This window comes from Camarhynchus parvulus, chromosome 5 (genome assembly GCF_901933205.1).
Source record: "Camarhynchus parvulus chromosome 5, STF_HiC, whole genome shotgun sequence".
In the NCBI taxonomy this organism is placed as follows: domain Eukaryota; kingdom Metazoa; phylum Chordata; class Aves; order Passeriformes; family Thraupidae; genus Camarhynchus; species Camarhynchus parvulus.
Window position 1 is genome coordinate 57,099,323 of NC_044575.1, and position 282,079 is coordinate 57,381,401.

The following is a 282,079-nucleotide window of genomic DNA, read 5'->3' on the forward strand; positions in this document are numbered from 1 at the left end:
GCTGCCCCCTCCTCACTCCCCCACCAGCCCAGGAAGATGGGATGGAGCTCTCCTTCTGTCAGGATGGAATATTGGATGGTAAATTTTGATGCAATTGACTGAAAAAAGCCAGGAGAGCTGAGAGAAAAGCTTGGAAAAAGCCTGGAGAGAAAGGCTCCAAAGTGCTTCCAAACCCCTGCTCCCTGCATGGGTTAGAAACAGGTTTTTTTGATAATTTTCTTTTTCTCAGGGGCTGTTTCCCTGCCTTGCCTTGCCCTGGGGTGAGATGTGGCTGCTCTCAGAGCTGGGCAAGGAGGGGTTTGAGGGGGGCTCAGAGCTGGCAGAGGGGCTGTGAGGCTGCTGGGCTGTTCACTCCTGACATGGGGCAGGGAGAGGAGTCACCCCCACCCAGCCCTGGCTGTCAGCTCAGAGCCCCCTCACCAGGAATTTAAATGAAATTCTTTATTCACAACTTGTGTTTTTCTTGCCATGGAAGCATTTCTGCTTTAAAGAGAAAAAAATACCCCAAAACAAAGGGATGGAAGGGCATATAGTGATAGGACAAGGGGTAATGGCTCTAAACTAATCCAGAATCCCTTGGGATGGCTGGGTCTCAGAAGTGCAGATCTGACCAGAGCATCAAGGGAACAACTTTCCCTGCTGATGCTTCAGTTTTCCAGCATGGCCATCCACTAAATCCTTGAGCTAAAGGGGATTTTTGTACTTGCTTAAGACATTTTTGTCCTCAGCAAAGCACTGCTCAGGGCCCCCAAATGGGGAATAGTCAAATCCCCTGAGCTGGAATAGCCTGTTCCCTTGTGCTGAAATTGCTGCACTCTAAAAACACATTTTGAAATGTTTCTGCTGGCACATGGCAAATGCCCTCAATCCCCACTTGGAGTAGGTCCCTTGGAAAGCAATTTATGATGAGTTCTGTTTCTTAATTAGAATGTGGCTGCATGAAAAGTTATAAGGAGGCTGCTGAGGTTTTTTTTTTTTTTTTTTTTACAGCAGCTCCTTGGGGAAAAAGGCCTTACTTTAAACCATGAGAAGGAATCCAGAGGGCTCTGGCACTCTACTGATGAACTCAGGGAAGCTGATCCTGGGGGAAATGGACAAACAGGCAGCTCAGGTCCATCACTCTTGCCTCCACCCACCCCCAAATCCCCACCATCCCCCCTGCAAAGGACCTGCTGCAGATTGACCTCCACTCAAGGATGGTTTCAAAAGGTTCAATTTAGCAACAGATGCAGGAGCACAATCAGTGGTGGCATCACCTCCAGTCACACCCCCAACACTGCCCCTCTCTCTCTCTCAGCTGCTTTGGCCAAGAGTAAATTGAAGAATTGGAATTAAAAAAAAAAAAGACAGAAATGGTTTGTTTCTATTTTACATGGGATCTGGAAGGGTTCAAGGACTTCCATGATGGTGCAGCACTGCCATTGAGACCAGGCTGGTTGAAGACAGGAGTCAAAAAAAGCTCCAGGAGAGCAGCCCAGGTGCATTTTGGCATTGCTTCTCACTGAAGTGTCATTGAAGGGTCTGCAAAATTTCTTCCAGCATTTTGATTTTCTCTTTTTATAGCCTCATAACCACTTAAAAACACTTCTTCTGGAGGAGCAGGGGGCCTCCAAAACAGGGAAGATAATAGTTATGAAAGGAAATAATTCTACAGTAGGATGGGACCCCTAGTACTCAGCTGTGCTCCTGCCTGGTCTGGATCTGAAAACAACCTCAGAAGGAGATTCATGGAATCACAGAATGGTTTGGGTTGGAAGGGACTCCAAGAACATCCAGTTCCACCCCCTGCCATGGGCAGGGACACCTTTCATTATCCCAGGTTGCTCCAAGCCCCATCCAGCCTGGCCTGGAACACTTCAACACTTCCAGGGATGGGGCAGGCACAGCTTTTCTGGGCAATCTGTGCCAGGGCCTCTCCACCCTCACAGGGGAGGATTTCTTCCTGAAATCTAATCTAAATCTGCCCTGTTTCATCCTAAGGCCATTTCCATTGTGAAACTGCCTGGATCTACAGCTGATGGAGGCAGAAGTCTTTCCTTGCTGGCTTCCTTTGCAGAAACACACCCAGCAAATACAATCTGCACAGCAGCTCCCATGCTAAACAAAGGCAGGCAGCAGTTCAGCAGTTCCCCTGCTCCTGAAGGTGGAAAATCTGTTTGGCTACACTCAGCCACTCCTCGAGTTGTTGGCCTAACCCAAAGAAAGCATGATATCCCCGTGTTCTGTAGGAGCAGCACAACAAACCAGACAGAGCAAGAAATCCAGGAGCAGCGCAAAAGCCATAAATACCAACCACAGTGCTGAGCCAATTAGTGAAACAAGAGAAATCCAATTCAGCCTTGGGTTTTCACTCAGAGGCAGGAATGTCTCTGCTGCAGCCTGGGAAGTTCAACAGCGCTGGCAGCTCTGAGAATTCACCTCGTGTAAACTCAGCAGAGATGAAAAATACTCTCCTGCTCCAGGCAAAGCTGCTGAGGAGCTGCAAAGTGGCTGAAAGAAAGTGGAAAGATTAATTTGGGGATCAATGGAGTAGCCAGAGCAGCCAAAGGAGCTCAGCTGGACACGTGAGAGGGTCAGTGGGGCTGTGTGAGCAGCAGCCAGTTAATGAGAGCCATGGGCTGCCAGGGTCACACTCAGGTTTCTGTGGTTGAGATGACTTTTGAGGTATTGGAAAGTCTTTTTTTTCTCAGCTTCGTGACTGAAGAAGTTGAGATTCGTCAGTTTTGCTTGTCAAGGTTGTTTATTTTTGGTTTTTTATCTATTATATTCTTTCTCTGACCTGCTGAGGTCTGTCCAGCAGGTCGGGTTGTGGCACACTGACTGCCCTTGGGGTGGTGTTAGGTTTTTATACTACAATCTACATGTGCTTTATTTACAATGATTTTCCAATACCTATCACCTATGTTAGACAGTTTGTCTCTACTCTAAACCAGTCTAAAAGTGCCACCATCTCAGCAGAAGATGGAGGACAAGAAGAAGAAGGAGAAGAAGGACAGGATATGTCCAGATTCCTCCATCTCACCTTTTGAACCCCCATTTCAAAACCCCAAAATTCTACTTTTTCACCCTGTGACAAATTAACTATCATTCTACTCAAACTCTTGTGGCTTGTAACTCCTCCCACAAAGTTGGTAATTGTTCCCATGGGCTAAAATCAAAGGCACAGGTGTCTTTGACTCCATGCCAAGGTCTCTGAGCTCCCTGCCAGGGTCTTGAATCACTCAGAGCAGCCAGAGAATGTCCTGGGACCTCACAGGTCACAACCAGCACTTGGGAAATAAGGCTGGAATCTAGGCTGATCTCATCTCCTCACTGAGTGAGGAGTAACCCCACACAAAAATTACAGCAACCACACTGCTGTGGTACTTGGAAGGTCCTTGAATGGCAGAGAGCACAAGGAGCACCAAAATATCCTGGAAAAGACAGACACAAAAGCAGGGGCAGAGTGATTTGTGGCAGCAGCTCTCACCCCTGATGGCAAGATGTCTTCCAAGCTGGGATTTAAATTCAGTTCCTGAGCTCCTACTGGTTTAATGTGTAAAGACCCAAGCTGCAGTGCTGTCTTGCCTTTATTAACCTGCAAGCAAATAAAAGGTTTAAATCAGCTCTTCCATAAAGTTCCTGTATCACTGTCACTGCTTTTTGGCTGCAGGAACCATGGCTTTCTGAAATTCTCTTTACAAACAGAAGGCACCAGGAACAGGCTCTGCTATTTTAGCTCATACAGACATTTTGGCATTGCAGCCATTCCTCATCAGCAAGAGCAAATGTAACACTGGTGACTTCAATGCTGAAGAGCAGGCTTTGAAACTCCACAAAGCGCTGATGTTTGAACACTCATCACCCTCAGAAATGGGGATATTTGGGATTTAAAGGAGAAGGGACGTGAACTGCAGTCTACAGAGGACAGAGCAGCCCAGCCCAGCCCAGCCCAGCCCAGCCCAGCCCAGCTGTGGGGATGCAGGAGCACAGACCTGAGGCAGTGTGGGGTCTGAGCACCCCAGGACTGGCTGGATCACCCAGGGAGCAGCAGCACAGGAGGGCAGGGGCAATGGAAAGCAGCAGTGACACAGGCTGAGCTGGGCACCTCACCATGGCCTTGCAAGAGCCAAACCCACCAGTAAGCCATGTCCCCAAGTGCCACATCTAGGGGGGCCTTTTACATCCCTCCAGGGTTGGTGATTCCCTCACATTCCTGGGCAGCCTGTTCCAGTGCTTGGCAAGCCATTCCATGGAGAAATTTTCCCTAATATCCAATCTAAACTTCCCCAGGTGCAACTTGAGGTTGTTTCCTCTGGTCTTTCACTTGTGAGAGGAGACTGACCCCACGTCACCCCAATCTCCTTTCAGGGAGCTGTAGATGGGTGGTTTGCTCCCTCCTCTAGCACAAACCCAGGGATTTCCAGTCATTTCCTGATACCTATGGTGATGCCTGAAGGATGCAGGGAAGGGCTGGATGATGTTGGCAGGGAGACAGGAGCAGCAGGTCCTTCTGCAGCCCCATCTCAGCTCAGCCAGAGCAGAGGGTGGTGTGGTTTGGCACATTCATCCTGTGAGAGGTATACAGGGGACAGAGCACACCTCCCTCCTCACCCACCACCCTCAACAAATCCCTCAGCAGGGACAGGAACAGAGGACAGCGAGCAGCAAGGGAAATTATTTTATTTAATCTTCACTGCAAGCATCAGGAACCTGTGTGTAAGCTGGCTTTGCAGCACCAGCACCTCTAAAGCAGCATTTCCTGGATGAGTGAGAAAGCTCTCTGTTAAAGAACAAACTTAACAAAAGACAGATTAAAAATTGTCTATATCTTACTGAAAAACCCAGATTCCTAATTTCTGCATGCTCTGGCTGTCCTGAGGCACAACATGTAAATCCACACACACCAGCACAGTCTGAGGGCTGAAATCCTACACCCACCAGTTTGTTTGAGGGAGGAAAAGTTATCAGATTAAAGATCAGCAAGATTTAAGGACTGCTAGAGCATTTATCACAGTGGTTTTTTGCACTCATCTGCTTTATGTACTCAGCCAAGATTTACTTGGAGTTGTCACTATTTGGGCTCTGAGGAGGAAACATGCTGACTCCTTCTCCTTTCTCATCCATTGAGACATCTGAGCCTGTGCCTAAATTTACCCTAGAGAAGGGGCTCATTGAAGCTGGTACAAATGTTCTTATATTTAAATGTAGGGATGTGTTTTAAATTTCTTGTGGAATTGAAGCTTGGACACAGTAACCCAAAATACTTCCATGTTTCTAAGCTTGTCCCCAGCCCCGCTCCTTTCAGAGCTTCTTTCACATTACTAAAAATGTTTGCACACTTAAGTTTTCCATTTGAGGTGGATAAATTTTCCATTTGGTGTCGGTTTCACCAGCAGCAGCAGCCACCCAAACAATTCAAATACTCCCAGGGACATGGAAAACCAGTATTTGATCAGGTGCTTGGGTTGCACCAGAAATTTATGTATTACTTTTATCTAACCTTAAACTATGCAATATCCAAGCACAGTTTTCTTCAGATCATAGAACCATGGAATATTCTGAGTTGGAAGGGACCCACAAGGATCATCCAGTCCAACTCTTGGCCCTGCACAGAACAACTCCAATAATCCCACCCTGTGCCTGAGAGCATTGTCCAAGTGTTCCTTGAGCTCTGTCAGGCTTGGTGCTGTGACCACTGCCCTGGGGAGCCTGTTCAGTGCCCAATCCCCCTCGGAGTGAGAACCTTTTCCCTCATATTCAAGTCCAATCCTTTTCATAATATCTAAAAATCTTTATCCTAATATCCAGATGTTTCATTTACCATGAGAAAATTAATTATCACAGTTCAACTCCCATTACATCAAACACCTTTTGGAAAAAAAAACATAATCCAAGATGTTCTTTTTCTTAGCAGACACCTAGCAGGATGCAGAAATAGCTGTAAAAATAACAGAAGCAGCACAACAACTGTCCTGCATCCATCCATGTTTGTGCCATGTTTCTGGTGGTGGCCACAGCACAGAGAAAATCCAACCTCTGACAACTTTCTTGCATTTCCTGAAAACCACATGAATTCCCAGCTGATTTGCTCATGTGAGCACTGCCTTTCCAAGCCATCTCGGAGCTTACAAAAAGCTCTTGCAGAGAGGAATGGGCAAAGAACTTTTTAAAGGCTTTGCAAGAGGACCAGCCCTGGAAACCCAGATTGGTTCTTCCCTGCTTCTGTTTAGGAGCAGCATTCCCAGGCTGCATTTCCAAGAGGTTTTTGGTTTTACAGCTGTCATGACAGCAATTTTCTCAGCTTTGCAAGGTTCCCTCATATCCTGTTTGAGCTGGCTTATCTCTGTTTAGAAGCCATGTTCCTACACGGCGTTTTTCAGGAACAGATGTTCCAGCTGATCCCACATTGCAGCACTCAACGTATTTCACAGCCCCATTTTGAAGCAATTAGCCTGTCACTGCTGAAAGAAACCTAATGCTTGGCTACTTGTTCACGTTGGAAATATAAAAAAAAAAAAAAAAAGAAATCAGGAGTAACCTATGATTTATACTTTTCCCAAATATGCCAAGATGCTCTAAATTTACAGCTCGTTAAAATGGCAGCATGTCATGGTTCAGCTGCTGGTCGCAAGATTTGTTATCTGGAGAAAAAGATCTGTGGGCAGAGCAGTTGGCAAAGAGCTCTCCCAGCCCCAAAAGTGACAAAAGAAAAAAAAAAGAAAGAAAGAAGGAGAAAAGAAGTAAGGGAGAAAAGAAGTAAGGAGAATCTTTATTTACACAAATTAAAAGCTAATGGGTTAGTGAGGAATGTTCAGAGCAGTGGCATCTGCAGCTTTTGGATCACAGGCTGCTGTCAACACACCCAATTTACTGTGCAATACAAGGCAGCCTAATTAATAAGTCCTTAATGGAATCATAGAATCCTAGCATGGTTGGGTTGGAAAAGACCTTAAAGCTCATCCAGTTCCAACCCTCTGCCATGGCAGGGACACCTTCCACTATCCCAGGGTGCTCCAAGCCTGGCCAGCCTGGCCTTGGGCACTGCCAGGGATCCAGGGGCAGCCACAGCTTCCCTGGGCAGATGCTCTGCATTGCAAACCCCCAGCAGAGCACCTTGGACCCATGGCTGGGATTCCAGTCATCCTCAGGCTTGGGAACCATCCAGGCACAGACCCAGTGAATAACAAGGTGCAGAAAATGGCTTTGGTGCCATAAAAGCCAAAGGAGCCACAGGCAGATTTTATATCAGGGAAGAATTTGATCCCCAACATTAATACCCACAAAAAAGGAACTTGCAGGCTGCTGTAATAAAATTATTTCCTTTTCATCTCATCGAGATTCCTCCAGCCTATTTCTACTTAGAGGAAGAGATCTCACGGTCATACAGATCCAGACCCAAAGGAGTGAGCACCCAGCACAGAGCCCATCTGCCACCAACACACACCCCCTGCTTGTCCCTACCTGCTTGGCACCTTCTGGTGCCATTTGTAACCTTGTGTACCTCTGTAACCTGCTCCTGGTCAACTCCTTTTTTTCCCTTGGAGCAACCTGGTCTAGTGGAAGATGTCCCTGCCCATGGCAAGGGGTTGGAATGAGATGATCTTTAAGGTTCCTTCCAACCCAACCCATTCCATGATTCCCTCTGTCCAACTTTCCCTTCAGAGGGATGAGGGGGGATGAGCCAGGCCCGAGCTGGCAGCCCATGGCTGACATTTCCTGGCCAGCACAGGGTGCAGTAACAAGGAAAATGACAAAAACTGAGCTTCCAGCATGGAGCAGCTGCCAGGCCACGTGTCCCTGCTGACACACAGCCTGGCAGGGACAGGTCCAGACTGCCAGGAGCAGGCTGAGCAGGAAGAGCATCTCCAGGGGCAGGCTGAGAGCCCAGGCAGGAAGAGCATCTCCGGTGACAGCTCACGAGCGGCAGACAGAGATAGGAGACCAGACAAGGGTCAGGAGAGGCACTGCTACAACCACCAGCTCCAATTAACTGAAAACAGCAGAGGCTGCCTGAAATAAAGCTCTTTCTCATATCAGCTGACACTCAAGGCAACTGCATTTTTGATCATCAAAGCAAAACCAAAAAGCTTTTGCTCTCTGCGATTGCTCCCAGACCTTGGCTGGGAAGGCCACTCACAAGTTTAGGGAGAGAAATGGTTTCTCAGGCTCCTGGAAGGATCACACAGCCCAGACATGCCAGAGCCTTTCCCTGGTATTATTTATGTGTATCAGATGCAAAACTCATTTCATAAGTGTGTTTTACTCTCAGGCAAGGAGTAGCTGAACTAAGGACAAGAGTGGAGCAGTAATTCTTGCATGGAGCCCTCTGGGCACTGCTAATTCCAAAACAGATTTAGCAGCCAGCACTCCTCAAAGAAAGGTTGGAAGATGAGGTTTGCTCACGTAGAGGCTCTCAGAACAATGGTCCTAGTGGAGAATGACCACTGGCGTGGGCTCATCTCTACCAGCCCTGATCCCAACCATCCAGGGATGTGGGGAATGAACAGAAAAACCCACCTTAGCCCAAAGGAGGAGTCTCCAAGAGCAGAAGTGGGTCACATCCTAGAGAGGCTGTTCCAAAAACCATTAGGAGGTGCAGAGGGATGGCAGAGGTGTGGGCACCTTCACTGCCCACCAAACAGAATCCCATTCTCAGCAGAGTCACAGCAACAGGGCTCTTGTCTGGCCTTACCTGTTACACACAGAAACACAGTGGCTCTGCACTGAAAGGCAAAGCATGGATCCAGCACTTATTCCCCAAGGAACATTTCTACAACATTCATCACTGATTAAAGTGAATTTGGGTGCCACCATCCCCACTCCCAGACTGGCCTTTCTGCCTCTGGGTTCTTGCACATGGCTGGGGGTGCAGCAGGCAGGGACTGAATTACCAGGGTTATAATTCTTGGCTGGGTACTTCTAACTCTGGTGAGGCACTGGCAGAGCTCAGCTCACTAATTCACCTCCATGTAAACATGATTATTTTAAATGAACTCCAGACGAGGCTTAACTGTAAAAACATCTCCAGTTTTTGTAGCATTTTTAAGTGTTCAGCTCCGAGTTGTTTTCATTACAGCAAGAACTTACCCTTTCTTCAGCTTACAAAGAATATTTTCAGAATTAATGATGCCCAACACCCCCCAACTATAACACAAAAAGTCACAAGTCTGAAAATTAAGCTGCAGCGGGATTTCACGGTCAGGATTTTCCCTTTCTTAGCCAACCATTCCTTTCCTCACAAACAGGAATGCTTTCAGCTTTCAGAGCCAAGCTGAAGAGAAGTGAAAACAGTAAGAGGTATTCACTTGGCTGCATTTCTTTGAGTGTTTCTGGTGCAGGGTTCCCATTACAGCTTGTGAGGAGAAGTGGCAGGAAAACACTGTGTGTACATGGGGAGGGTTGTACTTTCTCTGAACAGACACATTTCCAGGAGGCAGCAGATGAAAGAACTGCTGGTACTTCAGACAGGGGAAAATAACATCTTGCCAGTTGTGTTTATTTGTAGGGCCCTGTGATTTATGCCTTCCCATTTGTAGAGGGCTTGAGAGAGATGGATCACGTGGGCTCTGTTTAGATAATCCCCCAGGAAATTCGGAGTACATCAAGCAGGGAGAGAGATGGGGTTTGTTCTCCTACATGAGAGGGGCTGGGAAGTGGCAGGGAGATGTGAGATTTCCTCAAGATCCTGGAATGAAGTTCAAGGCTCTGATTTTCTGAGAAGATTGAGTGTGGGTTGTGAGAACGAAGCAATTAAGATAAGAACACAAGCAGTTCAGGGTAGGCAGGGATCAACAGTTCTTTGCTGTTATTTACTGGCCCAGTGCAGAGAAAAACAAGGAGTTACTCCCTCAAAGAGCTTTACCTGTCAAACAGCACAAGGAGAAGCAAAAAGCAGAATCTGTCACCCTCTGACTCACACTCCTGCTTTTTTTATTTTCCATAAGAATGCCTCTTTGTGGTATGGACCCCATCTCAACCCTTTGGAGCCTCCTGGATTTAGCAGGACTTGCAGAAATCAGCCACTGTTGTCTGTATAAAGAACCTACACTGGCATTTCACACCCTGGAAAACATCCTTACCTCAGTTAGAGGAGGCAAGAATGCAACTGCTTTTAAAAAGAAAACACTTATGGCAAAGATGAGTTTAGTTAATTGAGCTGGGGAAATAAAACAAAGCCAAAGGCCAGGCTGGATGGGGCTTGCAGCAACCTGGGCTAGTGCAAGGTGTCCCTAGATTAGAACTGGATGGTCTTTAAGGTCCCTTTGAATTCTGTGACTCAAAATCAGCTGTACAAAGAGGCAGCCCAGCACAGGAAATCCCCCTCAGCCTTGAGCTGCAGAGCTTAAGGGCCAGAGGAATCCCTGAGCCTCCATCCCCTGGCACGGTGCTGCTGGAAAGCTGCTTGGAACAGCCAGCATGAGCAGCCCTGAGTGCTCCTGCAGCAGGTGCTGGGTGTCACTGCCAGGGTGTCACTGAGCCCCATGGTTCAGTGCCTGCTGCTGTGCCACAGGGGCTGATGAAGGGAGCACAGCAGGGAAGGAGAGAGGGAGGATGTGATTCTGGTGTCTGTGTGACGTGCAGGATGCTGAATGCCCTTGGCCAAGGGCACATCACACTGGAGCAGTGATTTCCCAGACTGTCAGGATAAAAGGAAGGGAGGAAAAAAAAATGACAGGATGCCACTCACCCAGCCAAATCCCCCATCACTGCAAGAAGCAGCTCCCAGAACCCATTAAAAATAAGCTCTAAGTCTTCATTTCAGTGGCAAGATTTTTCCATGGTGATCAAACACTCAGCTCTCTAGGTGATAACAGGCTGCAGGGAAGTACAACTGCACCTGCTTTAAGGAACAGGCACCGACCAGGGGAGACTTTTTCATCTGACAGTAACAAATTGGAGTGCTGAGACCTCCAGAAGACCCCAGTGCATCCCTGCCTGCAGCCAGGTCAAGGCAATAGGAAGTGTTAGCAACTCTAATTTGCAGGGCTGGGCACCCCTGCCAGGAGAGAACAGAGCTGAGAGTGTTCTGAAGAGTCCAAGCTGCTGCCTTGTCTGCCCTGCCAGGCAGGATGAAAGCTGGCACTGCTGGGAGTTCACTGCTTTCCTCCCAAACCTCCCTGCTGGAAGCTGGTGATGATTCCAGCTCATCAGTAGAGTAGCAGGATTGCTGCTTCCCAGCTGGTTTTAGATTTTTGGGTTTTAGTAAAGTTCTTTGCTGAGCACCTGCTCAGCTCTTCATGTGAGTGATTTTTGTATCTCTTCTTCCCAACTCTTTAGGAGCTGCCCTAGACCATGGGCAAGAGCCCCACTGGCGTTTAGTTCAAGAAATTTCAGGGGCTTCACATCCTCCTTCAAGGTTCTCCACAACTCTGGTGCAGGATCTGCCAGCCTGGGGCCTTTGGGATGAAGTCTGACCAGAAGGACAATGATTCTCTGCCCCAAGTAAATCCTACAGAGGGGGTGAAAAAGCACCTCTTCCCAAAATGGCCCTTTCTTGTACTGGAAATTTTGGGGAATGACCTCCCCCATGATCAAGGCACCTCACAGGCTTCTGATTCCACTTCTTACTTGACTTTTCTCTCCTTTCTCTATTTTAATCTAAATATGAAGTAATGTATAAAGAAGAAAATGACCCCTGAACTGTAAAAATTCCCTTTCTGTACTCACCTCTCAAGGCAGAGAATGAGAGCAAAAGACAAAACCAGGCCTCCCCTTCTACCCAAAATACAACAAAAGCTGCAGACATGGATACAGGACTGTGGGTTTGTGTTATTGCATCTCAGGAACAAAGCCCAGGCCTTGTTCTGGCCTCTGCTCAGCTGGCCACACCACCACACTGAGATTTCCAGAATTTTATTTGGGATTTCTGCAACTTTTGTTGCAGTTCCCTGACCTGGCTCAAGGATGCCACAACATTGAGATTTGGATAAGGGATCTGGCCACATTCACAAGAGCAAAAACCTAAAATCTCATCCAAGTCCTGGAGGGCTGGGGGAGGCATCAACACACAATCAAAATAATGAATATTTTGAGGTAACTTATGAAAGACATGCATCTCAATCAGGAGTGCAGCAGAAAAAGGGGAATAAAAAAGAGATCTCCATAGGAACAGTCCTGCCAGGCAGGCAAATATCTCAATGCTTATGCAGAAGCTTTCAGTTTCACACACAAAACACCACTGGGACACCTCTGGGAAGGATGGATTTCCCCTGTTGTAACAATCCCACAGGATGCAATCCTGCCCCCAGTGCTTGTGCCAAGTGTTCACAGTGAGCTGTTAAACAATTGCAGGGTTCCAGCTCTTCTGTGGCTGCATTTCAGACTGGAATCCAACAGAATTTTTGCACATGTGTCACTTTACACATCTGAGTGCTTAATCCACTGGGAGGAGGTTGGCACACACATCTTTCCTCCATCAGGACAGAAATGTTATCCTGCAGCAACTCAGAAAGCACCTGGGAAGGTCAGCTCATGTTTTTAGCAGCTAATTTTGACAACTTCCATCTCTGAGCTATGAACAGGAATAACAAAAACCTCACTTTTATCCAGTTTCCCACAATTCAGATAAGATGGAAGTGTGCACATGAAATTTTCTGCTTCTGATATTGAAAACCCAGACAAGCTGAGCAGGGAAGGGTGACAGCAGCTGGAGTCCTGTCCCAGAGCCAGGGCAGGCCTGGGAGCTGGGATCTCCCCCTGTGCCAGGAATCTCATGTCCGACCCCCTCACCACACAGCAGCTCCCTTTTATCTTCAGGAAGGGGAGAAAAGGGGGAAAAAAGCCATGGATTCTTGAGCACCTCACTCCCAAAATGTCAGATTTTCCTCATCAAAGTCAGAAAAAGATTCTCTGCAAATATAAAAGCTTCTGACATTTCAGTTTCGTGCTTTCCCAGCACTGCCAGTCCAATCCATGAGCAAACAGCCTCGTTCCAGAGCTTTCCCAATGTAAGGCATGAGCAAACTTCACCAGGAATTCAATCAAACCAAAAAATAAAGCCAGGGCTTTGGTTTCCACGCTACAACCCTGAAATCCAATAACACCCTTCCTACCCCCTCACCTCTCTGCTGCTGAGATTTAACTGAAAAATAGAGCTGTATACAGGTGGTTTTTTAATGCTTTTCCTGGATGGAATTCTATTTGATGCTGTTAAGCTTTGATGACATACCCCAATGAGTGGCTTGGAAGAAATCCATTTAGCAAGCTTGCAAATCACGCTGCTTCAGTTCCGTGAGTGCCCATGAGAAATGTGCATTTTCAATCATAAAAGCTGCAGAAACAAAATGGAACTTGGAGATGCAGACAGAAAAATTCCTTATCAAGGCTTGGCTGTGCTCACAGAACATGTGCTTACCATTTCCAACTCTGGAAAACTACTTACAGGAACCTGAAATACAAGACTGAATCCAAAAGTAAGAAATAGATAAATTTCTAGAAGATACATTTAGGGTTATTTTTTTTTCCATTTCAAAGTCAAAATGGAGACTCAGATAAAAACTAAAGCAACCCTCCCTTCTCCCCCTGGCTTTTCCTAGGAATATAAAGAATTGTAATATGATCCATGCATGGAGTGCCAGATTTACAGAGGTTCCCTTATGTTTATGTGGCAGGACACATTGTTTTGGGGAAGCCTGGAGGAAGGAAAAGCCAAGAGTTTGCACTTTTTTCACCTCTCCAAAAATGCTCTTTGAATAGGAACAGCAGAGGTTGCAGTGGGGATGAAGGATTAGCAGATCCCAGTGCCATCCATGGTGTAATCCCCACCAGCAGCACATCTTTGAAGCTCAGTGCCAGGGACCCAGAAGCTTCCAAAAAGATCAGTCAGTCACGACATGCTGGGAGAGAACACAGCCCTGTGGGGAATTTTAAAAACTGACTGAAAATGGTATTCACTGGGCATTTCCTGACATATTTTCCTCAAAGTTTTTCCACAGTTCTGTCAATGACAATGACAACACCTTTGATTAATTGCAAGAGAAGATAATTGGAACAAAATGTGAGATGCTCAGCATTGCAGACAATAAAACTCCATGCAGTAATTTTCCTGGGATTATGAGCTGATGGCCTCTCCCACTGGTTGGGCTGCCTCATCCTTTCCTAAACAGCCTCCTTGCCTGTGTATCCATCTGCTGCCTCCCATCCCATCCCCATCCCTCATCTGACAGCTCTCTCTGCATGCTCTCAATTCAATTACTGCACTTTGTTTAGCAGAGCACAGTCCTGACCCAGCCTTGCAGCCCTGGGCACAGGAACAGCTCAACTGCTCTTTACACTGCAACAAAGGGGACCTGAATTATACATCAGCACCCTGAGCCATGCAGAGACTGGCAGAACCATTGGAACACAGCTCCAGGAAGGATTGCTCTTGCAGGAAAGCTTTAAGTTTAAGAAGCTCTTGTCCTATCTGTGGTGGTGTTCACAGGGGTCTTAGGATGAGGGAAGAGATGAGGATGTTGACTCCACGTTTCAGAAGGTTTGATTTATTATTTTAAGATATATATTATATTAAAACTATACTAAAAGAATAGAAGAAAGGATTTCATCAGAAGGCCAGCTAAGAATAGAAAAGGAATGATACCAAAGGCTTGTGACTGACCGAGACAGTCCAGACAGCTGGGCTGTGATTGGCCATTAATTAGAAACAACCACATGAGACCAATCATAGATGCACCTGTTGCATTCCACAGCAGCAGATAACCATTGTTTACATTTTGTTCCTGAGGCCTCTCAGCTTCTCAGGAGAAGAAATCCTAAGGAAAGGATTTTTCATAAAACATGTCTGTGACACCCTCTCCACTGCATTTCCTTATCCTCTCACCTGTTTTAGTGCAATCACTTGTTGTAGCAACTTTTACTGCATAGTAAAAGAATATTTTCCATCATGCCCAGAGAAGCTGCTGTTTATAGAAAGCATTGATTGGGTCAACAGTGGGATCTAAAGTGCAGTTCCACAGAGAGCAGCAGTGAGCAGAGCTGTGCAGATCCCCATCACAGCAGCAGAACGTTGAGAAGCAGCTCCCTGCTGGTGCCAGGGGTTGTGGCATCACGTGCTGGAAGCCAGCTCCCAGAGGTGCCATCCCACAGACTGCATCTTAGGAACAAATTCTTGGCTCTGAGGCTGGTGAGGACCTGCCACAGGTTGCCCACAGAAGCTGTGGCTTCCCTGGATCCCTGGGAAGTGTCCAAAGCCAGGCTGGACAGGGCTTGGAGCACCCTGGGATAGTGAGAGGTGTCCCTGCCCGTGGCATGGGGTGGAACAAGATTGTCTGTAAGGTTCCTTCCAATCTAAATCATTCCAGGGTTCTGTAATTCTCATTTGTGCTTTTCCTTTTTGTTAAAGTGATGTTGCATTTTGCACAAAGCCTGACACTCTTTTACCCCCACCCAAATCTGCTATTTATGTGTCTGCCACAGACAAGAGCACAACTCTGCAAGGTGCATCAGAGACACCCTTGGAAGCTGAATCCTGGGGATGTTACTGACCTTGGAGGCTGAAGCTCTCTCTCTTTTTCCATTTACCCTTGCAGATGCTGCAGCAAATTAACTGAGCCTTGTGGTCAATGAGATCAACATAAAGCCAAAAGGAACTTCTAATATTTCTCTGTTAAGGAGAGAGGAAATCAGTGCAGGCTCCAGAAAATAAGAGTAATGGGAACTGCTCACAGTTAGGATTATTTGCAACAGCCAAGTGATGAGGAACAGAGCAAAAGCTTTGCTGGCCTTGCTTAGAAAACAGCTCCTTTCCCAGTTTTCCTACTGGAATACATCTGAATTCCTGTTTTTTATTTTGCTTGGATGCTGTTTGGGACAGGTGATCCCACCTTCCTCCTGGATCAACCACCTTGTCCTGACAGAGGCTCCACAAAGGTGGAGCAGTCCCTGGGAGGGTGGCACTGTGTCCATACACTCCTGCTGTTAACCATTACTGTGGCATTCCCAGCTGAGATTGTCATGATTCTGAAGGGCTGAGACTGCAGGAATTAATTCTGTCCCATGAAAAGGGAAAAAAAATTATATTAAAAGTGTAAGGAAATAGTCTTACTTACACAATTTCTCGTTTGCAGGCTTCAAGATGGGAAAACATCTTTAAGGAAACAAACATGAAATGCTGAGAAATACTTGTAAGTCTAAAAAAATAAATTCTTAATAACAATACAAATTCTAGAGGTCTTTTTCACACACAGTTTTGAATTACTGGCTTGTCATAGTAAGGATGAACAACCTCTGATGATACCTAGAAAGAGAAATTTCTCTTGCAGACTTTGGTTCCAAATGCATTTCCCTTTGGCTCAACATTTTGACAGTACTGATGGGATATTGAGCCAAGAGGTTTTCCATAAGTGAGACACACTTCTGCAGTGGATTTTAATACCAACCACCTCCACATTCTCCTGTAATAATAAATATTTAAAAGGTCTTTATTGACTTCAACTCACGACAATTCTGGAAAAAAATGAATTTTATTTGCTTAAAAATAATTGATATATTCACAGGCAGAATCATTTAAAATAATAACAAAATTGTAAGAAAAAATAGTAGAAAATAAGCAGTACTGAAAGACTGTTACTTTGATGGAACAGCCAGACTATCACACTAGACAGACAAACGTACCAGTGACAACATCTTCAGACAGAGACTGCCATAAACAGCCCTAAGCTTTAAAATGTGTCTGTCCCTGAAGAATCTGAATCTCCACGTGCACTGCTCAGACTCTGTGTTTCATTCTCTGTGCTCGTGCCAGGCAGCTGCACTGACACCCCTGCTGCAGAAAGATGTGGATTCAGATGAGGGGCAGCATCTCCTAAAAGAAAAAGGAAAAGAAAAACGAAAGTAATTTTTTGCTGTCTGTGACAAATGACTGAACTCTGCTGAAATCATCTCCATTTTTCCATTTGCCATGGAAATGCAGGTACACAGACACCCCTGCTGCCCACAGTTCTGAGGCACTTCAGAGGGGGCTGCTTTAGCCAGCAGAACTCTCCTTACCATGTAACAAAGGCATGAATTTCTGTGCACATACAGGATCACAGAAGGGTTTGGGTTAAAGGACCTTCAAGACCATCTCGTTCCAAGCCCCTGCCATGGCAGGAACACCTTCCACTATCTCAGGTTGCTCCAGGCCCCGTCCAACCTGGCCTGAACACTGCCAGGGATCCAGGGGCAGCCACAGCTTCTGTGGGCAGCCTGTGCCAGGGCCTGCCCACCCTCACAGGGAAGAATTTCTTCCTAATCTCCAATTTAACCTTTCTCTCTGTTAGTTTCAAGCCATTCCCCTTTGTTCTGTCAGTCCATGCCCTTGTATAAAGTCCCTTTCCAGATTTTTGGATGCCCTTTAAGTACTGGAAGGACTTGAGTTCTATACACTGGGCTGTATTTACATACACCCACCACACACACACACACACACACACACACACACACACACACACACACACACACACACACACAATAATCTTCAGCAAGCCCAGAATAATTCCAAATATGTATGCTGGTGTTTCTGGTGTTTTCCACAGCACTGGAATGGGATCCATAGGAAAGTCATGGGCAAAAATTAATGTGTTTAGCCAAAGGAAGGAGACCAGATGAATCAATTCATGGAGCAAGGAGAGGAAGTCATGGATCAGGGCAGAAACAAAGAATAAAGGAACTCAGGAGAAATGGCACTGGCACTCAACTGCAGCAAGAGCATTTTGAGATTTCAGTTGTCCTGGGGGCATTTAAGTGGAGCAGCTACAAGCAAAACAAACCTATCTGAGTCCATGTACAACAGCAAAGTCTTAGAGCTTGTTCTTATTCCAATAAGCTGTAACAATTCTCCCTTCCTCTGTGATAGACTAGGTAATTAAAACACTGTTTTCCCAATAAAACAAAAAAGTTAGGCTTTCTTTCAGCCCAGTTAATTATCTCCTGTGTCACTGAAGCAGTCATCTGCATTCATCTGACTGGCAGCAAAGCACGCTTCGAATGGCTAATTAAAACAAAACCCCACTGCTAAAATAAAATTCCATTGCTGTTTTTCCTGCTGGAACAGCAGCCAACAGCCTGGGAAATCAAACAGGAGTGAGGCCCAAGACAGTAAAGGCAGGACAGGCAGTGACCTGTGCCAGCACAGCCTCTTGCTATTCAGGAAGGCAGCAGGAGCACAAGAGCATTTTTTATGTCCTCAGGGAATCAGCACATCACCTGGAGAGGAAAAAGATTTGGGGAGATCTTAGAGCAGCCTGCCAGTACCTAAGTGGAAGAGAGCTGGAAAGGGATTTTTCACAAGGGTATGGAGTGATGGAACAAGGAGGAGTGGATTTAAACTAACAAAGAGCAGAGTTAGATGGGAGATTGGGAAGAAATTCCTGGCTGTGAGGGTGTGAGGCCCTGGCACAGGGTGCCCAGAGCAGCTGTGGCTGCCCCTGGATCCCTGGAAATGTTCCAGACCAGGCTGAACAGGGCTTGGAGCACCCTGGGATAGTGGAAGGTGTCCCTGCCATGGCAGAATTTGGAATGAGATGAGCTTTAACATCCCTTCCGACCCAAACCATCCTGGGATTTTGGGATTCCAGTCTGTAGCTGTGTTTGTGTGATACAAAAAGGCTGCTGAGAAGAAAAGCCAAGGGTTTGTTTGATCAGACATGAAAATGACACAGAGAAGACCTGACTGTGCAATGCCCAAGGAAACCTGGCAAATCATCCTCTACTAAAGCCCCTCTCCAACACTAGATGTAGTTTGATGCTTTCAAAGCTTGACTTTCTTAATAATTTCCACAGTCATGTCACATTCCATGATGTCATTGTTTCAACAGCTGTTTTCAGGTTTGTTAAAAAAGGGGAAAAAAAGGAAAAAAAGAAAAAATGAAAGGAAAAAAGAAAGTAATATTCCCTTATCCCAAGGCTCTGTCGGAACCTCTCAAGTCTTTGATTCTGGGAGTGCTAAAAAGAAAGTACCATATTAGTCTGCATTCCTCTAACACATACTCTAATATATTTTACAGATATACTACAGACCAATTTTACAATAGTTATAAAGTGCTAAAAGACAGAAAAAATAAAAATAGTAATTCTGTCTACTTGCTCAACAGAAAATTTACCAGTTCCTGAGCTATCAAAATATCTTTAACTTAAAAATACCCAAAGTCAACACTACCCTTTTTTAAAGGCAGAAATCTGAAGTCTCTGACTTTGTTAAATGCACACAGAAAATACAGAACGTGGATTTTCAGCATTTTAGCTGTGAAAAAACTGTGGATATCACATTTCAGCTAAATGGGAGATTCTGCTCCATGCCTGTAACTTCCCAGGATAGAAAGCTGCTAGTCCTGAAACTCTAAGTTGGCCCCAAAAATACAACTACCAAGTTACTCTCACATGTGTTTTCTCATTATTACCTTTTGCTGAGTGTAACCTCGTGCACACCCAGTGCATAAAACACTTTATATACACATCCAGGGAGGGGTTTGGGAATAAAGACACAAATAGAGGCAGACTGGTTTAAATCCTTGTATAGCCCCTGCTCTGCTCCTTCTTTAATAATGTGATATTCCATTTTATGTCTTCCCCTCATCAGGGAGCAGCTCATAACCAATATTAAGATGGTTTCCTCTTTAACACTGAGTTCCTTACCAGAATGGTTAAAATCTTTTGATACACCATAAAAATGGAAATGAATTTTTTTTCCTTTACAAAGCACAAAAGGGCAAGCAGTCAGGTAATCTTCATGGCTTCCCCCCCCTTTTTAGAGGCTCTGGGAGAACTCAGTACAATTTTGTAATCATGTAGTTAGGTGTATTTATAAAAATTTTCCTTGTTAAAATCCAATAAATGGAGCATGTGACCTTAGGTGACCTCCAGTTTTCCAAATTCATTATTCTAATGGAATAAATTCCTATGAACTGTGAAAACTGACACTCTTGGTAAGAGAGTCCTTGGCTGGTAGAAACTCATCAGTGACTGAAAACATCTTGGTGACCTGCTGATGGAAAAGGTCACATTTCAGATCAGAGATTTTTCCTGTTCTTGGCACTCTGTAACAAATTCAGGTACAGTATTTAATTTCCAGACCTTTGTTTAACAGAAGCATAAAAATTGATGGTGTGTCAACCATCCAGTGACCTGTGAAGGGAGTTTTTCTCTAAGAGGTACTGTCACACTCAGAATATGCCACATACAAAGGGTGTCATGAATGTGTGCCAAAGGAAAAAGGAATTAACCACACTGAAGGGAGGTTTCCTTACTCACACTATATAGCAACAGTAAGAACAAAGAAAAATGTTTAAAATCTTTCTTTTTGAATTTTTCTATTTGGCAAAATAAAAAGACTAAACAAGTCTGACTTCTAAGCCAAATGAAAACCATGTGCTTTAACTCCTCTGACTGGGTGTCCATATAGGAAATAAAACTATTTTAAAACTACCTGGGGATGAAACAGAGCCATATCTTGGAAGTGAAATTGTAATCATGGAATCACAAAATGGTTTGGGTTGGAAGGGACCTTAAAGACAATCCAGTTCCAACCCCTGCCAAGGGCAGGGACACCTTCCATTATCCCAGGTTGCTCCAAGCCTCAATGTCCAACCTGGCCTGGAACACTGGAAGGGATCCTGGGGCAGCCACAGCTTCTCTGGGCACCCTGTGCCAGTGTCCCACCACCCTCACAGTCCAGATTTTTTTTTGCAATATCTAATCTAAACCTACTCTCTTTCATTTTGAAGCCATTCCCCCTTGCCCTGTCAGTCTGTGCTCTTGTAAATCATCTCTCCCCACCAAGACAATAAATAGGGAGGGTTTGAAGGATCAGGATCCAGGTTATTTTTCAGTATAAAACCAGCACCATAATTACTTTAATTACCTACCTATTGCTTCCTAAAACTTCAAAACAATCCTCCCTCTATTCCCCAACTGAAGCAGCTCTCTTCAAGAGCAAGAATAAACTCCCAAGACTGTAAAAACAACTCCAGTGCAGTGCTCTCATTCCTTTAATAGCAGGGGCTGATAGGAATGACTTGTTTCTTCTTCTGCCAGATTCCAGCTGCTTTTTCTTTGTTTATTCCTGACTTCAAAGTTTCAAACACTGTCCTGTCCCAACAAATAACTTCCTCCAGATGGCATTAGCTCAAGTGCTCTGAGCACTGGGATAGCACAGCACCTGCAGATCCAACTCAGTGTCTTAAAATCTTCACTGAAGGTGCCTTTTTTTTTCTGTCATTCCCCCATTTTGATTTTTCCCTACATAAAAAGGTTTACATCTGGCATACAGTTACAAAGACCATCAGAAGGGAAAGAGAGTTGTCAGAAATTCTTTATACTAATGGCTAAAGCAAAGTAGAATGAATGTCTACAGGCTCAAAGGTAACAGAACCACTGGTAGTGGGAACATTTATAGAGCCACAGAATGGTTTGGGTTGGAAGGGACCTTCAACAGCATCCAGTTCCACCCCTGCCATGGGCAGGGAACCTTCCACTATCCCAGGCTGCTCCAAGCTCCATTCAGCCTGTCCTGGAACATTTGCATGGATGGGGCAGCCACAGTTTCACAGGGAAGAATTTTTTTCTAAGATCTCCCTAACCCTGCCCTCTGTCAGTTTGAAGCCATTGTCCCCTGTCCTGTCACTCCATCCCTTTGTCCAAATCTCTCTCCAGCTCTCCTGGAGTCCCTTTAGACACTGGCAGGGCCTTTAAGGTCTTCCTGGAGTCTTCTCCAGGCTGAACATCCCCAGCTCTCAGCCTGGCAGCCTCTCTTATCTGCACCTCAGTTCTCCTCTCCTGTTCCTCTCTTTTCTCCTCTCTCAGCCTCTGCTGTCTGGAGGACAGGACAGCTTGGAAAAACCCGGGATAGTGGGAGGTTCCCTGCCCATGGCAGGGGGTGGAACTGGATGCTCCTGAAGGTCTCCTTTTACCTGTAAGCAAACCTGTGAGGTCCTGGCCATGTCTCCATGGGTTTGTGTGGTACCACACTGAAATTCACTCACTTTCATACCTGGTTGTACAGGTGAGTTACCAAGCACAGCAACCCAACAAGTGGCATTTTTGGCAAAATCAAAATTATTCCAGGCTTGCTGGGCTAACACATTCTTGGGTAAGAAACATCCATATTTTGGTGTAAGTAATTCTGAAGGCTGAGCTGAAAAAAGAAATTACACTGCAATGTCAATCATGCTACTAACTATAATGATATTTAGCATTTCCAGTTCAGAGTCACATTTAGCTGTATTGTGCACACTGGCTGTTGAATGTTTCTGGCTTCAATGGCTTATAAAGATGAAAGTGGGTAGGTTATAGAACTAATTAATACAATCTTTTCAGGAATAAGCAGGACCATCAACAGGTACTCAAATAATCCAAATTTTTGGGCAAATTATTCTCCATTTATTAGAAATGAGAGTTCCTCCTCCAGAGCTTTTCTTGCTGTTGTCACCTTGAATCCATGGGCTTTTTTAGGTCATTGTGAAGAAGTTTATTATTGGCCTTTCTCAGCTCTGACAAAATGTGTTTTTTAGGGCAGGGACTCTCTTGCTGTTGTGTGAATGCTTTGCCAAACATTCACCTGGCTGCAGGTGAGAGCTCTGCCTTCCACTGGGACAGAACCACAGAAAACAAGAACAAGATGTCCTGCAAATGCCTGCAGATCTCATTTTTAACCCCAACCCACACTGCCCCAGCTTAGCTGTTTCATACAAACAGAAAAGACTCGAGGCAAAACAAGGCCAGATTTCTAGGGCTGAGTTCCATGCAAGGGGTACATTTACAATTAAAACACTTGAGCTGTTTTACAGAAATGCACAGACATCTGGGGGAATTGAGCCAAAAATGTCTGGATTTAAAAGCACGAGTCTACTGCTGAAAAAACATGGTTTCATTCTCAAAGGCTGCAGCCAACTCATAAACTTCCATAAGTGGGCCACAGACACCAGTGGAGACAGAAAACTATATAGTGTGAGTTCAGTTCAAGTTCTGACCTAAACTTGGCAAATTCCACCTTCCCCTCGGTGTCATGCACTTACAAAAACCCTGCACACAAGCACACAGAAAATAAACACGTGTATACACACACTGTGCCTTTGCTGTTTGTTTGTGTAACCCCCAATGTATAGCCCAGCTATAAATATTTCCAAAAAGAAAATAAATGCAGATCCCCAGCCAGTAAAGGAGGGTGGGGCCAGGCTCAGCAGCTAACAAATATTTCAAAGCAGAATATTTGAAAATGGTTTTCTCCTCCTCTCAAGTTGGAGTTCAAGGTTCAGTGGTTTTTCCAAAACACTCTATATTCCCACCAACAGCAACACTAAACAGAATAAAAACTAGAAATACATTAAATAAACTAGAACCAGATTTTTCAAAACCCTAACACAGAGACCAGCAGGGAAGGGCAGACAGAAAGCAGCTCCAAAAACATCTAGAAATGAGATTGCAGAGTTTACTAAATAAATATTTCCTTTTGGTGCCTAAAATCCAATCTGCTCCTTTAGGTCTGGCATCTTTTGCTGTGTAGAACCTCTCACTGCTTAACAAATTTGTTCCCTGGCCACATCTCTTGCTGCTGTTTCCCACCAAATCCCTTCCAAAACATGTGTAATGATCTTTCCAAATAACTACAATAATTATTAGTACTAAGAAGAAACATTAAAAGTGAATTTGATTTTTCCATACAGATGGCTGTGATTTTTGGATGTGCAACTGGCTCAGAACAAATAGTTTAACATTTAAGCACTGCTCTCTCTAGGCTGCAACCATTTTCCTGAGGAAAACTCAGATGAGGCTCTGTGGCAAATACTGAAGCTGCAACTTTTATTTCAAAATTTAAAAAAAAAGGAGAAGTTGGTTCCTTACTGGTCCAGAGTCTTTGAAAAACCACCAGGAAAATGTGTATCTTGTGCAAGGGCCAGGGGGAAGAGTAATCACTAAATCCTCAAGAGATAACCTAGGTAAACAGCTGGTGGAATCAGGAGAATCTGACAAGTGATAATTAAAAATCTGCAGATCTAATTATGTAATTAATATTCTACTTATTCAGTAAAACTAAATCTCACCTACATACCAATTTTTTCCCCTAATTTTATGCAAAATCTAACCAGCAAGTGGACAGAAAGGTGACTTCAAAAGCATATTTCTAGAATATATTGGGCTCTGTTATTCATGTTTGGGGGTCCATACATTTTAATGCCTGTATCTGAAACAAAATAAAGAAACTAAAAAAAAAAAAAGAACTTGAATGATCAATCGTGGGAATTCACACTTAATTCTAAGATAAAGTTCTGCTGAATTCCCTTGGGATGCAGAGTCAGTCAGTGCAAAGCCAGCAGTAGCACTGGCTCCACTGAGACCTCATATCTTAATGATATTAATTGTAGCAACACTGCCTCCAGCTTATCTGCATCGTGCCACAGAGCCAGACATAACAGCATTCACAGCCTTCTTGAGGAGTGGCAAGGAAAAGAAATAAAAATCAAAGCATCTTTTTAATTCTTAGAAGTTACACAGCCTCCTTTTATTGAACAATCATTTAAAAATATTTTTTACACGAATAATTAAAGTTGAGTGACCAAAGTCAAGTGATGTTTCACCATATCAATTAAGATGTGAAAATTAATTAAAATCTTGCCAGTTCACAGCTAAAATGCAGGTGGGGTTGTGGATGCTCCATCCTCTGAAGTGCCCAAGGCCAGGTTGGATTTTGGGGGGATAGGGGAATGTGTCCCTGCCCATGACAGGGGGATGGAATTCCAGCCCTGCCAGATCCCCAGATACCAAATATCCAAAAAAATCCTCAGCAATCTCGGAGCACAAGTTTCAGTGAACCCCGGTAAGAAGTCACAAGTTACTTTTCACCACTAAAAAGTTCAGTGAGAGACCTCAATGAACTCTCCCTCAAACAGACAGGAGGTTTTATCCCATGGCTGCAATCTGCACTCAGATTTGACTGAAAGTCAGGGAATGGGTATCAGAAAGAAAAGAGAAAACTTTCTGCCTGAAGGGCAGTGCTGCAGGGCAGAATTTTCTCATTTCAAGTCACTCCTCACATATAATGGAGTCACTAAATTCATTTTTATAATAAAAAATTAAATAAGGTATACTCAGTATAAAGAACTTCAAATAAAAAGTGTTTTTCTAGATGACCACAAGCAAAATAGCTTTATTTCTCTACTCTGAATACTTAAATATTCACATGATCCTGTGATTTGTTTTGATGATTTTCACTAACAAAGTCATGGGATTCCCCATCTGGAAACAGTTTGCCAAGACTCCCTTTACTGTACTACCATTACCATGATCTGGCATATTAAAAATGCTTGTACCTGCAGCACAATTACCCAAAATTTTTGTAATTGCACCTTTTCAAAAGAAAATTATGAACATTTTCCCCAGGAACAAAACAAAACAAGACAGAACAAAAGCCAGCCCTATAGAGTTTGCATCTTCCAATGGTCAGTCTAATAAATTCCAGAACATCTCCATACACATTTCTAGTACATGGACAAGTAAACTTATAAAAAATACGTATTTTCTAGCCTTTTGTTTAGCTGCAGAGGGGGGCCACTACAGGTCTTACCATTTGTGGATATCAGTGACCTTTGAAAATGGGTAGGAATAAGCATTTCTAGGAAGCTTAGAGAGGCAAACAACTTTTCTGTTAGCTCAGAAAGAGGACTGAATAAATGAGCACATGTTCAAACAAGGAAAACATTAAATGTCTTCAATGGAAGATCTGGGAGCTCACTGTTATAAAAACATAATATCATTTAGGTTAGAAAACACTTCAATATTATCAAGTCCAACCATTAACCCACCATGTTCACCCCTAAACCATGTTCCCAAGTACCACATTCAACACATTTTTTCAGCATTTTCAGGGATGTTGATTCCAGCCCTCCACATGGCAGCCTGTTCCAATGTCTGGCCACCCTTTCAGTGCAGAAATTTTTCTTAATATCTGACCTAAACCTCCCTTGGTGCAACTTGAGACCATTTCCTCTGGTCCTGCCTGTGTCCAGACCCTATTTTGACCTGCTCTTGAAATGAGCACTCAGTGTGATGACATGTAACTCTGCCTTCACAATCCTGTGACCAGAAACTTGGAAAGGTCTGGGAGTAAATATATGATTTTATATTGTGCTATTTTAAAGTTTGTTAAAATCTAAAATTATTAAACTTTGTGCAATAGAGATAAGCATTCCTCCTTATTAAAAACAAAACAAAACAAAAACCCCAAAAACAAAAAAAACCCAACCCAAATCCCCCCAAACCAACAAAACAAAGCAAAACAAAAATACCCCAAAACCCCAAAAAATGCCACCAAAAAACGCTCAGCAAACCCCCAAAAAATCTCCCAAAAAAACACACCACCACCACCAAAAAAAAAACCAAACCCAAAAACCAGAAAACAAAAAAAAACAACAAAAAAACCCAAACAAACAAAACAAAACAAAACAAACCACAAACCTAAAAAAAACCCAAAAAAAACCCAAAAAACCCCTTGGCCTGTTGCATGGGAATGAGCAAAACCAAAATTCCTTTGCAATACTTGGGTGAATCTGAGCTCTAAACCAGTAGAATAAATGAGGTGGAGAAATGTATTACTCTACATTTATGTTGCACATTAAGCACAGTGCACCACCTTCTCTACTCTCTTAGACACATCAGTGATTTTAATATCATCCCCCTCCATCTGTGCTAAGTGGTACAAAACAACACAACACAGGAGGAACTGCAGGCAGCTCCCAGCAGCACCAGAGAAACCAACAACTCTTGTCAGGAGCTGCTCTGCACAACCCTTGGAGCTGCTGTCAAGCAGGGCCTTGAACAGACCCTTTTCCACCAGGTTCTCATTTGGGCAGGTGCTCTTTGCCTCTGAAGCTGCAGCCACACACACACAAAATTGAAATTTGGGGTGCTGGCTGCACCAATTTCCTTCACGAAGTTCTGCAGCTCTTTGACTCTTCCCAGCTGAACGTGTTGGTGCCAAACCTGGTGAGCACCCAGATCATCCCTCAGTGCTTTGGGCCTGTGGAAACCCAGGGAATATTTCTGTGTCTGCTCTGGGGTGCCCTGACCCCCAGGGGAGCACTGACTTTGACCCTCATGCATGGAGAAAGCTTCCCAGACTTCAAGATAGACTGGAATCCACAAAAGTGTAAAATAGATTATAGAGAGTAGTGCAGGTGTATCACTTGGTGAGAAATTTAGGTTTTGGGATTTTTAGTATGTTAGTGGATGGAAGCAAGATGGAGGGCACAGGGTGTTGTCCTGGGTTTCTTCTTCATGCTTCTTCTTCCTTCTTCTTCATGGGTTTGGGTGGCATTTTGTAATTGGGTGGAAAAATCCACACTGAGGGCTATGTGGGATCAGTTATTGGGTTAAAAGGGAAAATAATCCAGGTGTCAGTTCTTAATTGGATAGTTTAGTCTTAAAAGACCTTGTAACAAGAGATTGTTGGCCATTTTGTGCCTTGCTGCTGAACTCACAGTAGTGAGACTGTTTTACTGATAAGAAATAATAAACACCTCAGTTTGAACATGAACTTCTCAAGTGCCTCCAGTCCAGACCCAGAGAAACCAAGAGGCCATGAGCAGGATTAACAGAGCTTGTTGGCATCTGAGGGAAAATCATTTATCAGTTCTCTGGGTTTAAATATGCCTGGCCAAAATACAGGGACATCTGCAATGCAAAGGAGCATGCATGGAAACCCACATGCATCTGTGGGAGCAGAGTTGGGCTCTGCCTGATGATGGACACAACTTGGAATTTCCAACCACTGAGGCTGGAAAAGTCCTCTGAGGTGAAGGGCACAGACACCTGGCTCTGTGCATCATCCCAGAGCACACATCTGAATTCAGGAGCTGTTACAGGAACAGCAATTACACAAAGCTCCTCAGCAAAGTGGCTTTTGCAAACTCTCCACACACCTGACAATGGCACAGACTCAATTATTCAGCACAATTCTGATGTGACATTATGACACCCAGTGTGTGCCAGCAGGAAAAGCACAATGGCAAAGGAAGCCTTATCTTGTGTGCCTCATGGAATTTAATGGCTCCCAATATGTCACCTGAAGCAAATTCATTCACATTATACACACAACACACTCCCAAGTTCAGGAACACTTTCTCTGCAAGTATCAGATAAAGCAATCTGTTTTCTGGCAATTTCCCTCACATACTACAATAAGACCAGAATTTTAAGAAACAGTATCCATTATTTTCTTTCTTTCTGCCTCTTAAATATCAGGGAAGAACTGAGTCTGGAATATACTTAAAATTCAATACATCTCCAAGTTGGGGAATATGTTTTCCCTTGTCATTACTCTGTCACTGAGCATTATGCTGCCTACACAAGAGCAGGAGAGAACAAAGGCTTAAAGATCATCTTCCTTTAAACACAACATTTAAGTGTCACTGTTATTCAATGCAATATTGGGGTTTTTTTTTAAATCTTGGAGGCAGAGAAGCCACGTGTTGCAAAACCTCTTGCAACAGGACTGTCTCCTACGTTGTTGGAAGCCTGGAAAGGGTCTGGATCATGCCCGGGGCCTCCTCTCTCACTAATTCTGCAATGCAAACTGCGATGTAGTTTTAACTCTACCATTACAGAGTTTTCCAATCATTCCCTGTTCCTTCAGATGAGAAGCAAACAGGTTAATGCAGACTCATTGTGCATTGCTCTGCATTTTTAGAGAGCTACTTGGAAAGGCAGCAGTGGAGTACCCAAGCTGTAGCTTTATTCACACAACCTACATTCATCATGCACAGAAAGTTTCCTGGAAACGTATTCTAAAATCTGATAAGAAAAAATCCTCATTAAGAATCATTTGCTTGTTTAATTTTCACTTATTGAGCTTTAATGTACCATAAAAGTAATAACAACAGTGCCTTAACTAAATACTGCTTGTCTTGTGTTCATTAATTTCAGAAGAACACAAAACTGCCTGTAGATACAGGAAGCTGCTGGAAAATAAAAAGGAACCGATTGCATAAACTCAAAGGAGAAAAAAAAAAGAAAATAAAAAATTTTTTTTTTTTTTTTTGTGGAACACTGAGTTCAACAAAAATGTATTCTGTTCACTGTACACACGACACCAATGGGAATAAGAGCCAGTTCAAGTTCTAAGTTACCATTACTTGGGTAATGGCTTCAAGCTGCAAGGCACAGCTGTATGGCCCAGCCAGACAGGCTATCACAGCAATGCTTTGATAGCATGGGGCCCTTAAGTGTCAGGATATAGAAAAGGCAGCAGTTGTTGGCTGTGAAAACAGTCTGATACAAACCAGATGGGGACTCACTTCATGGGCAACACAAAGGAAAACAATTGGCTCATTCAACAAAGTCAGGCCACTGCCCCAGAGAATTAACAGAAGACAATAACAGTCAACCAGAGTTGATGCAAACAAGAAACAGCCATGTGGTTAGGGTTTAAGGAATTGTTTCTCCTCAGACTAAACATAAAGTTTTGATTTCTAATTCTCATATTCATTAATTTCAGTCTCGTTTACAAGCCCCTTCTTCCTCCAAAGTCTTCCGTGTAATTTGTTTATGTAGCACCAGCCTTCACACACCTACTTAAACAAGAAAAAAAATCTATGACAAAGGCAGCTATATTAATCTAATGTTTCCTGAGGAATGCCAAGACCACAGACAACTTTCTGAACCGTGGCAGAACAACATTACAGATACACAGAGGGTTATTAGACATATTTGCATGCATATGGCAATATATTTACTGATTCTTTTTGATTTGAAACGCATAAAGCCCAATAGGTCACATGCTCGGTTACCAGAGTACAGATGTCCTCCAGTTTTGTGAAGAGTTCTTCTGGTTTCTTACTTAAAGTTTATTTTTTAGCAAACTTCAGATCAATTATGTTGCCACATAAGAGTTTTGTCAGGCTACAGTTAAAAAAAAAATTCTATTAAAATAGCTATTACCAAACCTTTTTTGAAGCAATCAAAAATTTAAAAACTGCCTATTTCAGCCATAACTCAAAAAATCCCCAGCCCACTCATTTTTAGAAGCTTGTAGAAGATTATGGTCCAAAATCTTAATTGCTCTTGCTGTTTTATTACAGGAAATATGAAAGTGACATGTGCAAAGGTATTTTGATTACAAATTACTTACAGAGATTGCACAATAACTCAGACCTCTAAGGGCCTTCTGCAATTTCACTCTCAGACTGAAAACATCTGAACTTTCTTTTCATATGCTTCAGACTATTCCCTGTGGCAGACCTTGCACTGTGGAGCTCCACACGAGTCTGAGAGCTTGGATGGCACCAAGGAAGCCACACCTGGAAACCCAAGCAAGGACCTGGACTTGGAGATGTCTTGGACTTGGAAATGTCCTGGATACCTTGTGAAATCAGTGTCCCACACATCATGAAATCACAGAATGGTTTGGGGTGGAAGGAACCTAAAAAACCATCTTGTTCCAACCTCCTGCCATGGGCAGGGACACCTTCCACCATCCCAGGTTGCTCCAAGCCCCAATGTCCAACCTGGCCTTGGACACTTCCAGGGATGGAGCAGCCACAGCTTCTCTGGGCACCCTGTGCCAGGGCCTCAGCACCCTCAGAGTGAAGGTTTTTTTTCCTAATTTCTAATGTAAACCCACTCTGAATGTATGGCTCTCATTTAACAGGCTGACTCTGCATTGACAGAGGGAGTTTGTCTTTTAAGAAAGTGAAAAAAACCCTCTCTGAATTAATGAATCAGAGATTCAGAGGCCCTAATCATCCCCTTAAGTGGTTCTAGCCTTTAGCTGCTGTGGTTCTCCAGCTTTTGAGCATGGCTTCACTTCAAAAAAAGGCCAAAAAAACCAAACCACCACATACTGCAGGTAGAAAAAACTGGTTTCACTTCAGTGTCCTGCCATAAGCACAGAGCCAACAGAGCCATTGTGTGCTGTGCTCTCTCTGAGCTAAAACATCTCCCCAGCAGAACCACAGGGCTGATTTCCAAAAGTGCAGCCAAATTCTTGAACCCTCTGCTGCAGGGCTGGGCTGTCACATCATAGCAAGAGAAGACTTTGCCTGCAGGGCTGCTATTATTCATTTTGCACATCATATATATCGAGGTCAGACCACATTTTCTACGTGCAGCTGAAATTTTGGGTTGAGTCCCTCTGTTTTAGGTCGTTACCAGAAAATGCTGAAGCTTAGGAACAGAACAGCCTTTATTTATCAAGCCTTAAAACCTCAGAGACACTGGCACTGGTAGCCCTGCATTAAAAGCAGATGAGAGAGGAGCAAAAACCTCTTTAAACCCCAGGTCTGCCTGCAGAGGCAAACCCCAATTGCTGTTATAAAAAGGGTTTTGGACATGGTCTGTCAGAGAGCTCCTGCACAGAAAGGGCAGCTGGAGCAGGGGGAGGCACATTGCCCTGGCTCCCTCAAAGTGAGGATTCCAACAGGAAACTGCTCCCCCCTTCTCTCTTTTTTTTTTTTTATTTTTATTTTTAATCAGGAAGGAAGCTTCATCTTCAGCAACAAGCATTCCCTGTGTAATCTCCCTGCCTGGCTGGGTCTAGGAGCAGGTCCAATTACTGAAAAAAGCAATGTGTGCTTCTGAGAAGTCACTCGTGCATTTCCACTGTAACTCAAACTTGTAAATATTTCCCATTTATAACTCTGATTTACTTGCAAGTATTTCCCATTTATAACTCTGATTTACTTGTAAGTATTTCCCATTTATAACTCTGATTTATGTAACAGGGCACAGTGGCAGCTGTTAAGTAAATTAAACAATTTTCTCAAGATCTGTAATTATGGTTTCAGGATAATAAAAACACACTAAAAAGTCAGAAATTAAGCAATTTGCAACAAATTCCGTGCTTTTTATTTCTCTTGAAGATGCAATGGCCTGACAAGGACAAACACTGTATTTAAACAAACACTGCTCTGCCTAACTCTTGCAATATGCACAGTGCCTAAAATGAAGTCATGATATGCAACCCTGAGATTATTAATTTACTGTAACAACCTGAGTTAGGATGGAGAGCAGCAGATCACCCTTTTAAGTCTAAACCACCTTGACTGGCTAATTTGGAGCCAAAATATAAACATAATTCTACCAGACCTAGAAAAGGTGAGCTACATTTTCATTGTTCACATCTGGTTGATGATTTATTAATTTGTATTAAAAATACATGCCTATATGACATTAAAAAAAAGAAAGAGTTAACTGGAAGGCAAAGTCATGCTGTACACAAAGAGACACAGTTACTTCCCTGCAGCCAAAGCACTGGGGGAAAAAAATGCATTTCACAGACCTGCTCCATATTTTGTGTCACACTCAACAACTTTCACTCAGGTTGTTTAGAACTGTGCTTAAAACCAGCTCTTCCTTCTTTAAAAGCTAAACAGAAGTTTTAGATTAGAGCAGAACGACAGGACATACAAAGGTTCTAAATTTAAATTAAGTTTTTCTAGGTGTAGGGATTTTTTTTTCCCTCCTGAATGACAGCACTATGATAAAAACCAGAGCACAGTAGTCCACAGACAAAGTTAAACCCATCTCCATCATTTACTACTGTTCCTTGCAAAAGCACATTTGCAAGTGGTATTTCAGAGATGAGGATTTGCTGTACTTCACTTACAGAATCAGTTGCATGGAAGATGAAGAGGGTTTTACTCCAGCTTTATGTTAGGAAATGTTATTCCACAGAGTTACAAAACACAGCCCCATGTGCAGCCTCAGCACTGAGCAACAGGTCATGCATGACAACTTTAATCTTCACTCACCAGTCCTTACCCCATTTTTTAACAAGAATGCTACTTTGGCAGCCTGCATTTCTCAAAATCAGCATGTTATCAAAGAGGAGCATTACCAGTATTTACATAGTGTTCTTCATTTGGAAGATATCCTAGATAACATTTTCTCCATGCTGTTGCCTTATTTAAAAATTTAATGGGCTCCTATTCTTAAGAAATTAATCCTGTGGGCTTGGGAACCCTGTATTTATACTTAATTCTAAGCAGCCTTTGTAGCACTGTATTGAGAAGGTGGAGCTGGACAAACCTGGCTTCTCTTTGGTGCATGAAGTTGAAGCTCTGTTTACTCCCAAGCATTTAGAAAAACAAGGAATAAAATACCTAGAAACAACACTGGACACCAGTATGAAAACTGCCTGTAAGTCAAGCCCTTTCACAATCTAATAAGCAGTAGAATTTTAAAAATATTATTTGATTGTGGACACAAATTGTCTAAATATCCATCTTTATTGGCCACTTTGGTTCTCATCATAACTTTGCAGCTGTGCCTTGCTTCTCCTTAGCAGTGCCAAAAACTTACAAAGCATTAAAAAAGAAAAAGAAGTTTATTGTCTGAGAATGACAGCTTCTGTCTGCTTTGTAGAAGAGGTCTGGGGGCAGACAGTCAGAATTTGTGAGTTATTCATCACTCACCTCATACACACTCATGTCTCAGGGATTTCTCTCCTACTCACCCCTCACACTAACAGCTGGCCCCTTCCAGCTTTTATGTAGTGCTTAAAAAAGCTGAATTGAGAGCAATTTAAGAACAGGTAAAGATGAAGGGAGTCCAGCTGCCTCTGCCCAGGGCTCAGCAAAACCAGCACAGTGGGGAGAGCAGAAGCTGCTCCTTCTGTTGTGCTGCTCCCAGACTTGCACCAGCCACTGAATTATAAAAGGCAACATCTGCCTTCCCTACCAAGCAGAAAAATGTAACCAACTCAGCACATGCTGAAGACATAAAGCCTGCATTTCTCCTATCACAGTGCTATATATGTTTCTCCAAGTCGAAATATGTGTTTGTAATATTCCTTGTCTTCACCTGTCACCAAACAGTATCCAGGCAATGTGTTGCCAGCACCCAAGAGCATCAAGACTTCCTGCTCTGATACTGATGCCTTTTATAAAAATAAAAAAAGGAGATAAGAGACCTGCTTAAATGCCTGTTAATCCAAGTAAGGATGGTCATCCTGGGAGATCCTGTGGTGTGTGTGCCAACTGAATGAAGGTAATCAGCAGCAGGTCTGCCTGAGACCTGCAATGGCTCCTGACTCAGCTTAGCTGGTATGGATGCATCAGGCTGTACACAGAGAGTGACTGAGAAGTGGAAATGGATCCTATTCAGAAATCTGCCTTTGTAGGCTGGAATCTGTGTGAGAAGCTGCAGCAGAATTCTGGATGCAGTAACTCCAACCAAATGCCCTGCTGGAAAGGGAATGCTCTGGATTATGGAGTCACAAAATGGTTTGGGTTGGAAGAGACCTTTAAAGATTATCCAGTTCCAACCCCTGCCATGGGCAGGGACACCATCCACTACCCCAGGTTGCTCCAAGCCCCATCCAACCTGGCCTGGAACAGTTCCAGGGATGGGGCAGCCACAGCTTCTGTGGGCACCCTGTGCCAGGTCCTCACCACCCTCACAGTAAAAAATTTATTCTTCACATCGAATCTACACCTGACTCTTTTCAGTTTTAAACCACTGCCCCATGTCCTGTCACTCTCAATCTATAAAAAGTCCACCTCCCTCTTTTTTATGAGCCCTTTAAGGTACTGGAAGGCCACAGTGAGGTGTCCCTGGAGCCTTCTCCTCCCCAGGCTGAACAATCCCATCTCCCCCAGCCTGTCTCCACAGCAGAGGTGCTCTGGTCACATCTTGTTGCAGTGACACACTGAGGCACATCCTTCAGAACAAGCAGGAATCCCAATTTACATTCTTTACATCACTGCTAACAAACAGGCACGTGAATTAAACTAGTACAAGACCACAAAAATCAAATGCCTCTTCACAACATTATGACAGCAGATTATTTGCAAAGGGACTTCAAACTCAATTATTTGTCTGCAAATGAGCAACAGGTTCAGGAGAGACTGTTCTGATTCTCTTGCACTACCCACCACAACACTCAGGCCACAAAACAGCTAAACATGCTTACTTTCTAGCTGCACATCAGTTCTTTCTTGTTAAACCATGGGCTCAGAGCTGTGGAACCACTAATTTGTGAGAAACTTCTCCCTCCAGAGAAGAACTAACTGGAAACAGCCCTGGGGCTGATGTAAGCATTAAGTACATGGGGAGTCTCTGTCCTTAGGTGGCTTGCCCAAGCCCATTAATTTTTTGTGTGTGTCCCCCATTTATATAAGCAATGTTTGCATGAAAGGGGAAAGCAGGTCAGCCCAGTCAGCCTGCCACCATCTGCTTTTATTCAGAGTTGCTCAAGATCAGTGCCAGTGGGATCAGTGCCCATTAAAGGGGTTTATTGTGTGTGTTTATTTTTTGCTCTTTACAATGAAGGCAACAGCAATTACTGTAAGTTTGTAAAAGTGCATACAAATCATAATCCTCAATACAAAGCTGCCTCAGTCAGATCCCAGCATGTTTACAAATCCTAGACAGGCTGTGAGAAAAGCTGTCCTGGCACAACCATTTCCACAGACTGGGGAGGAGTGTGGTGGTGTCCAGGAGATCAGAGACTTGTATTTAATAGTTGTTATCAATTCCATCCCCTGTTTGCAACTCCAGCTGATTCACCACCACCATGAGAGTCTTTGACAAAAGGAAAAGCCTCACATTGGAGCTTCACCCCCAGAAAGGCTGACAAGAGATGGATTTATACAGCTAAAACTGGAACTGGTGAGAGATCAAAGGTAGGCTGCCAAAGTGGAAATAGCAATTTAGAGCTTTCAGCTAGTACATTCCAACTCCTAAGAGCAGCAAGAGGAACCCTTTCTTTAAGGAGAATATTACCTAGGATATGTCTGGTCACTAGAGACGCAAGCTACCAAAACCCCTGAAATGAAACAAAATATCAAAAACCCCCAAACAATTAAACAACTGTAAAAAACCCCACCCTGACTGGCAAAAAGATGGGGAAAAAAGAGAAAATAGAGAGAATTGCAGTGGTAGAACTGTGCTGCTTTGGTTCCAGGTCATCAAAGTGTTCGAAAAGTAAATGCAATTGTGACTCTTTTTTTAAAAAACAAATTCCAATTAATTTGGATGTGAAATCCTTTAGATTTTTAATATATACTACAGAACAGAAGATCCTCTGAACCTTCCGGTGTCTGGCTGATGTGATGTAGGCAGTTCAGCAGGCACCTGGACTAGGCACCACATGATATTTTGAGGTAAAAAGGGGATAAAAAAATATAGGAAAAGGGTGAATGGCCTTAAGCTGAAGGAGGGGAGATTTAACTTAGATATTGGCATGAAACTCTTTTATTATATGGGTGGTGAGGCCCTGGCACAGATTTCCCAGAGGAGCTGTGGCTGCCCCTGGATCCCTGGAAGTGTCCAAGGATGGGGCTTGGAGCAGCCTGGGACAGTGCAAGGTGTCCCTGCCATGGCAGGGGTGGAAATGGATGAGCTTTAAGGTCCTTTCCAATCCAGAGCTGGCTGTGATTCCATGAAAAAGTTCAAATTCCAAATGTCCATTGGGTGCTTTGTGCAGCAGTGCCACAGGTTTTCAGTTTATCTGCATGAAAAAGGGACTGGACCCTCAATATTTTCATCTTACAGCCCCTCATACATTGACTGAAACAGCAGTTTAACAGAAGTTTAACTTGTGATCTATAAAACACACTTAGAGGGATGCCATAGGTCACTGGATTAGATCACCTGGAATCTTTGATCCTGGAATCCTTAATCTTTAGATCACCTTTAAAATCAAGGCTTGACGAGGGATCAAATGAGATTTTGAAATATTTACTTTTGAGCCCCAGAAAATCTGGACAAAGACAAGCAAAAAATCTAAATATTTGACAGTCTCCATAGGAAGTAATGCTTTCTGTAGTGATTACATCACTTTGAAGAAGTTTTTCTTTTCCTTTCTGCACAAAAAAAAACCCCATCTGGTGCTGGAATTTCACTGAAAATCCCTGCTGCTGTGTTCAGATCAGAGGAGGGGCTTGGTACAGGAACACACCCTGAAATTCAGCAAAATAAATGTATTTAAACACAAAGATCTTCTCAAAATGAAGGGTTTATTCTTTTTACTGTATGAAAAGTGCAAAATGGTTCCCTCCAGAGATCACCCAGACACACATCCAGAGGGAGGTGTGAGGATACAAAAAGCTGTGCAGATTTCATGATGGGTGTAAAGCACCATCACACAGGCACCAAGGGAAGGGAAGAAGGGAAATTTCCTGCCTTTGCACATGGCAAAAGCCTCAGCACAAGGTCACAGCAATGTCACTGCAGCAGGGAGAGCTGTGACACTGAAGGCTGCAGGAAGAGAAGAACAAACTCTCAGCTTTGTAGAAGCTGAAGGAAATTGCCAAGTAGGGAAAGATGGGCAAAGCATGGTGTGGAATTGGCCTCCAGAGGAGAATCCTCCTCCCTGAGCACAGCCCCCAGCAGCAAAGCCTCAGACTGCAGGGCAATATGGCACTGCTGGTGCAGCTTGCTTCAAGTATAAACTGTGTTCTCTTGTTTTTTTAAAATTCTCCATCTGACCACTTGTATTTCAATTCATTTAGGCACCTCAAAAAATCAAATTACATTCTAAGAATCCAAAAAATAAACTATAGCTGTGCTTCACCTGCTTGTAGTTACAATTCTTCACACCTTTAGGGCAAGTAAGTGAGAGGAAAAAATGACAACTGTATGAGACCAGAGGAGCATTTCCCTGAAAGAGATTTTTTAGGAATGGCTACAAAGGTGTGCACAGTCCCATGGAATTCCAGCAATTCCTGCTGTTTGGTTCCTCACGACTCAAAGCTGAAGCAGCAGAACATCATCATCCACAGTGACAAATTCACACAAGATTTTGCCTTAAGCTATGGAAAGTCCAACTTCTGGTTTAACATTTTGTCTGAAAAAATAACTAAAGTAACTCAATGGGAAAAGAAGCAGCCACAGATATAAATGACACTTGTTAATAGATAAATAATATTTACAAAAGCCAAGGAATTAAAAGCTCCTGTTCCAAATGTACTATAACACAGCTAAATATTTACTTAGAGGAATTCACAGCAGAAACTCTCAAGTGTGGCTACTGAGGATTTTATGTGGGATATTATTCAGAATGCACACTTTATCACTAACATACATGTTTTCTACTGCATGGGCTATTGTGTAGCTCCTATGGACACACACAGAATAAACAAAACTCCCTGAGAACTGGCATTCTAAACCACTTGGAGCACCTAAAAGGTAATGACTACTTACAGAAAAGTCAGAGCCTCTGTGGGAAATGCAGCGCTGCCTTTCCTGAGTTGCTCAAATGTGAAATACATTAACAGAGTGATGTCAATGAGCCACCTGATAGCACAAAGAGGTAACTGGATAGGAAAAGCAGAGGAAAAATAGATCAGAAACATTCCTGGAAGAGTTCAAGGCCAGGCTGGAGCAACCTGGTCTAGTGGAAGTGTCCCTGCCCATGGCAGGGGGTGGAACTAAATGATCCTTGAGGGTCCTTTACAACCATCCTGTGAGTCTGTGACAATTCTGAAGAAGCCCTGAAAAAAACTTACATGAAACACTTGCCTGAAAAATGCTTTAATTACAGCCAAGTGATTTCATTCCTCCAATTTCCAAGATCTTCTCTCAGAAATTAGGCAAATTCAAGGAGCAACACAAGCTGCACAAACTATTTCAGCCTCTCAGGTTGTGGTGGTTCTCCCTGCTCTGTGGAAGGAGAGCTCTGCTTTGCTTCACTGGCTGCCATATCCAGACTGCTGTGGAGAATCTTTAGCAAAAGCCTTCAGTGAAATTCAGGCCAAAAAAAGAAACAGCAGGATATTAAGGGAAAAGTAAGCTTTCAGTAGAATAGTCATTGAGTTTGACCAAAACAGTTCCAGTTCTAAGAAAAAAAAGAAAGACCTTTAGCCTTATCCTAATCTTCTTCCTTCCTTGAAGCATCTGTTACACATTTGCCTCACTCCACAATAGTTTTAAGAAAAAATAACCCAAAACCTAACTCAGAGCAAATCCTGGCTAAAGAAGAAAGACAAAGAAGTATTTAGTTATAGCCATATTTTCAGCATTACAGCTTTCAATACAGCCTAATGTCAATGTTAACACAGAAGCAGCCCATTTTCAATACTCAACAAGGACTATGGAATTTTTGTTTTTTATACAGATTGTTTTAAGGGCTTCTTGTCATCTTATTCATTTATTGCACAGATCATCTCCTCCCACAAGCAGTTGTGCAATCTCTCTGTGGCAACAAAGCCAATTGCTCACTGTCCCAATATTCCTTTCCCATATATTTACACTGCCTGAACATAATTCACTAGCTGGAGATAAAAAGGAATTACTAGCATCAAGTTGTGCTCTCTAGGTCACATTTTGAGAGTCTATGCTGTAGGAAAATAATTAAGTGAAGATACATCTACCTCTGAGCTGCTCATATTAAAGTTTAAAATTGCTCTGCACTCAAGCATTGCCACCTGTTCTTTCATTTTAATTTTAAAAATTCTGAATCCCTTTAATGTAAGCCTGAAAATGCTTAAATCCTGGAAATATGAGCATTCACCAACCACAACAATTACTCTCCTATTAAATTCATGAAGATATATGAAAGAATGGTACAAAGATTAAAGGGTATTATAAAGCCAAAAATATATATGCATGTATATTATGTACTACAACTCTATGTTTTCAAACCACTGTCTCCACTGTGTCTAGAGAAGGCACACATTTCAATTAATAATACATCCAGGCTTGATTTTCAGTTGTAACTTTTCAGGAGACTTTTACCCTTTCAGGCATGATATTGTACCAATCCTGAACTTCAGCTTTCATTAGAAGCCATCAGTCAAGTTTCTTTCAGTAAAAACACATGTTCACTGCAGACCACAGAAATTTTTAAACAACAAAAGAAAGCTCTAATGTGTATATATATGTTTATGGCCACCAAAGGATGAATCAAATCTTGTCATGTATTTATCAATTATATAAAAATGGCTTTTCAACATCCAGCTTGAAGTCCAAAACAATTTTCCTTTTCTCCCAACGCTGTGAATTCACACTTCAGCTCAGGGCTTGGAATTCCTAAACTCTAATACCAACCCCACCACTTACCCTTTAAACTCTGAAAAAGCACCTCAATGCTCCTGCCTCCAGAATGCTTCTCCATTTCCAGGCATTCCTTGTCCCTTCTATCCCAGGGAAGGCAACCATCTGACATGAAGCTTTTATAAACAAGGTGCTTTGAACTTACAGTAACAGATGTGCTTGATTTTAAAATGTTGTATTTACTTAAACCCACGTACACTTATCATGTTGCAAGCTTTCCTTTTTCTTTCAAATGCTTCTTATTAATTTTTACCCTCAACTTTTGGCCTGATTAAGGTCTCTGTGGTGAAGCTTAGAGAGAGGAGACATTCTGGTTAAAAGTGACAGACAGTTGTTTCCATTCTCTAATCCTTGAGATTTTTATTGGCTTATTAAATATGTATACGTCGAATGAGATTTCAATTATCCTGGTATATAAATCATCCTTTTTTTTTTTTTCCTCTCAAAGAAAATTGACTACTGCCATCTCCTGGTCACACATTTTCAGCTCAGACACAACTGGGCCATGCCCAAATTCCTTGTGCTACAGTACAGATAAATGCAGAGGTAAAAACAAGTAAACACAGACCTGCACTAAGTTGTGCCACTTCAGCTCTGGAAGCTTTTCCACTAATTATCCATAGATAATTTTTTACATTATTCATAACTTTCTTCATATGCAAACCACGGTTTTGAAATCAGGTTCCAAGTCCCACGACCAATAACAGTGGCCTGGGGCTTTTCTTACCACTTATAAATATTTGAAGCAGAATAATTCCCTCAGAATTCGATGAGATGTTTTTAAAAAAATTAAATGGAAGAAGTTCAAAGAGTTATTTTTGAAAGGGCTTGAAGGAAGAATTTCTCAGTGCTAGGGTGGAGCAGTTATAATTGCATATATTGTAGACAGGCAGGTTTTTAGATTCTTGTTCTTAGAATGTAAGATTAAAACTGCTACACATCTCACTGTAGCACCTCCACAAACTTCTTATCTGCTAAAACAATTACTCATGGCAGTCATGTGCACAGTTTATGCTATTCCCACACTGACTTGAACTACAATAAACAAAAGATATTCTCTCCCTCTCTTTCATCATCCTGAACACCTTTACAAACACTGTTAAGCAACCTCCAAAAATAGCAGAGATAATACTTAGTGTCCTTTAGAACAGAGAATCTTTATCTGTTACACACCAGCTTGAAGTCCATCTCAAACCAGGTCATTTTAACATTGAAAATATATTTTTTCCCCCACATTTGCATGATCTTAACTTCACATTATCTTTCAATTCTCCTGCAGCACTCCTGTGTTTTCTCAAGCATATGAGCCACTCCCTTTATCAAAACATCATGAACATCTCCTTTGCTGAACAGCACTCTATAAAGCAATTAAGATTCAAGTTGACTACAGAAAATGCACGTTGCAATGCTCTTGGCAAATCCAAATTTAAATAAATACTTAATTGCCAAGATTCTCATGACTTCCATACAGATACTTTTCATAGAATCACAGAATGCACTGGGTTGGAAGGGAACTTAAAACTCACCCAGTTCCACCTCCTGCTATGGGCAGGGACACCTTCAACCATCCCAGGTTGCTCCAAGTCCCATCCAGCCTGGCCTTGGGCACTTCCAGGGATCCAGGGGCAGCCACAGCTGCTCTGGGCACCCTGTGCCAGGGCCTCAGCATCCTCACAGGGGAGAATTTCTTCCCAATATTTCACCTCACTCTGCCCTCTGTCAGTGTAAAGCCACTGCCCACTGTCCTGCCACTCCATCCCTTGTCCCAAGTCCCTCTCCAGATCTCTTGGAGCCCATTTAAGCACTGGAAGGGACCCTAAGGTCTCCCTGGAGCCTTCTCTTCTCCAGGATGAATTTCCAATCCTTTCATTGCACCTCAACAATAACATAACTGTGTACACACACAGCCATCACTTTGTATACACATTTATACACATAATGTGTATAAACTCTACATACAGAAACATCTGGAAATGTTGTAGAGCAATGAAAACCAAATTTTAAAAAAATCAGCGCTGTGATGTCAGTATACAACAATATTTAGAAGTGATGTGCTTAGCTGAGAGAACTCTGCATATTGACACTGATTTACCTTCTTGTTGCATCTCCTCAGATTTCCTTCTCACAAAGATAACTCTGGGTCTCACAGCCTGAACGTGTGCAGCTCCTTGGCTTTCCTCCTAGGTATCATGCATTAAAATCACATTACAAATCTCACTTTTGATGTCAAAGCACAGCAAGATTACATTCAGCTTCAAGAAACATCCAAAGAAGTTTTCAAAGATTCATTAAACATGTGCACTTGTTCTCCCTACATCTGACTTCAAGAGAATTCAGCTCTGAATTAGCCTATTACAGCTATTCCCTCTAGACAAACATCCTGGGAGCAGCAGGAATGGATGCAAAAGTGCCATTTTAGACCTGAAGACACAGGAGACTTTCCGTTTTTACTCAAAGCATGTAGTGGAAAGAACATAAAATTTCCCTGGCTTTCTTCAATACCCAGAATATCTTCCTAGGTATTACCCTCCTGACTAGTAAGAGAAAGATGAAAGAAAAAAGAAATATAAAAATTTCAGCACACAGGTTGGAAAACCTGAGCCAAATCTAAAATTTATTTCCTTGGCCATGTTTTTAGAACTGGCTGCTCCAAGCCCCATCCAGGCTGGTCTTGGACACTTCCAGGGATGGGGCAGCCACAGCTTTTCTGGGCACCCTGTGCCAGGGCCTCCCCACCCTCACAGGGAAGAATTCCTACCTTATCTCTAATCTAACCCTGCCCTATGGCAGTTTAAAATCACTGCCCCTTGTCCTGTCACTAGGTGTCTATCTGGAAGACTTCAGCTTTCCCTTAAGACAGACAAATTTAAAGCAGACAAGATGAGAACAAGTTGAGATTATTTTCTGAGAGCATGAAGGTCTCATGGAAATGTGACTGAAGGACACCAATATATTAAATGAATATTAAATGTCAGCAGCATGAAGGTCTCATGGACACATGACAGAAGGACATCAATATATTAAATTAATATTAAAATTCAGCAGCATAAGAGTTCTCATGGTTCCATCTGAAGTGTTTTTTTTTTCTATTGGATTTGTAATACAGCAAAACTCAGTTTAAACTGACCCAAGCTGCAAACAGAAGATTAGAGATAACACAGATTCATAACTTACAATTCTGCATTCCTGAAGATTAAAAACCATGTCTTTTGAAATACAAAAAAATGAAAGCTAATGAGAATACCAAAGTGACAATCCCACTTGAAAAATGCAGATTGTATAAAAACACCCATACTTATAAAGGAATATTATGAAAATATTTTGCAACTAAGTGATTTTCTAAGATTTTAACAATGCATTTGGGACTTCAAATTATTTAGATTTACCATCTCTGGAATGTGTAGCCAGGCAAATATGACTTCAATGTTCCTGTCCCTCCCATGATCAAAATGATTTATTTAGAATAGGAAGAGCTCAGCTTCCTCCAAGTCATTCTCTTGCTTCTTAGAGCTAAGACCATGGGGGCAAAATGGCCACAAATAACAGTCAATTCCTGTATTGTTGCACAAGAATGGACAGGAGGGGTCAAAGTAAAGATGCATTTAGTCTGGCTTTCTGTCTAACAGTGGCTAAAAGCATATATAAATCTCAAAAAAAAAATCTAATGCCAGGAATGGAGGAGCAGCCAAGGAATTTGGGTAGATAAGAAAATTCCTGTATGACTTAAGCCATTTGTTTTGGACTGAGTGACCACACAGACTTCACTCTTCATGACTAAAAGGCATTTGCTCCTGCCCTGTGTGAAAACTCAGGGCTCTTTCTGCTGGTGGAGACCTGACCTACACACCAGTACCAGGGAGCAAACAAATGTGGCAGCTCCACATCCCTGCCAAACCTCCCTGGCACGAGGATCCTGCTCACTCAGGCTGCAGGAACCACCCAGGCTGTGCCATCACTTCCCAAGGCCAAGGACCAGCAGGACACCATGTGAAATCCTGCATTTTCTCAGGTCTCTCAGCAAACTTTGCTCCTGAATAGATTTGTCTTCTGCCTTTGTACGTAGGTGATACAGTTTGATTTCAGTGAAGGCAAACACTGTCTGGAGATGAAGAACAAGATGTGAGAGTCAGTGACTAACTTGTGAGGAAATCCTTCAAGAAGTCTGAAGTGATTGCTGCCTTAAACATTGCACAGAATGAATGAATGAATGATCCTGAAAGCCTCAGCAGCTCCTGCTCTCTTTGCTGGTGTAATGTTACCAGAAAATCTCTTCCTGCAGGCAGGTGACAAGGCAGATCCAATGGCAGAGCTGAACACAGATGCCATCCTTAATTAAAGCAGGGGAAAGGTTCATCCTTGTCACAAGGTAGATAAATGCTGTCACAACAAGCTTTCAAATCACCTGGTACAGGGGTTATTATTTAATTTCAGAGAAGAATGTAAAGATCTAGTAGAGGATCTTACAGAATATGGTTTAACCCCAGTAAACATCTCTCCTGGATGGGGCAATCACATAAGTATGATCACTTCATAAAAAGTTATCCTGTGAGAAAGTGATGTAGAGTCAAATCAGGAATAACCACACTCAGGAACAAAGCAAACCCAACAAAACCACACAAAGTTCTGGGGTTTGGTTGTGTGGTTTGAAGGGAGGGTGAGTTTTACATGCCAGCAGGCAAAAAAAAAAAAAAAACACACTAAGGGTTCAGATGCAAGTTTCTAAAGATAAGAGAATGTATAACTACCTACAGATAAAGGATAATATAATAGATAATTATCTGTATATCTTCTGTGAAAGGCACATGTGTTACTCTCTCTGTCCCTATTACTTTTGCCTGTGAACAGTAATTCCAAGAAAGTCTGGTCTGGTGAGCTTCAAGTAAAAGAAGTGTAACATTAAAAATCTTCTCTGAAGATGCAACACATCACTTCAGGTGACAAATTTAAGAACTGCTCAGACACCAATGGCACAATACACATCAAGGCTCAAAAACATAAATCCAAAGGGAGTTTAATGCCAGATACTTTAGATTTTTTGAAAATACAAATAAAACATCAAATACCAAACAAACTTCAGGGAAGGACAGAATTTATCCATGAATACAGCAACCATGGTAAGTATATAATGCTTTCAAACACTCTGTGAAGCCTCACATATTAGAGAGCAGTCTGCCACCCCATTTTTAGCTTTTGCCACTTGTTATTTGAATTAGTTAGCAAGTAAACCATCATCTCTAGGTAACAGTACATACTAATAAAGTAGCAAAAAATTAACTATTTAGGCTTGAAGCAGAGATCAATAGGATATTCCTCTACCTTTTAGTGCTCTGGGGTTCATCATACTCACTGCCTTTCCAGCCCTGCCCCTACTAGGACAAATGAAGTTTCTGGAATGCTGAGTGGGTTACAACCCATGAGGCAAATTTCTGTATTTCTGTGCTCACCTCCTCAGCCATATATCCAGGATTTATCCTACATTTGAAGGACTGTGCCCCTAAAACATGGGAATGCCCCAATGAATGTTGTAAAGGACTGGATCCTGTGAGACCACTGAAGCTGTGAGGAAGTGCAGAAGAGTTAAAAAAAGAAGGTCTGAGCTTTAAAGAAGGGATTCTGTAAGGATTTGTCACAGGAAACACAGTCACCTTTACAGCACACATGCACTTTGACTCTTCTCAGCTGAATGTGTCACTTTAATGCACCAGTTCTGTGATGTCAGGCATGACAGTGAAACAGGAAAATTTATTTTCTCAGGTTTCAGTTTGCTCTTTCTAACTAGGCACAGGAAAAATCCTTTCAGCTCACCTGGGACAGATCCTCTGGGAGTGGTGTCATTCTGCAGCTTGGCTGGGCTGCTGGCAGAGCAGGATTTGAACCTGGCTGTGAGTCCAGTTCAGCCAAAAGCATTGGACTAGGACTTGTATCTGCATCTCCAAGAATTTCTGCTGAGAGAAAAAAATTTCCTTCATGAGTTGGAGCCATAATCTCCTGGTCAACTCATGTGACAGAATGTGCAGCCTTTCAAATTTCCAACAGGGGGACATGCAATGTTAAAGAGAATGATTTCCTCCTTGCATGGCTCATTGTATACCCCTTAAATTGCTCTTGTGGGGATAAAAATGAAATAAGAAATACATGTCTGAGGAAATTGAAAGAATAAATCAGCTTTATCATCTGTAGATTTGTAATGTGGCAGCATCTGAGAAAGCTTCAGAGCTGTACAGTTCATCATACCATTATATGCTTAATGAGCTTTATCACACTTACTGCAAAGAAATTGGAAAAGCTTCTTCATTAAATGTTTCACTCCTGTATGAACTAAAAGAAACCTGTATATAGCCTCTTTTAAAGGGATAATTTGCTCTCTAATCCAACATTTATCATGGTTTTGCAGCCTGCAAGTGTGTAAAACATCTTTATGAAAAATGTACTGACAGCTCATGAACTAACTTTAGCCTTCTGCTATCATACAGAGCCAAAGAATGAATTTTAAGCCTAATTAACTATAATCATTGCTTAATTAACTGTAATTATTGTTCACTTTAAGACTGCATGTGCCACATTTCATTTGCATGTTGGTTTTTATATCCCTGACTTTTAGCATTGAAAACAAGGATTTATAAATGACTGATCATCAAGATGCTGTTATGTGCCTACATGAGCAACACCTTCTCCATCCTACAAATGGACACTGTGTTCCCATAACACAAATGAAAACTGGTCACAAAACTGAAAACAACCCCCAAAACACACAATCCCCAAAATCCCTACAGACACCTCTGTGGGTGACTCATTCTGCCAGAGGAACTGAGTATCCACTGCAAGGTTTCATGTGCAGAGATGCACAGCCTGAAATAGGTGAAGTCTGACACCCATGGTGTAACTATTATTTAGTATTAGCCCTGAAAAGAATGACCAAGTAAAATGATGGCCCTGCATTGTAGCTGTTGTGGCTGTCAGGAAATATTTGACTTGCACTGAAGGAGAGGCAATCACATCCCAGTGCAGAGAGAAAAAAGGTTTGGAAGGAAAGTGGAAACAATCACAGATCATTCCTTCCACCCTTGACCTGACCCTCCCTCCAAAACCAGATTGTTTTCTTCAGTAACAAAAGGACTTAGAAACAAGGATTTTTGTTCCTCCTTGATATGAAAACAACTCCTGTCTTGAAAGCAGATCCAAGCTTTTATACAATGTTGTTTCCTTAGCAATGCAACAAATTACTGTGCTGTGTTCAGAGGTGGGGAGGGAGGAAAGCTAAATTAAAAATCATCAGAATGCAACAGAACTCAGTCTGGGATTATAAAGATTATGTAAAAGCACAGGGCATCGCCCTATGGTAGTTAGTACAGGGCACTTGCCTCCTCTCAAAAATATGCTGCAATAAAGACTAAAAACAACATTACAAGATATAGAGATAAGTATAAAAATCAGTAGAGAAACACTGGTGGATTATCATCACATGCAGGAGCTGGTCTGAAAAGTGTTAAGATATTTACAGGACAGTCAAAAGGCATCCTAAATTGAATTAAACAAATTTTAAAAATTATTTTTAAAGATACAAGGAGATACAACAACCCTGTTATGCCAGATACAGCCACGGACAGTGTGGGTAAGGAGGACAGAAGGACAGACAGACAAAGGGACAAGTTCTGGCATTAACAAGCATCTTCCAACTCCATGGTCCTGAGCACCATCACAGACTTACAGAACCAGAGAAATCCCAGAATGGTTTGAGCTGGAAGGGACCTTAAACCCCATCCTGTTCACCCTCTGCCATGGCAGAGACTCCTTCCATATCCCAGGGTGCTCCAAGCCCCATCCAGCCTGGCCTGGACACTGCCAGGGATCCAGGGGCAGCCACAGCTGCTCTGTGCCAGGGCCTCATCACCCTCACAGGGGAAGAATTTCTTCCCCACATTTAATCTAAATCTCTCCTCTTTGGTTAAAACCATTCCCCCTTGTCCTGCACTATCTGCAGATGATGTGATCACTCATTTATTGCTACATCAGTGTCCTTAGTGCTGACTGACCCCTACCAACACAGACTCAAACAAGTGACTCAGAGAAATCTCTTATCTCAGGAAACCTCATGCAACCAGTTTTCAAACAACCTTCAGCAAACTACTTTAAAGGAAAAGTTTGATAATATATAAAGTACCAGAATATATTTTCAAGGCTGACACTGGTGTAGTTGTCCAAAATGTTAGGTCACAGCTGGTTTAAAAGGTTACTCTCTGTGTGACCAGTTCAAATGTTAATCACTTCAAAACCAAGCAAATATTTTATTTTCTCCAAGATTGTTTTTGCCACGTGTTAAACACATTTAATTTCAATGCACTTCCTACTGGTCAAGGGTTAATAATGTGAGATAAGCTTCTCTTGTCAAATTCATAAATGTGAAAATTAAAAGGACAGAAAAGCAGCTGTTTGATCACTTTAATTTACACAACTTTTGATGAATCAATGCAACCATATTTGTGTTGCAACAGCTTAGTAATTATTTCCATTTAGTTTAAACATATTTAAAACTACAGTCAACAAAATAAAGACTTTCTACTGCTTGCAGCAGCTACATGAAACAATTTTAGCAGCACATTTTCAGATAACAACAGAGAATGTGGGGAAAAAAATAAGGAAGAGGAAGAATGGACCACTGCTTTCAACTGAAATAAAATAAATGTCCCTGCTTTACCAACATCAACTCCCTGCTTTGTACAAGATGTGTGTGCCTCAGCTATCCATCTGGGAAAAAAATCAATTCCCATATCATTAGAGAAATATATGAAGCTAAAATATATTGCCATTTATGAGGCACTGCAGTGTCACCACGATGGAGTGATAACAGCAAAGAGGAGCAGGGCTGAGCAAGGGGACAGACAGAAGCAGCCTGAAGTGCTGGTGCTAACACCTGTCCAATGGAAACTGCCTCCATCTGTTACTCAGAACTGAATTTGACTTAAAAGAATAAGATATACACTTTACAAGTTAACTTTTGTATAGGCAAGTGGGTTTTTGCTATGATTTTTATTCCAATTGTAGGAAATTGCTAAGAAGAGTGAAGACAAGGCTTGAATTAAATCCAGTTCTTGAAAGAGGAACACTAATAGTTTCATTGTAGGAATTGCCTGTAAATATTGGATTTTGAATGTATGGTCTGAAATGATTTCAGATTCTGTTATGGAAACTACTCAGGATCCACATGAATACCATAGAGAAGAAATAAGAATGTAACTGTAACTGTACCTCCAATTTGGACAACCTGCCCTGGAGATGCAGAACGGAGACCCTGGCGTGGTCTGTTCCCAAAGCTCTGGGCAGCTGGATGCTCCATAAAAATGGAATTTCCCATCAGGATTCTCTCCTGTGCTCTGGACAGCCTTGGCCTCTGTCCTTCACTGAGCTCCCCAATGCTGCCATCAGAATCCTGCAGAGAACACCAAAACCACAGCACATATAAAAACCCAGTGGAAGTCTTCCAAACCCAGGTACTGTTTTCTGATTACATTAACCCTGAAAGCTTTTATAAACTTAAGTTTATTCCATTTGCATTGGATGAAGAAAACAAGCCATGGAGATATCATCTGGGTTTGAAATTAAGATCTACATTGATGAGAAGGACAGAAAAGAAACACTTGCAGCCAAACATCATTTATTCTGTTAGACTTATCTCTACATGATCAGAACCTAAGCTACATTTTTAGCACATGAAGCCTTTGATATTATAGATTTGGCCACTGTTGACTGCCTGACCTTGAAACATTGGCAGCATCTAAAAGCTATTGACTCTCTGCACTGCATGTCAGATAAAAGCTTCAACTTTCAAGTAGGTTTGGAGGGCACTAAAAATAGGGATGGTTCCCTGGATCCTGACTTTTAAAGCTGCAGGTTAAACCCAGCTTGCTTCCATGTCAGAAAATAGGTGGAATACACACATACACACACACATGTGCACAGTATCACTCTAAGGCCATACAGAGAACATCCAGGAGAATGCTGATTTTCCTCTGAAGGAGAAGGGACACCTTGCCAGAATCTGGGGGGAGTTTATGAATGCCTTGGATGGACACACTGAGTGGTCTGTGACTATGGGAAAGGGAAAAAGCAAAGCAGAGCTGCATTTGTAACTGGCAGCACTGATGAGAAAATGGCACTGCAATTACAGGCAGACTTGGGAGTTAACACTGGAGAAAGCTTTTCACCAAGTCCAGCCACCAGAGCTCATTACCAAAATAAAGACAAAGGAACAGCCAAGGAGGTGAGTCAAGTTGGTAATTATTTAGACTAAACTGACCAAGACAGAAGGAAGAAACTGCATATGCATCAGTAGCATCACAAAAAGCAAGATCTGCTGTAACTAAATGTGTTCATGAACCATTGCTGCAGCATTCAAAGTTCATTTCCTTCAAACATTCCTCCAGCTATGTCAGTTAGAATGAACACCCAGTCCAAACTGCTATTTTCCAACACAGAAATAACTCAGATGTGTGACAAAAAAATTGTGCTGCAGATAATTTCATTTTTCTGTCTCTTTTTTTTCTGCCAACTGAATAGGAATTTTTGAGGTTTTGTTCCAAGATCAATATCAACAGCATGTGCAAAGTACATGTAAACACTTGCTGAGTTCTTCATAGCTCCCTAAAACACTCCTGTGGCTGTTAAATGCAGTGTATTTGTACTTTTGAGCATTCCACCTGTATTGTTGAAGTGACAGAAAATTCCCTGGCACTCCAAGTGACAGGACAAACCTGGGACATGGGGACAGTCACACACCTGGAAAACGAGGTACACAGGATGTACAGTTTGTTTATAACCCTGAGATTTCAGTGTTTCTTAAGGGTTTTACACAAGAATGAAGCCAACAGAAGTGGGATCACTTGCAGCAGGGAATGAAGTGTATGAAGCTGCTCTACAGCCAACAGCAAGGATAAATTTGGGCTATTTTATCTACTTTTGAGTAGGAAAGAATCACTTCAAAACTACTGTACTGGAAAGCCAAGGACTGTAAGTTACCTCTGAGTGCTCTATTCTTTCTTGTACATAAACAGGTGCTTGATTTAATTTGGTTAAAAGAGCCAGGACAGGATCCCTGTGACAGCCTTTACCCATTCTCCTCATCACCTGCCCTTCACTTGGAGGATCATAATCCTAGAACAAAGAAACAAAAAGAAAAACCCACATAATACACACTCCAAAACTGTTTTTGGTAGGAATTTGAATCATTCTTACTTTAGTTCACAACTAAGCTTTTTTTAACAGTAAGTTTCCACACTGAAAAATTATGTCATGAAAATTCAAGCCTTTAAAAATAAGCAAACAGATGACACACTGTTTTCTTTTACCCACAGACATGCACACTCTTTATTTGATACAAAAGACTGCAACACTTAAAGAGGAACAAGACCCTTCAGATGAGGGAAACAGTGAAATCCTCACACATGCTTTGCTAGCAACAATCTGGCTGCAGAGCTTCTCTCACCAGCAAGGAATTACCTTCCTCAACCAAACACCCTGGATTGAGGACAGAGAAATACTAGAAGGAGGAGAAATACTAGAAGGAGCTCCAACCTATCTGACAAAGAGAGGGAAGAACATCTCAGCAGGCAAATGTTCCTCTGATGAAGAGAACTTTAATTTAGGTTCATCTGTTATCAGAATTAAGGGGAGGAAGTGTGGCTGACAGAGGAGGCACCTAAAGATCAGCCAGTCCAGGGCAGTATCACAACTGTGGTGGTTGTTTTGGGGGGTTCTGTGCAGAGCCAGGAGTTGAAACTTGATCATTCTTGTGCGTCCCTTCCAGCTGGGGATGTTCTCTGATGCTGTGACTGGAATCATGGATGTTCATGGGAAACTCTGGGTAGGAAGGATAGGCCAGGAGAAGGGGGCTCCTGCTCCAGAACATTAAACTTGCCTTGTGGAGCTTGGAAGGGACCTCTGGAGGTTGTCTATCCCAACCCAGCTGCCCAAGGCAGCCCTTCTTCCAGTGCTTGGCCACTCCACAGTAAAAACATCTATGTTTAAACCAAATTTCCTGAATTTCATCCTGTGTCCATTTCCTCCCATATTTCACTGGCTCCTTCTTTGTTACTTCTTTCCACCACATATTTATCCATTGGTAAGGTCCCCCCAGAGCTTTCTCTTCTCCATCATGTCTCCCATAATTAATGTCACAGCTACATCTTACCAAGAGGCTTTACACAAAGTCAGAGAGGGAAAGTCCAGGCATTTGAGGAATACCAAAAGAGCAAGGAAATGGAGAATATCTTGACTTGGGAAGCTTCCAGAACCATGGACTACAGCAGACATTGGATAAAAAAACTATTCTGATGTTTTAAGCAGCTTTAAGTAACTCCAGCCTCAGCTAACCCACTTTAATAATTTAATCATGCAAGCAATTAAAAGATGGCTCAAAGCTGCAACAGCTCAGAGCATTGCAACGTTCTATTCTGTCAAAGATGCCTTAAAACTAGAAACAATAAAAAAATGAAAGTGCATAATAGCTATCTCTCACCTACAGAAGTATATGAATTATCCAACTTTTTAAAAACATAAATTAGTTTGTATAATGTGTTTTTTTTTTCCTTTGGTGTTCTGAAATTCTAACACTCTTTGTGAGTATGCAGTTTAAAAGTATGAATTAAAAAAGTTGGCGAGTGAAAATGTTTAAAGCACATCCAATTCAGCAGGATGGCCAAGGTAGAACCCACATTATCTCTGATGTTTATGAAAGAGTTCCTTACCATTTCATTGGCATCTCGGAGAGTACTGGATAAGCTCTCAGCCAGGTTTGGAAGAGATAATCCTCCTTCTGCTAAGGCTGAAAAATATTTTATGTTACAACTATTAAAAACATTCAAATTACATGAGAGAAAACCCAAGCCACATTCTTTAAGTGCAACAATGTGCTTCAGTAAATTTGGAAATTCCTACTGCTGGATGTCTATTGTTAAGACATATTTTCATATTTCTTTTCCTATTTCTTACACTTACACAAAAACAACTCAGCACCACATGGTACTTAAGCAAGACAAGTCCCAATTCTTTTCCAAGTTGATCTCATGACAAAACAGCAGATTGGATATTTTTTTCTTTAATAAACAGCAGCATTTTGTTCAGTGACATGGAAAAGAACAACAAGTCCTTGTCAATCTTTGCTAACTGCAAGTCAATAATTCCAATTCTGATTTCCACAGTGGTTAGTTACCTGCTGCAGGCAGGGGCTGCCCATAGGGGAAGAGCACCTCCCCTTCTGAGAGGGGTCTGTCTGTGGTCTCAGTCCCTGTGGGAGTGAGGCTGCTCTCCTGGCTGGACACCCCAGAGCTCACTGTGGGCACAGGGGATGGCACCTGGGCAGGGCAGGGCAGGGGCTCCAAGGGCCTCCCTGGCAGCTGCTGGGATGGGAAAACCAAGGCCTCTGGTTCCTCATCATTGGCCACTGACATCTCCCTGCAAGGATAGAATGTGCACTGTGAATACACCCAGACACACCCAACAGTGCAGAACAACATCTTAATTCAATACTGAAAACAACTAATTCTAGTTCTTTACTGAAAATAATTAATTCTGAAAATAAACTAATTTTGAACTATTTTTTCCAATGTGAGAGCACAGCATCTTACAGAATAGTTCAAGAGTTAACATGGTTAATCATTATCTGTGAGTTTCTTATATTTAATAACTAAATATATATAAACAACTAAAAATTATAGCTAACTATAACTAAAAGTTACCATGTGTATTCCCAAGGAGGTAACACAAAATTTTAAATGCTAATAATACAATATTTCATTGTCACTCTGTGTGTTACTGGCAGGTGTAACAATACAAGTTTACTAAGGGCAATGAATAAGGGCTGATAAATCCTGAGAAAGACCCTGATTTCATATTTTTCTCTAAACTGAACTTCAAGCAATTAAAAAAAAATGAAAACCCAATCCTGCCTTATCTCAAATGCCTTCTGATGTATACATTAGCATTTCTTTCTGACTTTTTGAGCGTATCTTTAGAAAGAATAGACATATTTAAGTTTTTAAGAAATGAGAAAATGGTGCAGCCTGTTGACTCACACAGTCTCAAGACAGAATGGTTCTTCAGGGACAGGACTGGGGTTCTCTTCTTCCAGAGGAAGTTCTGCACCATCCCACGGGTTTGGAAGCTTTGGACTTTCCCTTTTTTCAGCCTGGGAGCCCCATTCTGAGACAGGAGGGCTTGGTGTGGCTACTGGGGGAGGTGTGGTGACAGGGGTGACCACAGGAGTGACCACAGGGGTGACAACATGGCCCATGGCAGCTGCAATCTCAACTCCTGCACGTGGGAAGCCAAAATTCAGATCTGAAAGGAAAGCAGGAAGTCTATATCAGACAGAGAGAGTCAGTTCTAGCAAGCACTTGCAGTTTTTGTGATAGCTTTTGATAGTTATAAAGACTAGATTAAGAATTTCTTCTTTTAAGTACAGTGCTGGCACCTGAAGAAGTTAGAATAAAACCTCAGTTTCTTCCTCAAGGGAGACTGCTCTGCATTTTAAAAAATCAAGCTGCTTTACTTGAAGAGTGTACATTTGATTAAATTAACATTACAAGCACAGGAAGGAGCAAAAGACAGCTATTTTTCTGATGTGAGAAATTGTGGAGGGGTTGGGAGGGGTGGAAATCACACAGACCATAGAAATGTGCATTAATTTTCAAAATAGAACTGTTACCAAATAAAAGATGTTTGCTTTCTATATAAATTAGCCCATAAATTTTTGTAGAACATGAGTTTCCACTTGAATTATAGCCTCAAGAATATTTATCTTGAGAGATAACACTTCTTTGAAGAAGAAAATTAAAGGCAGCAGATTAAAGCATATTTGCTACTTCTAAACTTCAATTATTATTTTCAATACCTGTTTCTTTAATTTTTTCATGTCCATGAACATCCTCACTCATCTCTGGAGGAGATGGAGATGAATCTGGAGTTTTGACCTGAGGCAATTCTTTTTCTGAAGGTGGTGTTGGTGGTGGTGTGGCCTGGGGTGTTGGCACTGGAGTAGGCACAGGAGCCTCCTGAGGGGAAGAAAAATCATAACCACAGTTATGATCTCAGTGCAGAATTCCTGCCTTCCCAGGAGCCCCAGAGAGAGCTGAGGAAGAGAGGGAAAGGCAGCTCATCACACAACAGCAACTGCTTCCATGGATCTAACTCCTCCAGGAAGCTGCACCAAAATTAATTAAAACCTGTGAATTAAGCATTAAAATGATTAAATTGGGAAATCATTATGTATAGAACAGAACAGACTATTTCAGTTGGAACTACAATCATTATCCAGTTCAACTGCCTGACCAATTCAGGGCTGACCAAAAGGTGGAATTTGTTGTTAAAGGCATTGTCCAAATGCCTCTGAAATACTGACAGGTTTGGGATATCAACTGTCAGAGCCCTGGATGCTGAGAATTTGAAACTTTCTGTGCTAAAAGGCACAGACCCACAAGAAAATACTACATTTGACCTGAAGCCATGGAAAAAGCTTCCAAAATTGATTGACAGCACTGGGATTATGGGTGTGTAGTTTGAATAAAAGTGTGTAATATCACATGGTAGAAAACTTAAGAGTTTACAGTTTCAGAATATAGCAATATATACAAAGCAAGGTAGAAGTTTCAAGGCAGTGGCTAGATGTTCTTCTTCACCTTCTTCTTCATGGGTTTGGGTGGTATTTTGTAATCAGAAAAGTCCACATTGCAAATTTCAGGTGATAAGTTATTGAGTTAAATGTGAAAATAATTTAGGTGTCATTTCTTAATTAGATAGTTTAACCTTAAAAGACCTTGTAAAAAAAGATAGTGAACCATTTTGTAGCTTGTTAGTAGAATGCTTTAGAACTCACAGCTTGTAAGACTGTGATATAAATAAGAAATAGTAAACATTTGAGTCTGAAGACAAAATATCATCTCAAGCGCTTTCAATCCCAACCTCAAGAGAGGCAAAAAGACCCCAAAACCCAATATTTAATGGTACCAACCACCTCTCCAGGAAGCCTACCCCATGTTTAACCATCCTCTTGGTAAAGAAATGCTTCCTAATGTCCAGTCTATAAATTCCATTATTATATGGATTTTAATAAAGCATTTGAGACAATGTTAAAGAAGAAAATATTTCATTACATGGAAAAAATTGAGTCAGTAAGATGATTTTATGGCAAGAAGAACCAGCTAAAAGAAGATTACAAACAAAGCAATGACCAAGACAAGCAAAGCACTAAAAGAAGCACAAAGAGAACTGGGATGCTCCTTAAAAAGATGACAGCAATGGACATAAACCTGACAAGCAAATATGATGGCTCTTGTTTGGCCTGCTGTGGAGCAGTATGCTGGACCTCTGCAGGTTTTTCCCAGCCTTGTTTTCTGACATTTCATAAAGAAAACAAGGCAGTGAGGCTATAGGAAGACTTCCAGGCTAATTTCTGAAGAGTATGTCCTCAGGCTGATGATTTTTATTAAAATTTCACATGGAAAGTGGAACCTGCAGGAACATTTGGCAGCTCACACCAACTGTGTGACATCCTGAACACCAAAGAACCCAGTAACAGCTGAAATTCAGTTCCAGATAGGAAAATTCACAGTGGGAAAGGAGAAAACAAGAATGCATAAACTACATATTCAAGAACTTCTGCTATGAGCTGAGTAAAAATGGAAAAAGAAGAATTCAAAAACTTTGCTAGCTATCCTTTAACTTGTGCTATCCTGCTAAAAAATGTGGAAAGACTTTAAAAAACATAATTAGCTACCTGAGATTCCAATAAAGGCAGGAGAGAATCACTACTACAGCTCAGGGCATTGAGGAAACCCCATCTTGGAGACCACATTATTATTAAAAATGTTTATTAACATTTTAGTATTACCTGTGCTTGAAACCAATCTAAACTGGAAAACATCAAAGTGCTGCCCAACAGCAAGAGTCAAAAAATGGATGATTGCTTTCTTTAGGCTAATCAAAAAAAAGGCCAAAGAGGAGAAAACTCCTCTCTTCAAGTGCACAAATATATATAGCAAGGAAAACTCAACCACTTCACCTAAAGGATATTTCAGTTTAAGCTGATAGAGGAACAAAAGGGAGATCAGTAAATGTAGAATGGACAACAGAAGAGGCTTCTGAGCATCAGAACAAGCTGAGAGGAACATCAGGCCCTCCTCAAGCTGTGATGGAGTGGAAGAGATGCTGGGGGGATGAGATTGAGCCCTCAGCAGTGAAACCTTTAAATTGCCTATAAAATCACCTCTTTGGCCCTTGCAGCAGGCAGGAGATGTTTCACGCTAACTGCACTGCAGCAGAACAGAATGACTGATCCCACTTTCAACAAAGCCTTCCATAGCTGGATTTCTAAGCACAGCAATTTCCACAAGCATCCCAAAGTCATTACACAACACCAGATTGCAGCACAGTCATGTTGTTATCAAAGGAAGAGCCAGCTGTCATTTGATTATCAAAGGGAACACAGGAAATTATCCTGTATTACAGGAAGCTCTACTCATCAATTAAGCATTTATTCAAAACTGCTGAAGTCAAAACTCAGAAAGAATTAATAGTCATTTTAACAGATCTTGAATGGCTGCAAGCCCATAAGACCAAAAATAATATTGCTCTCAGCTTCCATTCCTTATTAGATGAGGAAATTAATTTTTTTTTTATCTCTCATTTGTTTGCAAGAAAGCAGAATGACTATTTTTGGTTGAAAATAACACGAGCTATCATTCAACAACATGAAATTAAGTAGCAAGTCCATCAGAACTTCAGCAGAAAAGCTTGAATAAAACAGGCTCTTACCATCACTGAGGTGGTACTGGGAGGAAGAGGATCAGGAACTGCTCTCTGAGCCTGGCTGTCACCCAGCATGGTTGCAATGGTTTCACTGAGAGCTTCCTTTACAAAATTATTTATCATTTCTGAGTCCACAGGGACACCAGCATTGACAAAGAGCTGGAATCCTCCACCACCTGCAACTTCAACTGAAAATGAAGGAATGTGAAGCACACAGCCAGGTCTCACTTCCTAAAATCCATATACTGTACTGCAGCCACTGACTCTCTGTGGAATTTTAAACATTCCTTTGCAAAAAGTCTTTTTTTTTAACCTTCCAGATAAATAACAGCAGAGAAAGAAATCAGGAGCATAAAAGAAGGCAACAGCAAAGGGCAGTGACATCACAGGAGAAATGCCTTTCTCTCCATTCTCACACATTCATAAGGGAAGTAACTTTTGACATATCTATTAAAAAAGAAAAGGCAAACAAACATTACAGGCTCAGCAAAATGCCAAATGTGATTTAAGTGGCCAATAACAGAAGGTGATTTGTACAGTGCTGCTATTCTAAGTTTTCTTTTTATTTTATATAATTTATTTCAATGGCCTTGTAACACTGGCTCTGTCTCCACATAAATTCAGGTGTGCACTGCAGCTTTTCACAGTTTCACTGGTTCAGGATTATCCCCCTTTAGGCTGAGGCAACAGCCACCTACACAGCTTGTTAAAATTAGCCAAAAATTGAGCTAATCCATCTGCTGAGAACAATAATTCCTACTTACCAGTGCCAGGGGTCACAGCCTCACTGTCTTCACTCTTTATGGAGCTGCTAGTGCTGGGCACTGCTTCTGTCTGAGCTGGGCACATCTCACTGATAATTTTTGCCATTATTTCTTGTTCCACCCTGGCAGAATAAAACCCATTTAAGTATCAGCAAAGACCAAGACACCTAAAAGCACACAAAAGAGCATTCTTGACATAAAATGCAAGGCAGCTCAAAGGAGAATGGATAAGGGAATGGAAGTGAGAAAAAAGGGAAGGATAATTAGGAAATCATTCCTTCTTCCATATATATCCTTTGCCACTTTGTTAAGTTGAAACTCACCAATTGACCAACTTGTTTTCTATAGTTTCTCTCTTTTGAATCAGTTCATCCAAAATATCAGCAGGCTGCTGAGGAGCAGAAGCCACAGGAGGAAACAAAGGACTATTGTGCTGTGGTGAGGCAACTTTAAACTGGCCATTAAGCTCCAGAACAGGCTCAAGGAATTCTGGAATTTCATCCTTCTCCTCTTCCTGATCCTAATAAATAAGCAGTAAATTAAGTTATGGTACATTTCTGGAAGGCAATGTCATTGAGGTAGCTGTCAGGTTTTTTATTTTAAGAAATATTTGTGGATGTAGGACAGCACACAAACCACATTCTCCCTCCTCAGTGTGTTGCAGTTAATTGATACAACTCTAAGCTTAGCAAATCATAAATCTGTAGAGGTATAAAGCCATAGGAACTGCTCAGTAAAACATGATTTGGCTCATATTTCCTGCCTGTGCTGCACAGGGCAGGGAGCCAGTGGCAATGCTAATACTTGAAAAATTTACTTGTGACCCACGTCAGGTTTCTTACATGTCCCACCAGAAATGTTCCTCCTCTAAACAAAAAACTTTAGGAAACATTCTACAGTTACTTGTTGAGTCAGGGGTTTTTGTTTGTTTGGGTTGGGTTTTGGTGTTTTGGTTGTTTTTCTTAACATAAATCAAACTTGTTCTTTAAAGTCTCCAGTCTGAAAAGACAAATTCACAAAAGTTAATGAGCATGTAGTCAATCAAATCTCTAATGAACTTACCAGCACTGGAAACTAGAAAATAGTTTACATATATGTCACATGTGTGTTTACACTTCCATTAACTCCAGCTGCTGAAAGGTAGAAGGTATTTCTGGGCAATAATTCAGACAACCCTCACAGATGCCTTCATTTTAATGTTAAAATTCTATTCCTTAAAAGTTAGAGAAATGACTTAGTGAGTTAAAATATTTGGGTTTTCCCAAAGATTCCTTTTCCCCTGGAGCACAAACACAGCACCAAGCCTCAAAAAGCAGCCATCATACAGTAATGCCTCCTGATGAATGAGAACCTGCAACCTCCACTTCTAATATTAAAAACAAATGTCTCTAATAGTAATATGACTCTCTAAGAAGAAAATTTGGCATGCCAAATGAAAGAGATGAGGAGCTGAGCCCTGATTTACCAATGACAAATATGTGATGGTGCATAAAAACTCACTGTAAATCTATATTTACTAAGATTAATCTCCAACACAGTGAAAGGAAGAAAAAAGTCTCCTTTTCCCTTATATAAATTAAACTTACTTTCAACCCATAAAATAAGAAGATCCCATGCTATATATTATTTATGGAAAAAAAAATCACTGAAAAGAGAAAGGGGGGTTAAAAAGTAACATTTTCCTGTCTCCTTCCCAATCTCAGCATCAACACTTCTCCTGCCTTAACACATTTTAAAACTGCAGAGTCAGAGAGGTCTCTGATGGGTATTACACAAAGAACTGCTGGGTCTTTAAATAGTGATAATCTTCAAAGCAGGGAGAAAAGCAGAATATGTGTATTTGGGTGCTAAACAAAGATTTTTAAACCATTCTAGGCATGGAAATGAGCAGAGAAGTTAAGTCAGAAGGCCCTGGGTGCCTTGCAAGCTGCTCAGCAGCTCATGCTGTTGGGATATGTGTGCTGAGAACAGTAATTCATTCTGACAGCAAATGTAAAGATGTCTTTGTCCAGCATTTCATTATGTATTTTCCTCTGCCTGCATTACTCCATCAATTTTCTTTGATGTTGCCTATTTAATACCTCTGAAAATATGCAAAATACAAACATCTGGATTAAATAAAGCCAGTACATACAATACATCTTACATCTATTTAGTAACTCTGACAAACTGTTGCAGCTCTACTGCATTTCTAAAATATTTTATATTTTATAGCACACAAATCCATAATAATGCACAAAATCATATTCATTTGGGGGTGATATACTATCTGTGCTGAAATAAAAAAATAATGTAATAGTCAGTATTTAATTATACAGATTGAACTTGGACATATATCAACTTGTAGACCAATCTTGAATACTCTGCACTCAATTCTGCATTTTGCTTCCCTGGGGACTGTTGAAAATATCTATCACAACCCCCAATCAAAATATGGCATAAATTAGAAAGTCTTTCAGATATGATTGGAATATTAATCACTGTACTTTATTATAAAGTATCAAGCCAAAATTCTATTTCCTAAATTATATTCAGATAACTTAAAAAAAAGTTTGAAATTATTAGATGTTATAGATTAGTTTTGTTTCATTACCAAACATGTATATGCAGAGTCTTTCATAAGAAACTTAAGCCATGGATTTCTAAAGGAATTCTCAGGATTAAGGTCAGGCTGCATTGCAGGTGTCACCTGTGAGCTTTTGTCTGAAGAGTGAAGTGTAAAAATACCAATGTCCTGCCCAACAGCATCAATGGGAAATGAGGGTTGAGGAAAATACATTTACATTTATAATACCTGAGCTCTGCAGGTTTCATATTTTGCTGTGGCATTCAAATTGGAAGCAAAAACTCTGAGAAAAAAATCCCCTACCTTGCAATTAGAGCATATTCAGAGAGAACAAAAAGTGCACTTAATCTGAAATCCCAGGGAGTTTGCTGAAGGAACTGCAGGATGTGGCTGCTTGTAAGAATTTTGAGACCAGACTCAATAAATCTGAGAGCTGAGCAAGTTTCTCACTCTGAAATAATCCCAGGATGGTTTGGGTGGGAAAGGACCTCCAAGACCATTTTGTCCCAAACCCCTGCCATGGGCAGGGACATTTCCACCAGACCAGGCTGCCCCAAGCCTGTCCAACCTGGCCTGGAGCACTGCCAGGGAAAACAAACACAGAAAAAGGAAACAAACAGAAAAGGAAGATATTTCACACAAATACTTATCCTGCTCAGTCCTAACAGAATTAAGCTTTCATAATAAAAGGGGAGTGGGGGGAAGACAATAAAAGCTATTTTTTTGTATAGCATTTTATGCACATACTTTCATGAATCTGAAGACTCTTTTATAACAATAACTTTGCTTTCTTTTGATGTCTTAAATACCTCTGCCACTCCAGAGACTGATTTTATGCTCTCCCATTGTGTTTGCCTTGCACATTTTTAAGAACATTGTCTGTGTGGTCATAGGCCAAACATATGTTTCACTTGGAACAATTTTGGTATTGTGGTTAAAATATATCCCATTGCCAAAACTAAAAGATAAAAGCAATCCAGGAAAAAAAAAAGAAAAAATAAAAGATGAGTAACTATTATTCACATAATAAAAATTTAACATTGCAGCATTTTTTGATAGTTCCTAAAATGATTTCTTTAAAGCTTTTTTTCTTGTGCTAACAGAAGAACAATGTCCACAGAGATTTAACTCCTCCCCTCCAGTAGCATAAGGTCATTTTGAAACTATAAATGAATAAATCATTTACACACTTCTGACAGACAAAACATCAAATTAGGGCTGTTTTAACGAACTGATAATGTTAAATGATTAACTCATTTTAAAAATAAATCTATCTGCAAGCACTAGGGTTAATATTTGATGTACACTCTAATCCTGGGATCAGGAACACATAGAAGAAGTAAAAAGAATAAATTTTGGGGAAATTCTGAATGCACACAGTGAGTTTTGTTCAGTAAAGTTTAATACAGGCTGGTTCACCAATGTTGTGTTTCTCTGGACGCCCCAGACAAGAGGTCAGCTAACCAAGGAAAGGATTTGCTACCTGAAAAAATTCAACTGTGAAAGAGGATCTCAAATAAACCTGTGTTACCATAAACCAGGAACAACAATACTGTCAAGAATTTCTTCTAGAAATCTAATTCTAACCCTGCCCTCTGTCAGTTTGAAGCCATTCCCCCTTGTCCTGTCACTCCAGGTCTTTGTCCCAAGTCCCTGTCCAGCTCTCCTGGAGCCCCTTTAGGTGCTCCAAGGTCTCCTCAGAACCTTCTCTTCTCCAGGATGAAGAACCCCAGCTCTCTCAGCCTGTCACTATATTCATTACATGCAGAGTTTTAAACTGTAGACTCTAAGTGCTATAATCACTGCTGATTTTAGAGAAATACTTGTATTTCTAGTGGATTCTAACATATCCAAATAAAAGCTAATTTTAGCTTTTTACTGTAATTTTTCAAAAGCTTCTGTACTCACCAACACACAGTAATTTCTAATATCCTCTATAACACTGTAAACAGTTCAGTATTGCTCACAAAGTGTACTTTTAAAGCAGCTAAGAAAGCAAAATAGTTCCTTTACATTGTGTTTCCAGTTTTGACAGAATAATATAAAACAAATATAAAAACAATAAAAGGAAAAGACACCTTTGCAATGGGGTTACCTGTGTGACATCAGTAACATCAATGAAGTTAGCTCCTGGAAGCTTTGTGTCTTCCTCCTCACTGTGTATTTCTTCTGGAGTCTTACAAAGAGAGATTGCAGTTGTTAGGTATTTCATCTTGGGGGGGTGGAAATGCATTAGCAGAAAACCTTCATGACAAAAATCAGTTAAATCACACCTTCCCCTATCCCAGGGTGCTCCAAGGCCCATGCAACCCTGTCTGGAAAAATTCCAGGGATCCAGGGGCAGCTACAGCTTCTGTGCCAGGGTCTCAGTAACCTCACAATCAAAGATTTCTTCCCAATATCCCATCTAAACTTCTCTCTGTCAGTTTGAAACCATTCCCCCTTGTCCCTACTCATGTAAATAGTCTCTCTCTTTCCTGTAGGGTCCCTTCAGGTACTGGCAGGCAGCAATGAGGTCACCCCAAAGCCTTTTCCTCTCCAGGCTGAACAATCCCAATTCTCTCAGCCTTTCCTCATAGGAGAGGAGCTCCATCTCTCTCATCAACATGCTGGGATGCAGTGATAGAATTTTAAATACAAATCACTATTTTTGTCCACAATCTCTGTCTGATTCAGTGAATACCTGGATCACAGGACTCTGGAGGACCTAACTCCTGAAGTCAGGAAAACGGAATGTACAATAACCACACAAAAATAATCTCTGCCTTCACACACTCCGTCCTTATCACTCAGCACACAGCAGTTACCCTTAGAGCTGCACAAAAACCTTCCTTGCTGCTCAGATCAAGATTAAAAACACTTCTGAAAAGTTGCGGGGAAAGAGAATAGAGTGGCCACTGCAACACCACAGGCTGCTGGGCTCAGTGCCCACACCACTGAGCACTCCAGAAGAGCCAAGAAGCAGAGGGAGAGATGAGGAACATCCTCAGAGCACTGAAGCCAGCGAAAACAAAACAGGCATGGGCCAACAGGGATTATAATTCTTTACAGGACACAGGAACACTGTTTTTCTTAGAGTTTTACCATGGTGATCATTTAATCTTGGCAGAAGAGCTTCTTTCTACAATTTTTCATTTTCTTAAACAAATACCTTGTACTATAAATTCTTTAGAGTAATTACTCCATTTTTCCTAGAACTGTCTCATTTCTCTAACTAAAGAAAGACAATGAGAACTTTGCAGCAATTTAACATATTTTCCTTTTGAGAAAGTTTGAATTCCCAGACAATCAGTATTACCTGTATTACAGCATTGACAGGAGGGAGCAGAGGCTCAGAGCTTGGAGGAACAGGACTTACAGTCCTGGTACTTGAAACACTGTCAATATCAACATTTGGTAACACCTAGGACAGAAAAAAAAAGCATCAATATAAAAATTTATGTATTAGCTCGGCTGTTATCATTGAACATTTTAGATTTTCTTCTTCCATCTGCTTCTGAGCTACTAAAATTCAGTGTCCTCCTTTTCTCAGGCCTGTATCTGATATCCACTTGGTTCTGAAAATCAAATTACTGTAATGGCACAAACTAACACCAGAAATAGTCATCTCTTCTCTTGCAGTACCTGATTTCTCCTGTTCTCTAAATCCCTGACACTTTGTCTTGCATGGAACAGAAGGGGAGTGTATCTGTAATAATTACCTATAATAGTCAAAGCAGAGGTGTGTTGGACCTGCACTTAGTTTAGAAGATTAAAATATAGTTTGTAATCAAGGCATGCCCATTACAGCACTAAAATATGTTGTATTTCTGTTAAGAACAAAGATTTCAATGCTTCATTCCTTTGGGAAAAGAAAAATCACCTTAAATATTTAAGAACTGTGTGAAATAACAGCAAAATGCAGGTGGGTGGGATGAAGTGACACAGCAAGGGAACAAAGCACAGAACACCCTACCTGTGTTTAACTCTGAGTTCCATGAATCATTTGTGTCTGAAAGGTGTGGGGGAGTGGGTGCAGTCTCAACAATCAGAATCCAAAACAATGAACATGGAAGAAACATTCACTTCCTTGACAACAGACTCATGTGAAAATTGAAAACAAACTCCAACCCACAAGGTAAAGACTGCAAGGGTTGATTAATCAGGAGTGAAACCCTTGGGTTGACAATCATGCTTGAAACAGAAATCTTAAAGGCCAAAGCAATCATCCAAGAAAACTGACATTTATATTTTTACTTCTTTTATTCCAAGTTTGTTCTGGCTCAAAAATCTCATTTAAAAAAAAAGAAAATGTGACAAAAATTTTACAAATGCCCTGCATAGGTGACTTAGGGAAGAAATAGTTTTCTATTTTGGCCAAATAATAAAGATAATTGTTAAAATATGAATAAATATATTACTATAGCATGAGAACTGCTTGGTCCCTCCATATTTTTCTAATTCTTACTGAAAACCATCTACTGATGTGCAAGTGTGTTACTGATGGATCAGGCTGCTATAGATAGCACTCATTCAAATAAACAAACAAATCATCATCACTCTTGACATGTACCTGCACAGAGAGCTGAGGAGGCTCCTTTTTCTCTGATCTCATCTCTATCACAGCTATATTTGGTTTTTTAACCTCTACAGGAGGCTTTGATGGCACTGGAGGAAGAGAGGTTGTAACTGTGACAGGGTGTGGTTTATCTATGACTACTCCAGCAGGCTGCACTGATGTGTTGCTGCTCTGGGTTTGACCTAAAGACAGTTGAAAAACAATTAAAACTTCATGTATCCATCTCCAAAAGCAGTAAATTAATAAATTTATTAAAATTATATTCTGTGTGTTTCTAGATTCTGTGTGCAATTACAGAGTAATTAAAAAGCCCCCTATTAACATTAACTAAACTACAGTAATTCACCAGCTAATTTTAAGCTTTCCCAGCAGAAACTATCAACTGAACACTGTTTTTAAAACTATTCATTTTTCTTGACTCTGGTGACACCTACTGCTGAAAACAAGAATTGTGTTTGCCATTCAAAAACTACAGACCATCACACCCAAAGTACTATTACACTTGGTATAACAATCCACAAATTTTTGTCTGAAAAAGCCTTTAGAAAAATAATTACCTTATTTCAATGCCTATATAATACTAACCCTTCTCAAAACAAGCCCTGTATAAAGGTTCTATTGAAAGTCTAAAAATCCAGAAGTCATGAGAAGGAATTAACTGTGCTTGGCACAGTTCTACTGAAATTGCTGGGCTGAAGTCATTGCAAAAGTTGAATCCAAGGGTGAGTGACTCAGTTCCTGCTTTGGATACCAAACTGAAAGCAAGAACATGAAGCCTAAAACCAAAATGAATCAAATCAGGTACAGCTAAACAAGTAACTGCTCTGTCAAGGTGTCACCAGACATCCAGCATGAAGGATGAAGAAAACCAGAACATTTTCAACTGATCCCTCAGATTTCCTATGAGTAGGGCAGATACAAATCTCATGGAATGGTTTGTGTTGGAAGAGACCTTAGAGATCATCTAATCCCAAGCCCCAAACCAGTGACTTAAGAAGAGAAAAGTTATATTTCCATGAAATAGCAGTGATTAACCTGCACACAATCTGCTCCAGGTTATTTTCTCCTACCTAGAGGAATAGCCATGGGGATGAGGTGGCCTTCCAGGGGACCAGAGTCAGCAGGGACATCCTGGCTGGGGCTGAAGAGGTACTGGCTCTGCTGGGCAGGGGCAAACACAGGATTCTTCTTCTTGGGGCTGCTGATGAGCTTCTGTGTGTGAAAGCAGGTCTGGGTCCTTGCTGATTTCACCTTTGTGCCTGAAACAAGAGCACACAAACTGGAAAGGTCACAAAGCATGCACAAACCCAGTGACAGCACTCTATGAATAAATATATTTTTTCATATATTTATTCTATTCAACACTCTATGAATAAATATATTTTTTCACTGAGCCAAGCCCTCCTACTGAATCCACTGCAAATTTCTGCTGTGGGATGGAGGGAATGAGGGAGGGAGTCCCAAAGGGCAGAATCTGAAAGTGTTACAGGTAGATGAAAGATAGATGCCTTGGTATTGGCAGCAATGAAGGAGTTAAAACTGCAAATTTTAAGTTGAATCTAGCAGATAAGGGCACAGAAACATGAAAAAGAACAAAGAACAGTAGGAAGTTGGAATGAAATGCGTGATTTAGCAGCTAAGAAGAAATCCATGATTTAAGTTTGAAATTTGGAACTGATTGCGTGATTTAGCAGCTAAGAAGAAATCCAGAATTTAGGTTTGAAATGCAGCCACAAAACTGACAGGTACTCAGAAGAACAGGTATAATCTGTAAATTCCTGCTTTAACAACTCAGTGCTACTGCAAAATCAAGCCATAGCTAATATCCAAAAGTCTGGACTTCTGTCATCAAGGAAATGCTGATTTTTTGTCCCAACTTTTCAAGTGTGCTGTAAATAGTCAGCCAGAAGTAATTTATATGTAAAAATGTCTTAAGCAAAGAGCAAAGGAGAGCATTTATTGCAATGTGCATTTCTCACCATACAGTCATGCAAGGTCTTACTCAACTTACAGCAAACAATGGACATTATTAGGGAAATTATTAACTTTAATATAAATGGATAAAACTGCCTGACAATTCCCCCCAAAAAGGTGTCAACAATTGTCAATCAGGCAGAAGTGCTTCTACTGTTATTTTGTAGGTGTTAGGATAATGAATTTGGAAAGAAACATGGTGATAACCAACTCCATGCCTTTATTACAGCCAAAAAAATGTCATTTTACTCCTCTGTTGTTTCTAATAATCACCTCCTTGTACCTGCAGCCAGTTAACACATGGCAACAAGCACTTTTAACTCTGTTCACATTTAAGAGCCTCCTAATTAGTTGAAGAATGAAAGTCAATGATTATAAAATATAGGCATAATAAAGACTGATAATGTGACTTTTGTCAGATGCAGACAAGCAGATGAGGCAGGTCAATAAAGTGGTATTTTTGTACAGACAAATTATGGTTTGTGAGCCTGGAAACAAGAAGAAGTCATAACTCCTGAGTGAGAAAACACAGGTCAGAGAGAAGCATCTCTAGAAAAGCGTTTGTGGTCATGGTGGGTAAGCAATGGAATGAGAAATCACAACACAGTGCTCTGGTCAACAGGACAAATGTGACCCCCAGATGTCTCAGCAGAGTGTCTGACATGGAGTAGGAGAAGATGACAGATGATAACATCCACAGATGATAACACTGCATTCAGCACTAATTCTGTATCTCTGCAAATATTAAAATAGATCAGACATTAACAGGCACTCTTCACTTTTTAAGGAAAAGTCACCTGGAAAGTGAAGTAGCTGGAAACTGAAGCCAAAACCTCACTACAAATCAGATCATAAATCTGAAGTGTCCTATTTGCTTTTGAAGCACAGGGTATTTTGCTATGGGAAGAAGCAGAATTTCTTCTGTTTTTTAAATAATGAGCTTGTGCCTTTTTGCAAAGCCCAGGTTAGCCAAAAAAACTGTTCTGCAGTCAGACAAATGGCTGGACTCTGTAACATAAATAGATACAGTTCAGAGCCCTGTGATTTAGAAGAGGTCATACTACATGATCTAACAGTCCCCCTTGGCCTTGAACTTTTGAGTAAAAGCAGAAATTGGCAGTGTATCTGTAATGCTGCCAACTTGTAAAAACAAGGTTTTCTCAGTGAGAATGATTAAGTACTGTATACACACAGCACCTCATTTTAATTGCTTGCAACTTTTCATTTTTCCCTGCAAAGTTTATTTGCACTGGGCAGAAACTAGACATTTAATTAAACTTAGCTTTAGAAAAACAGTGTTTTACATGTATTTATCAGTTCATATTATGCAAGAAAATAATTCCAGCTTTTTTTTTAGAAATGATCTCTTACTCATGAAAGTGCTAGTTGAATTTTTTTTCCTAACTTCCCATAAGAAACGAAGCATTAGTCACCATAGTTTATTTGCAAAGAAAATGGTTGAGAGTTATAAAAGGACTGAAAAGAGACTCTCCAGATGGCCATTTCAGTCTTAAATAAACATCCTTATTCTAACACTAATTTAAAACAAGCTCAGTGCTCTAACAAAACAGAGTCATTTAATGAGTCTGGATTTTTCAGCCAATCAAACCCAAGGCCAAAGATTTCCAATCTTTTGAAGCCTTTATCACCTGGTACATCAAGGCCAGGAAGGGAATCTGTGGGTGCACATCTCTGAAGGGAAGAACTCACCATGCCTGTGAAAGAGATTTGTTTATTTTCTTCTTTCTTTGTTTTTTTTAAGAACCTGGTGCTTTGAAGTGCTCATTCAACCTTGGTGCATTTTATTTACACTCCTCCTATAGAGGAGCACAGAAATGTTCCTGATTTTATTATTTATACTTTGCTTTGCCACAACAGCTTCTTCCAGAACAGCAGCCCCCAAAATGGTTGAAGTGTTTTGTCTTTGTGAGACCCACGTGAAACACCAGGGATTATTTTTCCATTTTATTGGCATGGTAAGGAAAGGACAAAAATGAAGCACTTTGATCAACAGTCTTACCAAGAGGCTAAGATAAATAATGCCAGTATCAAACAAACCTCAGTCTCAGTTAAAATCAGACAGTTTGGGAACAGGATACACTCACTGGAGTGCTGCTCCTTACAGAATCTGCAAAAAATTCCATTTTTCCCTCAGATAAGAACACAAGGAGGTGTCTTATTTTATTTACTGTCAGGATAGAGACAAAACCATAACTTCTCATAACTCCAGTCTGATATTAAATAGAGAAACAAATTTTATGGTGGCTTTACTGTTGCAAAGAGACGTTTTTCTCTGCAGCATGACTTCATGGCTTGGAAGGGAAGCACTCTGGCAAAAGGCTATCCAGAGTTCACTCTGTGTTTTCCAGCAAAGAGCTTTGAAGCTGTTTGTCACACACATAGGAGTTCTGCAAGATTGAAGGCAGCATTGATCCAGTTTTCCCTTTCATTTCTATTTGCACCCAACAGAAAAAAGCTGAAGTACAGGAGCAGCTCATTCCAACTGCACAGAACTTTTTATTTCACTGACACCACTGAATTTCAACTGGTGGTTTCAAATTATCAAATGACCGATTTGTTATAATTAGATTGGGGAGGGGGACACACTTTTCTGCCACTTTACAAGATATTGTTTCTGGAATGATGAAATTTGCCTTCCTGGAAAGGTTATGACCTTCTGTAAAAGACAAGAGCTCAATAAATAGAGAAGAAAATTCATTTAGGAGTCAGCAAAAGCAAAACTGCTGATTAAATATTTTTAAAGAAGTGCCTGTTCTCAATCCAAATCTTAGTGGTCACTGTGTCACTGTTATTACTACCCTAAGTGCGTACCAGCACACATTTCACCCAAAAAGATCTATACAGAATAAATTAAATTATGGGTGTACAGCACAGCCAATAGTCAAAACCAGTGTTATGTCATGCTTCAAGTGATACACCATTTTTCACCAAAGAAAAAACATTCAAGAGAAGGCAAACAAAATACCTAAGTCACAAGGCTGGCAGTTTTCATGTGACCTTTTAAAAAATGGTGAGTTTTGAAATGTTTTCTAGGTTTTTGCCAGAAAAAAAACCACTCCCATTTTCCAGGAGGGTGCTGAGAATTGTGAATATTTTCTACCAATAACACTTTCTCTTCACAGATCACAACTGGGCTCCAGAGCACAGGTAAGAAAAGTGCCATAAAAGACCAGGTCAGGCCAAAAAAGAGATTCTTGTACAATTCTGAGGACTTGCCACTGGGGATGTACATCATAACCACAGAAGGATTTGGGCTGGAAGGAACCTTCAGGATTAAGCAGTTCCAACCCCCTGCCATGAGCAAGGACATCTTCCACTAGACCAGGTTACTCAATAATATTAAAATAAATAAATAACATGAAAAATGAAAATAATAAAAATATAATAATAATAGCAGTAGTAACAATAATAATAAAATCCCCAGCCTCAAACCCCAGCACTGCCTGTCTTCAGAAACACAGATATGTTTTACACCATCCATTGCAATGGCCTAAAAACATGATTTCATCAAGTGACTGGCTGCCTTCTGATGTTAATCTCTCATATTTCACACAGAATGTAATGTTTTGACAGCTGTAATAAAAACCCAGGCAGCATTTTTAACCATGGCATTTGAGACTGCATCGAGTATATTTTCCCTGCATGGGTAGCAATAGCCTAAGTGCAAGAAGCATGGAGGGAGCCAGTTAATATTTTTTCATGGGTGCACATCTTATTAACTCCTTTGTGGCCACCACCACCTTAAGCCCCTCTTCCTCTTAAGCTTCTCTCCCATCTCTACACTTTCTCTTCATCTTTATCCTTTCTCATGTCATTTCTCCCCAGTAAAATTATCCACAATGGTTTTTTTTTTAAATAGCAGTTAAAGATTATTCTCAATTTTTGCATTAAGAATCAGATAAGTTTTGAAAAGGTAATTAAGAAACAAAACAGAACCAATTAAAACATTACTAACTCTAGCTGAAGCTTATCTGCACTGACCTGTGTCAGATACCATACAGTCTCCATTTGTAATTATTCTTACACATTTTTAATAGGTTAGAAAATTAGGACCCTCCTATCCAAACACTTTGCCAACAAAAATAATGAATAGAATTCATTATTAATCAACTAATCACCTTTATCAATTAAATAACCTTAACAAGTTATCACAGAAAGGATTTCCACTCTGCTTATAACTCTAACTGAAGGAAGAAAAAGGAGTTACTTTGCACTTAGTGAACTTGACTAATGATTCTGATTACATCTTTCACTATTTTCATCTTCACACCCATATATTTAATTTTTCATATTTCAATTGATGCATTAGAAACAGGAAATTAAATATCAGATTTTCTTCAGTTTTCTAGTCTCAGTACATTTCTGAACTCTGAATGAATTAAATATTTAAATGAAAAATCACTGGATAAACCTGACACAAAAAGATACATCTCCCAGTGACATTTATCAAAAATTAAGTTCATTTTTCAACACACTTACTTGTGATTAATTTTAGCAAATTCAGCTCATTAAATCTTGTACAACAATAAATACATACTAATACACTTATCATATTTAGAAATAAGTATTTATTTGACAATCTAAAATAAGTGAGACACATTAAGCAAAGTGGAAAACTTCTGATATTTTTTTAGTTTTGAAAAGAGGATCTTAAACAGAAATAAACTATTTCAAATGAACAGGATCTACAACAACCATCCAGTCCAACTGCCTGACTACTTCAGGGCTGACCAAAAAATTAAATTAAAGGCATTTTCCAAATGCCTCTTAAGCTCTGACCAACCTGAGGCAGTGACCACCTCTCTAAAAATCCACAGCATAAGCTTTATATTGAAGAGCAGATGAAGTAAAATTAACAGATTCATTTCCACAAGGAATTCCTGGCAGAAAAACAGGGAAGGAACACCTTGTTCCCATCAAAGAATCACTTACCTCTAACAGTCTCTATCAGCTTGGGTCTGGCAAGTTTAGATTTGGGAGAGGGAGAGTTGTTGAACCTCAGGTAGGGTCCTTTTTTAAGCGTGCTGCGGCGCCCATGGTAAATGGGTTTGCCATAAACTTGAGACAGATAATCTTCATTTTGCACCACTGCAGTTCCACCTACAGCTCCCTGATGGACACCAAAAAGGAAAAAAAAAGTCCTTTACAATTGTACATTGATGTAAATTGGAGCAGGACAGAGCTATCACTTTCATTTTGAATTACTGCACCTGCACACATCATTTTTCGTGTCAATACTGAACAGTTTTTTCCCAGAAAAGAAACCAACTACTTGGCAACTCACATCTGCCTTTCTTTCTTTGCTTTGCACATTTTCAGAAAAGTAAGTTTTAAACTTCTGTTTCTTTGTGTTATCTTCCACCTGCTTCTGCAATGGCTGAGCTGGAGGCGAAAGCTTTTTGGTCAAGCTTCCTTGGATGTTTTCAGTTTTCTCTTTAGTTTCTTTCTTGGTCTTCACAGCCCTGAGATTTTGGGCTTTCTTGTTCCATGGGGCTTTTTGATCACATTTCCCTTGTTCTGAATCACTTCTTGCCAGTTCAGCCTAAATAGAAAACATAAATGTAATAAATGGAGATTTTTGTCTTCAAGGCTATCAGCAGAGTGTGTGGAGAACTTTGAAACTCTGAGAAAGGGCCTGTTTTTCATGTTAGCCAGCAAGTGAGGCCAGGGATTTTCATTACACAAGCACAGTTTTAAAACAGAGGTAAATATTTTATTTATTATTTCTTTATTCATATTTATTTATTTATTTATTTATTTATTATTATATTATTTTACTATAACTTACTGCATGCCAGCAATAATAGGCAGCTTTCTCACATTTTCAAGAGGTGAGTAAATCACTTTACTGTGGACATGAAAGAACAAGGCAAGGTGGAAAAACACAAAAATCTGAACTCACAAAAATCTGAACTCCAGCCCTACCTGGATTTCCTCACTGATTGCCTTGATCCAGTCATCCACAGTCCTTCGGATACGAATCTCTTCCAGGACATCTCTGAAACAAAAGAAAGAACCATTTTAGGTTAGAGCTTCTCAAATTGCACAGATTTGTTCCTGGGAAAGCAGTCACCTTTAAATGCTCTAAAAACAGAAGTTGAGAATACAGACAGTGAGATTTTGTACCTCTACACTCCCCAAAAGGCACCAGTCCCAACCCCAAATCTCTTCTTGCATGGTGCCACCTGCAAACCCCACTCCCTGCTGGTAAATACTGACATAATTACAAATATTTCAGGAATAAGAGGCAGCCATGTACCACTTTCTACTTTGTTCACAACTGAAAAAACAAGAAAACAAAAATATTCCAAATTAACAAAAAAGCAGATGACAAATTACTACCTCTTCTAAAAGATAATGAGGGCAGGTAACGTGCCTCAAAAAAATCCTTATACATAGAGAATATTTACCTTCCTCAGGAAAATGCAGGTTTAGATTGTGTTTTAATAGAAAATTTCCATTATGACTTTAACATAAAATTTCCACTATGATACTCCAAGCAGGAATATTTAACACAACTAACAAAGCAAAAGTTCAAAAGCCAAAGATCTGTTGTGAGGTGATTAAATTCTGTAAATTGACAGGCTTATGAAGCCTCTTCTGCTGTGAATAATGAAATTAGGCTTCAATTTTCTTTTTAATGCAGGTTGGTATGGAAACAGTTAAATGCCCTGGCAGCAGAGCAGTTTGTCCAGCTGATAAAGCCTCAGAAATCAGATTTAGGCACCTGAAAAAAATCAGTTCACATCATAAGGGCTCAAAAACATCTGAATTTCAAGAATCAGACAATGATTGCTAGCAAGAGTCAATAAATCCTTTTTGCAGGGAAGAACACAAGTTCTTCAATACCCAGATTTGCAAACATCAATCTCCCAAAGCTCTGAATTGCAGGGTCTGACCTGTTTGTAGTCAAGGAGTTACTGAAAGCATACACGGCATCTCCATCTTTTGCCTGAGTAACAGCTTCCAGATTCTCCTCAAGGACTTTTTTATTGTTCTGCACTCCTCTCAAAATCCTTTCAGCATCTGTCAGGATAGACCTTGGCACTTGGACATTTTGAAGGATGGATGGTTTGCTGACTGGATGATCTTCAGGAGGATCAGGCGGAACAGGAGGACTTTTTGTCTAAAATTGAAACCGAACCTCTAGCTTTGAATCAGAGATTGTAATTTCCTTTAATTTGTTATCACATCAATGGCATCATATGAAATTCCTGCCCATGTGCACTATCAGCAACTTCAATTACTCAAGGACCTTCATTATGTTGCAAATATATTTAGAGAAGTGAAAGACATCCAAAAGATCTCAAATGGAAAATGATGGGAAGTATGAGAGGCAATGTTAATGAGGCTAATAAGCATGTGAAAAGATGGCAATTAGATACATGAAGCATCACAAGCAAATCTCTCCATGTAACAGTAATTAAATATAATTAAGAGCCTAATAAAAGCCCAAGTCCTCTAAATATATGCACTTGTTTGGCATCAATCTACCCCCAAGAAACACCAAGGAATACTTGGAAGTTTTAACAAGATAAATGCCCCAGCAGCCCCTTGATCCTCTTTCACTCATTTTCACTTTTCAGAAGGAACAATGAAACCTCTCACTTTGCAGAACCCCTTTCCAGAGATAAAAATCGAGCATAAATTAGCTGCTAAGTACAAAAGAAAGGGACACAAACACAGGAAAGAAGTTCTCACATTCATTCTCACACTCCTGAGGAAAAACCCAGGGGTCCATGAAAACTTCTGCAAACAGTAAAAATATTTCAAAGTGATAAATGTACATTAAAAAAATACCTCAAACCAAAACCAAAATGCCCAGACTGTGAAAACATCGACTGAATTCACAGAAAAAAAGAAAACCTCACAGATCACAACTCAGTTTTGGCTTTAAAGCTACTTTTTTGTCAAATCAGAATTAAACAAAAAGTTTATGTTCAAGCAGATGTACTGCCACAATGCCATAACAAAACAGGAATCAACACTGATCCCATGACCTTGGTTTTGGCCTGGCAAGGAAAAGACAATATACCAAATTATTTATCAATTCTATATAGGCTTTCATTTTTAAATGAAACTTTTTGACAAATACTAACTCAGTAAGATGGGTAAGAAATACAGATACATGATAAATTGTAAAATGATGCAGTGAGACTCAGATCATGAAATGGTAACTGGATCTGTTAAATCTGTAAAAAATGCTGCCAGCAGCAGCCCCCACTGTGCCAGTCTGACACAGCAGCTTCCTGCCTGACATTATCCCCTCAAGGGATTTGCTAGGACTGAGCCAGACAGGAGGAATGTGATCTGTACAAGAGCAATCCTTTAACACACATCCAGGTGTGCCACAGGCAGGCAGTGATATTTCATTGCAAACACACTCAAAACTGCTTCAGCATTAGAGCATTTCATGGAAAACCCAAAAACCACAAAAGAAACACACATAAAAATGTCAATTTCATACCTTAATAAGATCAGTCATGTCAGTTTTCCATGAACTTGCTTCCTAAAAAGACAGAAGAAGAGCTGTTGAAACTTGAAGGTAAAATCCACAGGAGACATTGGATCAGTTTCTCTGGCCACAATGAATTCCTTGGGTTAGAGCACCACCTTCTGTCCTCAGCTAATTCACACCTTTGCTTCATGACAGAGATGGGTTCTCATTTACCCAAAAATGTATCATTTTATCACTCTACAAACCTCTCAGTGATGAGGATTCAGTAGCTAAGTGTTTAATTGACCCACTCACCATTTGCTAAGTCATCACATCTCGTTCTATTGATCTTTTTCATAAGAGAGATTTCAAATAATTTCTGTAAGTGTGTCCTTCTCCCATTCTTTATCCATCTCATCTTGTTCTGTAGCCTGTACTAAGGTATGTTACTTGTTTAAATTTTCACCAACAGTGGTAAGAAAATATTTGCAACCTCAGTGGCACCTTTTTCCATTCCTAGTAAGAATAGTTAAATGTAAAATCCACAAAGTGTTACAAAATCTATAAAAAATACATCAGCTATGCTATAAGATATGACAGATGAAGCTGCATTTTCTACAGATATAGCAACAGAAACCAGACAGGTATTACAAAATATTTTTAAGGGAAATATGCAAGTTGAAACTTCCAACCACAGAAATGAACCAGCAGAGTCAAAGCTATTACATTTCAAGCCAATTAACAGAGGTGAATTTTCACTTTTTTTCTCCTTTCTCTCACTGTGTATATTGACAAGGACAGAAAGGACCACAAAATGACAGGTGGAGCCAAGAATGGCACCAGGTTAAGAGATAAAAGCCTCAGTTGTGAAAAGCTCCATGTTGCCAGCACAGAAGCAGATCTTGCACCCCAAAGGTACAAAATCATTAGCACAAGAAACAGCACTAGGGTTCTATGCCAGGCAATTCCCTGGAAACAGCACTCAATACAAAAAAAAAGTGGCAAAATGAGAAAGGAAATGCTTAAATCAGCCCTAAAGCTGACTGGAGATAAATGAAACATTGTTTTTTCCCAAATGGGAAAATTATATCAGCCTGTAGCTTGCAGAGAACAGGCACTGAAAATATCCAAAACCTTTACACAAACAAATAAACAAACTTCTTTTTTTCTCTTTCTGTCCTTCCCTCTCTCTCTCACCTATTTTATGTCTGGGACAATGGCAGTCAGAGTCCATTGCACACCCAGAGCATTATTCAGGCTCAAAGCTCTTCCCCACACAGAGACTCCAATATTTCAATTCATTGTACACAGATGTGGTTCTTTTTACAGGTGTAGAAGCAAGAGCAACACTGTCACTGATATCAGACCTCTATGGTTTTCTCCACATTTTTATTCCCCTTCTTCAAACCCCTGCTCATTGTGATTAGATTGACTTTACCTGCAGAATGTTGTGCATTTCTCTTCTCAACTTGCCAAGATCTTGAAGTAGATCATCTGCTTTTTGCACAGTTTTCTCAATTGAATTGTACCTTTCAAAGGAGGGAATCAAGCCTGCAGGCAAAGCTTTGTGTCTGAGGAGAGAAACACTCCTGGTTACACCTCTCATGCCTCCTGAGGTGGCCCAAGAAAAGATTCAACTGTGAAACCAAGCAGGAATTTACAGTGCAAGTACCAAACTTTCAGATAAACTGGAACTTGCTTTGGCATCTGAAGTTACAGAGAGGTTATTGGGTTTTCTCTGTTTAACACTTAACACCTTCAGCCCAATCCTTTTATTTTCAATAGTGAAATTACATCTGATAGAGCAACACTTAAACTTTGGATATCTTTCCATTTGAAGCAATTAACATTTTTGTGCAGACTGTTCTAAATTAGACAGCATATATGAGAAGTTTCTCACTGTATTAGTGAAATTATAACTTTACATTATTGCCTGAGGAAAATATGCTTCAGACTACATGGCTAAGAACATTTTTTCACCCATTTTAAGCTTAGGAATTGTTAGGTGGATGCTGCTCCTGCAAAACACTTCATGTGCAACCTGCTAACCTCTGAGAAAGGTGCTGTGAGCTGTCCTTAGCAACAGCCTTCATCTGGCTGCAGTTCAACAGGAACCACAGAATCCTGGAGTATTACAGCTGGAAGGGACCCACAAGGATCTGAGTCCAACTCCTGGCCCTGCAGAGACACCCCAACAATGCCACCCTGTCCCTGGGGGCATTGTCCAAACAGTGAATTCTGCCAAGCCTGGGGCTGTGCCCCTTCCCTGGGGAGCCTGGGCAGTGCCCAGCACCCACTGGGGGAAGAACCTTCCCTGAAATCCAACCTAAACCCACCCTGGCACAGCTCCAGCCATTCCCTCAGGTCCTACCAAAAGCAATGCAAAAATAGAAATATTCCAGCACAGCTGTGCCAGCCTGCAGGACCACACCAGGGACTCTTACACCATCAGTGTCCAATGCACCTCTCTCAATTTCACTGAAACAGAAACTCCCCCTCAGCTTTGGATTGTTGTGTTTATCCACCTGTCTTTCTCAGCATGCCTGCTCCTTTCATTGCTGTTCAATGCTGTCTTCTTGGAATATTCAATTTGCTTTAGTGGTGTTTCCTGAGAATTCAAAACATGTTCCAGACCTTTCCCTTCACCTACAATGAAGTGAAATGAAGCAGAAAAAAAGAAAGTTAAGTTAGTTGAATATATTTAATATTTTCTTTTTGTTTCCAGGTATTTCACTATACTCACCAAGGAGAGTAAAATATTTTTAGATTTAAATATATAGATCTATTTCAGATAAGGCAAGTCACTTAAAACCACTCACACTAATCTGTCTTTCTGAGATTGCTTTAAATTAGCAAAGCTAGATGGAGCTGGGATGGCAATGAGTCATTGAGAACAAATCTGTGACATTATGGACAGCATGCTTCTTCTTTTGTCTTGTTTCATTTATTCCTGGACCCACTGAACAATAGGAACACCTGACAGCTTTGTAACAGAGACAGAACCTGATCAAAAGCAGCAAAAGATAATTATTAACATTTGCTTTACATCTGCTGCTTTCAATACAATAACCCAGAGACCTTGTGGGCCCATGAAAAATAAAATAAAATTCAATTTAACCAATGATAAAGTTACTGAGTAGTTCCCAAGTTTTACATTATTCTGTCTAATCTTCCTGAAACTTGACTTTGAAAAAATATTTCAGTGAGCAGTCCTGCTGAAATTCTATAGATTAAATCAGCACTGTCTTTAAGTCTTTAGTTACTTATGAGTGCCTTATGCACAAAACTAACCCTTCCCAAATGTAGATTCCAAATATTCTCAATATATGCATTTAAGTGCCAGCAACCCAAGGGAAAAGGTCAGAAAAGGTGAGGAATACACAAAGAAACCACCAGGCCATCCTGGTTAGGCCAGTGGAGGACAATACCTTCTCTTGTAGGTTTGGGAATATTTTCTTTTTCTACTACAGGGTTTTCTTTCTCTGAGATTTTCCCATTTTTGGGTACAGGTTCTGGAGCATATCTTCGAGGAACTGGTGTCTTTAGAGGAGATTTTTGTGTAGTAACCCCATGACTTGGAAAATTGCTTGAATATGCTTCAGGGAACACTAAAATAAATAAAGTTATTTAAATGCTGACAGTTTTCTTCAAAGAAAATTATATAATAAAATCACAGAGTGGTTTGGGTTGGAAGGGACTTTAAAGATCATTCAGTTCCAACCCCCTGCCATGGCAGGGACACCTTTCACTATCCCAGGTTGCTCCAAGACCTGTCTAACCTGGCCTGGAATGCTGCCAGGGATGGGGTACCCACAGCATCTTTGGGCAATCTGTGCCAGGGTCTCAGCATCCTCACAAGAATTTCTTCCTGGCATCTAATCTAAACCTACATTCCTTCAGTTTGGAGCCATTCCCCCCCATGCCAGGTCTATAAATTCTGCACAAAAATGCAAAGCATTACTGCATTAGTTAAGTAAACAGGAAGAAAATTTCATACTTCTGACTGCTATCATAAGGGGATTAAAAAAAAAACCAAAACCCCACTGTAGTTCATCACAGGCTTCCACACAGATTATGTCTCAATCAGGTTATTTTAAATCCATGCCCTTCCTGGTGCAGACTTCTGTAAATCAAAAGTCTCACTTTAAATTAAAATGGAAGATGCTGGAACATCTTCAGAATGTCACAAAAATTAGAAAGAGCACTGGGCAATAAAACAAATTACACAGAAAAAATATTTACTAGTCATTACTGATGTGATACACAATCCAATGTTAATGGACACAAAATTAATGCAAAACTAACAGTGAAAATAAGAATTTGTCTCCACCTTGGGCAGGTGCAGCACTGGCAGGGAACAAACCCCTGTGAGATGAAGGTGCTTCATTAGTGAGTGATCTCTGCTCTGGCTTCTCCCAGTGCCCTGCCAGGGGCCCAGGGGCAGGCACAGGACCCTGCTGCAGGCCACGGGTGTTCACTGCAGAGCTGATGAGATGGGACTGGGAGACAAAAGTACAGAGTGCTTCTGGTCATTGAATCACAGAATTGTTAAGGCTGAAAAGAGCTTTAAGATTACCAAGTCCGAGTCCCAGCACCACCATGTTCCACATCAAACCAAGTTCTCCAGGGCCACATCCATGATTTCTGAAAACTTCCAGGGATGGTGACCACCACTGCCTTGTGCATGTTCCAATGTCTGACCAGCCCTCAGTTAAGAATTTCCCCTGATACCCAACCCAAACCTACCCTGGTGCAGCTTGAGGCCATTTCCCCTTGTCCTGTCCCTGCTTCCCTGGGAGCAGAGCCTGACCTGCATCAGCCCCACTTTCCTGTCAGGAGTTGTGCAGAGCCACAAGGTCCTTCCCGAGCCTCATTTCCTCCAGGCTGAGCCTCCCCAGCTCCCTCAATCATTCCTGGGGCTCCAGACCCTTCCCCAGCTCCACTGCCCTTCTCTGGACATGTTCCACCCCCTCAGTGTCTTTCTCATTGTTGAGTGCTTTCACTTTGATCCACTTCCACTGAACTTGCTTTCTTTCTAATACTAAGAAACAATCCAAATTATTATAACATTAACACTGAGACACAGAAGAAATTATTAACCTGAATATTCATTTGTTGCTCCTGTAGCTTTTCCAGGTGTTGAATCCTTTGCACCATGAAAGAATTCATTTGTTTTTCAAGCTCACTGACTCTCTGCTGGTAGTGGGGCTCCTCATGCTGAGCCTTCATATTTTTTTGCTGTTCAGACGCTCGTTGCAGCTGCCTGTCTGTCTCCTGCAGTTTCTGAAGCAGTTCTGAAACTGAGTTCACTTTTGCTTCCAAATCATTTTGAACCTGCAAGAAATAATAAAAAAAAGGGAAATGGGGGAGGGGAAACCAATTATTACAGATGATGTGTGAGCATCAAAAGAACAAAACATCCTTCACAGAATCCTGGATTTGCATCCTAAAAGAAACAAAATTCTATTTAGCCTTAAACTTTTGGTGTTTTAGCAATATTGGGAATTTCTAAATAGATAAATCAAATGTTCTCTGTCTTCTGCCCATTTGGTTAAATCCAAATTAGTTCCCTCTGGTATACTGGTCAGCAAGTGTGAGATGACAAACACAAAAAGCAGTGAGCAGACACATCCAGGCTCTCTGGAGCTACAATTAACAATTTCAGCCTTGTTTGGAACATTTACTATTTTAAGAGGACAAAGAACTGCTGCTCCCACTGACCTTGAGAAGTGGAGCTGTGCTGGCAATGGCAGCAGCAGTGGCTGCTGCAATGGTTGTTGCAGACTCAGCTTCCCTGGCTGCTGACCTGGTGTCACTCCCAGCACCTTCCCTTTTTTCTGTGGGGACACTTCCCAAGAGCTGCACCTTCACCTCCTTATGAACAGGAATGACCTGAGTTCTAGAAAAATAAAAAACTGCCTGTAAAAAGCATTTTCTCCATATCTCCTCCAAGCAAATATTTCCCACATACAACACTGATATCACTGCATAAGCATTTCTCCTGGAAGTTCTGGCACAAGATACTCCAAGGCGTAAAATACTGAAAACACTTTCATACACAGAAAAAGAACACTGACAGAGAACTGTAAATTCATTTTGGCAAAAAGTTGAAGTGGTGTAGTTGTACAGAAACAGAACAGCTCAGACAGCAACAACAATTCCCACTCACTTTTGCATTAATACTGCTCTCAGAGCCTCCTTCTGGCCAGTAGCATACTGGGAAATAAAAACATCATCTGTGGGGAAGGACAAACATCCTTTGTTGAGATAATTGGCATAAAATGTCTATTTCACAGGTAGAGACTAAGTACAACACATTTAATTTTGCTGTGAAGAATCTGCTGCCTGCAGGAACCATACCATCCATTGCAACAACAAATTGTTTCCTTTCAGTAAGAAGAAAATTTAAATAATGGTAAGAGTAAGAGCAGGCTTCATTTAACACAATTTTTATAGCATTGAATGCTGCTATCAATAAAGTCCAATAATGGTGAGTAAACTCTCAATGGTAACTGGAGCTCAGACAACCCAGTCAATAAAATGCTGCAAATTCTGACTTGAAAATAATTTAATTGAGAAAACCCCAGAAAGAGTATTTCCCTAGCATCATCATAAATTACACCAAATTTTCCTTAATAGGTGCAAATCATGCTAAAAGTATTGCAGGCTCTCCCTCACCCAGTGTTTGTTGGGCAGAGGAAGCAAATGCTGCTAAGTCAGGTACCTGCAGCCTGTGAGTGCAAAAGTACTGATTTTTGGTCTTCACTAGGGTATTGATTTGTATTTTTTCTCCTTTACACAGCTCCAGATATCCAAGAAACCTGCATAAGTGTGTTTTCTTTAAAAAGCCTTCACTTCCCTAAATCTGATTGAAAGCAGATTCAGAAATTAAAGGAAAAGACACTGACATTGTGATTTCCTGGGATTCTTAAGGATTACAAATACACTTTTTTGGTACAGGCTGCTTGAAGATAAATATGCCTTTGCAGTACAATAATTCACAAGAGGAAGATGGAGCAAAACAAGCCCCTACCCAAAACTGCCTATTCAAGACATGAATATTTGGTTAACAAAAGGAATCTCAACTCTGGCACACTGGCAGAAGTCCCACTCAGTTAATTAAAAAAATGTAATGCCAGCAAGCATGAGATAAAATTTGCAAAATTAAAGAATGTTTGTTACAATTACCATCTTTTTATCAAAGCAATATTTTCACTCAGAAGTTTCTATAATGAAAAAAAAACCTAAAAGCTCCCTTTTTCTTTAATTAATTAGCCTCCTTACAAAAAAAAAAAAAAAAGGTGCTTGGTGTGTTTTACCTTCAGGTCCTCTGCTATTTTCCAGAAGCACCAAAGGACCATTTTGTGCTGCAGCTTCTTTAGGAGGATCCTTCAGAACAAGAGCAGAAAAAGCAGAGATCAAAGCCTCTGTAGCCAAAATTTTAGAGGCAGATGGAATGGCTGAGCACACAAATGGAACCATTTGCACACTGCAACACAAAGGTCTTGGCACAAAACATGACAAGACCTCTGCCACAGAAAGGTCTGGACATTGCTGGCAAGAACTCCCATGGCATTTTAGGGACTGAAACTCCACAGACACAATTCTAATCAAAACCACATATTCTACATGCTAAGTAAGTTTATTCTCCTCATTTATGGCCAAAGAAGCAGTAGTGAAACTGTACCTGCTTAAATTTAGAGAAGTTGCTAATCTTGGACTGTTCAGGATTGTTCACACACAGAGAATGAAGCACTCAAATGTTAAATAAAGCCCCTCCAAAAGCACCAGCAATAACACCACAGCAGCAGCAGCAGATCAAAGAGAAAAAGCAGCTGCACAGCTGTGGTGCACAGGCTGAGCCAAAATCTTGTGCTGCTTTTAGAGCAGTTACAGTTTAGGATTATAGAAAGGAGCAGCAGCTTTTCTTACCTTCTGGGATAAAAACATGGGCTCTGAAGTGTCGACTGGAAGCAGGAGTTCTGGATATGCTTTGGTGCTTATGACTCCTAAAATAAAACAGTTTACTGTGGTCAGAATCACTTGTGGTGCATTTTCTGTACAGCTCCACATTTCTCTTATCTCTGAATGCCTAAACATTACACCCTCATAACACAAATGAGCACAGAGATTGAGCTGAAGCTTAAAAACATCAGTGAATTCAGTGAGTCTGAATGAGAAATTCGATTAACAGCATGGGGAAACCTCTGAAAAACAGAACATTAATAAAGAACTGGTGCCTTGTGAAGGCTGACCTAGAACAGAGACTGGATGGAGCTAAAGAATAAAGTAGGGATTTATTAAGAGGCCTCAAATAGATCCACCTTGGGCAGCACAAGAGCCCATCCAGGGCTACACTCAAGATGAACCAAAATGGCCACAAAAATGGACCACAGGTCATGGGGTTCCACACTTTTATAAGTTCTGCTCCATTTGCATATTAGAGTTAATTGTCCAATTCCAGCTTTAGCCCATGCAGTCCCATCCTTCTTGTTTTTCTCTCTTCAGTTCACGTTGTTTGTGCTCTTGGGCCTGAGATTTGGATCATTTGTCCTTGGTGCCCAGCTAGAGCAGGAATTGTTTTGTCTCCCTACTCTGTGAAGAGAGCTCACCATCCCCTAATACGAAGCTCAGAAGTACACACTAAAGCAGTAGAGAATCTGAAAAATATAAAAACTAAAACCTGAGGTAGCACATCCTTTAACCAGGGATCTTTAAGACAGATTAACCATTCCTGCCCCCATGAAGAGGGACACCTCCCACTATCCCAGGTTGCTCTAAGCCCCATCCAAGCTGGCCTGGAACACTTCCAGGCATCCAGGGGCACCCACAGCTCCTGTGGGCACCTGTGCCAGGGCCTCGCAGGCCTCACAACTCACACCCCGTGTGCAGAACAGCTCGGGAGAACAAACCCTGCTGACAGCTGAGAATGCAGAGACTCATTCATTACAGCACTTCTCCGTGGCTGCAATCGCTTCTCAGCTCAGGTCCGTGCTGCACCCGCCGCTCACGGACGCACCTGAGGCGGCTCCGGGGGAGTCGCGGGCGGCGCCGGTGCCGCCCGGAGCCCGGGGAACGCGGGGAGCTCCGTCCGCAGCCGGGTCCGCCGGGCAGGGCGAGCCCCCGGCCCGGAGCTTCTGCACGGCCACCGGCACCGGCACCGGCGGCATCTTCCGTGCGCGGCCGCCGCCCGGGGGCTGCTCCCTGCGGGCCGCCGTGGAGCGCACCAGCACCTCGGCCGCCGCCAGGCTGCCCAGCGAGTCCCGGCTGCCGCCCGAGCCGCTCTCCGCCTCCATGGGGCGGCTCAGGGCTCAGGCAGGGCCGGGAACGGGAGCGGAGCCGGGACAGCGGGTGTCCCGGCCCTAATCCCGGCCCCGATCTCGCCGTCCCGGCCCCGTTCCCGCTATCCCGGCCCTGATCTCGCTGTCCCGGCCCCGATCTCGCTGTCCCGGCCCCGTTCCCGCTATCTCGGACCCGTTCCCGCCATCCCAACTCCGATCTCGCTATCCCGGCCCCGATCACTCTGTCCCGGCCCCGTTCCCCCTATCCTAGCCCTGTTCCCCCTATCCTAGTCCCGTTCCTGCTATCCCGGCCCCGTTCCCCCTATCCTAGCCCTGTTCCCCCTATCCTAGCTCCGTTCCCGCTGTCCTGGCCCCGTTCCCCCTATCCTAGCTCCGATCCCCCTATCCTAGCCCTGACCTCGCTGTCCCGGCCCCGTTCCCGCTGTCCCGGCCCCGCCGGCGGCACCGGAAGCGCGCGGTGCCATGGCCACGGCGTCCTCTTACCCGGCGTCCGGCGGGAAACGCGCGGGGTCCTCCCTTCAACGGCGTCCGGCGGGAAACGCGCGGGCCCGGGAGGGTAAATCGGGAGGCGGCTCCGCGCGCGGCCGATTCGCTCGGTTCCGTGGCGAATCTGCGGGGCCCGGCCCGGGACGGGCCCTCCTCGTGCGCGCGCGCGCGCCTGGCGAATCTGCGGGGCCGGCGCGGGGGCGGTGAGTGCGCGCGGGCCCGGAGCGCGTGAGGAAACGGGCGCGCGCTCCTGAGGGACCGGGAGCGGCCCTGAGGGACCGGGAGGGACCGGGAGGGTTCCCGTGGCCCGGGAGAACCTGGGAGACACCAGGAGCCTCCCCGTGAGGGCTCAGGGAGACGCCGGGAGCCTCTCCATGAGGGCCCGGGAGACACCGGGAGCGTCCCTGTGAGGGCCCGGGAGACACCGGGAGGCTCCCCGTGAGGGCCCGGGAGACACCGGGAGCGTCCCCGTGAGGGCCCGGGAGACACCGGGAGCGCTACCGAGGGCCCTCAATGGGGAAATCCCCGCTCTGTGCCCGGTGTTGGGCCGGGGCTTGGCTGAGCGGGTGATTCCCGAAAGAGAGGGACTCAATGTGCCCTTGGAAGGGAGAACTGGAGGATGGAGTGGAAGGAGAAGAGCAAAACTAAATAAAGCTCGAGCTGTTAGCCTCAGGTTTTGGTTTGATCGGGTGAGAAGCGTCAGCCAGGTGTGATCTGTTAAATAGGAGAGTGCTAGGGGGGGAAATGTGTATTTTCTTCCCTCAGGCCTGATGCCCGTGCACGTGAGGCTCTCCTGGTGCCTGAGGTCAGGCTGACCCTGTAACTCACCTTTGGTGCTCGATTTCCACCTCTGATCCCTCCTCCTTCAGAGCAGGGTCCAGGCCAAATGCAGGAGGCAGTGAGTGATAGCAAGCTGAGCACCAGCCTGGTTACCCAGCTCCTGACTGGCCCCTCTCAACTCACCCTGTCCTTCTCACTTCATTAAATGCCTCTGGTCTCTTAAAATCAATTTGTTTGGGCTTCTTTTAAATCTGATGACAGTCTACTTGTAGCCTAGTAATCCCCCATGAGAAAAGAACTTTCTCTACAAGCTGTGGGGAGTTTACCTTGACACAATTCTTTGACTCGAGATTTTTTACTCTTTGACACATTTCTTTGACTTTACCCTTCTTTTTCCTTTTCAGTAACACTTTCATGGTGTTCTGTGTGCAGCTGGAAGCAAAGGTTTAAAGAGACATTCCAGCTTTCCTTTTATGGAGTAGGTGGTAGTTACATCTGATTTAGATGGTTAGTGGGATTTATAAGGGATTTATAGTGACTCTCCATCACTCTTCTTCCCAGAAAAATGTAGAAAAATCTTCTCAAAAAGATGGGGATAAATCTCAAACACAGGGCTTGTTTATTTTGATCAGAGGGACTTCTCTTAATGAAACTCCTATATTTGGAAGAGCCCCAGGGCTTTTCAAGAAGGGAGAATTCCCAGTTTTTGATCTTTCTGGTGACCCAGCACACGCAGGCTGTGTGTCCCCTCGCAGCAGAGGTTTATTCAGAGACCTTTGCTTCCTGCAGTGTGAATATCCTTGCTGAGAGGGGCAGTGCTGAATTTTTAAATCGTGTTTAACCCACGGGATTAAACCTGAGCCTGCAGGAGTGGTGTCTGGGCTGGGTTGGCTGAGGTGCTGAGCGCTCTTTCACCACCCTTTAAAAGCTTTTTTCAGAGTTGGAGTGAAAGGGCAGAAGCAGCAGGAAATCTTGAAAGAATATAAAACAGGTTGGCACATTCCTGGGAATGTTCAGTAGCTGCTTTTTAGATGTAAGGCTGATTTATAGCTGAAGGTGCAGCAGAGCTGTGTAATTCCCCTGTGGAATGTGTGAAATGCCTGTACAGGGACAGGAGCTTCAGGCACTTCAGATCAGGTTGTGCTGATGTGAATCAGAGCCTTTCCCAGGTGCCAAAGCTCTGTGAAACTCCAGTCTCAATCTGCCATTTCCAATCTTGCCAGATCAGTCACAGGAGGACAGGGATCAGGTTTGCCATAAACACAGAACATGAGGCAACCTGAGTGTGGGAAAATGGCACTGACAGGTGAAACTTTGAGCTTCCTGCCTTGGGCAGGGGACAAAAGTGCTCCCTGCAGTTTCTGTTTAATTATCCACATACCTGCCCTAGAGAATTGTCACTGCTCTTGTTTTCTCACAGGCTGAGAAAGGAGAGAGGAGTTGCCATCATTTCCCACTGGTTACTCCAGTGGTGGGCATGTCCATTCTCCTGAAACAAATGAGGGGTTTAGGGTAGAGGGGAGAGGCTGTAGGGGGACTTTGGACAAGGACAAGGGGTGACAGGACAAGGGGTGGTGGCTCTGCACTGCCACAGGGCAGGATTAGATGCTGAAGTCCTTGACTGAGTATGGTGAGGCCCTGGCACAGGGTGCCAGAGATGCTGTGGGACCCCATCCTTGGAAGTATTCCAGGACTGGAGGGGGCTTGGAGCAGCCTGGGACAGTGGAAGGTGTCCCTGCCATGGCAGCAGGGTGGAAGGAGATGATCTTGAAGGTCCCTCCTATCCCAAACCAGTTTGAGATTCAGTGACCACCTGAATAAAACCTGGTTCCTTGTTACCACCATATCCTGCAGGGTCTCCTTTGAATAACCTGTGTGAGCTGCCTGCCCATGAGGAGTTCTTGGATTTTACATCCCAGAATCATCCGTGCCCTTGACCTGCAGTGTCTGAGCTGGCTCCCTGTGCAGGGATCCAGTGTGGTGTCAGTGGCAGATGTCCCCATCCCTGTGCTGCTGGCAGGGGCTGTAGGGACACTTCACTCTTGTGAGAGCTCCCTGATGCTATTTTCAGTTGCTTCATTTTCTTTCTGTTGTAGAAATAATTGTTGCTGTCTCCTTGTTGATGTTCAGACAGTTTGTGCACCCCTTCCCTTCCCCCAGCTGGGAGACTGTAATAGCTAAAGCTCTCTAAAACATGAATGTCTTGCCCAAAAATTGGCAAAGCATAATAAAAGATTAATTGTAAGTAGCCCTTGCTAAAGGACTAAAAGATTTTTTTCCCCAAGTGATTGCACTTCAGTGCTCATTTTTCTTCCACAAGTTGAATTAAACTAAGGAGCTTGTTCTTGCTGACACATGATATTAGTTTGCATTATCATCTGTGATAACAGGTCTTAGATAACATGGAAATGAAGGGAAAAGGAGACAAGGCTTCAGTCTTCTAGGAAACCTGCAGAGATGCTTTCAAGACTTAACTTGTTCACTGTGTTGGATTAGGAATGTGAGTCTTCCTTGAGGATGCTTGTTTAAATTCTTAGATCCGTGGCTGCTTACTTCTTCCCTTTTTCTTTGTCTGTTTCATTCCATTTTCATTGTTCTCTCTTTTTCTTGCATTTAATTCACTGCAATAACCACAACATTTGCTGTAGTTCAGGTGTTTGGTGCAGCTACACAGAAATCAGGCCCTGCACTTTGTGCTCCATCTCTTCAGTGACCGCCAGTTTTTATTTGCATTTTTTCCTTACTTTTTACAGATCACATCTAAAGTCACTGAAACTCCAAAACTAAAAAGTGTTATGACTTTGCTTCTTCCCCAGCTCCTGCTCTAGCTTACTTATTAAGTTTGACAGCACTTATAAAAATGAACCAGGTATTCTGTAAGTCACTTTAGCTGTGTGAAATGCCCAAAAAGTATTTAAAGGACAGCAATTAGCAGGTGGCTCTGGTAAGGTTTCATACCTGGAATTATCATGGATGGTTTTTAACTGAAGACATTCCCAACAGGTAACTTCCCTTTGAGTGAATAACTAGGAAGTTTGCTAGCAAAGTTGCATTTAAACACACTTCGAGGATGCACAAAATTCCATTCTGATGTAAAATGTTGCAGTTCATATTTATGTTTTTTATTCAAATCTTGACTTTTATCCTCACCTTTAGGTGACTGAGCCACAGGAGGTGGAACATGGCTGGACAAATATCAGAGGCTGATCAGATCAAGCAGGTGAGATGCTGCATTTGGGAGGGAAGGGTCTGAAAGTCTTGTGCTGCTCTGTCACCACAGGGAGTGGAAGGTGTAGTGCATGGGGAAGGACAGAAACTCTGAGTTAACCAAAATTTCAACAGATGACCATTGACAAACAGCATGTTTTCTGTATGAGCAGCTTTTGGTGCTGAAATTATCTTACTAAGAGTAAATTTTTCTAGGGACTTGCCCTTCAGATTTTCTTATATCATGCAGCTGTATGTAAGTAAAATAAACACTGATTTTTAATTTTTTTTAAATATTCATTGTCCAATTTTTATTTACAGTTCAAGGAGTTTCTTGGCACATACAATAAACTTACAGAAAACTGCTTTGTGGATTGCATAAAGGATTTCACTAGCAGAGATGTGAAACCAGAAGAGGTACGTGATGGCTTCTAGTGACCCTTTGGTAGAATTGCTGTGCAGCATTCCAATTTCAGAAACAACTTAGAGAGTTTTGATCTTTAAACCAAGATACAAAGCCAGGCAGTGGAGTGTGGGTGTCTGGCATGTTGCTTTCAAGTGAGTGTCCTGTTCCAGACCAGCTTGGACAGGGCTTGGAGCAGCCAGGGACAGTGGAATGTGTCCCTGCCCATAGCAGGGGCTGGAACTGGATGCTCTTTAGGGTTCCTTCCACCAAAACCACTCTAGAAGTGGTTGTCACACACAGAATCTGCCCAGTCCCCACTGAATATTTGCTGCTCACTGCAGTTCTGTGTGTTTCATTCCCTGAGCTGTCAGTGGAGGTTCTTGTGCCTTAACTTCTCATGGATGGTGACTCCATGGACACGGAAGCTGCCCACCTACAGCCTGCATCTCATTCTTTGAGGAATCCTGCTGAAATATTTGTTTACCTGCCCACGTTCCTGCCTTGTAGTGAGTCATGGGAACACAGCTCTGGCTGTTCAATCCACTTCCCTGCACTGCAGGGAGCTCCCTCATGCTGTCATTTGCAGAAAGATTAAGCTCTCCATAAGATTAGTTGCATGGTTTTGCTTCTCCTTGCATGTTGAGAGGCTGTTTCAGAGCCTAATTTTGTTGGTTAAAAATCTAATAACCTTTGCTTGACTCTGCTGGCAGGAAAAAAAAGCCTAAAATTTTAAACTAACCATTGTTTTTGAGCCTTTTCTGCTTCCTTGGAGTTCAACTCCTCACTGCAGGCAAAACTCATGTGTCCTTCCAGCTTTGGTTCTGCTGCCCTGAACAGAGCTCTCTTAGCTTCCCAAGACAGATTTCTTCTTTCCCTAATCTTCTCTGTATCTGCTTTAGTGGAATTCTATTACAGGTCATAATTATTCTGGATCAAACATTACTTAAGTCCAAAAAATATTCTTAAGATTCTTGGAGCAACCTGGACTAGTGGGAGATGTCCCTGCCATGGCAGGGGGTTGGAACGAGATGATATTTAAGGTCCATCCCAACCCAAACCATTTTCTGATTGTGATCTGCCTTTTTTGCTTCTGTGGATTGCAGAGGGTTCATGTCTGGCAGCACAGGAGCCATCTGTTAACAGAGGAACTAGGAAAAAACTTTCTTATGGGAAGTCCTGCCCAGATTGTCCATTACGGGATTTGCTGCAGAGCACCTGGCTGGAAACAGGACACTTGTCTAGATGGACACTGCTGTGGAAATTCCCATGTTTCTCTTGAGAGTTCCTTATTAAAGAGTTGAGATTAACACCTCCACAGATCCCCTTTGGGATCCTACACTTGAAAAAACCCAACTTCTGAGCTCTTTCCTCCCCCAAGTGCCAGTGCAAGTCTGGACTCCCCAGAGCATGTCACACACAGAGGCCTGGGGCAGCTCCACGAGTTGTTTCCTAGGGACACTCCACTCCTGCTCAGCAGGTTTGGCTGTAGGTGCTGCCAGGCTGAGGGGCTGGGTGCTGTGTGGAGCTTGCTGGGGTTTTGTCCACTTCATTTCATCCCTTCTGCTTTTCACATCCCTCTGGACTGAACAGAACCAAAGCAATGTCTGTGTTCCAGGCAAAGGGGTTGCCTTTCCTTTCCACCCAAATCTGTTACCTTTGCTGTGAGCAAGGCTTTGAGCCATGACACAGAATATCCAGCTAGTAGGACTGTAGACCAGAAATAATCTCACAACTCTTTCTCTACATTTTAAATTTGAAAAATACTGTGGATTGAATAGGCTCTGGTATTTATTTCCCAGTCCAGCTGACTGATGTACTCTGGTGGCAAGGCAGGTACCAGAAGGCTGATAGAGCCAACGAGAACAAGGGTAAAAAAGGGTTCAACTGAGTTAGCAAAGAGCAATTCGTATTTGGCTGTCAAAGCCAGTATGTGTTTGTAAACAGAATTAAAAACAAAATTTATTAATTGAATAGATTTATTATTAATTTCAAAATACGTAGTTCTATTCCACAAGAGGAGCCCAAGGACGAAAGGATGGTATCTCCTGGGTCCAGGGTGTTTTCCATGGAGACTTTAACATGAGAATGAATATTAGTAAATGTTTCAGGCATACCAGAAAAACTCAGCTTTACATTTTCTACTGCCCGCATCACAGTATGGGATGTACTCACCCAGTTGTTTATCCCTGTCTGTGCTGATATTTTGGGTCCTGGCTGGGGACATGTTTGACTGTCTGAAGCCCTGTGTTTCCCTCTTGCTGCAGATAACTTGCTCAGAAAACTGCCTGCAGAAGTATCTGAAGATGACACAGAGGATCTCCATGAGATTCCAGGAGTACCACATCCAGCAGAACGAGGCTCTGGCAGCCAAGGCAGGACTGCTCAGCCAACCTCGCTAGAGCAGAGCGCTGTGCTCAGACTTAAGCTGTGCCAAGAACACACTGGGGGATTCCTACTGTCAGGATGTGTGTCCAGCAGCTCAGAGCAGAGCTGTGGGTGCTGCTCAGGCAGAAGGGTTAAACGGGAGCTCAGTCCTGGTGGCCTGGCAGTGGAGTTTGTTTCCACAAGGGAATGATGCAGACACAACTTTTCCCGGGGCCTGGTGTCTGAATTTCAGGGGTGGTGGGAGGGCTCACCTGCCTTTTGCTGAGACTGGTTGAGATGAATCAATGTAACATGGGGAATACACTTTTTTATTTAATTCAAATAAAATCAGCTGGAGCCATATACACCTGTGTGTTCTTTGGACATCTGAAAGCAGCATTTTGTTTGCTGGGGGCTCTTTGCTCAGCTGCTCCAGAGTTCTGTTCATTCACTGCTGCTGTAGGAGCTGACAGAGGCCACAGGGAGTTCAGGCAGGGGTGCCCCAGGTTATCTTTGGGTCACTGACGGGGGACTGGGGGGCATTAGCAGCACTTGTGCCTGAGGCAGCTCCTGTGCACCCCTTGATTCCCTCAGGGAGCCCCACGGCGTCCTCCCAGCCTGGCCTCCTGGCCTGACACACCAAGCACTGAGCTTGCTGCACTTTCCACAGAATTTACAGAACCCTGGGTTGGAAGAGAGCTTAAAGATCATCGAGTCCAACCCAGCCCCAACACCTCAACTGAACCCTGGCATCGAGTACCACATCCAGGCTTTTGTGAATTCCAGCAGGGAATACGGGCTCTGCACAGCACAGGGTCTGTCCTGCTGCTGCATGAACCCAGACAGAGGTTTAGAAGGCAGCTGCATTGGGTTAGCAAACACAGCAGTGCTTTGGAAGGATCCTGAGAGCTGCAATCCTGCAGTCAGGGCATCAGTGCAGCAGAACGACAGTCAACAGGCACCCTGTGCTTCAGTTCTAACTCATAAAATAAAGGAACAACGGGAACTGAACATCAGGAGCACCAATTTTAGGACTCCAGGTGATGAGGAGTGAACCAAAGCTATTTCATGTCAGCTGCCATGTTCTGTTACTGATAGGCAACAGCAAGGATCAGAAAAAGCAGGAGGGGATTTTGTTACCTTCTCTACCTTTCTATTTCCAGCAGCAGCTTGAATGGGTAACTCAGCTGTGGATTCCTGGCCCCTGAGGGCAGCACAGTGCCCCTGCCACCTGCAGCAGTCACTGCTCTCTGTGCTGCAGCTCTCCCTGGAGCCCTGCTCCTGTGCTTGCAAAGGTGCAAGGAGCCAGTGGGAGCCTCCAGCCCCACATGCCTGTGTTTGTGTCACAGCCCCTTCCTCCTTTGCCTCGTTACCGTGGAGATGCATGAGAGCTCACTCTGAGACAGTGAAGGCTAAAAACCAGCCCAAATAAGGCAGCAAGTCTGCAGTGTCCTGTTTTTTCAAAGGAATAGCAGGCTAAAACTGTCCAGATTGTTTGCTACAATCAGGCCACAAATGCTGCAGCTAAATTGAATCAATACATGTATAGTAAAGACTTGAAGGCTTTCCTTGAAGCAGTCTCTTTCTGTTAAACATTTGAAAGTAATCCATGATTGAGATTTTCCACTGGATCTTCATGTGCAAAGAGGTGCTCAGAAAAGTGCCTGAAGAGTTTAACTGAGGGAAGTGGAGGATTTTCATGTCTTCTGAACAAAGCACCTTGGGGCTGAAGTGAGGGGAGTTAAAAAAATAATGGTTTTCTCTCATTTCTGTATTTGGAGCTAGGAAATATTTAAATATTAGGACAGATTTCCTTTAAAAAAGGTTAAGCAAGTTTTAGAGGGTCTTAGTTAATAAATTACCCACTTTCAGGTTTGAATAACCAGTTTTCTCAAAGCTGTTGCACCACTACAAAAATCTTGTGGTCTTTCACATCCAGGTGACAGGTTGCATACAGACAATACAGATCTACTTGAGCTTGGAAATAAAATGTATCTAAAGCATCCAGGTGATAAAAATAAATAATATAAAATAGGATAAAAATGGTTTTACTCTGGATCCTAACAGAAAGATAACAGCATTTTCTTAAATGCCATTAAGGGGTGTGAGGAGGAGGTGAATCACCTTGCTGAGGCACAGTAGGTGCAGGAAGGGATCCCACTCTGATGGAAGAAGGAGCAAAGGGTGAAAAATGGGAAGCTGCTGAGGGAGGAGTACTGAGAAAGCTGTGGAAAAAGTGAGCCAAAGTGGAGGTGGGAGGGGAGGGCAGCCTGCCAAAAAGCAGCTCAAGGAAACTGAGCTGGTAAACAGACACTCATTAGGGGGAGATGCTCACTGCAGCAGCAGTGAGGAACACAGATCCTTCCTGCTGCACACACACACAGCTCCTCCTCAGCCCACAGAAACCAGAACCTTTTCAGCAGCAAGGGTCAAATGAGAGCCTTGCTCCAGAGTGCCCTGGACAGCACAGTGCTGGCACAGCCATCAGATCAATCAGCTGGAAGATTATAATGGAGGCTCCTTGAATTCTCTCCAGGACAAAAGCAAAGCCCCAATTTATGTAATCCCCTGCTGAGAGCTTCAACTGCTGAGCTCTGTTGGAAGGCAAGAAAAGGAGTGACTGCAGAGCTGTCGGGAGTGTGGGTGAAACACTGAGTGTGGCTGTGGCTGCAGAGCAAGGAGGCAAATCCTGTGTGCTCTGACATTCCCCACTCTGGGAACTGGAGCTTAGCAACAGCTCTTGGTTCAGCATCTTCTCTCAGCTAGTTGGGAAGTCAGCACATGGCATTTGAGGAATCCAGTTCAAACCTTAGGAACTCCATTAAGCTCAGCTCCAAAATTCCTTGAATGAGTCTGGCCCAAACTCTAAAAGCTGTAAAAGCAATTAAAGCCTCTGACACCTGAACCTGCATCATGCCTGCACCTTGGATTTCCAGAAGACAGCATTAAAAGAACTCCAAAAGTTATAATTCTGCTTCATGTTGGAGGATTTTTTAATTGTTTTACCTTAACTTCACACTCCTTTGTGTGTTGGTGTTAGGGAGCAGCAGGTTCTTCACAATAAATGTCAGGTAAAATGCACGTGTTACAGTTTTACAGCAACAACTGGAATTAGATCAGGATAAGTACATCAGTGACTTTCTGCAGATTAAACTGTTGTTGGATTTCTGGCTGTATTGCACCAAAAGGCACAGGGAGGTGGCTGGGTCACACCAGAAGGCACTTGGAGGATGGATCCTGGGGCACCAGGAGAGGGGCAGGGTCACCCTTGGAGCACTCAGGGACCACAGAGACTGCTGGGGCACAAGCAGATACTCCTGGTGGGGGGGTTGGAAGTAGATGATCTGTGAGAATCCTGAGAATCCTTTCCAATCCAAACTGTTCTTTATTCTCCAGAGACATAAGAAAATGTCTTATGGAAGATCTGGAAGAAGAGACAACACATTTCATGGCAGGGGATGCAATGAGCAGTGTCATCCCTGGGCACTGGGACAGCCCAACAGGAAAGGTTTTATATAAAACCAGCTCTGGGCTGAATGTAACATCAGCTGATCACTCAGAGGCACAGAGAGGTGTTACCCTGCATGGGGATGCTGCCCAGTGCCTCTGAGTCAAACAGAAATCTCATTCTCATCAATTGTTCAGGGCTCTCCAAAGGAAAAGCAGGAAACAAGAACAGCAGCAGCCAAACCTCAGCCACAGAGATCAGCTCCCTCCTGCACTGCCTGTGGACAACATTATTCCATAATTATTCCCACAGCATTATGTGGGGCTGCTCTCACATTCTTAGTTAATCACATTCCTAAAACCTGCACAGGCCAACATAAAATTTTACTTTTCACTGGTTCCAGTGCCAAAACATTTCCTCATCAGAGAGGGATTGTCCTGCCCACCTGAGGGAGCCACTGCCCTGAGCACCTGTCCCCATCCATGCCACTGGGATGGCACACAGGGGTCACCTGCAGGGTGGGAAGCAGAGCACATGCAGAAGGAATTAAGGGTTGGGGCTTTCCTTTTTTTTTCCTTTTATAATAGGAAATTTAAGTATTTGGGAATTTATTCATAAGGGAAATAAAAGAGCATCAAGAGAGATGGTTTTCAGTTACAGATAAACAAGTTCCTTGTTAAAGCAGAAAGAAAAACACTCTTGTGCAATATAGCAAAGTATTTAATACAAATTCCACATCTTACCCCTCCTTATGAAACTGGCATAGCTGGCAGGAGCAGGGTAAATTAGGTCAAGCTGTACCCAGATGAGGGATTAGAGGAGGAGTTCAAAGACACCGACAGTGCTGGAATGGAAATGTTGTTGGGTTACTGTGAACAGCAGGAAAAGTGAGAAATCACCAAACCCCCAGCACCAAGGCAGGGCAGTGTCCCCCAGCAGCAGGCTCAGGGTTAAACACAGTGACAACCCCTGCAGGCTGTCACAGCCCTAGCACAGCTCCAGGGCAGCTTTCCTTGGCTGGCAAACACTGCCAGAGGGAAAGTGAAGCAAAGCTTCCGTGGTTAGTGCAGTGAGTGAGCTGTGCTGGTGCACTGAGGCCAAGGGGCATCAAACAAAGCCAGTTCTCATCTCTGAAAACTCTTGGGGATAAGGAGCAGCAGAAGGGTGTTAACCAATGTAAACAGAACCAACCTGCTCTGAGCCAGAATTTGAGGCTCCTCTGCAATGGGAATGAGCAGGAATAACAGCATAAATGGCAAAGATAATTCAAAACCAAGAAGACACCAGACATGTCCTATTCTTAGAAAAAGTGCTTTCACAATCAACAGTTTGATCCTTCCAGTTTTCTTTAAATGGCAGCATGGTGAGTATTTGTCATTGGGCTGGGGCTAATCATAAAATCCATCACTCACTGGCATTAAAACGAACACGCCATCAGACCAAAAACACTGGAACACAAAAAGTAAATTTACATATCCATCCAAAGCAATGGATGGGACTAATAAATAAATAAATACTTGTGGAATTTGGGGAACTCACAGATCTCCAGAGCAAACAAAAGACCCCAAATAAATCCCAGTTCCTTAGTGGTAACTGATAAAGGTGAGTAATTTTAAACACTGAGACTTCTTAAAATCCCATCCTGTTTGGTGCGAGGTAAAATGGGAGAATGACAGATTTTCTCAAAATCTGAGAGCAACAGCTTAATAGTGTGAGCTAATTACAAAATGTCATTTTCCTTAGTCCTGGAATTACAGTGAGTCAGCCTCTGGCAATATCCCCCTTGGTTCCACTGTTTTATTATGGCCCCCACATCTCCAGAGTCTCACACTGTAGCAAATAAAAAAATCCCAAGACCAGAGAACGAAAAATAACCAAGATTTCAGTGCATAATTTTTGCAAAGGGCAATGAAGTTTTTTTGCAGTGAAGTAAACAGCTCAACATACTTTTGTGAACACATTAATCTTTTATTTCAGCTGGTAAATCTGGCTCATGTCAGATTTCTTTCAAGCCATCAAACCAAACCTGCTTTTTTCTTAAAAAGAAGACTAAAGCATTTCTTAGACTTACTGCTGTTAAAGAATTCCAGTAAATGCTGCCCAGAAAATCCATTTGGCTGCCTCAGCTATCCAAGAAGATTTTTAATGGGGAAAAAAGAACATGTTATAAAAGTAATAATTTTTTAATGTAATATTCCATCTGGTTGACAAACCTGTCTGCAGAAAGAAGGCTCTCTCAGCAGTGGATTTTCTGACTGAGGCACAGGAGTTGACAATCCTTAGATTCAGATTCTTTTCCCAGCTCCACATCAAAGCCATCCTGAGTAATTTTGGTAGCCAATTCTGCATGGCTCCCCCTACAAAAAAATGAGAATATGTAACCATTTAAAAAAAATCTGTCTGTTCTAATACTGCACCTTCTAAAAAATTAGACTGAAGCATGCACAAAACACAAACAGTGATTTAATCACCTTTTCTGCTGCTCCCTGTCAGATACATCATCCTTCAGGAAGACAAACATTTCTTTGCCCTTGTTATGCTTTTCATTCACTGATAATTACTACTGAAAATCTGTTTAACCTCTGTCAAAACAATGATTTGTTATTATTGTTCTGACAACTCTGCTTCTCTTGCCTGATCTGTTCAGGCTGATTAAACAGGAGAAACTTTCCCAGCCACCAGCAACCTGATGGAGGAGCCAAAACCAAGCAGGGATTTAACTGGGTGTTCTGAACTCTCACATTAGAAAATAAAAACTCACCAGAGTACAACGTAGCTGATACACCTGATGGAAAGTGAATAAAACAAGTAAGGAAAAGAATCTTACCTTATGTCCTTGCATGGAAACATTCTGAGGTTTTCCATCTTTCAGATTTTTGCTAGTACAAAAATAAGTTACCTGCCAGCAACCTGACAGTTCTTTGTATCAATTGCAGAAAATGAAGGAAGAGTCTGATTTTCTTACAACCTCGTTCTTTTTAACAATGTTGGATCCCATATCTTAATTTTTTTTTTTTTTTTTTACCTCCTAAGGAAGCTTGAAATAACAAATATCGTTTTGAGGAAAAACCTGTAGGAGATCAGAAGGCCAGAGAACAGCACAAAGTCTGCCAAGAAGGTGCTTTATTTCTGCTTGGTCTCAGAAACACAATACCTAATCTCTTAATGAAAAAATCCCAATTCTGTATAATCATAATTACTGTGTCTTCAACAGGACAAACTTCCAGCCAATAAAAGACACTTTGGAATTTATAACAACAAGGCTTCAATAAGGGGATTACTGTAGAGTTAGAAATCACAGATTTTATTACGGTTTCTTCTTGATTTCACCTTTAACCCAGGACAGCTCAATTATTCCAGCTAGTTTTCTTTTCCCTGTGCAATTTTTAAACATCACAGGAAACTACTGCAAACTTCTACTGAATAATCTGATGTGCTCCTTCCCAGAAAAATAAAAACCAGGGAATCAGTGACATACTGGAGGCTTTGCCTCAGCACAAAATGCATCTTTTCCTGCAGGTTCAGTGCTCTGCCAGAGTAACACCAGCTGTTTTTGGGGTGAGCACAGAGAAGGAAGCAGGTGGGAGAGGAAGCAGGGAGGAAGTTCTCCCTGTCAGTGGGCTGCAATGGGTTTCCATGATCTATGGGAGCATACCTGGAGCCTTCCAGCAGGATTTTAAACATTCCTAAGAGACAGGAGCAGCATCCAGCTGAGAACACACGTGGGAAACATGCAGGCCAGGGCAGCAGCTCCTCCATCCTCTGTGCCTGATCAAGATCTCACAGTGTGCACACAGGCTAGAGATCAGAGATCTGCACAAGATGTCATTAATCCTGTTATTTCCCTGGATTTTAGATTGCTTCTGTAAATATTAAACATTTGACCCATGTTACTTCCTTTTAAATGAGTATTGCTTTTTATTCGTAGCTATTAGAAGATTAACAAGTAAAAGTTAGCTCTGAAAAAAGTCTTTACAGTAATTTATGGAGATTAACTTTCCTATTTAGGGTAAAGTCCAGACATTTACAAGAACAATCACTTAAATAAAAATAGAATATAAAGCCTATGTTTAAAACATGGCCTTTATTAGCGCTGTCTAGTGAGTTCCATATTTATCTTACATTGAAATAGTTCTGCTTTGCTTAAGAAAAGACAGAAAAAGTGCATTTACAAGAGTACTTTTTCTTTAATTTTCTGCGAAAATGGAAGGAATTGGAATCACAAGTTGACAAATGCTGTAAAATGAAATTTCAAGAAACATCAATTTTAGTAATGCTACGCCATCACTAGTGTTTCCTCCTGACCTTCTGCTGTGTGGAACCAGAATATCCTGATATACAGTCTAGAGCATCTATGTTATTACTCTACAGCATATTAAACACAGAAAAAGGGGCTCAGGCCCCCTTTCAATGTACAAACATGGATAAAAAAATTGTTTAAAAAAATCACTTTTTATACATAATGTATATGCAAACTGCTTTAAATACATGGGTTTGGAAGAGTTATTTACAAGCTGCATCAGCCCGTGGGACAATCCACAGGCAGAGCACACACAGTTGCTTTTACTTTATTGGTGCATCTCAACTTTGGGAGATATAAATTTATTCGGCAGTACAGCAAACACAAGAACTTGTGACAAAGCATCTTAAGGGCAACCCAATCAATTTTGTTCCTCCAAACAAGGTTAAGTACTAGGACTGCCAAAGTTTCCAAATTAAGTTTTATTTTAACCCAGATGCCTGCTGGCAGATCTGTGTGGTGGAGGATATGTAGACAGACCCACTGGAAGTACAGGTTTGGCTACTGGATAACTCCTCCTGAAGAGCCAGAACTGAGAAGGATGTTTTGTCCAAAGAGTGAACTAACCTAGAATTTTTTTTTCCAATTTTATTAATATTTTAAAAAATACATAAAAATACAACATCCAATGTCTGAATAAATATATTTAACAAGTTGCAAGATACCTTATTTTACACAAAAATTTCAGCTTTAGAAATCTTGTTAAATAACTTCATTGTTGTTATATATTTCATTTTTCGTCTTTTTGTAACAAAATAAAAACTCTGAAATTACATAGAAAAAAGACAAAATATTTTTGTCAAGGGATAAGATAGTCCACTGAAAACCTATTCACAATTCCACTGTAAACATTAATAAACATTAAAACATTTGCATAATTGTGTGCTCAAAAATCCTATAAAAAGTGGAAGACTTATTACAACTGTAGTTTTCAGTCAACTACACTTCCTTTCACAATTTATTTTGTCCCATTTACAGCTTTAAAACTGGGCACATTGCTGAACACATACTTTGGCAGTTCTGTATAGCAAGTGCTTCCACAAAGAGGAACTACTCACCAAGAGTTACCCACAGCTTGGTGAAAGTGCAGCAGTTGCTCAGTTCTTTTAGATAATACTCTGATGTCTGCTTGGTGCACTTGCTTTTTTTTTTTTTAAAGATCACCCTAGAACACCTGAATGCTTCATTGGACATTAACTTTGCAAATTTGATAAGTGCCCTTCCTCTGTGTTAGGAAAAAAAACCAAAACAAAACAAAAAGAAACAAACAAGAAACAAAAACAAACACAATTACAAGGATGCCACGTTGTGCCTACAAACCTTCAGTTACCAATGAGCTTAAGTTCTCTGAACAGTAAATTAAACAAAAGAAGAGGGTAGGAGGGGGGAACAGGTACAGTCCAGCAGTGGAAGTGTGTACAGGATATACTTGGCAATGTCCAACCAGTTGAGTGCTTTCTGTGGCAGAATTTCAGGGTTTATGTCCATGGCAGAGAGCTGCTGGCAAGGCAGAGAAATGTTTATCACCTGCACTCCACAGCCAGCACGTTCTGGGGAGGAGAGGATGATGAGGGGCTCATTCCAGTGTCTGAGGAAGCAGATGACATGGATGCTCCTGTGTGGGACACTAAACACACAGAACAACAGATCAGCATCAGGTAATCAAGGTACAGCTCACAAGGAAGGTTTCCTTTCTTTTAGGTTGTGTAATAGACATCACAAAGAGCAGCACAGGCACAAAAAACTGATATAGAGGTTTTGCCAATTGCTTCCCCTGCTGTATTCACACAGGATTAACCTTACCCAGTTATTGAAAAGGTAACTTAAATGACTCTAATGGAAACACCTGCACTAGGAAGTCCAAATTTCTACTACACAGTTATACAAGAGTCAGCAAATGTTTGTCAGGTTCAAGTTCCAAAACACCACAAATATTCTTTCCAAATACATACACAAACAGATGGCAACACTTTCCTTTCTTCTAAAATATCATCAATTCAACTCAAATTGCTGTGAGTTACACATTTCCAAACAAATTAACACCTCATGGGAATCATAAAACAAATCTCAACCTCACCTTCTCTGTCTTTCTTTTTCAATCGTTTCCTTCTCCTGTCTATGGTTGCTACTTCTGACTTCAAGGACATGTAGTATTTTCGGATCTCCTGGAGCTTTTCTTGGAGGAAGGAGATCCTTTCAGTGCTGCTCATATTGTCCAGTTCATCTGCAAGTGGAAAGAAAAGAAAAAATAAGTTTGTCAAGGTGATTTTAAACAAATGAATGCAGTTCTTAAGAGGATGTAAGGCACAGCATGGAAGAGAACACATTTCCATAACCATGCCAGAAAAGGCCCACACCTAATTTAGAATCCCAAAATTCCCATGTTTTTCTTTCAGAACAAATTTTCTCACAAATTCCCTGTAATCAAGTAATTCCAAGAATCCTTACTGAGCTGGAAGCTCCATTTGTAGACTCTGGGTGAAGCATTCTGGTGGTGGTGCTTGTCCCTGTGCTTGTCCTTCTCTCCATCCTTGATGTGAGGAGAAATCACCCTGGCAGGGGAGCGGGAAATCTTCTGGGGTTTGGATGCATTGATGTGTTTGACAGGAGTACACTTACTGGAACTGTCCAGGACAGGGAGATCCTCACTGTCACTGCTTTGTCCTGCAGGAAAAAAAAAATTAATTTGGACTTAAAACCTTCACCTTGACATTTTAAAAATTGTGGTTATAGTAAAGAGAACAGTGATTAAAAAAACCCTGCTGCTTCTTGCTTAGAAGATCACAGAACAAACCCAAGGAATAATGATCTCACATTCCATGGATAACCTGATCAGACACAACATGCACTGAACTCTCAAGTGTAATAATCACAATTGATGCAGGGCTAACGAGGCCTAGTTAAAAAGTAAGTCAAACTTCTGTACAGAAATAGTAAATAAACTTATCAAAATTAGAATATTAGAGCACTGATAAATTGTCTTACATCACCTATTATAGCTTTCTAATATAAAGCAGACACTAAAACCTCTTTCTTAAAGATTACACCTGGATTACTATGGGTAGGTAGCACTATGGGTGGATTACTATGGGTAATAAATAAATTTCTTATTTATTTATATCATAAATTATTTATTATATATATATTTAGTTATCAAATTGCTTTACACATCTAAAGGAACAATTCTGAACCATGACTAAAACAACAGAAGTTCAACATGTTAACAGAAAATTTTTAGCTCATATATTCAAATATTTTAGATTCCTACAATAACTGCCAAGTTCTCCACAGGCACATTAAATATATCTGAATAGTGTATGTCAGATCATTAGTATTTTAGTTTGAAATTTAAAAATATAACAGTGTTGCCACAAAGCCAAAACCACGGATTCAGTCATGCAATGATTGTCAAAAATTTTGTGACAGGGCAAGAGGGAATGTCCTTAAGATGAGGGAGGGCAGGGATAGATGGGATATCAGACAGAAATTCTTTATTATAAAGATGGCTCCGGTACAGGGTGCCCACAGAAGCTGTGGCTGCCCCATCCCTGGCAGTGTTCCAGGCCAGCCTGGATGGGGCTTGGAGCAATGTGGGATTGTGGAAGGTGTCCCTGCCCTTGGCAGGGAGTTGGAACAAGATTATTTTTAAAGGTCCTTTCCAACCCAAACCACTCTGTGATTCTCTGAAAAACGAGCTACAGAAACACAAAAATTCAGATTTCCATAGCAAGTTATAAAATAGTCGGATGCTTGAGAGAAAAACTGGACAAGATCCCTTTGGATGAAAAGTTTTTCCTTAGCATCAACATTTTTCTGTATTTCAAAAACATTTATTTTTTCCCCAGGAGAAACACCTGTTTTAAGAAATGTGCCCTCTGCCAAATTCATAACCAACCCAATATTTAAAAATCAGCATAATGGTAAATATGTACAGGCTGCTAATATAAATAATAATTTAGACTTTTTCCCTAAGTAAGTAATATAATATAACAGGCAAGAGATTTCCCAGTTACACTGGGAGAGCTCACAACTCTTCTCCAGTTCATCAGCAATAATCACGATGAATAAAAATGAAAACCCTTAAGAGGGAAGCCCCATCCACTAGAAACTGTTTGTAACATGAGAACAGTATGTTCTTACACATATTTACAGGCCAGGACAACCTTCTCCCTCCCCTCCCTGCAGGAATATACCTGTTCCATTCTTTTCATTTTTGGCTGCAGCACTGGTTCGCTTTGGAGTTCGCTTTTGCTTTTTTGCCAGTGTTCCACTATTGCTGTCACTGGGTCTTTTTTGACCTATGAGAGGAGGGAAAAAAATCAAAAAATAAAATATATGATACTTGAAATACTACTGCTACTAAAAAGCTCTTTTTATAAGCAACAAAGAAATTTAAGACCAGACAGCCTGGAGAAGAGGAAGCTCTAGGGAGAACTTAGAGCCCCTTCTGGGGTCTAAAGGGGTTCCAGAGAGCTGGAGGAGGACTTGGCACAAGGGCCTGGAGTGACAGGATAAGGAAGAATGGCTTCCCACTGCCAGAGGGCTGGGCTAGATGGGATATTGGGATAGAATTCTTCCCTGTGAGGCTGCTGAGGCCCTAGCACAGGTTGCCCACAGAAGCTGTGGCTGCCCCATCCTTGGAAATATTCCAGGACAGGCTGGATGGAGCTTGGAGCAACCTGGGATAGTGGAAGGTGTCCCTGCCCATGGAAGGGGACTGGAGCAATCTGGGCTTTGAAGTTCTCTCTAATCCAAACCATTCCGTGAATTTATAACCAGCAGACAAAACAGAGCAGCAACTTTTAGTCAAGTGACACCAGCCTCAAGCCACCTTCAGGAGGATCAGAGCTGAAGTGGCTCCTCCAGAAAACGCTCACCTTTCTCTCCCGTCTCCCTCTCCTGCCCCGCTATGCTGCAATTGCTCGACGTGGTGCTGGCCTCGAATCCATTGGCAGACTCACTCTCACAGAGCCCTTCCTGAGACTCTTCTGCCACACTGTCCACCTCAATGGTCATGTCACTCTCGCTCTTGATGCTGCGGGACTCGTCCTGGCTGAGGGCCAGAGGAGAGGCCACCGGGAAGCTCGAGGGGACGCCGGGGGCTAAGGCAGTGGGGGCAGAGTTAGAAGCATTGGGGTCTGGCTTTTCTGCTGTTGCATCTTCAGTGCTGCTCTTCTCCTTCTCATCCAAGTCATCCAGGTCTACTTCATGGCACAGCAAGGTTTCAGGACCAATCTGAGGCATTGTGTCATCCTCATCTTTCAAGGGAAGGCTCTCGCTGGCTTCGGCCGGCCGTTGGAAGCTGTCGTTCCTCAGCTCCGCACCGTGCGGAGCTGATTCCGCCACCAGGGACGGCATCTCCTCGTTCTCAGTTCTGAGGGACTCCTCAGCATTCAGCCCTCTACATTCCTCTGCTCCACTACATTCATTGGTCCTCTCTTCAGATACAATATTTGGCACTTCCATCTCACTCTCTCGCCTGTTTCTCTTCTCAGGTGATGCCTGTTCCAAAGTTTTCCTTTTCAAAAGTTTCTTATCTTTTGTGGAGGGCTCTGTTTCACTTTCAGTAGTGCTGGAAATGTCTTTACAGTCCAAGGAAGACACATCTAACCTTTCAGGTTCTGTAAGAGATTCATTTGCCACCTCTTCCTGGCTTCCTGGTGCAATCTTTGCATTCTCCAATGAGGAATCTTTTGTCTTGCTCCTTCTCCCTTTTCCCTTCGGTGATTTTTCAACCTCTCTTTTGATTTCTTCCATTTGATCCGTTTTATTTCCAAAAATTTGAACAATTTGTTCACTTTCCTCAACTTCCAGTTTCAGTGTTTCTAGCTGCTGTACTTGAGTCCTGTCGTTTTCCTTCAGCACATGAGAAATCTTTGGGTTTTCCTCATCCAGTTTCTCATCACGGAGTTTTTCACTTTTTTCCAGTTCTGAAGTTTCTGGAGAAAATTCTTCATTCAAATTCTTTTCAGATGACTCATCTGCTTCACTGTCAGATGTGCCAGAGTCTAAAAAAAATTTAAGAAGAAGCAAACAGCACCCTAAATAATTAATTGCAGCATGACTTTTTATTTGAACCTCAGAAAAACCCTGCTTTCAGTAATCTATGGTTTTACTGCAAACATCAGTTTGCAGTAATAACTTTAAACTTTAAAAAACCTGCATTACTCAACATACTTGCTACCCTTACTTTTACGTAAAATTTCTATGAAACTGCAGTAGTGGTGGTGCTGTCATGGTTCAGGATGCATCTGGCTGATGCTCTTAACTCAGGTGATTTAGCTGAAGTCTGTGATTCTCCTATTATTTCCCAAATAAGCCAATATAAATTAACTACATTTTATTGCAGCAAAAATAGTTTTATAGATTCCCCTGATCCCATGGATATTGCCTCTCCCATGTGACACTACAAAACCAAAAAATAACTCTTCTCCCCTCCATGCAGAGGAAAAAACCCAACCCAAACCCATAAATAAAAACCTTCTAAACCCCAGTGTGGACATTTCATTGCTGATCTATTGCACAAATGCTGCACCACACAGAGAGCAAGCACTAGTACATTACCAGGAGATTACTCAGGGACCTGTACTAAAAGGAGACAGTGATTTCACTTCAGTTCTTGTTCAGAGAGGCTTAGAAACACCAAAGATGTGCTGCCATTTGTGTATAATTAACAGCTCTGCTGGATGATGGAGTATTGAGGCTGAGGACTTAATTAGCACAATAAAGACTATCATTATAGCACTGGATTTGGTCTGTTCAGGACTGAAAGGCTCTGGCTGAAGAACATGGGATGACTTGTACAGTCACTGACTGCTCTTGTGTGAGCAAGCTGTGCTCCTCAGCAGTGTCAGCTCAGCTGCTTACTCAACAAAATTTACGAGGAGAAAGGAAAAAAAAAACAACCAAAAAAGGTTAAAAAAAAAACAACAAAAAAAACCCCAAACTTCTTTTCAAAAAGGTACTGAAAAAGCTTCCAAAGCATACACAGGGCTGAGTCACTCACCGTTTGATCCTCTATCAGAATCAAACATTCCTGAGCTACGTCTGGTCTGCCTGCGAGGTGTTGCTAAAATTAAAATCGAAAGAATTAATTTGTATCGATCGGCCGGAGCGCCCAGCCCCGACTGTGCCGGGGGCGGAGCAGGAGCTCCGGGCTCCCACCGCAGCTCTGGGCTCCAGCCGAGGGCAGCGAGCCCGGCCCGGGCTCCCCCGGAGGGCGCCGAGCTCGGCCGCTCCCTGCACCTCCGGAGCCGCATTTACCTTCGCTGTTGGGCGTTTTGGGGAGGCTGCAGGACGTGTTGGAAGGGAGAGTGGATTTCAGAGGGGGCCGCCCACGCTTGGATTTTTGTTTCTCCTCGTCCTTCTTCTCATCCTTTTCACCATCTTCTTTATTCTGCAGGGGAAAGAGTGGATTTTTATTAATGTTTCACTGCTGATTATCAAATTAAAAACTCTCTATTAAAAACTAGACTGTGGCCTGAACAACTTTTTTTTTAAATATAGCACTACAACAAAATTATTGAAATCATTACCTTTGTTTTTTTCTTCTGTTTTCTCTTTGGTCCTCCTTTTTCCACTGGCCAGATAATCCGATCAGCTTTCACCCATTCATCATACCTGAAAGGGAATGAAACCATGCTGTTATCACTGCACATGAAAATATTTGAATATGAGGAGTAAAAGACTTGAATAAACACAAAATATTTATTAATGAGGTAGGAAAAGGCCAACACCAGGTTGGATGGGGCTCAGAGCACCCTGGGGTAGCGGAAGGTGTCCCTGCTTATGGCAGGAGGGTGGAATGAGATGGGATTTCCTCTCCAACCCAAACCATTCCATGATAGCAGAGCCTGTATTTACAACTCATGCAGTATTCTGGCCTTAGAAAGGTGAATGACATTTCCAGTCCATAAAAAAACCTTATGGGATGAGGGAATTAAGGTACAAACTTTCCTGTCTCTCACTGGAGCACTCGGGGGCTGAGTCAGCTCTAAAGTGTCAGTTATTCCACATCACACACATAAGACAGTTTTCACCACACCATACCTCAGCAGGAAAATGTACCTTTTTTTTTTTTAATTATGGCAACAAACTGGATGAGATTCTGGAAAGCACAAACACACTGATGCTCCTCAAGATATTAATAAGGTAAAGGGAACCTGTAAATATTTGGGGAATATTGCCACACTCAAACTTCATGCTGCCACATAAAGAAATTTGCTTATGGATTTGGAATACCATGTTATATACCTGAAATATATAAAGTACTATGAAGACTGGCTGCCAGGAGAAGCATTTTACAATCCCAGTTACCATTCAATACAAGAATGTATTTTATTACCAAAATTCCAGTGCTTAATACATTAATTGTAAATATCACCACCATTATCAATGGCTCCCTTAAAGGAAAGTTTGCTAGTGCTAACACTGATAGACACAATAAATATCAGGGATACTCCTGGAAGGGGTGAGGATCCCTAAGGCAGATGGAAAAATACAAGTATATTCTGACATTTCAATGCAACACCATGAACAAAATCACCAACACTGAAAAGTGAAGAAGTCAGAGCCTGTTATGTTGGTAATTCAATATGGAGCCACATCACTGACCATCTCTCACTTTATGTCCTTAAAAACAAAAATTTCTTTTGCAAATAAGCCTTTGAACAAAGAAAGGAAAGGCAATTTGTTATCCTCACCTTACATTCCAACCGTAGTAATGAACTAAATATAAAACCTCTCCATCATCAATTTCTGTGCTTTTAATACTGGCTTCATAAATTTTTTGAGTCTTTCCACGTCCATATTTTACTTTCACTTTGGTTCCAGTCAGGCAGGGTTCTGTGTCCTCCTCATCTTCTTCACCTTCTGATTCTCCTTTGTTCTCAATTTCTTCCCTGTAGTAAAATGTATTTAAAATGCCCACTAATTAGTGACAATCATATTTTAAAATTTAGAGAGTAGTCAATGTAGAAAAAGGGTGCAAAAATAAATTAATTTTCTGTACCCTGTCCTGTCTCTGAAGCTTGCTCACAAACAGGATTTTTAAATCAAGAGCAGAACTTAGGGAGAATAGGGCTAAGTGCCAAAAATATCCAGTAAGTTTTATTAAAATTTAAACACAATTTATAAAGCATACAATTACCTCAAAGCTTAAAGATTATTTTTAAATTAATATTTTGAAAATACAAAGAGGAATAAAAGTTAACTCAGTGTGTGTCTCCTGAACAGAACAGGAAGAACTAACTTCAGTTTCTGAAATATTTGATTTTGAGACATAATTTATAAAAAAAAGGTACTTTTAACAATTAGCTTAAAATACTACAGTTTATTAACTGCACATGAGTTTGAATTGCCATCACAGTGATCCCCTCATGACACAAACACCATTCCATTGGAAAAAACCTTGATCACAAAAATGTTCAGCCAAGCTTAAAAGTGTCTGCACAGCTCTTTATTAGATACATCCACCTCTCATTACACCTTTAGCTACTGTTTAAATATTATACTCAAACATATTTTGAAGAACGACAATCAAACCTATTTTTAGCTATAATTCCTTCCCTACTTAAGGGACAATTCAGCATAATTTAGAAGCTACTCTACAAAAAAGTCAGCAAGAAATAAAATACTAAAAAGGACTATGGGTTTGCTTTTAATGAAATAGATTTGTTGGCCTTCAGTGAAAGGTCAATTATCTTGTGGCAAGCAAGTCAGAGGACAAGTAACACCCACACAGCTTAAAGAAAACTTTGCTGCCTTGATCATCTGACACACAGCAAAAACAAGGAGCCTGCAGCTTCACCAGTCATCAGCAAACCCTTCAAAGCACAGGAGAAGAGGGATTTGCCATTTCTGTTTCAACTGCCCAGGGAAGTGTCCCCAAGCTGTTCCCATCCTCTCACAGCCTGGTCAGCTTGGTGTCTGGAGGTATTGGTGTGATAAAACACCAACACAGCCTTGGCAAGTGAAGTGACAGTGAAAAATACAGCCTGGCATCCAGCACAAAAAGATGCTTCCAGAAGGTACAGCAGGCTCTACAAGCTTGAAATAAAATGTTCCCTTTCCCTGCCTGTCTGAGTGAATAAGGCTTCTGATTTTCACACTTCAGTAAGATCAAGTCTGTGTCCTCCTGCCTGGAGAACAGCTCAATCATGGCACAGAGAAACTCAAAGAAGGTGATACAATTTAGTGCTTACCTCTCCCTCTGCCTCTCTTCCTCTTCATCTGACTCTTTATCAGAATCCTCCTGTTTTTTAATTTTCTTCTCTTTTTGCTTTGGTGTGCTTTTCTTCCCTAGAGGAGTTTCATTTTCTTTCTTTTCTGCATTCTCAGGTGTTTCCTCTACATCTTTGTTTTCTTTGTTACTGTCTTTTAATTTGTCTTGGGTTTTATCCTCTTCACCATCTTTTTTAGCAGGGGCTGCATCCCGGGCAAGTCTTCTTCGTCCCTGGAACAGAAATAAAATCAGTTTAATGACTCCTGTCCCCTGCTTTCTTCATAACCCCTCCAAATCCCAGCAAAAAAATGAGACATGCAACTCCTGTAGAGAAAAAAGGCTGGAGCTGACAAAAAAGTGCAAAATATTCTAAAATAGTAAAATTAAAACTTTACGTTTTTCTATCTGCTTCATTTGGAATGAGGATGAGTTTCTGATTAACTGATGGAGGATTTCAGGATATTTGTTTGGACTTGTAATGCTTGTTACTCTGATAGAAAGGGCCAAAATGTCTTGTTCACCTACAGCAATATCATTATTTGAAGTGCTTGTATAGGAATATTGAGGGGAGGCATCTTCAATCCTGACAGTCACCTGTGGACATCAAGGGCAGAAATTTGTCAGCTCTCAAAAAACCCTAAATATCTCATTTTTTAAAGGCACCTTGAGTACTCAAAGCAGTTGCTGCCTGGGACTATCTGCAGCTGATTCTTAGAGATCTAGCACAGTATTATCATTTGATTTATTAGAAGTCTCTTGATAGGATCATTGCTTTTTAGTCAGAACAAAGAGACAATTATTAAAAAGACAAAAAATTCTTACATTTCTTTAACCTTCTTTTGAGCGTTCTCAGAAAGAAAAACTAACTCAAAAATAAATGAACAAACTAAGAACAAAGCTAATGTCATGTCAGGAAGTTCACTGAGGCTGATGCAGCTGGGAACAACCACTTTCAATTAAACAGAAATATAATACATAATAGAAGTCTCAACCTGTGTTTACACCATGTCCTTCCATCTATTAATCTATAAGGCCATGTATTTGCTTGAAAAGCTGCTTTGCAAGAAGGACTTCAACAGAATAACATTTTAGTCAAACAGAATCTTTAGAACTTGAACAATTTAAAAGCAGCAATTGTTGTCCTTCAGTAGTCATAGTCCATTGAAGAACACAAAATGTTCTTTTAACGTAATTAAATGAGTGCTACAGTGATATTCCAACACCTTTAAAGTACTGTCTGTATTCCTCACGGTGTTCAGTATCCTCCAGCTGTTGGGGCACTGATCTGATCTATGTAGCTACTAATACAACCTTCACCTCTACAGCATTTAAAGACAAATGAAGGCTAAACTTAATTGTTCTTCCCTCTACTTTTGTCTATGTACTCCAGTATTTGAGTGTTTCTTCTATTAGAAGAGAAACTGTGGCAAAAACCAGCTCAGAGAAATGGGTCTTCCTTTGATTCCAAGATCCATAGCAGGTTTTTGATATTCCTGTTTCTTGCCAGAAGGCTCCAGGTTCCATGTGCCTGTGGAAACCCTCACCCACAACCAAGACTGTCCTGCTGTGTTTCACTGTTCTGATGGGAACAGCTCAAGGCATCCCTGAACCACAGCACATCCAGCTGAGCCTGAGCAAATCCCAGGCATGGTGTGGAATATGAAGGAGTAATCCATCTCTGTGTCCAGGTAGAACATAATTAACAATTAACACTCACAGAACTCCACACTTGTACCAGTGCAACAATTCCAATGTGCAACTGCTGCACAAGGAAAAGTCACTATAGGAACTGTTCACTACACAAAGGGGCTTTGTTAGGGACTAAACACAAATCAGTTCAGACCGCTCACCCTTGGGGATCTTAGTTCAATTTCTTCTTTCTCACTTTCACTGCTGGAATAATTTTCTTCTGCTTCTTTTTTAACTTCTGTTGGGGGCATTTTTTGTTCCTCTTTCACACTTTCCTCCATTGGTTCCACGTGTTTCTGTGTCTCTTCTACCACTTTTGGTTCATTGTGATGGATGGTCCTAAACTGAATGTTTGCAGAACGGCAGTACTCTTCAAAACCATAAAGATACCTACAGACACAAGGAAGGTCCCATTTATATTCCATGGTTTATTTTTCATTTATTGAAGTGCATAAAACCTATTTTCCTGCTCAGTAACTTCAGGAAAATAATAATAAAAAACACACAACAACCAAATAAACCCAAATAAAAATATAAAAGCTAGAGAAGATTTTGAAGTGAAACAATTTCATATCAAATGCTGAAAAAGAACACACAGAGGTGCTTCTCATATATTTAACTTCATTCCCATCCAATTAAGAATTCATGACAGTAATGCCATGCATGAGCTTGTTCTCTGGAAACTGCCTGTGTGTATTCTAATCCAGTTATAGGTGACAGAGGTATGAATTAGCTTATTCCTCAAAGAATTAATATGCAAGTTACAACACACTATCACTGTCACAACACATTTTCATGTGTCCAAACAACATCATCGTTTCTTCCACTGTAACAGCAACCCAGTACACATTTACCAATTACTCTTTCCAGGATAAACACTCTTCTCTGTAAAATACAGACCTTAAACATGTGCCCAGTTCAAATCCCACTGAAGAGAGTCTCAACATTGTCATCTTCATTGACATTAACATGAGTTGAGTCATTACTCATCCCTATTTCCAAATTTCCCGAGGTTTGAGTCAAGAGAACCTCATTCTTCCCTTTTACTCAAAAAGCCCAATTGTTTCTTGTCAAACTTCCAAGGAGGATAAACAATAAAAACAATTTTTATTTAGAAAACGAGCTTGGAAAATGTAATTCCTGAAAGGTTTCCAATTCAAAAGTTACAACACAGCTGAAAAGCGAGGGTGAGAAGAAAAAGATTTATGTATTTAGTCAATGTAAGTAATGATTTTACTATTTAATAACTCTCACATTCACCACAGCAATGCACACAGTTAAGCCCTAATGACATTATTCTACAAATTCTGCAAAGATCTTATGTAAATATACAATCTAAAACATGTATTTTTTCAGTAAAAACCTTTCACAAAGCTAAAGCAACTGGTAAAAAATTTTCCTCAATGCATATGAGATCTAAAGATTAAGGAGTCTGCTCCTGTTAATTACCTTAACTTGCAAAACTGAATCTGCCAAAGCTTCTTTTAAAAATTTCAGTGGTGTACTCTGAAACACCATCAGCACAGGAGGAAAGTAAAAGTTTCTTGGTAAAAAAATGAGCAGAATCCTGATGTATTGGAGCAACAGGAACTTCCTGCCCTGACTGCTCCCTCCTTTCCTCCACATCAGCACTGGAAAATGCTCAGAACTGTTCATTAACTGAAGAATATCAAATGCTGTCTCTAACTCCCAAAAACCTCTTGAATATGGTACAAGCTACAACTAGGAAAAAGAAAGGAAAAGTGCTTTCACCACTACCCAATATAAAAACTTACTTTCTATAAGCAGTTTTTACGTTGTAGGAAGCAGCTGAGTTCAAAATAGGAATGCCAAGGTCCATATAAATTTGCTTCCATACAGCACCACTTTCAATCTTTGGGGGGGAAAAAAGAGAAAAAAGGAAGTTTACAGGTTTTGTTAAATAATAACACTAAGGAATAATATTGAACAGAGCTAAAAGCCAAAGTCTTTTATATCCAGTGAACAGTTTGGGTTGGAAGGGACCTTAAAAATCACCCAGTTCCAACCCCTTGCCATGGGCAGGGACACCTCCCACTATCCCAGGTTGTTCCAAGCCCTGCCCAACCTGGCCTGAACACTGCAAGGGATGGGGAATCCACAACTTCCCTGGACAATCATTGATAGATATGAATGAACAGACATTTAATTCAGGGAACATTCAGCACTTACATTGTCACACCCACCCTGCTGATAAACCAGCCTAAAAAGTTTGAAGAGGTTAAGGTCCTTGTAGCCCAGAACTGGTGGTTTATTGATAGGAGTACCTGAATAAAATAAAACAGAAACAAGTTATCTTAAAGAACAGCAAGGTGCCTCTTCCATTCCTTTAGCACACATTTGATTACAAGTATTATTCTACATTTTAAAATCTGTATTCAATGGCTTAAGGTATGTTCCCAAGTCAGTAAATTCCAATGACCAGTTAAGGCTTCACCCTGTTTTGAATGCATCATTATCCCTGGGTGGTTTATCAGCCTCCCAGGTTTATTACCAACCCCAATCCACCTGGCTGCATCCCACTGCTCCTCTCCTGAGCAGGGAGGACAGCCAGAACTGCAGGAAGCTGCAGAGAACACCTGAGGAATGCTGGAACAGAGTAGTGTGTGAAGAGATTAACTAAAAGCACCGTGGGCTGAAAGGAACGAGGAAGAAGCAGAGACGTTGGATTAGGAAGAGACACTCAGGCAAATTGTCAGAATGTGGAAAAGCACAAGGACCTGACAGGACATGAATATTTGGGGCAGTTCCAGGGAAAAGAAAGAACTCGGATCAGCTGAGTGGCAGTGACACACAGAACAGTAATTATCTGCAGAAGGAGAAACCAAAAGTGACTTAGGGCAAGTGGCTGCATACGTAGACAATAATCCTCCCAGCAAGGAAGAATGCCAAACCTCTTCCCTGCTGCTTTGTATCTTCCCTCATCTTCATGCAATTATATTTGGAATCATTAAAATAATTTTATAGGACTTTGGGAATACTGTCATGATTCCATGAATCAAAACATTTATATTGAGAGAACAGAATGTAGAACAAATCTGCTGGGAACAGAAATCTTGCTATAAGGATGGAGAAGGAAAATAAAAAGCAAACAGGCAAGGGGAAAGTCCCAGTCCCAAAAAGTTCTGCACATTGCTCAATCCACATACTGGCTTGAAAAATATTTCATGGACTGAGTCTTCAAATTCATCATACAGATGCTTTCTTCTTCTGCCTTCACAAGGTCCTGAATCTCTACTGGTTTTGCAGTCTGTGAGTGTTTAGGAAAGAGAATGAGAAGGCAAGAATACAGGACAGTGGGAAGAATCAGGCTACATGAAAGGAAAACTCTGGATTAGCCCAGCAGCAGAATGATTTCTTTTTTTTCCCCCCAACTTAGTCTTTTATTCCCCTAAGGCAGCTTATTCTCCAGAAACACTGGTTATATACACAGGAGGCCTTCAAAATTATATTGGATGAGCTCCAGAACACTTTGCTATAATACATGCTCAATTTCTAAACCTATGATAAGAACTGGCAATATTGAACAGCTTTTGGATTGTGCTTTTATGATTCTGTGCTCTAGAACATACCTCCTTAGAACAGACTCTCTTTTACAAAGGCAGCTTGATTTCCCCATTGATTTTAACAACCTCCCACCCTCAAAAAAAGAAAGGGGCAAATATTCAGACTCTGCAAGTACTTCATGTTTCACCCTTAGTTCTGGTCATTTCAAATTCAAATACATCAACATTTGCTGCACTCTGTGCTGCTATGGAAATATCATTCAGGTAGCTGCTGTCAAGAGAAAAGAAAGCTGAAAAGAAAAGGGAAAAGGGCAGTAGTTACACCTGTAATCTAGCTCTACACCAAGGCTACTGCAGGATGAAAACGGCAGTTGAAATACAGGATTGAAAAGGTGACTTCATGGGTAAAATTTATCAAACCAATATACTCTAAAAGACAAAATTCTGCAGGCTTGAATACAGATTTTTAAAAAGGAGCATAAAAGCTTCCATTTTCATGTCAGTCTCATCACAACTGCACATGCCTTATGCAACAGCAGCTCTCCCAAGCCAGCAGGTACATCCTGCTCCCTCTGCAGAGCACATGCACTTTAAAACTGCTCTGAAGCCAAGACTTCAACTATTCTACTTTATTAAGTCTCACTTAATTCTGTAAAGACAGATGTTTAAAATACACTATCTTCTTGTTGTAGCTACAGGATAAAATAGATTCTTTTAAGTTGTCTCTTCAGGTATCACTGCTCCATTTGTGCACAAGACTAGAGGATGGCACATCACCATTCTCTGCTGGTTGGATTTCACCATCCATGGACAGACTCCACAGCTTCCAGCCTGGGATTAACAGCAGCAGAGCTCTCAGCCATGGCTGTCACAACCAGAAATTAACCAAGGGCTTATTTAACAGGCGTTAGGAACATAGAAAAGGCTTTGTGAAAGCAAAACAAAACCAAAACACCTCAGGGAGGATTTGAGTTCCCTTTGAGTGTTGTGCCATTAAAGAAGTGGACTGGAGATAAAAAAAAGGAAGAAAATTCAGTGTTACCTCTGTCTTCCATAAACTTGTAAAGCTGTTGGAGGAAGTTGTCCCTCTCTTCAGGATCAAGCTCTTCCTCAGGCTGTGAAAATAAATGCAGTCATAAATGAAAACAGCAAATATGCAAAGTAACCATTTATTTGTACAAAAGCCTAAGAGCAAGAACTAAACCCAAACCACTTCCCATTTGGCCCTGAACCCACGTAATGGTGAAATATGCAGAAAACAAAATTTACTCAAGAAGACTGAAGTAGGACCTCAGGAGGAAAAGAAGAAAATGCAGGTCAGGGAAAGCATCAGTCCATGACAGAATGAATGAGTGACCCTCAAATGAAAACTCTAATACACACAGCATACCTGCCTAGCACAGAAGAGGTCTGGTATTTACAAGACTGAAAGAATTCACATGAATTCCAGGTTTGTTTTGTTGGTTTTTTTTTTGGTTAGGTTCTTTCTGTTTGTTTGGGGCTTTTTTGTTTATTTTCCTTATCCCAGCTTTAGCTCAGATTGCAGAACAATTCTTTCTCCAACAGTACCTGTTGGAAATGCTCCAGACAGTATTTGTTTTGTAATTAAGTTCCAATGCTTGATTTCAGCTTATATTTGGAAACACCTTTAAAGTAATTTCTATAATTTATTATTATTATAAATTCCTTAGTTTCACCTTTACAACTTAAAGCTTCAAAGAGATAAACACTATGAGATAAATTTATGGCAAGTAATCCACAGCATGAAATAAAGATATTCCTTTTATTCCAGTGAAAATTATTTAAAATACAGTCAATTTATTGGAGGCAGTGGAAGGGGCAGGCAGAGGAAATAATGTCTATGTATCTTCATGGAATTTTGAGATTCTAGCAGAGGCCAAAAAAAACCAAAAAAAACCAACCCAAACCCTTTTCCCTGCATTGCTTTCTGCATGCCACTTTCTTCCTGCCAGCCTGGCAGTTTGTACAAGGCAGGCTGCAGCTGTCTTGAAGGAAAGACGTACAGTACGTGTCAAAAAATCTTATCATTACATTATTAAAAATAACAGGAAAGTGACAAGCAGTTCCAGAAGGAAACCAGAACAACAATTTAGATTTCAGTCATCTCTGCATTCTGTAAACTTTAAGCTTCAAGGCAAGGAGATAGGCAGGGAAATGGGGATGTACATGCTAATGCCTTACTAACCAGCAATCTGCCCAGCATCAGAATGAATCCCAGCCCTGCCTGCTTCACTGAATTCTGAGCTTCTAAACCCAACAGGGCTCAGCTACAATCAGGCAGAGACAATATCTGTGTCTTACTTCACTAATTTTTCTTCTGGAATAATTGGAGGAAATTAAATGTGTAATCACAACGCTGTACAGCATCAGTTAGCATTTGCTCAGCACATCACAGGGATTATATAAGGAGAAACAGTTATCTATAGAATTAGCGTGCTCTTCCAGGTTATCAAGTGAAGTATTGCTATAGAAACCACAGCTTTTTTCTCTCCATCCAGACTGCAAAATAACTTCAAGATCGAGAAATTTCTACCATCTACTGTAATGTTTACTGGCTGAAGGCAATACAGCTCAAACTGTGCAAACTAAATACATCTAATAACAGTAAACATCCAGAAATGCTTCTGAATAGTTGAATTAAAGCCATTTCTTCTGTGTGGGCACAAAGCCAAACCAGAACTGTGGGTCAGGACCGCAGAAATGCACATAAAAACAGCAATCTTGCAGCCAGAATTTAGCCCTTCCATTGAGACTGAGTGGAAAAAATGCAGATGAAGAAAAGCAAAAAGGGAAGATGAAAAGTGTTATAGGGTGGGGGCATAAAACCTGGCTGCAGTAAGCATCCACCTGTGTGAGACATCCCAAAGTCTGCACCTGCTTCTCTCTGTTGAGCCCCTTGACAGAGGGAGGCTGAACTGTGCCTGGTACTGAGGCCAGAACAGGCACCAGATCCTTCTGCCACCACAGAACACAGCTTGGATCAGCTGCTCTCTTGCTTCTGGCCAAAATGAGAAAGACCAAGCCTTCCTGGATATGCTTACTGCAACGTGAGGATAAGATGCCATTTTTTTACCAGGGTTATCTGTTTAGAACTAGACATTAAAGAATTCTAAAGAGTGTTTGCTGTTCTGAGTGAGTTTTACTTTAAATATATCAGCCATCATAAAATTATAGAATGGGTTTGGTGGAATGGACCTTGAAGACCACCTAGTCCCAACCCCCCTGCCACGGGGGTTCATCTAAGCTGCTGTAAATCTGCACCCAAATCAGGGAAACACCTGAGAAACGTTGATGCCAGAACCTGTGATCACCATCAGAGAGCAAATGGAGAGCTGAAATTCCCAACACTGCTTTGCAGCAGGAACCAGGATGACAGTGCTGCTCTCCAAAACTCACTGCTATTATCCAGACATTTGTGCCCATTTTAGACTGGGCATAAGTAAGTTTACAGTGATAATTGTTTAAAACCAGTTACTGAAGAGAGTTCTGTCTCTCCATTTCATTTTTTTCTTATACAGATGTTGCAAAAAGGGGGAGACTATAGCCAAAGGTAAGTCCAAGTGAGAAGCAAAACAATATGAAAATTTTAAGCTTCAAGAGTTCAAAACTGAGACCTTTCTGCTGCTCCTCCAATACCCACAGCTAAATGCAACACGAGAAAAACTTTTTAGTTTCAGGATGAGAGGGTGAATTTCATTTAAATGAAAATAAATTAAAAATCTCTAAGATGCCCCTTTTTTAATTTAAAGATTGAAATTTTATGGGTTTGAGGTTTTTTTCCTCCTTTCTGACAAGCAGGTCACATCTGTTAGGGAGCACTGGAAACAGTAAAACAATAAATTTGACCATGAACATTATCTTTTTATCTTTGTATAATGGACATGTTCCCTTCCCAACTCCACTTCTTATGGTCTTCCAAACAACATTAACAGCATTCACGTATTTTCTAAAACTATCTGGAAAGCACCAGCAACATGAAGCACACAGAACACCTGTAACTGGTTTTGCTTCATTTGGTTTTGAGTCACCTAATTCACCATGAGCTTTGCCTCTGTCCTTAGCATGATTTTCAACAAGAATGTGGCTCTGTTATCCTGACTCATCAGTTACTCTACAGAAAGATATTAAAGCTTCTGTGGGTGCCAACCTTTAGAGCTGAGTGGGAGCACAAAGGATGAAATAGTTTCTTCTACAAAAGAAAGAATGAATCTCTACCTCCAAGCACGTACACCCTGAACTCAGGCAATCCAAGGTGGAGCTACCAGGGACAGATCTTCCTTTCATGTTATAAATAGACTGACAGGACCATAAATGCTTCTGTGAAAGAAATGCAGGTGAAGAGGAAGAGCAGCATACACAGGATTTGGAGTTCAGAGGAAGAGATGATCAAGACAAGCTGCCAGAATTACGGTAAATGTAATTTTGTTGCTTCACAGTACTTCAATGAGATTTCATCACTTGCACATTTGCTTTCTAACGCGAGCTTGAAAACTAATTAAGGAAATGACAAGAATTAAACTGATTGCAACAAGTTAACAGCTTTAAACCACGTGGAGATAAGCATGGTCTTAAAATGTTAATTTATACCAACAAGAAACCAGAAATTCCACAAACCAACAATTACTCACTCCAGAGCTGTGCCTCAGTTTGCAACTTCCCTTGGAGTGACATTCTGAGAATGCCTCTTTGCATAAAACTGTGAGCAAGGAAGGCTTTAAAGAACATTTGTGCATGGCATGATGCAGGCTGTGCTTCACAGTAGCCAGAACTCCTACAAATGCACACATGCATGAGAAGGAGGATTAGCTAATCAATGTTTAGCTATTTTTAAAGGCTATTCTGTGCATTACACATCACAGCTGCTTGGGGAGGGGGTTTATATATATAAATCACAGAATCTTAGGTTGGTTTGGATTGGAAGGGATCTAAAAAGCCATCTTGTTCCATCTCCTGCCATGGGCAGGGACATCTTCCACTACACCAGGCTGCTCCAACCTGGCCTTGGACACTGCCAGGGATGGGGCAGCCACAGCTCCTGTGGGCACCCTGTGCCAGGGCCTCACCATCCTCACGGGAAATAATTTTTTCTTAATATCTAATAAACCACTTCTTTCTGGATATCACCCTTCATTAACTTTGAAATGACTCTTTTCCTGTATTGAACTTCCAGAGTGAGCTATTTCAATGTTATTTTAAAATACAAATAGGCTGCAACAGACATGGCAATTTGGGTATGATTTTATGTGATCTCCCACAGTTACTGAGAGCAAAGCCTACACGGGGAACAAGAATTATTTTGAAGCAAAATGTAAATATTTTAATAGTCGACTACTGATTATTTGTAGGAATTTCAAGCCTCCTAAAACACATAATGGATTTCTCATCCTTCCTTTATGGACTTAATGCTAATAAAATATATGGAAATAACTTATCATGAGAACTGAAATCCTTGCTTATTTGCAGAATAGGAACATTGGAAAATGCCTCTGGCATCTTCCCTTTTCAACAATGTAAAGCAACTGTGACTGATTTTTTTGATGCTGTTGTGATGCAAGAACCTTAAAAAGGTTCAATGAATGCACCCCATTAAACATGCCACACATACATCCTCTAGGTGACTGTCAGAAACAAGCCTTGAAGAAAATCCCTCTTAGCAAACACCTGGAGGTGCCACAAATCTTCCCTCAATGAGCCATGGAGACCTGGAATTTTTTTCTGAAGAAATTCCTTGCCTTAACTCTGGTCTTCAGTGAATGTATCTGTGGAGAACGTGTACTGAGAAGATAATTGAAATAACTGCACGTTAAGATCTTCATTTTAATGGAATCAGAATGGCTTACAGGGAGATAGAGCCAAACCCAAATATTGCTTACACATCCCCTTGTAGAACAGGGAGAATTTCAATATTTAAGTTTGAGAATCAAATGTGATGGATCACAGTGGATTCCACAGCTTCTCCTACCAGCACATTTACCTGTGTGGAATCCTTTGCTTCACTACTTTATGTTTAGATTAGATTCTTCTTCCCTGACAGAACAGCTTCAAGATAAGCAAATACAGTAGTAAATACAACTTGTTTTGAATAAAAATGGGGTAATGATCAATATTCCAAAAGCTTTTGTTTCTATGTGGAGATACTGGAGTCAAGATTTTCCCTTTCCTTTTAGCTGCAGTGCATAGACTGCCAAATGTACCCTCCAGACACAGCTGACTATCTTCCTTTGACATGTTGAAAAATGGGCAAGAAGCAAAAGCAATATTCAGGTTTTTATCTGGGTTCAAATTAATTGAATGATTCTTTTACTTTTCATTCAATAAAGAATTTATTTTTATAATACCTCCAGATTTTTTTCACTTTTTATGAAATGTCTTATTAAAACCTTAATTGCTAATGGAAAATAATCCTGAGTTGTACCATGTATTACCAAAATTCCAGCAATTTGAACATGCTGAGCAGCTCTGTGTAATGCAATCCCTGTTAGAGTCCATGACAAGCAATTTCCACATTGTCCTTCTTCCCAGTCAACTCTGGACCACACAAGTCACTCACCAGGGGTAAGGAGGAGGAGCACCAAACCAACCCCATGTTTGTTCCCCCTCTTTAGCTTAAAAAAGCCCTGTAAAGCCTGGAAACCTGGTGGTACCAATTCTACCACCTCTTAAAGATGTCACAAAAGGTAACACACTTAGAAAGATAGTTTCTGTCAAAATAAAGTTGCAGATTTTTAAGCCAGCTACCAGAAAAATGGCAGGATCTAATGTCACCAGCTACAGCAGCTCTCTCTGCTCCATCATCATTATAAAAGATGCTACTTCAGAAAAAATAGGATCCTTTCCATTCCAGAATTAGACTTTTCTGACTGACTTTATCCTGATTATATATTAAGTAGGTCTGTGTCCATTTGATTATTTAATGATGGCCTATCATGGCTGGGCAGCAGCTGGACAGGCCTTGTCAGCAAAGCTGCTGTGCAGACCTAAAGATGGGAATGGGGGGAAATAAAAAGGTATTTTTAATAATCTCACTTCCATCTCTAATAATATAACCAATTACAGTTCTAAAACAAAAAGCCCCCTGAGAATATTCTGGGAGAGGATGGACAGAAGCAATTTTTGACCTTGATTAATAAAAGGCACTCTATAAAATGTAAAATTTCAGTAATTCCACATCTGTATTCAAATACAGGCAAAAAAAACCCCAATCACTCACTTGTCAAATCTCTCTGCAGCCAGTATTACTGCCTTTCTAGAGGAAAAAAACCAGAAATTCCTTAAATTCCCTAAATGTTGTCTGTTGCAATATCCAGCACGGCCCACAATTAAAAATATGTATTTTAACAGTTGAACCAGGAATTTGACTTAATAGGCCATCATGTCAGTTCTGCTCTGACATTATCTAAAAAGATTCATATCTACCCTCTGCTACACAGCTTCAGCATGAAGATGCTCACCTTACATTCCTACTTGTCACCTGGAAATAATGGATTCCACAGCTTCTCCTATCAGCACATCCACCTGTCTGGAATCCTTTGCTTCACTATTTTACATTAACATCCTTCTTTAAAAATAATCTCTGTTTCTTTTACAGGAATGACCTTTTTTTTTTAAATCACCAAGCTTCCCCCTCCCCCTTCTTTGTTTGAAACACACAGCATTTTATGCAATAGGCATGAAAAAGGATAATAAAATGGATACTGGAAAACTAGTACAGCAATCCTTGATTTTCAGTGACTGATACTCTGAAATTTTAACCAATGTTAATACAGACAGAGCAATAGAGCCTGCAACAGTTCACACCCTGCAAAATGTGGCCTATTCAGTCTTTTTCACTGCAAACAGAGGGGAAAAAACCCAGAGGATTTTACATTTCTGCACACATTCATCTCAGATTTATCTTATCATACCATTATTCTTACACAGACATCTCCTCCATTTTCCAAAACACTGATACCCGAGCATAAAATTCCCATCTAAAAATAGATTTTTATTGTCTATTTTTATTTTTCTTTTTACCTGGAAAGATCTCCCCTGGCTGCAAGCTCCACCAGACAGTTCCCAGCTCAGAAACCCAAGTCAAACCCCCATCCCCAAGCACCACGTTCACATCACAGATCCAAGCACCCGATCCTTACCTAGCAGCTGCATTCTTTCAAACGTAAAATGGTTTTACTTCCTTTCTATCTAATCTGCCCACTGCCTGGACATATTTTCAGCCTGACTTCCAAATATTCGCTCGCGTTCGCTCTCTCTCTCCCCGCGCGGCGGCCGCGGTTAACCGGCATTACTTACATTCTCTTCCGCACGGGGAGGGGGGAAAAATAATAAAAAAAAAAGCTAATAAAACGAATTAGGGAGACTAAGGAGAACGCGAGGCATCAGATGAAAGGCAGAGGAAGGGCCAGCCCATCTCCGAGCCCCCGGCCAGCCCCGGCTCCCGCGGCCGCTCCCCGCGCAGGCGCCGCGCCCGCTCCCGGTTGCCCTGGGAACGCCGAGGCCGCCGCCAAGCGCCATCGGCCATTCCGTGAGGGAAGGGAAGGGAAAGGGAAGCGGCCTTTGACCTTCCTGCCCACACGCACAGGCCGCGCCGGGGCTTCGCGGGTCGTGGTTTTGGGGGAATTGTGAGAACGGAGCGGTGGGGAAACAAATAAATCCCGCAGTGCCTCCTCACCCCTCCCCCCACCTCCGCCCATGCTTCTAAATCCAACATCCAGGTTACATGCAGGGGAGCAGAAATAGAAGAGAATTCTGTAAAAGCAGTCCTGATGGCATGAGGAAACAGGTTAACTTCATGGAAAAGGAGCCACTTTAAATACTCAAATGCAGACAACACTATTATGAGAATCATGGAGTCACATTCCATTATCTGGGTTGGAAGGGACCTTGAAGATCATCCAGGCCTAACTCCCTGCATGGGGACACCTTCCACCGGATCAGGCTCCTCCAAGCCCTGTTCAACCTGGCCTGGAACAACTCCAGGGATGGAGCAGCCACAGCTCTTGTGCCAGGGCCTCACAGCCAAGAATTCCTTCCTCATGTCTAACCTAAATCTCTCAGTCAATTTAAAGCCATTCCCCTTGTCCTTGGTCCAAAGTGCCTCTCCAGCTCTCCTGCAGCCCCTTTATGCCCTGGAAGGGGCTCTGAGGTCTCTCCCAGAGCCTCCTCCAGGTGAACACCCCCAGCTCTCAGGCTGGAGCAGCTCCATGGCCTCCTCTGGAGCAGCCCCCACAGCTCCCTGTGTGCTGAGGACAGAGAGCTCCAGTGGGGTCTTACAGAGCAGAGGAAAGGGGAGAATCCCCTTTGTGAGGCAGCCCAGGGCATGTTCAGCTTTCTGAGCCATGAGCGCTCACTGCTGGCTCATACCCAGCCTTTTACCCAGGAGAACCCTGAGCCCTTCTCCACAGGCTGCTCTCCATGAATTCCTCTCCCAGTCTGGACAAGCCACAGCACGTTACACAGAAAGTCCATCCACCACATCATTCAGTGATTCCCAGCCTAACAGGCACGAAGGTCTGTCCTCCACTGCTCCTAAGCAGCATTTATTGCCCTCTGAATCAGCTCATAGTTTCAACCTCCTGCTTTTGCTTGAAATTTTTGTCTTTTTAAAATCACACTACTGTTTTCTGAAACAAGTTACTTTTATATCACCTACAACACACGTGAGTTCTACAGTATTTTATTAATAAGTTAAAAAGTGGTTAATTATTTTTATAAGATTTTAAAAGGTTAAATTATTTAATTAAAAATAATATTTAAATATAATTTGAATTATTTTTATTTTAAAAATTATTTTAATAATTAGTTATTTGAAGTCTGCAATGCAGACTTTTTTGTTTAATTATAAAATATTTAAATTTATGAAGAAGGTGAAGAAGAAGGATTAGTTTTTGTTGTACTTCTATTACTATATTTTAAAACTTTAAATTTTTTATTTTGTGATATTACAAGTTATTTCAATTATATACTCATAATTTTAGCGTTACCAATTAATTTTGGAAGCTTTCTCCATGGCTTCAGGTCAAGTGTAGTGTTCCCCTGAGGGTTTGTGTTTTTTAGTATAGAAATTTTAAAATTTTTAGTATCTAGAGTTCTAACACATACAAAGAAAAATGCAAAAGGAAATTACAAAAGAAAAATACAAAGATACTGTATTTAAGGTGGAGTTACTGCTATTTGGCTCAACATAAGCTTTTGGGTTTTGCATTTTCTTTTGACCCAGAACTTTTCACTCCTCTCTGCCTTGAATTTAGTTTCTGAGATGGGTAACAGGAGACAACTTGCCACTGCTCACAAATCCCAGGAGAGACAGCTGTAGCAGAGAGAAACTGAGCAGGAGTGAGAAGACACTGAAGTGAGCTGAGTCTGAGAATAGTACGTTGGAAAACGCAGGATTTTCAGGCAAGCAAGTCATGAAATTATCCCTGAAGGATGACTGAGATTGTCCAAAAATGACTGAAATTGAGCAGACTCACCGCTACTTCTTCTGTTTTCTCTTCTCTTTTTGGCTCCTCTTCATCAGTTTCTGCAGCAGCTCCATCCTCCTCATCACTGCTGGAGGACTCCAGGATCTCACTGATGTCCATTTTCCAGTTCCGAGGCACAGCCTTGGTGCTGAGAAACGTGCTTGCCTCCTGTAGCCCTAGAGAGGAAAGGGCCCTGGCTTTACCTCATCTGCAGCATTCACAGCCACAAAGCTTTTTTGATTTCCTTTTCACCTTCTTGTAAATCACAACACCAACTGAAATGCAATGAATCCATCACAGATCAAGCACCACGGCTTACTTTGTTCTTTCCAAAATACCATGGTTTAGATTTAAAAAAAAAAAACAAAAAAACCAAACCAGCACTGTCCAAAGAGATTTGACATGAATGTTTGGAACAGAGGGAAAACATGTTAGTGAGAAAAGGAGTGATGGGACAGGCACAAGTTACATTTGTAAAATGGAAATACCTCAAATTCTTTTCCTTTAAGAGGTGCTCCAAGGGTGCAAAACAACAAAGCAAAACAAACCCAGATAACCCCAAAATCTGCCCCTCAGTCACAATAAGACTTTAATAAAGGAGCCAGAAAAACACCCAAAAGCAGAACATACTGCAATGAACTGTTCAGTGTTAGCAGAGAAGAAAAGGCACCAGTTTTTAACACTGCTGACAGAAAAACCTCCAGACATTGATCTCAACTCTCTCTCTCCTTTTTTTTTTTTTTGAAACCATAAACTATTAGTACCTTTGGTTCCAAAATATTCCCTTGTAGCAAGGAATGTCACAACCCAATTATGTTCTTCACAGGAAAAAAAAAGTCCCTTTCTTCAATTTATCTCAAACCTGGCATCTGTTCTTTTTTTTTTTTTGGCTGTTCTAAAGTTCTTGTACTGTGAAACAGCTATTAAGAACAAAGCAGAAGAGAAATCATATAGTATTAGACAAATCAATCAAAACCACTTCAACCTTTCATTTGAAGTATTTTAAATTTTGACTTGTTAAGCAGCTGCTGCACACCTTTACTCAAACCAGATACTGTTGTTGAGTGGGGATTTTCTTGTTGCTGGGTGGCATTTTTAATTATAATTTTTAATAAATACAATCAAAACATTTCTCCTTAACACATTTCAAGTTTTGATGGATTCTGGTATCCATGTCATCTATCCATTCATCCAATTCTGTAATTATATTTTTAAATTAAACATTAATCACAGACTGTTGTTATGACATTTACACCTTGCTGTCTGGGTACCTTTAAAGTAAACAGTATTTTGAGCAATAGCACAAAATTTTAGCATTAGGAGAGGTAACTATATATTCCATTGCTCACTGACACTTCAAATAGACTACATTGAAAATATTCTATTCATTTTCCACAAATTTGGACTGGATCAAAATAATGAAATAAAAATCAAATAAAGAAGATTTCTACTAGACAAAGCTATATCCAAAGTTTCTCTAACTTCTCCCATTTAAAATTGTTTACAAAATATCCAAGAGCAATTATCAGAAATAAACAGGTCATCATTTATCAGTAAATGTAAAAAGAACCTTTGTATGAAATTACTTTTTTAAACACCTAGAATTTATTCTAAATTACCTTTTTTAGGAGAGGACTCTGATTTTGGTAAGTTTTGAAGATCTAGTTCCTTAATGTCTTTTCTTGCTATTGAGTAACTGTAAAAGAATAGTATTTTGTGATTACATCACAGAAAAGCAAGCATTTGATTTAGAAAAACAGCAATTTCTAAAATTTTCAAGAGTTATAATTCACATGCAAGGTCCTTGCAAACAACTAATTGCCTAAGGCACTTGTTATTGTATGGTCTAAATAAAAGAGTAAATTACCCAGGGTAAGTTTCCAATCTTTGAAATCTAGGCATTAAAGCATCCTCAGATAATTAAGAAAATTTTGTAAATGTCCTTTATTTTAATTGCTTAACCTGCACAAATTTGCAAAGGTTAAACACACAGGCAAAAAAAAATTTTTGAACTGAAAATATGCACAAGAATCAACAGCTGCTCTCCAAAACAAGGATCTAGCTAAGAGGACAGAAAAGTCCTCTATTTTCAAAATGCCTTTTTACTAGCACAGAACAACAGTGAAGTCAGTTCACAGATTTGCATTGATAGACAGTCGATTTTAATTTTTAAATTACAAAAGTGTTCTCACAGCAAAACATATGGAGGTTGCTCTGTTCCAAAGTCATACTGGATATCCAGTCACTGAGTTATAAGAGAAATCCTAACCAAAATGCAGGGAGAGCCTTACAAGCAAGTTAGTCTAACACATTTTTTTTTCTGCTTTCATTATTTCAGAAAATCTGGAGTAAAACTTTATGAATCAGAGGCTGCCATTTTCTGAAGTTAAAGCTATTAGGCTAAGGGGAGAAAAAACCAAACAGAGCAGATCTGGATGTTTTACCAGTAACATTCAAACTGCAGTACAGAACCAGGCTTATCCAGAAGGCTGATGATATAGCCACATGAAGAGGCCAAAATGAACCAAGGCTCCAGGTACTTGAAATGCATTTCAGTAATCAACTGAAATAACCAACTCAAAATCATGGCTATCAAAAATCAAAAACTGCTCACTTTGAAAGAAAGAGGGTGACAGGTGGCCTTTGGCAAGGAAGTGTTTAGTTACAATGTGTTATCACAGATGCAGTGCAATAACAATGAAGAGAAATAAAGGGGAGCAGCCTTTAAAAAAACCCCAAAGCAGTCTTCATGCTCTTATGAATACATAATTCATTATGTAAAACACATCTCTGTCTCTCTCTCTCCTCCTTCTCCCTTTTAGAGTGGAGGATGGACTAACAGGACTTTTCTTTCTTTTTGAAGGAATATGATTCAGATTCTGTAAACATTTTGATTAGCAATTCTTTTAAAATTCTCTTTTCTATTAAAAAAAAAGTAGATTAAACTTAGGGAAGCATCTAAACAGCCATGGGCATCTGGGCCCTGGAGGTAATGAAGCAGATACCCGAACTACTACAACTGACACCCTTAAGGAAGTTAATTTAAAGCAGTAAGGCAAATAATTAAAACCAAAGTTTACTTTAAAGGATAGAAATTATGAAAAAAAGAAAAAGTAAAAACATCTAGGTGTTTACACTTTAAGTTGTTGATATTTTTACATGAAGATGCACCAGAAACTTTCTTGATTCAATGAATTCGTATTGTTACACACAGTGGAAAGAAGGGTGAGGAAGCACAGGAGGAGTCAGCTGGAAATAGATTATGAATGCCAAATGTGTCCATCCAGCATTACAGAAATTGTACCCTTTCCTTTTGGAAGAAATAACATCTCCAGGAGCAGTATGTGCTGAGTTTCCCAGTTTCCCCCCACAGATATTTAACCAAAGTGAGCTGTCACTTACAATTTGGAATCTGCAAAGGATCGAACTAAACACTGGTCCTTCTTCACCGTGACATCGTCATTGCAGCTCGGTGACACCACCTGAGGAGCCAAATAAAACATTCCTTTATAAAAAAATACTACACACCAAAAACAAACAAATAAACAAAAGCTGATCCTGAAAGGAAAGAAAGATAGACTGCAGGAAAACTGCTGTTTGCTGTTTCTTCTATTGTATTTCCAGTATTAGATAAACAAACCTACTTCCATTTATACTACTAAGGCCAACAACAACACATTTCAAGAAGTAATTTACCCCAAGCTATTGACTTGTTCTGTACAAGCCAAAAAAAATCTAAAACTTCATTTGAAAACTAATCTGCTGAGGTCACATCACAGGATCTTGTTCATTCACTCAGCTGTTTTAGTTCTTGTTCACACAAAATTTTTTTAAAGCATCTATTTAAAAAGTCACAAACCCACTTATTTTATACTAGCTTCTGATTTTTGGCATTTAAACTGAGACTGAAGTTGGTTTTTTGGTTTGTTTTGTTTATTGAGGTGTGGATAATATAAACCACTGTGAATCTACCACATCCTTCCACAGCAGTATCATCTCTAGGTCTAAAGCAAGTGATAAAAATACATTTGCAGTATTTGTATTACCACAAGTTTATATTTTGCTCTAGAATATATACAAGCAGAAAATGTTAAATGCAAATATATGACCTCCAAGTACTTAACCCACCAGTTCAGAATCATGTTAAATAAAAATCTGTCATTACTAAAAGGAGCTACAACCAGAACATGTACAATACCACATTTTAAAGTGAGGTACATACAGATGGATAAGGCAGTGTCAACTGTTCACCCTACATTACATCATATCTGAAAATAGCAAAAAGTTTTCTACAGAAAGCAACTTTTAGTATGCACATGTACACTTTTTGTGTATCAATAAGATGCAAAGTCTCTGCCTTTACAATACAGGTCTGCTTGAACTTGTATATTGATAATAAATGTATATTTATTACCAGCAGTGACAATGAAGAGCTGTATCATTTATTGACAGTCAAATAAAAATAAGCACCAATATCTGCTCCTAGAGTAACTGACCACTGGCACAAAAGCAAGCATCAAAGAAATCAGTATTTCATAAAACTGAAAGTCTTGGGAAAAAGACAATTACATTAAAAAATTTCAAATCCCACTACAATTAAAATTCATAAACCTAGATCCTCTTAAATTGCCTAGGAGTGCAAGTCCTAACATACTTTATTTTTAGAAGAAAAGTATCATTACACACTGATCATTTTGTATGCAGTTCTAAAACACTTGAATGCCATGAAACTAACTCACACATAAATGTTAATCTCTGCTTTCCTACTCTTCAGAGATACTGCAAAACACTTGTATTTTTAGCCAACATGGGAGTAGAGCTTAGCCTGACTGCATTCACAGCTTTGCTGCAAAAGGAACTCACCAAAGCTGGGTACCAGTCTGCCTTCTCTGAATTACAAGTCACACTCACAACCTTGCCAAGCAATTCATCGTTGAGGCGCCTCTTATCTTCATCCTCTTCTTCACTACTTTCTTCTTCCTTTTCATCTTCAGTACTGAATTATTAAAATGTATAATATTTTAAAGTTTGTCTGAAGTTATTACTTGAAAACCAAAAATAGCTTACAATCAGATTTTCCTTCCTATTTTGCAAAGCTTCAAAAACAGATGTAATTTTAAGAGCTGAAATTGCTTGAAATACACTTAAATATTAAGTGCACTTATTAAGTAAGAGGAATTTTATAGGAATTCTTTCTAAGTAGCAGTATTTTACAACAGCATCATGTTAGAAATGGAGACATGACTCAGGTTTTGATTGTGCACAGACATGAAACAGAGAAAAATGCTCTCCACCCCAAAAATTAAAAAGTACCTTTTTCTTTTTTACTGTGTTCACTATCAAGAAGGTTAAAGAATCCTACATTTCCTATCAAATGAAAAAAGCATAAATGTTCTTACGGATACTACAGGGAAAAAAAACCCCTTCAGTTTCACAGTATTGCCAGCATATGACCATGTCTATCAGCTGTGCACAAAATTCAGGTGACAGAGCATTTATTCAGTGGGACTGCTTCAGTTTTAGCAAAGAACACCAAAGGAAAAGCAGAACACTCCCAAAACTCACACAGGAAGAGAAGATCTTCTCCCTCTGTTTGATTTCTTCCCAATAACTGGAGTTCCAAAGTGCTCTGGATTGGTTAGTGGCAGTTGATCAAGTGTCTGCACGGAAAAGGGGGAACCAACAATGGTTTGCAATATTTTGTTATAAAAGAAATATGAATTAACTATTTATTTTTAATTCCATGTCCACCGCTGTCTTACCTCACTTTCTGCAAAGTGCCTTTCTCCCTTCAAGCATAATGAAGTTCGTCTCAAGGTCCTTTCATCACCGTCATCAAAAACTAGGGGGAAGCCAAGAAAACAGCAGCATAAGCTGATCACATCTCAATCCCAAGTCTACTGCTTATCTCACAATCAAGAACATTCTCTAAAACATCACTTTCAAGCCTAATTTACTCTCTTTAGTCCACAAGCAAAAGGAAAGTCAATATTCAAGATTCAGTCTTGGAATAGATTTTCACACAGAGATTCAAGCCAGGACCAAGTAAAGCTTTGGATGCAGAAGTCTGAGTGTAATTTAGACATTCTTCTTATCAATACAACTGCACATTTCAAACCACAAGCCTGGCTGCACACTAGTTACTATAATCTAGCAATCTCTGGGGTTTGTTTGGTTTTGTGGGGTTTTTTTTTCCACCCTATACATTTCTTCCTTACTTATCATCATTTAATAAATATGGTACCTTTTACTTCTCCTCTTGCTATGAGCAATCCCACAAAAAGATCAATGGAAAGAAAACCAAGTTTCTGCTACACTATCAATGCCATCTTACAAACAGATCAAGATACTGCGAACCGGCAATTCCAGGTCTGACACTTGATAAGGAATATTTAGTACACATCCTGTTGTGTGAATGGGAAGTTCCATCAATTTCCATCAATACACAGCAGAAGAAGGATAGAACACTACGAGGCTACTGCAAGCTTTACCTGAGAAAGATCTATTCTTCAGTTTAGACAAAACTTCTTCATGAAAATTTCCCTGAAGAGAAGGAAAGCAAAGTTCCCAATTCCCCCTAACTGCAAAGAGCAGAGCCCAGGTGGCTGCAGGCTGGAATCCCAGCAAGGTCCAAGTTTATTTGTATGGGGTCAAAGTGCAGAACAGAACACTTCTCTATATTTAAACTACTTGAAACAGGCTTTGTGCACTAGTGAAAGAAAGTTTCAAGTGCTGTGCATAGCAGTATGGTAATTTTGGCATACTTATAAAATTAATTAAGCTGGATAAGATAAGCTTTAAGGTTCCTCCATGTTCAGAGTAAATACTGCTGTGGTATGCTCCATATGCTCCACTAGTGAATTATCTTAATGGCTTAGAACACTTGTACACACAAAACAATTAACGTTTCCCCCTCCAAAAATCTCAAACTACTAAATTTTCAAGAACAATCATTTTAGGGGAGAAATAGCTGGTGACTGGCAACAAGCAACTTGATTGAAAAAAAGCAAACAGAACCTAATACTTGACAACACAACTAAACTGCTTCTTTTTTTTTATTTATTATCTCCAAAATTGGAAGCTCCATCTCTTTATTTAAAGCTAGTCCAGTAGAGGGATAAAGCAAATAAACTGTTCATAAAGCAAATGACATAGTCAGTTTTTCCTCCTTAAAAGATTAAATGTTATGAATACTGAAGATTAAGTAAAATACGCTCAATAAAATACACTCAACTCAAATTAAGACAGAAAGGAAATTAGGAAAATCAAGAGTAACAATTTATGCTGTGGACATGTACAAAGAACATGCAACTGCCAGCATGGCTGCAGAACTTGGAGCAAAATATCCTTGCAGAACAACAAAGTGTAAAAGAAGAGCATAAACAGAAAGATTTCCTTATCTACATAAGTGATCACTTTAATAAATTTCAATAGAGAAAAGATAGCACCATTTGTCATACAAAAATATCAATTATTTGAGTTACTAAGGTGGAGCCAAGTAAGGAGTCTGTCCAATTAATCATGATGCTTGAAGTATTTCATAATTGTAGCTACTTCAAACTTGCTTCTCCTCTAGGAAAAACACTTGACTGTGCCTTACTGAAAGCGCAACCAGAACCTCACACTGATAAACTCAGCACCTTTAAAAATACAAGCATTTCTTAAACTAAATAGGCCTTGTGGTTTCCATCTGACTCTTCAGAAAAATCTGCTACACCAAAGTACTTCTCATATTCATGTCACCCTGTGAGTGACTCTTTAATGCCAGTCCTAGAGGATTTAAGGGAATGTCTGTCCAAGGCACAGTATCAAACATTAAGGATTCTGTAAATATAAGCAGTAAGGCACATGGCACAGTTTTTGGCTATGAGATATTTTGAAGCTGTGATAACAGTTGTGTCAGAAGAACTTAATACACTCTAAGCTGCAAATTCATTCCTCTTTTTAATCTCATCCAGAAGCAAGGTTGTTTGACTCTGGCTAAAATGCCTACAACTAACAATCAAACTAAAAACTTTTAAATTAATGTTCTTCATTCCTTCAACAGGTTATTGCTCCAACTCCAAATTCTTCAAAAGCAAAAATCCTAAAGGTTGTGTTTTACAAGGAAGATTCACTGAGCAGGGAGAGGGCAGAAAACAGGAACAGAAAACAAGAAGACATCTCCCCATCCAGACAGACACAGTGAAGTCATCAAAGGATGTTTTTACAGTGTCACCATTCTCATCTCTAAAGAGGAAATTACTGTCCTGTCTTTCCAAAACACAAGGGTGAAAAAGCAGAAGCCCTTGAGGTCCTCCCATTGCCTCATCTCACAGTGGACAGGGGCTTGCTGGGGAAATAGGGTGCAGCAGCTGATTTCGGGAAGGGAAGGATACAAACTAGCCAGGAACTGCTCCCTGCTGCTGAACAGCCAAGGGAGCATCCCGGGAAGGAAGGGAGAAAAGCGACATTTCTGCCGGGCAGAGCCCTTTCCTCAAACATGTTCCTTAATGAGGAACACTGACAGAAGGGGAAAAGAGATGAGTAAGCAGCACAACCTGGAGGAACAGTCTCTGCCATAATGCTTGGTCTAGTCCCAAGAACTGAGTCCAATATGTTCCATACAGAGCATATTGAAACAGTGACAATAAAATGGAAATTTTCAGAATTTTGCTGCATCTCGACCTTGTCTACGATAATAGGAAAGAAACAGAACTGGGTTTTTTCTGTTTGTGGAAATCTACACAACCCTAATCTAGGACAGAAAAATAAAAACAAACTTCCCAGTGGTGATCAATACAACACTTTGCAAGAAATAAAAAAAAAAAGTTCAGTACCTCAAAAATGCAACTTTAAACTCACTATTGATGAGCTGGTATCTTCCATTCCCTGTCTATAGCAGACACTTGTATACACCATCAGCAAAAATCCACTGACTCTGTCTCTACAATAAGGATGTCTCAAGTTTGGTTAATATTATATAATTAAATACATGAAAACCAGTCAACTAATCAAAATCATTTTTAGGAACTGTGAAGAAGCTTGTCACAAAATACTACAGATCAGTTTGACTACATCTTGTTTAGAAATATATATATAGCTACATTATAAATAGATTAAAGGAAAAAAAACCCAAGACAGAAAAAGGAGAAGAGAGCAGAACTCTAGAAAGAACATCCTCATGGCAGTTATGAGATGACTTCCACAGAGCCACCAGTGTCACCAGGACACTGCAGTGTCTGTGACAGTTCTGTGACACACAAGTGCACAGGGAAAACAACCCTCAAGGCTGCATCTTGCAAACTTCAAATCCAACAAGTTGTGTTAGTGTTGCTGCCCAAACCAAGAGAGATTAGATTCTACACTGCAAGGAAACAATCTGGTCTAGTTTCCCAACCCACTGAGAAACTTTTAAGTCACCAAGACAATGAAATGAAAGTACATACCACAAATTAAAGCTGTTCAGTGTCACTGTGCACACTGAATTATTCTCACTGGCTGCCTGGTAAAGCAGCAATTTAAGAACTACAAGAGATGGTGTCTAGGAATATCTTGACTAATGTGTGCAGATTTTGCAGATATTTGGGGTTCAGCTGTGGAAACAATATAGAAAGTACCAGAAGCTATGCAGTGCCTGTTAAATGGCCTTGTAGACAAGGGCTGTACTACTAATTCATCACTGTAGAAGGACTTAAGAGCAAGTACTGCACTGTACTGTGCTACGGAGACACAACACAACTCAAATTTAATATTTTTAAATGATTTTAAGTGAGCCCAAATTCCTCTTACAAAAACATATTTGAAATATCCCAGAAGACAGGGAAGTTTGAGTGACCTTTTAGGCCACTCATAGAAAACTATCACCTCACAGACAAAAGCCTGCTGCCTGAAACTGCTTTTTCTGAAATGTTAATCTTACTATTGTTACACATAAAAGAGATTAGAGAAAAAAATCTACCTCCTTTCTTTCCCTAGACTATTGTTTGTACACAATTTTAAGATATTTTTAACACTCAGTTCACATAGTAACAAAGGTGGTTTTAAAAGCAAAGGTTAGATCCAGTTGATTTGTAACAAGGTTCTACTGTTAAAATACTATTTTTCAGTACAAAATCTTGCTTCTCTACACACCTGTTCCCTAAATATGTGTAAACACAACACATAGTGCTGTTCTTTCTTTCTAGATTCTCCAGAGAGCAACCAACAGAACTACTGCAGCATTTTTATGAGCCACAGGTGCACCTAAACAACACATCTCATGGAAGGGCCCTGCACAAATACAGGGTTTCCTCAAAATCCACACAAGAGAATTTTTAAATAACAAATTTATGGTGGGTCATGGTGGTGGAGAACACCAGCCAAGTGGAGGCAAACATCTGTGGTTCTGGATTCCTGGATGACACATGCACAGCCCAGAGATGCTGCTTGTGCCACGTGGACCTCAGCAGGATGCTGGGAACTGGTCAGACCAGCCCTGCAGCCATGGCCAGTGCCTGGCACACAGCACAGGACAGGACAAACCAACAGCTCTCTGCCATGGATGGACCCAGCTGCCTGTGGGGGCACTGAGAGCTCCCAGCATCCTTGGAGTAAGAGCTTGCAGTTGTAGTGGATCCAGGACCAAGCCTATTCCTCCTCTTAGCATATCTTCACAAAGCATAAGAAAAAAACTTATTTTAAAAATAGCAAAATATGACTATAAGTAGCTCCTGCTAGCAACCCTGCTCCTCAAGTCCTGGGACATCAATGTTGGCTCATTTGCTGATAAATATCGTCAGCATTATGAACTGGAATTTTCAAAATCCACGGAACACGCAAGATGACTAAAACCAAATCCTCAGCATCTTTAATTTCCATGACCTCACCACCACAGTAACATGAAGTGATGCAGTTGGGGCTGAGACTCCACTTCATACCCAGAACAAGCAGCCAGGTCTCTAACTCTGCTCACACACACTCAACTCAGCATTTCCTGGAAACTGCCACCATGATTACGTGAGAGAAAGAAGCCACCAACAGAGCTGTGGGCTCACTGAGGTGCCTCAGGAGTGTCTGAAAGGCAAAAGTCTCAAAAAGTAAGGGATCACATTCCCTTTCACTCTAAGCAGTACATAAAATCCTAATAGCTGACAGCAAGGTCTGCCAGAAACTGCCAAGACTTCTCACTGTTTCCCTCTCCTATTTCCTACTCATTTCACAGGAAACATTGCTGGAAGTTAATAAATATTTTTTATTTCTTTCTTTAGAAACACATTTCCATCAATCTACCTAGCAAAATACAAGGCTCAATGTATTTGATCTGGTTTTGTTTAAACTTGTTTAAAGTTGTAGAAATTATATTACATAATAAACAGAGACCTAAGCACACACAGATCACCGACCTGAGCTTTTTCAAAGGAGAGATGACATGGGGCAAACCAGGCCATTCTAACAGCAACTCCTGGATGCTTGCTCAAATGAAATCTGGTTTCTCACTCATATATATGTATTATATCACTTCTAGGTCTGTGCAGAAGTGATTCAAAAGTGTTTCCTCAAAGAACATCTACATAAGGATTTATGTTTTTTGAAATTCTGGTAATGCTTGTAAGACTCCAGGCAGAGTGTGAGAGAAGGAAAATACAACAATGCACTTTGTAAGGTGTGGTCCAGGTTGTGGTTTCTTTGTCAGTCATTTCAGACATTATTTCAGTATTTACCTGAAGAATTTTACAAGTTAACAGAGAATCAGGTGGATGGTACACTCAGTAAATGTAATTCAAACCTTGTTCAGCTAAAGCAGATCTGACAGACCATTCCAGTTCTATGCAATTATCACCTAACAATATATTCAGCACTTCAAAAGCATCAATGCAGCACTTTGTAATTTGTAAATTAAAGAAGTTCAGTTTAGATAACTGCATTCTGAAGAAAAATTCCATCAAATCATTGAATCACTTAGTAAAATCACCAGGTCCAACTGAACCATTCGTTAACCAAAGAACTTAAACCCCTATTATTAATCCATCACTTTGGATTTGAGGAGTGCCTTGTGCAGTGACATTTCCCAGACACTTTTAAACTTCCACTCCAAACAGCTTTTGCCTCTTTACCTGCTTATACTGAAAAGCTGAATTTCAAAAGTAACTTCAGAAGTATTTCCAAATCAAAGCTGAAATGTTCAATAGGACTACATGGCTACATTAACATCATTGTCATATAAAAAGAGGTCAAAAAGTGATTCTGTTGAAGCTACAATAAAAATAAAGCCTTGTTTATTCTGGGTACATGAACACCATTAATAGCCAGGAGATAATGTTGAAATACACAAACTGATCATCACTGTGGCTCCTGCATTACAGTGGTGGCAAAGTAGCCTATTATAGCAAGCTCAGCACTTCCACTGGTTCAATTTATTGACCAAAGCAAAGTTGTTTCAGGTGACTTTTCTCTTTACATCCATCCCTACATGAAATTGATATGCAAAAGTGAACATCATCACTTCTTGCTAGGCACACAGGCAGTTTGCTTTGGCATTTTTTACACATCTGAACTTAATACTCTGAAAAAGTTTGCCTGTATGTTTTCCTGGTTTCACTAACCAGAGATCAGTTTGCTTTTAGATCACTGAGAAAGAGATGTTAGATAACAGAGAATAAATGATAAGGGAAATGCACAAACTACTGAAATACAAGCTTTTCATCTCAAAATGTCCAGGGAGGCATCCTGTAAACCTGGAGTCTGGTTAATCCACTTCCTTCCCAGCTGTGACTGCATCAGTCAGGGAGGCTGTGGAGCAGCACAGCCACCAGCTACTAAAAAGCAACCAATTCAACTGTTTGCTTTAGCAGCACCATAAATATACACCTCATGTCTATCCAAAACTCTCTGCAGACACAATGGAAGCAGCAGGCTGAAAATAAAGCTTATTTTTTACATGTCAATATTCCTATACTCAACCTAGAACACTTTCCCAGTTTTAACTGCAGCAGAACCATGATGCAAAATTGATGATCTGCTTACTCTGGTCAATGTTACCTGTGCTTTCAATTCCAACAAGCAACCCTCCACACAGAACTAACAAAAATGTTCCAAAGATCTAAACCCAATAATTATAACTGTATTCTCATAGTTAAAGCACCATGTAACAGCTCTGCATGTTCATTTACCATAAAATTACTTAAATCCCCCCTGAGCTCCAAACTTTTACAAAATCCTAGCAGTCATAACATATTTGCATATGGAAAACATATTTTATTTTCTCCATTCTGTCTGTCAAAAAAAATTATCTGGGGAAAGAAAATTACAGTAGTTAATTAATCCATTGGTTCAAATTTCTGAGGAACAGCACTTAAATAAATGTGTGAAGTAAAAATCATGACATGCATGATTTCTCTCTTACATAACTGGGGAGAGTTCAACAAGTTGTTACATATAAACAATAATCCATTAATACAGGGCAGAGCATTTATTCACTGTTCAAATTTCCTGCTCATCAAGTAAAGATTTTTTGGCAGAAATGCACTGCTCAAAAGAAAAGGGGGAAAAAAAAGTAAAAAAGAAAAAAAAAAAAGAAAACAGAAACAAAACTCATGCCCCAAACAAGGGATTTAAAGTTCACATGTCAAATGTAAGAAGACAAATGTCTTCTGGCCCAAATTCAAGCAGAATTAGCTGAAAGTGCTACTTGAAAATTGAAATCAGCTGGGAGTTCTACAATTAAAATGTTAACTCATAAACCATGAAATTGTGCAAGACTGTGTTTCTTATCACTTCTGTAACAGAATGGTGAACCTCTGAAAATCTATAAAGAGAAGTTAAAGGTCCAGTGTTGTACCTCGAGTATGTCACATCACAGTACTAAACTAAGCAGATTTTAAATCTTATGCACTCCAGAATAATCCTGCCTTTCCTCCCTGACCTGACATCCACTACAATTTTACAGCAATGTTATAATCCTGAAGAAAAAGGCAAAGAACAGTGAGCTTTGTCAACCAGCTTAGAGTTAAAGCACTCACTAACAATAATAATCATAAAGCAATAAATCCTTCCATATTATCTGCAGAGCTTTATCCTGATCCCACCAAAGACAACAGAACCTCACCTACTGCAAAGGAAATGCTGAATTACTGAAAACAGCTTATTTAAATCTTAAAAAGGGGTTAATGAACCAAAATGATTAAGAGTTCATGGGACAGAGGACTCCTCAAGAGAGGATGGAAGAATATGAAGTAAAGCTGAATAGATTTGGTACCCAAGGCAGCTAATGAGAAACACAGAGTTTAAATTTGCAAGTCCTAATCTCCAAAGCAATGCCCAAGAGTAGCATGCACAGGACAATTAACAGGAGCATGTTCCTTCTAGGCAACTCTTAGGGAATAGAAGGCTCCACTGCTGGAAGAAAGTTGTGCAAAAAAAGGATGGGTGCTTGCAAAGCCCTCTGATTCAAATACTGTCCTTTTATATTTGCTTCTGTAATAATATTTGAATGTCCCTGAGTTGTGTAATTCTGCTCTTAAAGCTGTTTCAGAAAAACCTGGAGATCAGAATTATTGAAAATAAGGAAACTTGTCTAACAATGAATTCTTGTTCAACACTGACATTTCGTTGACCCTGCATTCTGAACTTTCTGTTTCAACCACTTAACACCACATGAGCCTCCAACATGAGGAGAAAAGTAGTTTTCTATTTTACTTTAGATCATTATTCAAAAATTTTATTAAAGGAAACAGCTATTCACATCACAAATGAATGTCTCCTCTTTTCTTTTTATTGTGTGGCATGTGATTCTTCTCTTATAAAGAAATAAGATTCTGTCTTCTATCCCTATTTTCCTTGTGTACAAGCATGCACACAGTGCAAGGAGGCTCATATATTTCAGTCACTTATTTCATGCCACAGATTTTCAGCTGGAAGAATGATTTTACAAGGTTTATGTCTTAAAATCTGCAAAAATTATTCTGAATTTCACTGAGTGCAACTGCTATCATTACAGGTACATTGTGCCAAACAAAACTTGACTATTCAGCCCTGCAATTACCTGTGCAAAAACCTCCCTGAACAACAATTAATTATTATCCTGCTTTAAATGGAAAAGGAATTAAGATGTGGGTAAGTTTAAAAAAGTCCCCTCCAAAAACTATCTTAGATTATGCAAAACAAGATGTAAATTACTGACATTGTTACCTATAATTAGAAATATATTGTTCAAAGATTACAGCCCATAAATGAAATGTGGCCACTCACCTACAGTGTACCAACTGGCATCTGTCAGCTTGCTGATAACTGCTTCCTGAAAAGATCCATCGGGCATTTTGGTTTCAACCATTGCTCCAACCTGCAACAAGGAGCAGCTCAAGGTTACCTGGAATTCCACACTCAGAAAATGGATAAAAACACATTGATCCTCCCAGCAAGGCAGATGTGCTTTTTAAGACTCCATTTAGCTAAATGTTTAAAAGTTTAGTTATTGTAAGACCCTGTTTAGTTACAGGTAAGAACAAAGGTCCTTCAGCAGGAAGGCTGAACTACAAGTAGACACCAAAGCACTGAGAAACTGAGAACATCTAATTCAGCATGACTCCATCATCTCAAGAAATAAAAAGCCAATACAAAACAAATATCCAAATTCATTAATTCACTAGTGATAACATTCAATTAGTAGTATTTCTTATACTTTAAACACAGTTCTAGTGTCAGCTAGATCAGAATTTCAGTAACAGCCTTGGTGTTCCTGCAGGAGCAACACAGAAAACACAAATACAAGATGACCTTCTCTGGAAAATCAGTGCTCATAACACAGCTCTGCATTTTAGAACACAACTGTTACACAAAATGAAAATACAAACAAACACCTTTTTATATAAAATACATCAACTATTCTAAAACACTGAGTAACTGTATTTACTCTTGTCTAATGGGCTTGAACGTGGCTTGGCACTCAAGTTATTAATTACTTCTGAGAAGTTTCAACGTTTCATTATTTATAAGCAGTTTTGTTTTTTATGAGAAGATACAAAAATTCCTGTACAGGCAAAACTGTGCATCAAGTACCCAACACAGAGCATGAACAGCTACAAAAATTAAAACTAATTCCTCAGAACCCATCTAATCTAAAGTGATGGGCCTCCTTCTATTGATTTCAATCCTGAAGAACAGGTACCCACCTAAACAACTTCAACATTTAAGAGTTTTAGGATATTTATGTGATTACCAAAAGAAGGCATGCAATATACATACTCTTAGAGGTCCTTTCACTTGGTCATCTTGCACTAACTGAGTTGAGTTATCCCCCTTCAAGACCACCTGAAAGATATTCATGAACTTTTTAATACACATCTCATTTCTTAATAGCACACAAAAACCACAAGAAAATGTGTATATATAAAAAAAAATCTTACTATCCACATTAAGATTATCAATTAGACTCAAATGTTACTCAACAGAAAACACCTGGCATGACCAGTTTTACTGACAGGAAGCCCCAAGTATCACATTTAATTTTTAATCTGAAATATCACAATTAAAGAACAGGGCAAATCAAACACCAGTCATTCCAAAGCAAAGAAAGTACATTTTTAGGTGAGTTTAGAATTTGACACAATCCAGGGCAAACCTGGAATTGGGCTTCCACGTGAGATTAAGCAGTGGGTTATTTTTCTCTCTAATTCAACTGTAGCATTTCACTGACAACACTTTCAATAGTAAACTACAACCAAAATAAAAAGCTCTTTTTATTAAAAATGTATCAAAAAATCACCATACTGGCCACGATAACAGCATTTCTGCCACCTTGGGCAACTTTTTATGGCAAAGATGTGGAACACCACCCATGTGATGAAAATAAAGATTAGTTACAGTGTAAGTAAACTTTGCTTCTGACTTTAAAATCCTACATTCTAGAAGGGAACAGTGAGGAAACTGTGTGAACATCAGCCTGCGCAGTTTAATTTTAAAAAATCCAAAATTTCTATCTGTTTTCAGGAACCAAAAGCTCCAGAAGCTTGCTTTGATAGTGATGTCCAGTTTTCTGGCTCCCCCAATTATCCTGCAAGCACAGACTCCACTGCACTGTATTTATAAACACAACACCAGTGGCATGCCAAAACATCAGCAGCATTAACACACATTCAGCTTCAAAATGCATTAGATGCTGATACAAAATTTAAAATAAAAATTGCAGAGGGATGAATACAGGTTGTCCTGCTGCTCAGGAAAAGGCTAGGGGAGGTTTTGGACTTTTTGCACTCTTGGCAAGCGTGCCAGGGTGTGCCTACACATCTTAATGACAGTATCAGGCTCAGCTTGTTAAAACTTCTATTGTTATAACAGAATTGAGAGCCAGCGACAGGAATTTCCACCAAGTCCCAGCAGCCTCGTGTAATTCCAAATCTTATCATGGAGTAATAAAGCATCTGATTCTAATGAGAAAAAGCAACTCCTACCTATTAACAGGCTAAATACTCTACCAGACCAAAGATGCAGACAAAATCAAGCTTGTCAGACCTGCATGCTGCTTCCTACAGAGCTTCTCATTAACACACATTTCAAAGAACACCACCAGCTCCCCTAAGTACTTATTAAGAACAAGCAAAAGACTCCAGTATCTGAATTATATTTTTTTTCTATTGATGAAAAGCACTCTGATAAAGTGATATGATCTATATATGTAACTGAAGAGGCTGAGGATTGTTCTACTTGATCTAGGCATTAAGGCACACAAAAGCTTGGATGTATAGTTACAAAAAGCAGCTTTCACCTCAATTTCTTGGGGATTTTGGGTCACTAAGGACTTATTTACATATCTGGACAGCAGGCACTAAAGTAGGAAGTAGGAAGATTTTAACAAGACAAAGAAGAACAACAACTTCTGTATTTCCTTTCAGTTTTAACTTGATTTAACAATGTTTTATTCTTATTCTCACATAGTGGCATTTACAACATATTACAACACCAAAATGACAATTTTGTCTTTTGGTTGTTTTTCCAAAAGCCCTGTAAACCTGAATGAATACTATGTGCCAATGTTATTCATACACAAAAATTCAGCTACAGCCAGGGCATGCTGCTTTAGAAGCTGAATCAAGATGCTCAAAACTTAAATATTACCGTAGGCATTGCTAAAACCTGGCCTAAGAAACAAATTATTGCCATCTCTCTTGCTGTTAACTTATTTTTGCATTGCCTTTTCAGTTCCAAACTGTAAAAGTGACAGTGCCAGTTGGTATATGAAATGGAACTTTCACTTCTGAAGAGGTTGCTCTTATTTCTTATTATTCATGTAAAGCCATAATCCTGTATTTGTGACATCAAAACTTATTGCTGGGAAACTGATGCATTCAAAAACAGAAGACAAATGCAGTCAGGAAAAAAGAAGCAAGAAAGCTCATTTTTGTTCCAGCATCCCACTAAAAAATAATAAAAAACCAACATTTCCTCCCAAAATAAAGAAGAAAAAAAAAAACCACAAAAAACCCAAACCTCATCCTAAACCAAACAACAAAATATGAAAAAACCCACATTTAAGTGCTGTTTAAAATTCATACAGTGAAGTGATGAACATTTTCTAACCTTCAGGAGTAGGAACTCCTTTCAGCACAATGTTTCAGCAAAACCAGCAGCAGCCTCAGACACTCACCTTGACTTTCACAAGCCTCTTCACCGTCTTGATCTTTGCCTCACAGAAGGCACCTCGGTACTTGGCACTGACATCAGTCCCCACTGTCAGGTAGGCAGGCTCATCTGCTGCCTGCAGGGAAACAAAAACACAAAACTAAACTTCAGCTCTTACTTAAACTTACAGCTGCATCATCATGTATCTCATTTTACACCTAGGCTTTTAGACCTGTTGACTTTTTAATTGATAAATTCCCTGTCCTTGAGATTGCCATCGCAGAGTTCTTCAAAAGAGGAAAAAAAAAACCCAACAAACAAGCTACAGGAAGTTTTGGTTTGTCACTGATGTTGACACACAGCTCCTGTCAATTCATTGCCAGCCTCTCCCAGAAATGTTTTTGAGCATATTCACATTGATACTGAAGACTGCTTATAAAAAGGGCAACAAAGTAAAGGAGCAACTATTAACTCAAGTAGGTTCTATACAAAAAGGCAACAGACAGCTGTATTTTTTCAGCTATAAGCAATCCAATGGCACAGATTATTTAAAACGTTTGAGATTGGTGTCATCCCAACACTTACAATTAAGTCTATAACATTCTATATATAGGATTTCTTTCCTGGTGACTAAAAGGAGATCTCTAGAGAAATCTATTGCAATCTTTCAAACAGCTATTAACAATTATTTTTCTTTCCTGGAATGCCTTTATTAAAAGTTAATTGACAGTGCATTTTTAAAGAGAAATATTCGTCACGTTTTCCCTAACCTGAACTTTAATACTCAACATTTCACTTTACCGTGCTCATTACAACCGATAAACAAGGACAAAATAACCACATTGGAAAGACAGGAAATGGGTGCAGAATCTAAAATAAAATGGGATATGTACGGGGGTTTTTTTAATAACTTAATTATTTCATTCAACTCTGAAAGGAAAAGGAAAAGTTTTGTAAATTATACTGCAATTGTTGAGCCTTTGTACTGAGCAAACCGGCAACAGCAAAGGCGGGACAAAAGCTGTGGTTTTGCAAACTTGCCATAGCAGCTGCTGATACAGGAAGCGTTTAAAGACGGGAGCCCGAAGGACAACAACAACTCGGAGGCGATGAGGATGTTCCGAGCGCTCCTGCACGGCGGTGAGAGCTTTAAATCACCTGCACCTCGCCGGGGAGCAGGAACAGCACTCACAGCACGCAGCGAACCCCGCGTTCTCCCGCTGCTGCCGTGCTCAGAAGGAGAGCGATTAAAAATGAAATCTCCGGAGCGGCGGGCGAACAGGGCGGCGATCCCCGCTCCCGCCGGAGCCGCCTACCTTCATCTTTCAGGGTTATGTGAGCGATTCCAGCTCCGGGACTTCTCCTCGCACGGGCAACACTGCAAAACAAGAGCGGGGGAGGCTGAGGGCTGAGCGCGGGGCTCCCCGCGAGGGGCGGCGGGGGGAGCCCGGGCAAGGCTCGGCGGAGGGAGGGAGGGACGGAGGGAAGGAGCCGCCGCCCGTCCCGGCCGCGCCGAGGGAGCGCGGCCGCCGCTTCCCGCCGGGCGGCCCCGCGCTCGGTGTGTGTCACGTCGCCATTTGCTCCGCGGGGCTCAGGGGCCGCCGCCCCCCACCCGCCCCGGCCCCCTCTCAACTTTCCGCGGCCCCGCCGGGCCCCCTTCTCCTCCCGGGACTTGTGCCTCCCGCCCCCCGGGGCAGCACCGCAGCCCCCCGGCCCAGGGAGCGCGGGGGCCGATCCCGGGGATACCGGGACAGAGTTGGGGGGTCCCGGTCCCGGGGGTCCCGCTCCGTGAGGGGGGCGGCGCGCGCGCCCGTGCGCTCCCACAGGGCGGGGGAGGGGGGGCGGGGGGGGTTTAAAGCGCAGCTCCCGGAGCCGCTTCGCGTCCCCTCCCCCGGGACGGCGGCGCGGCAGCCGCAACTCCGCCGCCGCCGCCGCCGCCGCCGCCGCCGCCGCCACCTCCTCTTCCTCCTTCTCTCCTTCCTCCTCCTCTCCTCCCTCCTCCTCCTCGCGCGTCCCTTCCTACCTGCGAACTCCTCGTTCCGCAGCCCCCGCGCCGCCCGGGCCCCTCCGCAGACGGCGGCGGCCCCGGCTGAGCGCGGCCCCCGCTCCGCCCCCCCTCTCTCCCGCCCCCTTCCCCCCCCGCGCGCGCGGACCCGCCCCGCGCCGCAGCGCGAGCCCCAATAAACAAGCGGCGGGAGCGGGGCCGCTCCCATTGGCCGCCGCCCCGGCGCCCCGCGCGCATTGGGCCGCCGCGGACAGCACCCCCATTGGGTGGTGGGGCGGCCCCGGGCGCACGGGATTGGCCAGTGGCGGGGACCGGAAGGGGAACGGCGCGATGAGATTGGCTCGGGGCGGGACGGGCGGGAGGGAGGGGGAAGGACGGGGAGGGGGCGGGACGGCAGCGGTGGGGGCGGAGCCGGCGCGAGCGGCGCGCAGGCGCCGCGGCCGCGGCGTCGCAGGCGCCATTTTGTGCGCGGCTCTTTCCCATTTTAGGCCGCGGGGAGAGGGAGGAGCGGGAGCGTTCGTGGGATCGGCGGAGGGAACGGCCGGGAGGCTCATCCTGAGCTCCGCTGAGGCGGCACCGCATCTCTTCCCGGCGGTACGACCCCCTCGCCGGGTCTCGGTGGCGGCCCCGCTTGCGGCGGCGATGGCGCAGGAGCGGGCCCGGCCGGAGCCGGAAGTGGAGCGGCCGCCATGGAGGCGCCGGGACCGCCCGCCGTGAGGGCGCGGAGCCGCCGGGGCGGCCCGAGCGCCCCGGAGAGACACGCCCGGGGTGCAGGTAGGGGCTGCCGGCCCGCGCCGCCTTCCCGCGGGGGAGGGCGCAGCTCCGCCGCCCTTCAGCGGCCCCGTGACGCGTGTGGGGAGGGAACGCGCCCGGCTCCTGCTGCTCCGGCGCTTCCGCACGGCTCCCTGTGCAGGGAGGCGCGGCAGGGACAGCGATGTGGGGAAGGCTGAGGGATTCTTCTGGGACATGTGTGGGGGTGTTGTGGTGCCTGGGCCTGGAGGTGCGGCCTTGCGAGGCGGGACACCCGCGCCTGTCGGAGTCCTTGGAGAGAGTTTGGTCTTAGAGACGAGCTTTGACTTTACTGAGTAGGAGTTACCGGTTGAAGGCTATGATAAAACCAAATGTTTTAAATTTAGTTTCATATTTTGACATATTATACAGATTTTTTTCTGTGGCTTATGGTGATAAGGATAGTTTTTATTTTATTTATAGTTTTGCATAGTTTTTATTCTGGAGTAATAGATCCATAATTTTTATTCCAGAGTGATGAGCATTTGTTTGACAGTGCTCACTGTGAGCTTAAAGGCATCTATCAGGGTTACCTAAAGTGACAGTGGGGGACCATTGTGTTAATTGACAGAAATACAGAAATAGATTATTAATTTAGGTATGGTTCCCTTGTAAGTTCTGCTTTGAAGGTGGCTTTTGTATTTTTTTAGTTATTATAATTAAATCTGATGCTTTAGAAATTGGCAAGTAATGGGAGAGTTCTCTAGCGAGTTCAGTGAGCAGAGGTGTGTGGTGCAGGTAAACTCTGAAGGTTTAATAATGCACAAAGCACACAGGATTTGTTGTTGAGAACTGCAGGCAAGGCTTGACATGGAGGAAAGGTCTGGAATTTTGGTGTTTAGGTGTGGGTTGTAAACATAAAGATGGCTGAAGATCTCTACAGAACGTGTAAAAGTTGAGGCATTTAGTGTGGAGGGAGCTTTGATTGTGTGCTGTCATTCTGTTTTATGCAGGGGATAAAACTGGAGAGTATCAGAGGGGAACCTAGAGGAGACCTGGACAGGGACTTTGGACAAGGGCATGGAGTGACAGGATGAGGGCAATGGCTTTGCACTGACTGAGAGCAGGTTGAGCTTCCATATGAGGAAGGAATTCCTGCCTGTGAGGGTGGGAGGCCCTGGCACAGGGTGCCCAGAGAAGCTGTGGCTGCCCCTGGATCCCTGGAAGTGCCCAAGGCCAGGTTGGGCAGGGCTTGGAGCAGCCTGGGATAGTGGAAGGTGTCCCTGCCATGGCAGGGGGTTGGAATTGGATGATGTTTTTAAGCTTCCTTCCAAACCAAACCATTCCCTGATTCTATGACTTAGAATATGTTATGTCTAACCCAAATGTTAACAAAACTTCCATAATTCCATTTGAATGTGAACTTGTGATCTCTGTGGAATGTATTGGGGAAATCCTGGCTTGGATTGTGAGCTGTTCCTGAGGCATGGTTTGTATCTCTGTACTGAGTGTAGAACCATTCAATAAATAACAGTTTGTGATTGAACTAACCAGTCTTGTTTCTGATTTCTAGCATAAAAATCCTGCCCCTGTGGATGTAGCAGTTACAGCCAGCACAATTAGGAGGCTCATGGCACATCACCCACCAAGCTGCTGTGAGCAAAAGGACTTTATTTCTGTATAGCCAGTGAGCAGGAGAGGTGACTTGTTCTTTTATGGTATTTTAAGCACCTAAGAATGCCCAGTGGGCAGCTCAGGACAGCACAAATGTTCCCACACAGCTTAGGGATGATGTCTGGTGTCATGGAATGAGAACACTGTGCTTTTGGCAAGGCAGGAAAAAAGTCTAATTTTGATTTCAGTATCTTTTCATTGGAATAGGAACTTCAGGACTCAAGAGTTACTCCATGGTACTGAAATTACTCATCCTAAATGTCATTGTTAAACAGCTCTGAAACTTGAACCCATCCTGGCTGTGCTGGATTTTCATGCCCCATCCCCCTGTGCAAACCCTTACAGGGAAGCTGTGGGAATGAGTGGAAGAAATGAGCAGAGGAGGTCACTTTGCTGAGCCTTTTTATCATGGCCTGGTGTGTTCACTGCACAGAGTTTACAGCTGAGAAGCTCTAGAGTGGGACAATCACAGTAAGTCCTTTTAGGATCTAATCTCTCTGTAAACAGACACCCTGAGGTAGAAACATTTCATTTTCTAGATCATTGTTCAAAGCAGCAGTGCTTGGTTATCTGTGCTTTATTAGTACCAAAGGTCTTGTAAGCACAGGAGATTTGCCTGGGGAAATGCATTTGAGTTTAGCTTGAACAAATTAAAGGCTTCTTAATTTAAAAACAATTAAAAGCATTAAGGTATTCTAAGCATGGCACTGGTCATTGGTCACATGGAATTCTGAGTGATGGCTCTAAGTAAATTAGTAAAAACAATACACTTAAGCACTTGAAAATGTGTTTGGTGTATTAGTTGCAGAATATATTTATCCCAGAAATCTTGCCCAAGGTCTTCCACACATGTGGCACTGGATAAGAAAAAGCAAATTTAGGAATGTCTGTATCTTACAGCTCTCTTTATAAGAACAGCAGATCAAGTAACTGCTGAATGTAGCACGTGGCTTCCTTCAGATCACAGATAAAGTAAGAAGATTTCTGGGATAAGTGAGATGGTTTTATTCTGTTCAGTAATTACATCCTGCTCTTGACACACTGGATTTTTGTAGCTAAAAGAATTCAGAATACATGTACAATTGCAGCCAAAATTCTATAGAAACATTAAAAATATTGGATCTTATTTTAACACTTTGCTTCTTTCTATGTAGTGAAGTACAGTGCTACTCTGTCAGATTTTGCAGTTGTTCAGGAGACTTTTAGCTTTTATTTCTGTTTCTATTCTTTTTTTAATGCTCTTTCCTTTGGTGTTTCTGTAGTTCTGCAGATCTTCTGTAGTCACTTCTGCACATCCTCTGTCTATGTGAAATGCAGTATTTCTGTACAAACTAAGGTCACATGCTTCCCACAAAGCTTTATTATCTAAATGATTGCAAACTGCTCAGAGGAGCATGGTAAGAAGTTGTGAAGTGCATGTATAAAGAGAAAAAATCCTCTATAAATTCGAAGTTGACAGCAAAAAAAATCAGCCAGTAATAGCTGGATTATAAAAATGGAAGATCAAACCTTTCCTGATCACAGAGAAAAATTAAACTATCAGCATGAACTTCCTTCATTTTTATAATCCTGTGTGTGAGAGAGGGGAAAAGAAACAAACCAACTTGAATGAAACCTGTTAAATGCTTACTTACATTTTCCCCAGCTCTGGGGCATTCCTGTCCTCAAGTTCAGAAAATGGACATTTAATTATTTAGACATTTAATTATTCAAACATAACTTCATGCTGATTTTAATCATTGCCTTGGGAGGGTTCTCACTGAAGAAGACACAAATCCTGGCAGCCCTCAGCAAGCCTGAATTGATGCATTCTCTCACTGAAGTTCAGTGCTGATTTCTTGGCTCTGCTCTGGGGATGTTCTGCAGCAGTGCAGTATCTTCTGGACATGAGTAATGATGAAAATATTTGTGATGTAGAGCACTGTCAGAAATATTTGTGTGAGAAAAATCTCAGAATTGGCATTTCTATCAGCTCTGCAAAAATAATTCTCACTTTGTAGTTGCTTTTCCCAGTAACACCAGTAATGTGATCCATGCTCAGCTGGCCAAGCTCTGGCAGCAGCCTCAGTGATGTCCAGGGAGCAGCAGCCCCATTTTCTGAATAAATCATGTCCAGACTTTGTTGTGCTTTGTGGCTGCAGGTGTGAGCAGTGTGTGCAGGAATCAGAGCCCTCTCACCTGATGGAGTTGCTCCTTCCCCAGCTCTGACATCTGTCAGGCAATCTTTGAATGCCACACAGAAAATCTTCCTTGTTTTAAGACTGATTTGGTAATCTTGTGTTTGGACAGAACAGGAGCTGTGTTGTAAGAGGCTATTTTTATTCTTTCTGGTATGGAATTTTATGATAGCTGACATATTTCTATCAAATGTTAATGTTGGCTAATTTAGGAACTACATGCTTATTGCCAGGGTTTACTTAAGCATGGATTTCTGCATGTTTTGGCATGTGCTTTTAAGTTATCTGAATATAGATGTTTAATTTCTATTTTGTTGTCTAATAAAGGGATGCAGGATATGGAATTTGATTACAAATACACTGAATTTCTTGTGTTATTTCTCAGGACTGCAAGTTCACGTTGGTGAGGATAGTTACAGCTATCCTGGGGAAGTCATGCAGTGTTGCAAAACAACTACACAGCACTGCAGGGAAGCTGAAGATTTGTGCAGCAGCTTTAATTTAGATGTGGCAAAGGATTCTGTCATCACCTGCAATCAAGTGATCAGCCTGTCTTTCAAAACTTGAAGTAGGTGCTTGAAGTCAAATGAGAATTTAGTTACTGTTCTGGGTAGTACTGCTCACAGGAGAATGTTCTTACATATTTTTCAAAAGAACACTTTGGATGCCAGCAGTAAAGGTGAAGGATCAGATATTTATATCTACCTGTCATTAGTTCCCTTTCAGGCTTTCTGAGTAACATTTTTCATGGCAGGCACAAGACAGTGATTAGTACCAGAAATGTATCTTGTGCATGTACAGGCTGCATCAGTGCATCAACCATTCCAGTGTTGTAAACTTAATTATTTAAACTCTCTGTGCTTTTTAACTGGCTTCCAAATTATCTCTGCATCATGCAGCCTTTTTTTTGGCTTCTGAGGTGAAAACCTTATTCCTGATGTAAATTCTTTATCTGTGAAAGTTTTGATCTTTCAAGGGGAGAAAATATGGTTTTTTGCAGGAATGAAGGAATAGTTTTGTTGGTAAATACAGTTACCCATTTACAGGTTGAATATATTTTATGTTCTTGAAATAAACTTAAATGGAAAACATTCAAACTTACACCTGAATCTCTAAATAGTCTGTATTCTTCCTAACAAAGTCAAATCTCTAGTTTATAATTACTGCTGCTTTAGTAAACTCCCATCTAAATCAAATGTACAGGGTAAAACTTGAAAGCAAAACCCATGTGGGTTTGGGAGTGGCAATTACTTATTTCATTGCTGTGAAAACCAGCAGGAGAAAAAGTCTTTGAAGTTCTGCATGTTGTATTTGAAGAACCTTACTGCAGTCTTCTGAGTAAATTAAGATGCTGAAATAGAAGCTACTCCTCCATAAATATTTAACTTCTAAGATCTACTTTGTAGCAACAGTGTGGTCACTTTTTCAGCCTTTTGTGATACCACACTGGGAGGAAATGTTTGCTGGAGAGGTGTTTGTGCTGCCCATAGCTCAGATGTGACTTGCTGCTGACACTGGAGAGCTGAAATGGCTGTTTCATTTGGGTGTAGAGAACTAACTCTGGCTGGATTCGTTTCTTTACCTCTGTTACATTCAGGCTCTTCTTTGTCAGTAGTTTAGTGATCTGTCATGGGCAATCTGAAGTAAGAGTCTTCCCTGTTCATCCTTTTATCCTACCTGTTGCTAATATTTAGTTTATATTTATTTATATTTAGTTTATATTTTAGACTGATTTTTTTTTTCCTCACTGTTTCCTGTGAAGACTTTTTGCTGCAGCAGTAGCCATATAATAAAAGTACAAGAAGGAAATAAAGGTCTTATGAGTCATGCTCTCATATACCAGTGTCTGAAAAAGCTTGTGCAAGTGGCTTGCAGAGTTCAGACTTTAACTAAAATGCATCTTTCCATACTTGTGGAGATAAAAGAACAGGTCCTAACACTGCTGGTGAGTCCTCGGACGTGGTGCACCTGCCAGAACAGGGGTGTCTCAGGCTTGCCAGCACTGATAAGCTGGTGATTAAAATATTCTATTGTTACAGATGCAGAGTGTAGAGCAACGTGATCCAGCAGGATCAGGACTATGGAATCCTTCCTTTAACCCTCCAGAGCACTCTGTGTGTCCCTGAAGTGTGTGTGTGGCACTGCAGTCTGTGTGGCACTGCCAGCCTGCAGCCTGGCACAAAGAAGGAAGCAGCAGCAGCCCTGCTGTTCAGCATGGCTGCTCAGCAAAAGAGCTGGTGAGGGCAGTGGTTACATGGCCTTTCTTCCAGGGCTTTTGCTTGTCCAAATTATTTCAGTCACTGCAGGTTAATTTACTTTTCAGCCTCAGCTAATAAGACTGCAGTTGGTCAGTATTGATTCTTACTTAAAAGTATTAATGCCTTCAGTCTGTTGAATTAAATGTTTTGAGCTGTGAGTAGCTGCTGTTGGTGAGAACCCACAGTTCAGCCAGTGATTAAATTCTGATTTTTTTTTCCTGCTCAGCCATCTTTTCCAAAGCTATTTTTCATTTGTGTGTGTTTTTAGAGGCTGTTATTCCAGGTAACTCATTTCCAGGTGGCCAGGGAGTTGGCTGCCCCATCAACACTTAAGCTGTTAATTAATTGCCAGCCTGTGCTGTTTGCTGGAGTTGGTACCTTCAGGGATGTGCCTTTCCCTGCAGTGCTCCTGTGTAGTGTCACCTCATTAGCTACAGCTCTAAACAGAGCTGTGTTGTGTGACATTCAGAACTCTGACAGAGCAAAATACATGGCTTTTTAGAGGGTTTTGTTATTCTGGATCAATGGAAGATGTATTTGTGGGAATGATCTGTCTTGTCCTTGCAAGCAGCACAACAGGATACACTGGTGTGAGGGTAGACACAAGCTGGGGGAAGCAGCTCTTATTAAACCAACTGATGGAAAACACATTTAGCTACACTTTGGTTCAGCCTCAAACAGCATTTCAGGTTTGTTTCTGTTCCTGATGTACCTAGAAGTGTTTGGGGGAAATAGGCTCTCACTTGGTGGGCTTTGTTGGCTGTGGGAGCACCTGGGTTTAGAATTGAAAGTGAGCTTTGAACATTCTGCTAAAGTAGCTGGTGCTTCCTGTGCTGCTCCCATCACCTGTTAATGCAGTCTCATGGAACAGCTCTCTGTTCTTTCTGAATGTAATGAAAGGAGCAGATTTCCTGCTTCTCCAAAATCCCAACAAACAAGATCAAATTTAACTTACAAATATTTAGGCATCGCTTGGGTGGGTTTTGGGGGTGTGTGGGTGTGTTTGGAATGCATCAGTTTTTGGGTGAATTCACTATAATTGAACCTACTCTTAATCTGGTGAAATTGGGATCCTAATGACTGATTTTGGATATGCAGACAGTATGTGTACCAAATGATATCTAATTTTATGCAGCAATAAAGCACACCATGTTCTTTCGAAACCCTTGATTGGCTTGTTTTATCCCATTGCCTAAAATGGTATTTGCAGTGGGCAGTTCCTACACTGTTTTTAGGGGAGACTTGAGGGGATTTCAGTTTTTTCCTGTATCTGAAGATATGCATGTGTTTGGACTACAAACTGTGTGATGCTGCTGCCTGCTTCATTCTAGTTGTCCATTTTTGGTTGGCACAGCAACTCATAAGAACCATTTTTAAACAACTGTTTCAGAGTCCTTTAATAGCAATGTACTGAAGATGAAAGAGCACTGTGTGGGGGTGGCTGCATCCATCTGGAAAAAGGAAACTTGGTTTGAGCTTGGTTGTAGATCCTGTGTTCTAAAATACTAGAATGTATTTACAGTAAGGCAAGGCTTAACTCTGCTACCACTTGTTTTCTGCAGCTCTGGGTAATTAGACATAATAGGCAGCAAGATGCTCTAGAAAGGAAAGTTACAAGCAGTTGGTATCTCGAAATAGCTCTCAGTTCTTAAGTAGAAGTAACTTCCTTGCTGCATGCAACTTGAAAAACTGGTGGGCAGAGGAAAAGCTGGTCCTTGTCTTACAGACATGCAACTGAAAGAAGAAAATGAGGGGGAGAGAACAGACTCTGCTGTATTTTTGGTGCAATTACAGCATCAGAATTGTCATGACAATCCAAACTATTTTTCTGTTTGTAATCTTTCAACTGTGTACTTCATTTTAAGGTCATGCTTAAGATGCATTACTGAATTTGCTGTTTTGTGTTCCCTTCTATGGCTGTGGTTTTATCTTCAGGAAGAGACTTGCAAAACAGCCCTGGAGTTGTTCCAAATCTCCTTCCTTAAGGGTGCCTGGGACTGCACAGGCAGGAGCATCCAAGCAGTGCTGCATCCACATGGACATCACACTCTCAGCATGTGGGGCTTTAACCTCAGGCCATGGAGCTATTTTTGGTGATGAGAAGTTACAAATGAATGACCCAATGCTTGGCATACTTCAGATCTGCATGAGGCACGTTCTGCTTGGAATGTTTCCTTTCTGAGAGTCAGCACCAAATACAGATGAGTAGGATTTCTTTTGGAGATGGCCTCGTGGATGTCTGCCACACAGGAAATTTTATATAAGGGTTCCTTCTGACAATCTTGCCATCATTTCATCAGCAGTACTAGCAGTTGTAAAGAGGCTATTATCCAAGCCAATAACTTTTATGGTCTTATTAGAGTAGCATAAAATTAATTATCTTGATGCACTAGCCTAAAGTTGTTTTTTGAACTCTGCAAGTGCACTTTCATATTCTAAAATCTGCCCTGGTGCAGTCATGGAGATGGATGTAAGTAAACCAGATACTGGAGCCTATAGTTTTGTCATTTGTCACCTGCAGTCCACCTAGTTCCCTTCTTAATTTCCTTGAGCAAAGCTGCTGTATGTGGACTTGCTGACTAAATAATTGTAACAAGGAGTGTGACATATCCAGCTTCAATAAACAGCAGAGTAGTGATTCATCAGGTGCTGAGTAACAGCCAGTGGATGTGAGAGACTTAAGGAGGAGGAAGCATCTCACTGAACAGGCTCCTCTTGTGTCATCTTTGGATCTGTACTTCTTAAACACTCCTTGGGTGGAGGGATGACTTGGAGCTGAGACATGACTTGGTCTGTAGACTCTTCCTTCCTGCTGTTCTGTGTCAGCCCTGTGCTTTGGGTCTTGAGCAAGAACACACCATTGAAACCCTGAAGTGTTTCAGCACGGCAAGGACTGGAGTTGTGCATTCCAAGTGGGTATTTAACTTTCTGCTGTATGATGTGTTCCCATAAATGGCCAGAGTAGGACAAAGTAGGTTACTTGTGGAGCCTGAAGGAAGCAGTGCTGCTGTTCTGCTATCTTTAGATCTGAAACTTCCCAGTGCTTTGGGCAGAAATAACCCATGCAAGACTCTTAGACTCACCTCTTGCTCAAACCTCTAATTCAGAAGATTTCACCCTGCCATTTGTTTGCCTTGCAAAGCATTTCTACATTTTAGTTGCGCTGAAGTTATAATTGACCATTTTCAAGCCAGCTGCAAAAGCTAATTTTAATTTTAGGGAAGGGGATCTAAGCCTTCTGTAGGAATGCATGCTGCCTTTCAAACCTTCATGTTGGAGGCTTGATCAGGTGTTGTTCTCTGGGCTTAAATCAAACTCCTGTCCTTAGATGTTGTTTAAGCCTGCAGGATATGGGAGTATCTATAACAGAGCCAGATTTCCCCCAAGTCCTGTAATTAAAAGAGAGCATCTGCTAAATATAAGCTTTTTGGTTGTTTGCAATTTAATGTTATTTTGTCTTGTTCTGGAACAGATCTAGTTGTCACCTAAATAATCTCAGATCCAGCTTGAGCCCTTCTGGAGCTTGTTCACCAAGTGATTTCCTTCAGACAGCTCTATTTAGAATAAAATGGTCTTCAGCATTAATTAGAGTTTAATCATGTTTTGCTGTCCCACTGCATTTTTAGATCATTTGGTCAGTGTGGCCATAAGCAGCCACTTCCTTCTTTTTTAAACATTTCTTCCCCTTCTCAACTCCACTGTTTGACATAGCAACAAGTAAATACTTCTCAGTAGCAAAACTCATTGAAGTTTCTGTTTAGCCTATCAACTGTGGACTAAATTAGTGAAACATTATGATGACTTATGCACTACTGTATAATTAGTTAATTTTTAAGTAACTAAAATTAGTAAGTTACTTGTTAAATACAGTGTGGTTGCCTCGTGGAACTGCAGGGTTACAAAAATAGCTGTCACAGGGGAGTTGCAGTACTTTTTCTGCTGGGATGAGTCTCTGGGCTAGAAATCTGTTCTCATGTTCCTGGGCCTTGCTGACAAGAGGAAGCAATGCTGAACCTATGATCAACAAGAATTCTGCTGCTTTTCTGTTTCTAAAGTAAAGGGCAATGTTAGTATTGAAGGAGCTTGTTTAGAATTCTTCTGCCTTTTTCCTCTTTGACCCTCCCTCCCCTCCCAAAAAAAAACAAATTTCTTTTCTCACCTTCTAATGTTCAATTTTTTTATTTCCCCATCTGCAGTCAGTGGAAATGAAAGTAGGTTTTTTTCCTTACCATAAAATTTTCATTAATGGACTGAATCTGTACTCTGATAGATTAATGATTAAATTTGGAAAATAACCTGACAGTAATAATCATCTTGGTATTGTTTAACTAAATTTTGCCATGACAGGCAAGACACTGGGCAGCACTTTGCACTTACTGCTATCTACAGCCTCTTGAAATTGCTTTTCATGGGACTTTTTGCTTGTTGTGAAAAGGTATAGAAAAATTCAGTGTTGATCCTCAAAGGAACTTTTTAGATTGCCATTTTCCCAAGAAGTAGTTATTTGGAGATTTTGGATAAGCAAGTAGGTGGCTCTGCACCTCTTATCTCTTCATATTCCTTCAGTTTTATCTTTTAAATGTGCACAGCTGGTCCTGCTCCTCTCACTGTGCCCTGAAATGTGGCTGTGAGTGGTTCCAGCTCCTGTCCCCAGCTGTGAGTGGCTGTCACTGAAAGGATCAGAGGGGTGTGAGTGTAACCACACAAGGAGGACAACTTTCAGTTTCCTTTAGCAGTTCACAGCATGTGCTACAAACACAGCTCATGGGTGTGATCCTGGACTGATGATCCTTGTGGCTCCCTTCCAACTCAGACTATTCTGTGATTTTAGGAATAGAATCAAGACACAGTTAAGAGAATCAGGTTCTTCCCTGCTGCCATTGCCAGGAGTGGCAGATCAGCCTCAGCTGATGCTTTAAGGTGCTGCTGAGGAGTTTCCTGACCGGCCCTGGCCTGTGACTCCAGGAGCTGAGTCAGCAGGAAGCTGCAGTAGTAAATTCAGTCTGGAGCCCTGGAATTCCAGGCTGACTCAGTGCAGCAGCTGTTCCTGCTGCCTCAGGAGGAGGCACTGAAGGAGGCTGCCTGTCCTGGCCCCATCTGTCCCAGCAGGAGCTCAGGTAGCCTGAACTGACACAGTCAGAGCCACCTCCCTCTGCTGCCCTTCCCCTGCCACAAAAAGGAAGTAGAAGCTGTGCTTTGTAATCCTGGTACAAAGGAGACTGGAGAAGGCCAGGTATTTTCCAAACTACCTCTTTACAGATTGATTTTTAAGGGAAAGCTTCTGTTTTAAGGGCTGGTGAACATGAGTGTGTAATCCTAAAGCTGAGGAGTTTGATTCATTACACAAGTATGCATTTTAGATTAGCAGGGCACTTAGAATTTTAACTGCATGTACAAACAAGACTTCAAATTTTAACTGAGTTTTAAGGTGGTGAACAGAACAGTTTATTACCTTATAGAATCATATGGGTCAGAATGGACCTGAAAGATCATCTCACTGCTCTCCCTTGCCCTGGGCAGGGTTACCTTCCACCAGACCAGGCTGTTCCCAGCCCCATCTGCTGTTTCAAAAGTTTGAAGTGACTAGAATAGGTAGTCTGTTTTCCTAGGAAGTGGGGAATGACAGCAGCAAAGCTTGTTTTTCTCTTCTGGAAAGGTCAACAATTGATGAAGCTGATTCAGAAGTGTGTTAAGATTAACTACAGCTGAATAAAAGAGTTTAAAAATAGTTTGGCTCCTCAAGCATTAATTCCAATTACATTGCTTAATAGATCTCACAGCTTTAGAACTTAACACAAGCACTGTTTTAAATTGAATTAGTTTTTAATTCCTCCTACTCCTCCTCTAAGCCTAGGCTGAGTACTTCAGATTAACATTCCTTTAGCTGTACTCCTGGTTGTTGCATAGGCTGTTAGGAGTTGTCAGCTGTGCACATCACCTTAAACTGTAACCTGCTGCTGGAGCTGGCCATGTTTTCATCTCTTCTGCCAAGAGCAGGCACAGACTGGCTGTGAACAAACTGCAAATTGTGCTACTGGTTAATCAAGGAAGAACAGAGTGCTAATTTTTAATATTAAACTATGCAGCATTAACAAGAGACTTCTCTAGTGTCTAAACAGATTGTTTATCTGTGCATAGCCTGGCTCAAATGGAGTGCTTAGGAAGCAACAGCAGCCTGATAATGTCTTTACTTTTTAATGTCTCCTTAGATACAGTTGCTGGCCTATACATTTTGAAATAAAAGCTAACAGACAGTAAAATGGAAAATTTATTAGTGCAAGTTGGTCAGTTGGTTTCTTCCAACAAGAACACAACAGCATTCCATGCATAATGCATTATAAACAAACCTGGTCTAAGATAAGAAAAGTTGGACTTGTTTTGGAGTAACAATGTGTTACATATTGTCATCATCTGACTCATCTTCCTCTTTCAAAGATTCCTGTTTAAAAAAAGAAAGTATAATTATAGTCTAACAGTTGTTTTAGAATTCAGCTTGCAATCAACAAAATGAGTTTGCTGCAGCTTCACACCCCTCTGACTGTCCAAACCCTCGTAGGCAGCAGGACAGTTCCCATCAGTACATTGACTTTTGAAGGGAAAGACCCCACTTGTGGCAGGCAGTGAATTAATAACAGTTTCTGAGAGCAGAACCATCCCTGGGTTACACTGTAGCCTTCCCTCCTGTCCTTTCCCAGTAACCCAGCTCACACTGAGGGCATGTGTGCTGGGATGATACATTTTCCAGGCAGCTCAGCAGTTTGTCAAGTCAAGCACTGCAACAATACCAAAGTCATAACTTACCTTGGCATATTTTTCTGCTTCTTCTCTGATGTCTTTGGGAACAATTTCATGTTTTCCATTGGTTACTGCCAACAAAAAGAATATGTCTTAATTACAATTCACACAAGGACCTGACATACAGAGTGAATTTGAGAAGCAATGTTTTTGCTTTAGTTACAAAAAGTTACAAATTTTTCTGGAGTGTTTCTAGAAATTATAGAAATGCATTACTTTCTCCAACCCAGCTGAGTTCCAGCTCAAAAGCTTTATCCTTTACTTCATCATGAACTATGTAGATTCTGAAAGGAAGAGACAAAGAACAGATTAGAACAGACTGACCAACAGGCTAAATATACTTTGTTCCTGTCACAGATTTCTTCTGTTCAAGTATTCTCATGATTAATAGAAGCTCTCCCTGTGCCTCCTCCCCAACCAAAAACCATCTGAGAATTTTCCAGGCTTAACTGCTAATGTAACAACACCTTAAATCATTACAGCAAGATGAGATGTTCAAGTTGCCCTAACTGGAACAAATATTAAGATTTAGATACTGCAGGACCAAGGCTGCATCATCACTGCCTGCTTCTGCTAGACCAGTTATAAACCAGCTTGGAGTGTCCTGCATTTCCCCTGTAAACCTTACTGCACTTTACACTTAACACTAAATCCCAAATTAGACCCAGTATTTTGTGTCTAATCAGAAGTCTGTACAGAAGATTTCCAATGTGGTGCTTATGGCAAACATGGAAATGGGAATTTGAACTCCAGGTGGTATCCCAGCATACACAGTGCCACCCAGACCAGTGAAATCACTGCTTGGCCTGTGAGATAGAAATGTTAACACTGCAATAACAAAACTGATTTGATTCATCCTGTGGCAGAACATGCAAACAAACTGGAACAATTCTGGGCTGAGACACTCAAAACAGCAGAACTCACAATAACCTGTGGCTTCACTGTTTAAGAAGCCTGTATTTTGTATTTCTTAGTTTGCTTCAGAAAGCACTAAGTCAGAAGTTGAAAAATATCAGCAATTCCTACCCAATGTGGAAACCTTGGAGATAGTGGAGGAAGGCAGGACACCTTCAGCAGCACAATTCCAGTGAAAATAATATAAAGACTGAAGTGAACACTGGTGTCCAGAAAAATGCCCCTCTGTGCTTACAGACCCTCCTGTCTGCTAGCTGAGGTGATCTCCAGGCCTTTCTCATGTTTCAGCTGGTTACAAGCCTGTTGCAACAAAGTGTACACCTTCACAAGCTCCTGAAGAAATCACTGCTCTGGACTGTGCTTACTATTTTAGGTTTAAAAGTTATTAAAATCTTTGCTATCTTGCTCAATGCTAATAAGGAGCTGAATTTGAGGTGAAAAACAGAGCCCTGTGCAGAGGTGCTGCTGAGTTTGAGCTGAAGCAGAACTAGAACAGAAGTATTTTCATTATTATAAATTATTATTAAATGTCTAATAATAATAAGCTATACTGAATATATTCCTTTAAAGAAGTTCTACTTTGCTTCTTTCCCAAGCATTTGAGTCTTTTTTTTTAGGCTGGGTCCAAAATCTCAGCATCATTTGTGGCCAGCTTCTCTCTGAAACATCAGGTCATTGTTCAAACAACTCCTACTTCAGAAGCAGCACACCAAGAAGTTTCCCATCATCTGTCACTTGATTTAAATATTTTAAAACCAGGGATTAGAGTCAGACAGTTTAGCACACAACACCCAATTTAAAAGGAACAGCCTCAGTTTGAAACCAAAGCAAGCTCACCAGGCTGGATTTTTGTCAAGTTGGAAAAACAGGTTGCAGACTTACATTTTTGCAACTTCTTTAACAACATCACGGCAGGTCATTTCCTTCATCTGCAGGCAAAAGACACACAGATAGAAGATTTTTAATAAGAGAATATAACTCTTCCACAGGGCCAGAACAGGAGAGGCTGTGCATGTGCCTGATGAGCTTTTTTTCATGTTTAGTAGTCAAAGGAACAGAAAAAGGCCAGAACCACATTTCTTCTCTACAATGCATCTTCCAGCCTGCTCTATGCAAGTCATTCTTCCAGGGAAGAATACTACAATTGAAAGATTCTAGGGAAAAATACTACTTGGAAATTCCCCAGTTTAAAGCACTCATCAGCTGAAATCTTAGAAGCTACACTGGTGATGCTGGCATCCTAAAAGCTTGACTTGTTCCTAGATGCTTTATGCTCAACTGATACAAAATAACCACAAGGGAGAGGCACCATATATTCACATGGAGTATTGGTATTCCTTCTAGGCAGCATAGAACCAACATTTTATGCAAGTAATTTTGGGTTTTAAGTAATGCCCCAAGAGGAGAATACTGTTTTACAACCAACTGCCTGCCTGAGCAAGGCATCAGCATCTCATTTCACATTTTCTCAGTTATATCACAGTCTTCTGGCAGCTTCACAGTTCATCAGAACAAAGGCTGGTGCAAATTTCCAGGGCGTAATAAACTTGTGTTTTACAGATCAACTTTTCTGGCCTATGAAGCAGTAATATATTTTCCTATATTTCATTAATGCAATTTACCATCTCTTCCAATTCCCAAAACATTTTCAAACTCTTCATATGGCAGGTAGCTGTAAGGCACTGGTGAAGGGATTAAGATGACAAGAGTTCATGTGGAGTGTCACAGCCCTCTCTGGGGTGAAGCAAAGGGCCACAGAAGAAATGCCCATGCCTGGTCAGACAAATGTGCCATCACAATCCCATCTGCAGAAGTTCCCTAAACACAGACTCACTGCCTTTGTGACATTCAGTCCAGAATAGAAATGCAATTCATGTCACGCAAACATTTAAATGATGAATATTCATGCATATAAAGTGAGCAGTCAAACAGGAAACCCTAAAGCTCTACTACTGTCATGCATGTTTACAAAAAAGAAAACTGAAGTCCATTTAATTTCTGCCATTGTCCTTCTCCCATCCCAGGTATGTTAATTCTGCAGACAATGAAAGCAAACAATGTGAACAGTTTTATCCCAGGAGTTAATGATGATCTTGTCCATATATCAAAAAGCTGTATTAGTATCAGAGCTGCAGGAGATGAAGAGATTAAAGCAGTCTCCACATAACTACAAGTTTTCCCACAGCTGAGTTTACACACATAAAATGCAAAGGATGTGATCAATGCAGGGTTTTCTTCTTGCCCCCTCAGGGTTTCACACACTGTATCCTCCCCAGCCAGAGCTGCTCTGCAGTCCCCCAAGGCAGGGATAAAGTCCTGACTCCCTGCTTGCCTCTCCCTTTCCACCTGCACCCATCTCTTCCAGCAAACAGATCTTAGCTGACCATCAGTTGGATCACCCCACAAAACCTTCTGTGCTTCTGGTTTTTCCATCTTAGCATCAGCTGTGACCTGGAAACCTGCCCAGTCCACAGTGAACAAAAGTTATGGGCAGGTGGGGCTGGACTGACCCCCCAGAGCTGGGACAGGATCCCACACTTCATTACTGGGGACACTGCACACCCCTAAATGAACACCTCAGCTGGGCCCTGTGCCACACCTCTGTTCAGCTGTGCATTTACAGCTCTGCTGTCAGGTTCCAGGAATTCACTTCAGTAACTGCAGAAGTTTTAGAAAATCCCAGCACTGCACAAATAGAAAATGAACTATTTGGAGTAATTTGTGTGTTACCAATGTGCACACACAGGAACTGAAATTGTGATTTCCCAGGTGCCACAGTTCCAGTATAAAGATCAAATGATCATGCTGGCTTCTTACCTTTAATTTGGTATTCAAAACTGAGTGAATCAAGTCGAGAACGTTCTCATTTTTCCTGTGATTTTTCAGTCATGGTGCTACAGTACCATAAATAGGCTATTCTTAAAAATATTTCAATCATATAAACTCTGAACCTTTCCATGAACAGCTGTGACATCCCTCTGCAGACCAAAATAAGATATATTTGTATCTTATCACATAAATACATGAGACAGACCAGGAGAAGGGTTTGGTTCCATGTTGTCTCCAAGGGTGTCAGATATTAAAACACATGAGGAAGGTGGAAATCTTTCAGGATTCTAACACAATTTCAAGCAGCCAAAAGCACACTTCAATACATTTTGGTTGTCTTCTCTCCACAGCCCAGTTTTTCCTTAGCAAGGAGCAGCCTTTCTGAACTTGTTAAACAGAAGAATCATCTAAAACCTCTGGGAAAAAATAAATTCAGCACCCTGTACAATGCTGCCCTATGGTTTTCATTCAGAATTAAAAACACATTGATACTTTTACATTCACTCACTTACTTGGCTCACTGGCAAATGTACAAGGAAATATTTCACCTGCTTCTGCTGCATTTTATGTATTTCAGGCACCCAAAAGGTAACATGATAAGCCAGGAATATTTGTCTTGAGACAGCACAACACTGTTACACCATACCTGGAGTTTTTCTATCTCTGTTTTTGCAGCCTGCCTGGCTTTACCAATGGCACAACCCCAATAACCCTAAAAAAAAAAAAGAAGAAACAAACAATATGCAAATGTAATTAAATACCAGACCCTCTACACCTCTTGCTGTCACTTAGCACATGACAACCCCACCTTGCTCATACTGAGAGGCCAAAAAACCTTGGTATTGTTCTCTCTTGGGGCACATCCCCAAATTGTTGAATAAAGCCCAATTACTACATCAGTACCACCACTATTGATGGAAATTATCCAGTAATTCCTGGACAGAAATTCATCAGCTCATAATGCTGTAATAGATTTCTTAAATTGCTATTACAAAAAATGGAAGAATAAACTAGAATTAGTTTGAACAGAGAAGTTCTGCATGAACTACAGAAGTTCTACAGGATCCAAGCAAATCCCAAGCTAAACCCACCTACTGCAAATGTATTTGAAGTGTAAATACACAAAAATTAAGCATCTCTAGTTCTCTCAACAGCCATGGTACTGGATATACTGCAAGAAGATTTTAAGAAATCCAGCAGTATGAGTGTGCATCAACCTCTGTGTAACACACAGCTGAAAATGCAGCACCAACAACAATTAATAACAATTCTGTTTTGATTTGGTTTGCTGCTGGCAGGCAATGCCAGAGGAGCAGTCCTCTCTTAGCTGAAGTATTTAGAGAAGGGGGTATCCCTACAATTCTTGCCTTTTTGGAGCAGTGCATGGGAGTTTTCACTGGATGAACTCCCAGTTTCTGACAGAGAAGCTTTAAACTCATTTCTCAGACTGCACTTCTAAGAAATACACAATGTTTGTTTAACAAGGATGTGCAAAGGAGCAGCACACAGTGATTCAGCAGAGATCTTCCCAGGCAAAAGGAAAAAACAACAGCAGCTCTTTTGGCCCAACACTCACTATTTTCCCAACTAGAAACTTTTAAAAGAGGAACTGATGCTAAGATGGAAATATTTTTGGCACACTCACGTATGAAACTCCTGATGGATCAATCATGTACAGTTGTGCACCATCATCACTATCATAGGACCCCAACATGAAACTGGAGGAGAAAAGAAAAATTAAAACCTTTCCTTGTACCAACACACACAGAACTAGAGAGGCTACACCAGTTTGGGTTACCTACACCCTTCCTGGAGCAGAACTCCTCCTGTCCTGCTACACTCTGTTGAGCAATTTGCCTCACAACAGCACCTGCACATTGCCAGAAGCCTTTTACTGATCAATAACCTGGCAGCAGATCTGTTTATCAGCCCCTCTGCACCAGAGTCACACAGGAGCTGTGACCTGCTCTTTGGGGGTCAGGGCAAGCAGGGTGACTGCACAGGGAAGTCCTGCTTCCACCAGCACACACTGAATGGCACAAACCCTCAAACTTTAAAAACCTGGGACAAATTAACCAGCTCTGCAGAAGGCTGCCAGAGCCTTATGGGAATATCAACTCCTCACCAGAGGTGTCAGACATACACAAAAAGAAAGGGGAAAGGATTCTTGAGGACATGAAATATAAGTTACTAATTCCAAGTTCCAAAAAAACAACCTCAGACAACTGAAGCAGTTCCAGCAACTGCAAACCAAAAGATATTTACAAACAGAGTGTGTGTGCAAGACTCACCTGCAGCCAAAAGGCCTGACAGCACTGTACAGGGTGTAGGCATGCACATACATGGCCACTCTGTCTGCAAGATGCTGTGTGCAAAAAGGAAAAATAAAATAAGGAATAAAATTTCATTCTCATGTCAAGAATAAAAGGCAAAAGCCCTGAGAGCTGCTCTCCTACCTTCAGGGGGATGTCATAGCCATAGTTAGACCTGAAGTTGGAAGCCTCTTCACGGGCGATGTCTGCCAAGGAGCGCGCGTCAGCCAGGAGCCCGGCCACGGCCTGCAGGAGAGAGCACAGCTCAGCACACCCCCAAAATACACACACACACACACAGACAGACACACAGACACACACACACAGCCTGCAGGGACAGAGCACAGCTCAGCACACCCCCAAAATACACACACACACACACACAGACACACACACACACACACGCCTGCAGGGACAGAGCACAGCTCAGCACACATCCAGAATACACACACACACACACACAGACAGACACACAGACACACACACACGGCCTGCAGGGAGAGAGCACAGCTCAGCACACCCCCAAAATACACACACACACACACACACACACACACACACAGCCTGCAGGGACAGAGCACAGCTCAGCACACATCCAGAATACACACACACACACAGACAGACACACAGACACACACACACGGCCTGCAGGGACAGAGCACAGCTCAGCACACCCCCAAAACACACACACACACACACACACACACAGACACACACACACACACACACAGCACACACACAGCTAGCACACCCCAAAAACACACACACACACACACACACAACACACCACACACACACACACAGCTGCACACGAAAAGCTCACACACAGCACACACAGCTGGCAGGGGCTCAGCCATGCCCTGCCATGGAGCAATCCACACTGCCCATCTGCCTCCAGCCTCTGAAGGTGCCAATGTCATCGTGCATTAACAGAGTTTTCCTCTAGGACCACCAATAACCGAAGTTATCTTCGTTAATTATCATCTCCTGATTGACCATGGCTGCACCAACCCAAACAATGCTGCACACCCCCTGCATTCACAGGCTCTTCTCACACTTCCCTGACACCATTCTCACACCTACTGTGGACAGGCCTGTCCTCCATATACCAATCTCTAAGAACTTCAGGTGATTTCCCCACTGTTGAGAAGAAAACCTCATCTGCAGCATGTTTTCCCTAAACACACCTTCTTTGGTAACTGTGTAAAAAAGCACCATTTTAACACTTGTGTCTATATTTACATACAAATCTGAACAACTGGAAAAGCATTCCTAAAAATTTAAACCAGCCTCAATCTTCTACTTTAAGTTTGAATTTTACTTATGTATGTTTTAAAGAATAAATTACAAAAAACCAGTAAAAACCACTGGCATTTCTGACTTGATACACAGACACATTAACATTACTTTCTTAATCTACTTATTTTTGATTCTCTGATTGATAAATTTATCCTTTTGAGGGGGGGTCACCTTACAATTTCTGCAGTGCCTTACCATCCCAACGTGCCTGTCGACATTGAAGAGGCGTTTATTGGAGCCCTCCTCGTAGAGCTTGGACAGGACTAATTTTTCTACTCCAAACACAACTCCATCTTTGCATCTTATCCCAATTGCTGTACTGAAAGACAAGAAAAAATGTCAGTTCCTCACAATATAAAATACTTTACAGACAATTAACAAGACAGAAGAAACAGAAGATTTTTCCCAAGGTAGATTGGTTACAACTCCAGCACTCAAGACAACAAGGGGGTGCAAAATGGTCTTTAAGGTCCTTTTCAACCCAAAAATCATCCTGGGATTGTGATTCTAATCATTCAGGATCATCCTGTGATTCTAATCCTGATCTGGAGCAGACAGACCCCTGGGTGACCCTGCCAATCCATCCTGCTGCCCCTACAGCACAGCTGGGATTTCCACTTCCCAACATTCCTTCACACACACTCCAGGGAGCAGAGACACTCCCAGAGCAGCTTCAGCAGCCCTTGATGTCCTCCATGTCTGGAGGAATCCGCAGGAAGCTGATACACATGTACAAGGAAGGTTCTGAGCATGCCTCAATCCACATCCCTAAAATGGGCTTTTAGATCAGAACTCATTTTACCACCACGATTTTACCCTCATGTTTCTCTAGTCCAACAGCACTGCTGTAAAACAGGCCAAAGAGCAAATATTTGATGCAGACATTTGTATCTTACCTGCTATTCTCCACAGCTTTCATAGCATATTCCACTTGGAACACTCTGCCATCTGGAGAAAACGTGGAAGCTGACAGGTCATACTGAAGAAGAAGACACAATTCTCAGGAAGAAAAACTCACATAATATCACAGCATTTTCAGATCAAGCCAATTCATTTAAAAAATTCAAGACTGTCACTGTTAGAGATGGTGTGAAGTCCCCAAAGCAGGCTGAGCTCTCACATAAGATACAGAAACAGAAGGACACAGAGACTAAAAGCCAGGAGAGGCTATTTCACAGTACTGGATGTGAAATCACAGAGCATTACACAACACTCCAAACCCATGGGAGCTTTTGTCCGCCTTTATATTTCAGAGAATCCCAGAGTGGTTTGGGCTGGAAGGAGCCCCCAGGATCACCCAGTTCCACCCCCTGCCATGGCAGGGACACCTTCCACCATCCCAGGCTGCTCAGAGCCCCATCCAGCCCGGCCTTGGGCACTGCCAGGGCTCCAGGGGCAGCCTCGGCTGCTCTGGGCACCCTGTGCCAGGGCCCCGCACCCTCCCGGGGTGAATTCTTTGCCAGTATCCCGCCTCACTCTCCCCTCGGTCACTCTGTCCCCGCATTGCTCTCGGCCACAGCACTGCAGCCCCGACCCACAGTCCCTCCCCTGCTTCCCTGCAAGCCCCCACTTCATTTAAACGCATGGATCTCAGGGATATATTTGAAATGCATAATGTATATTATATAGAGGCCTATAAGAAGTGTATTTTCTCAGCCCCGCCCCGCCGCCGGTTCCCCGGGCCTGCCGGGCCGCAGTGACTCAGCCGCCCGCAGCGCCCCGGAGCCGCCGCGCCGCGCTCGCCGCGGGCCCGGTGCGGCCGCGGGTGGGGCGGGGGCCGGTGGGGGCGGCCGGGCGGGCGCGCTGTGCCCGTGGCGGCTCCGGCACCGCCGCCCCTCACGCCGCACTCACCCCGGTGCCGATGGAGCTCATGGCGGCGCCGCTGCCAGCCCGTCCCGCGCCCACCGCCCAGCAACGCGCACTCCCATTGGTTGCCGCGCCGCGCTCCCGGGGTGACGTCACCATGCGCTACATTAAATTATGTGTAATGGCAGTAGCTTTCGCAGCGCCCGGCTAGCTCAGTCGGTAGAGCATGGGACTCTTAATCCCAGGGTCGTGGGTTCGAGCCCCACGTTGGGCGCATCTGCTTTTGAACTTCTTGAAACGTTACAGGCGGGAAACGCTGACTCCTGGGGGAAAACCCTCGGTAAATCAGTAGGAAAACCAGTTTTTGTAAGTGACCTGCATGCAGGAATAACATGTGCATAACAAAACTGGAGCCGTGAGAAGCTGGGCTGTGACCACTTAACACCGGCTCCCACAACCTTTAATTTTTTTAATCAGCAATGCAGGAAACAGATGTTAATCAAGTAGGAGCTCTGGGCTCCCTCACAGATAGAGAGGAATTACAGAGATACCTGGATAAAGCACGGAGCTGGAAACGTAACAAAAGCCACAATGGGATTCTCCATCTGGGATGGGGCAACCCTGGTTAAACACAGAACTGCAGGAGAGCAGCCAGAGCAGCTCCACGGGAAGGGATCTGGGGGGTTTAGGGCAGCAGGAAATTCACCCCTGTGAGGGTGTGGGGCCCTGGCACAGGGTGCCCACAGGAGCTGTGGCATCCTGGCAGTGTTCCTGGCCAGCTTGGATGGAGCTTGGGGCAACCTGGGATGATGGAAGGAGACCCTGCCCATGGCAGGGGTGGAACTGGGTAAGGTTTAAGGTCCCTTCCAACCCAAACCATTCTGGGATTCTGTGGTTTGTGTTGGTCCATCACTGAACAGGCTCTCCAGGGAAGTGCTCACAGCCAGCCAGAGCTCAAGCAGCATCTGGACAATGCTCTCAGCCATGGGATTTACTTCATGTAGTCCTGCAAGGAGCAGGGAATTGCACTCCACCAGCCTCAGGGGTCCTTTCTGACTTGGGACAATCTGATTCCATGGAAAGGGAGATGAAGGAATGAGATAAAGCCACTTGCCCCAGGGAGCAGCTCCTGCTGATGCAGACCACAATGCATATTCCAAAATTGATGCAGACCACAGTGCATATTCCAAAATCCTCCTCCAGTCAGCAGGACTCACCTGGAGCTGTCTGCAATTGGTCAACACCAATCTGCTGGAATGGCATCCAGTCCAGAATGAGGAACCTCCGAGGGAAATCCTCCAGCTGCTGCAGGGGTTTGTGTCTGCCACTGTCCTTCCTGCCAAACCAGGCAGACACTGTCAGTTTGTCTGCTGGGAGGATCCACAGATCCCAGAGCTGTGCCAGGGACAGAACTACAACAGTCAGGGTGAAAACCCAGCCATTTCTACACCATTACACATTTAGGGTGTGATCTCTGAGGAGATCACACCATTAAGATTCTTTCTCATTCTTTTCAGGACACACCATTAAGAGTGTTTCTCACTCCTTCAATGAAATAAAAATCTCCTTTAGCAGGTCCTGGGACTCTGCACTTAACCCAGCATGAAATGGGAGTTAGGAATTCTGTCCCTGCCACGTGAAACAGAAGCAGCTGAGGCTGTTGAGTGATGCAGAAACCCCACAGGAGGAGATGTGAGTGGGCAGAAGGGAGATGAGGTGGCAGAACACGCCGGGAGAGGTCCCAGGCTACGTGCACAGAGCAGCACAGAAATACCCCTGAAAAGGAAGGGCTAAGAATATCCTGAATGTCCTCAGCTGCAGTCTGCTGCAGTTGAGGAAAATGACATCATTGCACCACCACCACACAGGCTCTGTAGGAGTTTCAGCTCCTGACTCCTTCCCACTGAGAAGGGAAGGAGCTCCCAGCTCCATGGGACTCGTGCTGATGGCAAATTCCTCTCTCAGGAAGCTCTGCTTCAGCTCTTACTGAGGTAAAATAAAACCTGCACCCAAATTATCCAGATTGTGACTGAAAACGAGCAGCACAGCTCAAGCTGCATGCTCTGTACACCCCTCTGTGCCTGGCAACAACACTCTGCCTGTTTATCCAGCCTGGAGATGATCCCTAAAACACCAACCTCATCCCACAGCTATAAAGCTAACAGCACCTGTTAAGGTAAAACACACTGACAAAGCCATGCAGGAGTTACTGGAGTGCTGTAGCACATTCCCTGTGCCAGGGTTCACCAGAAGAGGATTTCTTTAAATATCTGTTTGACTTGCAGAGTCGTGCTTCAGGCACACAGCAGGTGGGCAGCAGGCAGCAGGGGGAGATCTGTCACAAAAAGCACGTTTGTGCCAATAAAAGGCTTCACCACCCCAAAAATGTTGTATTTATCTTCCCAAATTTGAGACAAAAATTGCTTCTCAGGGTAGGATTTACACCTCAGTCACTGTGAGTCAAGTTTGACCTCAAACCTGTTTATAATTAATTTATAATAATTTATAATCTTACACTGCTGAAATCTTTCTTGGAGGAGACATAAGGAGAGGTTTTAGCTCAGCATGATGAGAGGGTTACAAGCAGAAGAGTTCTCTGCTGAAACTCTTACAACAGGGGAAGTAATGTTCCACTACCTTTGCTAAACAGCCCCAAACCATTTCTTCACATGTGACTCAAGGGTGGAATATTTTAATACAGGAGTTGGCACTAAAAATTCCCATAGATGTTTCCCTAGTGCTGTTCATTCTTCTCAACATGCTTAAAATGAAAATATCTTAAACCAAATTCTCTCAGCAATGCCGTTTACTATACAGATAAATAATAAACAACTCAGTAGGGAACAGCTCGTGAGGGGACAGAATTTCTCCAAAACAACACAAAAGAGCAGAGGAGCTGCCAGAGTTAAGTTTGTAAACTATAACTGCACAGGGTTTTAAATAGTGTTAGTGCCTATACCCTGACAACACCCACACTGTTCATGTTTAATAGCGTTACACACAAATTAATGAACATAAACCAAAACCTAATGCACATGGATGAAGCTGAAATGAGGCAGAATCCTTGTGTGTGGAATTTAAGTGCTTATTTTTCTGTGGAAAAAGCTCTTTTCATCAGTGGTGGGGGTGCTTTTCCAACATCAAACATCATTTCCAGAGGGGGGTTGTTGAGGCAGCACCAGTCAGGAATGCGGCCAGTCTGGCTGTAATATTCCTTGGACACAGAGCGGCTCCCAAGGATGTCCTGGAGTGCTCCAAAGATTGCTCCTGCCAAAGAAAAAAAAATCTGTTTAAATTCCATAGAGAATTTCTTTTTCTACTTCTTCCTATCAAGGATCTCAACTGGGATATTTCAGCTCTGCCCCTAAATTTAAAGGGATGAATGGATATTGCTGTTTTCCTTCTCAGTAGCCCAGCTAGTCCCAAACTGCTTCCATTTATATCCCTGGAAAGTAACTGAAAACAAGGAATCATCTGCTCTCTGCTGACAGCAAACCTGGCCTGGTTGACCCACTTCTTAAAACAAAGTTTTTATTTGAAGCACTTCAACCAAACCCCATTGTGCTCAGGGCAATTTTTAACCCCAAAAAAGTTGCACCACAAATTCACACCAGCTGTGAGAAGATTCAGCCCACAGCAGCTGATCAGGGAAGAAAAGCACCACAGATTTTGGTGCACAGAAATTGTTCTGGTTTATTAACCCTAAAAATACAAGGTTTTATTCACAAATCCCACTTTTTTTTCACACCTGCTTCCCAGTTGCTCCCATTCTTACCTCCCAGCCAGGCCACGCAGTTGGATTTGGCAGGGGGAGTGTGAATCCTGAAGGTTTTGGTGGCAAGAGCTTCCTTGTACTTGGGTTTCTCCACCAGGTGTCTGATCTCAGCCATGAGCCTGTGCAGGAAGCCCGGCAGCATTGCAGTGCCCCCGATCACCACCAGGTTCTCTGCCAGCTGCTTCCTGGTGTCTATGGGGCACTAATGCACACACGGGGCACAAAAAAACCCAAATAAATCAAACTGCCTGAGCTGGAAGCCATTCAGAGGTCTCTCAGAAAGTCAGTCCATTTCTATGCCCTTCAGTTGCTGTTTTCTCATATTTAGCTGGAAAATAACCAGCATAATGAGAGAAATGCAAGGGAAATGCCTGGAGGTGCAGAGGTGAAGGCTCCAGGCACAGAACTTCTTAAACAATTTGTTTTCATAAAGAATTCTAATTGAAATGTTTGTCATATCAGCCAAGTCCATGGCTCTCCAATAAATTGCATCTCAGCAAACTTATTTAAATGGCATCAATAGCTACAGGGAGCCAACTTTAATTAACATATATACACCACCACATAATGAAAATTTCCATTTATAGTGGTTTTCTAATGCATTTTTTTCCCAAATATAATAAGAAGTGAAGCATTTGTATACACCAAGAAAAAAATCTGCACTAAATTTAATATACTGCCTGCAATAAAGATGTCCAAATTAATTTTTTTCTAGCACAGGTAAACCAGCAGCCTGCAGGACTCAAAATCTTGAGTCATTTTTAACTGCAGGTTGTCTAAGGCTGGAGGCATTCCCTAAACTGCTTCTAATATAAAAGTACCTGAACCAGTGAATCCAAGATCAAAGTGGCAACAGATGTCTCTTCATTATCCTGCTCAAAGAGGATTTCCACCACGGAGTCTCTGTGCACAGACAGGAAGGGAGTGAGTGTTAATGAGCAGCAGAACCACACTGGGCTGAACTGGGGCACAGCAGAGCTGCAGGTAACTCCAGCCCTCTGCTGCCAACACTTTGTCACTCCTGGCACACAGCCCATGCACCCAGCAGTGCCAGCAGGGAGGGGACAATCATGGACTCCTTGGGACAGCCATGGAATCCTTGGAAAAGACCTTTGAGATCATCCCATTCAGCCCTCAACCCAGCATCAGCACCCTGCTCACCCCTAAACCACGTCCCCAAGTGCCACATCCACACTGTGTGTTTTGCACACTTCCAGGGATGGTGACTGGGCAGCTCCAGTGCTTTACAACCTTTCAGTGAAGACATTCTCCCTAATATCCCATCTAAATCTCCCCAAGTCAACTTGAGGCCCTTCACTCTTGTCCTGTCCCTTGTTCCCTGGGAGCAGAGCCTGACCCGCACCTGGCTGCATCCTCCTGGCAGAGCTGCAGTGTGAGGTTTCCTCTGAGCCTCCTTTTGTCCAGGTTCAAATGCCCTGTTCACATCACTAAACCTGTCCTATTATCAGGCTTTGATACACATTTCTCTTCCCTCATCCCTTCTCCAACCTCTCTGCTGTCACCCTCTTCTTGGGGCTCTGGAGAAGCCACCCCCTCCCATGATGGGTTTGCACTGTGCTCAGCACACAGCTTTCATTTTAGAGGCATTAAAAGCATATGCAAGTGTCTCATTAAAATCCAATTTTATGAAAATTTATATGCTTTTAGAGTTGAAATATATCCTTGTAATGACAAATACTCTGCCATAGCATTTCTCACCTGATGGGGCCAACGACATGGAGAATCTTTTCTCCATCCAAAGGATAGTCCACGTCTGGAGGCGGTGAGGGACGCTGCAAACAAAACCAAACTTGTATTATTATTATTTTAGAGCCCCAAAAGTCTGCAGCCACCTCAAAAGAGCAGGAAGAGCTTCACCCTCCACTCACCTGAGCACTGCCATCAATGTTGAACTTGGCTGCCTGGATTTTCAGCCCCCGCTGGAGATCACTGACAAAGCAAGTGCGGACTGTGCAGAGGGGAAAGAAGAGAGGGGCAGAGTGAGGTCCTGGTGGATCCCTCCATCACCAGCAAAACCAGTCATTTTCTTAATTTAGAGAAGGACACACACTCCAGGCCCTTGCTGGTCCAAGATATTATCAAATAAATGTAAAGAGAAGCAGTCTCTACTCTCCAGCAGAGTTCAGGTGCTCTCTAGATCACGAATTAAGCAAAGCTGACACTAAAATTATGTTGGAAATCCTGCCTGTCCTTTCTCACACAAACCACACAAGATTTAAAGCCAGAGGGATGCTCCTCATGGTGCCTCAAGGTGCCAGGGGTTGTATCCTGCCTTCACTGCAGGCTTTGCACCACAGCCTCAAACAAGGCATTGCTCATTTCCTAAACAAGCTCCTGCCATGCAACATTTTCTTTACTGCAACTCTTCAACACCCTGAGAATTCCAGAGGGGTCTTCTGCTTCCAGACAACACTGACAGAGCCCAGCCTCATTTGTATCCCAGCTGCTACTGTAATTACACAGTAATTATTGTATTTGGCACAGGTGAGCATCTTCCCCATAAGCTGCTGTCACAAAGAAACAACCCTTCAACACAGACAGCAACAATTCCATCCCTAGCCCGGGGTCTCTGGTTCCAAAAGACTGCATAGAAAACACAACTCATCAGAAAAAGTGTGCAAGTCCAGGAATCAGAAAAGCAACTTCCATTTCATAAAGCACCAGCTGCACTTATTTTGTATTTGACTAATGGATTTCCTCCTAATTTGACCCAAGGGATACATAGTAGTTACAGTTTTCTAGGAAAACACATCTTTTTCTCTCTGTTGCACATGTAACAATCACATAGGAATTCATTCAAGCTCTCCCAAACAAAGACTCTACTTTTTCTGGTGTAGTAAATGTAGCTCTTGTCTCCTCTTGCCTACCTGAACACACCAAAATATCTTTTATAAATACTTTTTTTTTTGAAAAATTGACTTTAAAGCAAACTGAGCCTTTCTGGTTAATCTATAAACAAGACTACACAACAGTGCAATCCTCTTCCTGTGCCCACCTACCAAATACATCTAAAAGCTGCAACTCAACAACACAGAGGTTAAAGTGAAAGAGGAATTCAAAACCTGGTTTTGGTTTTGCTTTCAAAGAGGAAGAACAACACAAGTTCAGCTAAGGTAATAAATACAGCAGAGAAGAGAAATAAATTGCTAAATGTAAAATATTTTTAATTCCTAAATGTAAAATATTGCACACTTGTTATTATCACACTCCACTGCACAATTTCATACACTAGAGTTACACAAAGCAAACAAAGTTACCTTTTATATCCTCCACTATGTCTTCTGGGACTGAGCCTGAAACAAAATAAAAAAACTTAGTTTCACTCTTAAATTCTCTTCCTACATTAAAAAAGCTTTTGTTCTAAGTTTGAATTACATTTAATATATTAAACTTTCACTCTGACAGCAGTTTTCAAACATTTCCAAAGCAGAAAAGATATTAAGAACAGAAATAAGTTTGTCTTTGCTCAAAACCGACTGAAAAATTACTACAGAACTTTTATCTCAGCCTTTATTCAAAACTGCTGTGAGAAGAGGCTTATCATAAAAATAATATACTTGTGAAATTACAGAATCATTGGGTTGGAAGAGACCTTCAGGATCATCAAGTCCAACCCAGCCCCAACAGCTCAACTCACCCCTGGCACCCAGTGCCACATCCAGGCTTTGTTAAACACACCCAGGGATGGGGACTGCACCACCTCCCCGGGCAGACCATTCCAGAACTTTATCACCCTTTCTGTAAAAAAACTTTTTCCTGATATCCAGCCTGTATTTCCCTTGGTGCAGCTTGAGGCTGTGTGCTCTGGTTGTGTCAGTGCTGCTGGAGAAAGAGCCCAGCCCCAGCTGAGCACAGGCACCTTTCAGGAGCTGTGCAGAGTGATGGGGTCACACCTGAGTCTCCTTTTCTCCAGGCTGAGCACCCCCAGCTCCCTCAGTGGTTCCTCACAGGGTTTGTGTTCCCAGCCCCTCTCCAGCCTTGTTGCTGCCTCCTCTGGACACGTTCCATTGTCCCAATGTCCTTCCCAAACTGAGGGCCCAGAGCTGGGTACAGCACTCCAGGTGTGGCCTCAGCAGGGCTGAGTACAGGGGAACAACAACCTCCCTGCTCCTGCTGGCCACACTGCCCCTGATCCAGGCCAAGACAGAATTCATGCAGGCAGGCTACAGGAGACACAATGAATCCTAAACCCATTTTATTCTCTGTCCCCAGAGCAGCTCCCTGTCACAGACATCTTTTATGAAAAATCCTTTCCTTAGGATTTTTTCTCCTGAGAAGCTGAGAGGCCTCAGGAACAAAATGTAAACAATGATTATCTGCTGCTGTGGAATGCAACAGGTGCATCTGTGATTGGCCCATGTTGGATGTTTGTAATTAATGGCCAATCACAGTCCAGCTGGCTCGGACAGAGAGCCGAGCCACAAACCTTTGTTATTCATTCTTTCTTTTTCTATTCTTAGCTAGCCTTCTGATGAAATCCTTTCTTCTATTCTTTTAGTATAGTTTTAATGTAATATATATCATAAAGTAATAAATCAAGCCTTCTGAAACATGGAGTCAGATCCTCGTCTCTTCCCTCATCCAAGAGCCCCTGTGAACACGGTCACAGCTCCCAGCACAGATTCCCCACCCCAGTCCTTACCCATCACAGAGGGAAGGCTTTGTCCCTTGGCCAGTCCTGTGTCCACCGTGCACTGCTCCAGCAGCTGATACTCCAGCTCTCTAAAACAGAGCACAGGAGGGTGGGGAGAGACATCCATGAACCCAGCCTGGCTCTCTGGACTACACCCCAGGGACAGGATTCATTCCTGCAGTTATATCCTTCTAAATATAAACCTAAGGACACCCCATTCCCACAGATTTTACCACATCAGCAACAGCTGCACAGTTTTAATTCTAAAAACTGGATGATGTTACAGCAAGTTAAGATTTAGAAAAGGAATTTTTGCTCATGGTCAAAGAGGAACTTTCATAAATAAATAATTTGTAACCTGGAATGGATAACTATGAACTTACTTGTGGATGGCCTTTCCTCCCAGAGGAAGGGAACCCCAGCAACTCAGGATTGGAATTCCTTCATAGATCTACAGGAAGATCAGGAAATTCTCCTCTTTTTCATTAGTTTTCAGTCTGTTGGAATTAAATGCCTTTTTCCTTCTACAATCCCTTGCATCTGTCACCTTCTAACTGCTTTTGTCAAAAAAAAAAAATCTCATGTTTCATGACAGCCCCCCTGAAAATGAAAGGATACAGGCAGCACCAAGCTTTCTGCATATCCACAGTCCAGCACCATGGCAGAGTTGATCCCCAGTGTCAGGAGAGACATCAGGTGGCTTGGAGCAAACAAAACAGAAGGTACCTACACAGAAACCAAAAGCAAAGTTGGCAGAAGGGGGAAAACACAAACAAAAAAGAAACAAAGCACTGATGCCTTCCCTGAATGGCATTTTAAAAGCAAACCTAAACAACTGTATCTTGAATTGTTCCAGTAGTAATCTAATGAACAAATACAACAGGATTCTAAATCTGTGTCCATCTTCTTTGTGGTGCACACCAGGTACTTCAGTAATGATGGATTGCAAGAAAAGCGAGTGTTGGCTACAAAACTCAGGTCCAGTTTCTTATTGTTATTGAAAAAATGAAAGAAGCTGAAATACAGCTACTTCAAAAGCTATAAAAACTTGAAGATGTGAATAAAAGAGCTAGAAAATCCATAAAAGTGTGCCTTGTGACAAACACTGCTGCACCCAAACAGAAGAGGCTGTTTGAAACACTCTCACAAAAACAATGTGAAAACTCAAGTTGAAATCACATGAGAATTATCTCCTTCTCCCAGAATTCCATAAATCAAGTTTCCTAGCAAGCAACAGTTCCATTAAAAGAACACTTTGAAGTGTGAATTAAATGAGAAATTTCAATAAATCCTGCACTTACAGGAACCATACTGACCCTTAACCCAGAGCCAGAAGGTAAAATATTGCCCCTGTATTAATAAACCACTCTTTGCACCAAGTAGAAAAATAGAAACCAGAGAGAATTAAATTTCTATCAGTATTAACTGGCTTCTTAACTTGTTACAAAGTCTCTCCATCAAAATATGACTGCACACGTGCCATTTTCAAGAAATCATTCTGCATGGGATGTGCTTTAGCTGAGACATTTTATTGCTGCAAAAGGGATTAGGGAAAAAAACCTCAAAAAAACCAACTCAAATCTTTCAGCAAGTTGAAGTCATCAGAAAATTTTACCAATAGTAAGAAAGAATTATGCAGGAGTTTGAGTTTAGTTGGTAAGTGTGCTGTGGAAGGACAGTGAAGAAGTACTGCAGTCAAACTGGTTTCATTACTTTTTATAGAAAAAACCTTTAACTTTCTTCTGTCTGAACTGAAGAAGCATGGAGTCACCTTCTAAACGATTTCCTGCTACAACTAAACAAGAATTAGGTTCAGACTTTTCACAGAATCCTTGACTGGTTGGGTGGGATGGAACCTTAAGGACCACCCAGTTCCACCCCTGCCATGGGCAGGGACACCTTCCACTGTCCCAGGCTGCTCCAAGCCCCATCCAGCCTGGCCTTGGACACCTCCAGGGTAGCCACAGGCTTTTTTTCCCCACAACTTTTCTTCAAAAAGACTGATTAGGCAGAGCAGGTATTTGATTTCAGGTTAAGTTCTTCTCTAAATGAGCTCAGCCATGTGCTGGGCAGGTATTGACTGTGGCAGAAATCAGGAGACTTGCTGACAGGGCACTAAGAAGTGTTTAAATATAAATCCTGGCTCCAGGCAGAGCTCAATGGGGATTATTGGATCTGTCTGGGACAGTGCACTGTGAGCTGTATTATCTACAAGCCAGGGAAACCTTGCAGAGCCTTGTTAAGTGCTGCTGCTGCTTTATGGCCTCATGAAGAACCAGAATGGAACAAAATGGTCTTTAATCCAACTTCCATGCCCTACTTCCTCACACCATCATCAGAATTTTCTTCTTTATGCCTCCCACTCTTTTGCTACTATTTCCATTTTTATTTCCCACATCTGGTATTGACTGTCAGCAAAATTCTTCCGGGCAAGTGGAGCAAATGTACACATTTCTGCCAAACACTCACCTCAAAATGCTTGAAAAGGACCCTGGTGAGGGTGTCCCTGAAGTGTGAGGGGCACAGGACTGACTCTATGATTACAACACGCCGGTCCCTGGGATTCACCAGCAGATGCCTAAAAAAAGACAAAGATGTGCAAAATAAAACTGGGAAGTTTAAGCAGATATTATGAGATCTATCCTACAGTCATATTTCATCTTCCTCAAAAATCCCAAAGATTTGCATTTAGATAGCATTTGCTACAGCAGACCCCAAAGATTTTCACAAATCTAAAAACCCCAATGCTTTCCTAAAAGAAAGTCAGGGAATTCATTACACATTTCTAAATCAATATAAAATAATACAAAAATAAGCCATCAATGGCTTGTCCAGTGTCATAAAGCACATAACAAAGATGATACTCTGATATTCAGATGCTCTGATTTCAGTGGAAGAGGATGAAATTGTCCTGATTTCAATTGCAAAGTGATGGTCCAGGACAGGAGAAGAAAACAACCCAGCCCACAGCAGATCTGAGGCACAGAAATTAAATCCTGGTTTCCCTGTGATGACTTTAACTGTGGAAAAATATGGATTGGAAGCAAAGAGAAAAGACCAAGCCCAAATTCATTATTTACTAAGGGTACTAAAAACAGAATAAAGGGATGTATTGCTGAGGTAAAAACATTCCACAGGTAAAGATTCCTCCTTCCAAACCACTGTGGAGAGAGTTCTGCACTGACAGGAGCTTCAGCCCTCCCAGAATCAATGCAACTCCTGAGGGAATGCCTTCCCCTTCTCTGGCCCTTTAGAAATCCCTCAGCTCAAAGGTAATTGATCAAACACCTTCTGCTTTTACAGAGCAACTGCTGCTGCAGGACAGGAGCTCTTTGTGAGAGAACCTGGATCTCAGCACCACCAGCACCACCACAGCCAGGCAACCCCTTGCAAAGCCTTATCTCAGTTTTCTTATCTAACCAGGCAGTGCCCATCCCCTGCTCACAGCCCTGGAAGTGCTCAGGGAAGGCCTGGAAGGTCTCTTACCGGAAATACAGCATGTGGATAAATTCCTTCAGGTAGGAATACAGCTCCTCTGTATTGATGTTGTACTGAACCACCTTGACAGGCTGGGAAGGGAAAACATCCACAGTCAGCTCCAATGCTGGGCAGTGATTATTTACATATAAATATATAAATAAATATATATAAATATATATATAAAATGTGTAAATATAGATATGTAAATATATGTATATATATGTATATATTCACACATGATATATAAAGAAATATATAAAATATATAATATATATTTAATCTGACATTATATATATAAATATTCACGCCTGCTTGATTTGCTCTTTGTCCTTAAAACACCACATAAACCCACCCTATAACTCCCACCCTATAACTAAATTCCACAGTTAATTCATGCTAATTTTTCATACAGGCAACTTAGAATTAGTTTTCCAAACTCTACTAAATGAAAAGAATTATTATTCTAATTACTATATAAAATAATATTTTTTTTTCTCAATAAATGCCCAAAAACACAAGCTCCACTGGGACTGAGCACTGGCATCACATTTATCTGCACCTACTCACAGTTTTTAATAGCAGCAGTTAAAATAATGAAAAATATAATAATGTTTCAGAATATTTTATTCAGGCAGTGAAAAATGGCTTGTGATGGACAGAAAAAGCATCTGCAAAATTCTTTCTATGCCATAACACACCAAACAGCATAAAAACAGTTCACCTTTGAGACATCAGGTTTCTTGATTTCACTGGGGATGATGCATCTTGGTCCTGTTTCTCCTGCAAACCCACACCTGAAAGAAAATGTTAATTTTATTCAATTATTTGAAGTCACCACTTGATCCCCTGGATCTGGGGACCATCGCTGAGTAATGAATTAGGGAATTCTCTTACTGCAGAGAGGGGTTTTGCACCCAGTTTTCCTATCCAGCCACTTGGAGATAAATTTAAAGATGGACTAAGAGATAAAGGTTTTGTATCTTTTTTATTGACTCTCTCAACAAAAGGATAAAAAACAGCAGCAACCCCAAACCAAACTTTTCAGAAACCCACCTGGTCTTCGTCAAACACAAAAGAACCGTGGTCTGAAGAAAGGAAATGAAAAGCAAAATGAATTCAAGGTTTATTTTAGCCTCAGTGCCTGATATTTGCTTCATCCTGTCACTGCCAGTAACTACAAATCCCAGAAGAAAACTACAGTTTTCTGTAAAACTCCTGGACTTGGAGCACTTTTAATGCAAAAAGTCAATTAATGTTTGATTCTGGGATTTGGCAACTGTCAACATGTTGGATCATTTCAGAAAAAAAAACTTGGAACAGCCACAATTCAGAATTTCATTTTCTTCTTTTGTCTCAAACAGATGTTTATGCAGTCCCAGTGTATACAGGCAGTTTTTTCTTGAACTTTCAGCCTTATTTGGAACAAAACAGACATTTCTCATACAGTTCAGCTTCGATTATTTCTATGAGAATGAAGGCTGGAAACAGATCTTAAAAACACACTATTCAGGGAAAAGGCATTTCCAAAAAGAGGGTTTTATTGGATAAACAATGTCCAGGGAATAAGAGCTCACAAGCACCACAAACTTGGGAAAAGCTGTCAGTGTGAATCCACAAAAAGCTACCCATGGGAATCACCTGTCCCCATCCATGAAGGCTCTGTAAAATCCTCCCATTCCCAGGTAACAAAGCTATTGTGAAGAGCAAGGAGGAGGGATTGAAGCAAGTTATGGCCCTGAAGTTTGGCCTTTTTTTGGCCCACGAGGTCAAATACTAAAAAAATAGCAAGCATTCCTGCTTCAGCACTCGAGCTAAATCTTGTTTTCATCTAAAACACAAGATTAAAAACGTAGGCTGTTCATTACCAGCTCCACACCACACAGATCGAGACAGGGGAAAACCTCACATATTTATTCTTGGAATAATGGTTGGGATGGGAAAGGGATTTAAAAACCATCTCATTCCACCCCCTGACACAAGCAGGGACATCTTCCACTATCCCAGGTTGCTCCAAGCCCTGTCCAACCTGGTCCCGGGCACTTCCAGGGATCCAGAGGCAGCCACAGCTGCTCTGGGCACCCTGTGCCAGGGCCTCAGCACTCTCACAGCAAAGAATTTTTCCCAATATCCCATGTAAACCCGTGCTCTGGCAGTGTGAAGCCATTCCCCCATTGCCTGTCACTCAAGCCCCTTGTCCAAATCCCCCTCCAGCTCTCCTGGAGCCCCTTTAAAGCACTGCAAGGGGCTCTAAGGTCTCCCTGCACCTTTCCTTTCCCCAGACCGGACACCCCCAAATCCCGGCGGGGCACTCACTTGGTGAAGGCCTGGCCCAGGTCGATCACCACGGCGGTTTTCTCCCCGCCGCTGCCGAGCCCCTCGTACAGCGGCATCGCGGCCCGACCTCCCTTTCTCCCTCCTCCTCCTTCCTCCCGTTCCCTTCCCCGCTTCCCTCCCGTTCCCCTCCCTCAGCCGCCGCTACCGGGCCCTTCCGGCTCCCGGCGCGTCGGGCTGCCCGCGGCGCCTGTCCGCCCCTCCACCGCCCCACCGCCTCCCTAGGGGCTGTGCCGCGGCTCCCGCCCCGTCCTGCAGGGCTCCAGCGCGGCCGGGAGCGCCGCGGTGCCGGCGGCGGACGCGGTGCGGGGCGGCCTCCCCTCAGCTCCGCTCCGGCAGCAGCCTGGGCAGCCGCGGGAGCCGCGCGGCGCCGCCGCCATGAGGGGCCCAAGGGGCGGGCCCTGCGTGAGGGCGGCCGGGGAAGCGCGGCCGGGGCTGCTCCGGCTGGAGCAAAACGATGAAAATCACAGAATCATTTAGGCTGGAAAAGCCTCCCAAGGTCATCGAGTCCAGCCATTGCACCATTAAACCATGTCCCCAAGTGCCACATCCACATGGCTTTTAAATGCGTCCAGGGATGGGGACTCCATCAATTCCCTGGGCAGCCTGTACAGGCTTTTCTGTGAAGAAATTTTTCCCACTTTTTCAACCTAAACTGCCCATGGAACAGCTTGAGGTCATTTCCCTTTGCCCTGTCCCTGTTCCCTGGGGACAGGACAAGGGGACTGCACAGTCCTTTCTGTGAAGAAATTTTCCCCAGTTTTTCAACCTGTGAAAAATGCGTATTTTATGATTGGCTTTTAACAAATATTAAAATGAATATTATATGTGTTGTGTTAGACAGTAATGCTGTATTAATTCTCTTAAGTGTGTGTTAAATATAGTTTTAGGTTATAACAAAATGTTAAAATAGAAACGATGTAGGATACTTTTTTTTAAAGAAAGGACTTGCAGCGAGATAGCAGCCACAGGACACCTAAATCTTTCAGAGAAAGAGAATTTATTGCTCCTTTATCAGAAGAAATGAACTTCTTCCTGCCTCGAAGGCACTGTTAGGATTCAGAGGAAGAAGTTGACACTGACCAGACAGAATCCTGTGTTTGAATGGAATTTATGCATCATGTATGAGGTGTATGAATATGCAACAGGCTGTTGTTTTTGAGGGTTAATCCTCTGTAAACGTGGGTCCTTCTTCGGGCTCGTACTGCCCAGAAAAGGTACCCGGACTGTCCATAACTCTTTGTCTCTATTGTCTCATATTGTCCTAATTCAAATTGTCCAAATTATTATTACTCTAATTGTACTACTATTTTTATAACCATTTTATTACTATAAAACTTTTAAAATTTTAAGAACAAGTGATTGGCATTTTTCACAAACCTAAACTGCCCATGGGACAGCTTGAGGCCGTTTCCCCTTGTCCTGTCCCTGTTCCCTGGAGCAGAGCCCGGTATCCCCAGCTGTCCCCTCCTGTCAGGAGCTGTGCAGAGCCACAAGGTCCCCCTGAGCCTCCTTTTCTCCAGGCTGAGCCTCTTCCCAGCTCTCTCAGCTGTTCCTGGTGCTCCAGACCCTTCCCCAGCTCCTCCTTCTCCAAACATGCTCCAGCCCCTCAATGTCCTTGTCCTGAGTGTCCCAAAACTGCCCCAGGGCTGGAGGTCCCTCAGCAGTGCCAGCACAGAGGGATGGGCACTGCCCTTGTCCTGCTGCCATGGCTGGTACAGGAACAGCCACACTTAATGCAAAAAGCCATTTCTATCAGGTTAAATGCACAGTACCCTCAGGGATCAGTATCCTTCCTCTTGAGCAGAAATAAGACAACTCGGGGACTAAAAAAACCACATAACGCTGCTGCTCCAGGAGTGTGGAGGTTCTGAGTGAAGATGGGAGCTCAAAATACAGTGAGGATTGAAATGATAAACCCCATGGTGGTAACAACCTGTGCAGGGCCAGGGGTTGGACACAGTGATCCTTGTGGATCCCTTTCAGCTCAGGACCTTCTAGGAATCCATGCTTTCAAGACTGGGTAGCCTGAGACAGGTGATCAGAGAGGCAGATGATCGGAGATGCAGATGATCAGCTGTGCTTAGTAGTGTGAAAAACGCCAATCACTTATTTTTAGAATTTTAAAAGTTTAATAGTAATAAAATGGTTATAAAAATAGTTATATAATTAGAATAGTAAAAATCTGGACAATAGTTACGGACAGTCCAGGTACCTCTTTCTGAGCAAAATAAGCCTGAAAAAGGACACATATTAGCAGAGAATTAACCCTTAAAAGCAATAGCCCGTTGTGTATTCATACCTCTCATACATGAGGCATAAATTCCATTCAAACACAGGATTCTGTCTGGTCAGTGTCAGCTTCTTCCTCTGAATCCTGACAGCATCTTCAGGGCTGAGCAAGGCAGGAAGAAGTTTGTTTCTTCCAATAATGGAGCAATAAATTCTTTTTCTCTGAAAGATTAAGGTGTCCTGTGGCTGCTATCTCCGTGTGAGTACCTCATTCCTCTCTTTAAAAAAAAGTATCTTACATAGCATGGTTTCTATTTTAATATTATGTATTATATTTTAATATTATAACCCAAAACTATATTTAACACACTACTTAAGAAAATTATACAGCATAACTTTCTAACATAACACATATAAAATTCATTTTAATATTTACAAAAAGCCAATCATAAAATACTCATTTTTTACAGTAGAAAGAACCTAATCAATAAAAGGTGTTCTGATGAATGTTGTTTGTGGTATGTGTCTCCCTGTGACTGGATCCCTGGCTGGGAAAAGGGAATTTCTAACAGATTTTGGTCATTGTAATGCAAATTTGGGATAATTTGTGGAAGAGATTCCAAAGGTAGAGCTTGCTGCACTCCCAACAACCATCTTCTCTCCCCTGCCAATCCTCCCCTTCCCCACAATAACCACACCTGTAAAAGCTGCTGCTCTTCAGGCAGTTGTGATGTCCAGGGGTGTGACTGTAGCCCTGCTCACACCCCCAAAAGATGAGTCCTGAGTATTTATTTCAGCCAAGCGCATGAGACCCATTTCTTCTTCAGGGAAGCAAAATAAGCATTGTAAAGGAAATTAACTGGGGAGTTGGGTCTAGAGATTTGCTCATTGCCAGCCAGGCCAGGCTGGGAGCCTGAGGGTTTGTGCAGAGGAGGAGAAGGGTGCTAATGAAGGCAGAGGATTTCAGGGAAGGCTGAGGTGACACTGCTGTGCTCTGTTGTCACTGAACCAACCCCCCCTGACCTGTGAGCTGCTGCAGCAGCTTGTGGAGCTGTGCTTTTTGCTGTGTCCCACATCCACACTTCCTATTTGCAGCCCCTGAAGGTGGAGGTGTGTGGGAGTTGGGTGATGAGTGGGAGTGATGTGAGACGCCGAAAGCTGTCACTGCCACCATCTGCTGTGTTGCCTGGGCCAGCCCCCTCAGTAGCCCATGGGCTAGCAGCTCTGCACAAATGCTTTCTCTGCTGCTCCTGTCACAGCCTTGTCGTGTTCCTCCCTTCTGGTCACCCTAAAGTCACCAAGGTGACAAAGCAGGGTCAAGAGGCAGCAGTGAGAAGAGAAGGTCCTGGTGTGTGTGGAGCAGAAGTGAAGACTGGAGGAGCCAAAGCAGATCCTGGAAGGGCTCTTGGAGGACATATGAGGAATCCAGGCAGTGCAGAGGGAATGCAGGAAAGGTGTGAAGAAGGGGAACTTTGCAGTGACAAACTCAGGGAGACTCCTCTCAAAGCAGAGATCATAATAAATCACAATCCCCCAGAAATCCCTGCTATCTCTCCTTCAGGCACCATCCCACAGCTCCATAGGAGCCCAAGCACTCTTAAACAACCCATCAGCAGCTTCCCATCCTCTTCTAGGAGAGGAAAACTGAGGGGCAAGGACAAGGCTGTAGTGCTGATGTGAGACACAGAAACAGCAATGGGACCAGCACACACCCAGTGGATTCTGGAGGAGCAGGGATCATTGCCAAGGCAGCAGTGGAGGATGCTGACACATGAAAAAATAAACAAACAAAACCATGCAGTGATTAAACATTGTGACACCAACTTCAGCTTGCCTTATGATTTTGTGTGGTTTTATGATTTTAATGGCTTTTAAAAGTATTTTTTATGGTTAGTATTTTATGGCCTTCCAGAACATGGAAATGCAGCTGAACTTTAAAGGATATGTAAACAACGAGGCATGAAAATATGTTCAAATGTCATTTCCACAACAGAACCTTAACTCTGCCATGTTTGAGCAATTCCCCAGTGCACCAAGAACATGCACGCAGTGGTAATTACACCTGACTGAATTATATTCAAGAAACTTTTCTGTATTTGGTTTTTCTGTCAGGGAAACAATCCCAGAATTTCCCAAGTGCTCCTGGAGAGATTCTGTTCAGACACAAGGTATATTTTTCACAATGAGAACAATCAGCCATTGGAATAATCTCCACAGGGAAGTGGTGGATCCCTCAACATTGGATACTTTAGGATTCAGCTGCACAGGGTGCTGGACTATCTTATTTCAACTGTGATTTTGCCAAGAAAAGTTGTGTCAGATAATCCCTGAGATCCTTTCCAACCTGGTATTCCATTCTGGGCTAAGTTACTACCTGGAATGCTGTCTGCCCTCTCTGTTCAAGGACAGCACAGGGATGCTGTGCAGTCTCTGCCTGGTGAAAATGTGCTCTCACTGGAGTGTGAATATTCCTCCTCTCAAATTCTGTAAAATCCTCCTGAGTACCTCTGTTATAGGGGTCCTATAAAGACATAATATACTATACTTATTGTTGTTGCTCTTGAAATACTTTAGGTGTAAAAATTGGAGTAATTTAGATAATATATGACTAAAGTCTAAGCGTGATATTTGCATGATCTGTTTTCATCCCCAGATCTCACCCATTTATATCTTTCTGTGCTATAATTACATATTTACAGCACTATGCTTATGTTTTAAATATAATGTTTTATGTAAAATGACTGCTTAGATATGTTTTGCAAAAATCAGGGGCCCTAGTTGAATCCACAGCCCATGGCTCCCTCCTGAACATATTATCCCTGGGTTAGGAATGATCAGAGTTTCCTGCTAATCACATCACCGTCTTTATAGTCCATTGGAAATCTCCTCTTAAATTACGTTAATCAATCACAGTTAACACGAGTTCTGAAATGCAAGCTGCAGCTTAAAAGTGGCTTAATTTAATGGATGGGCTTTTCAGAGTTATTGATAATAGGAGCCTGAGAGTTAGAGATGTGCCAGGGTTTCATAACAAAATCCATCCATGCCGGGCTGGTTTAATCAAGAAAGCTGCTTGCATAATGTGAAGAGCACTCGCTCTCCCCCGAATATGTGACTGTTGAGGAAACAGATGGTGATGCTAACCCAAAAGAATCAGGCTATAAATACATTCAGGATAACAATATAAATGGAGATAATTATTCAAAGTCTAAGGAGACAGTGGGACAATTAAGCCAGCTCGTAAGCAGAATGTCCAGCAGAGTGAAAAGCAGGATTTCCATAACATAATAAGAAATTATTCCCTGAGTGCAGCCAGTTCATGAAATTCTTGGGAGTGGTGCTACCTCTGACAGGCAAGGAGGAGGTCACATAAGGACATGAAAATACAAGAAATTAACAGTAGCCCACTGAAATCAGTGAAAACTCTTATATCATAAAATCATAGACTGGTCTGGGTTGGAAGGGAGCTTAAAACTCTTGTAGTTCCACTGCCTGCCATGGGCAGGGGCGTCTTCCACTATCCCAGGTTGCTCCAAGCTCCATCCAGCCTGGCCTGGAACACTTCCAGGGATCCAGGGGCAGCCACAGCTCCTGTGGGCACCTGTGCCAGGGCCTCCCACCCTCATAGCCACGAATTTCTTCCTAATAACCAACCTAAACCTACTCCCTTTCAGTCTGAAGCCATTCCTCCTTGTCCCATCAGTCCATGACCTTGTAAAAAGTCCCTCTCCAACTTTCTCTCAGCTACCTTGAAGCAGTGGAAGGCCACAATTAGGTCACCCCAAAGCCTTCTCCTTTCTCTTCTGGCTGAACAATCCCAATTATCTCAGCCCTTCCTCGCAGCAGAGCTGCTCCATCCCTCTGCTCATCTCGGTGGCCTCCTCTAGTCTCGCTCCAACAAAACCGAATTTGTAGGACAGTTCCTTTTGCCTAACGCGGTCCTTTTTCTCTCCCCTTTTTGGTGATTCTGTTGGTATTCAAGCCTCTGGCAGAAGAAAAGCCCCTTTCGGATGTCCTGCGGACTCGGCATTGTCACAGCGAGCGCAGCGCTGCGCGCTCCTCCGCGCTGCCGCCTCGAGGTGGCAGCTGCACAACCCGCCCGGAGGGTTTAAAAGGGAATATTTCTCATAAAGAAAACCACTTTTCTGTGCTCGCCCCGAAACGGGCAGCTCTCAGCTGAATTAATCCCCGCGGAGCACTCGGGAACATTGCAAACATAAAGGAATGTGTCCTGCAGCACAAACGCTGCGTGGCTCCGGCACGGAGCAGCACGCCCAGCTAATACTCTGCTCCCTGAAAGCCAAAATGCCTGCCCGGACCCCTGCAGGGATTCGGATTTCAGCTGGACCCAGGCAGATCTCAGCAGCAGAGCATTATTATTTTTAATTGGTCATAAAATAAGCACTCTTTTGTGTCCCTGCATTGGCTGGCTTAGTCTGTGTACTTGCTTTTAGGTCTCCCTAATCTCTACAGGCTGAGGTACAGACCCATTCCCTCCTCACAAAATCAGGGAATTGCATACTTAGAGCCAGCTTTAGACCTTCTGGAGATCACAGAGTGCTTCCCACCCCTTCCCAGCTCAGGGATTCAGGGGGATCCACGTATCAGCTCTCTGAAGGAAGAAAAAGAATGAAAGCCCCCTGCTTGGGGTTCTGCTAACAGCTGGATCTGGCTCCTGCTGTAGGATTTTGGCTTAATTAATTTCAATGTTTCCAAAACAAAAATGTGTATTCTCTGCCCTTAACCATCCTCAAGGAGAAAAATGAAAACACTGGTGGTTTCTGGTGCATTGCTGTTTCACTCTTAAACACAGTGGCATCCCAATTCCATGTGTTATCCATGGGAAAGACCCCAAAGGTCTCTGTAGTGGGAGCTTTTAGCCCCTCTTTGCTATTTTAGAATGGGTAGGGATGGATTGGCAGTACTGACACTGCAATTCTTTAAAACCTGTGGATTTGGGGATTTAGTTTAACCTCAAGTTTTGAAAAGCAAAAGAAAGCTGCAGTTTCTAAAGTCCCTCTGGGTATTATGTGTGTGAACAACCATATTTCAAGTTGGACTCAATGATCCTGGAGATCTGTGTTTGATTCTCTCTTTCTGTGAATCTGTGAGGCTGAGGGTTTAATGTCAGAGCAGGGCTTAGGGGCAGCCTGCTTTGGGGTGGTGGGTCCAGTCCTTTTTTTTTTTTTATTGTCAGCCTGATTTTGTAGTGGAATTTGTAGGATGTGGGGGGGGGAAATATCCAAGGGAACTGACAGATTGTTCATGTTTTAGCTGAGACTCCAATATGCATGTGGAGGGCTTCCTCAGCACTTTATCTCTGGGGAAATTGTAATATGTGGTGCACCTTGGCATTACAACATTGATTTTGTTGAAGGAAATGAAGAGGAGCGAGGGCTGTGCTGTGATTCCGTTATGGATGTGAGCACTGGTCCTCCTGGGCTGCGTTCCCAGAGCACCTGCAGCGGATTCCAGCAACCTTGGGCCAGTCAGCAGGAGCCTGGTTCCACTCTGAAGAATGAGTGTGTAAAAATGGCATTTCCTACTCAGCAGATCTGGGCTCTGTGTGCTCTCCAAGTCACATCTGCTGACTTTGGTGACAAAAATAAGTTCTTACGGCTTTCCTGCTCTGTGAGCACTTCAGGAACACGAGGGCTGGGAAGCAGAAGCTGGATCCTGTGCCTGCTTGTAGGATTGGTTACTGTAAATCCCAGCCAGCAGTGGGGCTGCACTGGCACCACTTGGCCTTGCCCAGCTTTCCTGTTAGTGCCAGCGGTGAGATACATGGAAGAAAGGAATCCAAGCAGATTTTTCTGACTGAGTTTCAATTGCAGTTGACATTTATCAGGTTTGCAGTTGGAGGAAGAAGAAATCTGTTCATCCATAACATGGTTACATCCAAAATAATTCATTGGTCACAAAACTTTTTCAAAGTGGAGTTGTTTTAAACAAGCTTCCCTCTCAGTGGCAGGGGAGGCTGTTCTGACTCTCCCTGAGTTACTCATGGCTACTCCATTCCAGTGACTGCTGTTTAGTAGTAAGAGAGGCCCTCCTTAAAACAGATGCTACCAGCTGGTGCAAAGGTGAGTCTTGTGATGGAGATGTGCACTGATTTGTGTGCTGGATGTCCCCAATATTCAATTTGGGAAAGTCATTCAGCAGCAAAATTAACGGCAACTATTTTAAAATTGCCTTTACCTTCTGTGGCATGTCCTGACATACTTAGGAGAGCTGATACATCTCCTCACAGGTGCCAGGAGTAGCAGCATAAGGTGCAGCATTCTGCTGTCAGGACAGTGATTTTTTAGTTCATTTTATACAGGCAAAATATATCTTCATATAAATTTTTATGTGACCTAGTCTCTTAATTAGGACGTGCTGTTGGTACTTTTTGGGTTCTGCAATAAGGCAGTGACAGGAATATCACCTGTGAAAGAAATCTGATGTATCATTACTTTGTGCAACAGAGCCAGCTGCTATAATCATACACAGATTTTACAAGAGGCTCTTACAAAAATTAGGTATTGTTATTTTACAGAAGAAGTGGAGGCTGAGAGCAGTGAAATTCAGTTTGAAAATCCTCTAAAAAGGCAGAGCTGGGAATGGGACATGAGTCCCACTCTTTCCCAGCTACGCTACCTGCATGGAAGAATGAGCCTGCTTACATCCAAATTTAGTCTCTGACTTCACCTCAGGTGAGAAGTTCTGAAGGACAAGACCAATAGAGGATTGTACTGAAATGTCTCAACCCAGAGCAAGGGTGAGAGGGGAGAGGAGTGGATGTTTCTTAACTTGCTGTGGAAGTGGGGCCTGTTTTGCTTGGTTACAAAGCAAATGCTGCATGGCATACTGATCTGTGTTAAAAATCAGTATTTCCAACTAACAAACCATAGAAAGGAATAACAAAAGAGTGCTCTCTGATGATTTCTGATTTCTGCCTCTTTCATCATGCCTCTTTCTTACAGTCTGCAGATATTTTTGTTGATAACGCAGAAGCCTCTGATTTTGGCAGGTTATGCGGGGAAGAGAAACTTGCAGCGTACAGGGAATGTGCAATTTTAGGCAGGGAAAAAACCACAGATAACCAGCTATTTCAGTTCCAGTGCTTAGGAGTGAAATATTTAACCTTGAGAGGACACAGTGCCACTCTGGGTTGGGAGTCGATGGCAAGGGGGAAGTGAAAACCTCTCCAGTCTGTTAAGTGCTCTGCATCCTTGGAGAACACTAAATCATCCCTTCCACATGCTTTACATTTTAAGTAACTTCCCCAATAATTGTAAAGGTTAGATAGAAATGGGACTGAAAACAGCCATAGAATCACAGAGTGGTTTGTGTTGGAAGGAACCTTAAAGATCATTTCATTCCCACCCCCTGCCATGGGCAGGGATACCTTCCACTGGAAGATCCCTTGTTCTGAATCCCAGCTCAGCTCTTAGGGGGGAATTATGCTGCTGCTGAAGCCCAGCCCCTGGACTCATCCCTGAGGCTCTGATTTCTGCTGGAGTGGTCCCTGTTTTCCTGCCCCTTTACCCCTAAACAGCTTGGGAATCAATCCCAGAGCCACCACAAGGTGCAGTACTGCTCTTGAGAATTGATTTTGGTCTCCTGGAAGATCTGACCGCCCCATTAACTTGGGAGGTGGCACCTCCTGCATGGCTGAGCCACCCCCTCCTCTCAGCCAGAGCCCTTGGCCAAAATGGATTGGCCAGGACAGAAGTTGAACTTGGGAAGGGTTTTGAGTCCCTAATCTGGCAGTTAATGGTGTTTAAAACACGTGAAAAATGCAGCTCTTACCTCTTCCTTCCCTCACACTCCATCTCCCCTAGAGGAGAGAGGAAACATCCTTTCTTTTCACATATTTGTATTTTTATTTATGAAGATGCCACAGCAGTAGGAATATTGATTAATGAATAATTTCCCTGGATTTTATAGTTCAGAGAGACAAAGCCAAAAGGGACTTTCCCCATTGTTTTAAGTGACCATTTCCTCTCCCAAGCCTAATTCTGAAGTTTTTCTGATGCCTTTTGTCACTTGCTGTCTTTATTGCTGACACAGGCACTTTGACAATTTGTTTTCAACTCATGCAAGGGTTAGCAATATTTCCCTGGAAAAAAAACTGCCCTAACTTGCAACAAATCTGTCTTTTGAAAGTTTTAATATTGAACACACAGTGCTACAACCAAATGAATTGGGTTGGATCCAGTTTGCTTGGAATCCAGTAGAAAACACACTGTTTCTGTAAAATTTGACAGGTAAAACTTTGGGATGTATTTAGAGACACAAAGAAAGCAAATCACTAATGTAAATATTATTACCAGTAGCACAGTGAACAGAAAAAAATTCATGAACAATTTGTTGATAAGGAATATCTCATTTTCTTCCACCAGTTCTGTTGTTTATTTAAAGAGCTGAATTACCTGTGACAGCAGATTGCATCTCCCTTTGTGTAGGAAAAAAAAAAAGTTTGTTTTGTAGTTTGTTATCCTAACTGGAAGATTCCCTGATTTCCTTCATGTGGTAGAGCATGTTCACTAGGAAGTCAAGATTTTAACTCACCTGTCCCACACCTTCCCTCTGGTCCTTCTTAGCAATTCCACCCCCCAAAATCCCCCCACCCCAGTCATTGCCTCCTGTGAGAGATCATTATTTCTGGTCTCTCCTCACCTGTCCCTGCCCGGCTCAAACTCCTTGCACCTGCTGCAGCCCTGCCTGGCAGGGTGTATAAAACCCTCTGTGAGCAGCAGGGAGCCTGTGCTGCCCTTGGCACTGGGGTTAGGGGAGCAAGAGGAGGCTGAACTGCTCTCATCTTTGGGCTTTGGAGTCAAGGTATGGGCCTCTGAGTTGCTCTTTGGCAAAGTGATTTGATGGGTGAGCCAGGACCTGATGGTCTAAAGGTTTTCTTCTCTTGTTATTGGGAAAAAATAGGTGGCAGGAGGAAAGCACAAGTAAAGCTGTTTACCCTTTACTGTACTAGCCAAATAGGTGCTTAAAACAAAGCAACAAAAAAAGGGAAATTGACTAAAGCTCTTTTAATTCGGATGTTGTTATTTAAGAAGTTGTTCCCCTTTGCAGAGGGTGTATTAGGGGAAGGTGACCTCTGCAGCTGAAAACACTGGAGGACAATCTGTAATAGATGGAAAACTACTCAAGGGTGCCTTGGGCCTTGTTTTTACAGCTCCTTGTGAGCAAAGAGCGGCATCTCCTGGGGTCAGCCGCTGAGGCAGAGCTGGGTGCGGGGCCCCAGCGCTTTGGATGCTCCAACTTGCCTTTGCAGAAGCAGCAAACCCCAAAGGCGGCTGCGGGCGGCCCCTCCCGGGGGCTGCGGGTGCCGGGGAGCACGAAGCCCCCCGGAGGCAGGCGGGGGCCGGCGGTCGGGCGGAGCGGGCCGGCCCCCGACACCGCCCGCCGGTGGGCGGCCCGCTCCGCTCCGCCCGTGCGGCCGCGGGGCTGGGGGAGCGCGGCGCCGAGCACCGGGCGGCGGCGGCGGGAGCCAGGTGAGGCCGGGACACGCACGCACAGAGCCGGCATCGCAGCCCCGAGCCGCGTTCACCCCGCGGTTACGCGTTTTCAATCGATCTGTGGCTTTTTCCAGCGATGCTCGGCTGCCCGCGGGGCAGCGCATCCTCGGCGCGGCTCTTTGTTCCCGGCCGGTCCCTGCAGCCCCGGGGGATGGGGAAGGGGCAGCGGGCAGAGCGGGCGGTGCCGTCCTGCCGGGATGGGGATCCCGGTGGGCTCCCTCGGGAAGTCTTTGGGGGCCGGGGTGTGTTTGTCGCGGCGGTGGTTTGGGGGTGACCGCCTCTGTCCCTCTGTCCTGCTGCGGGCCTGGGCAGGAGGAACCCCCCGGGCGGGTGTTCGCACTTGATCCCCTGCCCGGTGGGGAGAGAATGCAGTTCTGGGGTGTAAAGTCACCTGTAAATATGACTGAGGAGGACGTAAGGGGAGATGTGCCCGGCAAGCCGGCGTGTAACCAAGCCTTGAGCCAGCCCTAATCCCCTTCTCTGGACCCCAAGCCAGAAGGGCCGGACAGGGTGCGTTTAATCTGCTCTTAAACCTTCACCTGCCGGGACTCACGATCCTCCAGCTCTCCTGTGCGGTGTTTCTGTCAGCGTTAGGCGAGGCGCTGAAATTGCGGAGCGTTTCTTGCTGGTTGGAATCCGAGTGCTGTCCCTGTGCTCCCAGGCAGGCTGGGGAGCGGCGTTTCTGTCCTTCTGCTGCTTGGAAACTGCTGCACCCTTTGGCCTCATTCTCCAGCACCTCCTCCTCCCTGGCTTAATCCCTCAGGAATTCGATAGACCTTAGACTTTTGTGGTGCCGGGGACCTGGCACGGGTCAGAAGCCGCGGAGAACTATGCGGCTTTTACTGGCAAATCCAAGCAGAGATTTCCATAGGTGGTCCGTGTGCCGTTCCGAACAAAGCTTGGTGGCTGGGGGAGTAATGCCTAAAACATGTCATGCCTCTGGCTCCTCAAAAGAACTCCAGCTGGAATGCCGAGGCTGGAAGTGGAGGTGATGTATTATGTATTAAGGTGCCTCACTGGGACTGGCGGGAAGCTGGCCATACAGAATATTAATACCTCATTTGTTTGCTTTTAGGGATGCATCCTCAAGGGTAGGCGAGGATGTGCCCCTCTGGTGTGTGCTTGTCTCGACGTAATTTTTCTCACCTGACTTTGTGTTGGTGGCTGGCGTAGAGTTGTGTCACTGCTGGGATTTCACTGGGCTGTTGGAGGTGGTCGAGGTCTGTTTAGCTGAAGTGTGTGCTGTGGAAGGGCATCAGCCTCCCAGTTCCCTCGGTTGGACTGGGCAAGGACATAAAGCGAGACGAGCTGATGGCATTTTTCTCGGCTTGTGCACAAAAGTAGGAGTTGGAGCTCTGCAGTGTATTATCTGCTGCCTTTTGTATTCAGCACAAGTAATGAGGCTTGGATGGCATACATTAGCACCCTGTAACAGAGCACTTGACGGCTGGCAGTTGTTTGACTTGTATGTTTTGGCTAAATCTTCACATTAAAAGATTTGCTGCTTTTTTTGTCCGGTTCCCCTACGAATTGTCAGTGAATTTCAATTCTCAGTGAATTTCGGAGCGGAGCACACCCAGCACTGTTCAGGCAGCCCGGGCTGGCACCACGCTTGTGCTTGGAGGTGTGAGGAGCTCTTTTCAAAGGCAAGGCAGATTTGGCTGGGGCTGACCTGTTCGTCTCCTGCTCTCTGCTTTGTGATGCATGCAGAGCGTCCTCCCTGTGTCAGAGGGGTTGTTAGAGCAGAGTTATTAATTCAAGGGAGTTTAAAACTTGATACTTGTTTTTCCCTTATTGTTTCAACAATTTGGGTAGAAACATAGGCATAACTTGTCAAAGACAGAAAATAACAGCTAATTTTTTTTTGGCGGGGGGAGGCGGGAAGGGAGGTTGTTTTCTCTGAGTGAGCTGGATGGGTGAAGCTCTTAAAAAGCTCTCAGGAGGGAGTAGCTGCACACAGCTGGGACAGAGGGGGAGCTTAATCCTTTGCAGCAGTCTCCACAAACCACTGGTCCATGCAAGGAGCAGCTATTGAAGGAGAGACATCTGCTCTGCTCTGTGCTGCTCCCCTGCAAGCCTGCCCTGCTGGAGTGGCCATAACAGGCTGGGGCTCCTTCGGAGCTGGCTTTTGTTGGGCCCCCCAAGAGCTGCTCTCAAAGAAGTCTCCAGAATTCAGAGGGGTTAATGGTTTAATAACTACTGCAAGTGCTAATTGTACGGAGCAGGCAAGCAGCCTGGCTCAGAAAGATCCAACAGAGTCTGAGACTGCCTCAGCTGGTGACCAATTTATATTTATTGTCCCTCGGCTTCCTGACTTCCCCACTGAGGTAGATGGTTCCTATTCTTGTGGGTAGCTCCTGGAGATGTCCAGTTTTGGCCTGTTTTCAGCCTAGCAGTTCTTTGTGTGTGTGGTTTTTTTTTCTTCCCCAGCCTCCCAGGTGTTAAAAGAAAAGTTATTATTTTCCATGCTGAAGATAAAGCTCCCTGGCTGCCTGCAGTCGCGCTGCCTTTGCGGCTGGAGGAGCTGCATCTCCTGGGATTTGTTGTTACTGAGTGCAGGGGAAGTAGCTGGCACTGCCTCTTGCCCTCAGTGTGTGCTTCCTATTGGAAGCAAGGATTAGTTTTTCCACTGAGAGTTTGGCCAGTGCTTGGCAGCTGCCTCCAGGGCTTCAGCTCTGAGGATGCCAGGTGAAATGTGGGGACAAGGAGTTCCTGTGGCATGAAATACTGAGTTACTGCCTTCGAGCTGCTCACAGGAGAGCTCAGCCTTACTACAGAGGAGGTGCTTGGTCAGGGCAGGGTGCTCCAGCCTGGCTATAAACATAGCCAGATGGGAGGATAAATGTGACTCGGTGCAGCTTTGCTCTGCAGCCAGGTACCTGCAGCTTCTGCATTCAGGGGGAGTGCTTCAGCAAGGCGTCAAACTCTGCTTAAGGAGATAGCCAGGTCACTGCTGTTCACACACTCTCTAATCCAGCCTCTTCCTAAAACTAAGTAGCTCTTAAGCCCTGACTAATCTTCTTTGAAGTGTGAACCTGTGCCATTATCCTGCAGCAAGCTCTGGGCCACTATCTCCTGCTTTCACTGAATGTGGAGGTCTAGGTTAGCTTGCATCTGCCTGTCGTGGATTTCCTGGGCAAATAACTCTCCTGTATGGGTTTTTTCCCTATAGAAATGTAGGATTATGAGCAGCAGGGCTTTTCAGATTGGTAGAAACAATATGAAGCTGCCCTGAAGGACCTCAGGACCTCTTTTATCAGGCTGGTATTGAGTGCCGATGTTGTCTACCCCCCAGAAGGAGGAAAGGTTCTAGTAAATATGGAGTAAGCTTGTTAGGAGTAGATGAGCATTTTTGCTGTTCTGCTAACCACATCCTGAATATTGTGGGCTATTTGAGAGCCTAGAGCCAGAAAGCTACAAAATATCTGTACAGATGTGTATATACATATGTATAATGTGTATGACTGCAAGAGAAGTGCTTTTCAAGTGCAGCTGGAGTTCTGTTTGTGTTTAAACACTGCTGAAAGCGTTTGTGCCACCTAAATGCTCCTGACTTCTTCAGAAGCTGTATTTAAAGCCAAACTATCTTTTAAATAGAGAAAACCCAACTTCTTGTTGTTTTAATATGCCTGCTCTTAACAGGCACTTGCTGAAGGGGTGTTGAGGTGAACGTGATTTATATTCATCTGCATGGTGAGGCAGATGCATGTAGTTAGGCACTAACAATTTAACTTGCATAATATATTCTTAGTGCTTTTTAATTACAAAAGTGCATCAAGAATTAGCCTGGGAAAAGAGCTAAATATTGTCAGTTTTCAGCTATTTTTTAGGGGGGATAGAGAAAATAGATGGGTGGCCACCCATCCTTCAGAGACAGAAGATGCTAAAAATAAAGTGGAAGGTGTCTAGGTTGGTGATGAGTTTTTTGGTGGCTTCTGCTTGTCCCTGAGCACCTGGTGCATGTGTGTGGCCTGTGATGGGGAATTATTCCAGCAGCTCAAACTGCTGGGATGAGGCTTCAGGGAGCATGGAAAAAGTGACTCAGTGTGCCCTGAAGGCTCAGCCAGATGCTGGAGCCTGCAGTGGTTAATTCTGAGCTGTGTTGCTGCTCTCTCTGGGTACAAATGTGAGTGATGCTTCTGAATGTGCAGTCTAGTGGGGAATTGAGGAGTGTGGATAAATTTAGGGATTTATCCTGGTGCCCATGAGCAGTGACACCGCACAGGGTGACCATTGCTGTTCTTTGGAAGACTGAGGGGTGGTTCTGACAACCCCAACCTCTTTCCTTACTGATATTTGTTATTCCTGCAGCCCAAAGGGAAGAGCAGTTCACTTGGGAATGATAAAATCTCACCTCATTCCACCCCCTGCCATGAGCAGGGACACCTTCCACTATCCCAGGCTGCTCCAAGCCCCATCCAACCTGTCCTTGGACACTTCCAGGGATCCAGGGGCAGCCACAGCTTCTCTGGGTAACCTGTGCCAGGCCCTCATCACCAGTCAATAATTTATTTCTAATAGCTAATCTAAACCTAGGTGAAAAGCCATTCCTCCTTGCTCTGTCCCTCCATGCCCTTGTCCAAAGTCCCTCTCCAGCTCTCCTGGAAGTACTTTAGGCACTGCAGGATGCTCCAGTGTGTCCTTGGAGCCTTCTCCTCTCCACCTTCCAATTCTCTCAGCCTGTAACAGAGGTGCTCCAGCCCTGTGATCTACTTGGTGGCTCTTCTTTGGGCTTATCCGAACAGGTCAAGCTCTTTCTCGCATTGGGAGTCCCAGAACTGGAGGAACACATGAGGGAAAGAACTTGAAGCTGCTGATGGCTGGAGACCCTTGCATAGGGCTTGTCTGTGCCCCTGAGCAGCTGCCAGGGCTGCTGTGACAGAGGGATGTTTGTTGTGTCATGGCACTGCTGTGAGCACTGAGTGGGGCTTGGATGGGGTGGTCCTTGCTCTGGGATGGTGGAGTTGGAGTAGCAAGGCCAGGGCTGAGTGACATGCCCAGGGGAGGTGGCTGGGAGCTGGAGCTGTGTGCCTGGAGGCAGCAGAGCTTGCCAAGGGCAGGCTGTCAGCTGGCTGCATCCCTGCTGGCCTCCAGGTCCAGTGCTCTCTTGGAAACCCTCGGTGATTCTGGACATGAGGCTTTCTGGAAGTGCCTCCGTGGTGCAGTGCAGCATGGGCCCTGTGCTAGTGCTGCAGCGCTGCTCTCTGGGCTGGAGCTTCCTCTGTGGGGCCCAGCAGCTCAGCCAGGACTTGGTGCAGCCCTAAAGCCTCCTGGTGTGGCTCTGGTGCTGTGTTGTCCCCCACAGACCCATCTTGTCTTCTGTGCAGGCTCCTTGGTCTCCTCCTGTGCCAATGCACAGAACAGGGCTGGCCAGGACAAGCCTGGGACCTCATGGCCCTGACAAGCATCGTTTTTTTGGACTTGGTTCAGGACCAACAGGTTGATCCTCACCATTGCTTGCAGGTCTGATGCCTGCTTGGTAAAGCATAGCACTCTGCTGCTGGGGTGAGAGCTGGGCAGGGTCTGGCCTGGGCTTCAGATCAACATTTGGTTTTTGTCTGGCACCTTCAGGTAGGGTAGGCTGAGAAGAGTAAAGCAGATGGGGGAATTCATTGCTTGGAATGTGTGGGAGGGGTCTGCTCACAGCTGGGCATGGACTTGGTCTTCCATGATTTAAGGCCCTGGGTCTGTGGTTGGTTATGGGTTGTGTAACCTTGGTTCCTTTTTCCCCTTCTAGGTCTCTGGATTTGTCAGCCTGGCAGGCTTCTGGACACATCTCCTCTCAGCCATGAGGAGATCAAAAGGATTTAATGTCTGTGTGCTCACCTGCAGCATCCTGTTCCTGTCCTCCAGCCTGCCATGCCTGGCTCAGCCTCTGGAGGAGGAGGATGTCACAAAGGTCCAGCATGGCCCCTGGGCAGGGAATGGGCTGGAAGATGAAAGGACAGCCATGGTGGACTTGAAAAACAGTCTGGGCCCTTCTGAGCAGACAGTTTCTGAAGAGCCCTGTGCAGTGTCAGCACAGCCCTCTGGGACACCCTTGGATGAAGCTTTCACTGCAGAAGGAGAAGCCCTCCCTGCCAGCCCGAGCCGTGTTGTGCCCAGCAGCCAGGGCCTGGGGGGTCACCCCTCTGCTGGGGCACTGCCTGCTGGCCGTGAGGAGGAGCTGGCTCCCACTGAGCCTCAGCTGGGTGAGGATGAAGCCCTCAGGGCCATGCTGACCACAGCTGTGACCACGCTGAGCCCTCCAGTCCAGGAGGAGTCTGGTGGCCCCATTGGTGAGGCCACAACCGAGGGTGGGGTGGCAGTGGAGCCCAGCTCTGCTGGCCCCTCAGCAATCCCCCTTGCTGGGACCACTGTGGAGGAGGAGGAGGAAGCAGAGAGCAGCTCACACCCCTCAGCTGTGCCCCAGCCCACACTGGGCCCCAGCTCTCCCAGCTGGGAAGCAGCAAGCGAACTCCCTGTCATCATCCCAAGTCCCCAGGCTGCAGGTGTCACCTCTGGGCTGGGAATGCTGAGAGCCCACACAGGGAGCCCCCTGAAATCCCTGGCTCCACCAACATCTGTGGCTGCCAAACCTCCCCTTGTGGCAACTGAGGCCTTCCTTCAGCCAGAACCTGGGACAGGTGTCACCCAACAGGAGCTGCCCGCTATGGCTGGCACTGTCACCATCCCCCCTATGGACACTGTGCCACCTGACTGGGATGACACCAAGCTGGGGGACATCAGTCAAGGGGGAAGCATATCTCATGAGGAGCTGGGGACAACAGAACCATCCCAGACCAGCCAGGACGGTGTGGGGGAGGAAGAGGATGTCACAAGAGCAGTGCCCTCCCTGGTGTCCCCTCCAGCAGCGCCTGAGCTTGCCAAGGAGAGCAACTGCACAGTGCCAGTGCAAGGGGAGGAGCTGCCAGCAACTTCCCCAGGCAGCAGCTCTGCTTCCCACCCTGGGAACCCATCAGAGGCAGGCACAGCTGATCTTGGCTCGCTGGAAAACATCAGTGCAGTCACAGCAGAGGAGGAGAAGAGCGTCCCTCCGTCACAGCCAGAGGCTGCTGTGGTGACACATACCCAGCCTGAGCTCTCTCCTACTCTGGAGAGTTCATGGAAAGGTAAAACTTGCCTGTTACAGACACTTGCCTCTCATTTCTGGGATTTAAAGTGAGCTGTGCCAGCAGCCTGTGAGCCACTGATGTCTGAAATGCCTTTACAAGGGTGCTGGGGTCTGTGCAGAGAGCTGCTGGCCCTTGTGACACAAACTCCTGGGGCTGTCTCCTCACCCCATGCTGGAGCTGGGGCTGCCCAGTGCTTGTCCTCACTCCTCCTGGACAGCCTGCCACAGCCTGATGGGGTCACCTTGCCCTGCACATACCTCCTGAGATGGCACCTTCAGCCCCATGACAGTACTCCTACTTGGTGTTTAAAATATAAAGGAAATGCTTAAAAAAAACCAAAAAATGCAGGTCAGGTGTTGGGCATGTTTCTAGGTTGATGAGGACTTTTTAATTGCTGGGCATCTTTTATTCTTCCCTCTTTGGCTGCAGATGCAAAAGGATGATTCCCCTTCACTGCATCCAAAAGACCTAATTTTTGCTGTAAAAGAAAGGAAGCTAATTGCAGGCTGGTGCTGCAACCTGACTGATTAATTTCTAGATTAATTTTTAAGCACTTGACTTGTCAGCAGGCTGCCTCTCTGCTGCTTCCCAGATGTTGGGGAAACAACACTGACTGCTAAGACTTGTGCCACAAAAATCAACCCTTCTGCGTAGCTGAGGCTTCAGTGGGAGCTGGCCCTGCTGCTGGCCCTGTGGCTCTGGAGTTGTTAATTCCTGGAGTTCTGTTCCTTTCATTCTGCTTCAGATGTGTGCTCTGCTGCTGTCAGCTGTCCTGTGAGCCTGCCCTGACATGTGTTCTTGCTGTAGGTGCTGCTGAGGAGGTGACAGCAGCTACCCAGGAGGCTGCTGCTGTGCCAGCTGTGCCAGAGGTGCCTGGTGCCACCCAGGGAGCAGGGGCTGCCAGCTTCCCTCAGGAGAACAGCGGGGAGGACACCCAGATGCTGACGGCTCCCAGTGCCACCCAGGTGCTGCTGGCAACTGGTGCTTCCTCCACAGGGAGCCCTGTGGATGCAGAAGGTAGGATTCTGCTTCAAGGACACAAGATGGGATGGTGCCTCTGGAATCGGTGTCACACTCCGATCTCAATGCAGCATACTTGTTTAAGTGACTTTTTTTGCTAAACTTCTGCCCTCTGCCTCTAAACCTGGGCTGCCACTGCTTTCTGCCCATGCTATGAGATCCACCACACTGAGATTTGCCAGCATATGGATTTTTTTGCCCCAAATAAGTGGAGTAGAGGTTAAAAAAAATGCCCCAAACCAAACAAGCCCCCTGTCTGTCCTTGCTAGCAAGCTGCCTTTAGCTTTAGACACTTGAGCAATTTTTGATTTATGGAGGGAGAGTTTTTACTTCTGGAACCCACAGCAGTCACAGATTGCTGATGCTCAGTCCAGAGGATGAAAATATTCTTTGCTCTCCTGCAAGAGCCTGGCAGGCCCTTGGGTGTGGAAGCCTGCAGTGATATTCACTGAGAAATGGGGGATTGTTCTCAGGCTGCTGTAGCTCACACAGAAATGCTCTAAGCAGTCATGTTCCTGTAGCTGCTGCCTGCTGGTTTGGTGTCACCTTGGCAGATGCATGTTGGAGCCTGTCTTCCTGACAGGAGTGTAGCAAGGGCTCCCTCAGTATGGGGCTGACTTGAAACTGGAGTGTTTCTGTAGTAGTGGGGACCATTGTAATGAAAATGCTGCTGGGCAGCTTTTCTGGCAGTTCTTGTGTTGTAGGGCATCAAAAGAAGAAAAGCTGTTTGCATTGTATCTCTGAATTTAGGGTCTGTTTGTAAGGGGGAGAAGGTTCTTCTGGCAGATCCCACTAATTGAATTTGCTTCTGGGATTTAATTATAAATTCAACCAACTTTTATCTTTGTATTGAACTGTTAGATCTATCACTTGGCTCAGTTCTCACCTGGTGGCTTGGTGCTCTGATCTTGCAAGGGTGTGGTGATGAGTAGTTCTTAAAGCAATGCAATTAAAACCTTTAAGGGTTCCCCCCTCATTAAGGGGAACCTCCTTTGCTGGCTGCCCTTGAGGAGAAAGTTTCACTACAGCAGAGTCACATCTCAAAGGGAGCAAAAGTTTAGTAACTTCCTTTGAGTTAAATTTTCATTAAGGAGTTTCTTGGGGTTTTTATAAAATCTTGTTATGCTGACTGGTTGCTGTGTGGTATTTTCAGGGTGGCAGGAAGGAAATGATCAATCTGACTCCATATTCTTAGAAGGCTAATTTATTATTTTATGGTATTATATTAAAGAATGCTATGCTAAAGAATAGAGAAAGGATACTTAGAGAGGGTTTAACAAGATACTAATGAAAAACCTGTGACTCTTGCTAGAGCCTTGACACAGCTGGACTGTGATTGGTCATTAAGTCAAAACAATTTACATGTTGGATAAACAATCTCCAAACATGTTCCAAAGCAGCAAAACACAGGAGAAGCAAATGAGAATTATTGTTTTCCTTTTTCTCTGAGGCTTCTCAGGTGAAGGGATTTTCCAGAAAACGTGACAGTGACAGCTGCTGTTTCCTGTCTCCTGTAGATCTCACAGATGGGATCCTGGTCACCGGTGAGAAAGCTGTCCCAGCCCCTGGTGGGATGTCCTCTACCCCAGCTGGACAGACAGAGGAGCCAGCCAGCAGAACTGTCGTCCTGGTAACTCCAGCATCAGTGGCCTCCTCTGCCAGGAGGACAGCTGTGCCCTCTGCCAGGAGGACCAGCACAGCTGGCACCTACGGGCTGGACCGCCTGGAGTCTGAAGGTACCCAGGGGCAGGGGGCCTCCTGTGGGGTGCCAGCCCTGCCCTGACAGCCCCCAGCCTGTCTGTTTGCCTGTGTGCACATCTCACTGTTCCCAATAAAGGTGTTGGACAGCCTGTGCTCTCCCAGGAGGCACGGGAAGCAAGCAGTGAGCAGTGTCCTGGAGGATGCCTGAAATTCCAGTGGCTCTGGTGGATGGGGGTGGCCTTTCTCCTGGCTGGGGAGCAGCAGTGGTGTTGCTGTTGCAGCAGGGTCCGGCTCTGCACACCTGTAATGCACCCACTGTGCCAGGGAGCACCCACCAAGGGGTGCTGAGGCAAAGCAGATCCTGGGCTGCAGCTCTGATCTGCTTTCTGTTCACCTCACCCACGATGTTCCTGCAGAGGAACTGTTCCTTGCTCCTTTTCTTACTTGAACTCCTCTCTGCTTGCTCATCCATCCAGCTCTGTGCTCCAGTCTCTGGGCTGATACCACCTGGCAGGAATTAATCTTTCTGCCTGTTTTTGCTCCCCTTCCTTTATCTTGACCTTCTCTTGCCTTAGTGTTTTACTGCAAAGGTTGGCAGCTCTCCAGGGGTGGCACTGCCAGATGGTATTTCTCCTCTGAGTAGAGGTAGGGTGCTCTAGACAACAGCTCATCAGCATCTTTTCTCTGCAGGAAGCAATAAAACTCTCTCCTGTGGAGTTTAGAGGGCAGCAGAAGCTGGGAGTCTTCCCCACTGCTTGTTCCTGGCTTGCTGCTGGCTTTGAAGCCTTCCCTGAGCTCTCTGGGACTTCAACTGCAGCATTTTGCCCTTGCCAGGATGAATTTTGGATGTCTCTGGCAAGGCAGGGATGTGGTGCTGATGGGAGAGTGGCAGCAGGGGAGGGAAAGGTCGTGTGTGTAGGGAAAACCTGATCCTTCAGGCTGGTAAATAAGGTCTCTGCTTAGCAAGAGCAGTGTGATTCAGGAGGCTAAAGTGTTTTATAGCCCTCTGGGATCTCCTTTAGAAGCCTGGGTTTCTGCATGGGAAGATAAGAGGGATTTCAGTTTCAGCTGAGCATTGGTCTCTCTCAGTTTAATGAGACCCTTCTGCACAGGCATTTAAAAAAAAAATCTTTCTGCTCCAATACAGGACTGATGCAACTTTCTTGGATTCCCTCTGCACTCTGTTTTCTCTGCTCTGGGCTCCTCTTAAGGCAGATGTGGGCTGTAGCTGAGGGCTCAAGTGGAAATCTGGGTTTCTTGGCTCTGCAGGTGCCTGTTCTCCAAGGGCACTTTGTGCTGTGTGCATTTGACACCTGGCACAGCTCTTGTGGTCCAAATCTCTTCTGCTCAGCCCAGACCTCTGTGCAGGGAGCCACAAGGTTCCCTGGTGCTGGGGAAGATGAATCCACATCTTGTAAAATGGCACAATTGCAACTATCGTTTGGGGAAAGGCTTTCTGCCTGGGGATGGTGCTGCCCCAGTTAAGCACAAAGGAGCATTTTTGAGCTACAACTCTGCTCTCTCAACATTTTTTGCGCTTAAAGGCAGTTGTGGGGGGTATCACATCCTCATGGTGGAGTGGCATTTGGAAGCTTAGCTCCCAAAATCGCAGTTCCTGCTGTTTACTCTCAGAATATCTTGATGCTGCCAGATCCAAGATGTTTGGGGGTGCTTTCCTTGAAAGCTACGTGGAGCTCCAGCCCAGGACACTCAGGTTTTTGGGGGATGCTGTTGCAGGCACATGATTGGGTCCCTGATGAGGGATCTTGAACCTTTGGGGAGGGGCTCACTGTTGGAAGAAGGAGCTGAGTGAGCTCTTCTGACTTGCCTCACTGAAGGCCTGGCTCATCATTAAATACCAACCCCTGCTGCTCGGCTCACTCCGTGTCTTGGGGACCATCTGTGCCAAACTGCCTGTGGTTAATTGCATCTGTGTGTTCACCTGCCTGGCTTGGATGCAAAACTCTTTTAAGAATCAAATTGCACAGGCAAAATGGAAATATGTCTGGATGAGCTTATCCTCCTCTCTCTGGTGGACTCTGGAGGGATGAGCTGGGTAACAAATTTCCTCCTGCCTTGACTCCTTGGTGAGCTTGGTCCTACTTTGCCCTTCCTAGTCAGAGAAATCCTATAAAGGGATTATAGGATATGGGGACAGGACACAGCAGAGGATAAGGCTTGCTTGTCTGGGAGAATTGATTATGTATTTTGTCTCTGTGCCTAGAATTTGTATGTCTCTCTAGCAAGCTGAGCACTGCAGCTTTCTCTGTAGGGCTCTGGGTACAAAGAGCTACTGGTGTTGAGTTTGTGAGGTCCCCAGGACGAGGTGAAGAGATGAGAATCTGACTGCATGTTCTCAGAAGGCTGATTTATTATTTTATGATATTATGTTAAAGAATGCTATACTAAAACTGTACTAAAGAAAGAGATACAGAAGGCTTAACGAGAATGGTCATGAAAACTTGTGACTGACTCCTCAGTCTGACACAGCTGATGGTGATTGGTCATTAAGCAAAAACAATTCACATGAAGCCAATCAAACAATCTCCAGACCACATTCCAAAGCAGCCAAACACAGGAGAATCAATCAGATAATTGTTATTTTCACTTCTTTCTGAGCCTTCTCAGCTTCCCAGGAGAAGAAATCCTGGCAAAGGGGTTTTTCAGAAAATGTGACAGTGACACTACTGGCTCAGCTGGCTTTGGACCACAGTGGGAGCCTCCCAACACCCCTCAGAAAGTGACTCTTTGGGAGGAAACCACATTGCTTTTCAGCTTGATTCCTGTGCTGTAACGTCTGCCATGGTGTTGGCAGAGGTGGCTGCACATCCCAGCGTGGCAGCCTTTGGCAGGTGGGACTTTCTGAGGTGGCAGGACACGTGCCATGCTCCATCTTCTGCAGAATCCGTGCAGTTTGCAGCTGGAGCCTGCTGATAAAGCTCACCAGACTCTGGTGCTGTCACTGTGGGTGAGGCTGAATCTGTATCTGGCCCTGCAGACTCAAGATTTGGTTCTGTTGCCTGGACAGCAGAGAATTGTGGCACCACAGGGTGGGTTGGGATGGAAGTGACCTCAAGGACCCTCTGATCCCAACCCCTGCCATGGGCAGGGACACCTTCCCCTATCCCAGGTGGCTCCAAGCCCTGTCCAACCTGGCCTTGGACACTTCCAGGGCTCCAGGGGCAGCCACAGCTGCTCTGGGCACCCTGTGCCAGGGCCTCCCACCCTCCCAGGGAACAATTCCCTCTGATCTCTTGCTGGCAGTGAGCTGCTCACACAGTTCAGGGGTCAGGAGAGCTGCTGGCTGTGGAGGGTGCTCAGAGCTCTGATTAAAGCAGGAGCTGCTGTGCCTGTTGTGTGGTGTCAGGAGCAGCCAGTAGCTCTGAAAATGGCAACTTAAAATCAGTTGCTCCAGAGGAGGAGGCTTTAACCAAGTAGCTCTTGAGTGTGGAGTGTTCCCAATTAATTAGCATGGCTCTCAGCTGGCAGAATTTGGAGTTTCATGTGCATTTGCAGCCTGCTGTGAGCTATTTTGTGTACCACAGAACAGCTTAGGTTGAACAAAAAAGCCCTTCAGGACTGAATCCAGCTTTTGACCCAACACCTCTGTGTCAACCAGACCACGTCCAGTCTTTTCTTAAACACCTCCAGCCATGGTGACTCCACCACTTGCCCTGAGCAGCCCCTTCCAATGTTTAATCACCCTTTCTGTGAAGAAATTCCTCCTGAATACTTCAGAACTTGTAGCCATTTACATCAGTTTATAAAAAATGCTTCAACTCCCCATTTTTGTTTTCATCTGTGGCACAGTACAAGGAACCTTTTTTTTTTCTTTTTTGGATGTGAAGGATATTTTTCCCAGAAATGAAGGCTCTGAAGGGGATTGTTATTTGGACCTTGACTGTATGGATTAAGATCTGCCTCATTAAATCTCTACAACCCTGTTAAAAATTGAAATTAGGATGCAGAGGTGTAAATAAAACAGGCACTTAACCCAGCATGGTTAACTAGCCTGATATTATAGTTCCTCACCAGCTCTTTGGGTATCAATTAAATTGGCAAGGAGCAGAAGACTTAAAGCACGTGCAGAATGAATTATTAAATGGTTTTGGTGCACACTTTCCTCTTGCATCTTGTTTATTGCTCCCACTGAAATGGGAACTGCTCTCTGTTGACCTCTATCTTCTTCACAGCAGGTGCTGGCTCATCCCTCCTTTTCCTTTGTAGCAAAAAATGGTGGAAAAAAGTGACTTTTTTTGTAACAAACCCAACTTTTTTCTTTCCTCCTTTCTCTTCTTGGAAGTGTTTGATACAGACATGCACAGTTTTTCTGTACAGCCTCAGCCTCACTCCACTCATGGGCAAGAATTCTTTCCCAATCACCAATCTAACCCTGCCCTGTCAGGTTGGAACCATCCCTCTTATCCTGTCATGCACTGGTCCAAATTCCCTCTCCAGCTTTCTGGGACCCCCTTTAGACCCCCTTTAGGAAGGGTCTCTAAGGTCTCCCTGGAGCCTTCCCTTCTCCAAGCTCTCTGTTATTTGTGATGCCTCCAGCAGGTATTTCTTAGTCTGACCCACCTTGATCCCCTTCTGACCAAGCTTTATTTGAATTTTGAACTGTATTAGATGTTTCTAACACCGTTTTAGATGTTTAGATTTGCCCCCCAAAAAATGAGAGTTCATTTACATATCACTTCAGTGTTGTAGCTTTCCCATGCTTATCTCCAAGCTTGGACAAAAATAACAGATAAACCCCCACAGCTGCTATTATTGCAGTGTAATTGGGTTGTGTGAGTGAAAGTTTTTAATGAGTTTCTGTTTGTTTTAATCTGAGGATTAAGCAGTTTGCCCTCCTGGCCCAAGGGAGGTGGGTGCAGATAAGCAGGAACATTTTCTGCTGGAGCTGCTCATGGCTGGGGTTCCTCAGCAGCTGGGAGAGTGTTGCTCATGGGGATTTTTGGGAGCTTTTGGGGGCAGATCAGGATGGGGAAGGAGGAGGAAATTTGACTAGAAATGAGCTGAGTGGACTCAGTCCTGTTCCCTTTGGCTCCTCTTATTCCTCACAGGATCTGAGTTGAAACCTGCAGACTGTAGCCCATAATAACAGACCTACTCCCCAATATTCATCATCTTTGATGGTCCAGCCTGGGTTTATCTAGAAAATAAAGCTGAAGTTCAATATTTTCTTATCTCTTGGGCTGTTGGTTGTTCTGTTCCCAGGCAGCTTCTGGAAGAAAACACCAACAGCTTTTTCTAATGAAAATGGAATTTCTATCTCTGCTGGTATTTTTTGTGGGTTTATTTTTTTTTTTTTTTGGTTGGTTGGGGGCTTTTTGGTGGTTTAGAAAAAAAAAAAAAGTCCTATGCCCACAGCCCTTTTCCTGGGGAAGCATTTTGTTAAGAGATGTTGTAAACTCTTTATCTGCCTTCATCTGTCTTGTTCTGCCCTGTCCACTCACAGGTCATGGTCATTAAATCTGGACTGATTTGCCTGCCCCTCACTTGATAAATCACCACTTTCTTGTCTTCATTTTTATACTGATTGGTCCAACACCTGTACAACAGGGGCAGAGGAGCTGTTCTGCAGCAAGCCAGGGAGAAAAGTGGTTCTAGCACGTGCAGTGTGTTCTGCAGCATTTTGGGTGGTTTTTCCCCCTTTAAAATAGTCTTGTGTTGCTGAGCTGAATTTCTAGCCTGGCTCAGTGTGTGAGCAACGTTGAGGTGAATGCTGCTGGAGATACAGTTTGGTTTTGTTTTAGGAGGAAATCCTTGAATTTGGATAAGAGAAAACAACCTTAAGTTCCACCAGGGAAGATCCCGTGGATGGTTTTGCAGTGCAGGTGGCTGGGCTTGCAGAGCCCATCCCAGGGGTGTTTTACTCTGATTTTTGGCAGGGTTTCTGTGCCTGGGTTGTTGTCCCACCATGGGCCAGCACAGGAGCACTGCTTGGTGAGATCCTCTCCACCTTCCTCTAGCAGCTCTGTCCTGCCAGGCTGGCAAAGGCTCCTGGCAGCATTTTGGGGCTGTTGGATGGTGACATTGACTGATCATGTGAAGGCAGCACATTAATAATAAAGGATTTGTCCTAGAAAGGCCTCCCTGCCTTGACAATCAGCTGGGATCACAAAAGCAGTGCAGAAAGTGAACCTCAGTGGGAGAAAACACTTGGCAGAGGCTCCTTAGTGCCAGAGACCTCCCCATCCCTGATCCTGATGTTATTTACACAGCATTATTTCCATATTTACATGGTGCTGTTAGCACACAGGGGTCACCCTGCAGCTCTGACACCACATAAAAACACAAACTGGCAAGGATCACAGCAATCCTCTGTGGTACCTTTAAACGTCTTCATCCCCTGGGTTTGGTGTGAGGGAGGTGGGGCAGGGAAAGGACAGAGCAAATGACAGCTCCAGGTTTTGTTCTGCAGCTTCTTTCCTTTTTAGTTTTGGGTTTTGGTGGGTTTTTTTTTGTTTGGTTGGTTTTTGTTTGGTTGGGTTTTTGTTTTTAAAAAGCCAAAAAAACCCCATAAAATAAAATAGGAAATATTTTTAATAAATAAAATAATTTTGAATTATAATTAATTTATAATACATATTATATATAACATAATTCAATTATGTAATTATATATTATATAATTCAAAATATATATTATATAAATTATATAGTAATATATTATAATTTAATATAATATAATTTATAATATCCAATTTAATTAAATAAACGAAATAATTTTATAAATAAATACAATTTTTATTTCTAAAAATTTATTTGGGTTTTTTATTTTTGTGGGGTTTTTGGTAGGTTTTTTTTGTCTGTTTGGGTTGTTTTTGGTTTTTTTTTTTTGTTGGTGGTGGTTTTTTTGGATTTGTTTTGTTTTGTTTTTTAAATTTATTTATGTATTTATTTATGTTTGTTTTTGGTTTTTTTTATTGCACTTGGAATTCACTCTGTGCCTCTGAGTGAATCTGTCACCTTCCACTGAGAGCCTCTGGCTGCTCAGGGCCCAGCAAGATCTTTCTGCTGCTGTGTGTTCAGCCTGGCAGAATGATGCTTTCCTGGCCCTCCTGAGCAATCCAAGTGTTTGCAAACATTAATGGAAAATACCTAAATATAGAAACATCATTCTTCAGTGAAGGTTTCTTCAGCTGAAAACCTGCTGAATAGCTCCATTGCCTTCAGCAAGGTTATGAGCACAGTGGCTTCAGCTCCAGCTTCTTCCAAGCCATCACATCCCCAAATTTTGATTTTTGAGGCTTTTACCTGCTGGATGCTGCTGCTTTGCTTCAGATTCCACAGGGTGTGGGTTCCTTCTGGGTCAGGGAAATGCCTCACAAGGGAGGTGTGAGGTGGTCTCAGTTCTGCCTAAGCCACAGAAAGCATTGTGGATGTGTAGCTTTGTGGTGAAAAGCCTCACTTGTGGAGGAAGCACAAGGTGAAAAAGCAAATCCCATCCTCTGGATCTCACCTGTGTCAATAATGGATCCATTCAGGGTCCCATGATAAAGCCCAGAGGTGGCTGCTTCTATTAATAAAGTTGGAAACCCCCAAAAACTCTGCTTAAAATGTGTTATTTCATTTTAAACTTCTTTCCTTGGAGCTCCCCTACAGCTTCCGCAGGTAACAAATGACAGGACAAGGAGAAACAGCCTCAAGCTGCACCAGGGGAGGTTTAGGTTGGATATTAGGGAAAATTTCCTTAATAAAAGGCTGGTCAGGCATTGTGCCAGGCTGCCCAGTCCCCATCCCTGGAGAGGTTTAAAAGATGTGTGGATGTGGCACTTGGGGCTTAGGACAGGATTACCAGTTGGACTCCAATCTCAAAGGGCTTTTCAGACCTAAACCATTCCATGTCACACAAAAATAGTCAACACTGAGCTGCAGATGCACATGAAACTCTGGGTTACTTCTGAATCTGCTGGGCTTTGCACTTTCACTCCGTGCTGCATTCAGTGTTTCCCAACAGTTTCCTTTCAATCTGCTGCTGAGGCCTTTTGAAGGCCAAAAGGTGCCAGTTTAGGAGGAAAAACGTGACTTTTGTAGAAGTGTGAAGCACAAACCTCCAGCCTGAGCTTTGGCTGTGTGCTGCTCACTTCCATTTCCCTCCTTATGGGAGTGCCCAGCCTTCTGCACAGTTGTGCCTCTTCTGCTGAAATCCCACACTTGGGAAGTTCGTGGGGTTTTTTTTTGGAAGTGCAGCTTCCTCCTTGTGACCACCAAGTGGTGCTCTGCACTGCACCTTGCAGCAAGGCAAGCTGTTGGCATCTCAGGATGGGGCTTAAAAAGCTGATTTCAGACGCAGGAATGAGGCAGAGAGGAGAAGGGAACAAGCTCAGAGCCTTTTCCTTCCCCCTTTGCAGGGGCTGTGCTGCAAGGATCTCATTACTCACAGCTCTCTGCTGTGCCTGCCTGCTGACTGATGGAGCTTGCTGATCTTCAGCTGTGATAAGTAGTCTCAGCACTTTCCATTTGGGTGTTCAGCTTGGCTGCCTGCAGGCTTTGGAGACAGGGAGATGGCTATCTGTGCCTTCAGCACTCCGTCCTGGCAGGTGTGTGTCACTGGGATTGCTGAAAATCACAAGAGGCTTCTACAACCCTTGTCCCAGGGTAGTTTTTCAGAGATAAAAACCCAATGCCTGTTCTCTCTTGGCTGCTTTTCCCACCCAGTTTAGGGAAAAAGCTCTGTTCATGTTCCACTTTGGCGTTCTGGTTGTTCAGAGTGTCTGCTGGTAAGTTTTGGGATTGTGCAGCATTTTGGGTGGTTTTTTTCCCCCTGTAAAATACTTTTGTGTTGCTGAGCTGAGTCTCTAACCTGGCTCAGTGTGAGAGCAATTTTGAGGTGAATGCTGCTGGAGATAGAGTTAGTTTTTGTTTTAGGATGAAATCTTTGAATTTGAACAAGAGAAAACAACCTTAAGGTTCACCAGGGAAGATTTGGATTGGGTATTCTAAAACCCTTGTCCCAGGGTAGCTTTTCAGAGATAAAATCCCAATGCCTGTTCTGTCTTGGCTGCTTTTCCCACGCAGTTTGGGACAAGGTCTGTTCATGTTCCTCTTAGGTGTTCTGTTCAGAGTCTCTGCTGGTAATTTTTGGGATTGTGCAGCATTTTGGGTGTTTTTTCCCCCCTGTAAAATAGTCTTGTGTTGTTAGACTGAGTCTCTAGCATGGCTCTTGAGGTGAATGCTGCTGGAGAACCAGTTTGGTTTTGTTTTGGGAGGAAATCTTTGAAATTAGACAAGAGAAAACAACCTCAAGTTCCATCAAGGAAGATTTAGATTGGGTATTCTAAAACCCTTGTCCCAGAGAAGTTTTTCAGAGGTAAAAACCCAGTGCCTGTTCTCTCTTGACTGCTTTTCCCACCCAGTCTAGGGAAAAGCTCTGTTCATATTTTGGTTTTCTGGCTGTTCAGAGTGTCTGCTGGTAATTTTTGGGATTGTTGATAGCTGTGTTGCTCTCAGCAGAGGGAAAAGACCTACATCCACTTGTCTTTGCAGTGAGCACTCTCCAGGTGCCACTCTGAGCTTCACAGCTGTGTGTTTTGTATGAAAACACGCATTTTGACGGAGAAAATTCTGATTTGATTCTAAATGCTGGGCACACTATAATACAGAAACTGCCTCTAATATGCAATGGGAATTTAAGGGGCTAGCTAGCTGCATCCCTGGGAGCTCCATTAGATGCTCTGTGTGGTAGGAATGATCTTTCCAGGCACCAAAAGCCAGGCTCTAGCAGGGTGATGCAGCTAAATCCCAGCAGCAGCTCATTGGTATGGAATACAGGAGCAGGAGTGAAAGGCAGCACTGGGATTGTCTTGTCTGGTGAGCTGAGGAAAACATGCAGTGGTTGGGAGCAAATCCTTGAATTACAGGGCAGGGAGATGCCATGGCACAGCACAGTGGATCAGTGGGTTTATAACAGGCACTGATTTCTCATATTCCCATCTCATGTGATATCCCAATTTTTGGAGGCCATTTAATCCAGGCTGGATTGCTACCAAACCTGTATGAAGTACAACCACAGCAGAAATATTTGGGTAACAAATATAATAAATAAAGGATTTGGTTAACAAAGGGTGGTTTGTTGGTTTTTAATGCCTGCATGCAGGGTGACTACACCAGGAGGGAATTTTTCTACAGGACTGAGCAGAGTTGGTGTAAATTAGATAAAAGTGCATAAATACTGTGTTTCAATTCTCAGCCTTGAAAAAGGAACTGTGAGAAATTCAAAGCATGACATTGTTCCAGATTTTATCTTTCCCTGGTGGGTGGCTCCATCAGCAGATATTAAATAGCTCCAATGCAAATTCTGGCATAGGATGTCCCTGAGACTTTGGTAACTATAACTTGGGGAAAAAAAAAACAAACCTGTGGGAAGGCTGGCTCTGTATTTGCCCTGCTCTTGACTTCCTTCAGCATCTGCAGCCAGATGTGTTGGAAATAGGAAAAAATATTTAAAAAGTAGGAAAAAATCCTTTGGTTTGATCCAGTACAGTGGTTCCTGTGTTGCCATTTTAGATTCCAGTGATGAAATAGGGCTTAAATATTTATTTTTTCATATGTTAACAGTACAGACAGTTTTGGAATAAATGGGTATCTGCTGTAGTGGAGAACTCATGGAATCACAAATGGTTTTGGTTCAAAGGGACTTTAAAGATCATCTTGTTTCAATCCCCCCTCCCGTGGGCAGGGAGACCTTGCACTGAATTCACAGGAATTTAATCAAAGTCTCATTTGTCAGCTCTCCTGTGAAGTTTTGGCTGTGCTGCCTTCTTTCCATCCCTTTCCAAAGCCAGGTGGGATCAGGCTTGGAGCAACCTGATCCTGAAAGCAGTGCCCTTTCCAGAGCTGGGGAAGACTCAATTAGAGTTAAACACAGATCCAACTCATTGCTGCCTCCAAGATTAGAAAGCAGGGGAGGAGCTCTCCCTTGGGCTGTGATGGGTTAAGCAGGGAGCTCTGTAGTTACAGAAACCCAGATGTTTTACACATGCACATCCTTGTTTGCACCCTGCTGCTAGGAAGCAAAAAATTACTGTATTTCCCACTGATTTTAGTCTGGGATGATATCTCCTTGTTCCCCAGCAAGTTCCAGTGGTGATGAGCTCCTCCAGATGATCCCCTTGGGTGTTTTTCCTGCCAGAGAACAGGCACAAGTTCCTGCAGCTGCTCTGCCTCTGGAGGAGCTCAGCCTGGTGCTCACCAGAGAGATCTGGGAACCTTCTGCTTCCTCCTCCCAAAGTAACTGTTACTCAGTTCAGAAATAAAATGATCAGGCACAAGATTTCATTTAAAGCTTTGAACATCGACGTCAAGGAATCAAAACAATTCTGTTTCAAGATTCTGTTTCTCCAGGGTAAAAATTATTTCTGGGTTTGGACTCTTGTCCTCGTGCGTTGTGCTGAATTACTGTGGGGAGATGCTGTGGGGCTGAAGTTTCCCCATGTTAAGACGTGAAATCGTCTCCTGTGTTTCCAACACGTGAATTACAACTTCAGTTTAAACTGCAATTGCATAAACTCTCAACCATCAGGAGAATGTATTGTACCAGTTGCTGCTACTACTGTAGTGTGTCTGCTGACTCAAGTTTGCTCTCCTGTTTTGAGGTCGAGTTAAATATGTTCCCTGACATTTCTTTTCTGTCTCTCTGGCCAGAGGGTGAGGAAGAGGAAGAGGATGAAGAGGAGGAGGAGGAAGAAGAAGAGGAGGAAGAGGAAGACGAGGAGGACAAAGACATGGACCTGATGGATGAAAGCATGGAGGGTGACACGGATCTGCCAGGCTTCACACTGCCAGGAGAGACCTCCCAGGAGCCCCTGGCTGGCCTGGAAAACCCTGTGGCCCAGCTGGCTGGGGTGTCCTACCAGGTTCCTGACACCATTGAGTGGGAGCAGCAGAACCAGGGTCTGGGTAAGAGAAAAGGTCCTTTCCTTCTTCCTTTCCCCATCACCTCTCCTGCTCTTCACTCTGCACCAGGCAGTCCCTCATGCCAGCCATGGGTTGGCTCTCAAGCTAAGCACAGAGCAGGTTCACTCCTGAGGAATCCCTGTTCACCTGGGAAAACTGGGATGTGTCCCAGGCAGCGTGACCTGACTTGTCATTTTGGGGAAAATATGGATATTCCAATCCTGCTCATTCATTCCCAGAGCTTAGTGCTGTCCTGCTCCAAGGTTAGACAAAAAAAAAAAAAACTTCTCAGGTGAGATTTCTGGGCAAATTTCAGTCCCCTTTGCCCAAGATGGGTTGGTGCAGGGATATTTGTCCTGTGGGGACAGAGGAGTTGGGTATTTGCTCTTCAGCCTGTTTGCTACTTCAGAGCATTGGTCTGAGTTCACTTTTCTGACATTTTAAGAGGTCCATTTATGGTCCAGCCTTGGGAAGCTGTGCTGGCAGTGTGAAGACAAACCTGCAAAGCCTCTGTCAAGCTTTATACAATTTATTGTGCTGTACATGCAGGCCCTGTGTTTAATGTCTGGCCTTACTCCTCCTGGGAGTCAGTGTTTGTATGTGTGAAGTCCTTGTGATGCAGGTCAGAGCTGCTGTGGGACAAAGGAGATCTGAGAAAGGAACTTGTCCAGCGTGGCAAAGGCTCTGGAATAATTTCCCAGCATACTCAATTCCCAAGCCAAGCCCTGTCAATCGCAGTGGGAACATTCCAGGTGAATTTGTGGGAGCTGAACCACATCTAAACAGAAGGTCTTTGTGTGTGACTGTTAGAGTTAGCTGTTCTGAGAAGCTCATCAAATTAAAAAAAACTCAAAGTCTTCTATATATTGTCCATCACTTATACCTGTGTGATTTCTATCACTTCCCCTGGAAGCACAATTCTGATTTTACCTGGAGGTTCTCCTCTGTGCTGCTGTTTCCAGCCTGCTTTAGTGATGTTGGCTTCCTTAATTGAATCAAAGATTGTCTTTCAAGAACTGTGTGGGAGGCTTGATTTCCAGACCTCTGTGGGAGGGTTGGCCTTTGAAGGAGAGATTGAGTTTGCAGCAGGACTGATCCCTCCCTGTCACACTAAATCCTGCTTGGAAAGCACTCTGTTGGGTGGTGGCTGTGTCAGGGCTGTCTCACATGTCCTGCTGTCCCCCCAGGAGTTGTGTGAGAGGAATAATTTGTGTCCTTAAGGGTTTCTGGTTGTCTTTGGCAAGCTCAGTGAAAGAGGTGTGTGCTGCTGTTGTATGTGACAATGTTTGCCACCAGCTTTGGGGTTACAGAGGAGGTTCTGTGTCAGACACAGCTCATGGTTTGTGTCTGGACTGCAGTCACAGCTGCATTTCCAGCTGCTGGAGGAAGGGGCTCAGGGCAGGAGCTGCAGATCTGGTGCAGCAGGCAGGGGAGAAAGCAGTGACCAGGGGCTGGTGCTGTTCCTCAGACCCCTGAAAGGGCTTCTTTGCAGAAATTTCAGACAAGGAATAAACCAACTAGATGGTAAAAGGCAGGATTATTCCCCCCAACTTATGTTTTATTGACTTCCCTGTGCAGTGTGAGCTGGTCAGCATCAGAGTGATGGCTCTGAGCCCCTGGAGCACTGGGCAGATGAGGATTTTGGTGCTCTCTGGAAGCCACCAGATCCAAGTAGTTTGGATTGCCTTTTGTTTTTAGGCTGCTCCAGCCAGTACAACACCCATGAGGGAGAGGATGAGGCTGTGGCAGAGCTGGGTTCATTTTTAGGAGTTAGGTGGGACTTTTGTGCAGTGCTGTGCTGGCAAAAAAAGAGGGGACACAGTGGGATCAGCCTCTCTGCTTGTGACTGAGCCCTCAGGTTCCAGCAGGCAGGCACTTGTGTAAAAAGCCATTTATTCTTTTCCTGTCTAGGTGACCTCAGTGCCTCTGTGACACTGCCCCTTGCCCATCTGCAGTGTGCTGCTGCTCAGCAGTGCTCCTAAGAGAAAGGGAAATTATTTGTGTTTTAGAGGCACAAAGGAAATGGAACTAGCTGAGGAGATTGGAGTTAAATGATCTTTAAGATCCCTTCCAGCCCAAGCCATTGCATGATTCTGTGATTCTTTTAAAACCAAGGGCTTGCATGAGCTCACACTGATAACCTAAATCCATGGAAGGAGCTGAATCCAGGGGATGAGAGCTGATTTCCTGGGAGTGAGTGAGGAATGGGAGCTGCTTCTGCAGGGGTGTAGCCCTTCCCCTCTCCAGCTTGTGCCAGGTGAGGATTTCTGCCCTGGTTCCCAGCTCTGGACTCATGGGCACACATCAGGCTGCCTCTGTGTCCATGCCTGGTCCTTGATGGAGTGGGTTTGGGAGAGCAGGAAGGGTGGGAAGAAGCACACAGCTTGTGTCAGCACAAAGTGGGTGGTTAAGAACAGAAAACCATCCCCAAACCTAGTAGGAAGCTGGAGGAGCTGCTCCCCTTGTTCTGCTGGAGCACCTGGAGACAGCAGACTCCCTGTAAAACACTTGTTAAGCTTTAGATCTGCTGGCTGGGCTATTTTTTCTTTGAAACCCTTTTTCTCCAGGTGATTTTCATCTTTGAAGATCCAGTTCTTTTAATTTGGGGACTGCTTTGTAACTGCTGGACATCCCCAGAAGAGCTCCGTGTGTCTCTTCCTTCCCTAAATAGCACTGGGATGTGAAGAATTTCCCTTATTGTGTAAATGAAGCAGGGTTTGGAAGGGGAAGTTGTTCTGTTTCACCTGGGATACAGCATTGGAAAGGGAGACCTGAGGGAAGATGACAGCACCCAACAGAGAACAGGGTGAGGGGACAACATCCAAGCACCAAACTTTCACAGCTGGCATTTTCCATTTTTAAAACACTTTGCACACGTGTCTTCCTCCTGGGGATGCTTCTGTCCTCTAGCCTTCGGAAATTTGACATTTAATGCTAAAATCTATAGTGCAGAAGAGCCCAGAAGTGTTGGAATAGCTGTTCTCAGGCCAGTTATTATCCAGTCTGCTTGCTCTGATGGCTGACACAACTGCAAATCCCTGGAGAATGAAGAACTTGATCCACAAAACAGCTTGGCAGAGCAAGAGACAGTTTGGATTTTTGTAGTGGTCAATGAGAAGGCACTGGAGGAACAAAATCATTAAAAATGTCAGTTCTGGGCAGTCAGATGGTCCCACATTAATTCCAGCTGAGCAAAAGCCATTTATTAGTGCCAGTAATGAGACTGACAGTTTTACAGTCCATCAACTGGCTCTCTAACCAGCAATATAAAGACAAAGAGTAAAGCAGAAAATGAGAAAATCTGTGCATTTATAAAATAGAATTTGACCCTCCAAAAGCCATCCTGGCACCGTGCAGCTCTGGGGAAGCAAGGTCTGAATGTGATTTGGGATCTGGTTTGCTGTCACAGGTTGCCAGTGAAGGACAGAGCAGCACTTTTGGACCTCTCTGCATTCTCTGTGAGGTGGCTTTGGTGTCTCTGTGCTTGTTTCTTGATTTGTGTGTGGGTGGTGTGTGGTAGGCGAGCACTGAACGCCTGGAGAGCATCAGAGGAGCACAAAGACCAGGTGGATAACTTGAATTTTCAGGGAATAAATAAAAATACCTGATCTTCCCCTGCTCCCTCTTTTGTGATGCATTACCAGGAGAACTGCAGTTGGCTGAGGTGGGTTCAAACCTGGTGAACAGTTTATGGTCCTTTAGTTTAGTTTAGTTTATGGTCCTCCTGCATCCTAGAGCAGTTGGACTTTGCTGTGCAGCTCCAAGGAGATCAAACCCCTCTGCTTCTGTTGGTGGTGGCTTCTTCTCCCAGTTCTCAAGAGTGTTTATTCCCTCAGTTCTGTGAGAATTCTTAATTTAACAAGAGTGAGCCAAGAGGAAAATGGCCTCAGACTTCCAAGCTATTTCCTGATGCCTTAGTGCTGCCTGTCCTCCACATCCCAAGGGGAATAACTCCTGCTGTCCACAGCAGGTAACAGCAGGAGATCTAGAGCAATTCACCAAGCCTTGAATTTACCCCATTGGGGCAAGCAGAAGTTGGCTTTGTGCATTTAAAATGGATGGAGTTGGTGTTTTAGTCTTTCTCCATTTAGGGTCCACTTGATGTAATTTTTCTATGTTTGCTAACTTGGCTTTGCACCTTTGTCTTCATCAACCTGCAGTTCCATATTACATCTGAATTTACTCTCCTGCAGTTCCATATTACATCTGAATTAACTCCCTGTGGTGGCTTGTGTTTACGCTAGGTGCTATTTTGTATTTTCTGTTTTTACCTAAATCCATTTTTGTCCAGGTCTGCCTTTCTTTAGCTGAGCCATTGGGGTGTTCTTTGCATCCACCTGTTCGTGGCAATTCCACATTACAGGGTTGTAGCTTGTGAGAAGGTGCCTGGTTCCACAGCATTTGTTTTTGATTTCCCTCTTCCCATGGAGGAATTTTACACAGGGGAGTTTGGACCATCCCTGTGGATACAATTTAGAGATTAAAAAAAAACCAAAACCCAAACCCAAACAAACAGCAATTTAGGAAGAAGTTATGAAGTGTGACAATATAATCCTCAACGTGTAGTTTCCAAAATTGAAACCATGTCTGTGTTTCATGTACTTCTGTGGGTAGGACATTAGTTCTCACTATAATGGAAGGTTGTATAACTCTCTCAGGTAATGACAAGGCACTTGCATAATAAACACACTTCTGGAATGTGAATTTTAATATATTTTTTTTATATAATGGATAAAAAATATTTGCAGCTCTGAGCAGCTCCTAACAGAAAAAATAGCTCTCATTGTATTGCAGATCTGTGGTCACAAATTACACTGCATAAACCATATAACAGATGCCTCTGGTTAATGATGGGGAGGCAGAGGAGCAGAAGGACAGTAGTGGAAGATGATGAATGTTTGAAATGTCATTTTTTACAGGAAGATAGGATTAATGCTTTTATGGGCAAAAATAACCAGCATTAGGAAGGCAGGAGCTGAGACTCAGAAATTAGTAATATGTTCTTTAATTGCTGCCCCAAATGGATCTATTTTAAGTACTCTTACAGCTCGTGGCATTGGAACATTGGAGTGCCTTTTAATCTTTAATGCATTTATCTCCTTAATCACCCTGGGAAGGCTCATCTGTGCTTTAAAGGTGGTGAGAAAACCACAGAGAGGCCCAGTGACCCCTCTGGTTTCACAAGGGAGCCTTTGCAGAGCGGGGATTTGAAGGAGTGGGGATTTAAATCAGTGCTTGGGCATTGCCTTTCCCTTCTGGAGGCAGGATGTGCACAGCTGCATTTCTCCCTGGAATGGACCCTCAGAGTCACCATCCTGACAGTCCATAGGCATCCCAGGTGGGAGAGGCTGGCAGGAGCCAGGATGAGGAGTGTAACCAGCAAATTTTCCTTCCCCACATGCTCCAAGTGCAGCTGCCTGCAGCAATCCTGCCCTCTGCCCAGGTATTTATGGGAGTTCTGTGGCCATGCAGGGTCTGGGTTCCACATGGCTGCAGACAGAAATGAGCAGTCTCAGGAACAGAGGCGATTATTCTTCCTGTCTTTCTGGGTGCTCCAAATAATTTATACAGTTCCATATGTTCCTTGCTAGCTCCCTTTTCCTCTCCCAAGCAGCAGTGAAGCTCCCACCATCAATCTGTGCCTAACTCAGGTTTCTGGCCCTTGTGAGGGATGTGCACTCCATTTGGAATTGCTTCTTTTTTACTTAAGAGATTGTTCATGGGTGCATCTTAATCCTGGAGCAGACTCATATTTGATCAGGTTTGTCTTGTCCAGGGGAATTGTGCATGCTGTCTGTGAGCAGTGATGATCCTCTCTGCCAGCTCAGGGTGACATTTGCTCTTAAAACAGCAGAGCAGCTCCCAGGAGGGGACAATTCACATCTGAAATGGCTTTTGCTCCTTGTCAGATCTAATTCCAAGGTGGTTTGGGGAGTGTGTCTCTCTAATATTCCTGCTTTCTTCAAGCTGCATGGTGCTGTGCTGGGATCTTGGTCAGTGGGACCTTCCAGGAGACACAAAACTTGGACAATTCTGAGCCCTGTGGTCCTGACACACCACCCTTTGATGTTCTTCCCTTTTTCCATCCAGCACAAGACTGCTGTGCCCTTGGGAATGAGGCCATTGTGTTTCAGAGGGAAGACAGGAGCAGTGTGTCTGCTCTGTGAGCTGAGATGGGGAGATTCCAGCCATGGATGTGGTGTTTGCTGGGATGAGGAATTGAGACTCCATGTTCTTAGAAGGCTAATTTATTATTTTATGGTATTATATTATATTAAAGAATGCTATACTAAGCTATACTAAAGAATAGAGAAAGGATACAGACAGAAGGCTTAACAAGATACCAATGAAAACCTCGTGACTCTTCCGAGTCTGACACAGCTGATGGTGATTGGTCATTAAGTCAAAACAATTCATATGTTGGATAAACAATCTCCAGCCACATTCCAAAGCAGCAAAACACAGGAGAAGCAATCAGATTATTATCATTTTCCTTTTTCTCTGAGGCTTCTCAGCTTCCCAGGAGAGAAATCCTGGCGAGGGATTTTTCAGAAAATATGACAGTGACAACACAGCATGAACCCCTGATGAGCTGGAGCCACGTCCTTCCCCTTGGAAGCACCTCAGCTCTTGTCCTCAAGGCAGAAATCAAGGCTAAGGGAAGGGGATAGGGATGAGGGAAGTGGTTGAGTCCCATCCCTGGAGGGATTTAAGAGCTCTGTGGATGTGGCACTTGGGGACATGGGTTAGTGGCGGCCTTGGCAGTGCTGAGGAAATGGTTGGTCTTGATCTTTGAGGGGCTTTTCAACTAAACAGTCCAGTGATCCTATGAGTAAATCAGAAGATTAGAGAGTGTCTTGGTCATTCCCAGCTCAGCTATCAGAAGCAGGTGACACAAAGCTGCTGCTCACAATAATCAGGCTGATATTTTACCCTGACATTTTTGTTGGAGTGCGTTGGGAAGCAGCAGCACTAAAACATCCTTGGATCTGTTACTTTGAAGCACCAGCCCTTCCACAATGTTTATGCACCCAGTTAAACCCGTGTCAGAGGAAGACTAAGCCCATTTGTTACCAGCCATAAAGTGCTGTCTCCAGGGGCTGGGGGAGGATTTAGAGGCATTTTCTCATTTTTGGCTCTCCCTGCCCATAGAGAAGATGGAAGCCCATCAGACAATGTATTAAAGTGAAGTTATTGGCGCTTGCAGGGAGGAGTGAAGAGATCCTGCCCATCCACAGCATTTCTGCTTCTTTTCCTTCAGTTTGGAGAGAGTTGGAATCTGAAATGCAGGGAATGCTCAGAATTTTGAGCCTATTAGCCAAAGCTCAGAATTAAACACAGGATTTGATCTGAGACCTTGGGAGAGGCTTCCAAACTTAGGTGTTAGTAGTGAGAATGTGGATTTGTAGTTTAAAGTAGAGACACTTTAAGAAGAGGAAAGTTTGGAGTTTTAGAGTTTAAGATATAAAAAAATAAAAGCAGTTACAAAGGTAAACAAGGAGTTTAGAATGCAATACTGTAGGTTGTGTGTCATGATTGGCTAAGAAACCTTACACTGTAATATGAGTCCATAAGACACAATATTTAAGGATTGGGTTAAAAACATAAATATCCTTGTTAGCAGTGTTTCATTGGTCAATAAATCCTTAAAAGGTCTTGTAACTAAAAATCTTGTGACCTTGTGAGCCATGCAGTGAAGATGTGAACCGAGCTCACCCTTCCTGCCCATGTAGAAGATAGAAAAATAAATCACATCATCTAAAAAACTCCCCGTTTCCAACTCATTCAAAATTCCTTCAGAAATCTCCACAGAGAGAGTTGGCATAAAGGTGTGGAGAAATCATCTGCCAGGCTGTGGGAGGAAAGAGGGGATTTTGGTCACCATGGTTGGTGTGAGAAGTCCCAGTGACTGGGGAAAGTTTCGAATGGATGAATCCAAGTCTGAGGGCTGCTGCCAATCCTGCCTGCCCTGATCCCCACTACCCTGCTAGGCAAAAATTCCCTGAAATACCTGCAGGGAGGATTCAGCAGCTTCTCTGGTGGAAAGACTGTTGGAGCCCTGGTTAGTGAGAATTTCAGACTTTCTGTGCTGACAGGCACTGACCCCCAAGAGAACACTGCATTTGACCTGAGGCTGTGGAAAGGTTTCCAAAATTGAGTGATAGCACTGGGATTGTGGGTGTGGAGTTTGAATATAAGTATGTAATATCACAGGGTGGAAAACTTAAGAGTTTAAAGTTTTAGAATATAGTAATATCTATAAAGCAAGATGGAGGTTTGAGGGTGGAGGCTGGTCCTTCTTCTTCACCTTCTTCTCCATGGGTTTGGGTGGTTTTGTGTAATTAGATAAAAAAAGTCCACATTGCAAACCACAAGTAATTAGTTATTGAGTCAAAAATAATTTAAGTGTCTTTTCTTAATTAGACAGTTTATCCTTAAAAAGCCTTGTGGAGAGAAAGATACAGCTCCATTTTTAGTTTGTTAGAGTGAAGTACTATAGAACTCACAGATAAGAACTAATAAACATCTAAATCCAAACAAGAAATTCTATCTCTCACATTTAATCCCAACCCTAACAAAAAACCTCCAAAAACTCAACAGAAGACTGCACTACACTGCTCAGGTAGGGGAATCTTGGGTGATGTTTGTGTACAGGGAGTTTAGGGAAGGTTTACTAAGGGGAACTGTTCCTTCACCAAAAGTTGTCAAGTTTTGGAACAGGCTGCCCAGGGAAATGATTGTGTCACCAGCCCTGGAAATGTTAAAAAACTCCTGGATATGGTTTAGTGATGGAAATGGAGGTTGGTGCTGGGTTGGTGGTTGGACTGGATGATCTTTGTCATCTTTTCCAGCATTAATGATTCTGTGAAATTCTCCCTCCTTGGCTTGCTGGGTAGCACAGAAGGGCAGCTGCAGCAGCACCAGGCTTCTGGATTTCCCAGCTCAGGAAGACTCCTAAAAGGCTTTCTGCTGCACCTCCAGTTGCTCCTGTCAGCCCAAGAAAGCAAAGTTGGAAAACTCGGGCACGTGTCTGAGCATTTCTGACCTTCCCCAGCTGTCTGCCTCTATCCATCTGTTTGACACATCCTTTAAAGTTACCATGTGTCAAAGTTGGTGCCTTGGAGCATGACTTTGCATTTGCAGCTCCAGGTGATTTATCTTGGGGTTTGGTTGTTTTTTTCCCCTGGATTCTGGGATAGGGTCCATTAGCCAGCAGAGCTCTGTGCTCCAAAGGCTGGGCTGCGTCTGCTGCCCAAGCACCATCTGGGTTCCTGCCCAGCACGGGGAGGCAGGAATCCTTCTGGGCTGTCAGCTGCCTTGGACTGCCTGTCCCCTTGCCCCACTGGAATGTAAATCATGGTGTCTTTGCTCTCTCTTTAGCCTGCAGTAATCCTGTCCTTTCCCATCCCTGCAGATTCACATATTTACGTGTGTCACTTCTCGGTGTGCTTTGCCTCTTCTGCCACCCTGCAGTTTCTCCATGTCAGAAAACTTGGCTCCGTGTAGGCAGAGGAGCTGGTTTTGGGCCCCTCTCTCCCTTTAGATTTCAGCAGTCACTTAGCTTGATTGAAGAGCACAGGGCTGTGCCTTCCCTGGGTGAGGGTTACTCATTTTCCCTTTGTGTGCCTGCCTGTGTGGCCTTTGCCATGTCAAAAGAGGCTTGTCCTTACACTGGAGAAATCACATTTGTTTTCTAATAGTGATCTATACTGCAGTGCAAAAATCTGTCTGTTTTCATGGCATCCAAAAAATGGAGAGAGGGGAATGTGAAGGTTCACCAGCCTTGAATTGCCCCTGTGCCTCTGGGGATTTACGTCAGAGGCTTAGCTTTGGGGTTAAAATGTTGGCCCCATGGCAGAGCTGGTGAGAGAAAAATGGAGGAAAAGAGCTTTTTGCAACAAGTAGCAGGGAGAGAGAGGGTAATTTATTGAGAGGGTAATTTTAAAATGTTCCTTCCTAATGAGAATGTAGATGCACTTTCTGCTTGGACAGTGCAAACCATAAATGACTGATGCTAAACCTGTCTCCCCCCCTGGTGCTCACTCTGATTAAGACTCCTTAAGAATCAAAGGAGATCCAAGTTATTTCCTGGAAAGATTCTCTCCCTCTAAATATATATATACACACACATATATATACACACATATATATACATAAATATATACATATATTAATATATATAATATATACCTATATTAAATATAGGTATAAAATAGATATAAATATAGATAAAATTTTAAATATATGTACATATACATATATATACATATACATATATATATATAAAATATATATATGTATGTAGAAGTTCTGCTCTACATGACAGTGAGTTAGGAACATGTATTGGAAATAAGCGAATTGCTCACATTTTTGTCTGACAATAAAATAATTACCACACACCTCCAGCAGTTGTTGCCTTGCAGAGATGCTGAGTATCAACATGAATCACAGATAGGGGTCAATATGGTGAGAATTACTGGAGGCTTTTGCTTTCTTTTTCCTTTTCCCCTCCTTGTTTTTGAGTAATTCTAATCACAGCCTCATCTGAGCCTGGGCTGTAATAAAGAGTTTCAGCCAGGCTGCTCCCTGATAGCCTATCATTTATTTTAATATACCAGCAGCACCATCTGTGCTTGAGGCTTTATCAGAGTGAGTGAGGCCAAGAGGTTCTCCAGTCTGAGTCCTTTTGGAGGCTGTTTTTCCCAAATCCCCTTTTCCCTTCTGACCACTCAGGTGTGTGAATGGATTGGTTTTGCAGGAGTGGCTGCTCACCCTCCTGTTTCTTGTCCCTGTTTATTTAGCAGTGTCACATGTTGTGCCATATAATATTAATATAATATAATATAATATAATATAATATAATATAATATAATATAATATAATATAATATAATATAATATAATATAATATAATATAATATAATATAATATATAATATATCGTCTTATATCTATCATATCATATAATATCATGCTATACTAAAACTTACTAAAGAAAGAGAAAGGATACATCAGAAGGCTTAACAAGAATGAATAATAATGAAAAACTCATAACTGACTCCTCAGAGTCCAACACAGCTGGCTGTGATTGGTTATTAAGTAAAAACAATTCACATGAAACCAATCAAACAGTCACCTGTTGGTAGACAATGTCCAGACCACCTCCCAAAGCAGCCAAACACAGGAGAATCAATCAGATAATTATTATTTACATTTTTCTCTGAGGTTTTTCAGCTTCCCAGGAGAAGAAATCCTGGCAAAGAGATTTTTTAGAAAATATCGCAGTGACACTCCTCAATGGCTTTGGTGTGTGCTCTGGTTTAGGAGTGAGGAGAGATCTCAGTGTCTGCCCTTCCAGTCCCACCAGAAGCTGTTTTTTTCCTGAAAGTTGAGGAAGTTACTTTGCCCTGTTCAATCCTGGCTTTCCTTACAACTATCCATAAGAAAATTCAGGAAAATTACAAGATAAGGTTCAGTATAAATATCCTGTCAGGAAAATGACTTCCTTGTGGGTTTTGTAATTTTCTGTTAAATACAATTGAATTTTCTGGTTAAATACAGTCTCTTTTGATTTTTTTTGGCTTTAAGGAAATGTTGGGTAGTGGGTAAAGTATCATGTTAGACCTGGTGAGCATCCTGAGGGAAGCTTTCTGGTTATATCTGCCCTCCCATAGCCAGAACATGTTCCTGTGTGTGCTGTTTCACCTCTCAAGTCACAGTTTGCACTCTCCATGGTGAGTCAACCCTGCTCCAGTACAGTTGGATGGACTTTTCCAACCTAAACAATCCTGTGATTCTGTAATTGCAGTCTGGAGCAGGAGAGGCAGGGAGCTAGTTGAACTTTTGGTAGACAGAGGCAGCCAGGAGCGTGTTTTGCTAAGGTCTTAATGGAGCAGACAAGGTCAGAATCTCAGCTGGCAAAACTCAGCATTGCTCTGGTGGATGCTCTGATGCCACAGCCTTGGAGCTGCAGAGGGATCTGTGATCTTCTCTGGGACATCCTTGTCTGATTTCAGCCTTTGCCTCCTGGCAAGCTCAGAGCAAGAGCCCCAGAGGTTGCTTGGGCCAGGTTGAATGTCTCAAACCCTGCCAGAAGGCTTAATGAGAATGAATAATGAAAAACTTGTGACTGACTCCTCAGAGTCTGACACAGCTGATGGTGACAGCCCCATGGAGACAGAAATGCCTTTGGGGCAGGGCAGGGCTTGGGGTGCAGCTCCAGGGCTCCTTCCCAAGGCCCTGCAGGGGATTCTGGCCCCAGAAATGTCCCTGGAGCTGTGATTGCAGCTGGTGAGAGCTCCTGGGGCAGGGCATGGACATGGCCTGGCACAGACAGTGGGAACTGATGATTTTAGAGGTGTTTCCCACCCCTGCTGGTTCTCTGAGATGCTGCAGCACCATCCCTCCAAACCAGAGCAGGCAGCCCCAAATTGGAGTCAGCTGCAGGAGGAAAAGCACATTCGGTGGGACTAATTAACAGCAGCAGTGATTAGTTATTAAGGTTTGGTTAGTCACTTCTGTGTGGGCTCTGAAGATGAACATGAGGGTTTAAAGAACAGTGGGATTTTCCATTTTTTAAATATAATCTGAATGTTCTTCAAGCTCCTGCTTGTTCTATCAGTTCCATCAGTATCCAGCAGTTCCCCTGGATATATTACATGGTGTGGGTGGGCAGGAGAGTTCCCCTGCCCTCATCTCCCTGGGATGAGCCAGGAGAGGTCTGCAGCTACCTGGGTTGCTCCTGGGGGTGCTGGAGTCCCCTCTGATGGCCTGGCAGCTCAGGTGTTTCCCTCCTCTGCTCTTCACTGCCCAGAAGTTAGATTGGATATTATGAAAATATTCATATTGTCCAGCCCTGGCACAGGTGCCCAGGGAAAGGGTGATGTCTCCATCCCTGGAGGGATTTAAAAGATGTGGATGTGGCACCTGGGGACATGGGTTAGGAGGGGCCTTGGCAGTGCTGGCTGGACTTGGCGATCTTAGATGACTTTTCCAACCTAAACAATTCTATAGTTCTGTGGTTCTAAAAGCAGATTTCACTCCAGGGTTCCCAGGTATTGAGTGTTGGAGCCATCCTGCCCTGTCCCCAGCCCTGAGCAGGGATGCAGAAATGTTCCCCACCTAAGATGTTCCCCACAGTCCCTCTAAGCTTGGGATGGGTGGGTGTTAATGCTCAGGGTAAATACATGAGGAAAATGGGGTTTATTTATGCCTGGATAAGTAGGAAATCCTTGATACTGTTTCTGAAATTCTGGAGAAAATCCAAGGGACAGTCAAGTTCCTGGGGGAAATTTAGGCTGAGAGTTGTTTTTGTTGTTAGTCCTGTAACCACAAGAGAGTGGATTTGAATGGCAAACTGGGGACTTGTGGCAAAAAGGAGAAATTAAAGCAAAGCCTCTGCTCCAAATCCTTATGAGAGAAAAGAGAGGATGATACAGTAGGAGCAGTGGCCTGGAGGGGTGTGGGGGGATAAAGAACAGAAAAATAACAACCAGCATTTTAACTCTGAATACTCTGTGCCATTCTGCCCCTCTGTGCATCTGGAAAGGGACACAGCAGAGATGGGAAGGGTATGAGGAAGAAGGAGGATAACCAAAAGGATAAATTACCTTGGATAACCAGGGAGAAATGGGATTGTGTGCAAGGAGTGACTGCAGGGATCCTGTCCAGAGCCCCAGAGTGCCAGGAGGGTGTGCCAGGGGAGTGTTGCTGTGTGCTGCCCTGTGGCATTCCCATTCTCTGAAAAAATCCCATCGCCCAGGATTTTTCTCCTGGGAAGCTGAGAAACCTCAGAGAAAAGGAAAACAATTCTTATCTCATTTGCTTCTCCTGTGTTGTGCTCACATGTGGAATGTGTTTGGAGATTGTTTACCCACAGGTGAATGTTTCAGTGGATTCTGCTGTGAGTTGTTTTGACTCATTGGCCAAGCTGTGTTGGGACTCTGGAGAGAGTCACAAGTTTTCATTATTATCCTTTTAGCCTTCTGTAAGTATCCTTTCTGTATTCTTTAGTATAGCATAGTATTCTTTAATATAATATAGTATTATAAAATAATAAATTAGCCTTCTGAGAACATGGAGTCAGATTCATCATTCCTCCCTGCCACGGGGATCCCTGCAAATACAATACTGTCCCGTCCATTAACTTTTCCTGGAAAATGTTCTTGGTCACTCCAGCCTCACTAAGCCAGCCTGGCCTTTGCTCTGGCCCAAACTGCCTCATCTCATTACAGCCAGTGCTGCTTTTTCATCTGAGTCCTGGAGCAAATCACTTCCCCACCCTGTGCCTGGGTCTGGTGGTCACAGATGGGACAATTCAGTGCTCTGGGGGATCTCATTGTTTTAGCTGCTTTTGGGCAGACACTTACTCTTCTTTGCCTGTTTGTAGAGTATTTATCTCATGTGTATGTGATCTCAGGTGGCTTTTCAGCTCTCACAACAATAGAAATTACAACAAGAAATTCATTCTCTCCCTCCTGTATTACATTTTGCTCATTAAATGCTCGCAGTTGCTGGGGCAAAAATCTGCACTGAAGCCCTGGGTGAGCAGTGAATTGGTGCAGGCAGGAGAGTGAGGAAGGGCAGTATCAGCTCTGTTTGCCTTTCTCTGGCAGCATCTGCCTTCAGGGATGGGATGTGGGGCTCAGCTGATCCAGTACAACCATCCTTAACTTCTCTCCCTTTGGCACCAGGTTCCTCCTGCACCCCTTAACCACGTGCTGGGGACAGAAAACCCAAAAACTCTCTGGTTTTGCTGACTGGCAGGGAGCTGTGACTCAGGAAGGGAAGAGACCTTGCAAAAAACCACTTTCAAATTCACCTAGGTGAATTCCTCAGCTATCAGGTCTTTATACAATTTTACAACACAAAACTAACCAATATTTTGTTCCTCACACAAAACACCAATTTTGTCAGATTATGCCTTTTTCTGACCAAGAGATGGGGCAACTGAGAGGCATTTTGAAAACTTTTATTCCATTTTCAGTCTCACGTGAAGGGTGAGACAATACAGATGTTATAATTCACACCATCACAATAGAAGCCAACTATTTCCTAATTACAATTCATTACAAGCATTTCTTGGCCTATCAGCTTTAGCCACACCATGCTGTAAATGCCTTAAAGCCAATAATCTAAAATTTCCCCTGTGGGTCCCACTACAATGCATCTTTCATAGTTCTATTTCTCTAAAGTATCCAGTCTTATTTGCAAGGCCATCCTTTGACACTTGTTTCCAGTTCCATTTCTCTCCCAACAATGTCTCTCCTATTCCATGGCATCTCTAAGTCAGCATTTCTTATCTCAAAGTTTACATACTATGTAAGCCTTCTGTCAAACTTGAAGAATTCTCTACAAATCCATTTCCCACAACCAGGCTCTGCATCAAAAACACTTTTATACTGAAATCAGAGATGTGACCTTGTCAATATTTTAACTGAGGGACCAAAGACAGGCAGCTGAGTGCAGATTTCAGTGGAAGTCTGTGTTTTCCCCTTCCCTGGATGAAAGCTTTGCCTGATTTCTTTTGTGATCAGGCTGCCCTGCAGCTGCTGTTGCTCTTGGACTGAGTTAATTTCCCTCCTGCATGATTTTATCTCAGGTCTTCAAGGCACAAAAGCTGGTGCAATAGCACAGAAAGCCATGGCATTCCCAGCAAGGCACCAGGTTTGCTCTGCTCAGCTTCCCAGGGTCTTGTTTGCTGTTCCCAGACACCAAATGGAATTTTTCCTGAATGTATAAATTACCTGTAGATTCCCAAAGCTGGTTACGGGTCCAACAGCTCACATGGAAATGTGGGGGTTGCTGCTCCTTTGGTTTTGGTGGATCTGTTTATCTCTTTGAAATGGACTTTAAAAATGAGACCTCAGCTCCTGTGTCCTTTTGGGTTCAAGTGGACAAATAGCATTTCTCAGTCTGGAGAGATTGATAAATCAGGATGTTGTGATGAGCTGGTTTGAATCAACAGCTCTTTGGGTCTGTCAATCAAATCTGTAACTAGGTTTTTCATTATTGCCCAAATCTGTCAACTGATTCACAATATTACAGGGTAAGGCCCGTAAACCACTTTTAATGTTCAGGACTGAATTTCAGAAATGCTCTGCAGTTTCCTTGTTTTCTGTACCTACAAAGAATTTCAGATTTCAGGTGGCCCACAGAGGTTTTGTTTGTGCTGTGGAAAAGGCAGATTTTCCCCTGGGACTTCCCTGTGCAGAATATTTGCAGTTAAAAACAAAAACATTGCAGCTACTTCTTTAGAAGACTAAGGGGAGATTTTGATAACCCCAGCCTCTTTCCTTACTAATATTTGTCAGTCTTGCAGCTAAAATAAGAGCAGTTCCCTTGTGAATCATAGACTCTCATCTTGTTTCACCCCCTCCCACGGGCAGGGACACTTTCCATTAGAGCAGGTTACTCCAAGCCCCATCCTGTGGTGTTGTGAAGTTCTCAGGACAAGGTGAGAGATGGGAATTTGCCTCTATGTTCTCAGAAGGTTGATTTATTATTATATTATATTATATTATATTATATTATATTATATTATATTATATTATATTATATTATATTATATTATATTATATTATATTATATTATATTATATTATATTATATTATATTATATTATATTATATTATATTATATTATATTATATTATATTATCTACTAAAACTATACTAAAGAAGGAGAAGAGATACATCAAAAAGCTAAAACAAGGATAATAATGAAAACTCGTTACTAACTCCTCAAAGTCCGACACAGCTAGCTGTAATTAGCTGTTAATTAAAAACAATTCGCATGTTTAAATAAACAATCTCCAAACCACATTCCAAAGCAACAAAACATGGAGAAGCTGAGGCTTCTCAACTTGCCAGGAGAAGAAATCCTGGCGAAGAGATTTTTCAAACAATATGACAGTGACACCATGCAAGCTGGAATTAACATTGCAGGAGTGGGGCAGCCACAGCTTCTCTGGGCAAGCTCTGCCAGTGCCTCACCACCCTCAGCATCAAGAATTTCTTTCTGACATCTTATCTAAATATCTTCTCCTTTTAAAACCACAAAGCAATCAGACCACTGCAAAAAATGAGTTTAGAAAGTGTCCTCTGCTTATTTCCTCCTTATGGTTTGTCAGTGATTTCTTTCTGTGTCTCTCTCTGCAGTTTGCTTTCCTAGGGGGCTGAGACCACCCTTGTCAAGCCAACAGAAATTTCTGGCCCCTTTGGTGGTCTTTGGAAAGCAAGCAGTACCAGGTGGCCCTCAGCACTTAGATCATAAACATTTGCTGCTGCTTTGAAAGCAGATTGGCCTCTGAGGCTTTATCCAGATAATGTTGTGGAGGTTCTCTTGCATCCAATTGTTTCTTCATTATTTGAACAGATGATGGCAGCAAAATCAGGAGTTCACTCAAAATATCTTCTTAGAGCCACATCATATCAGTGTCCTAATCAGAGAGTGGGCTCTGACCTGCTCCAATCAGGGTAATGCCCTCTCAGGGTAAGTAAATTGTTGCTGATTATCTTAATCTGCTTGGAGAACAGCCAGATGTATTCATTTCTGAGTGGAAGGAGTGGGATGGGAGGATGCCACAGCTCTGGGTGTGTGTTTGGGATATATTGCATTACCCAGACTGGAGTCCCACAGGAGCAGTGCTCTGTGCCATGTGTAAATAAATGGGAAGTGTGGATAGCAGAGCATCTGAGGATAAATCAGCCCTTTCACTGCAGAGCTTGTCTGGGAGGTGATGGTGATTTTATAAAGTTCAGTGGGTGGCAGCAAATGTCACCAAGGTTTTGGGATATTAATTTGTCTGCAAATCCTCACCCATAACTGCTGATAGGTGCTGCAGAGCAAAGAGAGGTTTTGCTTCACAGCAGCCTCTCCACTGCAATCAAACTTCATACATGAGGACCTAGGTTGGAGGTACAAGACCAGAGGGGTGTGGAGGTAGAGCTAGTGCTCAGTTATGGGGATTTTTGAAGGAATTTTGAATGAGTTGGAGACGAGACCTCTGAGTTTTTTAGATTTATGAGTTTTATTTTTCTTATCTTTTACACCGACAGGAAGGGTGAGTTCAGCTCACATCTTCACTGCATGGCTCACAAGGTCACAAGACCCTTAGTTACAAGACCTTTTAAGGATTTATTTCCCAATAAAACACTGCCAACAAAGATATTTGTGGTTTTGACCCAATCCTTAAATATTTCATCTTATGGACTCATGTTACAGTGTAAGCTGTCTTAGCCAATCATGACACACAAACCTACAGCGCTGCATTCTAAACTCCTTGTTTACCTTTGTAACTGCTTTTCTTTTTTCTGTATCTTAAACTCTAAAACCCTGGCCTAGAATACTTCCAGGGATGGGGCAGCCTCAGCTTCTGTGGGCACTCTGTGCCAGGGCTTCAACACCTTCAGAGGAAAGAATTTCTTCCCAATATCTAATTTAGCCCTGCTCTCTGTCAGTTTGAAGCCATTCCCCCTTTCCTGTCACTCCAGGCCCTTGTAAAAAGTCTCTCTCCACCTCTGCTGTCAGCTCCCTTCAGTGAGGTCACCCCAAAGCTTCTCTTCTCCAGGCTGAGCACCCCCAGCTCTCCCAGCACAGGGGCTCCATCCCTCTGAGCATCTTGTGGCCTCCTCTGGACCCACTCCCACAGGTCAGTGTCCCTCCTGGGCTGGACACCCCAGAGCTGGGTACATCCTGTTGTTGGTTTCTCTGGGTATGGATTGGAGGCACTTGAGACAGTAATTCATGTTCAGACTCAGGTGTTTATTATTTCTTATCAGTAAAACAGTCTCACTACTGTGAGTTCAGCAGCAAGGCACAAAATGGCAACAATTTCTTGTTACAAGATCTTTTAAGTCTAAACTATCCAATTAACAATTAGATTATTTCCCCTTTTAACCCAATAACTGATCCCAAAGAAGATCACTTGCTAACAGGACAAGTTTTATCCCACATTCCTCCTGCATCCAGAACTGAGCAACAATTCCCACTGTGATTCTCTTGGGATCAAGCACCAAATGGAGCCTTAAAGTTCCTGACACCTGTCCCTGACTTCCTGTGTAACTGTGGGCAAGTAAATTGGTCTCTTATTCCATTTTCCATCAGAGGATCAGTCGATGTGGACTTTTCTGCCCAATTACAAAATGCCACCCAAACCCATGAAGAAGAAGGAAGAAGAAGCACGAAGAAGAAACCCAGAACAACACCCTGTGCCCTCCATCTTGCTTCCATCCACAACATACTAAAAATCCCAAAACCTAAATTTCTCACCAAGTGATGCACCTACACTCCTCTCTACAATCTATTTCACACTTTTGTGGATTCCAGTGTATTCTGGAGTTTAGGAAACTTTCTCCACGAATGAGGGTCAAAGTCAGTGCTCCCCTGGGGGTCAGGGCACCCCAGAGCAGACAGGGAAATAAATATTCCCAGTGCCCTGGGTTTCCCACATCCTGTCAGTGCTGTCAGCTTTGGATCCCCAGCCAGCAGATGAAGATGTTTGTTTATATTAGAGAACTGTTGTGAGTGCAATTAATAAAGCTGCGAAGCTGAAAAGTAGTTGAAGAGCTAAATATCATTACATAATGAGACCTCCTTCCCAGTAAATGATGTGAAAAATGATTTCTTGCAAAGAATAACAAATTGCTGTGGCTTTTTACCCTAATTGTAGATGCTTGATTCTAATTTGTTGTTTGTCATTTCCATGTAAATGAAGAGTTTCAGCTATAATTACTGCATTTATGGCAAACAAGATACTATCATTTTCCAATGCTCACGAAGCACTGGCATGTTTAGAAATAGAAGAAATGAATAATTATCCCCCTTGAGCAGCTCTAGGGAGGGGTCTGCAAGTCAGAGTATCCAAACAGGTCTTGCACAAAGGCAGCTGATGCCATTTAACCCTCTTCTGCATTTGGGGAGCCAACTCAGAGACCTGAAGTGACTTTCCCAGAGCACTCAGCAGTGCTCCAGGTGCCCAGATCCCTCTGGACAGCATCTTCTTGTTGTCACTCTCACAACACAAAGACAGCAGAGCTCCATCATTTTGGTTGGCACTGAATTTCCTGGTTTGTCCCAGTTATCCCAGTTCAGAGAAGTTGGGCTGCCCCTGGATCCCTGGCAGTGTTCCAGGCCAGGTTGGATGGAGCTTGGAGTAGCCTGGGATAGTGGAAGTTCCTGGGGTGGAGCAGGATGCTTAAAATAATGGCATCCTGCCATTATTTCATCCAAAGAACATTTGTTTCCAAAAAAATCCCATTTTACTGTGATTTATTATTTGTACTGTCTTAGCTCCCAGAACATCCCGCCCAGATGGAGGTGTTGCAGTAGGGGATGTTAAACTATGAAGGAAGAGGCTCTGACACAAGGAAAAGGAACATATGACCTACTAGATATGATCTATTTTATCTTTAATATTCCCACAACAAGGATGGAAAATGGAATAAGAGGCCAATTTACTTGCTCATAGTTACACAAGAAGTCAGGGACAGGTGTCAGGAGCTTTAAGGCTCCATTTGGAGCTTGATCCCAAGAGAATCTCAGTGGGAATTGTTGCTCAGTTCTGGATGTAGGAGGAATGTGGGATAAGGCTTGTCCTGTTAGCAGACATGAGCAAGTTCATTTTCCTTTTGTGACTGACACTGGGCAATGCTGCTCTTCCCAAGGATTTGCAGGAAAATGAGTCTCTGTGATAATCAGATCTTATTTTTAGCATCTAATCGATGCTCAGGGCTTTGTGGTTTAATTAGTGGAATAATTGTTGGCTGAAAACACAGTCTAATACCTGGTTTTTCCTTCAAAGGTCAACTCCATCATTTTTGGTTCCAACCATTTAGTCCTTTATTGATCTTTATGTCATTTCATGGGGAGTGCTGCATCTTGACAGATGAAATAAAGGCCAAAACTTGAAATAAGGAAAATATATCCTTTTTCTTAAACACAAAAATGGAAAATCCCCTATTTCATCCCTTGCTGCTGGCAAATCCTTCATACAGTGTCCCCAGGAAATGGGATTCTGAAAATTACTTTTGTTCTTTATGGAAAGAAAGAAGCAAACCAAGAATCTTTTCCGATCCTGATTTATATCAGACATAGACTGAAGCACAAGAAGAAATTTTGCAGTGTAGCTGCTGATCCTTTAAAGTAGAAAAGGCCATGAGCTCTGCCAGGAGGGCAGGAAGATCTCTGGGGTTTGTATTTAGAGGGGGCTGAATGAGAAATGCCCTCTCCTCTGTATAGGGGAGTATCATGTGTCTTCAGCTGGCGCTTTGGAAGGTATTTAGTCAAATAACTGATGCCTTAAGTTTTAGCTTTCATATTTTCTAGATTCTCTACTGCCTTAGTGTGTGACTCTGAACTTCATATGGAGTGTTAGCAAGTTCTCCTCACAGTTCAGTCAGACAAAACAATCCTTCTCCAGCCCCAGAACCAAGGACACCATTGCAGCCTTAGCCCCAAAAAGTGCAAACAACAGGGAATTGAGGAGAGCAAACTGGGAGGATGGGACTGCATCGCCTGGAGCTAAAATTGGACAATTAAACCCAATATGGAAATGGACCAAAAGTTATAAAAGTGTGAAACTCATGACTTGGGGTCCATCTTGGGTGTAGCAAGACTCTTGTGCTAACCAAGGTGAATCCTTTGAAGGCCTTTTAATAAATCCCTCCTTTATTCTTTAAATAAGGAATATTTAAGGAATATTAAATATTCTGCCCAGCCTCTGTTCCAGGTAGCCCCCTCAAGGCATCATAACAGCCACCACCATTTTGCTGCTGTCCTCCAGCTGAAATGAGATGCTCTTGGAGCAGAGGGAAGGATGAGGTGCCCTCCACCTTCAGCTTCTCCACCTTTTCCACCCCTCCCATCACTGCAACCTGACATTTAGTTTTAATTTGCACAAATCTATCCTGTCTTTGCCAGAATCTGTTTAGTCTTACACCAGACTATGGGAGAGGCTGGTGGGTTATGGGGTGAAAAACAGGCTTGGAGAAAAATGGGCATTGAAAGATAGCGCAGGACCAAGTTGCATCCTGGGGTAAATTTACAGGGTCAAACCCTCCAGCCATCCCTCAAAACCAGCAGTGATTTTAGGGGGATTTGGTGCCAGAAAGAGCTAAAATATAGGCACAGAGATCCCCAGAGTGTTTGTGCAGCTCAGCTCTGGTGGCTGGGATGGGATGGTGCATTTTCCCTCCGTGCCTGTGTGACCTGCTGGTTCCCTCTGATCCCCCAGGGGATTTGGGCAGACTGACAGGAGAACATGGAGCCTGCTGGCAGGAGGAAGGATTTCTCTTCCAGGGCCACATCCTCAGCTGCTGCAATGTCATTTCCTGTACAAATCAGGAAATTAAAGATTTGCAAACTAAGGATCGCGGTGCACCTCGAAGCTTCTCCAGAAATCAGCCAGTAAGGTTTGAGATCATGGAATCTCAGAATGGTTGGGGCTGGAAGTGACCTCAGAGACCCTCTCTGTTCACAGCCCTGTGCAGGGTGGTGGCCAGGGACACCTTCCACTAGCCCAGGTTGCCCCAAGCCCCGTCCAACCTGGCCCTGACTGCACTTGCTGGGGAAGGGTGATGTTCCCCCTCAAGGCATTGCCCTATAACTCTGCACAAGCCATGCCAGTCATTAAATTGGTTGGGTTTATATTCTGTTGTATTCTAGTTCTTGATAACTTTACCAAGTTTTAACTGTTTGGACCAAGATTTTTCCATGGTGCTTGTCCCAGACTGTTTAAGAAAACTTTGGCTGATTCATCACCTGCTCCAGTGGATGAATCACGGGAAGAATAAACCATTAATTAATTTTTTACTGGGGACCTCTGAGAAAGAAGTAATTGTACAGCAAAATTTTAGAATTGAGAGTGCAGGGGTCAGAAGAACTCTGGAAGAGGTGTATCAGTGCTCTGGAAAAGCCTGGAAAGCATTCTTTCATAGAACCTGGCTCTTCAGCTGCTGCTTCTAGGTAGTTCCATTTGGGTAGTGGTATGTAAATAAACAGCACACAAATACCACCTTAAAAAGGCTACTAAAGCTGCAAAGTCAAGGCTCATGAGTAAAGAAAGATTTTTCATCTTCAGCAGGACACAGCTTTGATGAGGAGTCTCCAGGGAGAACTCAGAGCCCCTTCCAGGGTCTCAAGGGGCACCAAGAGAGGTGGAGAAGGACTTTGGACATGGGCATGAAGTGGCTGGACACAGGGAATGGCTTCACACTGCCAGAGGGCAGGGTTAGATGGGATATTGGGAATGAATTCTTGGCTGTGAGGGTGGGGAGGATCTGTCACAGGTTCTGTGCCCAGAGAAGCTGTGGCTGCCCCATCCCTGGAGGTGTCCAAGGCCAGGTTGGAGGGAGTTTGGAGCAACCTGGGATAGTGGGAGGTGTGGGGATGGAACAAGCCTCTCTTCAAGGTCCCTTTAACCCAGACCAGTCTGTGTTTCTCTGACAGCTGGTGAATATGGGCATTTCCAGCACACAAGAAGCCCATGAGCTGAGGCAGGGTGGGTTCTCCCTGCTGGCAGCTCCCTGTGTTGCTCCAGGAGCTGAGCCAGGGCAAGGTGAGGCAGAAGCTCACCCCACATGTGCTCCAGCAGAGGCGTTGCCATTTCCATGAACAAAGTTTGCATTTCCTCTCCCAGAGCAGACCCAGCTTTTGAACACAGTGTGATCAGTAAATATTTAATCACACAACAAATTGTGCCAGCCAGTTCACAGCAACTTCCTGCTGTGGTGCCTTTTTGGATAATGGCAGGTTTTGTACCTTGGCTTGGCTTTAACATCTTGTGCCTGTCTGGGGCCACTGAGGGAGGAACAAATGGTGTGTAGATGTCAATATGTGTTTTGAAGGCCCCACAGAAGAACTGAGTTCACAGAGAAATGCCAAGGCACAAGGGCAGTGCCTTTGCCAGCCTCAGCAAGGGGCAGGTAAAGTGGAAAACGGCTTAAAAAGTGCAAGAGAAAAGGAAAAGGAGGAACCAGACCTAATGCCATGGGGAAAGGAGTGTCAAAAGGTCAGGGAAGGAGTTGGGAAGCCAAATTTAGTTCCTGCTTTCTGGATGAGTGTGCTGAGTTGTCTCCCCATCTCCATTTCTTTTCCAAGCGATTTGAGGCAGGCTTGGGTTGCAACCAGGCTTGGGCTGCAGCTGGAGAGGCAGGGAAAAGGGTGTAGATGGTGCAGTTCAGGGAGCAGACAGTGCCATGGTAGCTATTAAAGTTCACTGGGTTAATTCAAAGTTCACTCAAGCAAAATTTTTATCTGAAAACATAAATGGTAATTGTCAGTTTGACATTTGTTTGATTATCCAGCTGTTCAAGTCTTCTGCAGTTGGGCAATTCATGCATCAACATTCCCATCAGGTAGGTGTAGTTGTTCTGGAATTAAAAATATACTGCCTTCCAGGCAGATGCCATTTCCTTTATTATTTATTTGTGCTAGTAAGTAAATTGAAAATTGTGCTTTTTTAAGGGAAAGGAGCAGATGCACCCTTGTGCCATTAAGTTGTCAGAGCTGAGCAGATGAAGCACGAAGCATTTCTGCAAAATTGTTCTCACAAGTCTCATTTGGGAAAAAAAAAAAAAGTTTAACCTGCAAGAGAAAGGGATGAAATCTGTAATGGAACAGGGCAGGTTGCTTGGTATGTACAGACTGACTGAAAGTAATCAATCTTCTCCTTATTTTCTGCACTTTACCCAGCTCTCCTTTGCTGAAAGAGTGCAGATTTGGAGTAGATATCAGGAAAAAAAAATTCTTGACTGTGAGGGTGGTGAGGCCCAGAAGTTAAGGATGCCCCATCCCTGGTCTGGGGGTCGTGGTGGGGAGTTTTTAAAAGGAAAGGTGATGGATGAAGCTTCATCAGGAGCAGGATGGAGTTCTGGAATGAAGCTGTAAGTGCTGGATTTGAAAACCAGGCAACATCTGCAGGGATGAGTGATAATGTGCCATGGAAAACCAGAATTGCTTTAACTGATGATTAAAAAGGAGGATATGATTAAAACAAGCTGATTAGATGAAACCAAAGTGACAAGACAAAGCAGCAGGGCATCCAAGAGGGGAGGGGGAGACACAACTGATGGCAGTAGGGCATGAATTATTGACTGAAATCTCCACCAGAAGTCTTTGCATTTTCTTATCTGGGAAGGGAGGGAATGAATGAGAAGGGAACAGAATTATTAAGCATCTTTATCATTGCATTGGAGTGGATAATTAGGCAATTAGGATTACTAAAAGTTGGCAAAGCAAGAGGCCCTGAGGAGCTGTGCTCCTGCTTTCAGAGGAGGGTGGGGAGGGAAGCAGGGAAAAGCTTTTGGTGAGAGATTTGGGGGTGCCTTGGGGTGAGGCTCTGCCACCCAGCCCCTGCAGCTGACAGGACAGAGGGGGCTCAGGAGACCTGGAACATGAAAAACAGCTTGTCTGAGGATGGACAGTCCTTGGAACAGCATCAGGGAGGGAGATCAGGAGTGAAGGCCTCAACATAAAAGGGATCTGGACCCAAGTGAGTCCAGAGGAGACCACAGAGATGCTCTGAGGGCTGGAGACAGGCTGGGAGAGGTGGGGGTGTTCAGCCTGGAGGAGAGAAGGCTCTGGGGAGACCTCAGAGCACTTTCTGATTTTGGGCATCCAGTGCCATGTACCCTCAGGTGTCACCTGCTGTCCCCTCCTGAGCCCCTGCCTGCATTGCCAGAGCCTGAGCTCCCAGAGGGGTTTGGCTCACAGGGAATTGTGAGTGTCCCTTTGGGCCAGGTCCCTCCCAAAAGGGCCAGGCAGACACCACAGGCTGCTGCTGAACTCTGCAAATGAGCCTCACTTCTTTAGCACCAGAGCTTCTGAATAGCTGGCTGCACATTTTGAAGGGGAAAGCTGGGTAAAACTGCCCAAAAATAGCACATTGCATCTGGGACTGTCTGAATCCACCCTGGGCTGCTCTGAGGCCAGTGCCAGACCTGTGTGCTCCTCCTCTGTGCTCCTGACTGGCTTAATCTTAAGCTATATGTTATTTAAAATTAATTTGCAGAGATGCAGACATTATATAAATCACTGAGGAAATGTCAGATTATGTATGTAATTTGCTGAAGTGCTCCACACTCATCTTACTTAGCTCCCCATGAAACCAAGGGATCAAAATTAAGCTGAGGCAGAGTTTGGACCAGTCACCATCCTGGAAGTGCTGTGGAAGATGAGCCAGCACTGCAGACACTTGTTAGTAATTCACACCCAGAGAGACTCTTGGAATTTCTTCAGGACATTCAGTGATCAGAGAAAGGAGGAATAAAGGGGATGATGAAAAATACATGGACTAGAGTATTTTTTACTAATTATTTGCTTGCCCTCATTGGCAAGTCACCTGGTGTTCTTGGAGAGAGCTGCATTTTCATGGGAAGGTGCCAGCCACAACCTTCCTCTCCCAAGACCAAGCCAGAATATTAATTATGGATTCTGTTGCATGATTAGAGTCTGAAGCCCAGAATTAATTGATGGTAGCTGCTTAGCATAGATATCAGTTCTGCCTTGGAATAATGCTCTGTCTCCTATCCACACACACACACTGGAGCAGTGAGTGTTCAGTTTTGGTGACACGGGGCTTGTGATCTCCTGCCAGCTGTTAGAACAGTGCATTGGTGACATCAGAAGTAATTCATGGTAACCCAGTGCTCCCTGACTTGTCCTGGCCTCAGCCTGACAGGGCTGGGACCTTGGCTGTGACAGCTTGTCTTGGTTTGGAAAGACAGGAGTCTGCTAAGGAAGGCAGGAGCCTCCTCTGAAATGGAGAATGTAAACCCTGCCCACCCCTCTGAATTGCTATAAAAAATAAAAATGATAAAATAAACAATGCAGCACACTAGAACAACACTGCCAGAGTCAGAACCCAGCCTGACACCCTGTGGGTCAGGGTGCTGGCAGCAGTCCCATTGGAATTGTGGCTCAGCCCTCCTGCAGTGTCAGGGGTGGTTCTGTTGGAGCAGGGATCCTGTAGAAAAGGGTGTAGTCCTCCTCTGAAGATCCAGTGGAAGAAGAGGCAGCTGCTGTTCCTCTGGGGAATCCAGGGGAGAAAGCCATGTTGGTGTCTCAAAAACCTCTGGATTATATCCAGGTAGGAATGCTTGGCTCCTCCCTCTGGGCTCACATCTCCCAATGGGATGCTGTAGTTCTTATCAGCCATGCAGGGACATTCAATGGCTGTTATCAGCAGATGTCCCCTCCCGAGGGAGGTGTGATTGTGATCACTCAGAGAGAGAGATAAGGCAAACTGCCCACTTGACAAAGGTAATCTGCCATACAGATGGTAATGGAAAACATCTTGCATTGCAATCTTCAACGCAGCTCCACACTCTCTGCTCCTTCCCAGTGCAGTCCTGCCAGGACATAGGGGATTTTCTGACCTCCTGCCTGAATCTCATTAATTTGGGGCCATTATTTTCCTCTGGCAGAGATCAAAGGCTGTGGCTGCACTAGAGCATCCCCTGGAGAGGCACCTAGTCAGGGAGAATCACCTTGGGTTGTTTTTCCTGTGGCCTGGGTTGATATCCAAAGACACCTCACAGCTGAAAGCAAGGCTGGGTTTAATAACAAACAAACGTGTAACAGCAAATAAAGATTTGTACTATGGAACTGCTGGGTGCTGCTGTTGCTTGGTGGAGCAGAGGGGAACACAGCCAGAATCTGTGTTCATTAAAAATAGGTAATGGAATATTCTTAGCTCAGCCCTGCCTCTGCCTTGGCAGAAATACTCTGGAGTTAATTGCTGCTGTTGTTCAGCTGCAGCAAAGTGGGTCAGCTATTGGTGAGATCACTGATCCCATGGAATTGTTGGGAGAGGTGTAAAAATAGGCTTTGTGCTGTGCTCAGCTGGGGTTTGGGCCAGCTGAGCACTGCAGGTGCACGTGGGGATGCTGTCCCCAGGTCTGCAGCTCTGTGCCTGAGCCACTGTCACCACTGCTGGCAGTGTCACACCTGGAAGCCCAGCCCAGGGCAGCCAAGGGTGTCCTTCCTCTCTGGGATTCCACTGGGAATCCACCCTCAAGCTGTACCAAGGGAAATACAGTTGGATATCAGGAAAAAGAAAGGGTGATAAAATTCTGGATGGTGGAGTCCCCATCCCTGGGTGTGTTTAACAAAGCCTGGATGTGGCACTGGGTGCCAGGGTTTAGCTGAGGTGTTGGGGCTGGGTTGGACTCGATGATCTTGAAGGTCTCTTCCAACCCAGTGATTCTGTAATTCTGTGAATTCTGTGATTCTGTGAATTCTGTGAATCCAGGGCATGCAGGCCCAGGCTGGCAGAGGAGGTTTGTGGTGGCACCTTCATAAACTGAGTTTTGTATGGCTTAGCCTATGCAGGCCAGGACTAATGGTGGGAAGAGCTGATAAAACAAGACCTCTTGCGCTCTTCTAGTGCTGTGTGTGTGTCCCTCTCCTGGTTAATTAATCTTTTTTTTCTCAGCTCCCCATCAGAGATAAGTGCACCTGTGCCTCTTTCACAGGTGTTCACCTTTAGCTAATTTGGGATCCTTCTGTTAGGTGTTATCCTTCTGAAGGTGTTATGTTGCTAACACTTCAAAGGGAGTATTCAAATGGCTTTGAACTTGTGCTGTTTCTGAGGCATGAAATAGCCATTTGCTGCTGGCCCTGCCGTGCCCCCTCCCCACTCACAGAAAGGCTCCTTTCAGAAGGGTGCTCTGAGTGATGCAGACACTGATGTTGCTAATTCAAGCTTTGAAGGGATGTTTCATAACAAAGCAGGCTTGGAGATCAGGTTTAAATCCATAAACTTTGTGTTACATTTGGGATTTAATGCACCCTGGAAGAAATATCCCTCAGAAGGACACTGCTGCATCCAAGAGTCCCCTGTGCCTTTAGCATTGTCCTCCTGGAGAGATGAGAACCCTTGAAAAAACACACTTGCTGAGCCCCCCAAAACCCCAATATTTAACTGTTTATTGCCTCTTAGCCATGAGCAGGAATTTGTTAAAATCCTGGCAGATCCTTGTGGGCATTTTGCCCTCGGTGCAGTGCAGACACACCCAGTGCCCTGTGGTGTTTGTGACCCCTGCACCCACTGCTGAGCCCTTGCAGCTCTTTTGAGATCACTGAATGTTCCATCCCAAAGCACCTGCCATTGCACAATTTTAATTCTCAGCTGTCATTTTTCATATTTTATTTAGTTGTCAGGAGAAAAAGTGGCAGTGCTGGCAGTATAAAGTTGCTTGGGTTGGTGATTTAGCCCCTCCAGTGCCATCCCAGCCCTCTGGAGGCTTCCCAGAGCAGGCAGTGGCTATTCCAGAAAAGCAGGGCAATAAAAGGCAGTGAAAAATACATTTTTAGCCATCATTACAGGCTATACAAAATACAGGGGAAAATATCCACATAGAGGAGGCCAGGGGAAGGAAATAACTGCACTGAAAGGTTTTCTCCTGGTCAGACACCCTGGTGTGTGTATGAGAAGTGATGGTCAAAAATACACAGCTTGAAATACTGGTTTTTATTTTCCTTTTTAAATCACTCTGAAGATGTGAATTGCTCAGCCAAAGGTGAGCTGCTTGCCTGCCAACTCCAAGACTTTCTTGTGTTGATTTGCTGCATTTGCTTTTTCTTATGAATGAGGAAAGAGGAAATCTAATGTTCAGCCTTATCAGCTTGTCAATTTAATTGCTGTCTATTTTAATGTTATCACTATCATTTGTTACTGATTAATAGAAGCAACATGATTTCAGCTTTTATTTTTCCTTATTTTTCAGTGAGAAGCTGGATGGAGAAGCTGAAAGACAAGGTAGGAGGCTCAGTGTTTCAGTCCCTTTCAAAGCAAAACCATTTTTACTTGCAGGAATAAATAAATTATTGTCAGTGCAGTTCTTTATCTCTATACAGACAGTTGGGAAAGGGCTTAAAATTTTCTCTGGGAGGCAAATGAGCCAGGTGCTGCTGGTATAGAGTGGTGTGAAAGCACAAAATAATCCCTGATGACTTGGAACTAAGGGCAGGAGGGACAGAAGTGTTTGATTGATTTCTCTGCACCAGAAAATGACCTTGTCAGATAACCCAAGTTACCTTTTTTTATTTCCCCTTAACTTACCCTAGAATAGTTTTGGTGGGAAAGGACCTTTGGAAGTCCATGTAGCCCAGCCCCTCTGCACTGAGCGGGGATGTCTTCACCAGACCAGGTGTTTAGGACCCTGTCCAGCCTGACCTGGAATGTTTCCAGGGACCCCAAGGTAAAGAACTTAGTTCCACCCCTTTTCTCTCTGTGCTGAGCTCAGTTCTGGATCCAAATCAAGAGGTGCTGCTCTCTGGTGAGAGGCTGCCTGCCATGCCAGTGCCTCTGCATGAGGCCTTTCCCACCTCCACGTGATGCAAATCCCTGCAAGGAGAATTATCAAACACAGCAAAGCTGATAAACAAGGTTCCAGACCCTGATCCTTCCTCCCTGGCATCCCAGGGGCTGCTCCATGCATCCAAGAGCTGTGCAGCCACAGGCACTGATGGCTTTTTAGGCTCTGCTGCCCTGGAGCAAATATTGACATTTCAAAAATGGTTGTGAAGCTTTCCAAGCGTTGTGTTGCTGACAGCAGAGCCATGAAGCTGGAAATGGGGTGACAGCAAGAACATTTTGTGACCCAACAGGCCTTGGAGATTCTTGAAGAGGGTCAGAGTCAGTAGAAACAAAAACCATCACAGGGAGTGGGAGTGATGTCTGCAAAGCCATCCCTGAGCTCAGGCAGACTCACCCAGCCAGCCCAGCCACTGCTCCACACCAAATTCCAGCAGCACTTTCACCATTTACCATCAGGTCAGAGCAGAGAATCAGGCCCTGGGTGTCTGTTCTTATCTTGGTTTGGAAAGACAGGAGTCTGCTAGGGAAGGCAGGAGCCTCCCCTGAAACAGAGAATGTAAACCCTCCCCACCCCTCCAAATTGCTATAAATTTTAAATTAAGGGGCTCTCAGGCAAAAAATATAGGAACAGGAAATAAAAGTTCTTTAATAGGGAAAGGAAAAAAAAAACAGATAAAATAAACAATGCAGTCCACTAGAACAACACTGACAGGGTCAGAACCCAACCTGACACCCTGTGGGTCAGGGTGCTGGCAGCAGTCCCATTGGAACTGTGGTTCAGCCCTCCTGCAGTGTCAGGGGTGGTTCTGCTGGAGCAGGGGTCCTGTAGAAAAGGGTGTAGTCCTCCTCTGAAGATCCAGTGGGAGAAGAGGCAGCTGCTGCTCCTCTGGAGAATCCAGTGGAGAAGCCATGCTGATGTTCCAGAATCTCCAGATTATATCCAGGTAGGAATGCTTGGCTCCTCCCTCTGGGCTCACATCTCCCAATGGGATGCTGTAGTTCTTATCAGCCATGCAGGGACATTCAATGGCTGTTATCAGCAGGTGTCCCCTCCCGAGGGTGGAGTGATTGTGAGCACTCAGAGAGAGAGATAAGGCAAACTGCCCACTGACAAAAGACAAGTGCCACACAGATGGTAACAGAATACATCTTGCATTGCAATCTGGAACAGTTCTGCAGGACTGGGGGGTGGGAGGGCTTCAGGTGGGTTCCTGCCCAGCCCTGCTGAGTTGCCTTTCTGCCTGCACTAGGAAGGAGGCAAGTCTAGAGCCAGTCTAGAGCCCCCTTGGCCTGGGATTCATCCAGAGCAGATGCTGAAAGAACAGAGAATGGTTTTCCCAGCCAAGGTAAAGAGCAGCTGAGGCTGTCTGTGTGCCTGGAGGGATTGCAGCATGCACAGGGCACTGCTCATGCCAGCACGTGGCACAGCACAGCCTGGGGACATCAGTGGCTTCTCCCTGAAGCTGTAGCTTGTCTTTCCTCTTGCCACCTTGTTGGCCACCTCTGTCCTTCACTGTTGCAGAGGGGCTGCATGTTCCTGTCTCCAGCAGTGCCCTGCAGAGTCTGAACCTCGTGCAGGCAGAGCCTGGGCTGTGGCAGTGCCCAGCTGTCACTGGCTGGGGCTGTGCACAAATCACAAATGGGATGGGACTGCAGGGAACAGCCTTGAGCTGGTTCATTTTCCAGCATCAGCCTCATGACATGGTTATGACAATGGGAAGATGCCAGCAGCGCACATCTCAGGCAGCAGACCAAGAACTTAATGTTACAACTCACTTTAAAAGTTTTTTGACCAATCACACAAAGCAAAAGCACATTGACAGTAGTTCTATCCAACCACTATAACCACACCTATCACTGGTTAAAACAATGCTTACTTATTTCAAATACAATACCTGCTTGTGAGCCTTAAAACACAATGCACAGAGCTCCATTATTAAGCTTAGAACTTCCTAATATCTCACTAGATAAACTTTTCTGCAGCTTAGGGAGTTATTCTAGACAAGCTTTAATACACAGGCCATTGTTCTATTTGTCCTTACTTTTGTACTTCTTACATAATTTTTCTGCTGACCAATCTCATGGCTGCTGCTTAGCTCTAATCACAGTTCTGCTGTCTCTGAGGCCTGCCATTTGCAGCTTCCCCAAAACCCTCTGATTTTATGGATTCTCACACCCAGCACAAGCACTGCTGTCACTGAGGACCCACTGGTGTCCACTTCACTCCTGAACCACCTCCCTCCTTTGGGATCTTTCACCTGGCTCACATTTTTCCTTAGAAAAGCCCAACAAAAACCACTCCCCCCCACTCCCAACCAATTGCTGGTGTCACAAATCACTTCCAAATAAACCTGTTGACCCCATTCCCTCCTCTTCCTAATTGAGTTTATCAGCACCAGTCTGTGTGCCCCTCTCATTTGCCCCATCCTGTTTTATAATCCCTCCACCCAGAAGAGGATTCCAGCACATCTCTGAGAGAAATGTCCTTCCCTGTGCCTCAGGTGGGTCTGTAAGACCAGGAGCACAGCATCAGGGACAGATTTAGCTCTGGTTTCCTGCAATCACTGTGCAAATGCTGCATTTGGTGGGGCAAATAATGGACATGATGATCCTCTCAAGTTCTCTTGCTGTTATCTCAAAGCCCAGCAGGGCCAGGAAGGTCCTGAGTGTGGATTGGGTGTAGTAAAAGCATCCCTAAAGAAGCTACATCTTCCCCATAAAGGGGTGAAAATGTGGCTGTGGTCTGTGAAATGGGGTTTTCTGTCAAGAAAGTGCAGAAGCCCTCAGAAGTTGGGCTGCAAGACACAGAAGGGCTGGGTTTGCATCACATCACAGGTTTTTGGGGTATAAAACACTGATCTGGGGGCTGGGGGAAACCTGGAAAAGGCCATGGGCTGGTCAGGTGTGGTAAAGGCTCACAGACAGGCTGAGGAGCTCATTGTAATTTCTGACATGGAAACTCAGCTGGGCAGCAGCTCAGAACCTCCCCTCACTGCCCATGCCAGCAGCAAAGTTCCAGAAATAGAAAACTCCACACTACACTAATTAGGTCACCCAATTAAGGCACCTTAATTGCCTCACAGAGACACAGCCTTCAGCTGTGTCCTCACTAAATTCCTTTTTGGGGAGCTGGGCTCAGGCTGCAGCCCCGTCCCAGCACCTGAGCTGAACAGGGCTGGGTGTTGTGGGAGGGGGTTCAGGGAATCTGAACCATGCAGCTGAAGATCCCTCAAGCTTTGGGATCCACACACAGGGGAGCTGTTGCTGTTTAAAGCACTGAGTAGGATCTGGAGGGGCTTGGGGAGAAAACCAGCCCTCCTTGGGGGAGGAGGGGAGCAGTCCCTGATGGGGATCCATAGAAAAGGATCTGGTGCTGCTCTAAACCAAAAATCTAATCTAATCTAAAATTCTAATCCAAACCGTGACCCAAAACCTGATCCAATTCCAATCCAAACCCTGATCCAATCCCTGATCCAATTCCAATCCAAACCCTGACCTAAACATGACCCAATCCCTAATCCATTTCCAATCCAAACCTGACCCAAACCCTGATCCAATTCCAGTCCAAACCCTGATCCAAACCTGACCCAAACCCTGATCCAATTCCAATCCAAACCCTGACCCAAATCCTGACCCAAACATGACCCAATCCCTAATCCAATTCCAATCCAAACCCTGACCCAAATCCTGACCCAAACATGACCCACCTAATCCCTTCCAATCCAAACCTGACCCAAACCCTTCCAATCCAAACCTGACCCAAACCCTGATCTAATTCCAGTCCAAATCCTGATCCAAACCTGACTCAAACCCTGACCCAAACCCTGATCCACTTTGTGCCTGCCCCAGATGAAAGCAGTTATTTTCATTCTCCAGGTAAGTGTACACAGGCAGGCTACTGCACCTGAACAGATTAAAAAAAAAAAAATTATTTCCTCCCACTCAGTGGATTACGGAAGAGAAGTAATTATGGTGGGTGTGCTGTGTTGTGTTTTGAGAGCACAGATGAAGACAGGTGTTTGTAAGCACTGGGCTGAGTCTTGCTGGGAGCTGATAGTCCTCACAATTCGTGCCTGTGTCCCTTGGCATGTGTAAAATCGATTTTTGGGGGGTGTAGCAGGCAGAGGGTGAAGCTGTAGTGGCACAGCACAGGACTGTGGCTGCAGTGTGAGGAGAGGCAGAGCTACAGAGGGGAGCCAGGCTGTACCAGCCTCCCTTGCAATGTGATTAGGTGAGGATTCTGAGGCAATACTTTAAAACTTAGGTTCCTTTTCATTTAAAGCAGTAAAATATAAAATAGCAAGCACTTGGGAATATTTTCCTAAGGATTTAGAGTGTTTAGATGTGTAATTTTAGATTAGCCATGCTGTCTGTATTTTTTGTTTTAATGGGCAGTGCAAACACACTGATCACAGTGATTGAATTAGGGCTGGTTAATTTTGCTGTGCTCCCCTTAAGGCCACCTGAGGGTGTGAGTGCCCTCCCTCTGTGTCACCATCCTGCTGCCATGCAGGGGACCCCTTCCCATGTATGGAAAACACCAATCACTTGGTTTTAAAATATTAAAAGTTTAATAATTATAAAATGGTTATAAAAATAGCAATATAATTAGAGTAATAATAATTTGGACAATTTGGATTAGGACAATATGAGACAATAGAAACAAAGAGTTATGGATGTCCAGGTATCTTTTCTGGGCAAAATAAGCCCGAAAAAGGACCCACGTTAACAGAGGATTAACCCTTAAAAACAACAGCCTGTTGCATATTCATACACCTCATCCATGATGCATAAATTCCATTCAAACACAGGATTCTGTCTGGTCAGTGTCAACTTCTTCCTCTGAATCCTGACAGCATCTTCACTGCTGAGCAAGGCAGGAAGAAGTTCATTTCTTCTGATAAGGGAGCAATAAATTCTCTTTCGCTGAAAGATTTAGGTGTCCTGTGGCTGCTATCTCACTGTGAGTCCTTTCTTTAAAAAAAGTATCCTACATAGCATAATTTCTATTTTAACATTTTGTTATAACCTAAAACTATATTTAACACACTACTTAAGAAAATTAATACAGCATAACTTTCTTACACAACACATCTAATATTCATTTTAATATTTGAGAAAAGCCAATCATAAAATAGGCATTTTTCACACCATGCAAAGCCAAACCGTTTGGCTCAAAGATTTTGAGTACAAACCCAAGGAGGCCTTGAGATCACCTTCCTTTGGCAGCCAAGGTTTCCCTTCAAAACAAAAAACACTCCCAACCAGTTGCTGGTGTAGCAAATCACTTGCAAATAATTGACCCCATTCCCTCCTCTTCCTAACTGAGTTTATCAGCACCAGTCTGTGTGCCCCTCTCATTTGCCCCATCCTCTGTTTTACAATCCCTCCACCCAGAAGAGGATTTCAGCACACAATGGTCCCTCTCCTAAAGGCAGGCAGTGCAGGGTCTCAGGTGTCAGCAGTAAATGTGTGTCAGGAAAAGCTGATTTGTGCTGCTGACCAGCTTGCTCCTGGAGTGGGGAATCATCCTATGCAGGAAGGTGATGGGGGCTCAAATCCAGTAAACTTTGAGGAAATCACTGTAGGGATAAATTGCAGTCCTTGGCTGGTGAAAATGGCTCTGAAAGGATGGTTTTGGGAGTGATGCTCTGCTCCTCTCTCCTCCATTTAGGCAGGATACATGTCAGGGATGCTGGTTCCTGTGGGAGTTGGAATAGCTGGAGCCCTCTTCATCCTGGGAGCGCTCTACAGCATTAAGATGATGAATCGCCAGAGGAGAAACGGCTCCAAGAGGCACAAAAGGAAGGTATGGAACCTGCCAGGGGAAGGTATGGAAACTGCCAAGGGAAGGTATGGAACCTGCCAGGGGAAGGTATGGAAACTCTGAACCCTCCTGGCTGGAAATCAAACTCAGCCTGGCTGGGGTCTGTCTGAGCTGGGGTGCCTCAGTTACGGGATGGGGGCATCCAAATTCTCTCCTTTCTGCACCTCTCTGATGTTTGTTCTCCTCCCCCAGCAGAGGGAATTTAACAGCATGCAGGACCGAGTGATGCTCCTGGCCGACAGCTCTGAAGATGAATTTTGAGTGGAACTGCAGTGCCCTTGGGAGAGAGAGCCCGTGACTTATCAGAGGAGGGAGAGAGGGGGAGGAGAAGAACAAGCGACTTTTCTGCTGCTGCAGCGCTGCTCCCTCGGCTGCCCCGGGCAGGGGTGTGTCCCCAGCCCAATGACAATGACAATGACAATGCTATGCTCTACGTGTGCCACCCGTGGTGTTTGTTTTGATACAGTAGTGGAGATCTCACGCTCGCCCCCGGCACCTCATTCAGAGCCACAGCTGGAGCTGATCCATGTGGATGATATTTTCCTCTTGCCCTGGTGTACTGTTTTGGTCCTGGCTGGCAGTAATCTAATCATAACAATAGCTCTCACCCATCCCAGGAATGGAAATCTTGACTGTGAATGACTTCTGTCCAATTCATTTTAAATGTTACATTACCTGAGCTAGAGTTCCTTAGTGCTAAGATTAGCTGCTCTGCTTAATTAATGAGTTGTAAGCCTGGCCTGTACCCCTGGCTGCCCCAGAAGGGCCCATGTACAGGGTTCTTGATACAGTTTGAAGCACATTTCTGCCCTTGGGTACCCCCACTCTCACCCCTTTCTTCCTTCAGCTCTGCTCCACACTGCTTGGAGACACACAGGAATGGCCTCAGCATTGATTCCACCTCAAAATTCCCTGTCCATTTCCAACCAGCACTGTCTGTTACAGCACAATAAATACCAGCACTCATCTACTGATGGCTGCTCTTGCCTTTGCATCTCTTGGCTTTTGCTCAGTGTGCAAGGAGGTGAGAGAAGAGGCAGGTCAGAGACTTCCCCAGCTTCTGCCTCCTCTTGGAAGGACACTAGCTCCAGGTTCTTCTCTTTCCAAGGCTGCATTCCCATACGGATGAGAGTGGAGCCTCTGAACCCCTTTACCCCACTGGAAAATGCATTTTCAGCCCCTGAAAGCTGCATGAACAACAGCACCTCTGGGGGATCTGGATGGGTCTTGTCTCACAGAATGGATCACAGAATGGTTTGGGTTGGAAGGGACTTTCAAGGCACCTGGTGCCAGCCCTGACACCTTCCACTGTCCCAGGTTGCTCCAAGCCGCGTCCAGTCTGGCCTGGAAAGCTTCCAGGGATGGGGCAGCCACGGATTCCCTGGGCCACTGGTGTCCAAACCATGGAATTCAGGAAGGCACTAAAGCTTGGGGAGCAGGTGCAGTCACAGCTGAGGGATTTGTGGCTAACAGTGGGAAAACAGCAAGAGCTGGAGAGATGGCAGCTGTGGGGGTGAGATGGCCCCACTGGGAACCCTTGGTGTGGGGAGAAAGGTGAATCCATGGCACAGATGGGTGCAGGGGGTTGTGGAGGTGTCCTGTTAGTCCTGAGTCCTGAGGGACACAGTGCTTGAGGTGTCACAGGCATTGAGCAGGGGAGAATAATGCAGCTTTGCCCAGAAATGCTGGCAAAAGAGCCAGGAAAAGGGCTGCACTGTTGGGCTCTGCTTCCCACTGTGGAATTACTTCAATCTGACATGCAAAACATCCATGTTTCTGAGGGTGGAATCCATGTTTCTGTGGTGGGAATCCATGTTTCTGAGGAGGGAATCCATGTTTCTGAAGGGGAATCCATGTTCCTTAGGGGGAATCCATGTTTCTGAGGGGGAATCCATGTTTCTGAGGGGGGAATCCATGTTTCTGAGGTGGGAATCCAAGTTTCTGAGGTGGGAATCCATGTTTCTGAGGTGGGAATCCAAGTTTCTGAGGGGGAATCCATGTTTCTGAAAGAGGAATCCATGTTTCTGAGGGGGAATACGTGAAGAAGGGGAATCCATGTTCATGAGGTGGGAATCCATGTTTCTGAAGGTGGAATCCATCTTCCTGAGGGGGAATCCATGTTTCTGAAGGGGGAATCCATGTTTCTGAGGGAGGAATCCATGTTTCTGAAGGGGGAATCCATGTTCCTGAGGTGGGAATCCATATTTCTGTGGGGAATCATCCTTCCTGCAAGGAGCAGTGACTGTTGCCAGAGGAGAAGTGAGCAGAAATGTCAGGGCACACCCCACATGTGCTGAGATTCCCTCTGAGCCCTTGGAGAATGGGAGGGAGGGGAGGATGAGGAGAGGCAGGAGCAGGATTTGGTTCCCTGTGGAGGTGGAAAGGCCTGTCAGATGGTGGGGAAATGTCCTGTGGGAGTGTCAGTGGGATTGCAAGGCAGGGAGGACTTTCAGGAGCCCCTCCTGAGGTGAGCTCTCTCTTGAGAGCATTAAATCACCAGATGTGACGGTCAGCTCTGGACAACCCCTGCTCAGCAGAGCCCAGGTGCTCTCCTGAGCCTGTGACACCCACTGGGTCACCTGGACAAGGACAGGTGGGACACCCTGCTTCCAAAATGCTGCTCTAATGCTCAGTCTTCCAGCCAGCAGCTGTGTGTGGTACCTCAGTCATCCGTCCTGTGGGTGCATGGGGAGCAGGCTGGGGAGACATTTTTGGGGGTAGGGGGGTCTTCATACCCCCCAGCCAGGGCTCCACAGTGCATCTCTCCCTTTGTGGTCCTGAAACATCAGCCAGGAGGGTTTTGCCTTGCTAAAAGCAGCCCCACACCTTTAACAGGCACTGACTGGCAATACACCATGAAATCCAAAATCCAGGCCTCTTTCTCACTGGGCCACTCCAAGTGAAGATGAAGTTTTCCCTCCAGACTGATGTCTCCCTATTTCCTGCTGGTTCCTAAGTCTGTTGGAGCTTGGAGGTTCTTGGGAGGTGTTACCAGTCCAGCTGATCATTCCTTCACTATTGGGGATTGGGAAATATTGTCCCTTGGGCTCTTTGGTGATTTATTCCCTGTAAGGCATGGTGGGGATTGCAAGGTGGATATCTGATGAAATATCTGATAAAACACAGAGCTGCTGGGTCAGTCAGGAGGAGGAGGAGGAGGAGGGATGGCTGAGGAAGGCTGCTGGTTTAGGTAGCCCAGCTCTGGCAGCTCAGGAAGATCCTTATGGATGGGCTGTCAGTTTGATGGATTGGGAAGGGCGGTGGGGAGGTGCTGTGGCCTTTTGTTGTGCTAATAAATCCCCAGTTTGGGAAACACTGCCTTTCTGCAGGGGCAATCAGTTTCCCTGTCTCTCCTCTCCCTCTCCAGCATAATGAACTTGAGGAATTAAAGGCAGCACTGCCAGTCAGAATGATGGAAATGGGGTTTTGCTGCATCTCTGGGGGGCCCTGGTGTCCTCAGAAGCAGAGAGGACATGGCAGGGGCAGCTTGGATGCTGCAAGTCCACAAGGAAGGGAGGCCCAGCTGCATGCGCAGCTCAGTGTGGGCTCTCTGCTCCCTGCTGGAGACAGGCTTAGGAGTTAGGTGGATTTCCTAAAGGTTTTTCTTGTGATCTGTCTGCACTGCTAGGCCTGACTCTGGCTCTGAAGTTCTTCACCCAAGGATGGGTGAGCCTGAGCTTCCTGAGCTTCCTGAGCTGCCCAGCTGTGCAGAGATGGCAGCTGCTGGCCATTTGGAGGGGAGCTTTCTGTGGAATAGTTGGTTTTGGTCAGCCGTGAAGGGTCCCCATGTCTTCATCTTGAAGTGGAAGCAAGGAGGGCAGTCAGAGCCAGCCCTGGCTCAAGGGAAGCTTGTGGGAGCACTGGAAGCTCAGACAGAGTTTCCTGCAGTGTCTGCAGGTCCTTGAAGCACCAGCACCACTCAGCCCCTTCCCTTCCCATCCAAGGCCAATAGACTTGGGATTGGGCTCTTAAAAATATCCTCTGCACAGCTCCTGGAGTTGGATTCATTCCCTTGGAATGACCAGGTGGCAGCAGGGAGGAGATGGAGCTCAGGTGGGAGCTGGAGCTCCAGTGGCCTGACACTGCTGATCGAATCTTCACCTCTGCCTTGCCAAACCAGCAGCTTCTTTTAGAAGAAGCAGGGCATGGAAAGCAGCCAAGAAGGGCCATCCTCATCCTCAGTGCTGGGTGAACTGCGAGCACCTGAATGCTGAGGGTGGTGGCATTGGCACAGCAATGTCCCTGCAGCAATAACAACCCCTGGACTCCACACAGGACCAGCCCCTCACCTCCCTTTTGCATCCTCCTGATAGCACAAGGCAGAATTTCCTTGCAGGCACCACACAACAGCTTTGGCATCTCCAGCCCCACTTCTGACAGGAGGCAGCTCTTGCCCCCTTGGAATGCACATCCACCACACAGCTGCTGATCCCTTGAGGTGTCTCTGAGGCCAGCTGTTCACCCAGGTGAGGCTTCTCTGGACTGCTCTGCTTCCACAGAGAGCTGTGAGCAGTCCTCGTGCTTCCCTGTGGTTTTCTCTCGTGGACAGGAGCAGCTCCTCATCCTGTAACTATGGAATGTAGCACTTTGTTAAAGGAAAACATTGGGAAATAAAAAGCTGTCCATCAGAGCTGACTCTGAGTGCCTGTCTCCCTGATCTGTGGTTCATTCAGTGTCCCAGGTGAAACTGTCAAGTGATGCTTGGAGGAACGGAGTGTTGTGTTTCTTTCTCCAGGCTGCATAGTCAGTGCAAGGACTCAGGCTGGGCTTGCAGGGGTCACAGGAGCCATGGGGAACCTCAGGCTGGCACTTTTTGGGTACCACTCACCTGGAATTAGGGGTTTGCTATAGGCTGTGATGACCCCAAAGTCCCTTGGTGTCTTGGTTTGAAAAGCCAGGTGTGTGCTAAGGAAAGCAGGAGCCTCCCTGAAATGGAAATGTAAATGCCCTCCCTCTGAATTGTTATAATTTTGAAATTAAGGGGCTCTCAGGCAAAGATATGGAAGCAGGAATAACAGTTCTTGTGGTATTTGCAGGGGTCCCCGGGATGAGGTGAGAGATGAGGAATTGAGAACCTGACTCCATGTCCTCAGAAGGCTGATTTATTGTTTTATTATATGATATTATAGAATGCTATACAAAAACTATACTAAAGAAAGAGAAAAGATACAGAGAGAAGGCTTGACAAGAATGAGAATGAAAAACTCGTGACTGACTCCTCAGAGTCCCACACAGCTGATGGTGATTGGTCATTAAGTAAAAACAATTCACATGGAACCAATCAAACAATGACCAGTTGGTAAACAATGTCCAGACCACATTCCAAGGCAGCAAACACAGGAGAAGCAATCAGATAATTATTGTTTTTATTCTTTTCTGAGGCTTCTCAGCTTCCCAGGAGAGAAATCCTGCTGAAGGGATTTTTCAGAAAATATGACGGTGTATTAGGGAAGAAAATAAAATAAAAATGCAGTGTAATACAAACCAACAAAACCAACACTGCCAGAGTGTAATACAAACCAACACTACCAGGAGCTGACCCCTGTGTGTCAGGGGGTGGCACAGCCCCATCCCATGGGGGCTCAGCCCTCCTGCAGTGCCAGCTGTGCTGCTGCTGCAGCAGGGATCCTGCACAAGGGGGGAGTTTTCCTCTGCAGCTCCAGGGCTGCTGCAGATGGGCCTGGGCTCCCTCTGGCAATGCAGGGCAGCAGAAAGCTGCTCCTCTGGCAATGCAGTGGGCAAAGGCTGCTGTGCTGTGCCAGGCTCAGATTGGATCCAGGTAGGAATGCTTGGCTCCTCCCCTGGGCGCAGCATCTCCCCATGGGATGCTGGAATTGGATCAGCCCTGCAGGGACACTCAGTGGCCATGGACAGCAGAGATCTCCTGGAGGGAGGATTGGCTGTGGCAGAGATAAAGAAAAAACTGCCCCATGAACAGAGGATAACTGCCCCAGCTCTGACAGATGGGAATGGAACACACAGCCCCATTTCCCACCTCAGACACTTGGTTTGCAGTGGCAGGAGTGAGCCCAACAGTGACATCTCTGTGCACACCAGGACATTTTTCCTTTCTGTTTTGTCCTGTTTCTGATTTCTCTGTGCCCAGATCTTCCAAACCTCCAGTACCAGGGTGTCTGCCTGCCCTTCTCCCACCTCCCCCCATTAACAAGAGGCAGCAAGAGCTATTTGTCACTGTGTGTGTTTTCTCTAATGGAAAATGGCTTGTTCAACACAAGAAATTCCCAGGGAAATAGCTGCTTGGGGATTGCATGAACACAATCTTTGCTAATTGGTAGTTGCCAAAAACAATCTGTATATTCATGAAGATGTTTGCTGCACTGCTGGCTTTTTCCAATGAAAAAACAAGACCTGCTGAAAGAAGATAAACAATGACAATGTTTTTTTTTCCCTCTAGGTCTATTTCCTTAGGAAATTACTCTCTGTGATCTCACTGCCTCACTCTGAGCCTCTGTCCATCAGCTGGTCTCCTTCTAATGTCCCTGACTCTGCCAACCAAGCCAGGGGGTTGTGAAATGGGGAGAGAAAAATCCATAATTAAAAAAAAAAACAAAACAAAACAAAACAACAAAAAACAAAAGACAAGAAAAGTGTGTGTGGAGCTGTTCTGAGGCTGCAGAATTCCTGCATTTTCAGCATTTATATGTGGTTTGATGGAGAGGATGAGATGCATGTCCTGGAAATCATTGGGGTTGCTTGGGGCTGAGCAAAGCCCAAAGATGAGCCTGGCACAGGGCTCAGCCAATTTCAGTCATGAGCTGGACCCTGACTGTGCAGAGCAGCACTGACAGCCCAGCTTGGGGTTGTTTTCATCAATATATTTGGGAAGGACAAACCAAAGGCATTCCCTGCATGTTCTGCTGGTAAAGGCACACACCAGGGTCTGTGCTCAGGGCCAGGCACAAAAAAAACTCCTTTATTTGAGGCAAATCTCATCCTCCCTCCTGTGAAACCCCTGTCACATGTGGGAGGCACAAGGACCTCATGGGCAGAATTTCAGTGCACAGGGAATTTCAGTTCACTCTCAGCTCCTTTAAGGCTCACAGAGGTTTCCCCTCTTTTTCCCCAGTGGTGATGCCATCCCAAGGGAAGGGTTTGGGTCTCAGCCAGCAGCAACAGAGATGTTCCCAGCAGAAATGTTTCCTTTCTTAATGTTAACTGCTGGGCACCCAGTGCAAATCCACGTGGTGTTTGCAACCCAAGTTTTCCACCTCCCAGGCACTCTAGTATTTTCTGATTTACTTTAAGTCTTTTTGGCTTACGTCTTAGTCTGATTTCCTGGTAAAAATCTCTTCCCAGAGTGATGGAAATGTGCCATGCTCTGCTTCTGTCCAGAAAAAAACCTCTTACCATGGGCTGAAACACCTGGTTCAGCAGAGCCTTGATGTCCAGGCAGGAACATTTATGGGTGAGGGGAAGTTGTTCTCTTCTCCCAAATAACAAGGACAAGGGGGAATGGCCTCATGTTGAACCAGGGAAGGTTTAGGTTGGATATTAGAAAAATTTCTTACAAAAAGAGTTGTTAAGCACTGGCACAGCTGCCCAGGGCAGTGATGGAGTGCCCATCCCTGGAGGGATTTTAAAGCCACGTGGATGTGGCACTTGGGGACAGGGGTTAGTGGTGGCCTTGGCAGTGCTGGGGGAAAGGTTGGATTTGATCTCAGAGGTCTTTTCCAACCTAAAACATTCTGTGGTTCTCTGGCACTAAAAAGTTGCCAAAGACCTGAGCAGCTCCTGGCAGTGCTGGGCTGTGCAGGGACATAAATGGAGATTAATGGCAGCTTTTGGCTGTCCTTTCCCAAATATATCCCCAGAAAACTCCTGGGTCTTGCACATGGTGCATGAAGAGGAGTGTTAACCTCTGTGTTGGGCCAGCATTTGGGAGCAGAGCCATAGTTTTACTAATTTTCCAGATCTTTAATACAAAGTGACTGGAAGGGCAAAGTGCAGTCAACAAGGCTCTTCACCAAGGATTTCATCTGAGCCAGAGGAAATGGAACTGGGCAACAAAAGAGGATGATGTCAACAGATTTTATTTTTCTTAATTGGAGGGAAAATTTGTAGTGTGTTAAAAAAATTAAATCCCTGCAAAAAAAAAAAAATGATTGTACTCATATAAAAGGAAATTCAGAATTAAATCAAGAATGTCTGATGTAAATTTAAAACATCTTCTCTTGCACAAGCAAAGTCTCAATAATGAAAATATTTGCCAGGATCAGGCTGTAACCTGACCTGGGATTTGCAGTCAAAATGTTTAGATCACTGGGTTTAACTGCACTTTAGATCAAGAAGTTGAAAAATCCTTATTTTAAATAATTTGTCAAGTAGATATTTTTTCAGTTTTAGCTCTTTTCCCAAGGTTCATTCTTGCTGGTCAATATGCCCTTTAAAAGTTATTGAGTTGCCTCTGGAAATCATCTGCCCGTGGAGCTGTGCTTTATTCTTTCCATAACTTAATCTGCAATTATGGAACCAATATCAGGGTTTCTGATTTTTTTTCCCCCAGATAATTTATACTTTGCATTTTTAATATTAAAAAAATAGCAAATAACAGTCTTCCATTCTCCTGACTTATTGCATTACATTCCTGCCTGGTTAAATCTCACTTGGATACAGGCTGAAATTCAACTGAAATACCCAGAAATTGGATTTTTGTTACAAGAGCAGCAGCAGGGCTGCAGAATGGGAGCTGCACTGTGGCATGAACATCCAGGATGGGTTTGTGGTGACAAACAAGGTAATTTGGGCCCAAGGAGCTGTTTGTGAGATTAAATAACACACCAGCAATGTCAATCCTGCGTCCCAGAGGTGTTTGGAGCTGCCCCCACTTCAGCAGGAGCAGGAGTGAAGAGTTAACTAGAAAAAATTATATTCAGGACACAGCCAGGGCCAAGGAGACCTGCATAAAAAAATACTCTGGTCTTGGGTTTAAAATGGAAGGGAGGGAGGAAGTAAAATGCATCACTGAATCCAGGCTGGAATGAGGGAAAGCTGAGCTGTGCCTCAGCGCTGGGCACGTGGAATTCATTTATGGGCAGGAGGTCTGCAGCTCCTCTGGGCCATGGATTGCATGAGAAAAGGTGGCAGAGCTTTGTTGGGTGCTTTGACCTTGCTGGAAGTGACAGAAGAAGCTTCCAAAGCCACCATGGCTCACAGGATCTGCCTGCTGGGCAGAGGTCACTGCCAGGGGGCTGCAGGAGGGGGATGCACAGTGCAGGGAAGACTTTCCTCTAGAATTCAAAGTGAAGAATGTGGCTTAACAGCATGAAAAACAAAGGGCTAATCAATGGATTTGGCTGCATGCAAGCTGTACAGCAGCTATTAAAAAGAAGTATTTAATTGGATATTTGTTTTGCTGTCAGCATGCTGGGCTTAAAAATACACAGCTATTACCCTGAGACATCTGAGTGTGGAAAGGAGATGAGGCTGTGGAAATACTGAGGCATGGGGGGAGTTTTTGGATGGCAGAGTACAGACTTTGAGGAGACAGGAAATAGGAAAAAGGTATTATAATTTCACATTTACCTGGTGAGCCACAGCAGGGCTTGTGGTGCTGAATAGCATCCACATTATTAGAATCTGCACAAGACTCTCCTGGACACCCCAGCCTGACAGAAACCTGGAGCTGAAATCTCACTGTGGATTGCTTGTGGGCTTCACTGCCATGGCAAACCCTGAGCCCTGGCACTGGTGCTCATGAGAAAACCACAGTTTGGGAATTTTCTGTGGAAGAGGGGTCTCAACTATGGAAATAAAATGTTAGTGTGGTTCTGTGGGCTGAGCATTGAATCTGAAGAATGGTGAAGTGAAGGGAAGGCTTTTGCTAACCTGGCTGTTCCTGAGGTTATAAACCCATGGCCACTGCTTGTAAGACAAAATTGAAGCAATATGTGTAATTTTGGGTCTAGTCAGCAGCAAATGAGTTTATAAGACATCAAAAATTGATGCAGTGGAGAAGGGAGGTGGTGCAGTGATCAGCCTGGATTCAGCAAGCGAACCTGGGCACTGGAAATGCTGCAGATTAATTAAAATCTGCATCCAGCAAAGCCAGGGCCATTGCCCTGGAGCTGGCTGGACCTGTCACACTTCAGGCAGCAATGGGAACATTTGCATGGCCATGGAACTACAAGAGGCACTGCAAGTGTGAGGTGTCTGGGCAGGGACACCTTCCACAAATCCATTTTAAGTTGACTTAAGTTGATTTGAGAAATGGGGAGGGCATGCCCTGGATAGATGAAAGTACCTGACAGAGATTTGGCCATCACTGAGCATCCTGGCAGCTTTTGTGCCACCTGGGAGGAGGGAAACTTGTTTCAGGAGAGAAAAGGATGTCTCTGCTTCTAGGAGAGCAGCAGGGCATGAGAAGGCAAGCCCTGGCTGGGATGTAGAGACTGAAGGTCCCTGCCACAGGATTGCTAGGTGAGCCACTGCCAAATTAATTTCATCAGCCTTGGTTTGTCCTTTTCTAAGAGGACAAGTCCCCTGACAGGCTCATGTCCATCTGCCCACGACAGTCAGTGCTGCAGGGTGTTTTTCCTAAATGGAAGTGTCAGAAGACAAAAACATTTTTCTCTGCAGTTTGTTTCTTCCTCTCTGGTATACTGGAGTGTCCAAAGACCAAACTGAGCACAGATTAATTTTTTTGTTTACTAAAGCAAATAGCCAGCTCATCACAGGGTGGGTGAGGTGCAAAACTCGGCACCTTCAGCCCCACACCTTCCTACTGTGCTTCCTCCTGTGAATAAACAGCTGAGACCTGGGCACAGAAGAGCCCAGGCTCGTTTCTCCAAGTCCCTTTGCCCATTTGCCTCCACCCTGCAGATCATTTAGCATGAAGAAAGCAATTTTTTGCCTTTGATACTGCGAGCAGGGAGAGGGGTAATTGGAGCCTGGGAGGCTCAGTAGCTATGGAGCCATCTCAGCCCTCCCAGGTCTCTGATGTGCTGTAAAAGCAGAGAGGAGTTACAATTCCTACCCATTTCTTGCCCTGGATGATGATTTATCTTGTAGCCACATGAAAGCAAAATTCCTCTGATCTGGTTCTTTTTTTTTTTTCCCTGCACCTGATCAGGATGTGTCATATTTCAGATTAAAGGGATTTTCTTTGCCAGTGCTGAAGGAAAACCTGTGTGTGACATTTGATTTTTCTGTCCTTTAAAATAATATCCCCTGTCAGAAGGGAGTTGTTGCCATGCTGGTGTCCTGAGAAATTGGATGCTGAAGTGGATACCTGGAGCATCTCATGAAGAACCACAGAGAAAGTGGTTTAGTGAATCTTTTTTAAGCTCCTTTGGAGGGGGAATGAGGATTCATTTGTTGAGGAGTGACCTGGGATGCAGGAAATGAGGTCTGAGTTTATTTTGTTGCTGCAGGAGCAACAGGAAAATGAGTTACAGGCAGGACAACAAATTTGGTGGCTGTCCTGAGATGTGTGGCCTTTGGGATGCCAGAGTGTGGGAAATGTCACACTGGGTCAGAGCCCTTTACCATCCCCTCCCCTGTGCTCTGGTCCACAAGTGGCACTTCAGGATGAGATCTGGGCTAAAAGGGGCTAAAAGGGACTAAAAGGGGAGCTGCTGCCTTATTCTGGGATTTTTATTTTTACTCAGGTGACTCCTCAAGAGCTGGGTCCTGAACTGCTTCTTGGGAACAGGCAGCAGCCTCTACTGCATGTCATCTCAGCTCTGTAATAGCATTACACCTCTGGAAATAGCCAAGATGTTCTAAAGTTGACATTTTCCCTTCTTTTCATGGAATATAATGGCACATCAGAGGCGTGGGCTGCATGAGAAACCCTCCTGGCAAGCGGCAGTGCCACTGATGGGGAGGATGGTGCCTGTGATGTCTCTTTGTCTGCTGCTCCCCTCCAACTCCTCTCTATTAACAGATGCTTTTCAAGGCAAAGAGAGAGGCTGCACATAACCTGAACTCCCACTGCTTCAAGGCAAATCAGGCCCTTTTCTTTCAGCAGCCTTTGGAAGTGCAAGTCACACACTTGCCAAGTCTCACACACAGAGCAGGGGGAGCTGATCTGCTTCTTGCTGCTCCTCCTGGCTCATCCAGCAGCCTTCACTCTGTCAGGAAAATTAATCCACAAACATCAGAGGTTTGTGTCCAAAAAGGAGACAGAGGAGTCATTTTACTTTATTCAAATAAAAGGAGAGGCCATGGGGCATTCCCCTGGGGTCTCTCACATTTTTGGAGGGCTCAGCCTCCTTTTTATCCCAATTTCCCAGCCACATTTCCCTGCTCTCTTTCCCCATTGGCTGAGGTACTTGAGAGGTTCAGACTTCTCAGAATGACTAATACCAAAGATTCCCCTCTAATGCATTATCCTCCTTTTCTATTTTTAATTCTTATGAAATTTGGGTTTTTTCCCCATTGTTTCTTTCATCTTTCAATGTCCAATTTAATTTATCAGCCAACCTACAGTTTGTTTGTAAAGGCAAATATCTTTTTCCATTCATTAATCAGTGGAATCCGTCCCATTGTTTCTTTTTATCACTCAGTGCTGGTTTTAGCTTGTTTGTAAAGACAAATCCCTCATTCCTCTCAACTCCACTGCAGATTGAGCTGATTTGGGATCCACAGCAGTGTTGAGGCAGAGGGGAAGTGGTGGCCTAGGGGCTTCCCTTCATGAAACAGCTTTGGGTGGTGACATGGTGTCCTAAAATCACAAATCACAGAAGGGTTTGGGTTGGAAGGGACCTTAAAAACCATCCAGTTCCACCCCCTGCCATGGGCACCTTCCACTACATCATGTTGCTTCAAGGCCTGTCCAAGCTGGCCTGGAACACTTCCAGGGGTGGGTCAGCCACAACTTTTTGGATAAGAAAATAATGATTTCTGCTTTAGAGATGTTTGAGATGATCTGTACAACCAGATATAAGAGAGGGGAGAGATCCCAGGATAAAATAAGGGTGTTGGTCCAACATGGGTTTTACCTTGCTACCAGAGGAGAGCTTCAGCCAAGGGCCTGGAGAGCTTTGGTGTCACTGAGGCTGTGAGGGCTGTTTGTGTTTCAGGGCACAGAGAACACCCTGGGTCTGAACATGGATCAGAAGATGCTGCTGAGGAGCAACTTGTCTCAATCAGAGATGCTCTGCTGCTCTCCTGAAGAAGCTCTCATTTGGGATGGGGATGTTGCAGCAGGATGTCACCAAATGCTGTCATGGCCACATTGTTCACGCTGTCCCCGCAGCCCCTCTGTCAGTTTGTGGTGGCTCCTGGTGAGGTGGGACACTGAACCACTGTTCCAATGCTCTATTTAAAAGCACTGAGTCCTTTCAAAAATAGTAATGGCCACAAATGAAATAATTTGCTGGATACAGACAAGAAGAGGCACTAACTGCCCATAAAGCACATGATGTCCACCAGCAGCTCTAGAGTCCGTAGATTAAATGCTGCTGTGACCTGTGACAGCTGAGCATTTCCCTGAGAGCATGCACATTACATTTTTTAAAATAGATATGGCTGTGCCTGCTCACAAGGAACAGGATTTTTTTTTTGCTGCTCTTAAATACCTGCCAAGTGCCAGGGGAGTCATCACAACTCCGAGCAGCAGCAGAGCCTTTCTCCAAAGAGATCAAGCAGCAGTGTTTTATGACTTTATTTAGCTGTATTTATGAAAGACCTTTGCAGAGAACAGGATCCACCCTGGGAGCACCTTTGCCACCCTCATCTCACCCGTACAGCTCCCAGGGTTTGGTTTCTCCCAAGGATGGAGGAGCCTCTCCAGCAGTGGAAGATGGTGAGTGTCTGCTGGAGCACCCCCATGGACTCTGCACTGATGTGCACTTGGATTAGGGAATTACCTGGGTAAGAGATAAACCTGAGAACCTGCAGATTCTTCCCTTGATCTACTGCCAGTCCTTGGACTGAGTGTTGGTGGTGAAGGCAAGGGGGAAATGGTAAAAAAAAGAAAGATAAGGTTTGGTTCTGCTACAGGAAGCAGCTCATGCCACCCTGAGCAGTGTAAATGGGGAGAGAAAAGTCTGCTCAAGTCCTTGGAGCGATCCAACAGGACAATTCAGGCTAATAAAGGCTACTCTGGGCTGTCCTGCAGGATGCTCTGCATTACCTGAGCTGGTGCCATGTCCTGTGGAATGCAAAATATATTTCTTATTCTACTGCTCTCACCACTGGTCTGTGCCACATTCCTGGTGCTGGGAGGGATTTTTGGAGGGTCCCTGTGGGCTGTTTGGGGCACAAGCAGCAGCCCCTGCTCTCTGAGAGCTCAGCCAATATATGAGTTTTCCAAATGCCATGGGAATGGAAACCAGTTTTTTTTTCACCCTAGAGAGCAACAGGTGCAGCTTTCCCCCTGAATAATGCTTTGGAAAATCAATGGTTAGAGGGCTGGGGCAATTTTCTTTCTTTTTATTTTTTCCCTTTGCTTTCTGGGTGATTGCTGGGCAGACCTAGAGAGGAAACTGCAGGAGGGGAACCTTGGATTGTTATTTCCAAAGGAAACAATGCTGGGATCAAAACATCTCCAGCAAAAACTGTCACTCCTGCTCCTCAGATCTTCATCCCACAGCTCTCCCAGGCTCCCCTGCCTGCTGGGTGACAATTCCAGCTCCTCTCTGGAATTGCCTTGGCCGGAGAATGGAGTTTAAAATGCTCCCAGCTGTGGGAATTTTGCTGTAGCACTGTCCCTGATTTATGAATGGAGATGAGTATGAAAAGAAGCCCAAACCTCCTCTCCAAGACCATTTTCATCAGACCCTGGGCAGCATCAGACCCTTTACAGTCCCTGGCCAGAGTGAGGAAGAGCTGGGAAGGTGGGGAGCTGGGAAGCTGCCGGGGAGAAAGAAAGAAAAGTTGGCTTTGGCCAATACTTGACCTCTCAAGTGCTCCTGCAGTTTTCCAGCCCCTGGGTTGTAACAAATCTCCTCATCCTTGTATGAATTCCTAGGAACTGCAGTTTCTCCACGTATTTTTGGGGCAAAGGAACCAGCACAGGCTGGGGCTGCACATCCCTGGAGGGCTCTGGAAGTACAAGGTGAACTTAGGAATGGTCACAGAGCCTCAGGGTCTTTTGGAACTTGAGATTTCCACTTACAGACACTTCTGCCTCCCTGCGATGAAGTGGTCTTGAACAGAAGGGATAGAGCATTATCTTTTCCAGGGGAACATATGGAAAAATTCAGTTCAGCTGGGATTGTGAGGGGTTGAGCTGGCAGGAGCAGCTGAGGACTCAGGTCAGAACTCTGTCAGTGCTGAGCTTCACCCACGGTGAGAGAAACAAACTGATCTGTGGTTGAGAGGGCAGATGAAGCAGGGAGCTGCATTTTGAGGTCGCCCCCCATGGCTGAAGGTGTGGGGGCTCCTTATAGGGCTGGGACAGGGTGAGTTTCTCTGTCCTGTGATGGCAAAGGGAATCTGTGGAGAATGAACAGCTGCTGAGTGAACGTGCTGCAGTTTCAGATCACCACTGTGGAGCCCAAACTGGATTATCATGGTGAAACAGGGCAGGCTCGAGCAATTTGTTTTTCACTGAATTGATTTCTGTAAGCTGCAATTTTATGGATATATTTTTTCTTAGAATGATTGGAGATACATCTTCTCTCCTGCTGGGATTTTACCATAAAAACTTCACCAAGTTTGTGGCATTACTCATGATTACTTTAGCTGAGGCAAAAGGAGAGGTGGCTGCAGCAATACGAACACATTTCCATTAGGCAGCCTTAAGTCTCCAGTTGTTCAGTTGTTCATAATTACAAGTGAAACCATTATCCAGATTTTTCAGATGGAGGAAGTGAGTCCCATTTTGGTGAAAACCTTGTCAAAGTTTATTTGGCAGAGGTGGAAATAGCCCAATGGCTTTGCAACAACACTGCAGCAGCTCATATGTGTGCAAAGCCCAAGAATGTCCAAATGTGAAATTAAATCACTACTGTGAAGAGCTCAAATTCAAGGAGTCATAGCAGTAAAAATCAATCAAGGATCAGCTTTATTCATATAGTAACTGGAATAGGCATAAAATTGCAAACAGGTTCTTCAAAATGTTGTCCAGGGGTGGTTACATGCTGTGATGATTGATGGGTTGAGTTCTTAATACTCCCTTTGGGTTTACTATAAGCTGCTCACACTTATTATAGATCTACTATATTTAATTTTGTTACCAAGTTAATTGTATTTTCCCTAAGAGCTCCAGTAGCCTGCTGTGTATTTCTGTGTCTCTGCCAATGAACTGCTCCACTTATTGGCTAATAACTGACTGTAAGAATTTTTCTTTATAACTGCAGTGCCCTTAAATGTTTCTGGTAATGTGGTCTGCATAAGTATTCTTCTGGCTTCTCTTTCAGTTTGCCTTGCTCTGAGCACAGCAATACTTTGAGCTACTTAAAGGTTTAGTGCCCCTTTGTCATATTTACTATCAGGATGTGAACTGCAAATAGAAAAATGAGTGCTTTGTAAAAGCCACTCTAATTGCTCCCAAATCTCCCTTAGTGCAAGTGAATCTTGAAACAAAGGCTTAGAAAGACTGGTTTTGTCAAACTGTGCAGTGTAGCTTGGAAATATCAGGGGAATAGCCAGGGAAGCAAGGAAAAACAGCCCTTCAGTACCTAAAGGGGCTACAAGAGAGCTGGAGAGGGGCTTTTGACAAGGATCCTTGCTGGATCTGGCCTGGAGATCCAGTGATTTATCCTTCCTTCACATCCCCTGTTCACACAACCTCACCCTTTGCTGCCCAGGCTGCTGGAGTGGGTAATTAGATCTGAAATGAAAAGCTATAATGGATATAAATCATCCTCTGCAGACCTACAAGGTACTTCCAAAGGAGAATAAACTTTTAAGGGAGTCTATAAACTTAGGTTTATGTCCTGGTTTTGGCTGGGATAATTTCTTCTTAGTCCCTAGCTCAGCTTTGGATTTAGTAAGGTTGAATTTTATATTTTTCCATGGTGACAGTAACTGTCCCTTTGGGAGAGTCACTTTGATATTCTCCATCAGGAGAAATCTCAGGGAGACAGGAGATCACACTGAGGACAGGCACGAGCTCTGGCAGCTGAACCTGGGAACAGCTGGACAAAGCTCCCTGGCCTCTGCCATGCACTATAAATGCATCTTTTGTTTCACAGCTGAGGAAGCCTGAGGCAAGAGGAGTTGAAATTTGGCCTAAGCTCACACTGGCAGCCAGACATTTCCCATGAGTCACAAATCAGGGGAATTATTGTGATGCTTTCTATGACTTTTGAAAATTTTTTTGTTTAATCTTCCTTGAAGTACCAGTGAGGACATGATGCTGAGTGACAGGCATCTATTCAGGGTGTCATCAAGGATCCTTCCCTCAGGGTGGTTGAAAGTGCAGAGGAAATGGTAAGGAAAGGATCTTGAGATACGAATGAAATGATAAAATGCAAGGTGACATTCAAAGGTAGTACATACAGAGGAATATAATCTTACAAAGCATTTATAATGAGAAGCTGTGAGCTGCCTGCTACAATCCAGAAAAGAAATCTTAAAAGCTGTGGCAATACTTCCAGAGGTGCTCAAAAATGAAAACAGCATGGGAGGGTTATTAGTAAGAGCAGATAACAAATCAGAAACCATCACTTGGCTTTTTCTGCACATCCCCAGTGTCTGCATGAGGCTGTGTGCAGTCTGCTCCCCTGGCTCAGAAAGGACATCTCAGATAAAACAAACCAGAGAAAGGCACAGGGAAGGACATCAGAGATGGCCAGAGATATGGAACAACTTCTGTACAAGGAAAAGGGAAGTAAACAAGACTCTTCAGCCTGGAACAGAGATTAACAGGGAGAGAATAGGATGGAGTCATGTGAAAGCAGAAGGAGCTGGAGAAGATTTAAGGGAGCAGTTCAACACAGTTTCTCAGAATGAAGAGACAAAGGGGGCACTATCAAGTGGTCAAGTGGGAGGTTTTAAGGCAGCAAAATAAATTCACTTTCACAATATGCATTTTAAAGTGTGGAACTTCTTGTTGTAAGACTGTGCTTATAGAAATACCTAGAGACATTCAGAAAAATCAAGGAAGAAAAGTCCTTTTTAGATGCAGCTTAGCAATCACAGAAAAACATCTTGCCACCTGTGTGAGGCATTGGAATTAGGATGGGATGAAGCACCCTATGGAACTGGTTATCTTTCTCCATTAATTGCAGCAGGAATGCAAAGGTTCAGTTTAGACTTGACAAGGATGTTTGGAACAGCTAAAGGAAGGTGTGATAATTCTTCTCACCCTTTTCTGACAAGTTCTCCTTGGAACTGACTTGCACAAGGCTTGTAGGAAGATAAATCCTTCCAGGTACAAGCTGATGAGCCCAGCTTGTGATCAAGTCAGCAAAAAGCTGAATTCTGAGGCTCCAATGTTGGAAAAGCACAGGAACAGCATCTGGTGTCCTGGAAAGATAAGAAGCAGATCCAGAAGGGAGCAGAGGAAGGTGGAGGGGTTCAGAGTGGAGGTGGCACAGGAGGAGGGACAGCCCAGCCCTTTGGTACACAACTGGCATTGATCCTTGCCAGGAAACATTCCTGGCATTCTTTCATTTCCTTGAAAAGGAATTACAAGTGCTGAGGGTTCCCTCAGCTTCCATAATATTTCTGTGTATTACAGTTCCCTCTGGGTTTGGTTTGATGTTCTTGTAATCTCTTAAGTAGCATTTTGAGGCTACTTTTCTAAGTGGTTGCTTGTATTTCTGTTTGGTTTTGGGCTGTTTTATTTTTTTTAACACAGACAGGATGTGTCTTTGCCTGCACCACATAATTTTGGTTTGGTTTCCCTCCTGTATCTCACTGAGTGATGCTGTCCCAGAGGCTTTGGTCTCTCAGGCTCTGTTAAGGAGATTGATTTTTGTTCCAAGAAAGCAAAGCCTTTGTTAGTGTTTCATTGCCAGGCAAGGCAACCAAAGCAGGAGGAGGGATGATAAGCACGTTTCTTATCCCCTGTGGTCAGGGATTATCAGTGATTTGTTTTCTGAGGTCCACTCAGACATGCAGTGAGTTTGATTTAGGGATGGCTTGAGTTCTCCAAAGCACCCCTGAAGACACAGAGCTGTGCCTTGAACATAGGAAGTGCTACACCACAGTTAAATACCTGGAAAATTGGTACTTTTGTCTCTGCACCTGTGTGTAAAATGAAGGCTTTCCATGCTAGTGGTGTGTTGTGAAGTCTAAAAAGTGATTTTTGTTTGCAAAACTCCCAGTTTCTCCTGTGATGAGCATCCCAGAGGGAATAATTCATGTTCAGTTCAGCGCAGAGGTTTGGTGCTGTGTGGGAAACAGGGGCTCAGCTCTCTCTCAGAGCATGGAAAAATGATCACTTGGTGTCATGTCCCCACTGTGCCAGCAGGTAAGAGACTTGCAGGAAAAATAGTGTACAGTAATTTCATGGAATGTGGGCTTGGATTTGGGAGGATAAGTAAAATCCAGTTTTGAGGCTGGGCTACTTTTGAAGCCTTGGAGGTTTGAGGGGGATGTGTGTGGAAGGAAGGATGGGGATGACTCTGTGTCCAAGACAAGGGGGGAGAAGGGGATGAAGAGGAAGAGCCATCCTTCAAAGTGGGCATAAATAACTTTACCATAACAGGATTTAAATGCAGATTTTGGAAGTGGGGCAGCTGCACAGGGCAGGGAGGCTTCATAACAGCAGGGTGGGTACCAGGAATGATTTCAATGTAAAAGCCCACCCAGTACAGCCTTGATGGCCTGGTGCTTCTGACCCTTTTAGGGCTTGGCCTTACAACCTTAACCTTAGTAGTGCCTGTTCTTGATGTAATAAATGGAGAGTATTGACAGAAGTTTCAGATAATCATGACATCTCCTTGAAACAGAAACATTTGGTTTATACTACAACTGAATAGCTCACAGGGAGGTCATTTATTAAAAACAAAGGGAAATGCCTGGAAACCAGTTATTCTTCACACCAATGGTAGGAAATGGTTGTTACCTCTCCAAATTTCAATAGTATCACAGTCACAGCCCTGAGTTTAGTAAATTCATTTTTCTTGGAGATTATACAAGAAAATGTGTCACCTCCATGTTACACTTGAAATAGAAACCCAGCACTGCCCTGGCTGTCACAGGAGAAAGTTTCCTGCCCTAGAGTGTGTCTTCTGACAAGTATCATATTAAAAAAATTAATTAAAATAAAATAATAAAATAAAATAAAAATAAAATAAAATAAAATAATAAAATACCCTTCTACAGAACCAGTGCTTTGTGGTACCCTTTCACACAAATCTCAGGGCCAGCCCAAGTACCATTTTTGTCATTGAAAAATGATGCTGCCAGCAGTGTTGGGTATGAATGGAATATTTTTTCTTCCTGAGTAAAGAAAAACTCTGGTTTTTTTTCTAAAGATAAAGATTCACATATGGCAAGAAGGAGCAGCGGAAAATTAATCACCTCCAGACACTGAAAACATTGTTCATGGTAAGTTTATATTACTCTGGAAAACAACAAGAAGTGTTACAATTTAAAAGTAATATATTTAGCTAAAAATAGTAACAGCTGGCTCTGTTCTTGATGAAAGGTTTCATAATTTATGTGATGAATAGCAATCAGGTTGGACATTTTCTGGATATTTCAACATGACAGCTTGTTCTGGCTGCAGAACAGGTTGGTCTGGGCTGGTGTTTGAAACACAAGCCAAACTCTGATCGCTGTGAAGACCAAAGACCCCATTTAAATGATTTCAGTATAATGTGTGTGATCACTAAAGGGAGAACTATATTGACATTTCCCCCTGGCAATTTCAATTAAAAAAAAAAAAAAAAGTGTGGCATTTGGAAAACATGGGATAAGGGGGTTTGTTATAAATAAGAATATCAGATGGAAAGGTTGCCCAGGGCTTGTTGGCAGTCTGGAAAGCTCTCCAAATAAAATGTCAGTAAGAAGGAGAAAATGAGATATCTACACTGGGATCCTACCTCTGAGGGCTGAAGCACAGAAAGGAACCAAGCAGCAGACCAGGAGATCTTGAAGGAAAAAAAATTTAAATGCTTATGGAAGCAGGAAAAAATACCATCAGAAAAGTTTGGGTAGCAGCAGGAATCTCTGTGGACACAGAAATAAATCTCCAAATAGAAGAGCTCACACAGAAATTTCAGAGACAGCCATCAAATATGCTGGGGAAAACCTGGATTTCATTAGAAAACTGTTTGCAATAGAGATCTGCTGCCCCTCCCAAGCTTCCTCCTCGGACACAGATCTCCAAGGAGCAGGGCCAGGTGAGGTGCTGGAGAACAGCAGTGGAACAGCTTTGCCTTTGGTACACGGCAGTGGCTGAAAAGTTGTACCAGCAGAGGGAGCGGGACACCAGATTTCTTCTCCTACACAAGCGTCTAATCCAAGGAGTTTCCAGAGAGAAACCAGATTCTGAAATGCAGGCTTTACCCACTGATCCTTTAGAGGAAGGGTCAGTTCATGGAGGTTTTCTCCCATGGCTAGGAAGTAGCTGCAGAGGCAGAAGAATAAAGTCTCCAAATATGCTTTGCATCTTTGCAAAGGAAATGAGGAAAAAGCTCATGATATATATTATTTGAGGGTACTGGTCAGACTCTTCCAGTATGTTTTAATGTCCTGTTCTGAAACATCTCAGGTTGGAGGCAGATGAGGTTCAGAAGTGAATACTCTGGGCAGTGGGGCTGCAGTAAGTGATGAGACCTGGACAAGGACACTGGGTCAGGTTCCTGGGGCTCTTTGGGGGAAGGGAACTGGGCTCCTTTGGCAGGGATTTTGGGATGCAGTGATGCAGTGCTGCTGCTGGGGCCACACACAAAGCATCACAGCAGGTCACAAGTCCTACATGTCCATTTGTGAGGCAGAAGAGAGGTGACAGCACTGGGCTGCAAAGCCAGTGTGAGGTGTGCAGGGCTCCAGCCAGATCTGTCACATGGCAAAGGTGCAAAAAGGTGACAAACCCCACTGGAGCACATCCAGGCCATCTGAATTCATGAGCTCCTTCTGCAGAGGGGTCAGGGATGTCAGAGCTGCTTGGCAATGTGACACAGCCAGCAGGCTGGGGCTGGGCACTGAGGGCTGATTGTGATCTGCTTCACTTAGCCCAGCGCAGCAAACAGATGGAAAGTAAAGGATAAAAACCAACCTCACCTCCACAGACAGTTCACGCCATAAAAACCTCATTCCCAAGAGCAAAAAGGCTCAGCTTGCAGCTGTACTCCTCCAAAGGGTGATGCACCATCCTCCTGAGGCTGACAGGGAAAGCAGAGCACAGCTAAAGGTACCACCCCCAGCCTGGGAGCTTTTCTTTCTCCACACATTTATCTTCCTGACTGACCAGAATGTTTTGAAAGGAGATATGCACACACACACACACACACACACACACACACACACACACACACACACACACAAACACACAGAGAATAATCTGAGTGCTTGCCCCAAGCTTCTGTTGAGCTGTGCTGCCCTATCCCATTCCAGGTACAATTTGGATAATTCAGAACAGGCAATCAGCAAATCCAGCCTTGGGATACAGCAAGAGCCTGCTCTTGTGCCTCCTGGAAGTGACTCAGGATGAGCCATCCCAGCCCTCAGAAGCACCTGGATGATGTTTTTCCCCAAGCTAAGCCACTCAGGTATTTAGTGGTGACACTGAGGGCTTCATTCACTCAAAACTTCGGAGCAATTTTGGATGTGCTCTGGTTCAGTCTCAAACATCAGAAGGAGCTGAACCTCCATCCTTCCACAGGATGATCTGAAGGACTGTGAAGGGCAGGGGACAGGATTCATTTCATTGCTGGGGCCAGGTCATGTCACTTGTTTCAATCTCCATGTTTTGAGAGTGGAGAGATCACTTTCTCCAACAGCTCAAGATACTCCAAAAAGAAGGAGGTAAAAGGGGAGATCTTTCATCTTGGCTTTACTGTCCAGAGTGTGGAGCAGCCTGAAGGAATTATCTGATGTAGGCAGGGAGAAGTGTATGAATTATCTCCCACTGGGAACTCTGAGGAACTACAGAACAGATCTGAAGACACCAAAACCTTTGCAGTGATGTGAGATGATCAGGCCTCAGCCCATCAGCATCTCTCCTGTGTACACAGACAGGAGATCTCTGCCACCAGGAGGTGGTAGAGATTTTTGAGTTTTTCATGGTGTTTTCATGAACTCTTGATCTCCTCAAAACACCATCTGCTAAACTCCATAGGTGCAGATGTATCAGAAGAGCCAGGAGTTTATCACTTGCACCTTTACAAGTGCCCAATGGTGCAGATTTCTTGTATGTGCTCCATTGTGGGTCCTGCTGATGTCAAAAACCATTGCAAAACCATCACAGACAATCTCAGAGGAGATTTCTGACACCACATAATGAGCTCAGTACTGACCACCAGCCATCCAGACACTTCCATGTCAGTGCATCTGCATGGTCACTTCCAGCCTCTAAACCCAGGGCCAGGGATAAATACACAAAATCTTTACCAGGAGCTCAAAAAAGTGGTGTGGGTCTCATCCCAGCTGAGTCCTGAGCCACAATGTAGACCTCAGTTCCAAAGACTGCTCAGGGATCAAGTCCTGGTTTGAATGGGGAAGGCAGGAAAGCAGTTCCTTGGAAATAGCAACACAGAATTATTCCAGAAAGCACCCAATGTCCTGTACAAATCATGATTTCATTTTCCTATCCCTACCACTGCAGTCACACTGAAATCTGGAAGTCCAGCAGATTTTGTCAGTCTGAATTCTCACTACTCCCAGGAAAGATCTGCTGGTGCATGTGGCCACAGCTCTACTGAAAAGAGCAGAATTTAGTTGTGGTGGTTCATCATTCTCAGATCCAGCTGAAGAAGGGGGAGTTGAAAAAGTACAGCAACGGATATTGCTGTGTATCTCTAGCTGCTAAAGGGAAAGGCAAAAACCATGGTCAGCACTCTGTAAAAACAGATCTCAGCCCATCTCAAGTGATGCAGAACACAGTGGCCATGTGGTATTTGCATTTATGTGGAGTTCTGTAACTGTTAGTCTGATTTTGTCATTGAGACTGAGCAGTCCTGGATGATCCTCAGGGAGCAAATATCTGCAGCAACCTGATGCAATTTCAACTGAGTCTCTTCTCTGCTTCCCTCCCTTTGAAACAGGCATCAATACATCGACAGTGCTACTGCTAAATAAATGTTTCCAGGAAATGTTTGAGTGTGGGCTCAGAGGAATAACTACATCCCCTTGCTATTTGCAAACAAAAATGATGAGTGCCCTGAAAGCTCCTTTCTTGCTGCCTTTAGTTAGAATGAATGCACTGAGCTGGGACTTTCATTTTTATACAGCATGGGGGAAATTGTTAATTGCCCCCCCTGATTCCTGGTGTCCCAGGTGGATCAGAGCATGGATATATCCACACAAACTGCTTTGGAACATGCAGGCTGCACTGGCAGCTTCCTCCTCCATCCTTAATGCCTTCTTTGTGTCATGGTTTTGGAAAGAATTGATTGTTTCTTGTTCTGCCTCCCATCAATGAAATCAACTGGCATAAAAAAAGCTGCCTTGCTCATTGCCAAATCAGATCCTTTTAATATCTGGTGATGCTCTGAAGTATGTTGGAACTTGGTTTCAATTTTTCGTCCAAGTTGGAATCTCCTCAGTGTTCAAACAAGAGGTGGGGAGGAGGAAAAGCTCTTAAAACTGAGCTGCCAACTTGAGGCATCTTTACACTAAATAATTCCATATTGCCAAGGAGTCCTTTCGACCTTGAGCCCATCCTTCATCCCTGGTGTGCACGAGGCAGATTAAGCAAGAACTGGCTTTGCTCCAGTAACTTTCATGGTGTCACCTCAGAGGACAATTAAAGGAACTTCAAACACTACAGATTTTCTTTTCCCTATCTATGGGTCCAGCTTCTTCATGTTTATGCTGGTTTTACACCAGTGCGACTTGTCTGAAAGGACAACTGGATGTCCATAACACACAAAGTAATTTTCTCCAAATGACAGAAGTCCTCTTGGCCATGACTTTTTAAAGGTTCTTGCTAAGGTATAATCCAAGCCAAAATGACACATTCTTGTTTAAAAAAACAGTGTATTGGAGGGATGAAAACAGCTAATTTGGAATGATCAACTTGTAATTAAGATTTCACTTAAAACTTTCACTTGGCATTAAACAATCTTCTCTCTGTGTGTGCTTTTTTCCCTTTTTCACACATTCACAGGCTCACAGGTAAGCTGCAAGACAGACCACAGCTGCCTGTTGTTTTTTCTTTTATCTCTCAATCCTCAAAAAACACAGGGCAGAAACTTCTCAAAGAGATGAGACGACAGGATTGGCAGCTCATGGTGAAAAATCTCCCCTTTCTCTCAGCTCAGGTGGACTGGGGAGGTAGGTGGAAGATGATGGAGAAGGAGATGGAATTGGTATGGGAAAGAGGAGAACTGGGTTGTGTTCCTCAGAGCCTGTGATTGATCTGCTAAGGGATCTCAGGCAACCACTTCAACTCTCAGCATTTTTTGCCCCCTGCATTTTTCCCTAAATCCTAAAGTGCTCAGGCTCTGGGGTGACCTTATTGAGGTTTTCAGTACCTAAAGGGGCTCCATGAGAGCTGGAGAGAGATTTTGGATAAGGGAGTGACAGGACAAGAGGGAATGGTTTCACACTGCCAGAGGGCAGGGTTAGGTTAGATTTTAGGGAGAAATTCTTCCCTGTGAGGGTGGTGAGGCCCTGGCACAGGGTGCCCACAGAAGCTGTGGCTGCCCCATCCCTGGCAGTGTCCCAGACTGGGTTGGAGAAGGTTTGGAGCAACCAGGGATAGTGGAAGGTGTCCCTGCCCATGCCAAGAGGTGGAACAAGATGATTTTAAAGTCCTTTTCAACCCAAAGCATTGTTTGATTCTCTGCTGTCCATGACCCTCTGGGCTGTTTGTCCAACATGAGGAGCTCTGAGCTATCACCTTTGTGTCTTTAGGATATCTTGCATCACTAATAAGGAACTGAAGGAGGAAATGATGCCTCTTACCTCAGAGAACAAACCAGAGGTGGTGTGGTCAGAAAATGGGCAGATGAGGAAAGCTCTGCCCTTCAGGCTCTGCTCACATGAGGGTACTCACGGCCTCATGACAGCCCCTGCCAGTGGGATTTGAAAAGCAGCTGTGAAGTACACCCTGACTCTTGTTCCTTTCTATTTGAGGCTGTCTGGGAAAGCTGTGAGCAGCAAAAAAGACACTGGGACTGTCTGCAGAATCAGCAAGATGATCAGGAGACATTTACATTGTTCTCTCACTTGAGAAGTTATTTTTGCAAACATATGGCCTGGAGTTAAGTGTGGTTTGTTGTTTTTTTTTTTTGAAAACACTGTGGCCAGTAATGGTGGAAGGCTTTCTTTTTTCTTTAAGAGAAAGACACCCATTTGTGAAATCTGGTGGAAATTCACCCTGTACAATAAGCTACAGGCTAAACTGATGCTTTTAAAGCTCTTTTCTGGATCAACCCTCAAATATAAGTCAGAAAATAGTAAATACACAAATCTCTCTGCAAAATCACTTCAGCATATTTATGCAAATAGTGACTTTGATGGCCTTGTTAACTTGAGGAGAGGAAACAAATCCCCATGTGCCCCTCACCAGGTGTCTTTTTCTTGGTAATAAATGTAGTTAATACATCTTGCTCAGCAAGGTTTCTTCTGCACACCTTTAACTGTAACTTGCAGAAAGCCCAATTGCAGAGAAAGTAATTTGCTTGATCTTTCTGAAAAGAAAAATAGTCAGCATAGTATGAATTCAGAAACAATACAGAGCTGCAATTCATTATAAGCTTTCAAGCAGACAGAAGGTATCACTGTGCATCCATTGCACAGAGTGATGTTGGAAGGGAACCACAGGCAGGAGCAATTTCAAGAATGGCTTTGCTTGTATTATCATCTAGTAATGTTTAAACATGCACAGCATGTCCTTGAAAGCCTAGGGATAAGAGAAGGAGAGGAGATGAAAAATTAAGCCTGAACTAAGGTGTTTGGAAAGCTTGAAGCTTAGAGTTGTTTCTGGGTGCATCAGTTTAACCTTTCAAATGAACCAGCCATTTCTTTCCTTCTCTTCAAAGTAACACTTTTAAGTCCCAAAATTTGACTTTGAAGCTGAGATCAATGCTAGTAATGTTCTCATAACACCAACTCCCACTGGAGGTGAAATTGGGAAGGGGGGGACTTGTGGTTTGTTCAGAGATTCCACACAACACACCAGCCAAGTGATTTTTGCATGAACTGTGCTTCCCTAAGTAGGACAGGGAATTTTAATCCTGCAGAAGAGCTTAGAGCCTCACCAGCTCCTACTGACCCAGCACCTCTCAAAGCCAACTAATATTTGGTCTGGGTCTCAGCTGCACTGTCCCATGGCCTGGGAAATCCTGGAGGGGTGAGTGCTGCTTATGGCACTCCACAGGTCAGAAGTAAAAGCAAATATCAATTGGTGCAAATTTACCATGCAGGGGTCTGTGCTTCTGTTGGACAAATACAAAAAAGTCTATACATCGAAAAGCATGAAAAGTCACTGATCTTGTTTTATAGCTAGCTTAAAAGGGGATGGGGAAACTGTGAAATGAGCTGTGCCTTGAATTCCTGAGTTATTTTGGTGATTTGATTTATGGCTGATTTGTAACTGCCCTTAGTATTAGCCAGCACCAGGGCAAGAGACAAGAAATCAAGATCAAAAGGGTATTTAATATTGCAAGTGCATTTTCATATCTACATCCACACACCAGAAAACCTTGATCTTCAAAGCACTGTACAAACACTAACCAGCTAATGACTCCCTGAGCAAAGCCACAGCAAGGGCTATTTTTAATACATCTATTATTTGTTTGTGCTCATAAAAGGCAGTTTTGTGCCATCAGCTTATTCAGCCAAGCACAGAACAGAGAAAAACGAATGTGAGCAGAGGAAGAAGCAGAGGATATGGAATGTCTTGACTGGGTTCTCCATGTACCAGTTAATGAAAATGACTGGATGGAAAAGGAGTAAATGAAGGTAAGTATGGCACAGCCATTAAAAAAAAAAAGAAGAAAAGGTGAGGTGATTTTTGGATAGAAATACATTTTAAAGGAAAAAAGGCTGGTTGCTAATGGTCCTTTCAGTCTAGCAGAGAGAAGTGTGGCAAGACCAGTGGCACGAAAAGTCAAGTAATTCAAAGCCTAATTGTTGCCAGAGACAGAATTAGCTTCTTGAAGGAGTACCAAACCCAAATGGTGAATTTATCACTTCTTTTTTTTTTTCAAGTGCAGGCAAAGATTTTGTGGACATTGTATGGAGAGATGTTAAAGCAGGTGTACAGCCTGTCTGGGTAGCTGAGGGCAGATATCCCTTTTCTTCCTGAGCTCTCCCAGTGTGGGAGGCAGAGCTGCCACCACTGAGGCAGCGTTTCCAAGTGACACAGAGAGAGATGGGCTCCTCTGGAGGGATGTGACAAAGGTGTCAGACCAGAGGGCTGGAGCTCCTCTGACATGGGGACAGCTGGGAGAGCTGGAGCTGTCCAGCCTGGAGAAGAGAAGCCTCTGGAAGGACCTCAGAGCCCCTTCCAGGGCTAAAGGGACTCCAAGAGCGCTTGGCAGGGACTTTGGGCAAGGGCATCGAGTGACAAGACAAGGGGGAAT

The 282,079-nt window shown here is 43.4% G+C and overlaps 6 protein-coding genes, 1 long non-coding RNA gene and 1 other non-coding gene across 16 annotated transcripts; 4 read left to right on the forward strand and 4 right to left on the reverse strand.

Annotated features, from left to right (window-relative positions):
• Positions 1 to 16,429: 16,429 nt before the first annotated feature.
• On the reverse strand, positions 16,430 to 85,881 carry KIAA0586 (KIAA0586 ortholog). 6 transcript variants are annotated; one of them, XM_030949632.1, is made up of 31 exons: positions 85,844 to 85,881; positions 83,991 to 84,067; positions 83,378 to 83,447; positions 82,228 to 82,294; positions 81,780 to 81,957; positions 81,159 to 81,392; positions 80,389 to 80,557; positions 79,487 to 79,666; positions 78,584 to 78,704; positions 77,497 to 77,629; positions 76,089 to 76,130; positions 74,521 to 74,747; positions 73,547 to 73,619; positions 72,906 to 73,163; positions 72,554 to 72,731; positions 66,697 to 66,885; positions 65,621 to 65,808; positions 64,367 to 64,471; positions 63,164 to 63,244; positions 58,826 to 59,022; positions 58,503 to 58,624; positions 57,745 to 57,926; positions 54,827 to 54,986; positions 54,009 to 54,273; positions 53,147 to 53,388; positions 52,683 to 52,759; positions 50,956 to 51,090; positions 49,189 to 49,369; positions 45,748 to 45,887; positions 42,035 to 42,122; positions 16,430 to 16,783 (listed from the first exon to the last, which is right to left on the reverse strand). In XM_030949632.1, the coding sequence occupies exons 2-31, from the start codon at positions 84,006 to 84,008 to the stop codon at positions 16,641 to 16,643; spliced, it is 4,443 nt and encodes a 1,480-aa protein (XP_030805492.1). In that variant the 5' UTR covers positions 84,009 to 84,067; positions 85,844 to 85,881; the 3' UTR covers positions 16,430 to 16,640. The 6 variants fall into 6 exon arrangements, with proteins under 6 accessions (XP_030805492.1, XP_030805489.1, XP_030805488.1 ...); XM_030949629.1 differs by having other exon boundaries at positions 85,758 to 85,849; XM_030949628.1 differs by lacking the exon at positions 85,844 to 85,881 and adding an exon at positions 85,078 to 85,589 and having other exon boundaries at positions 45,748 to 45,884.
• A 53-nt stretch (positions 85,882 to 85,934) lies between these two features.
• Positions 85,935 to 92,966, forward strand: TIMM9 (translocase of inner mitochondrial membrane 9). Of its 2 annotated transcripts, none has more exons than XM_030949633.1 (4): positions 85,935 to 86,049; positions 89,783 to 89,846; positions 90,155 to 90,250; positions 92,504 to 92,966. In XM_030949633.1, the coding sequence occupies exons 2-4, from the start codon at positions 89,808 to 89,810 to the stop codon at positions 92,636 to 92,638; spliced, it is 270 nt and encodes an 89-aa protein (XP_030805493.1). In that variant the 5' UTR covers positions 85,935 to 86,049; positions 89,783 to 89,807; the 3' UTR covers positions 92,639 to 92,966. The 2 variants fall into 2 exon arrangements, with proteins under 2 accessions (XP_030805493.1, XP_030805494.1); XM_030949634.1 differs by lacking the exon at positions 85,935 to 86,049 and adding an exon at positions 89,041 to 89,126.
• Positions 92,967 to 101,526: 8,560 nt separating this feature from the next.
• Positions 101,527 to 146,957, reverse strand: ARID4A (AT-rich interaction domain 4A). Of its 2 annotated transcripts, XM_030949221.1 has the most exons (25): positions 146,864 to 146,957; positions 146,157 to 146,218; positions 144,866 to 144,976; positions 142,468 to 142,533; positions 141,475 to 141,565; positions 132,030 to 132,109; positions 131,833 to 131,927; positions 131,131 to 131,263; positions 129,670 to 129,749; positions 127,887 to 127,963; positions 126,277 to 126,443; positions 116,829 to 116,901; positions 114,453 to 114,547; positions 114,038 to 114,135; positions 112,424 to 112,652; positions 110,554 to 110,804; positions 109,054 to 109,251; positions 107,887 to 107,971; positions 107,615 to 107,747; positions 107,358 to 107,420; positions 105,229 to 106,359; positions 104,545 to 104,649; positions 102,800 to 103,015; positions 102,429 to 102,575; positions 101,527 to 101,978 (listed from the first exon to the last, which is right to left on the reverse strand). In XM_030949221.1, exons 2-25 carry the CDS (start codon positions 146,160 to 146,162, stop codon positions 101,875 to 101,877), a joined length of 3,834 nt encoding a protein of 1,277 aa, XP_030805081.1. In that variant the 5' UTR covers positions 146,163 to 146,218; positions 146,864 to 146,957; the 3' UTR covers positions 101,527 to 101,874. The 2 variants fall into 2 exon arrangements, with proteins under 2 accessions (XP_030805081.1, XP_030805082.1); XM_030949222.1 differs by lacking the exon at positions 107,358 to 107,420.
• A 364-nt stretch (positions 146,958 to 147,321) lies between these two features.
• Positions 147,322 to 154,846, forward strand: LOC115904747. Its single transcript, XR_004060802.1, has 2 exons — positions 147,322 to 149,719; positions 151,811 to 154,846. It is a non-coding gene; the product is annotated as an uncharacterized LOC115904747 (long non-coding RNA).
• Positions 154,847 to 159,855: 5,009 nt separating this feature from the next.
• On the reverse strand, positions 159,856 to 169,779 carry PSMA3 (proteasome 20S subunit alpha 3). The gene is made up of 11 exons (XM_030949950.1): positions 169,685 to 169,779; positions 168,730 to 168,812; positions 168,029 to 168,152; positions 166,679 to 166,780; positions 166,514 to 166,587; positions 165,868 to 165,940; positions 164,869 to 164,934; positions 162,276 to 162,322; positions 160,695 to 160,762; positions 160,485 to 160,549; positions 159,856 to 160,122 (listed from the first exon to the last, which is right to left on the reverse strand). Exons 1-11 carry the CDS (start codon positions 169,703 to 169,705, stop codon positions 160,078 to 160,080), a joined length of 768 nt encoding a protein of 255 aa, XP_030805810.1. The 5' UTR covers positions 169,706 to 169,779; the 3' UTR covers positions 159,856 to 160,077.
• Positions 169,780 to 169,840: 61 nt separating this feature from the next.
• On the forward strand, positions 169,841 to 169,913 carry TRNAK-CUU. Its single transcript has one exon. It is a non-coding gene; the product is annotated as a tRNA-Lys (tRNA).
• Positions 169,914 to 172,318: 2,405 nt separating this feature from the next.
• Positions 172,319 to 184,033, reverse strand: ACTR10 (actin related protein 10). Its single transcript, XM_030949188.1, has 13 exons — positions 183,862 to 184,033; positions 182,270 to 182,342; positions 181,555 to 181,637; positions 180,538 to 180,646; positions 178,687 to 178,794; positions 178,452 to 178,519; positions 178,078 to 178,157; positions 176,693 to 176,728; positions 175,304 to 175,383; positions 175,134 to 175,207; positions 174,236 to 174,317; positions 173,415 to 173,616; positions 172,319 to 172,906 (listed from the first exon to the last, which is right to left on the reverse strand). Exons 1-13 carry the CDS (start codon positions 183,936 to 183,938, stop codon positions 172,725 to 172,727), a joined length of 1,254 nt encoding a protein of 417 aa, XP_030805048.1. The 5' UTR covers positions 183,939 to 184,033; the 3' UTR covers positions 172,319 to 172,724.
• An 11,517-nt stretch (positions 184,034 to 195,550) lies between these two features.
• Positions 195,551 to 254,488, forward strand: ARMH4 (armadillo like helical domain containing 4). Of its 2 annotated transcripts, none has more exons than XM_030950495.1 (8): positions 195,551 to 195,605; positions 201,367 to 202,741; positions 203,552 to 203,761; positions 205,282 to 205,500; positions 217,120 to 217,374; positions 247,098 to 247,129; positions 253,365 to 253,499; positions 253,710 to 254,488. In XM_030950495.1, exons 2-8 carry the CDS (start codon positions 201,418 to 201,420, stop codon positions 253,776 to 253,778), a joined length of 2,244 nt encoding a protein of 747 aa, XP_030806355.1. In that variant the 5' UTR covers positions 195,551 to 195,605; positions 201,367 to 201,417; the 3' UTR covers positions 253,779 to 254,488. The 2 variants fall into 2 exon arrangements, with proteins under 2 accessions (XP_030806355.1, XP_030806356.1); XM_030950496.1 differs by having other exon boundaries at positions 253,713 to 254,488.
• The last annotated feature ends 27,591 nt before the right edge of the window (positions 254,489 to 282,079 follow it).

Excerpts from the sequence above, each read along its gene's own strand:
- KIAA0586 (XM_030949627.1), bottom strand. The coding sequence starts at position 85,354 with ATGGAGGCGGAGAGCGGCTCGGGCGGCAGCCGGGACTCGCTGGGCAGC. Across the intron at positions 73,164-73,546 it reads CAATCAGTGAGGAAATCCAG|GCTGAACTGGCAAGAAGTGA; the intron begins GTAGGGCTGGAG and ends TTTTCTATTTAG. Across the intron at positions 54,987-57,744 it reads CCAGTACCACCTCAGTGATG|GAGGCTCCTGTGCCTACTCC; the intron begins GTAAGAGCCTGT and ends TCTTCCCCTCAG.
- ACTR10 (XM_030949188.1), bottom strand. The coding sequence starts at position 183,938 with ATGCCGCTGTACGAGGGGCTCGGCAGCGGCGGGGAGAAAACCGCCGTG. Across the intron at positions 181,638-182,269 it reads AGAAACCTGATGTCTCAAAG|CCTGTCAAGGTGGTTCAGTA; the intron begins GTGAACTGTTTT and ends TTCCCTTCCCAG. Across the intron at positions 180,647-181,554 it reads ATCCACATGCTGTATTTCCG|GCATCTGCTGGTGAATCCCA; the intron begins GTAAGAGACCTT and ends GTCTTTTTTTAG.
- ARMH4 (XM_030950495.1), top strand. The coding sequence starts at position 201,418 with ATGAGGAGATCAAAAGGATTTAATGTCTGTGTGCTCACCTGCAGCATC. Across the intron at positions 205,501-217,119 it reads GGACCGCCTGGAGTCTGAAG|AGGGTGAGGAAGAGGAAGAG; the intron begins GTACCCAGGGGC and ends CTCTCTGGCCAG. Across the intron at positions 253,500-253,709 it reads CCAAGAGGCACAAAAGGAAG|CAGAGGGAATTTAACAGCAT; the intron begins GTATGGAACCTG and ends CTCCTCCCCCAG.
- TIMM9 (XM_030949633.1), top strand. The coding sequence starts at position 89,808 with ATGGCTGGACAAATATCAGAGGCTGATCAGATCAAGCAG. Across the intron at positions 89,847-90,154 it reads AGGCTGATCAGATCAAGCAG|TTCAAGGAGTTTCTTGGCAC; the intron begins GTGAGATGCTGC and ends TTTTATTTACAG. Across the intron at positions 90,251-92,503 it reads GAGATGTGAAACCAGAAGAG|ATAACTTGCTCAGAAAACTG; the intron begins GTACGTGATGGC and ends CTCTTGCTGCAG.
- PSMA3 (XM_030949950.1), bottom strand. The coding sequence starts at position 169,705 with ATGAGCTCCATCGGCACCGGG. Across the intron at positions 165,941-166,513 it reads GTCAGGCCTTTTGGCTGCAG|TTTCATGTTGGGGTCCTATG; the intron begins GTGAGTCTTGCA and ends TTTCTCCTCCAG. Across the intron at positions 160,550-160,694 it reads ACTCAGCTGGGTTGGAGAAA|TAACCAATGGAAAACATGAA; the intron begins GTAATGCATTTC and ends TTTTGTTGGCAG.
- ARID4A (XM_030949221.1), bottom strand. Across the intron at positions 129,750-131,130 it reads CAGACTGGTACCCAGCTTTG|GTGGTGTCACCGAGCTGCAA; the intron begins GTGAGTTCCTTT and ends TTGGCTCCTCAG. Across the intron at positions 107,748-107,886 it reads AACAGAAGAAAAAAACAAAG|AATAAAGAAGATGGTGAAAA; the intron begins GTAATGATTTCA and ends TTTCCCCTGCAG.